The sequence below is a fragment of the Syngnathoides biaculeatus genome, chromosome 22, assembly GCF_019802595.1.
Source record: "Syngnathoides biaculeatus isolate LvHL_M chromosome 22, ASM1980259v1, whole genome shotgun sequence".
NCBI lineage: Eukaryota > Metazoa > Chordata > Actinopteri > Syngnathiformes > Syngnathidae > Syngnathoides > Syngnathoides biaculeatus.
The window spans coordinates 13987207-14267656 of NC_084661.1; the positions used below are offsets into that span (position 1 = coordinate 13987207).

Genomic DNA, 280450 nt, shown 5'->3' on the forward strand with positions numbered 1-280450 from the left:
CTCCCCATACACTTTTCTGTACACCGCAACAACAACAACGCCCCAGCCGCTCGCCCCCTTTCATCCTCCTCCTCTTCCTCCTCACGCATTTGATCAGGAAGGTCCACAGTCCACATGAGTGATGGTGGCGGTTCTGGTGACATGTGGGGGTGGGGGGCGGCGGCGGCGCACAACCGCGGGGGCGGCGTCCGTCGACTCCCGGGAGGGAAACGGAAGATGTCGGAACGGCTTGACGGGGCGGGCGTGATCAGCGTGTTGGGATTCTGCTTCCGCTTGCGCTTTAATGCAAATGCCGAGAGGTGCGAAATGGACTGGTGGCCAGTTACAAGTATGACCAGTAGTGGGAAGTAGTCAAGTACTAATACTTTGTTACCATGCGTACTTGAGTCCATACTTGCCTCAGTATTGTTTTAAAAAATCCTCATAAAATGTGACGTTACATTGTTGTTATTGGACACAATTTTGTATTCTTCGAAAAATGCTCAAATAATTTAAGTCACTAATTTGAAAATATACACTGAATGAATTGATATTCAAAATATAAATAAAATCACCAACAAATAGTATTGGTGTTGGAACGGTGTATTGGAACACAAAATGGAGCAACGCATGTAGACAGACACACCTTTGTGAGGATACGTTCTCTATCCTCTGTGGAGAACGACAAATATTACTGCAGATTACTGAGTAGTTGTGATATGTATTTCACATTATGCTGCGTGGCACAGTGGAGAAGCTGGTAAACCATTGGCCTCACAGTTCTGCGGTCCTGGGTTCAATCCCGGACCCGCCTGTGTGGAGTTTGCATGTTCTTCGCGTGCCTGCGTGGGTTTTCTTGGGCACTCCGGTTGCCTCCCACATCCCTAAAACATGCTAGGTTAATTGGACACTCTAAATTGCCCCAAGGTGTGATTGTGAGTGCGATTGGTCGTTTGTCTCCATGTGTCCTGCGATTGGCTGGTGACCAATTCAGGGTGTACCCCGCCTCCTGCCTGTTGACTGCTGAGATAGGCTCCAGCACTCCCCGCAACCCCTTGTGAGGATAAGTGGCTAAGCAAATGGACAGATGGATATTATGCTGCCTCTCGTTGGCCAAGATGGGCACACAAGGAGCAACACAATGTCCATTGAATTAAAGCAACAAAATGTGGAAGAAAAAATGTTCCATATATTCCATAAAGTACAATATTATAGCAAAGAATCCCCCGTCCCCAGTTTAATGACCCACTGATGCAACATTTTTTTCAACCTCTGTTCATTTGCATATTTATTGGCTTGACATTTAATTATTTCATTGAATATTTTCTTTTTACATTTGACGTTATTTTATATGTCGAAGTGATTTGCACTTTCATTGTTGACTAAACGTCAAACTCTCACACCGGGTCGGATTCGGATACGGGAGCCGGACTTTATTCGCCGGAAAAAACCACACAGGGAATTCGTCTCCGGTAGTTGGAGCAGTGGAGTGGTCCTGATTGCACGCGCGCACCCCCCTTGTGCGAATGTGCGCTCCTGCGTGCGAGGGTCTCGATTCCACACAGTGCGCGGCGCGTGCGGGGCGCTGATGCCTTCGCGAGCGCATCGCAGGACGACAGAAGCCCTCCGCCGCGGACGCGGCGTTTGCTTGACTCTCGCCAGAAGAAGAAGAAGAAGCGGGGGAAGCCTTCTGTTGATGGTCTTTGTAGTGGAGAGGAGGACGGGGAGGGGGTCCGGGGGAGACGACCGCGGCCGCTCCGGGAGCGCCGCCGCCGCCGCACGGATATGAGCGCCCTGAAAGTGCAGGCGGTAGTTTAATGTGAGGATGGAGCCGGCGGAGGTTCTGGTGTTCGCCTCGGTGCTGGCCATCATCGTGGTGTCGCTGCTGTCCAACGTCCTGGTGCTGATCTGCTTCGTGTACAGCCCCGAGATCCGCAAGCAGGCTCCGGGGCTCTTCAACCTCAACCTGACCTTCTGCAACCTGTTGCTCACCGTGGCCAACATGCCGCTGACGCTGGCCGCCCTGGCCGGCAGCGCCCAGCCGGGCGGCGACGCCCTGTGCCGGGCGGCCGGCTTCCTGGAGACCTTCCTGTCCACCAACTCCATGCTGAGCATGGCGGCGCTCAGCATCGACCGCTGGGTCGCGGTGGTCTTCCCGCTGCGCTACCACTCCAAGATGCGCCACCGGGACGCCGCCCTGGTGCTGGGCTACGCCTGGGCGCACTCCATCGGCTTCTCCATGGCCGCCACCTGCCTGTCGTGGCTGGGCTACCACCGGCTGTACGCCGCCTGCACGCTGGCCGCGCCGAGGGACCGGGCCGGCGGCCGCACCCCCTTCGTGGTCTTCACCGTCCTCTTCCACTCCTTCACCTTCCTGCTGTCGCTGGTGGTGCTGTGCGTCACGTACCTCAAAGTGCTGAAAGTGGCCCGCTTCCACTGCCGGCGGATCGACGTCATCACCATGCAGACCCTCGTGCTGCTGGTCGACATCCACCCCAGGTGAGGCGAACTCCCCTCCGCAAAAAAAAAAAAAAAAAAAAAAATCATAACAAGTGTGCGTGTTGATGGCTACTACAGATGACGCCAGACTTTAGGGCTTTATCCTAATGATCCATCCATTTTCTTAGCTGCTTATCCTCACAAGGGTCACGGGGAGCGCTGGAGCCTATCCCAGCTGTCCACGGGCGGGAGGCGGGGTACACTCTGAACTGGTCGGCGGCCAATCCCGGGGCACATGGAGACAAAAAAGCCGCACTCACAATCACACCTACGGGCAATTTAGAGCGTCCGATTAATGTTGCATGTTTTTTGGGATGTGGGAGGAAACCGGCGTGCCCGGAGAAAACCCACGCAGGCAACGGGGAGAACATGCAAACGCCACACAGGCGGGGGCCGGGATTGAAACCGGGACCTCAGAACTGTGAGGCCAACGCTTTTCCAGTTGATCCCACCGTGCCGCCTTATTAAAAATGACCTACGGTAATATTCAGCAATTCATCTAGTGCGGGGGTGTCGAACCAATTTTTGCCGCGGGCCACATTGTAGTGAGTTTCCCCTCAGAGGGCCATTATGAATGTGAAACCACGAAAATCGTTCACATCATATTTGCAGATGAAATTGAAGAGCGACTTTTGAAATCACAAATCAAGGGTGACGGGTTTTTGAACTATTGCTGTTGTTTGGGCACAGCAATATCTCAACGTTATCATTCATAATGTGACAATTTGAAACTATAGTACAGATTATTTATTTGTTCATTTTTAAATCATGGAATTCGATACTCATAGATTTGCCTTCGCGGGCCACATGAAATTATGTGGTGGGCCAGATTTGGCCCCCGGGCCTTGAGTTTGACACCTGCGTCCTAGCGGATTATAACTGGCGTAAATATTCCGATCGAAATGTTCTGCTTATTAATATCAGCGCAAAGACACGCTTGGATGAGTTCGCTTTGGAAGAAACAAGCGTGTGGCCACAGGAAAATGGCCCACGTGGCCCTTTTGAAACGTCATTATTATTATTATTATTATTTTTCTCTCCTTTGCAGCGTCCGCCAGCGCTGCCTGGAGGAGCAGCGTCGGCGTCGGCAACGAGCCACCCGGAAGATCAGCACCTTCATCGGCACCTTCATGCTCTGCTTCGCTCCCTACGTCATCACCAGGTGAGCCAGACCCCTTTTGGGGGTCTCGACTCGTTCTGTTGCCGGCGCGCGAAAGAAATGCTGCGGCGTGAAGACCCTCCCCACTTCCTGTCCCCCCACCCCACCGAAATTCTTGAACAAAATTGAGACTTTTGATTGATTTTTTTTTTTTTTTTTTTTTCCAATTCTGTCTTCTCCCGGCTTCAGGATCGTGGAGTTGTTCCCGGCGGTCCCCATCAGCCCCCACTGGGGCACGGTCTCCAAGTGCTTGGCGTACAGCAAGGCGGCGTGCGACCCCTTCGTGTACTCGCTGCTGCGCCACCAGTACCGCAAGACGTGCGGCGACATCGCGGACCGGCTGCTCAAGCGCAGCCGCTCTTTGAACGGGTCGGGCCTCGGGGTCCGCGGGGGCCGCGGGGGCCGCGGCGGCGCTTTGCCCAGGGCGGAGTGAGCGGCGGACGCGGGGGTTGCCGCGACGATACATCCGTGGGCGGTGGTGGTGGTGGGGGGGGGAGTTATCGGTTTCCGCGGGTGACGTGGAAGCCCCTGTGGATTCAGCGCGGGTGCGCAACCCTCTCGCGGGGTCAAAGGTTAGCTGCACCGAATCTTACTACAGCGAGTTATTTACTGAAGAGTGGTATGTAGCACTGAACTGTCACAATCCCGCAATTGTACTCCAGTGAATCTTAATCCAGATTATTTCAGGTAGCCGGACTTTTATTCCTCTTCAAGTGGACGGACCGCAGTCCCACAGTACCGCAATCTTGCTTCTTTGATGCTTCCATGGATTGTTCCTTGCGTCGAGCTGATTGGACTCAATCCGGGCCTTCAGGTAGTTTTTATTCACCGACAGACCTTTGTCGTCCCGCTATGTGTGTGTGTTGGGCAGCCCCCCACCCTCCCCCAGGACCACATAAGTAGCATACAAGTCTGTTCTAAAAATAGCTTAGCAATGATGGGACGTTGTGATTTCCTAAGAATGCTGTTCAAGTGGTCATTTTGAAAATGTCAACACGAGCAGACATTTATAGAAATGCACAGTTGCATATTAACATTTGTTTCCTACCTTGTTGAAATGTTGACTCTTTGACCCGTTTTTATCGGGGGCCACATTGCAGTTGCGGATTCTCTGACTGAAACCATGAAAATCTTGAACTGACCCACCGTATTTGCACATTTAATTTATCACCTAGTTTCGGAATCAGAAATCAAGGGTAATGTTTTTTTTTTTCCAACTATTGTTGATGTTTGGTAACACAAAAATGCTTCAGTATCATCATTTATGATATGACAATTTGAAATTTTGGTACAGATTTGAACAAATATCACGGAAGTTGATCCGCAGAATTCGCCTCCGCGGGCCACATAAAATCACGTGGCGGGCCGCATCTGGCCCGCGGGCTTTGGGTATGACAACGGTGACTTGGATGAATATATTTATTACAAATATAGAATCCAGTAGGCTGTAGTTGAAATGACCTTTAGCAAATTTGTTATTACAAAAATATGGCTCAAACTGACTCGCCTATTCACAAAGGTCGGTGACCCCCGGTGCGGGATAATCAATATAATCATAAGAAATTCCATTTTTACAATATGCACAAACAGGACTCAGAAACACTTCATCTCGAGCGGTTTTTGTTGTTTTTGCAATGTACTTCAACAAAGCTACCGAGAAGCATTAGAACACTACAAAAGAAAATCTAAATAGTACAGTTCAGAACTGAAGTACTCATGGTGTAGTGGTACGCACGCCTGCCTTTGGTGCTGGCGGCGCGGGGTCGATTCCCTGCTCAGTGATGGTGTCGATATTTGCCTTGCGACTGACTGGCGACCAGTTCGGGCTATAGTCCCGCCTTTCGCCCGAAGCTAGCTGGGATAGGCTCCGGCTTTCCTGTGACCCTTGTGAGGATAAGCGGCTTGGATAATGACATGACACAGTTCACAACCCCCCCCCCCAAAAAAAAGACGTAATGTTACGTTAACACAATGTTTGACAAATAGTCTTTGTTACATAATGAAAAAAATTTTTTTTTTGCTTTAATGGACAAGAACAGATTTGTAATATTACCAAAAAAAATTGAAGTCGTACTTTTTTCATGGTCTCATAAAAAGCAAATTTTAACGCACAAGGTTAGGGTTGTAATTTTTACAAAAAAACCTTTTAACGTTTATGAGAAGTGAGTTGAAATGAAGTTTGGGCTAATAGTTCCGAAAATGGTTGTCGTTTAAATAAAGTTGCGGAAATTAAGTTGTAACATTACGAATGTTACGAATAAAGTTGTGATGATTTAATGAAAAAAAAATATAGTGTTACAAAAAAATCAGTCATCAACAAGTTGTAATTACACATTTTTTACACACTTTTTTTCAAAAAGTACATTTTAATGAAAGGGGAAAGTTTAACGGGACTAACAATACGATAATAATGCACTCCATATAAATAAATAAGAAGAAAGTTTTAATCTGGCTCACATTCCAAATAAATTGCATTATTGTTATGTATTAATTAAGTTAGCCTTGTGATTATTATTTTTTTAATTCACATATTTTTTTTAATAATTTGGTCTTGATACTCCTTGGTATGAAACAACAACGATTTTACATAAAGTGATTTTTTTATATTTATGTAAATATGAAATGATGAATTTATGATTTAAGAAGACAGTGTTATAATAATAATAAGAATAATTACAGTATTAGTTTGTGGAGTGCAGTACAACACAGCAAGACAACTTATGCCTTAAAATCTGTAATATGGGTGACGTAGACTATTTTCCTTTCAAAATATATTCAAAATATTTTCAACACATATGTGAAGAGTGAACCGTTGCCTTATTCCACGTGCGTGTACGACCTCGAATCCGCGTTCATCAGCGTGGGCGATGCTGCACATGGACGACATAGTTATTAACGTCATGACTGGTGGTTGTTTTCAAAATGGTATTTTTGGTAGAAAGTTCATTGTGTTGTCATGGAATGTGCTGATTTCGATGCAAAGAAGCTCTGCTGTGGGACGCCCCCACGCGCGCCCCCCCCCCCCAAGCCCCCGCCGCCCTGCTGTTCTAAACCTCCAGAGCGAACTGTTGCACACAATGATGATGATAATAATGTGATATTGACGATAATGATGGCAATGTTTGTAAATGCGGCTGGAGAACGCGATGGCGGGTTCGGATTTGGTGTCCTCCATCATTAAAGTGGAAACGTGTCCGCGTCCTCATGCTGCTGTCATTAATTAAATCGAAGCCGACGGGGCCAGACGTTCAGTTAGCGAGCAAGGAAAGGAGAGAGAGAGGGGAAATAAATAAATAAATAAATAAAAATAACCCAACAAAAATACATTTGAAACAATGCAACTTAAATAAATTCATGACATATTTAAAAATAAACGTTACATGATATTGATTGATATTGATCATGATTGAAAAAATATATATTTTATTTTTAACTAATGAATTTGCAATGCTTCCATTGAATGAGTTTTTTTTAATCAATTTATTTTTATTATTTTATCAGGGTATTATAGTTTATTTGAAATGGATCTGTTCCATTTTTCATCCTCCCGTATTCAATGTTTTTTTTGTGTATTTTTTGACAAATGTTATTTAAATGTAATCTATTTTTCTGCACAAGCGTGTGCAAGTTTAGTTTGGAAGTTATCATAAAGCACTGCCAGCTCTCAGTATGCAGTAATAATTTAATGAAATATTATGCTATGTATTGGCTTGGGCATGCCCGCGACCCTTGTGAGGACAAGCGGCTCAGAAAATGGATGGATTTTTTAATAAGGAAATGAAAAAAAATATCACAAGATCTGGTGCTTGAACAGAGGTGTGTTGACTTTTTTTTTTTTTTTTTTAATTTCCACTGCAAATTGTCATACAGCATTAACGTTTAACTCGTTGGACTCAATGGCTCCACCCCTTCTGCGGTTGAGTTTCCGACGGCTACATTGGAACCGCCTCAGGGTGGGCGGCGGCGGCGGCGCCTGGCCAGCCCGTTTACGTACATTCGCACCTCGAGATCGAGCGGAGAACATAAACACCCAGATCGCTCGGTCCGGTGATCCCCGCCGAAACGCGCGTCGGCCAAAGTGAGAATTGGACACCTCCGCGGGAACGCAAATTGCTTTTCTTCTTCTTCTTCTCCTGCTCGCCCCCGTTGACCGTTTTGACCGCTGACACTCCAAAGTCAAGTTTACAAGCAAACGTGACTCTAAAATCAAAATCCAAACGGCGTCACGGTTAGCGTAGATGGACTTTATTTCTTGTGAAGCGACGTGCATATTTTTTTGCATTGCGTCTGATGTGGTTTACATAATTTAACAGGTCCTCTATGTACATACATGAGAGTAGATGCTCAGGCAGTGTCTGTTTTCTCTTTTATTTACATTTTTTTTTTAAAAAAATCAATGTTGAATTACAGGAAAGAGAGCTAGAGAAGGTCCCCGACATGCATTCCCATAAAGCACAGAGAATACATGCCTGTGTGTATTGTCTGCATGTGTTGCTGCTCCATTTGTGGAAAAGTAGCTGTTTTATCAGGCTTTGTAATTATTGTGACATCCATGCTAATTCTGGTTAGCCCACATATGGTGTTTCCTATTGTATGTTAGCATTCAGCTAACAAACTTTTGCTATACAAAACTATTGATTTCTTTGGTTTGACAGTAAAACTTGATCGGGAGTGACAATTAATGCAAAACTGAGAATAGACACCAAAAACATGATTAAAAATTTTTTTTAATGTTGAAAACTTGTGAGAGGGATGAGAAAAATTTTAAAATTCGTTTTTAAAAAAATATTTAGGGATGGGTCTGGAATGTATCCCCACACAAACGTGGGTTTATATATACATAAATCTGTAAAATGTAGTTTTGAGAGTGTATTTTTGAGATGTTTTTCAACAATAATACTTTGCTTTCTATCATCATCATCATCATCCCCGCAATCACGAATAGGTTCTGGTTTCGTTCCTTAGTCCTTCCCACCCCATCGCGTTAGGTCCCCGGTCGTCTCTCTCCAGACCGCCGAGCTTGCAGCGGCGGCGGCGGCGGCCTGGCGGGCGCTTTGGCGCCGGCTTGCTTGTTGAATCGCTCCATGATCTCCCGGATGCGAGATAGGTTGGTGCGGCCCAGCGTGAAGTCGCAGCGGGTGGCCCCCATGGCGTAGCCCACCTCGCACCTCTTGCTCACCATGCTGTAGCCCTCGGCCCGCGCCGTGACGCGGTACTCGCCCGGGTTCAGCAGGCGCCAGTAGTCCCCGTCGGCAGCTGGAGGGGAAAAATAAAAATACAAAAAAAAATCATGACCAATACAGATTTCTTCTAGTCTGCTTTTGCCACACTGCTGCTTCACTTATTTTTATTATTACTGTTTTTTTTTTAGCCTTTGAGCCAGTGATTTGAATTCAAACAATTAATTACCTGCAAAAAGCATAATTGAATAATATACATTTGCACTGAGAAGTAAATCGTTCGCTAACTGTAAATATAATTTCTTCCGGCCATAAAAATGGCTGATGTACTTTTGAAGCACTTTCAATTTCACCCTCTCGACTTCAATGCTGCTTTGGCTTTGAAGGCCGCGTTTATTTCAAGGCATTAACTCTAAAAAACAAACTAAAACCAAAAAAAACCCCAAAAAAACACATACTTTTGGTGATTAAAAGAAATAAAGAGCTTCAGTCGTGTTTGTGTACCTGTGCGGATGTCGTGGCCGATGCCCTCCACGGCGATGGTGGCGTTGGCTAATCCGTTGCCTTGGAGGTCCCTCACCACGCCTTTTATCCCACGATGCACCTGTGCATGGAACAACATCCAATATACTATACTATACGGCACTATACCATACTATACTATGCTATACTATACTGCACTATACTATACTAATACCATACTATGCTATATAATATTATGCTATACTAATACCATACTATGCTATATAATATTATGCTATACTAATACCATATTATACTATGCCATACTATACTATACTATACTATACCATACCATACTCTACTATATTATACAATACTATGCCATACCATACCATACTATACTATACCACACTATACTGTACTATACTATACTATACTGCACTGTACTAATACCATACGATACTATACTATACCATACCATACTCTGCTATATAATACTATACTATACTGCACTATACTAATACTATACCATACTATACTGTACTGTACTGTACTATACTATACTATACTGCACTATACTAATACCATACGATACTATACTATACCATACGATACCATACCATACTCTGCTATATAATACTATACTATACTGCACTATACTAATACTATACCATACTATACTGTACTGTACTATACCATACTATACTGCACTATACTAATACCATACTATACTATACAGTATATTAAGTCTTAAGATGGATATCCTCGACACCCGATAAACGCTCAAACGACTTTGATATCCATGATATGCTCTCCATAATAGCATTTTCAGCATCTGTTTGATGTTCTCACTACTCCTTCAACTTTGGCAAACTAATAGTACAACTTCATGTATCCAGTGAGGCACAGGCGAAGTCAGATGTGCCGAAAGGATCCTCAAATTACCTCCGACTGGCCTCAGTCAGGTGTGTTTTATTATTATTATTTTTTTTTTCATGCGCGTGGGCTGCATATGTGTGTGTCAGTGTGTGCGTTGTTTTGCCTGCTCCATGAAGACGAGAAGAGACTCGCGATTGTTCTCCCACTCCTCTGGCAGCTCGCTCTCGTGCGGGAATTTGTCACAGCCCACGTACATGGAGAGCTCAAAGCAGTTGGTGTGCAAATAGCTGAAGTCGTTCATGCCTGCCAACAGAGCACACACGCGTCTCCGTGACAGCGCCGTCTTTCCACGACGCGATCACCAAAAAAAAAAAAGTGTTGGGACACCCAAAAGCGAGCGAGAATCGAAGCGTCGGCCTGCGTCGGTCACGTGATGCGCGGCGTGTCCCAATACTTTTTTTTTGGCCCGTTTCAATGAGCTCACTGACTGCCTGCCGCCGTGTGCCAGGACGCCCCGTTGATGGTCCCGTCCTCCTTGGCGAAGTCCTCCCTGTGGCACACCCGCCGGTTGGCGGCCGTCATGAGGCGGTGGGTGGAGGCGTAGGCGAAGGACAGCCAGCGGAACACGTGGTCGTCCGGCGTGGGCGTCTGCTCCCGGGTCACGCCCTGCGAGCGGGTCTTGTCGTAGGGGAAGGTCACCACCAGCTCGCCCCCCTGGAGGTTGCCCCCCAGGACGAAGGGGATCTTTTCCATCCAGGTGATGAGAGCGCGCGTCTCTACGGCAACCTACGGCAGTGTACATAAGGGCGGTGATGGGTGTGCGCGCGGGGTTCAAATAAAAATCAGAATTACATCATCAAGATGTCAGAACCACTGTTAAACAGTGGTGCCCTGATATATGAGTGACCAGATGAGTTTTGTGCTTTGACTTGCAAACACACATCTGAGATATTCTACTGTATACGGCGGTCAGTGAACTTAACACGCGAGACAACGAGCAGCAGTTGGTCAGAAAAACGAGATTTAATGCAAAATGGCATAGACGGGCGATCAAATAGCATCTGTGAGGTGTTGTTATAAATCATTAACGAACATATTTTCTTTATCCTCTGTGAAAAGCAATTAGGATTAGCACCGCTAGCCAACGATATTGCGCTCGTTTGCTTATTAATCAGCCTCGAGCTAACGGCGTAGCGGTCCCGATGCTGAGGAGGGGGGCCGGGCATCCTAGTACCTCTGCAGCTATTTTGGAACCCCCCCCCCCCCAGAGCGTGACTCACAACAGGCAACGTCACAACACCGCCGATGCGCTTTTTATAGCCACGCGGATTCTATTTCCTCTTCTCACTAACAGACGGCGGCGCATCCGCTCCTCCTGAAATAGACGCCGCTTCTACGCCCACGTGCTCCTCCATTTTTTAAATTCTTTTTCTTTTTTTTGCCCGTGTGTGTGTGTAAATCCTCTCCAGGCATGGATGCCCCTCGCTGTGGGGTTTGCCAAAGGGGGGGGGGGTTCGGCTCAGAATTCTGAGTCATACACTTTGTGACTTTTAACAAACAGAATGTGATGGTTAAAGTCGCAAAACGTGGATGTAAACTATCCTTTCATTTCTATTTTTTTTGGGGGGGGTGTAAGATATCTTTTAATATGTGAATTTCATTGTGAAAATGTGGGAATTGTTCCAAAGATGTTCCAAAATTAGCCGAGAATCATCAAGTTGGAATGGTTTGAATCGGCGAAGCAAAGGCACGTCAAATATTTTATAATATTCATAATTTTGAAGCAGAATAACATACAGTGACTACTTTTCAGACTTCACGCGACCAAGGCAGACTGACCGAGGCGTTTTTGGCCTGGTACCACTCGGGAACGGAGACGAAGTGGTTGGCCATCCGGCGCGGGATCCACTTTTTGGCCTCGGCTTCCCACAGGATGGAGTTGAGGTCGGGGAAGTTGTGGTGGATGTCGATCCCGTCGTTGCTCCACCGGCCCAGGGACCAACCGCTGAGCTCGGAACCCTGCGCAAGGACCGAGACCGCTTCAGGTTGTGTGGGCACGACAAGAACTCTACGTGGGTGAGAACCTTTAAAGTATTATTTTTATTTTTTTAATTGTGCATCATAAAAGTGGCGGAAATGGAAATGTTTGTTGCAATTTAACGAGCTGACAAAAATTCATTTTTTTGTCCATACCGGATGTAGAATATGTAAAATGTATGCCACATTTTTGTATTTATTCGATGACTAGTACTTATGTTGCACCCTCCTAAAAAAAATGAGACGGCGCATCTCAAGGGGTTTTCCATTCAAAGAAGCAGAAAAAGATTCAAATGATCTGTATTTAGATGTATTTAAGATATTGTACTATTATTTTCAACCCTTTGAAAATGATTTTGATTTATTTTTATGTCTTAAAATGTAATCATTTGTACTGTTAACACGTAAAAGTCAAATGTGTAAAGTACTCTTTGTAATAAAAACTGCTCCCAATTTGTGTTTTTAGTATAAATTAAATCCCAAGGAATCAAAATTTATTTGATGAAATAAAATAAAAATGGTAATGTACATATAGAATTGCTTATTTTACTTATGGTATTTTTTTCAAAATCCAGTTATTTATTGAGATACATGAAAAACAAGTGAATAAACAATTTAAATTAGCCAATTTTAGGAAAAGTCGATAAATTAAGGCGACAAATATTGCAGGCCTCCTGATAATGGAAATGCCCGTTGGGCCAGATGACCGACCGGAACGGTCCCTATTTGGCCCGGGTGCCATATCTTGTGCACTCGTGACCTAGATTCACATCGTTGACTCATTTTGGCCTCGGCGGTGTTCTGTTCCACTCATTAATCACATTTTCTTGATTGAAGGCGATGCGTGGCAGGCGTGCATCGCACGTGGCGTCCCGCACGTCAGCCACCCCCCAGAGAACCACCCCCGCCTTCCGCCGAAGAAACGACACGTGCATCCGTCACGGCGGACCTACCACTTCAAAGGCTTTCTCGTACCCGTCGGGATTGACGGACGGCAGCAGGTGGATGCGGGTCTCGTGCACCAGGTGTCGGACCCGCTGGTTGCCCGAGAGATACTCCAAGCACATGAACTGCATCAGCAGGAGGAGGAGCTCGCGACCCAGCACCTCGTTGCCGTGGGAACCGGCCGTGTAGCGGAACTCCGGCTCACCTGGAAGCCAGACTCCGGGTTGAAAAAGTCCATTTCCGAAAAAGGTACATTTCCCACTTCTCCAACTTTCATTTTCCGAAGTTATTCTGGTAGTTCTGGTAATCAGGCGCGAAGGCACTCACCCACTTCGTGCTCCCCGGGGTTGTCGGAAATCTCGATGGCGTAGAGTTTGAGGCCGCCGTGGCTTTTGCCGATGTTGTAGATGCGAGTGATGTTGGGGCACATTTCGTTGACCACCTTCATCAGCTGTGCAGGGACGGAACAAACACGTTACCACTTCCTGTCGTCTCGACGTAGCGCCGCCTTTTGATTTTCGGCGATATCCCGCGCAAACTCAGTGTTTATACTGCCAGAGCACTGAACCCAAGCACCCTACCGGTGTCGAGCGAGAACTTCGCCGCTCTTTCGGAGATCGGCACCCTGTGACAAAGCAAAAACTGGACTCAAATAAAAATGAGGGTCTTCAGCGAACAAAGCAGGACCTCCTTTGACTGTACAGTGACGTGCGTCCACTCGCAGTTGACGATGAGGCACTCTGTAGCACAAGGCAGCGTTTTACCCAACGCCCTTGTTAGCTGGGATAGACTCCGGCACTCCCACGACCGTTGTGAGGATTGGCGGCTTGGAAAATGGTCATGGACAGTTGTTATATTTCCGAAATTGAGGACTATCCAGTTCTCAGTCTTTGCAGGTTTCCAGCAATTATCCTCAACCAAAGTGCGGCATGTCATCATGCATGGAAGGGCTCAGCTGGTAAAGCGTTGGTCTCGTAATTCTGAGGACCTGGGTTTGATCCCGGACCCGCCTGTGTGGAGTTTGCATGTTCTCCCTGTGCCTGCTTGGGTTTTCTCCGGGCACTCTGGTTTCCTCCCACATCCCCAAAAACATGCAACATGAATTGGACGCTCTAAATTGCCCCTAGGTGTGATTGTGAGTGCGGCTGTTTGTCTCTATGTGCCCTGCTATTGGCCGGCGACCAGTTCAGGGTGCACCCCGCCTCCTGCCCGTTGACAGCTGGGGCAGGCTTCAGCACTCCCCGCGACCCTCGTGAGGATAAGTGGCAAAGAAAATGGATGGATGGACGGCCAGAACGGCCCAAACGTACATGAATACTCCAAGCGGTGCAGCCAAAAGACATTTGGGAAGCGATTAACACAAAATAGCGCTTGTAAAAGTACTGTAGATCTGTCCTTCTAATCAGGATTAGGTCGGCAGAGAAGACTTTAGGAGCCCAGCCCAGCCCAGCCCAGCCCACACCACCACACTTTTCCTCATCTTGAAGCCTCCCCCCCTCCATTCTCATTCTGCCTCTTCAGCAAACGAGGTAATTTCTCCTCTTTTTCCTCTAATCACCGCGACGGCGTGCGGCTGCTCCATATTGGAGAAGCCACAATGGGCCATATTCAGTACATTATGTAAAAGCGGCCGGGTTGACGGCGGAGCGCTATCAGTTACCTGCACCCTCAAATGAAATGTCACGGGGGGGGGTTGACCGCGGGGGTAGGTGAAAAGGCTTCCAGGGCTTTAAAAATAGCAGCTCTTTTCTTTCACCAGGACCTCCCCTTGAAGCCCGACAGACACGCATTGTGGCCGCAGAGCCATGAAGGACGCGGTCCGTTTAGTTGACTTTGATCACCGCGCTGGAGTGATTCAAGGCACCGCATCAAAAAAAAAAAAAAAAAAAAATGGCCGCACTCAGATGGCTGTGTTGGGGATTGGGGGGGAAGGAGGGGGGGGTGGGGGTCACCGTGGTCCACGAAAGCCGTTCAGGACATCGTAAATGTCGTCGTCCTATTAAACGCAGTTTAATAATCACTTTAATAGTATAGTATACTTACAAATAGTATGAAAACAATTCATGTCATTTAATAATGAGCTTTATTTGCACTCCTTTATCGTGCAGGTGTTTTTAATGTTTTGACCTTCTCCTAGAGGGAAATTATGAGTGGCATGCTTTAGGGTTAAAATAAATGAATTTAAAAAAATAAAATTACTGTTTAACACCTCTAATTGTAATAAAGTGTCAAACTGAGCAGATTTACATTTTTAAATATATATTTTTGGAACCTTTTATAACCTTAAATGAGGTAACCAAAAATAGAATACAAGATTAGTATTAAAATTATGTCCTTAAAAAATAATTTTGGTTGAAATTGTCAAAGAAATAATAATTAAACACTTGCACTTGGGCTGCTTAGTTGAATAAAAATAGAATAAATACATGGCAAATTAAATTAAAATGTAATTTGTTTTTTATTTTATTTTTGCTATATAGCTTTGATTGGGCAGGTGTTTCCAAAATTATGAACTTCTCATAGAAGAAAAGGTAACTGAAACATTAAATGTAGTAAAATTGAGTAAAAGTAAAAAAAAATGAATTAGTAAAATAAGACAACATAATCAATTAATTCAACACCTCTTGGGATATATTAATAAAAACTGAGTGATTTTATCTTTCGATTCTCTTTTTTTAAATGACTATTTTCTCCATGGCCGCGGGCGACTGACCTGCCTCATTTCCTTGTAACTGTGAAGGGTGAAGTCCAACTCGTCGGTGGTGATGACCTCATTGCGTCGGTGGTAATAATTATTCGGGTCTGTCTGGCAAAACCACAAATGACCACAGGAAATCTGCCTAGCAACAAAACGTAAGGCGACCCGCGGCGACCCCCGGCTCACCTGGCAGGGGGCACCCGAGGATCTCGGCCCTCATGCAGATGCTGCCGCTGTTGAACCAGGACTGGGGGTTGATTCGGATGTAGCGAGCCACCAAAGGAGTCGGGAAAATGTTGCGCACCGGGATCTCCTTTTCCCTGTTTCCTCTGAAGATCTACTAAGGCAAAAAAACGAAAAAAAAAAAAAAAAAGATGCTGAGTTAGGACATATGAGGCACATTTAAATCTTGATTATTAAAAATCAAGGATCAATCCTGACGTGAAGTAAAAAAAAAAAAAAAAAAGCTTAGTAGGCCTGGCACAAAAATAGAGGCAAACAGTTTATGGCATTTAATATATATATATATATATATATATATATATATTATATATATATATATATATATATATATATATATATACTAAAAAAGTGAAAAAAAAATAAAAATCAGACTCATATGCTTTTCAGGTTTTGTTTATGAATGAACATGTTTTCCCTTTTTGTGACAGTTTCCATGAGGTAAACATATTAGCGAGCTACAAAAACAGAACTAGCCGATTGATGAAAAACTGAGCTAACAAGCTAACGAATGAACTAGCAGCTAACAAACTAGCACACCGGCAAACTAAAGAGCTATTTAGCAAGCTAACAAAACAATTAAATAACGAGCTTGCACACTAACTAGTCGACAAAGAAATAAAAACAACTAACCAGCTAATTGGTAAACTAGCGAACCTAAAAATTACAGTAATACTTTTTTTCATTCATTGGCGGCGCTACATTGTATTGCTAAAAAAAAAAAACAGGTTAACAAAAAAACTAGGTGGTAGCTAGGTTTTGCATAACCTAGCTAGCAAAGAAACTAACCAAACTACTAAACTAACACTCTAATCCTGCTAACTAACGGCCAAACAAACTAGCAAACTAGCATTTTAGCGCATGAACAAACTGGTGGACTACCTTTTTTTCATTGGTCGGTCACCTTATTATGTTTTTTTTTACGTATTCATTGCCAGATCAAAATACTTGTGGGCTGTAATTTGGCTCCTATGCTGTAGGTTGCCCACTAATAATTCATTTGCACTTTTTTTGGGAAACTTCCAAGGAAACTGCATTTGATCATATGGGGCAGCGCATAATCCATCAAAGACGCTGCATGAAAGCTCATTAAGTGAAAAGGACTGGAGTCATCTTCCACGGTCCCCGTTGAATGTCGTTCAACTTTTGGGAGTTTATTGTCCCAATGTTTTTAACGCCCATGGCCGTTGCACCCTGTTGGTATTTCGAAAGACAAACGGTGGCGTCTGGCATTTGGCACTAGTAGGCCCGCGAGTGGGCGGCTTGCGGCAATTCAAACCAGGGCGCAGAATAGCTACTTAATCACATTTCTACCATCCATAATTACAGTTACTGATGGCTGCGAGATCTGAGATGAGCTTCTCGTTCCTCTCAAGGGTCGTTTGTGTTTACTATTGACTCTCAGTTCATTAAACTTGCGCGTAACTGTAGCAGCGCTGCAGTACGGAGCCAAACATTATCCTCACCATGTCCTCGGTGCCGTTCTTCACCGTAACCCACGAGTGACTGTCGTTGCTCACCATGACCTTGTAGGAGGTCACCCAATCGCTCCTGTGAAAAAAAAAAACAAAGAAAAGTTAACCCTTAAAGACACCGTTAACTGGGATTCTACAACACACAATACAATACAAGTTAGCTAAATTTCATTATTTCACTTTTTGTTTCATTGGAAAAGGACGGTAGAGCAATGTTTTTAACTCTGCTAACAGATGAGCTAAGAAACGGGAAAAGTCGTAATGAACCAAAGTCATGCAAGCTAAAAACTAGCGTGCAAAGAAATTAACCCTGCGACATGCAAACATTGTAGACAACAAGCTGGTTTGGCTTTGTTAGTCATTGTTTGTTTTGACAAAGTCCTGCTAACGAAAGAACGAACAGACTAACTGGCCAACCAAAACACAAACTAACAAGCAAACTAACAACCAAGCTAGCAAACAAATGATAAGAAGTGCTAGCAAGTGAACTGAAGAACAAACAAACTAGCTTTGCTTTTCATTAGTCAATGACATTTAATTTTTGCCCAACACTGCTAATTTAGAAACGTAACATTGTGATAGATGTTTTATTTGGGTCACAAAACAATTAAATGGACTTGTTGAAATGTGTTAGCATGACCTAGCAAACCAGCTAACCCACAAACAAATGAATCATTTTTTTTTCCGTGTGTGTGACCCTGGCAGTCAAGTAACTTGGTCAGTAGCACAGTTGAAAGTGGTAGGCTTTTTCAAAGTGCAGTAATGAAGTACAAAAGCTCCTCAGTACGACTCGATACAAATTTAGAGCAGAGATTTGGAATCAAAAGTAAAGTAGGTCAACGACGTCCCGTCATGCCTCAGAATGCTGTCGCGATCATGCGAGCTGTAGGTTGGCAGAGATTCCTGTGCTCCCCGATAAAGACATCAGCTCCCGGCCGGTCCCGCCCCAGAGGAATTCCCGGCTCGGCTAATTAAGGCCCCGTCGTGGAGCGAACGCGCGAGCGAGGCCAGCTCCGCGGAGCTAATTGCGGCGAGATTCTGACTCGGCGTCGGTGCGTTCGTGGACCTCGGGTGATGCAAAGAGCGGCACGCTAAGGCGCTTTCATTTTCTTCTCGAAATGAATCGCCTCAAGGAAGTCAATCCCTGTATTTGCAATTAAGAAGCTCGGAATTTGTCGAATTCTATCAGACAGCAGACTTTAGCTTCCGTCAATCTGGCCCGCCAAGGATTTGAATGATCAGAATTTGTGTAATATCCATCCATTTGCTGAGAGGCTTATCCTGTTGCAAATTTGAAATGTACTTCATTTTCCCTTTTGTATTATATTATCTATTTATTGTAGTTTAATTCCTCATCCATCCATTTTTATAATGTACCATATATATTTTATTCAGCTTCATCTGTGTTTAACCTGGCATTAACTTGAGCACAAAAGTCGACCCCGCCCCTGCTCGATTGCATTGTTGCGCTGAGCGGAAGATTAAAGCCCCGCCGCCATGTGTTTGTCTTTGCTGTGATATTGCGGGGGCGCCGTCACGCATCATCTGACAAACATCCCGCTAGATTGTTGCCGCCTGTGTCACGGCAGAGGCGGCACGCAGAGACGGGGCCCGGCGGGCCGGGATCCTCTGCGGCTGTCTGCTGGACGGCCACCGCACATAAAACACTCGGCACGACACTTCATTACGTCCACTTGTGCGGGACAAAATGTTGCCATTTCTTTGCCTTTTATAATATCATAACGTTACCTCGCGCTTTAAAATACGAGTGACCTTGACTTCACAAGAAGCAGCCGTTTAGCAGGTGAACAATTTGTCAAAAAAGTGGCTTGACGCTGCTTAATCTCAGTTCAGGTTTCCTGTCAAACTATACGTGAAGCAAAGAGAACGACACATTGTGTATTCCAAACAACCACATAGCGTGGAAACGTCATAGACAGGCTAACAAATCTACAGTATGTGGTGGTGGTGCCAGCAAGTATCCATATCACCACGTATCGTTACCGCTTAGCATACAGTATCACTCTACCTGTATCAAGATAACAGTTTATTGTTAGTTTTTATGATACACTCCCAACAATTGAGCGAAATTGTAAAATATTATTTTTCCTTTTGAGAGATCCTGCTCTTGGTGTGTCATGTCACTGATTTAAGAAAATAGATTTCCACATAAGTTAGCTCAAGATGTCACTCCGGTACATCTTGGGAAAGTCGGTCCCCTCTCCCCGGCGATCCCCCTTCAAATCGGACGCGCGCCAGCGGACGTTTTTCATCCTCGCCGCGTGACCATCTGCGCCTCGGCGTGCGTGCGTACTCACGACCAGAGGGAGCTGCGGCCTTGTGTGATGACCCCCGTGAACTTGGTCAGCCTCCTGGCGTCCACCTCCAGCCACTGCAGCGGGTCGTCCCTCCCGGCGCACCAGGCCCCGTCGTAGAGGTCGTCCTCGTAGAGGCCGGCCTGTGGGGGGAAATGGGGCGGGGGTCGGACAGTGGAGCTTTAGTCCAGATGGACGCCGGATTCTCGCTGCTGTGCGCAATTGTGTGCTAACATGCTAATATTTCAACTGTGCTGGCACTGGTCTGATGCCAATATTAAAGTATCTTACCGTTTCAATTCTTTTTCTAACACAGGCGAGCGCAACCCTCACCTGAATATTGAGACGACCTCTGTGCGCGCCGAGGCCGTAGCGCTTGGTGGTGGACGCGTGGAGCTGGAAGTCGTCGATCTTCAGCGTCTCCAGTCCCATGGGGGGGCACTCTGGGTAAAACGCAGTGAAAGGGAAATTTAAACGGTGGTTTAGACGAGTGACTCATAAAGCGATGTGCTGCGTAAAATTGTCCCATTGGACTTAATTGCTCTGAAAATGGTTAAGTATTTGCTACAAATAATATTCCTCTATCCGTGCCAATGACAGGCAGGACATTTGAATGGATGCACGCGCTCCCTCTGAGCTTTGTTTACCTCCTCAAAATCCAAATCCTCACCCCTACTATCCTCTAATCCTGCAACCAGGGAGCGGCTTTGCCCATTTCTGAGGCCGGTAACACTTACCACTCATTGTAGAGTGAAACTAAATAACCAACGACAAGCTAAGGCTCGCGACGAGCTAACGCTAGTGACGAGCTAAAGCTAGTGACGAGATAACGCTTGCGACGAGCTAACGTTAGCGAGACCTAAATTGGACCGCAAGGAGGAAGACAACAAGGACACCTACCAACCATTGTGAGTGAAATTACATAACCATGGACGAGCTAATGCTAGCGAAGCCTACATTGGACCACACAACTTGGACCGTGGGGACTTAGAGGACGCTGGACAAGTGGACGCAGCCCTCAACTTCAACTTTCTCCATTTCTGCCGTGTAAAACACTGCAGGGACATTGTGGTTTGAATCTCTTTTATCTCTCTTTTTCTTCTATCTTCATATGTGTTCGGACCCTTACTTTAACTTAGCCAATACAATTAACTTGTGTAACCACATGTTGCTATTCGGAAATTATGTGTTTAATAAGCTTCAAAATATGAATTCCTGCAGTTGCTGACCACAAAAAAAAAGATGACGTGGCCACCAGTTTGACGCTTATCATAAAGTCAGGGAATTAATCGCGCTGCGGCGTTGAATAGTTTTCTGAATCTGAATCCGCTTTGTGTAGAAGAATCCAGTCCAGCTCCGTAAATCCACCCATCTTCACATACAGTACGACGCAGTAATGGCTTTGACTTTTATTGTCTCCCAGAAAAGCAATTTTCATCAAGGAGTGTTTTTTTTTTTTTTTTCTGCCAGTGCTCAATGAGTCGACGACATCAATATACGCTCCCTTCTTTTATAAAACTTAAGCCCCAATAAAAAACCGGAGGGGGGAAAAAAAAAAAAAGCTGCACATCGTCGAGGAATGTTTTCATTTTGCAGCTGGAAGTGGAGTTTGGAGCGGACGTCGGCCATTAAGTGCTTGCAGAGGCGAAGAGAAATGCGAAAGAAGTGAAAGCGTTGGACGGTCTTCTAGGCACCGTAACGGCGATGGAAGCGTTGCGGCCGGCATAATTTTTCTCGCCGCTGTCTGCGCTTTTCCCGTTCAAGAGTGACGCAAGATCTGAGAAGACCATTTGCACACGCAGCCAGACTAAGAAAAGTTATTTATGGGCACTGCGAATGTGGACGTTTATCTTCCGCCAGCCAAAATGTGCCCTCATTTTGGGGAGTAAATAAACATCCAATGAGGCAATTTTTTGTTTTGCGCCACAAGCTAAATTGATTCCTGCTGTCTAATGTACTGTATACTGTAAATGTAGGAAAATGTATTCAAGCCAAAGAAAATGAAAATCATAACAGAGAGTGTCCCAAAATCCTCTTTACTCTTCCTTTTTACTATTTCTTGCCATGAGTATTTGACGGCTTAGGCTTTGCAATTTTTTTTTTGCCCATTGCGCGCCAACCGACATTGAAGTCGACGGCCACCTGGCGAGAAATCTCTCTGTCTCGACCGCGGGCCAGCGCCAGTTCAAGAAGCTTCACGGCTGTCGAATTGCTCCGACACGTAGTACAATTTATGACTGGTAACGACTGCTGTTTTCGCTCTCATTTGAAATCTGCTTCTGATTTCTCAGAAGAGAAAAGCGTTTTTAAACGACTTTAACTCGACAGTAACTAAGAGAGATTCAAACAAGGCTGTGCAAGCTTTTCTATCCACATTATGTAAAACTGATCTATGATTGTACATTTCGTTTTTTTTGCACACACCCACTTGTTCCATGAGCTCAGCTGCTCTGTTAAACATTACTGTGTTTTTCCCCTGTGTGTACATTTTCTACTGTAAATGACCAGAAAAGCTGCGCGACTTCAAAATAAAACTACCAGAAATTCTCTCCAATGTGGCAGTTAACAACAAGCGCTCGTGGAAATACATCTCAAAACAGGCCTGAAGGCGAAAGACCGTCAAAGACTGCATTTAAATTCCACTTGGAATCCCTGTGCAGGCTGTCCGAACGGAGTAACGATCATAACATATTAAGAGCCCCTCGAACGAGCCCACCGGGCTTTAAATTTGCAGCCGAGCTTTAAATCATTAACCGCATCTGTATGTAATCCTCCGGGCAGAACCCTTCAGGAATAAAACATCTGGTCTGAGTGAACGGCAAAAAAAAAAAACGAGGTACCGGACGGTCCAGGGCCTCAAAGTCGCGCCGTTCAAACTTTTCATATCAGACATTTAGCGCTCATGTCAGTGCTGGTTTTAAATCAAATGCACACAGGAAATGATAAAATGACTCTGTATTTACATAAATATGAAGTGGACTATTTCTGTCAAAGATTTCAGAAATCATTCAACAACAGCAAATTTATTTTGTTACTTAGACATGAGGGCAGTTGGGGTCAGAGAGGAAGATGCAGGAGATAGGCTAAGATGGCAAAAGATGACACGCTGTGGCGACCCCTAACGAGACAAGCCGAAAGGAAAAGAAGAAGAAGACTGTCCGACACTTTGTGGACAGAGTTGTCAATGAAGACTAACTAACTGAAGAGTTAACAATTTCTCCCACTCACCACCTTTGAAGCGCGTCGGCTGTCCGTCTCCTTCCGAGCTTCCGTTCGGGCTTTTCTGGTGGCCCTTCTTGTTGTTCTCTGCTTTTTTGTTGGCCGATTTGTCTGATGGGGAGAAAAAAAAAATGTCGACTGGCACGTGAGCGCGTTTGCTTCTGGTTTAGATGTTCTTCTAATGTTTGACTGACAGAATTTTGTCAAAGAGAATGGAAAAGTGATTAAAATGTTCTTAGGTGGTTAGAAACTGCTTTAAGTCATGATCTTACAATCGAATTTGGACGGAGACCCTCAACTGGGGTACAGTTCGGACTCTCATCCATCAACCTACCCATGACTAGGTTGGGGAGTCACATTCCACAAAAGATGGAATGAGGAGAACGTTTTCCTTTCCTTTTCTTTCTTTCTTTCTTTCTTTCTTTCTTTTTTTTTTTTTGCTTTAGCCCAACGTCAAGAGTGCGCCCATGTGATAACGATCCGCTGCACATCTGAAAGTCTTTAGCCTCCGACTCACGCACGGGAGGAACGCATCAGGTCATCATCGGCGGCCGCAAACGTGCGTTTAGAAGTTGAAGTCAGCAGATTCTGCATTTATAGAAGGGGGTATGGTTATTGGATTTACGTTTCTCGAGAGGGGGAAGACGAACTTTACACGGGGTAAGATTGCTCGTCAGGAAATACTTTCATTCAGGTATCAGAGGATCTACAAGATGTGCATTTACTGGTTTCTGCTGCTCTTAGATGTATGAAGCAGACAGACAGGTGACACGTGAGGTCAGGTTGTGTGCACAGCTGCTCTCCATTATCACAAGCACTTAAACGCTGGATCCACGCTAGCTCAGTACGCTACTGTGTGTCAAGGTAATGCGATAATACTGTACAAGGTCTTTAAAGATTGCTCCATTTACTTGGTGCGTATGGTTTTGTGGACGGGTCATTCCGAGATAAACGGCTAAATGTCATTGCATGAATTCATACGTTCTCCACCTAAAGAAGACAGCACTACGCCATTGTTTTGGGGGAGAAAACGTGAAGTCGACTTGGCGGAACGCGCGCGGCTTTGATGGATGTATACGCAGGGGGGTGCGGCGGACGCTGTTGTTGAGTACGTTTTCCCAGCGCATCCATCATGTTGTCAATTGATTTAGGCTGTCCGCAGAAGTTCCCGGAGGACGGTCCAACTCGGCGGCGAACCTGAACTCTCTGTTTGACTTAATGAAGCGGCATACGAGAGAAAGACAGATTAGCGGAATATTAAACAAAAGAAAGAAAAACAATTAATATTCTGTGTTTTTACCCAAAAATAGAAAGGCACGTTTTTGTATGTTAGAGCAACTGGTTTGAGTTACAGTATTATGATGGATTCATGTGTCGCACCGTACATATGAAATTGTATTGCTCTTTTCTTGAGCAAAACCCTGAAACCCTAATCCCTGAGTCCTAACCCAGAGTCTTGCCTGAACCCTAACTCAAACGCTGACCCTAACCCTAACCCAAACCAGAGATTCCTACTCCAACAACCACAACATTAGGTTAGGGACGGTAGTTGTAACCCTAACCCTAAACCCATCCTAATTTTGACCCCATAACGTCAAACCAATCTAGAAGCACAATTCTTAGTCTAAAACTTAAACCTTCATACATACGTGTGGAAGAATGGTCTTGGTTCAAACACAAACCCTATCGTTGGCTCCCTTAACTTTTGAAGCCTGAAATCCTCATTCTGGAAACCTAACCCTGTTTCTAGTCTATCACTACCACAAATGCTAAACCTAACCCCAACTCCAAATTGAAACCTGGGGACTCCAGGCATTACCCCTAACCAACCAGGAACCATTGTGATAAACCTACCCTGAGCCAATCAAATTTTTCTAAAGGATCAAGAACGTGACTCTCACAGGTCAATAAAATTTGACTGAGAACAGACAGCATGCAGAACGTCAGCGATTTTTACCTGCCTGCCTGCCGCCGTCTCCTTTCCCTTTGGCCGCTTTCTTACTGTTTAGCTTGGGCAGCTCACGCCAATCAGGCCTCTCGGACATCTGGACCCGGGCGTACTGCTCCCTCGTCAGCAGCTCCTGCATGTAATAGTCCTCGTCATCGCTAGCTGAGCCCTGGCTGAGGTGGGCCGCCCCGGCCAGGAGTCCCAGCAGAGCCAGGGGGAAGAGGAGACTTGGGCGCTGACCCGTCATGACACCACCCAAGTGGGGAGGGTATATTTGTGGGTGGGTGGGAGGTGGATACTCTCCACTTAGGGGTCGTGGTGGTAACTCCCGAGGAGCCTGCTGCTGCTGCCCTCCGCCACGTCGCGTCCCATCCAATACTTTTCCTCGGCGCAGTTCACAAAGTTCCCCCAGCTTTCCAAGTCGCTGACGAGAGCGGCGGAGCCAGAGGGTCCATGGATGCCTCAGTCTGTGAAAAATGTGGAGAGGGAGGGAGAGGCGCCAAAGGGAAAAGAGGCAGGGAAAGAGCTTTGAGTTTGGACGCTGGCAGGTGACTCCAAAAGAAATCTTGTGTGTGTGTGTGTTGCGTGTGTTTCTCTTCACAGACATGGAGTCTCTGGGAAGAGTTCAAGAACCACTTTTCCTCTCCATCTCCTCCCACTCTGTCTGCTGGAACCCTGGGAAAGTTTCCCCTCTCTCTCCTTTTGGGAAGTCGAGCACCTGATAAGCTACGAGGAGAAAAAAAAAGAAAAAACGTTCAGCTTGTCCTCAAATTGCCGTCTGTGGAACTTTATCCGGACGCAGAGAGAAGGTCTCGCCTCGGGCGGAGAGGAGGTCGCAAGAAGAACTACGGATCGTTCGCGCCCCTCGTCGGCACAGCTTTCGACATGTCGTCAAGATGAGGCAAGACGAACTCAATGAGCTAAAAGAAGTGCACCGCTTCATTGCACAAAACCGGTTCGGAATGAACTGAGAAAGTGAAGACAAAACAAAAACATCCATCTGTGTGAAAGTCTTGAAAGTAGAAGCGAATCTCTTTTGGGTGGAATGGCACGCTCCTTGGCACACTGATCTCTCAAATCGCCCACTCCTCTTCCTCTCGACTGCATCACTGACGCGAGACAGGAAAAAAAAAAAATTGGATGAAGACCATCGAATGGACTGCAGGGTTTTGTTTTGTTTTGTTTTGTGCGTGGTTGATTTCCGGTCTTTTATAGAAGACGCCTGAAAGTGCAGAAAATACATCTGCACTCGCACACGCATGCACAAAGCGATCACTTCCTGACTGTCTGATCCCCTGCCACCTTTTTCAAGGTTTTGGCTCAAGTGAGGTCAACATTCCGAGGAGTTACTTTCATCGTGGATGATCCTCCATCATGTTCCAATTTTTTTCCAATATGAAGGTTCAAGCGGGAGACACGTGGCCTCGTGCTGTTATCTGTTTAATATGGAGACTGAAATTTGAAAAATCAAACAAAAACATGAGGTTTTGATGTCAGTGACTCGGTACACCAGTGGTTTGGTTCTTCTGCAGGACATTGCAAAAAGTTTTCTGTCTTTTGGCTATTGTTTTCGCCATGACTGATTAATTTTCCATCTTTGCTCTTTGGTTTTTACGTTGGTCACACCAGTACTAGCATAAACGCAGAGCGGAGCATAGACAATCTGTGTTATTGTGCCATTATTTTTCAGTACTTCTCGCTATGGATCTACCTTCCAAGTAGAGTATTCAATCCAGATGTAAATACCTGGCGGTGGTACCTGGAGTTATGAGTTTTTAAAGTTACAAGCAGCGAGTGGTCGATGTTTTCCCTTTTGTTGTGAGCCAAAATCTGCGATTCTAACGAGCTTCAGATACGCTGCCGCTCGAGTCTAGTGAAGAAAAAACAAAACAAACAATGGACAAAGGAATACCGTAATGCCCACACACATACAAAGTCAGTTAACAAAGACCTGCTGTAGGCCACAACTCACGCTGAAATAACCCGCCAACTCGATTGCAGCTTCTGATGTCACTCGCTAGGCCACGCCCCTTACAGGCGCACGGCCAATAATTTCTCAATATTCTTTTCCCAATTAGGTTTTGATACAATATTACAAGATTATTATTTTGTACATTTTGGAATGGAATGGATTAATAGAGTTTCGATACATTTGGTCACAGAAAAACTCGTAAGGGACTGCACCGCAGTACCTCAGAGTAAAAGCCAAAGTGTCCCTAGTACGCTAATGATTAATCATCCATCCATCCATTTTCTTTGCTGCTTATCCTCACAAGTATCACAGGGAGTGCTGGAGCCTATCCCAGCTGTCAAAGTGCAGGAGGCGGGGTATATCCCGAACTGGTTGCCAGCCAGTCACAGGGTACATAGAGATGAATAGCCGCACTCACGATCACACCTAGGGGCAATTTTAGAGTGTCCAATTAATGTTGCATGTCTTTTGGCACGTGGGAGGAAACCGGAGTGCCCGGGGAAAACCCACGCATGCACGGGGGAAACATGCAAACCCCTCACCGGTGGCTCCAAGATCGAACCTGGGACCTCCGAACTGTGAGGCCAACACTTTCCAGCTCATCCACCGTGCCACCCCCAACATTAATTCTTCCCTTTAAATTGCGCCTAGGTGTGATTATGAGTGTGGCTATTTGTCTTTGTGTCCATGCGATTAGCTGGCAACCAGTTGTGGGTGTACCCCGCCTCCTGCCCGTTTACAGTCGGAATAGGCTCCAGCACTTCCGCAACCCTTGTGAGGATAAGCGGCAAAGAAAATGGATGAATGACTGTTTCTTGTAATGTCTCACTGCTCAAAAAGTTATCTCTGTCCTTTAGTCAAACAAATACTAAAGTACAGTAAAACAGCCAGATGTTCTGATTATATTCCCATCTTTACTTTCAACCATTAAGGATCCTAAAAAGAAATGATTTAATTCACCGTACATATTTTAAAAATTAATCCGACGATTAATCGGACATCTGGCCCTAATCGTCACATATTCATCTTCTGACGTCAGCGGTGGACAGCAGCAGTAAATGAACCCGCCGTAGTCGGCAGCCCTGACGAACGTGTTTTTATGTGCCGCTCGCACACGGAATGGTAAACGAGCCGCCTCCGCGCTCAGCTGACGTCTGGGAAGAACCGCCAAGGTGGAAGAGGGATGGCTTCGGCCCGCCGCCCGCCGTAAACTCTTAATAAGGCCTGTTTCGATTCATTTTAATGGAATTTAGAGGCAAATAACCCCCTTTTGCTGTCGCCACTTAATGGCAAAAAAAAAACAAAAAATTGAGTCTTAAGTCTTTCTGCAAATTGCAAGGCCGCCTTGGCTTTCCAGTGGCGCTGCGTGAGATGATTGGGAGTCGAACACAAAAACAAGGGGGAGAAATATAATGACAGCTTTGCTCTTCAAAGAGAGTGTTTTAATCATCTCTAATAACCTTAAAACACAAAATACATCAAAAGCCGGCTTGGGTGTGTTGGACTGGACGGCGGCCAGCGTCGCTAATGAATTCTGATGTTCACGCCGGGCCAACATACTTTGTCTCTCGCGGCGAAATCCGTCGACGAAGGTGCGTTACAACCTTGAAAGTGGCAACTTTGTCACTCGCGGCTGAGGATGGAGGAAAACTTTTATTTATTTGAAGAACTAGTACCGTGATTTCTTGAGTATAATGCGCCCTGATGTATAATGCGCACCCCCAAAGTAGACCCCCAAAAAAATCAGGAAAACCGTCCTACCAATGTACAATGCGCACCACCAATTTCCCGCTACCCATATGCGCAGAATATTAGGTATGATCTGTATTTATATTTTGTTAGGTTTGTACTTGTATTGCTTTTAATAATAATCATTGCGCACATGATAATGTAGCCGTAATAAAATCTCGGGACTTGGCCACAGGACACGCTTGTCCTGGTCCCTGTAATTGTCAGAACAGAATCCCTCAACCAACAAAAATAAATGCTCAATGATTGCATAACATTTTATTCATACTGTTGATAACACATATTACAGTCTTAAATAAATATTTCGCACTGTTTGACGAAAGCGTTTTTGCACAGTGCGGTTTATCCACTTCATGACAAATCCTTGGCCCAGACTTCAAAAGAAGCCTCCAATCTGAAAAAGATCCATAGTCGCTTTATTTGGTGCGTCGCTGCAGAACTCATCACTGATGACTTGAAATATTTTTTTGGATCCCAAAAGTTCGGGTTGCGCAGGGTTATCTCTCCCCCTCCCTTCGGCTCCAATCCGTAGCATCTTTCACGATGGCGTCAGGTGGCTAGCAAAACAACGTGAGCTCAAACTACGTAGTAACTAGCGGGATGGGCACATTTTTTTAAAAAAGCGAGCATTTCAATTGTGTGCGCTCTCCCGTTGTTTTGATACCCACCTGAAGCGATTGAGGCGAGCTGTCGTCGTTTCGGACTGCGGCGCAACTTCTGGGTTGCCGGCATCATCGGAACGGGTGATCACACATTTCTTTTAAAAGGAGCTGCAGAACTAGCCGTCGTAGTCGACATTTTTTTCGTCTTAGTTTAAACAAACTTATGGGCAGTCGTTTCTAATCTTTGACGCATTAGCAACAAGCATGCTACGCTAACAATCGTAAAATGCTAGCTCCCCCGGAGGAGCTCTGACAGTTCAGGTTGGGGGGGCGCACATTACCGTAATATATATAAATGTGTAACATAAGACATATCATATCAATAATATCCAAATGTATGTTTTTTACCACGCTATGTACCTGTATACGACTACAAAATATGATATTTTTCATTTTTTCATCCGTACCTAAATATAATGCGTTCTATTAACTTTTTGAAAATATTTCTGGAAAAATGTGTGCATTATTTTCGAGAAATTACGGTACTTGCGCATAATTGGAACTCAGTCGTTGCAAGCGGGGCGTCGGCGATGACAGGGGGAGGTCAGAGGCCCACGCGTGTTAATCACGGCAGTCGCTCCCCCATCGCCATGGCAACCCTGTGCAACTCGGGCGCCGCTCAATGTTTTTGTTTTTTGTTTTTTTTTTCTTTCTTTTGCGTGCCCTCACTGAACAGAAACGGACAAAACTATCTTTTTACTTATTCATCACACGCGCATACACGCACACGCTGCAGGTTGCTGCAGTAACCGTGTCACACTGGCCACCCACGCGTCCCCCCCCCTCCCCCCTCCCCCCTTTCAACACCTGCTTTTGTAATCCCAGCGTCCACTCCGGCCACGTGTTCCGTGCACTCGGACTGCAGTTCAAAAAGAGCGAGAGGGGAAAAAAAAAAACAGATGTCAGATGCCGAACATGTCGCGGCGTCGGAGTTAGAAGTCGACGCGCGGCGGCGTCCCCCCTCTCCCCCGCTACGTCGCAAATTAATTACACGAGCGAGAGTTGCGTGGAACAAACGGGAAAGGCGGCGAGGCGCTCTCGAAGAGGTGGCAACTGATTGTAATTCCGAGCACCTTCCCACCAAAAAGCCTGGCTGGTGGCTGGACTTGAAGGTGACTCTTTCACGCAAAACAACTCAACTCCGCGGCACCTCGGGCCTCCGAAACCAACAAGACGCGAGAAGAGGTCAAAGGTCTCTCTTCGCTGTAACGAGCGTTCAAAATGTCCTCCCAATTAGAGCATAATAGAGGACTTTGCGAGGAAATAGGCAGCACAATAGTAAAAACAATAACTCGCTCCAATCTATAAAACTACTGTACACCAACCACTTAATATAACACATATGTTGCGTGTGAATCGGTACAAAAAAATTCCCCGCTGATTAAAAAAGAAAAAGAAAAGGAATTTGCTTATAACACGCTATAAATGAGGTTTTACCCAATTATAGTTTTTAATTTATTGCCAGCATTCCTCACTTGATCCATCATCGCTAAAGCTAAAGCTAATGCTAGCTGCCTGACGTCCAATACTTTGGAAATTCTCAAACGATGGTTGCATCCCCATTACTGTAAATCAGTTTTTGAGAATAAATGTTGCAATTCTGGACTGTATATTACACTTGTGTGGGTTTTTGTGTGTGACCTTTATCATAATTCTAACTTCAGTAATACCAAAGTCTAAGTACAGTAAAATACACCCTTAGTACAGTATATGCATGTATATTATTTTTGTTCATTTTCATGTTGGAAATTGCTAAGGGATTTACTGTATTGTATCCCTAAACTCTCTACTGGCCTGATCTCTCTGATGAGGTCAAAGCATTGTCTAATTTGAATGTCATTTTAGCAAGCGATGTTTAACACCAGCTACGCAAATATTGGTTAGATTTCATGTTAATCGCTGTATTATGATTTTTTTTAAAATGCCTTTTTTTAAGCTCCGAAAGCAGTTGAAATACAAAAATATGCAAACCATTTGGACTCACTCTCATGATAATAAAATACTGTAATTTATGCTGTCGTAATATACTGTACCAACTGGAGTATGTAATTTATATGTACGGTATATAAATGACAATAAATTCATTTTGAAAATGGATTCATATATATATATATATATATATATATATATATATATATATATATATATAAAAGGATATTACTTTCCTTTATTGCCACCTAGTGGACATAAAAATAAGAGGCTTACAGATAGAAGGCTATGCACAAACCTTTTTAGTAGCTATAATATTAATGGTGCTATCAAAAAATAGTTTTGATTGACCTATATTTAGACATTTTACGTTGTTTACAATAGCATAAATATACTTTAATTGGCTTAGAACAGATTCTATTTTCCCTTTGTGGATTTCCATCCGATCTCATGTTTTATAACCGTTAAGATGATTATGGCAATACATAATACAAATGTGTTTATTTATTTGGCAGCAGAGTTGACCCGTCGGAGTGGTTAACATTTAAATATATGTTATATAATTAAATTCAATTTTGCTTCTATTATATTAATTAATTCATAGCATTTTGACATATATTTTTTAAAATATAAACATTTTAATAATGTAATAGTTAATATAACATATCATAATATAATCATTAAAAGCATTAAATCAGGCCCACCGGCTGAAAGTGTAATATTTGACATTTGCAATGACCAGACTCACCAGTTAGGGGCAGTAGCGTCCAATCAGCGCATACCCTGTCCAAAAAAAGATGACGCAGAAGAAGAAGTTATTCAAGGCGGAAGTGCAACATTATTGTTGGACTTGTCAACACTTGGCCACAAGTAAAGGATTAAAAGCTGTTATTGCGGAGGACTACCATGGTCGCTGCTTACTTTTGACGCAGCATTTGTTATTGGTAAGAACTTTGGCGTGATGATTGTTTAGTTTCGCGTGAACGTTTCGTGTCAGATGACACGTAGTTAGGCTGCTAACAGGATTTAGCCTCGCGGCGAACTGACTGTTGTTGAGACACCTCCTGGATTGAACACAAGGCAAATACCAGACAAGTTTTGCAAGGGAAATTCCTCTATTTGCTCACTTTTGTATTTATTCGTCACAGGATTACCCTTTTTCGACCACAATTATGAATACGTGGCGATAAAGATTGAGAAAACAAATGATTGCACTATGGCGCAGACAACAATCCTAATCATGACAGAGTATTTAATAGGAAGGTGGGGGAATCTGACAGCTTTCGAGTTTAAATATCTCCCACTGGATTTTGTTTAGCATCAATTAAAATATTCAACTTCAAAGCAGCAAGCTTTGACATGCACAAACATTTTGAAAATAATTGTGTAAAACAATTCAAAATCAAATAAATTCAGATTTTTCCTAACAATGTGTGTAAAACTATACTGAAAGAATTCCGGCAAAATCAACGTTAAAAAATGTTTAAATTCAAATTGAAAGTCCAAAATTCAAAACACAATAAGGAGTAAATAAGTTAACGAGGCTGAAGCAATTGATCTGAGTTTTGAACTCATCAAATCCAGCCAATCAAGTTATGCTCGCAGACAGAAGCAATCGACCTTACTCGTCACATCAGTCAAATCCAGCCAATCAATTTACGCTCCATTTGTCACATGACACTGAAACCAAAGAGAGAGAGACATGTCTGAATTTGTTGTTCTTAGTCATGACTGGATTATTTATTTTATGATTTTTGTATTGTTGTGAGACTGTTGGCCCTTGAGGAAGAAATTTCAACTCTTTATGTTCCACACCATTTTTGGTATGTGTTAAATTGTTTTATAATGAGCACTTTTTAAATGCTTACATTTTCACATTGAGTTTTTAAAAATGTAGTAATATATGTAATATGAAAACTTTTAACTGGTACAATTATGCATTACTAATCCAGTACATTATAAACGTTTGAGGAAAAATGGGTGTTTTGGGGGGGCTGTAAGGGATTATAGCAATTCCATGAATTTCTATTGGGTAATATGATTTAAGATCTTTCAATATGTGGGGATTACAACCTGGTAACAAAAACAAATTAATCCATATGGCTTGAATACCCAAATTAGTCTGAATATAAATTCATTATCTGAATTTTCCACTGTGTCAAACGTGCAGCACCTTCTGGAGTCCGATCGTCCACTCCGCTCACCACCAGTGCCTGAGTCGCCAGTCCGGTTTTTTTCCGGCTCGGGGCCGCCCCATCCGTAAACAGCCTCTTCCATCTGTGTCAATGGCGGGACGCGGCGGCGGCGGTGCGAGCAGGCCCAACGGCGCGACGGCGGCGCCCAACAAGAGCTTCCAGTTCAAGCTGGTGCTGCTGGGGGAGTCGGCGGTGGGCAAGTCCAGCCTGGTGCTGCGCTTTGTCAAAGGCCAATTCCACGAATTCCAAGAGAGCACCATTGGAGGTAAGCGCTTCAGTCAGTATGCGATAGTTTTGATCGCGGGTGCGGTTTTTATTTTTTCGCAAAAAGTGTTTCACAACAAGTTACTCATAACTTGAAAAACTTGTATGTAAAGGCATTCGTACATAGGTCAAGGGTTGTACTTGCATGAAATCGGGTTGTCGGGATTGTGCTAAAATAGTTCAAGATCGTTTCTTGGTACCAAGGGGCCGTGAGCTGGTGGCAAGGCACTACATTTGTCTCAATGAAGCACGTTAAAGTTCAAGTGTTTCGCCTATAAACATTCTAATATAGATATTGTAATGAAAATACACGTAACATTATTCACTTCAATGTCTATACGAAAAAATAAATCTGAGTGGAGAGCGCGTCATCCATGCGCAAAGTTGCGGAAGTCTCATTCGACATCCGAGTGGTCGCCATATTGGCTGCATCTTCTGTCCGTGACGTCACACTGGGACGGTCGCCATTGAAAACACGCTGTGGCACCTACTATGGGAGACGAACACGTCCTTTCTGACACGGAAGCTCTTTTCGAAGAAGAGAACATCTCACAATCGATTGAAATGACCGGGGCAATATTACCCTATCGTTTCGAGCCATATTTAGATGATATGCGGATCACGGGCAAACCGCATGCGTCCAAACCACCTCCCCGCCCGAGCTACCTTCCAGCAGGTAAAACTAGTATAAACACACGAGACGGCTTGAGTGCGCTACTGCACTGTACGTCATCACTTCCTGCTTGTTGTCGAAAACAAATCGCTCGAGAGGATTTTCATGGCGGGAGTTACAAAAAGCCATGTACGTCAAAATCATGTTTTGTGGTGAAAAAATGGATGGTTCCATTCCGGTTGCCTTTTTTTCATTAATAACATACTAAAAATTATGCATTTCATGACAGTGATCTGTTCGGGAACTCACAAGTCTAGGTTTCAGTGTGTTATGAATGATCTATCTATTGCTATCTGCGTAACTAAAAATGTTATTTTTGTTCTAAACACAAACATTTATATCACCACTGTCCAATGCCTCAAAACGTTTTGGGTCATACATATCTAAAATGAATCAAATAAGTGCACTCTGTCCTCCCTAGCGGCTTTCCTGACTCAAACGGTCAGCCTGGACGACGTCACTGTCAAGTTCGAGATCTGGGACACCGCGGGCCAGGAGCGCTACCACAGCCTGGCGCCCATGTACTACCGAGGCGCTCAGGCCGCCATCGTGGTCTACGACATCACCAACACGGTAAGTCGCGTCCTCGGCGTCTATCCTGTTTGCTCACTCTTTCTATAAATATCATTTGGAGCAACACTTATGAATCAACCCTACATAATCACCAACAATTATGATAATTGTTGTTGTCAGGGAGAATCAGTGAACCCCCAAATCAGCTACTTTTTAGGAAATAAAAAAAAAAAAAAAACGCCATCTTGTATGAATTCTCAAACATGTTACATGACATCTTTATTCGGCAAGACCTATATTGTTACTGTGCTTGTATTTTTACATTGACACATAAGGCCCCACCCCCAAAATATGTTCAATTGCTAATTTAATATTCCCAAAAAATTGCTAATATATTAAGTTGTGATTGTTTAAAATGGTATGCAGTCACGTGATATCACAGGCCTTAGAAAATTAATTTTAAAAAGCCTCTTAAATCCACAAGAGCAAGTTTTTTGTTTTGATCATCTTCCCAAACTTTTTTTCAGACGTGTGAGTGATGCAATAAACATTAAACAAGATGTCTCTTTTCTATATCAGACAATATCGATACACCGTAATTTCCAGCCTACAAGCCGCGACTTTTTTTCACACGTTTTCAACCCTGCGGTTTATGCGGTGATGCGGCGCTAGTGTTAGCGCACCTGGTTATAATCCTCGGTAGACAGAGTTTAATGCTAGCGCGGCGCTAGCATTAGTGTGGGGCTAGCGTTAGCACACCTGGTTATAAGCCTTGGTACACAGAGAGAGTTTAGCGCTAGCCCCACGCTAAAGCTAACCCCGTGTTGATACTAGTGCCGCGCTAGCTTATGATCAGGTGCGCTCCGTAGACCGGGAATTTTCCTTTCGATGTAAATATTGATTTTATGGCAAAAAACGTGACACGAGATGGAACTTTTCATATCGTGACAAACTTGCAAGCCGGACCACGCGGAAGCGAAAGCACCGCCGCGTACAACGAACGACAGCAATGCAAGTGAAGTTGTCGATCTTCAGGACACGTTCGTGCGCGCAAAGAACTGGGTCAAGGAGCTGCAGAGGCAAGCCAACCCCAACATCGTGATCGCGCTGGCCGGCAACAAGGTGGACATCGCAGACAAGCGAGCGGTGGAACATCAGGTATGAGGCGGAAGTACCGTACGTGCGTACCGTCGTTTGGCTTCAACAGACGCGATCCGCATCTTCTGCTCAGGAGGCGCAAGAATACGCGGACGAAAACGGACTCCTCTTCATGGAGACTTCAGCCAAGACCGCCCTCAATGTCAATGATATTTTTATGGCTATTGGTAAGTGTTGTATTTATGTCGCAATGTTGACTTCAAACTTCGGACCTTCTAATTGAACACCACGCATACAAATATCACAAAAAAATACGGCAAGAGGGTAGTAGAAGTACTTTTTTGTAAACGTGCGTCCGGTTTTTGTCCCGTCAGCCAACAAGCTACCAAAGAATGACCCTCAGGCGGGCGCCGGCCAAGCGGGACGGAGCGGCGCGGGGGTCAACCTGCACGACACCGCCTCTCACAGCCGCAGCAGCCGGTGCTGTAGCGGCGGCGGGAACTAGAACCTTCGCGGGCACAACACTTAATGAAAAGAAACACTGGAGGACAGGCAGAGCACCTTCGCCTCCCCCCTCCTCCTCCTCCTGCCTACTTCTCTTCTTCCTGTTCATCTCCTCTGAAATTGAAGATGAAATTATCTGGATGCTTTTTTTTTTTTTTTTTTTTAAAACCAAAAATCACAAGCGAAGTGGGATGATCCCTTCCGACTGTTCTCCTTCCATCTATCTACCTCCCTCCCTCCCTCCTCATTTTCATCACTTCCTCTTTTCAAACTGTCTTCAATTATTATTTTTTTTTTTTAGGGGGTGGTTGATTTTTATTTTTCGTTTTTTGGTCTCTTCCCATTTTCTCGTGGGTATGTTGTGTGTATATTATGTATGTTTATGTGTATATAAAAACACAGTATATATATTTATATACACACACGAATACTATATATATTATATACTGTATGCATACTGTGTGTTGTAGCTTCCATTGACTTCCTTTTCAGCAATCATCAGAAAATAGGATTTTTTTTTTTTTTTCTCCCAGGAATGTTCGTCTTAATGATGGTTGTCGTCATCATCATCAGTGATTTGGATTAGAGTGGTGGTAATAAGGTGTACACGAAATATAATAAAGCTCATGCAAGACAATTTATCATGGCTTGTCGTGTTTATTCAGCAATGTCACCAGTGGATGTCGCTCAGCATTTTTTCCTGTGAAAAGAAAAAGTTTACACAGACCTGTTCAAATACCACGTTTTGAACGATTTAAAAAAACACGAGATGACGATATATAATTGAAAAATGTTTTTCCACCATTAATGTCATGTACAGTGTAGCCTCTGCAATTGAACTGGAATTTGGGCTATTACACAAAAGAAGCATTTGTACATGGGTGTGTAGACTTTTAGATAAAGTGTATTAAACGTTTTACACAGGAAGAATATGCTGATTTATCATCATTATTATTATTTTAACAAAACCCCTAAAAGGATCCTAAGGACGGGCATCTGAATAAAAAGAATCACGTCACAGGTAGTAGAAATCATATTTGACCGCTAGATGGCGGCAGCTCACTAAAATGCTGGATGTTGTGTACTGCAGCCTAACGAGAGAAAAAAAGCGTGTACTGTAAATACTGTATACTGTACTGTTTTTAAAAATTATGCCAAAATTGAGCGCTTATTCTAATCAATATTTTGCTTGCTTAATTTCTGTTTACATAAATTGAAATTTGAAGCTAATATTTGTATTTTCAAAATGTTACTTTTAATTTTAACTGAATGTTAAAATCAGGTGAAACTTTCAATGAATGTTTTTGAGCATGTTTTATTTTATTTTCAAAAATAAAATGATAATTTTTTTAATTTGTAGATTTACTTAAAATCTAATTTAAAATGTGCCTATTGCTCAGGTTGAAAATGTTGCTTGGACGTATAAAACTTTGATATAATTTTTTTATGTATGTGTTTAATTTAAGCAATGAGGTTCTAATACTTAAATTTGTATATATTTTAACATTATTTTGTAGTTTAATTCTAGATTTGTAATCGTTTGTCTCCTTCTCCCTTCTTTTTCGACCCCTTCTTTAAATTACCTTCACATTATGATAATAATACTGCAGCGCAAATATAGTATTATTATATTTTAACACTTAAGCGTGAACTCGAGAAGATCTATGTATATCACAGTGTACATTTTTATATCTTTAATTGCTGCAGAATGAATGACTGTCTACCAGAAATTGCTTGTCGCAATACATTACGTGTACTAGTTTCGTAATATTCCTGCAAATGCTTCAAACGTCCGTTGTATAATGCGTCCGTCAACAAAATCAAGTCATGTCTCCATGGGAATCACAACGACTGTGTGCCCCCCCGTCCCCTCTGCTGCTGCAGTGGTGGATGGATGATGTACCAACCGTCATCATCATCAGCATCAGACCTTCCACTCACACACTCGCCTCCGAGATATGCAGCATCTCCGCCAAAGAGCAGGAGGCCCGCTCTGTTCACAGTAAATAATTTCTCATTTGTGGCGCCGTCAATCAAGACGTGTCACGGAGAGGTACTCATTTCATGCTCGGCCTGCGTGAACGGTGGCGGCGGAAGACCCGGGAAGGAACATCCCCAACCCCCCGACTCCCACCCTAACCTGCGCCCCTTTCACCCCGTTTACTTACTGCCGCCGCCGATGATTGTGTCCAATTTGCTCCACAAATGAAAGATGAAAAGTGGCCCGTAATGGTTGTCATAACGACAAATCTTTTTCAGATTAACCCCCTTTTGCAGTTAATGGATTAAAAAAAAAGTATTGAATACAAAAAAAAAAGAAAAACCTACAGAAATGCTTCTTTCCTAATGCATTCTGTTTATCTTTTGGGGGGGGGGGTGGAGGAGCAAGGGCGTGAGGATGCGAGCAGCAGTTTGTTTGCACAGCGTGCGCCTCGCTCTGAGGTGTGTGCAGATAACAATCCCATCACGACGCGCGAGCATAATTGTCTCTTATCTATAATGAAACATCGCGCCGTGCTGCTACCAAAAGGCCTGCCCGAGTGTAAAAAGGGGACGACTGCGATGTTAAAACTGAAAACTCAAACGATCGCGTGGTCATTTTGCCACTAGCATCTATTTACTCCATTACTTGCGGAAAGTACCGGAATAACGACTTTATTTGTACAATAGCGTGTTATAATAATATTCTTTTGAAAAGCTTTTTTTTTTTTTTTCGACGAGTGATATTCGATTAAAGTTGCAACAGAGAGACTGGAAGAGTCACAGAAAGGTACAGAAGCCTGTGATGAATTTTGCCATTCATCTCCTCGAAGAGAAGAGCAAGTTGCGCAATAAGTACTGAACACTTGGACACGTGCGGTCAAATGTTGAGAGAAGGTCAAAGTTCACCAGTAGAGGCTGAAGTTCCACTGTCATGAAATGCATGATTTTTAGTATGTTATTAAAAAAAAAAAAAAAAAAAACAGTAGCCGGAATGGACCCATCCGTTTTTTCACCACACAACATGATTTTGATGGCTTTTTGTAACTCCCGCCATGAAAATCCTCTCGAGGGATTTGTTTTCGAGAAGAAGCAGGAAGTGACATTCACAGCAGTAGCGCACTCTCGCGGTCTTGTACGTTTCTACTAGTTTTACCTGCTGGAAGGTCTCTCGTTGTTCCTTCACGTTAGCCAAAATGCCGGCTCGTTGCATTGCTGGATATTGTTCGAACGCTCGGGAAGATGGATTCGCTCTTCGTACTTTTCAAAAAAAACCCGGCTGTCGTGAAAAATGGATTGCACGGGTGAAAAAGACGAGAGCTTCGTGGGTTCCAAATGGCACGTAGGTGTGTATAACAGCTGCTAAAAAATTAATAATATTTGGGGGAGTGAGGGGACCTAAACCTCTCAGAATGTAACAAAAGATCCACGCACCTAAGTCAGGGGTGCTAAATGTGTCAATGTAAGGTGGCGCAGCGTGTTTTCAATGGCGAATGTCCCAGTGTGACGTCACGGGCAGAAGATGCAGCCAATATGGTAAGTGGTCACCATATATATTTAGATGATCCGCATATCATCTAAATATGTCTTGAAACGATAGGGCAATATTGCCCCGGTCACTTCACTCGTTTGTGAGACGTTCTCTTCTTCAAAAAGAGCTTCCGTGTCAGAAGGGGCGCGTTCGTCTCCCATAGTAGGTGGCGCTGCGTGTTTTCAATGGCGAATGTCCCAGTGTGACATCACAGGCAGTAGATGCACCCAATATGGCGACCACTTGGATGTCGAATGAGATTTCCGCAACTTTGCACACGGATGACGCGATCTCCACTCATATTTACTTTTTCGTATAGACATTGAAGTGAATAATGTTATATGTATTTTTCATTACATGATCTATTTTAGAATGTTTATAAGGATGACACTTGACCTTTAAAGTCCATTTTAGGGTCACCCAGAAATTTCAACTTAAAGCTTAGCTCCCACTACAATTGAATTTTTTTTTTATATTTGTGTGTTTGTTTGTTTTTATATAGATGAGGAATGAAGGCAATCAAATGAAGTAAAGTGTATATTTATTAATTTTTAGATTATATTTTTTGCGTACACCAGGCACGGTGTCTGTCGGAGCAGCGTTGCTATAGAGACGGGCTTAATTGAAGTGTGTCACGGGCATGCCACTTTTGTGTGAAACGTGAAGTACAAAAAAAAAAATCTACTTTAATAAGAACACTTATGCTAATGTCGGCGCCGAGTGCCGCTAAGAGCGTGCCGATCGGTCTTCCCTGGAAATGCACCAAAGGCACTTTGCTGCGCCTCAACGGGAGGGCGGTTTAAAACATTATTCATATGTCATGTTTCGTATGCAAACAGAGACCCTCGTCTGTTTGTGTATGACTGTACAAACACATGTTGGCCTTTATTTTTAGGGTAAGCGGCAATAGGCTGGAGTCACGTGCCAGATTCAATGCGAAGGACATATAGTTCAAACGCCCAAGTATGTTTCCACTGTTGAACCCCCCCCCCCCCCACGCCCCCATGCGGTACTGTGCCCACGGCCTTCAGAATCAGCACTGTTGATTTGTAAATTAAACAATAAACTGCCGTATTAGCAAAGAAACTGTCAGATTTCAAATTCGTCCTCACGGCCCCAGCGCGCTAACCCTCGGTGATGTCAGCATTTTTCCATGCACTCATTGGTCAGTCAGAGCAAAAACACATCTGTAGAAATCCGCATACATTAATATATTTAATAAAGAGCATTTATGGTGATTAGGATGGATTTTGTTTACATTTTGGGCGGTTTGTCATTTTCTTGAAGAAAAATGTACTTTGAATTTCTCCAGATGGTGTATGTGGCACCGCTGTATAGCTTTAGATAATCTTTTCACATTGTAATCATCGCTGTAATCTGTCATCATCTCTGTAAAACTATTTATCTACTTAATATAGCCTCTTAATCTATATGTTCTGCTATAAGAGTTTTGAAAAAGTTTGGAAATAGTTTAGAATGTGTAATAAAGCTGTAATTATCTTTTAAAAATGGTAAACGTTATTTGTAGATCCAATCTATTTCCCACGACTGTGTTTGGAAAAGATCTGTTCACGCCATTGACCTATATGGGACATCCAATATGGCGGACATCCTGACGTATGGCAGCAGACCAATTTGCGCAAGGTAGAATCTATTATGAGAACGGGGATACCCTAAGGATTTAGGCCTTGTGCGCTTTATCGTACGTCGACGTCGCCGCCATGTTGGATGTGGCCAGAGAGAGCGAGAAAGAGAGAGAGGGAGAGGGAGGCGGAGGCAGCCGAGTGCGGGCTCAGTCAGGTCGAGAGCCAGGAAATGGACATCAGCAGCGGGGAAGCCGGGGGGCCACCTCTCCCAGGTACGACACACTTTTACCCACATTTATACTTTCTTACTCTGCGTGTTATTGTTATTATTTTAAACAATATCTTTAAGTACAGGGTCTTCTTAGTTATTTTGAACTGGAATGCGGGTTCTCAAAACTATCGCAAAATGTCACGGAAAACAGATTAATGGGACTGACACAAAGTAATCATTACTATCATCTTTTTAATTTTTTTTTATTTTTGGATGACTTAATGCAGAACGACTTTAAATGTATTTAAAATGTGATTTATATTTTCAGAAGCGCTGTCTGATGAAGATTACCTTTAAAACTATTCGTGTTTTTTTTTAAACGATGCTAATTTGTTTGGCTAATGTTTACAATTAGTAGAAATTTTTCCGTGTAACAATATGATATTATTTATTTTATTTATCCGTCGCGTTGTCTGACGACCTGCATTGTATTACATGGAGATGTACTGCTAATATTTTGGCAGATCTGAATTACTACGAAGTGTAAAATATTAATTTAGTGATATGTCTGTTTTGTGGGGGGTTTTTTTTTCCACACACGCACAAGAAAAACCCCAACAACTGGTGTTGCAGGTTTTGTTGGCCTTTTACACAGACGAAGGGCCCTAAATATGACTTTGTTGAAGGAGTGTATCCATTTTGTGGCTATTTTTCCACCCTTCTTGCGTGTAAATCTGCTTTCTAACAGTATTTAGCTGGTGTTTTTGTTCCCTTTTTGCCATTAAATTTCATAAAATGACTCCCAAAAACAATCTTTCGCAGGATTTCCGTGTAATTCATGAGCGATGCAGCAATTTGATCAATTAATTCACAACTCATAAATGACCAAATCAACTATTGAAATGATCGATTAATGCTTTACATACATTGTTTAACTTGTAAATATCCAAATCCAATTTCTGCCATCCTTCATGAAAAGCAGACTTGTTTTCTACAAAATATGACATTTGCATAAATTTGAGGGGTAAACAATGAAAACATTTGCGTTTTTTTTTTAATCTTCTGAGATGTTCAAACCAAATAACTATTTTACATAGAAAATAATGAATTGTTCAATCAAAGCGTTTGGCAGGTCAGCGGTGAGGAACTTATGGCTCGTGGGCCACTGCCAGATCATTTTGAAAGGCCCCTAACATTTATCCCACAAATACTAAAAATATTAAATGATAAACATTTGCTCAATCGCATTTTTCCCCCTCCATGTAGTGTAAATAGCACAAGATGCGCCGATGAGCTCGCACTCCAATCAAGCGAAGAAGGTCCACTTAAACGCCCCACTCCGGCCACATCATCTTAAATGACCTTCCCGTCTCCCGTCCTCCTCCGCGTTGGCTAAATGGCTCCAAACGACGCCCGGCTGTGCCGAGCAGTCCCCCACCCCCCGCGCCCCCCGCCCGTGAACAAAAGGTCCTTGATTCGTCAAATCCCGCGCCTCCCGCTGCCCACTCCTCGGAGCGATGTTGTCATTTTCACCAGCTGCTTCACCTGCCTGCCGCTCGTCTTTTGGGGCGTAGGTGTGCGCCCATAAGGGCCTCACTCTCCACCACTTGAACATGACACATACTGTACACTTATTTGTTCTCAAAGCGCAGAATATCTTGGGTTTTTTTTCGTTTTTTTTTACCGTGACAATTTTAGCTTTACCTCAGCGCGGAGAGTTTATTCAGAAATGAATCCCTCGCTGTGGATTTAATAACTTTCCTCGGAAATCATAAATATATCTGGGAGTCCTGCTGCAGGGCTGTTTTGCCAGCCCGTTTGTGTCAAAATGAGTTTGCAGAAACGTCACACTGCTAATTGCTAATTTTGGGTGCGTGTGTTGGAGATTGTGTTGAAACGCGATCGTTATGAAACAAAATGTTAAGTAGGCTTGCAAGCTAGTGCTACCACTGGTGGTTGTGTGTAAACATGCCGCAGAATTCCATCCTTTTTGGAGCCAGAACACATACTTTACAACTAAAAAAAATGATGACACACCAAAAAACATAAATCTCATAAAAAGTAGCACTATAAGACGCACTTAAAAGTCTTTAGTTTTCTCAAAAACCGACAGTGCGCCTTATAATCTGGTGCGCCTTATATATGGATCAATACGGAGCCTTTAGCGCAGCTCCATCTAATGGATGCATAATGTAACCACAGTCTTTACTGTAGCGTCTATTCTATGCGCCTTATAATGCGGTGCGCCTTATATATGATTTTTTTTTTTTTAAATCGACCATTCATTGAAGGCGCGCCTTATAGTGCGGAAAATACAGTAATTAATGTGTTATTCAGTCAGTCTTTCTGGGAAGTTTTTAAATGTACAATGGAAAATAGATTTCCCATAAATAGAAAAGGAAACATATTTAAATAACGTGTAAATATAAACTGTAGAGTACCAGGCATCTATTAGGAGTGTTTAGTAAGCTTTTATTATTATTTTTTTCTTTAAGAAAGACTTCAGGCTCTGTTTCTGATTTTCCCCAAAAGCTTAATTACGTCACCGTTAGTCGCGCGTACGTGTCCCGCTGTCTCATTGGTTGCGGCTCGCTGCGGAGGTCCGCATTCCCCGCCACGCCCCGCCCCGATCGAAAGGTGACATTTGCCGAGGACTTCTGAGCCAAGCAGCAGTGATGAAGTTGAATTTTTCTCCGCGCCTCGTCTGCGCTTTCGCGTTTGACTTCCAGCCTCGGTGTCGGCGAAGAACATCATCTGTGAAATTGAGACTAACCAAGTGGAACAGGATTGCGAAGGGAGCAGCTTGAGCCGCAGTATACACCCCCACCCCAACCCCCTTCCCCACCTATATACGCTCGCCGCCCATGCTGATCACATTATCGCAGCGCAATATTTTTGTTGACGCGGATTCTTGCTCACGTTGGCTGTTTAATTGAAATGGCACAAACAAAGGACTGACACGTGTAAATATGTGCGGGAGAAACACGACGACGGAATCCCGCGTCCAGCCGTTGCGCTTTGAGCCGCCATTTTCTGTCATGGCGTGTGCCTCGCCGCCAGCGGCCATCGTTGCAAAATTCCACCCCCCTGACCCGATGTCTCGATGGTACGATAACGAATAAAAAAGGATAATTACTAAAATTAACGTGTAAAAAAAATTCCACTTTTGTCTTTGTTATCTCCAAAACTACATTTCAAATGGATTGTGCGACTCGCGAAATTACAAACAGGGGCGACGCGTCGCCTTATCGCAGGCGGACTCGCGTCCCCCCCCACCTCAGACACGGCCAAAATGGATTTTTGTGTTGAGGCTCCCTTCAGAGATTGTAATGGCTCGTCTTTGGGCTGTGTCATTACAAGTCACATGACTGCCTGCCTGAGCGCTGATAACTGTCATCTTTATTCTGCTTCTCACAAGCAAAGATAGGGCTCAGGATGGGGGGGGGGCAAGAAAAAAAATCTCTGCTCTGATGCTGGCTGAAGCCCAGGGTGGAAAAATGAGGCGCGACGAATGGGAATTGCGGGTGCCTTTCTTCCATACAGGAGAATTTTGCAACATTGTTATTTGTCGTTAAGACAACAAAACAATCACAAAAAACATTCCGATCAAAATAGTCGGAGAGCGTCGCTTGAAAAAGTGACAGGTGCCCTCTATTCGACTAATTTTGCAATTAAACGGCGAGTTCTATTGGCTTTTTGAAAACCATTCCCGCCCGACACAAAAGACTCGCCCTGCAGACTGAATTAAATGGCCGTTAAATTAGGGAGCCATTATTGCATTCACCGCTCTGCTGATTTTTGTGGCGCCCACCCCCCCCCCACCTCCCCCAACACATGACTGAAAAACACTAAGGCAGTAAGGTAGACTATTTAAAATGACCTCTCATGATCGTCTTTCATCAACCTAGATTTACATTGTAGGTCCGAGTGACCGATCCCGGTTCATGCCCAATATTATGTAGAAATTGATTTTTATGTGTATTTTTATGTGTATGTGAAAAAAAAAGCATGTTTACACTTAGTTCCCGTAATTTCTGGACTATAAGACGCACCTGATTATAAGCCTCACCCAGTAAATTTTTAAACGAAAAACCATTTTGTGGAGACATAAGCCGCACCGGTCTATAATCCGCGTGTCCAGACATGAGATATTTACAAAGAAAGACGGTACACGGAAAGAGTTTTTAAAGTTTTAATAATATACCTTAGCTTTTTTTTCCCAAACAGTGCCTGTGACACAGCACTAACAGGGCTGGATTAAAAAAAAACATACCGGTAAAAGTCACTGAGACGCGGCAGTAACACAGCAGCAACATGGTTCAGGCCACCTGCTTTGATTACTTTTTGACTATTGCTTTTTTCGTCTTTTTACATTGCTCCAGTTCTTCCCGCTACCGTTTCCAGTGTCTCACCATCGATTCATTTATACCAAGTTTATGTGGAGCAGCTCTGTTTTCCTTCTTTATCGCCCAGCTTGATTGCTTTTAACTCGAAAGCTGCGTCATACGCATTTTTTCTTGCATTTTCCACGATGAGGGTCGGTTCCTGCTAATTTTATTCATGCACAAAGCGCGAAGTTACATTAAATTTGAATCTTCCTCGACACATATATTCACACCTGTCTCACTTTTACCTTTTCTGCTCGAGCTCCCCCTGGCGCCCGCTGGAAAAAACTGCATAAATTAGCGGCATCATTGTATAAGGCGCAGGGTTGAAAGCGTGCGACAAAAGCCGTGGCTTATAGTACGGAAATTACGGTATTTACATCAAGCAGTGACAATGTAAATGTAAACAATGGTGAATACAAAACAGAATTCATATATTTGTTTCTAATTCGTTTCTATTCCGTACATATGAACGCAAATATGATTTTAGGGGCGTGGCTAAAATGCCGCCATTTCACGCGCTGATGGGTCTGGCCTAATTTGCCCGCCCCCCAACTATATAAGAACTTCAGAAGGCATTCGTTGGCATTACTGGGATCAATTATAAGTTACTTAGTTGTTATAACTACTCCGATTTCTCTACCATTGCAGCGTGCAGTAAGCTAGCCGGCTATGCCTAAACCCTGAAAATAAAAATATATTACTTGCATTCGAGGCTACATCTTACAGACCAATGCGTAGACAGCACATACTAGACAGTTGGGCAATGCTAAATTGCAAAACTGCGATACGAGCGTAATAGTTACAGTACCTTGCCTTTTAATTACGAGAATCTGCTCATCCCTGATAAGGATGTGATTCGATGCGACCGCTTTGTGTGGCGGAGCAGCAATGCATATTGTGCTTAAGCCGAGCCACCTGAAGGAGCCAGCGCAGTAATTCAGGCAATTAAGAGCATTTACCCAGAGAGTGAACCTAATTAAAAAAAAAAAAAAATCAATTCAATTCAGCATGTCAGGTCCCAAAAAGGAGTCGGCGTAGATAAGACATTTGCAGGATGGACGGCTTTCTGGGAGTGCGAGTGATCTTATCTAGCGATAGGATGGCTCGGTCCTGAAATTTGAAATATTGGATTGGATTGCTTCACCTTGGTGGTGATCTTTTCAGTGAAGGGTAAAGTAATTTAATCTTTTGGATAGTGACTAATGTATAGATCGGAACAACGACGCATTTTTTTTCTGCTGTTCCGTAACGCCATGTTAGCTGGCGAGTTGCTAACGTTAGCTTGCCGGTGAACCTCGGGGTGATGGAAGATTCTAGTAGCGGTTGAAACAGGCAGGAAAAGCTTTTTGTGGGGTTGGCGCTAGAGGAAGCAGCATGGTAAACGTCTCAAGACGATGCAGATAAGGCCTGGGTCGTTATTGACAGTGTTGGAAGTTAACGGCAGAGCAGATGCTAACGGATAGCTGCTCAATGTGAGGTACACGAAGTGCCCAACTGAAGATATGATAGCAACCACTACAAGAAATCATTACAAAATTGCTAATTAATTGTTGTTTTATTTTTGTACAGCTCTTTTAATTGTTGTTTTTATATTGTGGAGGACAAGCACATCCCATGTTAATAGACGTGTCAAGGGCTGGGATGCCCGTTAGCAAGTGCTCATTTGACAAACTGCGGAATTAGCACAACGCGCTGGTTCTTTGTGCGTCGCTCAAGGAAATCGGCATCCAGTCAGATTCCGTCCGCCTCTTCCTTCCTTCTTTCCTTCCCCTCTACATCGAATATAAAGACGTGACCTACATTTCCTCATAATGGTTTCGGATGGCTTCGACAAAAAATGGAGGCTTACAGGAAAAATCAGTTTGGCTCAGTGATGAATTTATCTAGAACGTGGTTAGTTTTGCACAGTCGTGGAAGTGTAGTACACTCTCCAGTTGTGACAGGGACACAAGAAAAATGGATTTGTGACAATATGTGTTTTATTTTCTTTCAATGGAAAGGAACTTTTTACATAATGTTGCAAAATTCACTGACACTTCTGGCCAAACCAATAGGTACCATTCTTTGTATGTTGTAAATGACAAAAAAAAAAAGTCAGCAAAAATTCTGATGTTTTTTTATTCGTTATTTAATTGTAATATTATTTTCTTTGTTTGTATATATATTTTTTAATCTGCAGCAGTTTAGTGTGCACAGCATCACTCCCTTTAATATGCACCCATTTACTGTCACAAAAAGCATAAGTGAAAATTTTGATGTACTTAACGGGGGGATGAAAAATGTAAATACTACAAAATTTGAGATTTTATTTTTAATGCAGCATGTCCAAAATGAAAATACAAAAGAAATTTGTAATTAAAATAAATAAATAAATAAATAAATATTTTTGGGGATGTGAAAATAATCCTCGCAAAAATTGTTGTTGGAGTGTGGTATTACATAACTGAATATAGTCACCAATTAATTAATATCGTGGTCCTTTTTGCTGTATATTTGTATCTCATTAACTTTTGAGCAGGTGTGCCTGATGTTGCGCAAGGTGAGCGCGTATCTTATTATTAATAGTAGACACATTAACGCTCCAAACATCACACTGCTAGATGTCAAAACTGAGCAATAAATACGCCGGCTCTATTATTAGTTCTAGAATATGTAAATCCCAGAGCGAGTCGGCTATAAAAAGCCATGCGTGGAATTTCAGCCGGGCCCTATTCAAGTGTTCCAGACATCCCAGTGTTCCAAGGGATACACGGGCGTGAACGCGCGTTTACATTCGGAAACAATCTCGGGGCACGGCGGGGTTATGACACTTCCTGCCACGTCTCCGCTCCTTGACAGCTCCCGGAACGGCAACGGTGCCACGCTGATAATGGATGCGTCGAGCGCGGACCCGAGGCGAGGCCCGTCTCTCTCTTGCGAGGGGATGCGACGCTTTTATGGCAATATGACTGACTGTCTCCTTCCCACTCGACGGGTGGACGCTTCGATTCGGCTCCGAGGCATTTCCTCGCCGTCTAAAACTTGCAACAAATGCTAACGGTCGGCAGGCCAAGCGGACCGTATGCTCTCCGTGCGGCGCGGTGGGCGGAAGCGAACGCGGAGGCAGGGATGACTAACGATGATGACTAATCAAAGCGTGTTCACGGTGCTCTTCCGGGTCATTTGTCTCGCCTTTGTGTAGTTCACCGATATCAAACTCAAGCCGCTGGGCCCAGATCCAAACCACTGGAACACTTTATGTGGCCCACTAAATCAATTAAAGTGTGTCTATTTCGTGTACTGAAATTGGAAACTTACAACACACCTGATACGCATTAACAAATAGTTTATTAACATAGATTAGTGTATGCGCATGCCACCATTTTCCATAACTTCTGATTTCAAATTCAGTTCGTCTTCTTTCCATGTTACATTCATATTTATAATCTATACTTTGTCCATGAATTGAAATATTTGAGGGAGCAGTTTATTTGTCTTAAGTTAATGAAAACCAGAGATCATAAAGCATCAACACCATGCATTTAACATGTACACAAATTATGAACTCATGTTACATACGCAACTGTATTAAGTAGTTAAATTATTCAAGAAAAGTAAACTAGCTTCACAATACAGGGAGTCCTCGGGTTAAGACGGTCTCGACCGAAGACGTTTCGACTTTACAACGCCCGTCCGCCATTTTGTCTGGCTAATGCTCGTCCGTGTTTGTGCGCCGGGAGTATCTTTGCATTTTTTCGGCCTCCTTTTGAGACATTATCGCCCCAAAGAAGAAACCTGTCTCTTTTAGCAATGGTTCTGCAACCAGAAGAAAATCCATTACCACGGAAACGAAGCTCAAGATCATTAAAAGATTGGAGGAAGGAGCGACACCAACACCACCAAGGCTTCAGTCGGTCGACCGTGGTGACAGTTATTAAAGACAAAGCCCATAATTTAGCGCATGTGAAGGGTTCCGTTCCTATGTCGGATACAATGACCACAAAACAAGGTTCTTTGATACATGTTGAGATGGAGAAGATTGAGGACCAGGTTCCTTCGCAATAGCTAAGCACGACCTCCCCTTCTTCTTCTCCATCCAACTTTTAGCAGTAATGCTGAGTACATCATCTTGTTTATTTCAATGTATTTGTTTTTTTATAGAAAGTATTTTGATGTGAATTCTGACGTTAACGGTGGAGTCCGACTTAAGTCGAAATTCAAGTTAAGTCGCTGCCGTAGGAACGGATCTCAGTCGTAGACCGAGGACTCCCTGTAGTCCTCAATACTATTAGCTAACATACAAGCCTAAATAACACGCTAGTACCAAAATGACATCTCACAGGGGTAAACAAATAAGTGCAGTAGCGCATTACACAAACGGTGTGCAGTAAGTCATTCAAATCACGTACTTACATTTACCCACAATAATAAATGTTAGGCGATGAAGGCAGAATGTATCCGCAAAGAAAAATATAAAACGCTTACTCTTTTGGCTGCAGGTGAGGTGCATTCAAGCACGGCCAGCACAAATGGACACCTCAATTGCAGATGAAAAAAACAGTAGCAATTGGTTAAAACTAACAAAGACTCCACAAGATGGTGCCAAATAATACTTTTACTGGTTTAGCCTGAGCACAGAAACAATGAACAGATCAATCTTTCAGCCTGTATTTATAAAATATGTAACTGCCGAACCGCAAGCATTGCAAAGGTTCACTGAAGTTCACTATTTCAGAGTCCCTACATAGCGGCTAAGTAAGGGGGGAATGATTCTATAAACAGTCATTGTAAACCAAAAGTCAATTTTCCATTTCAATTGTCGATTTTAATTTTTTTTATTTTTGCTCCTAATGTTGTGGCCAGTGAGAGTTTAAGGATTGCATGTCCCACTTTAAACAGAGGTCACATCCCTTGAGCAGCCTTAGGGTCCACCCACCCTGATGGTCTGTGACAGATGCCCACAATTCCTGTTGTCCTTGCTTGGAGTGCAGTCCCTCCCTGCAGTTTCCAAAAATAAATAAATAAAAAAAGTTCCCCTCCTATGTTGCACTTTTCCCTTTTTTTTTTTTTTTTTTCTCAAATTGCCTCAAGCATCAGCCATTGTGCTTCTTGACTGCAGTATTTGCATTCCAATATAAATCATCTTGTCTGAATATTTTCCCCCGGGGGTGTTTATCACGAGACAAACACACTCTCCTCTTCGTACCGGTTGTCTTTACCTCGCTAACCTCTTATCTCCCGGCTGCCGCCGCGCCGCGCTCGTCCTTGGCTGAGTCCCGCGTCCTTTACTCCGCTGGGCGCTCGCCAAGGGTTTTCGCCACCGTGAGGTTTCCACCCGCGTATCCCCCGCTGCGTGTGTCCTGTTACTGGGCAGCCACCACGGAAGGAACTCTTCTCTCGTCGTTTAATCCTGTCTGATATGACCACATAATCTGGACTCCTCTCCATAAATAGAATTGGGAGGGGGTGCAAAAGTGATTAGAAAATACAGTGTTGCCGTGACATACTAGTGACCTGACTTACGTGATTTTTAAAAAACGTTTTTTACTTGAGATACAAGCATTGTATAGTGGCTGTGAACCTGAGCTCAACTCACTTCACTGCTGGCAGCAATGTGAAAATCTTTCATTATTGCCAGTCCCACCTTGCCAAGTTACGCCAAATTAACTCTAAAACTAAGAGAATTACAAGTGTATTTAAAAAGCATAACGGGATATTGAGCACAAACGTTGGAGCAACACACGTAGACAGATAAATTAACAATATCTGCAGGCATATATTCTTCATCCTCTGCAAAGAACACATAGCAGCCACTCCTGAAGGAACAGCACAATCTTTTGTGAATTAAAGCAACAAAAAAAAAAGTGACAAAAACTGTTTAATGATTTATATTCTATTTAATTTTTTAATTGCTAACTTTTATAATGTAAAACATGAATTGTTTTTCTAATTAAAAAAAACAACTGAACATTCAAAAATATTCACTTTTTCATTTCAGGGTGATAAATCTAAATGGGGCGGCACGGTGGATCAGCTGGTAAAGCGTTGGCCTCACAGTTCTGTGGACCCGGGTTCTGTCCCGACCCCGCCCGTGTGGAGTTTGCATGTCCTCCCCGTGCCAGCGTGGGTTTTCTCCGGGCACTCTGGTTTCCTCCCACATCCCCAAAATATGCAACATTAATTGGACTCTCGAAATAGCCCCTTGGTGTGATTGTGAGTGTGGCTGTTTGTCTTGGCTGGCAACCAGTTCAGGGTGTACCCCGCCTCCTGCCCGTTGACAGCTGGGATAGGCTCCAGCACTCCCCGTGACCCTCGTGAGGATAAGTGGCAAAAGAAAATTGATGGATAGATGGAAATGTAAATGGTTAGCATTTGAAATCCTAAACAAAAAAAGTCTACTCTCCTTTGTTATTTACATGTTATTGACTTACTAATTGACAAGTCAATATTACTTTTTATGGAAGCTATTTAAAAACAAAATGCTATCGTTCAATTAATCATGTTGTCGTGGCGTAAAAGAAGCGCAAAATGATGTTAAATATCGTTAAATAGCGACCTCTGATCGAACAGACACAATACCGCAGTAAAATGGATCAAATAAATTCCCGCTACTCCACCGGGGTTAGATATTTATTTCGGTTTAAACGAAAGCAAGTGTGTGTGTCTGTGTGTGTGTGTGTGTTTGTTGGTGAATGTCGTCAGATAGCAGGGGTCTAATTAAAGAGCTGGCATGTCCCGAACCTGCTCAGCCTCTTTGTTTAACACTGCAGCTAATCTCCAGCTACACAGTGCTGTGTGTTATCTGCTGATTACTACTGCGAGGTGTCCACCAGATGGATGTCAAAGTGGGACAGATGCATACGCCGCTGCTGCGTACGCGACGCATTCGAGTGTCGCGTCTTTAAAACGCGTGGCCCGTCTCGCGCGAGTCAATACGAACGGTTGCCCTGCGTACAAATAAACAACTTATTTGGCACGGTGTCGAGCGCCCCCGTGGAAACAGCGACTAAAAATATGCACGCACTTAGCGGCGGCCACTCACCCGTCTAACGGTGTGAATCACGGCTGCATTCGAATTCGTAAATGACCTTGACACACGGGCCGCTCGTCTCCATTATTAAAAAAAAAAAAAAAACTCTGTGGAGGACACGGCAGTGTTTAAAGTCACATATTTGCATTCTTCATACGAGTGTAAAAATACGTACAGTGCAATAAAATTTAAATCTATGGACGTAATGGTTTGAATACAAGTTGGTCTTGGAACAAAATCTTCAGGCTTTTAGAAGGGAAAAAAGAAAATGTCAGGAAAAGCCAACTAGAACATCAGAACTTTATTATATAAATATTTTTTCACATTTTCATTTTCACATTACCTCACATCTAATAAGTTTTTTTATTTATTCTATTGTAATTATATTGGTTTAAGCACCTTGCTCGTTAGCGGCACTCAAATAATGTCCCCCCCCAAAAAAAAAGGCTTGTGGGAGTCACTGATGGTGTAGTGGTACACATGCCTGCCTTCGTTGCGGGTAGCGTGGGATCGATTCCCGCTCAGCGATGGTGTCCATATCTGCCCTGTGACTGACTGGCGACCAGTTCAGGGCATAGTCCGTCTTTCGCCCGAAGCTGACTTTCCCCTAGCCCTTGTGAGGATGAGCGCCTTGAATAATAACACAACAAAAAAGGCTTTTGATTTGATTTAAGATTTATTTGGACTTAATCTGAGTTATCCTTTTAAAAATTGAAGTTCAGAGATTATAGGTCACTTTAATGGTGGAAAAGGATTTGTCTTTTTTTTTTTTTTAGAGCACAAAAAAACAAACATTTGAACAGGGGTGTGTAAAGTTTTTATATCCACGATAGATAGATAGATAGATAGATAGATAGATAGATGTATGGTGACTGTGTATCTCATATTGACGGCAGCTAGCGGTACTAAAACCAAACATTTATACAGGGTTGTGTAGAGTTTTTATATCCACTATGGATGGATGGATAGATAGATATTTTTCTTTCCCAGCGTTGCAGAGAGGCTCATATTGACGGCAGCTTGCGGCTTCTGTATTTGTGAGCTGCGTTCACTCGAAACTGTCCCATTTCTTGGCCTTTTGTGCTCAAATTACAGCATAATTGAGCTGCCATTTGTGTGTGACGGAGGTTTCAAACTCGTGCTGTTCACAAACGGTTGCCTCGCGACAACTTTAATTATAGTCCACCTGTCATTCCGCATTAATCAAGCTTCTCAGAATTCATTCTGATTGCCGCGTTCAAGGAGACAGCTGCATTTTGTCGAAATAAGTCCGGTGCGTGTATTGTTGTGCTCTTGGCGTCACTCGGCTAGGGTTGCAAAAAATTCTGAGCAAGTGCCGCAATACTTTTTCTGCACGCTCGCTGCACAGTGCGTGGCGGTGTTGTGCTCACCACTTCTGCTTGTATGCCGGCTATCAGGTCACACTCACTCACGGCAGATAGACGGATAAATCAGCCTTTATGACCTCATCTTAACGCGATTGGCTTTCGTCTGGTATTTGGGGACATGCCAGCGGGTGCGTGCAAGTGCAATGCGGAACCTCAAAGGTCGAATGCCTTAAAACTCCTGAGATCCAAATGCATTAGTACCTCGAAGTATGAGTGACCCATGTTTTGAGATCTGATACCTTCAATGTTCCCTCTGATTTTTGACGTGTCTGAGCAAACACACTGACCCCGTGAGCGCCCCCCTTTAGCCACTGTGAGCAACATCAGACGTACGCACTGTGGTCAATAGAAAATCTCGTCCAGTTTCACCACTTTTTCTTCTATTATTCACATACCCCGGTGTTTGTAATTATGAGTGTACCCCTTTAAATTGGAGAGGTGTTGTCAGGTAAACTAGGAAGTAGTGTGGCCCGGTGTGCCCCGTGTGGCCGAGCAGCATCTCTCTGTGAGAAAAGACGTCAGGCTGTAATTCACGTTGCTGGCTCTGTTTTCCTCTGCGCTGAGAGTGTGCGACAAGTGCGCAAATGCGCAGTTGCGCAGCTTAGATTGAACATTGGATACGTTCATGCATACATTTTTACGCACCAACACCAAACCGATACATGTATGCATCCATATCTAGTACATGTTTCTCCCTGTGACTCCGTGGGTTTTCTCAGGGTATTACAGCTTCCTCCCACGCTCCAAAAAGACGCATGATTGGTTGAGCCAAGACTCCAAATTTATGTAAATGCAAGCGTAAATGATTTTCTTTCAATAAGCGCCCTGGCTGGCGAACAGTCTAAAATCAGCCGGGATGGGTTCCAGCTCACTTGCCGTCCTAGAGTGTATAAGTGCCAAATGGATGGCGACCAAAAAATAAAAAATAAATAAGGCCCAATGTTTCAGTGCATATCTAAGGTGTCTGAGGCCTAAATGATCAGCTGCTTGCGCCAAACTACCAACCTTTTTCCTTTTGTCGCCATCTTTGTGCAGCAGCCTACTTGATGGCGGTGCGCAGCGTCTCCCAAATTAATCCTGGTGACGGATTGCCGGCTTTTGAAGTCCTCGTCGCTGCTCGGAGGCAGATAAATTCCAGCAGAAACAGATTTCCATTCCGCTTTCATGTCTCCGACGGCCAAATTGAAATTTCCACAGGCCGAGTCCCCCCCCCCCAAATCAAGGGAGATGTTTTAATTGAGGCGTAGCGAGAAATATCAAATAAGCAATGGGGCAGAGGGAAGGGGGGGGGGCATAATTGTAGCTATTGAGACATGAAAATTGTTAAAACAACTAATTGAATTCCACTTGGGCCAGCAGTGGCACTTTGACAGTGGATGTTGACGTTTGAAACAGCAAAGCCATTTTGGCAATGGGGGGGCTCGCTCATAAAGAAATATTTCACTCCAACAAAAAAAAATTACAATTACATTTGGAATATTGTCCATTTATTAACCCATTCGTGGGCAGCGTCCCATTTTTGGGACATCATGATTTTCACGCATTATATCCTTCAGTATATCAAAATATGGAAGTGTTTTAATCTGATTCTGATTCTGGTTTTTGGGGCCACTAAGAAAACCCAAGAACGAGATTATAAATGAATATAGTTATCATGTAACTTAACCATAAACAAAAAAGAAGTGTTATTTCCTTGATTGTGGCCTGTTAGGAGACTTTTATCTCAATAAGGCAAAAAAATGCCACCCTGCCCATGAATGGGTTAACTTTTCAGACATTTTTTTTGGTTAAAAATGTTTTCATGATGAAATGAGGACAGTCGCTCATCCACCTCAAAATTTCTGTCTTTAGCATTCGCCTTACACAATATAATAATATACAACACAGAATATAATACAAGTGACAAGCCTATGAAAGCTCACTGTTTTATTTCTCCAAGCCGCAAACTTCACAAGCTCGAGCGGCTGGAGTGCCGGACTGAGACCGTAGTGAACTGTTTACCTCCATGATATATTGCCCTGACAGGCGCTAGAGATACTGTATAGGCCTTTTATTAGCGGTTAATGTACAGCTCATTCTACCGGCCGTATTGCTCACACGGCGGTGCAGACCGCAGATTATTAGCAGATAAATCTAAATCTTAAGCAATCACTCTTGTGTGATATCTCTGTTTGGGGAAACTAATGGTCACCATCAGCATTCTCCATCACGGTAATGACACCATTGTATTTGGCATCCTGTGGAGTCATGTTGCCCCCATGTGGAGATTTTAGTGACATACCACACACGCACATACATTGTGGGTGTGTAGATTTTCAGTCATCCTCCTCAGGCAACTGGACTCCTCTTGGTTGAGGAAGAGGTTTCGACTATAATCCAAAAGGTTTCTCTGTTCTAAATCTTTATATGTGGAGTGTTTATGGTCTCCGTTACGAGTGCTCGTTCACCTGCCTGGCGGCGAAATGGCTTTGTTAGTGGCCACTTGAGCCGAGGGTGCGGCCATCTTTCGGGGAGAGGTGCCCAGTGCACGGTTCTGTTTTCGAGAGAATCTTTCTAGTTTGACATACCGTTTCTTTCACAGCTCTTCCTAATGTCAGTCTGTCAGTTCTTCTCAATTGTTTTACACCAGGGGTGCCCAGATTTTTTTACCCCAAGATCTACTTTTCAGGCAGCCAGCCTGTCGCGAGCTATCGATGACTGGGTTGGGGGTTTTCCACTTTCTACTTGGGCTTCAGACGAGACCATTCCCACTCGGAAAAGAGAAAATCTCATCCAGTTTAACCACATTTTCTTCGATTATTCACATACTCCGACAGTCATTCCATCTTAAAACAACAGCATTTCCTTTTTAACTTTCCCCATTAATATCGAAAGTAAACATAAGAAGCGTGTCTAGCTCGTCTTTGCTCTACGTTGCCCAGACTGTGTTGCTAACTAAAGCAGCGGTGGTGGACGCTGTCATTGTAAAACACATTGATTGACTGGGTAAGTACTGTAACATATATATGTATATGAGTATACGTCTTTAAGAGCGGGGCGGAGGGGCGGTGTAAGGTAAACAAACAATAAGAGAGCGTGGCGGAGCAGCGGCCGTTGTTAGAGAAAGTTCCGTGTGCTGCCAAAAGGAAACCAGTGGCTTCTTCTTCTTTTCATTTTTTTTTCATTTTTCACTCTTCGAATCACATTGCAAAATGCCACAAACTAAATAGCTGAATATTATACTTTCAATTTGCATTGGATTATTATTTTTTTTGGCACGCAATTCTGAATATCTGCGAAGAGACTGCATCAGCGGTGCACAATTGCACACACGCGCAGTTTAGAGGGAACATTGGCTGACGTCTTTTTTTTTTTTTTTTTTTTTTTGGGGGGGGGACGCCATCCCGCGATCGACCAAGACATTGAGCACCGCTGTTTTACACCAAGTACCGACAAAAAAAAAATACTTGGGTGTCCAAGTATCAATATTTTGACTGACATAGTTTAATGAGGATCTGTCTCTTTATCCATCCATCCATCCAATGGTCGTCTTCCTCTTTGTCCAGAAATATATCAAGGTTCAATGCCTTTTGGATATGAGTTAAAAAAAAATCTACAACCAAGAGGAATTAAGTTCCCTCTATTCGACTTTAGAGGAATACGCACACAATCTTATTTGATTGATAACAATTGAACCTTTCCCCACCCCAGATATGAAGTGTCCCTGCCTTCCTGCCAAGAGTAAGAAGGAAGAGGAAGAGGAGGAAAATGAAGACAAGAAGAAAGCGGCGCCAAGGGCCAAGCGGGAGCGGCGTCAGGGCAGCGCCAGTGCCACCGTGTGCCAGGTGTGCAGCATCCGACTCAATTCTGGAGCCCAGGCTCAGATCCACTACAAGGGCAAGACGCACCAGAGAAGGCTACGCAGACTGACCAAGGTTGTTGGGACAGGTAGTGCTCATTTATTTTCCATTTCATTTATTTATTTTGTGGTATACTGAATAAAACTCACTCAGCTAACCATTTCCTGACATAAATATGACTGAATCATACATACATACATACATTTTCTTACCCGCTTATCCTCGCAAGGGTCCCGGGGAGCACTGGAGCTTATCCCAGCTGGCAACAGGCAGGAGATGGGGTACACCCTGAACTGGTCGCCAACCAATCGCAGGGTACATTGAGACAAACAGCCGTGCTTACAATCACACCTTCGGGCAATTTAGAGTGTCCAATTAATGTTGCACGTTTTTTTGATGTGGGAGGGAACCGGAGTGCCCGGAGAAAACCCACCCAGGCACGGGAGAACATGCAAACTCCACACAGGCGAACCCAAGACCTAATAGCTGTGAGGCCAACATTTTCCGGCTGAGTCACCGTGCCGCCTCTGAATCGTACAAATAATGAGTAATATTAGTGACTATACGTCTTTAAACAGTGGGTGCATCTTCTGCTTTGTACAAAAGAACTTGTCCCCCGAACAGATGGTTCCCTTTCCCAGCAGCCAAGAAGAACAAGTTAATGACTGTAATCATTAAAAAAAAAATCATACAGGCTGCTCTATACTATTGACCCACAGACATCAAAGCGGCAAAACTCGAGCTGCAATGGTTAATTATATAAACAATCAATGATATGAACCATAAAAAGTTGATGCAAAATCTCTATACACTTCCAATCACACAACTGAACAAAGGGTAAGAAAAGAAACGGAAATTGCCACTAATAATGAGTTAGCCAGTTAACATTTAGCCAACTTTATATTTCCGTTCGCTGACGCCCACATCACTCACCGCGCTAAACCCCGCCTTTAAAAGCTATACACTCAAAGTCATAGATGCTACTGGCTACACCTTACATCCATCCATTTTCTTCACTGCTTATCCTCACACGGGGGGGGGGGGGGGTTGGTGCTGGAGCCTATCCTTGCTGTCTACGAGCACAAGGCGGGGCACACCCTGAACCGTTCGGCAGCCAATCGCAGGGCCACATACAGACAAACAGCCCCACTCACAATCACACCTAGAGTGTCTGATTAATGTTGCATTTTTTTGGGATGTGGGAGGAAACCGGAGTGCCCCGGAGAAAACCCACGCAAGCGCGGGGAGAACATGCATACTCCACACAGGCCGGGCCGGGATCGAACCCGGATCGTCAGAACTGTGAGCCCAACGCTTTCCAGCCCCTTACATACATGTTATTCTGTTCAATTTGTGTGCAATTTATTAACCAGCTTACTGGTAGAATGCTTGATTCCAAAATCATTCAATAGCTTCAGCCATATTGTTCACCCCATCTGCAGAAAAGTAAATAAATGTCCCCGTCCACTATTTGTGGAAATATGCTAATGTAGTTCTTGTTTGAGATTTGAGTAGATTAAGCTATTTACAATCTCATCAGTCATATTCATTCAGCATGTATTTACTATTCCAGAAGAGATGCTTACGACTTTTTTTTTTTCCCTGCACACCTCCTCCTTTGACAAGAGGCCATTCGTCACCCTCACTCGCCGCCGTTACGCCAAAGAAAAACCCGTAATGAGCCGACGCCAGCCAAGACGGCGGCCACGTCTAATGTTGATGCACGAGGCCGTCTCGTTCCGTGAGCTCCACGCACGTATTTAGCAGCTCCTAATAATATTAAACGAATGCAGTCGCCAGTGTTTAATGTCCCGCTTGTTACAACCTCGTTTTGTCATCATCACGACCGTATTGGCATTTTGCGGGCGTCAGATAATTGCCTCGAGCCACCGTCGCTCATACTTAAAAGTTTGACGGCGACCACGGAGGAAAGGCCACACAGCTTGTGCTCGTTGCTCTTTGGAGTTTGTTTTACAAGTTTGTTGCATTATTATTATTATTATTTTTTTTTTTACAGGCAAACTTCTTTGACTCCACGTACTGATGTTGGATGGAAATTAGTGGAAATTTTAGGATATTTTTCAAGACCAAAAATGTCTCAAGCCCCTTCGGATGTCCAACAGGAAAAAGTGTTTGGAATTCACGCAGTTCTGTTCATGACAAATTTATTTTCAAAAGTTGAGGAACAACAGATACGATAAATCCATGCATCCGTATAATTGGGGCATAAATTCTAGGGTGAGATATTTATTGTATTTAACATTCATTGTTCATAATTTATGTACCATTCAAAAATAGTGTAATTTTAGTCACTTCCTTTAGTTGGCCTGCATAGTTGGCGTGCTAATGTTAAAAAAAATTTTTCATTATTCAATTTTCTTTACGTTCATCACTGAAGCCACTGATGTCAAACTCAAGCACCGGGAGCCAGATCCGGCCCGCAACATGATTTTATGTGGCCCGCGAAGCCAAATCTAGAGTTTCCATTTCCGTGATTCTTGTAAAAATCATTACCAAAATTTCAGATTGTCATATATCATAAATGATTTTTGTGTTACCCACCATGAATAGTTGAAAAACACGTTACCCTTGATTTCTGATTAGGATTCTGGTTCATAAATTATGTGAACATGATGACGACTAAACATTTTTATTCACAGTCAAAACGTCCCTCTGAGGGAAACCCGAGCTACAACGTGGCCCGCGAGAGAAATGAGTTTGACACCCTTGACCTAAGCAATACTTTTTACTGAAATCATCCCAAATATGAGGTTAATAAAAAAAAAATGGATTATTTACACATTTCCTTCAGCCAAACTTCCAGAAGTCAAATTTGGGCTCAGTAAATCTGTGTATCCTAAAATATCCGACACAATTCAATTTTGTTTTTCTCCGTTTCTATTATTTTTTTTTTTTCTTGAGACGAAATCAGGCCAGGCCAAGTCAATTAAGGTGAACAATTATCATAATTCCGCTGCGCGCCGTGATTAAATATATATTAAATAGATATTTTCTCCTCTCCTTTTTTTTTTTTGTTTCTTCTTTCTTTTTCAACACGGCCTTTGTGTCATGTCCCGTCATGTCCGGTCAAAAATTGTGCTTTTCGCACCTCCTCAGACTTTTTGTTGGTGCACAGTGTGATGAAATCATGGTATGGAAAGTAGTTTGTCTACTTGGACAAATCCATTTTCGAACACTATTAAATAATTTTACTGGGCTCTTTACAGAAAGCAAATTAATAAAACAGCCCCTCGACGATCATATTAACATTTTGTATAATCACCGCATCTACACATCTGTTGGGCGAATGACTCATTTTTCTCCATTTTTCTCTTCCTTCCTTCTTCCATCTCGCAAAGAAAAAGGTGAAGATTAGTAAATCATTGTCATTGTTTTCCAAATAATTCCAGGAAGGAAAGACATTACAGTTGAGTGTCCTCAGGGGGTGGGGGGTTGGAGTGGGGCTGGTAGTGTGTGCAGGTGGGAATCCTGAATAGAAATCTGCACTGGGAGGAGGAAGAGGAAGAGGAAGAGGAAGGAAATGAAAAATGCTTCTGGTGTTAATAGCCAACCTCGTTTTCTCTCTCTCTCTCTTTTGCTCGCTCCGCTTTCTCACTTCCTCGCTCTCTCTCCCATGCACACAAAAGAGTCCACACTTGCTCTTCACGCACGCTCAGCATCCCGCTTTCCCTCCGCCGTCTCTGGGGGGAGGTGTGGGGGGGCTTGGTGGGGGAAGGCCATCGGGAACATCGGAGCACGGCGCTCTTTAATCGCGACGCGTGCGCTCCGATGGACGCCACAATGCGTCGGTGAAAGGAGGACAGCCGTTTCGCCCGCGACGGTCCGAAGAGGAGTGTAGAGGAGCGTTGGGATTTGAACTTAACCTGACGGGAGATAAGATGAACTGAAGAAGTTGAGTGACAAGCGGCGCAATCCCAAAACAAGCGGAGATGCTCTTAGGTAAGCGGCCGAGGATGTCAGGAATGGAACAACTTCTTTGGAAATTTGCTCAATTCGCTTACCTCGTCCTCGCTCTCATGTACCATTCCTGGACCGGCGAGCTCGATTTGTTGGGCTAATTTTCCCCTCTTATAGGGGCCAAGTGAGGAGGGGGGCGCTGACCCCCACACTACCGCCCCGCCGTCGAATCATTTTAAAGCGAGAAAAGCATCAATGTCACAGCAGATTGCTTGCAATTATGTCAATGCCTCCCCGAGGAAATATGCCCGGATTAGCTCGCATAATTGAAGCCTGCTCAAGATAAAAAGGAGCCTGCATGGGATTTTTTTTTTGTCATGAACGTGTATGTTTTTCCAGCAATTGGAATGGAATGCTAATTATATTTTTACTTTTTATACACAGAACTGGATTACTTTGGCACACTTAACTTTAAACAGCCGAGTTGACCCCGCGAGTTTCGTTTCCATGCATGGATTTGGATTATGTAAATTGCAGCAAATGTGGTTTCTTTAGATCAGAGCCCATCAAACTCATTTTGCTCGTGTGGTGCATTGCACTTATTGTTATGGTTGATGTCAGATGACACTTATAACCATATAAATGTATTGTCTCCTCATCATATAATTACATACTGTGTAAAAAAACAAAATAGATTTGAACTCAGAAGTCATGGAAAGTAGTGCCTATCCAGTTTATGTAACAATGGGCGGTTGTAAAACCTATTAAAGTGATGAAAATGTGAAATTTCAAAATGGCGGCACGGCGGACAACTGGTTAACGCGGCCACCTCACAGTTCAGAGGTCGCGGCTTTGAATCCGGGCTCTGTCCTTCCTGTGTGAACTTTGCCTGCTCTCTCTGCGCTTGGCTGGCGACCAATCGAGTGTGTACCCCAAAATGACCTGTGACTCCAGCACACCTGTGACACTAAAGAGGATATGTGGAATAAAAAAAAAAATAATCATAATCATAACGGGGATACAGCAGCTCCGCGGAACATAAACACGGACGCCAAAAACATGGCGTGTTCATGAGTGAATGCAAATCCACGTGATGCAGCATAACATCAGCTGAACGTTATTCATGCAAACTATATTTCTTAAGACTAAAACTGTTTATGTGCCTTGGTCGGTGCTGCTGTTTTGGTGAGCAACAGGGTTCAAATGGTCTCAGCATCTTCATGAACTATATAGTGTGTATGTAAGCAAAGCAAAGCAAATTTATTTGTATAGCGCACTTCTTCATACAAGCGGTAACTCAATGTGCCTTACACAATTAAAGGTATTTGAAAACAAAGAGATAAAACATTTAAAACAGGATAAAAACAATAAAAATGACAAAATATTTTTTAAAAAGACAGTTAAAACTGCATACAGTGCAAGTAATATGATCAAAAAGTGGATATATTCTAAAAAGCATGAAAAAAAAGTTTTTAAACCTGGATTTAAAATGCTGCTTCACCATGTTTGCTTTGGACCCTACGCTCCACTGTTTGACCTGAGTCAAATATGTAAAATGCACTGCGATATTTATATTATATCTATATTTTGATTAGATTTTTCTTCACTTGGGAGAAGTGAGGCATTTTAAGTGAATGGCATTTTTTTTTAAGTTAACAAACTGGACAACCTATAGTACACTGACTCACTGACTTCTCTTTAGTTTGATACAAAACTAATTTCAGCCGTCATTATGTGTTCATATCATAACTGTGAGGTGACTCGCCTTTGATTAAAAGACGCATCGAAAGCAAGAAGAATAAACAACGCTCCATACGTGAACTGTAATTTGCGACGCAGATCTGTGCATAAACACACAATCAGATTACGGGAGCTCATTTGAATCCCATTTGCATTTAAACTAATGTAGTCTAAAAAAAAAACTAAATCCATCCATTTTTCAAGCAACTTATCCTCACAAGGGTCACGGGAGTGCTGGAGGATATCCCGGCTGACCTTTTTTTTTTTTGGATTTCTGATTCTTCTGCTGTTCAAGCTTCGGATGCAGGTCCCAACTTAATAAATGGCATGAAAGCCGAGCGATGCCGCGTGTTGACAGCACGACTTTGGTTTGGGAGACTGGCAGCAGTTCACACTTGCACTTACAAAAACACTTTGAAAATGTTACTTTGATTTACAACGCCTGTGTTCGGAATCACTACCTAGTCACTATAAAGTGATCAACCAAAGGTCACTATAAAAGCAATATTACAGTGTCTTGTGATTCATTTCGCCAAAATGAAAAAAAAAAAAGGAAAATTGAAACATGGCAGGCAGAAACTGACAAATGTAACACAGCACAGATGGACATAGTGTTTTTTTCGTTTTAATTTTGGAAAATACACTCAGCGGAAAGCACCATAATGTAATCAGAATTTTATTTTTCTAAATATTCATTGTGGCGGCAAGGTGGTTCAAGCTGGTAAAAGCGTTTGCCTCACAGTTCTGAGGTCCTGGGTTCAATCCCGACCCTCCCTGTGTGGAGTTTGCTTGTCCTCACGGTGCCTGTGTGGCTTTCCTCCGGGCACTCCGGTTTCCTCCCACATCCCAAAAACTTGCAAGATTAATTGGATACTCTAAAATTGCCCCTAGGAGTGATTGTGAGTGCAGCTGTTTGTCTCGATGTGCCCTGCGATTGGCTGGCGACCAGTTCGGGGCGTACCCTGCCTCCTGCCCAATGACATCTGGGATAGGCTCCAGGACTCCCTGAGACCTTCGTGAGGATAAGCGGCAAAGAAAATGGATGGATAGATGAATGAACCTCGTTGTCGACTTCATTGAAATTGTTCAAAAAGCGAAAATCGTTGAGTTATTGATGAAAGTTTGTAGCTGTCTATTGATGTCACATGATGGCATTAAAGCATCATCAGCCTGACTAAATGAGCTCCTCTAATCAGTTTAACATAGTTGCTTGGCACCAAAATACCACCAGTTGGCGCTAGAGCAGTTTTTCTCAGCAAATAATGGAGGAGAGATAAATTTGCGAATGCCAAACTGCGAATAATTTGTGATAAATACTGTAAAAATTCCTCAGTGATAAAGATCATGGAGTAGGGAGTGGGCGAATAATTCAAAAAAACGACTTTTCTTTTGTCCAGGTTGCCATATTTTTAAGATGGCATGAATGCAAATTCGTGTTAAGTGAAGAACTGACTCCTATTGGTTGAGGAGTAAGAACAATAAAATGAAATGGAAACAAAACATCTTGAGCAGGAGGCAGAGAGGCTGTGATTCTCATTTAGACTTTAGGCAAAGAGCTTAGAAAGTGGCTAATTAGCCAGCTCGCAGGCAGGATGGCGCTTACCCGGCAAACTTGAAGTATCGCAAAAATACGTGGCGCGCTGTCATCCGGCGTGTTTGACTGGGCCACCTTATCTCAATTTAAACAGATGGCGGCGGTTGATTTGAAGCGTTCTTGAAAGGGCACAGACTCCATCTGATCGGGCCTGATAGTACATTCATGCTCATTTCCCAGCAGATTGCCTTTTTCGTTTGCCGCATGTGGATAAAAAAAATGTTAAACATGTAATTATCTGTATATCAGCACAGACGATTAACACCGTTTTGTCTGCTTTCATTAGAGACAGCCTTAACTGAAACAGCCAGTTGGCCGCAGAAAATGCTCAAATCCTTTGCTAAAGTGTTATCAAGCTCATTATCTCATCTTGTGTTCCGCCGTTGTTGTTTGGAGTCGCTGTTTTTGCAACAGTACTCAGACAAAAACTGCCGCACGATGGTATCATTTTATATAATCACTTCTCAGACTTGTTTTCTGGATATTTTTTTTTTATGTCCCCATATTGTTGGGTAGAGAAACACCACGAACGACTGGTGCTGTAGTGCTGAATAAGTGAAAAGTATATCTTATGTACGGTGTATGCTTCTTTTGTCGACCCAAAGTACTCATGCGGAATCCTTTTGGGGGGCTCTTTTGGACACCTTGAACAAAGTCCGTAGCAGTTTACGGACTCCCGGGGTGAAAATGGCTCCCTGAAAGTAGGCCAGATTACCACTGGGGGCCTGATCCGCGCTGCGTGGCGCCCCGCGAGTGGAACTTCCTTCAAGCGTCTGCCGGCTGCTGCTGCTGCAGTGTGGGATTAAACGGACAGCGACAGCCAGCGGGATCGTTTTGCCACACAATCTTGGCACGAAACGTCCGCTTGTCACATTGAAGCTAATTTATTTCAAGACTCCGCAAGCACATGCAGGCACAAGATCTGTTCTGGACCATCATGGAAATTAGGCATCCTCCCCTTTATAACTTTTTTGTTGTTGTTGTTGTTTCCATCCAGTGGCGAGCCGAGAAGAGCCGTCAGTGGAAGTTTTAATGAATGCTGTGAATGCTGCAGATCCTCTTAGGATGCCCGCGTTGCTCGCTGGCTGCTGTGCCGGCTCTGAATGACATCAGCGGCTTTTCTGTTTGACAAAAACTAAGCCTCATGCCATTATAAAGTCCAAAACGTATAATTACATGGCAGAATGTTTTAACTCGCAAACCTTTCAGGAACAGAGGCTTAATTTAGTGTTTCAGATTGATATTCCTCTCTGCTTAAAGACTCTTATGTAATGCCTAAATCGCCGAAATTCAAGTATTGCATATTCTATTACAAAACACATCCCTCAATAGTCCTCCAACCACAGTATTGTATCTTTGTTTCCTTTCAGCTTGTCCCGTGAGGGGTCGCCACAGCGTGTCATCTTTTTCCATCTAAGCCTATCTCGTGCATCCTCCTCTGTAACACCCTCAGTCTTCATGTCCGCCCTCACAACATCCATCAACCTCTTATTTGGTCTTCCTACACTCTTTTGCCTGGCAGCTCCATCCTCTAGCAACAGACTCACTCTCTCGCCTCTGAACATGTCCAAACCATCTAAGTCTGCTCTCTCGAACCTTGTCTCCAAAACATCCAACTTTGGCTGTCCCGCTCATGAGCTCATTTCTAATCCTATCCAACCTGCTCACTCCGAGCGAGAACCTCAGCATCTTCATCTGCATTTCCGCCACACCAGACTTGCGCCTGCAGTACCAGAGTTCCTTTCTAGGTCTACAAAGACACAATGTAGCTCCTTCTGACCTTCCCTGTACTTTTCCACGAGAATCCTCAAGGCGTTTAATGTATATGGAACATAAACACGGCTTGATGTGCCTTGCATAAAACCATTGAAACTTAACATGCCACCAGTACTAATGCAATTTCATGTGAAAATTGACTACATAGAAACGTGTCACCTAATATTTTCCATCTGTGTTTTGTCCTGCTATACATTACATCAACCCTGCTTTCGCTTCTGCTTTGCATCATTCAATCTGCTTTGATGGTTAGAATGAACTCCAAAGATGAAGTCATTCCACTTTTTTATGTCGCATCAGGGGTGGCCAAAGTACCTTAAGTAGAAGTACAAAAACTTGTTTAAAGGAAGGACTCTGGTTAAAGTAGAGGTACAGAATCAATTCCTGTACTCAGGTCTGAAATGTAGAGCAAAAGTAATAATAACAATAATATTAACTGATTTTATTTTTTTTAAATAAAAGTACGTGTACATGCATCATTTTTTCCAATATTTTAAAATTTATAAATTTACCGTCTCCTCAAAATAGTTCAGTATACAGCCACAACTCTCAAAAAGTGAGTATACGCCTGAAAAATCTTCCGAAGTGCAGTAACAAAGTATTTGTGCTCAGTTACTTCCCGCCACCACATGAAATACAAGTCTATTTATGTTCTTGAATTTAAAAGATTTAAATGAAACTCACAAAAAGCCGTTGAAAGAAAGTGATCCACCGAGCGACGGAACCAGACTCGAACAGATGATCACTGTGAAAAGAACCAAAGCCATGAGAGCTCCTCATTTCATCTCTCCTTCTGTGGTGTCGAAGCACCCAGGGACTAATCTTGGAAATAATAGAGATTAAGCCTTTCCCTCATTTTTTTCCCCACTGTACTTTATTTTCCTCATAATCTTTTATACCCACTCAAAATGGGAAAGCTGGCTGCTGTGACCTAGAAGAAGCGCCTTCCTCGATAGAAAAAGGGGACAAATGCAGATTAGTAAAAAGGATCAGTTTAGTACATTTACTGTATATGCGTTTTATAAAAATTGTGTTCCACCTTACAACTACAACTACATTTTGAAAAAAAAATACTACAAAATTCTCTTCCATTTTCTGGTAGATAGTGGTGATTATTCCCTTCCTTGTGACTCTTTTCTTACTAGATTGACCAAATCCCACTCGACGTTTTTATTGTAAATTAAGAGCCCCTCATTAAGTCCTACGACAATTTACAACACTGTATAAAATGCCCTCAAGGACCGCTCGTGTAATACATTCTCGGCGCAAGTTGTGTCGGCGAGTGTTCCAAACAAACTGCGAATGGCGCTATCGTGAAAGTAATGGGCGCCGACTCGTCGAAAGACTTGAGTAGAAAAGAGTTGCAAGCGACCACGGACGGTGCAAAATTCCATTAATCAAACGCTTCACACTACTTTGCCGTGTCAAAGACGTTAATTTCAAAATGAATGAGATTTATTTCAGATTTGTGCTTGAGCGGGAATCATTGTCACCCTCCGCGCCCGAACGTCACGCTGACGAGGAGTTAAGCGCCAGTGGATCCGTCTGACCAGAGTGAAAACACATCTAAAGCCTTCGTCATGTGTGTTTTAAGCTGTTTGACAGACATCAGTTTTTAAAGAGACTTTCAAAATTGCGGAGAATAACGCGAAAATTAACTGACAAGCTGATCTTACAAGCCTTCTTACCGTCCTGAAATTCATATTTAATCAGAAAATGCCTTGCTTTAGATGCACTCTAGCGGTTTACAATGGATTTGACTGCAGTTTTTACGACTACAGGGAAAATAAACCATGAATAATCAATAGGATTACTTTTTTTAAAGCTTTTTATTTTCATGTTGAGATGCGGGAACTTCTCGCTTAATGTTGTGAACTCTGAGCCGGAAGAGTTGCTTTCGCTAGCCTGCGCTGTGAGTTTTGCTAGCCTGCGTGCTACCTTTGTTAGCCTGTATGCTAAATTTGCTAGCATGTGTGCAAACCTCACTAACCTATAAAATAATTTCACCAGCCTGTTTCTTAGCTTCACTAGTTTGTAGCCTAAATTAAAATCTTTTTAGCCTCTGTATTAACTTTATCTTGTATGCTAAATCTGGCTCGCCAATAATTGAGGAAACACTGATTTTCACGTTAGCTACCATGCAGCTAACGTGTAAATCAGCATGAGAACACACCTCCGCTGGCTGCAGCCAAGTAGTGCGCAACAAATGAACGTTTGCGTTTTGTGATAGAACAAATAGAATAGAATTGCGTTTTGAGCGTCATTGATGACTAGCTTCTTAACAGTTTACCCGGCCCCCAAACCTTTGTATCACACTGTGCATGTAAATGTCAGCGCTCTAATGTTTGCCTGGGGTTTAGACAAAGGTCACGGCGCGTGTAAATTATGAGCAGTCTGACATTGTGCAGGCCAGCAAAGTGTTGACGAGATAGTCACGCGGGGTGACTCATCATCTGCTGCTATTTTTTGAAATTTGATTTAATACAATCACCGCAGGTCATTATCATGTCTCGCTTTGTGGTGAAATAGCAAAAGGTTGACAACACTGATTGTTATGTTGTCGTCGTCCCCCCCCCACCCCTCCAGGTACGCTGTCCCACAACCAGGTCCACCCTCTCCTGGGTTCCCTGCCTCTGTCAGGGCGAGCTAGCCTCCCGTCTCACAACCACCTGGAACACTTCCTGCCACTCAGGATCAGCACCTCCTTGCCCCTCAGCCTTTTCCCAAATTTCAACACGGTGAGATCCAGGAACAAAACAATAATACATTTTATCCAACCTTCAAGCCTTCTTCAATTTTATAGCCCTTTCATCTTCTTTGAGTCCATTTTTTGCTCTTTTTTTGCGTCCTACTGTATATTTAATTCTCATTACTCAATACTAAATATCCATTCTTTTAAATATTTTGAATTCCTTAAAATTCCCATTTGTTTGCACAATGTTTAGGTTGTATAATTGTCAAAAAAAAAATCACTTTTGGCATATTCTCAGTGCCGTCTTTTTTTTCCTTAAACCACATAACATTACAGTCTATGTACAGTTAACAGAGGGAGCTTCCACCTCTTGGAATCAAAATTATATCTTTCATTTACTCTATTAGAGTACAGTAAGCTTTTGACCGCCTCTTTTGGAACCTTGTTCAAAAATTAATAATCAATGTAATCTGGTAGAAATATTTTCCAATTCTTGACTCTAGACTGAAATCCATTCTACCCAAATTGATTTATACCACAATAATAAACAAGTAAATCTGTTTACTGCCACTTCCAGTTTGTGCGCTCTCAATTAAAGACCATTACCATCAAAAAATATCTGGGCAATGTTTGATCAAATTTGTTAGCTATAATGTGCTCTCACTTGAGTATGACTCATGTTTTTGGGTTATGGACCAAAATCCGTGTGCTTACACAGATGGATCCGGTGCAGAAGGCAGTGATCAACCACACGTTCGGCATCGCTCCGCCCAAGAGAAGAACAACTATCACATGTAATATTTGTCACCTGCGCTTCAACTCTACTGTAAGTGCCATGTTCATAATTTACACATTTCATACGTTCTGAAAATTAAAATATTCCCGAGGCAGCCTTATCTTTCTTCCATTTTTTTTTTTTTTTTTTGGGCTTCAGAGGGGAAACCAGCCAGCGTGATTGCCGTCCCTGCCCTTATCACACACTCCTATTCATATTAATTTAGCTACCTTTTTCCTATACAGTTCAATTTTTAGACATATTTGCATTTATATTGTTAGCTGTGTGAATAAAGGCCACTGCAAGTTGAAGGGAGCGCATTTGCAATTATGTCCTCCTCTAACCCCCCCCCCAGCGAGCATTTAAGTCCAAATATATCCTTCATATTTATTGTTGGTTCTCATGCGGAAACTGGAAGGTAAAATTCTTTGAATTATGTTAAATATAATTCACAAGGTGTCCTAAGGTGTCTAAAAATTGAAGATGTACAATAATATTTCAAATATACTCAATATTGAAGAAGCACTTTGAGTTGTAGTGTTTGCTGTAAGTTTTTCGAAATAAATATTGGATACAATCGATCTCTGTAAATATTAGAACCCACATATCCTTAATCTTTAAAACGCTGTTGTCGATATAAACTTCTTCCTTCTCCTGTCACCGCTTGCCTGCTTTGACCACACCCACTTGCTTAACTCACAAAACTACTCTAAAGTAACCTATGAAAATATAATACATAACATAATAAATTCATCGTACACTGGCCTCTGTCCCCAGCACATCACGCTGAACGGCTCGTGTTGACGCACATTCAGAGGGTGTCCGCATTTCGTTCCAATGTGTTCCGGTGCTTTCGTGTGCGCCGGAAACCGGAACCAGATTCTTGCCCTCCGTCTCTACCCCGTCCAGAGTCTGCACGCAATCGCAGAGATGAGCTCAGAGGTCATGTGAGCGTTCACAGACGTGGGGGGCAATTTGTGTCACACCGAATCAGTGGCGAGATGAGCAAATGAGCTCGGGAGGATGGTCACGAGCCGGCGCTCAATTTGTGAGGGCAGCGATGAATGCGGCGGCCGTGCAGCAGGGGCTTCCTCGCAGTCAAACGCTGACTGTTATCCTTTATCTCCCAGCTCCACGCTTGCATGTGAAGCCGAAAAGATGGAGCAGATGGAGCGATTACACTGAACTGATTTCATGGTGCCCCTCGCTAATGAAATCACCCCAGTGTACGCTCGTTCTAGTCTTGTATGTGTCAGTGGTGGGAAGCAACAAGGTACAAATACTTTGTTACTGTACTTCAGTAGATTATCGGGTGTCTGTACTATACCTGATTACTTGTTTTTCTGGTGACTTTTTGCTTTTACTCCCTAAATTTTAACATAGATATATCTACTTGCTAGTCCATACATACTATAAATATGGATTGTCTTTTTTTTTGTTTTTTTTTCATCCCCCGTGCAATTGATGACAATATGTAAAAAAAAAAAAAATAGTCAACTGATAAGGCGGACAGCATACCACAGAAACATAGTTGTTTTTTCCGTTTTCATTAGCTACTGTATTTATTTTTCATTCGGCAATTCACAACGTGCATGTTCTTTTAATCATATAAAAAAACCTTAGCAAACGCTACGTTACACTTGCTTATAAAAACTAAAATATTTTTTTTATCCATTGAAGCACATTTGTAAACCTGATATACAGTAAAATAAAATATAATGGACATCAAAAATATATATTGTTTTCCTTTTGTACCTAAATACATTTTTTAGTCTGTGCTTTTTAATTGAAGGAGTTCAAGCAATACTTTTTACCTGAGTCTTTTTTACACAAGTATTTTACTAATACCGTAATTCCCGGTCTACAGAGCGCACCTGGTTATAAGCCTCACTGAGTACATTTGTAAGGGAAATACCATTTGGTGTGTACATACGCCGCAGCTGTGTAAAAGCCGCAAGTGCCCACATTGAAACAGGAGATATTTACAAAGATGGTACACAGAAAGTGTTTAACGCTAGTGCTAACGCTAACAGGGCCGGTTGAAATAAAACTTACCGGTAAATATCACCGAGACATGCCAGTAACACAGCAGCAACATGCTAGCACAGCGTTAACACTAGCGCAGCACTAACAGGGGCGGTAAAAGTCACTTCCTCTGCACATATATTCCACCAGTCTTACATTTTGCTCTCCAGTGCCCCCTTGCGACTGATAGAAAAAATACACAAATTAGCTGCATAAACCTCAGAGTTGAAATCGTGTGAAAAAAGTCGCGGCTTGTAGCCCGGAAATTACGGTACTCAAGTTCAGAGCGTGATTACTTTTACCAGCTCTTAAATGTTTATGTGCATCTTGGTGTGCGTGTGTGTCATGATCAGAACCAGGCTGAGGCCCACTACAAGGGTCACAAACACACTCGCAAGATGAAGGCTCTGGAGAACCAGAGGAACCGGCAGAAGAAGAAGCACGGCCCATCCACGGGGGACAAAGAGAAGCGGACGGCGGGAGAAAGTGGACCACAAACAGACTTGAATTCAAACAACAGCACAGGTATTAAAAGTACACAAATTGACTGTGTATCTGGGGGAGTTGCATTCCAGACCCACAATGCTGTAGTTAAAAATCAGCAATAATGCATTAGGTGCACCTGCTCAAGCTAATATCCATATTTTCACAAACGCCCCACTCTCTCTCCTCTTGGTGATGAGTAGTAATTGAGGCAGCCGACTAGAAGGTGCTAAGTCTGGTAGCTGCCACTCTCTTGACTGATTAGCAGTTATTACCTGCCCTGCAATCACGGCCCTCTGTCGCGGGGCTAATTACTCCCATCAAGTGCGGACGCCCTGTAAAGAGGCATTAAAGCATGCAAATAGCACCTGAAAAGCGATGCCGTTTTCGTTTTTCATCATCGAGACACATTTTCTACAGTTTTTTTTAAGGGTGTGCTGGTGAATGTTGCGAGATTGTTCATTTAATTTTGAATATTTGTGTAAATCCCTGCTTATACTGTAAGGCAATACATTGAAAAAGGAAGAGGAAATATGAATTGAAATTTCTTTGATATTCTAAAATATGTTTCACAACGTATAAATACAATACAGTATTATCATGTGAGAATAAACCTTTTATTTGCACACCAGGCGTGGCCATGTGAACAGCTGATTTGAATGAAACAAGTGCACAAAATAAATAAATACATAAGCACACAAATAAATAAATAACCGATGGATGGGTGAATGAATAAATAAATAAATAACCAATGAATGAATGAATAAATAAATACATGAAAAAATAACCGAATGAATGAACGACTGAATGAATGAATAAATAAATAAATAAATCAACAAACAGACAGACAGATAAATACATAAATGGGTGGATGGATGGATAAATAAATAAATAAAGAAATAAGGACATAATGTTTAAATGCAGCATTTGTATAAAATATGCATTTAAAAATGTATTTTGAAAACCTTTTTTTTTAATGTTCATTTCATCCATGGAAACATCTATAGTTAAGAAAAAAATTCAAAATCTAATCTCTGAAAAAGAAACAAAAATCCTATATGAAGCAATATAATTGACCGATGGGAAAAGCTTGCGTTTTTGGAAGGCTCCCATCACTCAGTTATGGCGTGAGGCATATAGAAAATACGAGTGGTCACGGTTTTGTGTGTTCAGAATCTAGCACATCGTCGCAACTGGAAACGGGCCTCGGAAGCGGCGTAAGCCCCCCTCCTCCCGCTGCAGACTCCTCCTCAAGCCACGCTCCTCAGCTGTCCCAGCAATTTCCTCACAGCCCTCCGTACTCCTATTTACCATTGGCGGGGGCGGCGATTGACGGCCCACCTCCGGCACGGCGCGCCCCTCAGGGCCCCCCTGCTGTCGGGGAAAAAGATGATGATGGGGTGAAGGTGGAGGATAAGGAGGCCAACATAAAACAGCTCCACTGTCCCACATGCAAAGTCACGGTGAACTCCAGCTCTCAACTAGAAGCCCACTGTAGTGGTGAGTTTTACTACTGGACTGTGTTTTTGGAATGCAAGGGTACAGAACCTTTGCATTATTAGGGTTCATTTCATTATTTTCTTTTCAGTAACCACAAAACCACTAAAAAATATGATGTCAAGGTACCTGACTTGGCTTCTATAGTGTAGTTTTCCCCCAGTATTTAAGTACATATTTTACTTGACATAAATAAAAATCTCGTGAAAAAAAATATCTACAGTGGTGCCTTAGTTTCCCGACTGACAGGATTTTAAAGCTAAGAGCACATATGCTTGAGCAACACATATAGACTGACAATATAACAATACTCCCTGGCCTATATTCTTTATCCTTTGTGATGAATGTCAACAAGTGGACACACAAGTTAAACGTGCTTTCTGCCATTTGGTGAAAGTGTTGAAGTGTTCTGCCTCTCAGCACATGATGATTTGTGCAAAATATTTTTTTGGAGTCAATTAAGTGAAATGGGATTATTGGAAGCATTGTAGCGTACACGATACTATTACCGCATGCCCTTATTTTACTCCTCACCAGGCTCTAAACACAAGCAGATGCTGCACAGTCCCAACAGCAGCAGTCAGTCGCACCGCAGGGCGAAGAGAACGTCCTCGCCCAGACGCCCGTCCCGAATAACGAAGCAACGGATGGGCACCAACAGGACCAGGCCGGCGCTGGGCATCGCCGGCCAGCGTTTTCATTGTCAACTGTGCCAGGTGGCCGTCAACTCGGAGACCCAGCTCAAACAGGTAGGCGGCAATGAGAATTTTCTTCTTTAAAATATACGCCACTCATTTAAAAAAAAATGAAATCTTTCAGAGAACAGCAAGTTGTGCAAAAAGTAATGAAACGGGGAACAGTTCTACAGAGAAGGCCAAATTAAGGTTACTTGACCTGTAATTTCACCCACAACTCCAATATCCCTAACTTTTCATAAAAATAGAATAATAACAAATAACAAACAACTTTCAATTTTTCACATCATAAATCAGAGCTTTTTTTTTTTTTTTTTTAATATAATGTCATCAATATGTGTCTCACAGCACATGAACAGCAGAAGACATAAAGAGCATTTGGCCGGGAAGCCTGTGAAGGTGAAGGCTAAATTCACGCCTTATAATAAACTGCAGCCCTGCACTGCATTAGCGGTAAGAATTTTTTGCACGCACACACACACACACATTCATAAGTTAATTTGTGATTAAAACCAACCAAACAACTTTGCTTAACAATACCTGGGCTCGCGTATTGCTGACACAATGGAAAATGGTATTGGCGGGCTTACGAATAACATTGTAATCATGTTATAACGCTCCAAGCAACTGAAAAAAGGGTGGACCAACACATGTAGACAGGCAGTATCACAATATTTGATACGTATATGTCATATATTCTGTATCCTCTGGCGTTGGCAGGCTAACGGATAACATAGAATACTCATGATTCTTACTTGTTTGGGTCTGTTTAGCTATTATAGTGCCCCCTAAATGATAATGTGCAAACTCTTTAATTCAATATATTCTATTTACTTGTGTTACTCCTGTCCTTTTTAATGAGGTACAATATTATAGAGTGCTATTTTTCTTCTTAAAAAGCACATTTTTGTTGTTTTTTTGTTGGGAAGTAGGCTGGAACGGATCAATGGCATTTCTGTTCATTACAATGATGAGAGATGATACACATCTGAAGGGAGTCCCTTGTGTTGCAGACTAAACTGGCCTTGCAGAAGCAGTTGTCCAAGGCCCTGCCGGCAGGGTTCCAGACCGGCGCCCTCAATCCAGCCGCCTTGTGCACTCTGGCTTCCACGCCGCTGGCACTGCGACTGCCGCAGGGTCCCACGGCCATCATCCACGGTCCCCTGATAAGCCCCGCCCTCTTCAGACCTGCCCCGGGACCGCTGAGGGCGACGCACCCGCCCATTATTTTTTCTCCTTATTGACAACAAAGACAAAATGTCACATTTGACGCGTCATCAGTACAGTATGCACACTTGCCCACAAAATACAGCGGTGCTTTGACTTACGAGTGCCCCAACTTACGAGATGTTAAAGTCACGAGTCGTCGCTTGTTGCGAGCAAAGATTTTGACCAAAAGTTGAGCTACGGCGCTGCTTAAGTGAAGTGAGGTGGGGAGGAAAAAAAAAAAGAGCCATACTGACAATGCACTTTCAGCCATTTATTGAAGAGGACAAGCAACCAATCATACAAAAAGAAAATGAAAACACTCACAAAGTATTTGCAATTGCATTTGTATTTGCAAATGTCAGAACTCGGTGTACACACAAGGTGCACCCCACATTGTAAGGCGAAATGTCTAATGTGGACCTTTAAGACCTTTACAATCGTTAAAATGCGGTAAAAAAAAAAAAAAAAAAAAAAAAAAAAACCTGGTGACCAAAATCTGCGACTATGCGAGGCCGAGAACGGTGAACTGCAGATGGGCAAGGGCAAACTGTAGTGCTATTTTTATTTATTTAAAAACGTACCAAAAAAAAAAAATTTTTTTGGGAGGCAAGAACGGATTAATTCCATTTCAATTCATTTCAGTGGGTAAAACTGATTTGATACAAAATCAAGGTACCACTGTTTAAGGACCATCACTCAACTATTTGAGTGCATGTTTCCTGGGGTCCGAACCCCATCGGAAGCCATAAATAAATTCACATTTCTGTTTTATTTATAAAATAATAGTCTGCCATTGCACAAGATTTTAAATGTCACGCTTGTGTTGCCAAATTTGAGAGCTTTCTCGTTGTACTCTGGGAAAAAAAAACGATATCATTCCTGAATGAGTTTCCAAACATAGATTGGTGTATTGGTGAGCACAAAGTAAAAAAATATTAATAATAACTGCAGTCACTTTGCATTGTACTGTCATCAAATACATCAAAATGTTGTTCCATTTTTGTCTTTTTCTGACCTGTGCCATAAACAAAGCCAAGAACTTTAACCACACTTTGTGAATTATTATTTTTTATTTGTTTTTCCATTAAAAACTATATTTGACATGAGCTATTAAAGCAGGGGTGGGGAACCTTTTTCCAAATTCTTCAAATACTTTACTGAAATGAACTTAGAGATGCTTTTTGCGCAAGCTGAGAAAAGTCCAATTTCATGAATCGTTATTCCTTGGAAATATTTTTATAGCTTTAATTCCATTTTAAGCAATAGGTTTATGTTTTCAAATGTGGTTCATGAAAACTAGCGTAACTGTTCATCAAGTGCAATAATGTAGACTAAAAATGTATAGAATATTTGTTCATGAGTGTATAATGTATTCTGCATTCATTTGGATGTAATTTTTTTGTTGTTGCTATTTTTACACCGTTGCGGTTGTGTTTATTTCCCCTGCATTGAAACAATCACTAAATTTGATGTGGTGTATGAATTTTGAAGTATTTTGGGAAGCATTTGATCCAGCGATGTAATTCCAAACCTCAGAGAAACTGTTAAATAAAACATTTCATCCACAAATGCTCATAATATTTAACATTAACTTTATGAACGGACCTCTGATGATTTTACAGGGCTGAATGATTCATAATACACTTTATTTTACTTTTTTTTTTTTTTTGCTAAATAATCATATCCTTGGGAAGAGAGAGAGGGAAATTTCAAGTTATCATGCACAGAATACATAAATGTGTAAATTATAGCTGTCATGAGACCGGTAACTAGCCGATAGTAAAAGTGATTCTATATATATATTTTTATATACCCCTGAGATGTATTTATTATAATGTATTCGCTGAAATGATATCAAGTTAATCAATCTTCCTTTAGGTAGGTAGATTTAGGCCTTCCGTCTATGTTTCATATTTTCCCCAAGGACGATATAACACAAATCAATGTTCGTGTTACTTATATTACCAGAAAAAAAACCCATTATGATTAAAGATTTTCAGTTTTTAATTACTGTATATGGCTTGTGAGGTTTACTCTGTCCATTCAGCATAGAAGGTAACACAGCTAGCATGCACAATTGCACAAAAAAAGCATTGTTTCGAAACATTGCTCCTGTAATTTGAGTAATACAAAATTAAATTACTGTTTGAATGAAAATTAACTTTTTCAAGGGAGGGAAATGTAACAAGAACACATTTTTTTAAAATTCTGTAATTTCCAAATAAATTTGAAAATAATTATGATCATTTTGTACGTGCATCTAAAACAAAATACAACATACTTTGCAATTTAATCTGTTTTATAATCAATATATGAATACTTTTTCAAGTAGCACGAGGAAGGAACTTCAAAAAAACGTCACTCGGAAACACGTCACATCCTGTTCGTCCTTTCTAGAAAAAAAATGGCAGCTGTTGACATCGACGTGCCGGTGGATGCCGAAGCTCAGCTTTACAATGCGGGCGAACTGGAACGGTAAAAATGGGAAATTATTGGATAATAACTACGTTTCCCTGAAAAATTAAATATCGTCGAGAAGAATGCGAGTTGGAAATATTGGCTCGTTACACAATAGTGTTATCGCACAAGCTAACCAAGCTAGCATGCGATTGACTCGAATAACGTGTTCGACGGATTTGTAGACACATTTCATTTATGTGCAGTTGTAAAGACTTTAATCTTAATCTCTAAATTTTACAGAGGAAGTTTTGGGAATGTGTGTTAGTTTCGTCATGAACGGAAGCGATGATAATCAGCCTCATTCGTAGTCCAGTATCTTACAGTCAGTTTTGTAATGAACCGAACGGTTGGAAAATGTTAATAAAACCGGAAAAGCTACCTGACGGGGAAATAGTTATGCTAAATCGCCCACACCATTTAACCCACAACTGCTCATATATATAATCAAGATATATACAGTTGCGGTAACATATTGCTCAAATGTATGATAGCGCTGATCTACAAATGAATGTGCTGTATACAAACATACTGTTTTAAATAAACAGTTACATAATTAACCAGTATTTGTAACATGAATACGTGCTTTCATTCACTGGAACTCCCGGTAGTATGTGTGCCTTGTCCACTAGTAGGCAGTATACAGCCATCGTAGAATAGCCTACTCTAAATAAGATGCTGTAATTATATGCCAGTATGGTTTATTGTCTGTCTACATATGTTGCTGCACAGTTTGTGTTCAAATATACATTACTTAATTGTTTATAACCACCGTGACATGGATCTTAATTTTGTTGGTCCACTTGTAGTGCTTTGCATTTAGAGAACTTTCGTGAGACAAACTTACAGTGAATTCACAGTGTGTAATTTGCTTGTTACTCAAGAGAAGCTGCGTAGCGGGTCGTTCCTGCGTGGTTTCAGTCCACGTTGTTGCCATTTAACACGCGGCTCGCTTTACAGGATTAGAGGAAGTCGGTGTCAGCCTCTCTAATTTTAGAGAGCAGTCACTGACTGCTCTTAAATTTGAGATCAATATCCTTGTTTTGCTGTCACTAACATCCTCCTCGACTTTGTGCTTCTGGTTTGCCTTTTCAGTCAGGCCGAAGGTTTCAAAGAGCAGGGCAACGAGTTCTACGGCAAGAAAGATTACTCGGAAGCCTTCAATTACTACACCAAGGCCATTGGTAAAATGACTTCACTTGTCACATATCCCCTTCAAACCGAATTTATTAAGACATCATCATCGGATGCTGTGTAGACCCTGAGGTCAGATTTTATACTTTAAACCAAGTATTTTTTTTTTTTTCCCTCAAGAGTTGAAGTAAATTTAAGTAATTTGAACTGAATTGAATAAGATGACTTTTATATCAACACCTGATAGGTGGTTTAAATATTCAAGAAAAATAATTATCCGTTACTGCATATAAAAGGATAAAATTCTTCAAGGCAACAATAATGTGATGGAAGTCCACTAGTTGCTGATGACATGGTTGTCTTTTCAGTACAAGTATAATATAGTACCAGTATAATATTCTAATTGATATAGTAGTACAATTATGTTGTGTCATTATCCAAGCCGCTTATCCTCACAAGGTTTGCGGGAAAGCTGGAGCCCATCCCAGCTAGCTTCGGGCGAAATGGCGGACTACACCCTGAACTGGTCACCAGTCGGTCGCAGGGCAGATATCGCCACCATCGCTGAGCAGGAATCGATCCCACGCTGCCCGCACTAAAGGCAGGCGTGTGTACCACTTCACCATCAGTGACCCTAGTATAATTATGTTTATTATTACTATAGAAGACACGGTGGTTCAACTGGCAGAGCGTTGGCCTCACAGTTCTGAGGTCCCAGGTTCAATCCCGGCCCCGTCTGTGTGGAGTTTGCATGTTCTCCCCGTGCCTGCACGGGTTTTTTCCGGGCACTCCGGTTTTCTCCCACATCCCAAAAACTTTCAATATTCATCGGACACTCTAAATTGCCCCTAGGTGTGATTGTGAGTTGGGCCGTTTGTTTGTATGTGTCCTGCGATCGGCTGGCAACCGGTTCAGGGTTGCCCGTTGACAGCTGGGATAGGCTCCAGCACTTGACCCTTGTGAGAATAAGCGGCAAAGAAAATGGATGGATGGATAATAGTACAATTGAAAAAAATCACAGGAGGAGGGAATGCGTTGCGATTTTCTATGTTCCCCAACATCTTAAGCAAACTCAAGCAGAACATACGCATATGCGTACACCAAAAGTTTGGAGGCACCATCTTGTCATTGTTTTTCGATGTTTGACTGGCGTGATGAATCTGATAGTGTTTCTGATTTCTCCGCCCATTCAAGATGCATGTCCCAAAAATGCCAGCTATTATGGCAACAGGGCCGCCACCCTCATGATGCTGTGTCGCTTCCGGGAAGCCCTGGAAGATTCCCAGCAGGCCGTGCGACTGGACGACTGCTTCATGAAGGTGAGTGTCAACAAAATCCCTCTCCTCGCTCCCAATCTCAACCACGTCTGTGATTTTTCCGTCGCTTCTTTCCTCCCACAAGGGTCATTTACGGGAGGGCAAGTGCCACCTGTCTCTGGGGAACGCCATGGCCGCGGCTCGCTGCTTCCAGAGGGTTCTGGATTTGGAGCCCAGCAACAGAGAAGCGCAGCAAGAGGTGGGACCCGCACCCGCCTTTTTGATCGCGTCGGCTGCGTTTTGCCCGACGCGGGTCAGTACATAGCTCATCTCTGATTGCAGAACAAGAATGCAGAAACTCTGCTGGAGTTTGAGCGACTGGCGGATTTCGGCTTCGAAAAGCGAGACTTCCGAAAGGTCATTTTTGCAAAAAATGTTGTAATTGAATTTCAGGTACAGATTATGGGCCTCAGGCTTAATGCATTATTTGGTTTAGCAAGAGTAGTAAACTACCACTGCACGGTCTTTGATTAAAACCGTTTCCTCACAAATACTTTGCATTGGTCCACCTCATAAATATCCTAAGAGTACAGTTTGTGTCGTCTTGAACCACCAGGTGGTGTATTGTATGGACCGGGCCCTGGCTCTGGCATCTGCCTGCCACCGCTTCAAAATCCTCAAGGCCGAGTGTCTGGCTCTCCTCGGACGCTATCCCGAAGCCCAGTCCGTCGCCAGGTAGGCAACGTTGGGAGCCTTCGTACGTGTGATGTGATGCGATCGCGAGAATTTGAGTTTCCTTTTCCCAGTGATATCTTGAGGATGGATTCCACAAACGCAGACGCGCTTTACGTGCGAGGCTTGTGTCTTTACTACGAAGACTGCATCGATAAGGCTGTGCAGTTCTTCGTGCAGGCCCTGCGCATGGCGCCGGACCACGAAAAGGCCCGGCTTGCCTGCAGGGTGGGTTTTATTTCTTCTTTTGACTGTTTTTGACAATCAATTCATCGTCTGGAGATGTTGTTTTAAATTGACATTTTTCAAATACTCTGATTTCAGCATCTCAACAGTAAATTCATAATTATTAATGTAATAATAAAAGACTGATTGTCATTGTTTCATCAAAATAAACAATTTGAAAACATCTTTTATTTCAGAAAACAATCATTTTTACTAATTTTCCAACATGTCTCGATCCAAAACATGGACTGACTGGCAATCAATATACGTTTGTGTATTTTCGGTATTCTCATTTTGAAATAATGTCCTGTTTTTGAATCAACGGATGGGAGTTTATTTCTTTTAATTCCAAATCAATCGAAAAAATACTCAAGCCGCAGCCCCAGTCGGTGTGCATTTAAGATTTTGACGTCGGATATTTAAAATCAATGTTTCAGAATGCCAAAGCCTTAAAAGCCAAGAAAGAGGAAGGAAATCTGACCTTTAAAAACAACAACTATGAAGCCGCCTATCAGCTGTACAGCGAAGCCCTCGGGATAGACCCCAACAACATCAAGACCAACGCCAAACTCTATTGCAACCGAGCCGCAGCCGGAGCCAAGGTAAGACTCGAACCTCACTACTGTCGTGCCTGCTCCATTTTACAAGCTATTTTTGAATCACAGGCTGTCGCTTGCTTGATCCAATTTAATTTGTGCGTCGTGAGCCAAAATCGAGGTACGAGCTAGCGTCAAATAGGCGCCTCCTTCCTGTTGTCGTTATTTACGTCATACGAGAGTGGTTCCAATTACCAGAGACAATTTCCTTGCATGTTTCCGACATACTTGGCGAATAAAGATGATTCTGAATGCATCATACATATTGTGTGTTGTTGTTGTTATGACTATTGACCTCGTCCTTTACATTTTGCACCACTGTAGATGAATAAACCCAGTCAGGCCATTGAAGACTGCACCAGTGCCATCAAGCTCGACGACACCTACGTCAAGGCCTACTTGAGAAGAGCGCAGTGGTACGTGTGATCGACACCAACTCCAACATCAAAACAAATGAAAAAAGAGAAACAAAAACTCATAGCATGGTTTTCTTTTTTGTCAAATTCCATTATTCTCTTCCAAAGATGTTTCAGTTGTAACTTTTTTTTTTTTTTCCATGCCAAAAATGTAGTCCCACTGTGAAAATTTTGACGGGCAATCAATAATAGGCTCATAATGCATATTTGGAATGTAATATCCATATGTTTTTTATGTTGCTTTTTATATACATATATGTTAAATATGTTTTTGTTTTACATGCTCTTTGCCTGTCTACAGTTTCATGGAAACAGAGCAGTATGAAGAGGCTGTACGGGACTACGAGAAAGTATACCAGACTGAAAAAACGTCAGGTAAGCACGCGTGTGTCTCGGACCGATTTTGACCCGCCGGTCAAGTTGTTAAAATGTCATGTCTGTGTCCAGACCACAAACATCTGCTGAAAACGGCCAAGTTGGAGCTGAAAAAGAGCAAGAGGAAAGATTATTACAAGGTGCTGGGAGTGGGCAAGAACGCCTCAGACGACGAGATCAAAAAAGCCTACCGCAAACGGGCCCTGATGCACCATCCCGGTACGTTTCTTGGCCTACAAGCACACACACTCACTTTTTGATCGTGGTCGCTGTATAACTTGCCGCCGCATTCTGTGTGTGCATGGCAGACCGCCACAGCGCGGCCGCCCCGGAGGTGCAAAAGGAAGAGGAGAAGAAGTTCAAGGAGGTAGGCGAGGCCTTCACCATTCTGTCCGACCCCAAAAAGAAGATCCGATACGACAACGGGCACGACCTCGGTGACGACGGCACCTTCGACGGTGGAGGTAGCTTAAATGCGCTGCTGTGTTCATTTATTCTCAGTTTGGATCTGAACTGGTTATGCTTGTGAACGTTAGCCGCTAGATGGCGCCACAAGCAGTCTTATCTGTCCTTTCGCCCTTGGATTTTTGTAACTTGCTTAATCAAATGACATCCCTTTTTTGTATTTATTATTGAATGTAATATAAATAATACTGTTGACTGCATACCTATTTTACAATGTTGTATATGTAAAAGCAACATTTTTGATGCATCTATTCCATTGTGCTGTCACTCCTTTTTTTTCCCTAGTTTACTTCTGATAATACAATGTACATTTTTCATCTTCAAATTATTTTTATGTTTAGATGTCGATGCAAACAACATCTTCAGGGCTTTCTTCGGTGGGCACGGGGGAGGATTTACTTTTGACTCCAGTGCAGGCAAGTATTTTATTTTTTTAGTTAGTCAAAAAGAAGAAAAAAAAAAGTAAAGTTATAAGAATAAGGGACATTGTTCTAAAAAATGAACTCTGTCCTTCAAAGATTCTTTTCGATTATAAAATGACTTAACTTTTGTAATATTATATTTTTTCTTTAAAGCTATTGTTCTTTTCTTCTATTCTTGAATTATGACTTCACATAACAAAGTACTAATTTCCTAAAAAAAATTGTTCCAGTTATTTTGTCCCTTTTTTCAGTAGACTTTACTCTCGTGTTACAGGTTCCTTTTTGGGGGAAAAAAGAACATTCTCTTATGATTGTTTTTTTTTTTTCCTAGTTAAGAAACAAAACTTTTTTTTTTTTTTAAACAATTTCTTCCTGCTGCACTATGAATGCCCAAAATATAAGTATACAACTTTTATTGTGTTTATATTTTTATACTTTAGAAATACAATTATATTTTTTGACATAAATATAATTATAGGCTTTTTTCTTGAAAATAATGACTTCATTGTAAATACAAAAATTTTTTATTGAAAAATAAATTTTCTGAGTTGTTTTTTTTTTCCAAACAAAAAATAATGGTATTTTGTATCATGGGAAAAAATTACTGAAAAACTGAATCATTGCCATTTGGCAGACATTGATTTAAAAAAAAAAACGGGACTATTGCGTGAAGTTTCTTTTTTCATTTCATTTTCTAAACTATTGTTAAAGATTTTTTTTCCTGTGGGCTCCCCCCCAAAAAAATTCTTTGTATGCTTTATCATTTAAGCGCATGCTGGAAAGTCACCTTTTCTAAATGTTCCTCCAGATTCTGGACCGGGAAATCTCTTCTTCCAGTTTGGCTAAAGCGACGAAGCCATTCAGGATTTCAGATGCAGCTCTTGAGCATCAAGATTGAGTCAGCTCAAACCTCAAGCGCTGTTCTCAAGACTTTTGAATTCAATCCCACATCCATATTTGAAACAAACAAACAAACAACAAAGTCCAATGCAGTTGAGGTAGGGAAACGAGCACCATCGGAACATGCTGCTATTGCCAAAATGAAAACAACTCATTCCTATGGGGAAATGGGAGTATCACATGTGATTAATCTTTGGTATTAAGTTAATTTTTTTTTTTTTTTTTTTGGGTTCTCTCAAAGGCTGAGAGATCAATACCAGACCTCAGGACTTCTTAACAAAAGGTCTCGTGCAAGTCGATCAAGGCTTCTTCCTTCCTCTCTTTCTCTATCATGCTGCAATGTATTCTTTCACATGAATGTAAAGTCCATAAATGTTTCTTTCTCCCCACTCCTTTCAGTCCTCCTTGTGATCTATTTCTATTTATTGATCTTGATAAATTTTGCTGTTAAAATCCATAAATTTGCATCTCAAGGAATATTTTCAGCCAAGAATTAGCGGGGCAAATAGGTTTTGAGATTCTGCTCTTTTGGAAGTAATATGACAGTCCACCAACACCACCCCCACCCACGAAAGAGATCCCAACCAGAAGGAAGTGATGCGACCGTATTGGCCAACAGTTGCAAGTGAACTCTTCGAGTGGGTACCTTTTTTCGTATAAACACTGAAATATCAAACAGCGATGCAGCGATCAAATATACTCGATAAAATCACATGGCAGGAAAAAGACAACTAACCCATCCTGACTGACAACCTTTTCTTGTTCCACCCACTAAAACTGTTCTTGGAAAACCTCTTGCTTAATTGCTGTTTGTGTATGTGTGGGTATGTTTCTGTAAATATATAGATTAGATAAGATGCATTTTGTTTTCTTAGAACATGCCCAAGAGTAATGTTTTTATTACAAATAAAGACATGTCATTTGTCACGCTGGACTTGTAATTGGGTGTTTGATGACATTATTGCTCGTCATATTGTACAGACATCCATTTTTTTTTTTCTGGAACTTTGCTGTCAGTCACGGGGTTTTTCCGCTCACCCCCATTGAGGAGTTAGAGGCTTCAGTGAACCTAATATGCCCTTTTTGGAGTGTGGTGCAAAACCAACGAGCCTCGGAATCGTGAGACGTTAACCGCTAGTCGAATATATCACCTCAGATTGTATAGAATTTTTAATTAATGTCGTTTTTGTTATAATCCAATTGATAAACCCAATTGTTTCCTTGCAGTTTTGATTGTGCACATTTTTTCAAAGGTTATTGATATTTTGTATGAAATGTCACTCATTACAAAAATCAAATTCAAAATGGATTTGTAATGTAATCGCACTACAGTTCATCTAATCAGTTTCAACATGAACTGTCTTTGTAGTGCATTCAGTTGAAAAGAATTTGGAAAATTACTGCACTTTATTTTTATTTACATTTTACCCACCGTGTTAACTTCATTGGAGTTGTTGGGGTTTGTATGTCAATTAAAAGCTTTTCAGTATAGTGAAGATGAATTTGGAAATTTTCCCTGTATATTTAATTTTGACCTTGATTAATTTATCTTTATTATTCGATATTTCAAGAATACTATTCCCCTCGATCTTTATTTAGCAATATGTCAAACACAGTATTGCAATGTACATGTAATAAATGAATAAATATTATGTAATCGCCAGGTCTTTCATAACGACACAATATTAGTTTGACCTTAGCAAATGTACATTTTGAGAATATAAAACTTTGGAAGCGATAATGAGATGAATTATTCCGTTTCAATTGAGACGTTACACGTGACAAAGATTATTATTTTTTTTGTTAAAGTACATTTTGCAAAAGTAAGATGAAAGTTACAGAAGATTTTTTATCAAAGATCATTCTGCAGCTATGTACAGTACACCACTGCACCCTAAATGTGTTTCTGGCGTCATGCAAACATCCAGTGACATGCGTGGGGGCGGCCGACAGACAACCACGTGAGCATAAAGGAGCCAACCAGGAGGCCGCGTTCACACCCAACGCAACTGGCCAGATTATGGTACGACGACGGCGCGTTTTCCGGCGGCTGGCAGGGCGGCGACTAGCACGCGAAGTCACCTCGTTTACAACCTTGTCGTCGCCCTAGCTGAACGGTTCTTAATTCGGCAAAGCTGTCCGACGTTGTCTTCTAGGTACGTGCGTGTGCGCCGAGGATTCGGAGACGCCCGTAATTGGTTAGTTTAGCCGGCGGCCGGTAGCTAGTTAGCTTCTAGTTCCAGCTCGAGGTGAGGTCAACTCGGGGTGGGCGGGCGCGTGCGTGACGCGAGGGATGCTCTTTATGAATCCCGTCATTTCACTGGCGCTACAATAAGATTTCTTTTGAAACATCTTCATGGGGTTTCATCTGTGAGGTTGAACTTGTGGCAGAAACCAAGCTCACTCAACGTCGGCTGCGGCGGTTCCCAACCTGAAGGACCCGAGCCAAAATAGTTCCCCGAGTGCATTATAACGGGGGTCACAGTTTGACAGTGTCCTACGTCATTTAGTTTATTGTGTGTTATGCTAATATATTCAGGTGCATTTTCACAGTTTAGATTTTTTTGTAAGTAGTTCAAAAAAAATTAAAAAGGAAGAAATCTTATTGAGGAACATGCATCTTGGAATGCCAATTCTTGTAAATTTCCATTTTAAAAATGTAGTTTGGATTGAGACAGCATGGAGGTACAGTTGTAGAGGGTTGGCCTCACAGTTCTGAGGACCGGTGTTCAAATCCCGGCCCGCTATTTGTGGAGTTTGAATGTTTCTGGGCACTTCGGTTTCCTCCCACATCCCCAAAACATGCGTTAATTGAAGACTCTGAATTGCCCCAAGTGATTGGCTGGCAAACTTTGTGTTATGAGCCTGTCATAAAACGTGAAACCACTGTTTTCTTTTCTCAAATTGTAAGCACGCCACGGGAGGATGGGCAGATACTTCGTCGTATTTGAAGCTTGCGCTTTCCCCAGAAAGAAAAAAAAAACAAAAACAAATCAACGAGCAATGACTCATTGTTGGGAAATCTCTTAAATTGCACTTGTAAGGCAAGCAACCACTGTAATGGATTTTATTTATTTATTTAATGCACCAGAATTGGTGCTCCTTTACAACCCATTAAAAATACTAATTAGTTCTTTTCCATTTGCTTTTCATTTTATTTTGACAAGAGTAATACACCATCACGTTTAAAATGTCACATATCTCGTCGAGAAGTTTACGAGCTCGCTTTCTGAGGCGTCAACCCCACGAGGACTACTCCAGGAATCTTGCGTCACGCTTTTGTTTGCTTTTATTGGCCGGTTATCAGATGATGGGTAATGCTTGCTCCTCCGGCGTTAATCTAGCGTCATAGGAGGAGCAGAAAAATATGACAATAAGCATAATAGGTGAGTGGTTTTCAGCGGAAAGTTGTTAGGCGAGAAAAAGCAGTTTAAAAATAAGCAAGGGGTTCACTTTATTATCCTTTGACTTGCATATATTTTGGTATGTTTGTGTCTTGCCTTGAAAACTTTTGGGTAACCTGAGTCCAACCTCAGTTCACTTATTCCTCTGTTCGGGAAGTAGTTCCTTATTTTTCTACCATATTTTTGTTCTCCTTATTTACAACATGAAGACCCTTTTTAATCCGACGCCTGCTCCTTATGCTTGTTCCCTTTTCATCAAGTCATGTTCATCCGCAGCGACGTGCATTTTACGCCTTAATAACCCCGAACAATGGTCTCCATTTTATCACGTTATGTGACATCTGCCTGTAAAGTCCTCCTAAATCCCCAAGTCGACATTCAGCGGAACCTCCAAGGAGATCATAGAAAAATATGGTTGTCAAATCTGTTTGGCTAATTCTGCATGCAATGTATTGGGTTTTATTTTGTGTTAATAAAAACAATCACAATTTCAAGAGTCCCGACAGAAATGCAACAATGAAGGAACAGAAAACATGTAATGTATTATGTTATTTATTGTTATTTTATATATATATATATATATAATTTCAATTATTAAGTTAGTGTTAAGGATGACCCAAAACAAGCAGTGGCATTTTGGATCTAATGGTAAAATGTCTGCATGTAGTGGATATTTCGATATTGGTTTATTGTAATGAGAATTTGAATCAGTTTCTTTCTTACAGAAAGTTCGCTGTCCACTTTTGTTTTTGCCTTTGCTGGTGCCCAAAAAAAACCTAGCAAGTGGTGTTAATCTTTTAGATATTCCCTGAGCTGATTGCTTTTAGTAGCTAAAATCTTATCGGTAGTTAAATATTTAGATAAGTCATATCAGGCTGCGTTTATCTGTTTGTCGCGCTTGTAAAATAATGGCCGAGAGTGTTGGGCGGCGCAGACGAGTTTCTCCAGCTGTCAGCTTGTTGCGCTTCCTCCCGACGAGAGCTCAGACACTTGAAATTGGCCAGGGGTTGAGCAGGTCTGACTGCATGCGGGTGGAAGTGCTGAAAACTGGATTATCAGGCCAGCAGTGGTACTAATAGTAGTTTTCGTAGCTTCACGTTTTTCCTTACTTCCGTTGAAAAGTAATTCATTCTGTGCTGCTGGGAAATTGTCAGGCAGGATTATTATTGTAATATACAATATATAGTTGATTTGTGGGGTGACATTTTTCCAATGTCATATTTATATACTTTGGTTCAATAACGGTTGGGGGAAGAAATCCAGATCAACTCACCGTCAGGTGGGTGTGTTTGATTTGCAAATTGTTGAGTAAAACAAGGAGGGCAAGCTTCAGTGACGAAACAAAGTTGCGTTGGGTAATAAGTTAGTGGTTGGTTTGTGGTTACACGGTCCAATAGTTACCAAATAACTCTTCTTGTGTGTGTGTGTTGTGTGTTCATTGCGATTTATTTGACCTTTTCACGCTCTTGTTCCCATCGACGAGATTGTTTTGAAATCGGAGGGAACCAACGCTGTGGAATAGAACGCGCGTCGTGATTTGAAGTACAAGCTGTCGTCTCCCAAAAGGTCTCGTGCGATCCAGCGTTGCCATGTCGGCGAAGGCCATCTTGGAACAGACCGCCAAGGACTTCTTGTTCAATTACATCTGCACTCCGGTGGCCTTGCAGAACCGCTTCCGCTATGTCAGCGTTACTGCCGAGACCGACTGGGCTCGTCTGACACAGGAGCACCCGTGGCTGCTAACCGAGGTTCGGACTCTCAGATATACCCTACTCACGGTATTCTACCTTGGAGTCTGGCTGGAACATAGCACGTACGAGGAAAAAGTGCTGTGAATACTTACCAGATTCACTGTATGTTGCTTTTAATTGCTTGCTATCATCTTTTTCTGCACAGAGACTGGTGGTGAAGCCCGATCAGCTGATCAAACGACGCGGGAAGCTGGGACTGGTCGGCGTCAACTTGGACCTGTCAGGCGTTCTGGAATGGCTGAAAACCCGCCTCATGAGAGAAACCACTGTGAGTAGATTGCAGGCTCTCTTGCTTCCCTCCAAGTTTTTCGGTGGTCAACAGAAGTTTTCTTGGCTCACACTGAGGCTGCGCTGGTACTTTTTAAAGAGACTTTTTAAGCGCGAGCTCATTTAATAGTTTTCTAATTCTACTGCTGACTCGGTCACATGATACTTTGCGTTAAGTCAGTAGTTTGGCTGTCTTTCAAGAACAGCGGCAAGTGACTGCTGCTTTGAGGCACAATGCATGTTGCAAAATGCTACTAAGCATATCTTCCTTGGTACAGTAAACCCTCGGTTCTCGAACGTCCCCGTTTTTGAACGAAAATTTTGAGATTTTTTTGCTTCTGTTTTCGAACGAAAATCAGTACTCGAACGCCCCCGCATTGCGCGGGGCCAGACCAGCTGACCCACGACACGCTTTTTTGTGAATTCCCACACCCCCATAAAAAACTGAAATAACATAATGCGCGCAGCGCAACCAGTTGACCCACCCACGACACGTTTTGTTATTGTCTATTCGAATGCCCCCCCTCCAAAAAAAAAAACAGAAATGACATAACACGTGCGGCGCAACTAGCGCACTTTTGTTATACTGTATAACGCAGCCTGTATAACAGATGTGTCCCCAGTAGTGACTGTTGTTTTTCTTCTTATCGAGGACTACCGTACTAACTCCCAATCATGGCTCCAAACAAGGCAAGTTGCTTGTTTAAAGTTATTCTGCACTTTTGTTAATTTAAAAAAAAAAAAAAAAAGTTTGGGGGCCGAGTCGCTACAGATATGTTAAGGCATTATTTCTTTTTCCCTTCATTGTAATGCGAAACATCGATTTGGTTTTCGAACATATCACTTCTCGAACCGTTTTCTGGACCGGATTGTGGTCGAGAACCGAGGCATCACTCTATGTCTCTTGCTCTGTGTATTAAAGAAAATCTAGAAACATGGCATTAAAGTCATTGTAACTTATTCAACATAACTTTTCCCTTGAAAGTTGCAATACAGTGTTACTCCCTCTCAACTCAATACACTCACTTTGCATCCATGTCCTGAAAAACAATATTTAAATGGAATTTGTTTACAATAAGCCGAAGACAGCCTCTTCCAAATTTTAAACTGAAAAAAAAAACACAATGTGGGGTGTAGCCGCTAGTCCATGTAGTTCATGTAGCACTCAAATCCCACCCCAGGCGCGAGTGTCGCATGTTAACGTAATGCGAGTGGTGGCGGGTGGGCTATTCTGGTCCACTATACGTGTGAACATGAGAAAAGCAACTGTGTTCTTGACACGTTGGAATTGAAAGGTGTGGCGTTGTTTGATCACACAAAAAGATTAAGCTAACGTGCTGATTTGTGATACAAAGTGTTTTATTTTCAATAGGTGGGCAGGGCAAAGGGCGTGCTGAAGAAATTTCTCATTGAGCAGTTTGTTCCACACAGACAGGTAAATACTTGCATTATATGTTTAAACTGTATAAAATGCGTGAGTGTCCGGGTGTGAGCTGCGGCTGACTGCAGCTCCTGCGTGAGTAAGTTTTTGTGTTTTACTGTTCTCCCATTATTCAATAAATGGATGACAAAAAAATACAAATGCGACCGCACCTCGCCTTTCCTACACAGGTGCATTACAGTAAGTTTGCTTTAAGCAAAACTATTGCTTTAAAAAATAACATATAGTGAGGAGAACGTACGTGATGAACTGCGATATAGCATCCAAATTCTATCCACTTTCCCCCACGCCGCCCAAGGTACTTCAATTCCAGCTCACGAAGCCGCCTCTGCGTCCTCTTTGTGTACCCAGGACGATGAGTTGTACCTGTGCGTGTACGCCGCGCGCGAGGGCGACCACGTGCTCTTCCACCACGAGGGCGGCGTGGAGGTGGGCGACGTGGACTCCAAAGCGCAGCGGCTGATGGTCGCCGTGGACGACAAGCTCACCGAGGAACGGGTGGCCAAGCAGCTTCTGGCGCACGTCCCCCAGGAGAAGAAAGCGTGCGTATTGAACATTCTGAGCTCTGTAATCCACTTTTCTGCTTGCGACTGGGCTCGTTTTTAATCAGATTGATTTTCTTCCTGTAGAATTCTGACCAGCTTCATCGTGAGTCTCTACAACCTCTATGAGGATCTGTATTTCACCTACCTGGAGATTAACCCGTTAGGTATTCACCCGAAAATAGTATTAATAGTTGTAGTACCATAACACCATTGTTTTCATTAATAGAAAAAAAAAACAGTTCTTAAAAAGGAATGAGTCATTTGCGAGCTTGTTGCATATTTGAATCTCATGTGACTCTCACCTGAGTTAATCTAATGATCTCCCGCGCCAGTCGTCACCCAAAATGGCGTTTACATCCTGGACGTGGCGGCCAAAATAGACGCCACGGCCGATTACATCTGCCAGGCTAAGTGGGGCGATGTGGAGTTCCCGCCGCCTTTCGGGAGGGAAGCTTATCCGGAGGTGAGAATGTGTGTAATGTTAAGGGAAAAAAAAAGCTATATTTTTTTCATATCCTGAAAAGAATTAAAAGCACAAAATCTTGACAGAGGTTTTCATAATTTACGCATCAGAGGGTTAATTTTATACTTTGTCTTGCATCCAAACTCAAATCAGATGTCTGCTCGAACAAATGCATTCCCTCAATATTTAAACAAACTTTCCATTCTTGTCCTGACTTTTAATCACATTTCCAGTTGTTAGTACACTTTTCAGCTTGACAGGTCTACGCACGCTAGTATCATGATACGAACTGTGTGTGACACGCCAAGTTTGATTCTGAACGGCACGTGTAACCTTCCCCTTGTAGGAAGCCTACATAGCCGACCTGGACGCAAAGAGCGGCGCCAGTCTCAAGCTGACGATACTGAATCCTCGTGGCCGGATTTGGACAATGGTGGCGGGTGGCGGTGCTTCCGTAGTGTACAGGTACACGCTGAGATGAAAAGATTCAATACATGGATAGATGGAGGTGAAGAAAATGGATGGATGGATAAAAATACACACACACCCCCAATGTTTTTATAACTGGTGTATAATCAAGTATTAAGGAATTATAATAAACACCATGTACGGTACGTTAATATGCAAAATATTTAGTGTACATATGTAATATTTATAACATTATTGGACTGTCCAGGAAATATTTATCCCTCACACAGTGGAGATTTGCTCTATGAATGAATAGCGAGTAGTATTTATATTAAAAAAAAAAAAAAAAAAGGTGATGATCTCTTTCCGTGCAGTGACACCATCTGCGACCTGGGCGGCGTGGACGAGCTGGCAAACTACGGCGAGTACTCCGGCGCGCCCAGCGAGCAGCAGACGTACGACTACGCCAAAACCATCCTCTCGCTCATGACCCGCGAAAAGCACCCTGAAGGTCCATTTATGCACCCAGTAATAGATTCAGTCGTGGTCGTTTGCGAGGTATGCGGCCCTTGGTGTCACATTTCAAGTCACCAGCTCCCATTTTGTGTCCTACAGGAAAGGTGCTGATCATCGGAGGAAGTATTGCTAACTTCACGAATGTAGCAGCAACATTCAAGGTGAATATTGTGTACAATATTATGAGGTCCAACACCAAAGCTATATCTAAAATTCAGATAACGCTGTAATTACACACGCATGCAAATGGGTGAGATTCTGACTTAACGGTTTCTGAGCATGTGATTTCTGCGCGTCCAGGGTATCGTCAGGGCCATCAAAGACTACCAGGTTCCTCTGAAGGAGAATGAGGTCACGATCTTTGTTCGACGCGGTGGGCCCAACTACCAGGAGGGGCTCAGGGTAATGGGGGAAGTGGGTGAGTGGAAAGAAGTGAAATGTTTAAAAAGTGACTTTTGTTAAGTTTATTAAGTGTTAACCGTGACACAAAACAACAAATTGCTATTTTGCACATTTTCATTTATGGGTATTTATTGCAATAACTGGAGATTCGCTGTATTGACAATGATAAGGTTTTTTTAATTTTTTTTTTTTTTTTTTTTTTTTGCTCTTACACATAATCATGTGGTCTGACTCAGCTTGCGACGTGAAGGCCTTACAAAGCATCTTAAGGGAGGACATTCAGAATTTAGAGTATGTGCTCTCTAGATGTCACTAACTACCAAGTATTTTTACCCAAACATTAAGAATGTCCATTTACAAATATGTCAAATATGCAAATACTTTTGAGCCTCTGCAAATTGGCATGGTGGCAGCTTTAAAATCACATCCCTTAAATATCTCGAGACATCTAGGGTTGAATGCTAGAATAAAAATAACATTGGTGTCCTTATCTGAATTACTCGGTTATCATAGAAATTTTGCATAATAAATAAACCGTCATTTTATAAGTGGGCAAACATTTGCACACTTACCAGTCAATGATAATTCTCTGAAAATGTTTCACGCATTTTATATCATTTCTTTTTGTGTGTATGTGACTTTGGCATATCCCACACTGCTAAATCAAGTTGGTGTAATAAGTGGTTAAATAATTCTAAAACACAAAAAAATGATTTTGTTCATAAATAGTTATTTCAAAAAATAACTTTATGATCATGTGTATTTTATTTTCATAATCATTTTGAACAATTTGCACGTGTCCCTGAAATTGCCGTCCACCTTGCCATTATAGGGCAACTAGCCCTTTAAGAAATCCTCCGGTGTTTGACGGACAGGGGCAAAATAAATATTTGTTACCGGTTTGAAGGATAGAAGCAGTATACATATTTACCTGTTACATAATGTTTATTCATATTTGTGCAGGTGGATCACAAGCTTAACACGGCCACCCTGTCATAATGAAATATCAATAGAAAATGGAAAAGTCTTTCTGAAAATGTGAAACATGTATTTGTAAAACAATACACACATCTGAATTATGTTGCTAAGTGAAGCGCCATAATGTACACATTAAACGCTGTGATTAGCCACAAGTGTCCACCCTGACAGCAAGCCCACATATTTTGCTGTGCACGTATATGTATGTCAATTTTAAAAAATGGAGGGAAGCGTGACCAATATGCATTTCTATCTATCTATGTATCTATCACAAAGCCAATATGGGCTGTTCTCACTTAGTTGCTTTTTTCTTTCTTTCTTTTTTTTCCAGGTAAGACCACGGGTATTCCTATCCACGTCTTCGGTACTGAGACACACATGACGGCCATCGTGGGCATGGCGCTCGGACACAAACCCATCCCCAACCAGCCGCCGACGGACGCCCATACTGCAAACTTCTTGCTGAATTCAAGCAATAATGTGATGGTACTTTTTTAACACACCAAGAGGGGAACCAGATTGGGTCAGTGGCAGTTATTTGCGTCACAAGCGTGTTTTTCTTTTTTTTGTTTTTGTTTTGTTTTTTGTGTGTGCCAGACGCCAGCTACCACAAGAACAGCCTCCTTCTCCGAACCTGTGCGGTCCAATGACGTCGCTCCTGCCAAAAAGTCCCACGCCGGTTTACCAGCGGGTAAATTGACACACAGGGCTCAGCTCTCCTCCAGCTCTCTCGTCTGCTTACCTTTATTTTTTTCTCCCTCCCGATTTCTTTTCTTCCACTTTTTTCTTTTTGCCTCACAAACTGTCCACTTCACTCACCCTCATCTTTTTTTTTTTTCCGTGCTTGTTTCTCTAAGACCCTCTTCATTCATTACTGTGGCCTCTGAAGAATATGGTCACAGGTGATTGGAAAGGTAAGTTTCTGGGTGTGCCCAGCCCACTCTGCACTGCGCTGCTCTGCACATGTGCTCCACTTTACCCAGCATACCTCACCGGAAAGGAGTGTATGTTTGCCGCGCCTCAAAATTTGAATTACATTTAATAACATACTGAACCATGTGTTTTAAGGCTCTACTAGTTGTCTCTGGCCCAATTTAAAAGTGCTGTTTTTGGAAGGAAAATATGAAGGGTATACTCTCAGCGCAGCCATGCTGAGCTTTGCATGCTCTCACCTCTGCCGCGCCTCTCTTCGTCAAACATTGAGGAAGTATTCTAGCAAGTTTGAGAAAGATGCACTCATTGTTTGTTTCCTGTTTTGTGGTTGCTCATATTGTCGGGTCCTGGGGCCTCGCAGAAGTGCAGGCCTCATCAGGCTGCAGCGGAGGTATGAAAGGCTGTGACAGTCCTGTTTATGTTCTTTCCGCCTTCTCCTTGTCTGCCTTGCCCTTTTTTTTTTTTTTTCTTTTTTGTCATCCTCAGTCTTCTCTTATTGTGGCTTCGGACGTTGTTGCTTTGTATCACTAACGTGGTGGACTAGCATTTCTTTTAGCCAGTGAGGAAACTGAATTCACCTCTTAATAGCACCACTATTAAGTCGCAACTTGAAAAATCATTATTGTCCTGAAACACATTATAACAACACGCAACTGTCCCGCATCCATTATCAGGAGGAGTTCACGCTCAATGTTATTCAACTTACAGGACATAAACATAAAAAAATGTTAATGAATTACATCATCCTTTTCCGGTGCACTGATTATTACATTTATGTACGCAGATCACTGCAGACTTGTTTTGCAGGTTAAAGTTAGTTATACAAATACAATGAAATACAATTTATTACAATACATTTATGTGGATTTTGGGAAAATTGGTTCAGAGGCTAAATGAGTCACTGGCGTTTATATTTTAAGATACTTCATTAACAAGTGGATCAACTAAAACTGATTTACCTCCTGGTAGATGGACTGAGATGTAAGGTGAACTGTCTGTAAAGCATTAAGAGTGTATTAATAATTTCTAACTGAGTGGAATAAAAGGGGGTGGACAAAATAATGAAATCCCTGGGTAAGTTTATTACATGGGATATTTTTCCCCCACATTTATTCACTTAATGCATATATTAAGCCTCTTATAACTGCTTTGGGTTTTTTTTTGTGATGAATTATTTTCTCTGCCTCCTCTGTCTCAAAAATGTCTGCAGACTTCCTCTGTGGTGTGTTGGCTCCTAACCAGCTCACTTCTTATCAAATTTTTTCTATTCCTGACTGAAATAAAGCAACTCGTGTGCCTTTTTAGCGAAAGCCACGACGCTCTTCAGTAGGCACACCAAGGCCGTGGTGTGGGGCATGCAGACGCGAGCCGTGCAAGGGATGCTGGACTTTGACTACGTGTGCTCCCGCGACGAACCTTCGGTGGCTGCCATGGTTTACCCCTTCACGTAAGTTTCACTCAATGATTTTTGTAAGTTGTCAATGCCGCCTATTTGACTAAAATGTGCGTTTATTGATTGGATAGTGGTGATCACAAGCAAAAGTTCTACTGGGGCCACAAGGAGATCCTGCTACCGGTCTACAAGAGCATGGCCGACGCCATGAAGAAGCACCCTGAGGTGGACGTGCTGATCAGCTTCGCGTCGCTACGCTCGGCCTTCGACAGTACAATGGAGGCCATGCAGCACCCACAGGTAGAGACGTTTACCCCACTGTCGAATCCGTCAAGGGTACGCGCGTCAATCTGTTTCCTGCGAACAGATCCACACCATCGCCATCATCGCAGAGGGCATCCCCGAAGCTCAGACCAGGAGGCTGATCAAGTCGGCGGATAAGAATGGCGTCACCATCATTGGGCCTGCCACGGTAATTAATTTGCATCGTCTGCCAATTAATAACTAAGGGTGGGCAGCAGATGTGTTAAATCATTTTCTTTATGACAAACAAACCTGGTAGAAGGCAATCTTGGAGTTGGTTTGACATTTTTTTATATTAAGTGAAAAAAGTGGTCACAATCGCAAAAAAAAATCAAGAGATAAGTTTCTATCGCCCAGTCAGAAAATCATTAAAATTTTTAATCTCCCACCTCCAGGTTGGCGGTATCAAGCCGGGCTGTTTCAAAATCGGCAACACCGGCGGCATGCTGGACAACATCCTGGCCTCCAAGCTCTATCGCCCCGGCAGCGTGGCGTACGTGTCGCGTTCGGGCGGCATGTCCAACGAGCTGAACAACATCATCTCCCGCACAACCGACGGCGTCTACGAGGGCGTGGCCATCGGAGGAGACAGGTCGGGTCTCCAACGCGCTTGGCACCTTCAAACTTTTTTCCTACTCCCCCAGAAGTACAACTCCTTAATACAACGTCTTCTCCATCTAGATACCCTGGCTCCACCTTTATTGACCATGTCCTCCGATACCAGGACACTCCGGGCATTCAAATGATTGTGGTGCTGGGAGAGGTGGGAGGAAATTTCACATTTTTGCTGTATGTGCTGTTATTCTAATAATCCCCTACAAATAGTATGTTATGGTCTTTTCTTTGGGCACTGATGTGATGGTTGAAAAATGCAAGGCCCATCAAAAATGGTTAGAATTGCTTGCAGATGATTGTGCACGGATAAACCGGTTTAACTGCTTCCTTTCTTCATCCAGGTTGGGGGCACGGAGGAGTACCACATCTGTCAGGGCATCAAGGAGGGCAGGATCACCAAACCGGTTGTGTGCTGGTGTATCGGGACCTGCGCCACCATGTTTGCGTCAGAGGTGTGTTGGCCTCATTGGTAATTTGTACCTTTCTATTCTATATTCTCGCATTAAGATCAACTGGGGTTTTTGCTTCCTCGTTAGGTCCAGTTCGGCCACGCCGGGGCTTGTGCGAATCAAGTGTCGGAGACGGCGGTCGCCAAGAACCAGGCCCTGAGGGACGCCGGCGCGTATGTACCTAAGAGCTTTGATGAGCTGGGGGAGGTCATCAGGTGAGAAGGTCCTCTCCACAGCTGTGAGGATTTTCTAATATAAAATACGTGCCTTGTCTTAGTAATGGTTGCAAAACAATCATCTGGAGAATTTAGCAGTGAATAATCAAAATTTCCCCCTTCTGTTTGTGTAAAATAGAACGGTTTATGATGAACTGGTGGCCAGTGGGACCATTGTTCCCGCCCAAGAGGTGCCGCCCCCAACAGTACCGATGGACTACTCGTGGGCCAGGGTAAGAATTTCATTTTGCACTGTAACCCGGTTTGAGATCTGAAGCCGATTTGTTTTTTTTTTTTTTTTTTTTTTCCCCAGGAGTTGGGCCTGATCCGTAAACCGGCCTCCTTCATGACCAGCATCTGCGACGAGCGAGGGCAGGAGCTCATCTACGCCGGCATGCCCATCACGGAGGTCTTCAAAGAGGAGATGGGCTTAGGAGGAGTGCTGGGACTCCTCTGGTTCCAACGCAGGTTTGTCAATGTTTTGTCGACGGGAAAAATCGTGAACGGGTTTATCACATTTGTTTCATTACAGCCCTAGTTATTATTTTTTTTAGGGTAAATGAAACTATTGTGGCAACACGGAGGAGCAACTCTGATCCGTAGACCTTGACTTTGACACCTGTGACGATGGGTATCGCATATGTTATGTTTGCCTCCAGGTTGCCTCGCTACGCCTGCCAGTTCATCGAGATGTGCCTGATGGTGACGGCCGACCACGGGCCCGCTGTCTCCGGCGCCCACAACACCATCGTCTGCGCGCGAGCCGGCAAAGACCTCATCTCCAGCCTCACGTCGGGCCTGCTCACCATCGTCAGTACCCGCCGCGTCTCCACTTTGACGATAGAACCTGTCGTTTGAAGGCGTTACTCGCGCGTTCCAGGGAGACCGTTTTGGCGGCGCCCTGGACGCCGCCGCCAAGCAGTTCAGCAAAGCCTTCGACAGCGGCATGCTGCCCATGGAGTTTGTCAATAAGATGAAGAAGGACGGCAAGCTCATCATGGGCATTGGACACCGTGTCAAATCGGTAAGTTCAGCAAATATATATTAAAAAAATATATAATAATAACCCCAAGTTAAAAAAATATGCTGATGAATAACAAGATAAAATAAAAAGGTCAATATTAATGAGGAGTGGACTTCATTAAAGTTTGCCCGTTGTTCCAGTTAAACAACCCGGACATGCGGGTGGAGATACTGAAGGAATTTGTCAAGCAGCACTTTCCTTCCACTCAGCTCCTGGACTACGCCTTGGATGTAGAGAAGATCACCACCTCCAAGGTACAAACCGACAGCTGCTAAGTAATTACTTACAGGAGGTCATCGCTTTCTGACCTTTGACATTTGCAACGTAGCTAGCATTTATACATAAATCGGAACTCGCCGTAGTCAGAATTTCCGTATACGTTTGTATGAAAAATGCATCTCAGGTCAGGACGATTTTCAACCGATGACCCTTTTACTTGCTGTGATGTCAGTAAACAAACAGAAATGAAATCTATTTCAAAACTCTTAATCTTTGTCACCCCAACCATTGTAGAAACCCAATCTCATCCTCAACGTCGATGGATTTATCGGCGTCGCCTTCGTGGACCTCCTCAGGACGTGTGGCGGCTTCACACGGTAAGAATGGATCGTAACGTTCACGGCAAAAGGGGCCTCTGTGTGCACACTGTCGAGGATTGTCTGTTGTGTGACCTCCAGCGACGAGGCTGACGAATTTGTAGAGATCGGCGCACTGAATGGAATCTTTGTCCTCGGCCGGAGCATGGGCTTCATCGGTGAGTGAGAATGCACAAGTGTGTGATACAGTCGGACTTATAAATTAGTTGCGTTTGTCGAGATTCATCTCTTTTTTTTTGTGAGGGGGTTTTGGTTGAAGTGACTTCTTTTAATTCACCGCGCAACACGCAGCAGTTTGACAGATTAAGAATTATTTTTCCAAACAGAGCCTTCGTAGTTTATTGCCACTCCGAGTTTGAGTTGACTGTTAACAAAAATAAAATGGCTACACATTTAGAATGACCACAAATTAGTGCTTTAGGAATTAGAAAACACACACACACAATGCAAAATGCCATCCATCCATCCATTCATCCATTTTCTTTGCCGCTTATCCTCACAAGGGTCACGGGAATGCTGGAGCCTATCCTAGCCGTCATCAGGCAGGAGGCGGGGCACACCCTGAACTGGTTGCCTGCCAATCGCAGGGCACAAAGAGACAAAGAGCCACACTCACAATCACACCTAGGGGCAATTTAGAGTGAAGAATTAATGTTGCATGTTTTTGGGATGTGGGAGGACACCGAAGTGCTCAGAGAAAACCCATGTAGGCACGGGGAGAACATGCAAACTCCACACAGGGAGGGCTGGGATTGAACCCGGGGTCCTCAAAACTGTGAGGCCGACGCTTAACACCTGAGGCACAAAATGCCATGGATGGGTTAATAAATGTTATAGCCCTTTAAAACAATGGCTATTTGAGCAAACTGCGGCAACACATGTAGACAGACATTATACCAATGAAAGGGATGTGTTCTTTACACTTTTACTACACTCAAGTGGCTGTGGACCTAAAACTTGCTCGTTCATCAAATTTTGGCTCCCAGGGCGATTGGGTCGTGACTTGAAAAAGTATTTGTTGTTGTAAGTTGCGGCAACCTTGAGTCAAGGCGCCATTGTTCTTTAATAAAGCTTTCATTCTGTTGTCAAACTTCCAGGCCACTACCTGGACCAGAAGAGACTCAAGCAGGGTTTATACCGTCACCCCTGGGATGACATCTCCTACGTGCTTCCGGAACACATGTCAATGTGATGCGTTAGCGCCTCTAACCCCCAGCCCAACGTTTACGCTGTTACTCGCACTCTGCCTTGGGAAACGTCGTCAGAAGAAGTATTTCTGGTACAACCCGATTGACAGTTATCAGTAGAAGCATTAAATCTAGTTTTTAATGGATGAAAAGGGGAAGTACTGTATATTTTTAGATTTTGTTTTTTGACAATAACAATGAAACACTTTGCGGCCAGCGCTCAAGGAAACAGGATTTCGATCGCTTCGGTATTTCGACCCCATGGAATCAGGTGAAATAAAATACTTTGTCGAGTTTATATTTGTCCATGACACCTAATTTATTATCATCGAGGTTCAGGCCTTCATACATACGATACGCCAACGTGTTTACTACCTTTATGTTACTATTCAAGTGAAATCTCCTGTCTAGTTTATATTTATCATGACTCTTTATTTATTCTAATCAACTTTTAGGCCTAGGCTAACATGTTTTCTAGGTTTATGGTACGCCAGCATGTTTTCTGCCTTTTTATTTCAATTTTTGTCAACCCAAACTCTTTAAGAGGCCTTCTGTATTTTCACTCGTTCTTCAGTTTGTGATGAAGAAAGTCAGTTGATGAAAACCGCGGCTCAGACGGTGTGGAAACTGCACTGTAATCTTTTACAAATTAAGAAAACCAGTGAAGTGCAATGTTGGGAAATGATTTTGAAACTAAATTACCATCTTTTACTTTAGTCGACATGACCTGGAGATGTTATAATTTCCCCATTCACAACATGCTTTGTTTGATCCTTGTGTTGCTCTTATTAAACTGTGAAAATATGCTTTTTTTGTAAGAAGCTGTTGTTAGTTTAATAAAGACAATTGTTTTACTTTTCATTTGGGCTACTGTGTTGTTTTAATTAGATTTAGTTTGTTTTATAAGATTCCAAACTGATACAACAAGGTTACTCACTAATACTGGTAATACTTTTGGATAGGGTTGCAATTACGCCATTTTATGTGTCATAGAGGTCAGAGAACACAGCTGATAGGTGGAGCGTGGAGTTTTTTTTCTATCGTTAATTTATCAGATTGGTCTAAGGACTGTGTGACGTCATTCGAAACCTCTCCGTTGTCGGCAACAAAGTATTAACAACTCTCGATACATATACCACTAACTTTTCCGTTTACACTTATTTTATCAATGTAATATTTATTGATAAACCGAACCGCTTATCTAAAAATTTTATTTATTCGTTGAATTATTTTCTCTCTAAATTCGACCACTCAGCATCTGAATTTAGCAAATTTAACGACCAACCAGGGACATTTATTAAGACCACGTGACACCGGAACCAATGTAAGCCGGAACTGTTATGACGTTTGCACGTCAGTCGGGATACAAAGAGAGTTACACCTGAACGTAAACATGAATTTGTCGTAAATACGAACTTTTTTGTAATTAATAACGTCTAAATGCACTAAAGTTCGTTTTATGAACAATGTTAGCGCGATGTTTGGACTAAAAAGCAGTAAACGCGTCGTCGACAGCTCTCTGCTGCTTTTAAAACAAGTAAGTAACGTCTGTCCTAGTTGAGGATGTGTGGTAATCTTGTGATTCAAATATTTCTCATAATTTAACATTCATCCTTTATATGTGACACGAAAGACGTCACCAGCTTTGACATTTACTAAAAGTGAATATGAAATGTCCTCGCAGGTGTCTAAAATTCCTTGGCTATCCACACCGTCGCGAACTCAGGTGGATATATGCCCGGCCCAGCTCACGAAACCGGAGGTGAGGATTTGGATCAAACTCCATGATTTTAAATTGTCATTTAAAAAAAAAAAATAAATCTCTTTATTTTGTTGAAAGATATTCACATCGTCGTGATGGTATGTTTTGTGTATAGATTAGAGGTGGTGGGAAATAATTCAAATTTGTAGCATTAGAAAAAGGAAAATTGAAGAATTCTTGTCATTGTAAGGCAATTGTTTGTTTTTAAACGACCTCCAGTCATCTTTTCTTTGCTTCAGGTGATGTCGGTACTGAGTCGGAGTTCGGTGCTGATGGGACGCCCCGACAGAGTGGAGGAAACGTTGGATGCCATCCAGCAAGCGGGCGCCGCCAGCCTTCATGTAAGTGTTGACCTTCGGTGTCGTGATATTGAGGGTAAACGTGGTTAATCCCAGGGGGCTGAGTACACTCTGGACTGGTCGGCGAAGATAAAACTATGAAATTTCAGTTTCTATAAAAACACTTTTAGGTAAGGGAGCACTGGGAAAACTTCACACACAAAAAAAAGTACACTTTTGCAAGGAGGTCCATTTTTTTTTTTTTGTCAATTTTGTAAAGTCCACGGCTTATGGAAAAAAAAAAAAAAAATAAATCTCTTTATTTTGTTGAAAGATATTCACATCGTCGTGATGGTATGTTTTGTGTATAGATTAGAGGTGGTGGGAAATAATTCAAATTTGTAGCATTAGAAAAAGGAAAATTGAAGAATTCTTGTCATTGTAAGGCAATTGTTTGTTTTTAAACGACCTCCAGTCATCTTTTCTTTGCTTCAGGTGATGTCGGTACTGAGTCGGAGTTCGGTGCTGATGGGACGCCCCGACAGAGTGGAGGAAACGTTGGATGCCATCCAGCAAGCGGGCGCCGCCAGCCTTCATGTAAGTGTTGACCTTCGGTGTCGTGATATTGAGGGTAAACGTGGTTAATCCCAGGGGGCTGAGTACACTCTGGACTGGTCGGCGAAGATAAAACTATGAAATTTCAGTTTCTATAAAAACACTTTTAGGTAAGGGAGCACTGGGAAAACTTCACACACAAAAAAAAGTACACTTTTGCAAGGAGGTCCATTTTTTTTTTTTTGTCAATTTTGTAAAGTCCACGGCTTATGGAAAAAAAAAAACCCCAATAACAATAAAAGTACACTTTTGCAAGGAGGTCCATTTTTTTTTTTGGTCAATTTTGTAAAGTCCACAGCTTATGGAAAAAAAAAAAACCCCAATAACAATAAAAGTACACTTTTGCAAGGAGGTCCATTTTTTTTTTTTTGTCAATTTTGTAAAGTCCACGGCTTATGGGAAAAAAAAACCCCAATAACAATAAAAGTACACTTTTGCAAGGAGGTCCATTTTTTTTTTTGGTCAATTTTGTAAAGTCCACAGCTTATGGAAAAAAAAACAAAAAAACAATAACAATAATTCTGTTCCTTCAGGTAATTTCCGACTTTGACATGACGCTGACCAGATTCGCCCACAATGGCAAAAGAGTTCCAACCACTCACAGTAAGACTTCGTTGCTGAATACTGTACAGTATTATTACGAGTACTGTACAGTATTAATATGACATTCTGCGGGATCATTTCTTTTTGTGACAGTTATTGTTATTATTTAACTCCTGCAGACATTCTGGACAGCAGGTTGTTGGTTGATGAAGAATGTGGCAAAAAGGTAATTGTATTAGTTTTATTTTTATGTGTCTTTAGCATCAAACATATTATTTTTAATTATTCTGCTTCTGTCAAATGATTTTTATGTTATTTTTTTATACTGAAGGAAAAGTAGATTCATTGCATTACTTTAAATGTCGCTGTAGTTATTTGCTTGTCATTGGCTCGTTAAAAAAATAATCATTGGCTGTGCAAGTGTGATAACCTTAAATATTTGAATATATTTCAAAATCTTAAATTAGGGCTGCACGAAAGGATTATTATAATAATAGGTTGATTACTTTTTGATTAATCAGTCAATAGGATAGAAATAATTTAATTTCATCCTTTTATTTGCAAAAAATCAGACATTTTAAATTGACATTGCAGAAAATTCACAAAAATAAAATGATTATGATTCCATTACCGATTTGCACCATAACTTGTCATAAAATGGGCAAAAAAATGTCACTCACTGTTTTCCAACGGTAATCGATTAATTGTTGCACCTCTGGCTTCAGTTCTGAGATGACACGCTGTGGCGACCCCGAAAGGGACAAGCCGAAAGAAACTTACTTTTATTATTTAAAACCCGACCATGAAAGAATGAAGAAAATAGTGTTCGAATTTGCGGATGTATTAAAATAAAATTAAAAAAAAAAAAAAAGTACCATAATATCCAGCCTACGAGCCGCGACTTTTTCACACGCTTTTAATGCTGCAGCGTTGCGGGGAATTTGTGTATTTTTCTAATGCCCACAAGGGGGCACTTGAGTGAAAAAAGTTAAGAATGAGACCGGTGGAATACATGTGCCGAGGAAGTTACTTTTACCGGCCCTCTTAGTGCCGCGCTAGCGTGTTGCTGCTGTGTTACTGACGTGTCTCAGTGTTATTTACCGGTAAGTTTTATTTTAACCGGCCCTGTTAGTGCTAGCTTTAGTGCGGCGCTGGCGTTAGTGCTAGCTTTAGTCCAGCTCTAGCATTAAACTCTTTCTGTGTACGGTCTTTCTTTGTAAATATCTCGTGTTTGAATGTGTGTACTTGCGGCTTTTACACAGCTGCGGCGCTTGTATGTACCAAATGGTATTTCCTTTACAAATGTACTGGGTGAGGCTCATAACCAGGTGCGCTCTGTAGGCCGGGAATTACGGTAAATGCAAAAGATTCTAAATCCCTGGACGTGCCTTGAGACCTCCAACGCTTGCTTCCAGATGAGAGAGCTGCTGAACACGTACTATCCCATCGAGATCGACGCCAGCCGGACCGTTGAAGAGAAGCTGCCCTTCATGGTGGAGTGGTAGGAACCAAATGACGTCATCAAATGTCCACGTCTGGGTCCAACGGGTCAAGAAAGACTTTGTGTTTGTGTAGGTGGACGAAGGTTCACCATCTGCTGGTGGAGCAGAAGATCCGGAAGGATCTCCTGGCTCCGGCTGTCCGGGAGTCCAACTCTGTCGTGTCCATGCTCAGGTAGAAGGCGAGGAGATAACCGCGGGTGCTTTTTTTTTTTTTTTTTTTTTTTTTTTAAATAAATCGCTGATGACGACGACGACGCGCGCGTGTTCCCAGGGACGGCTGCGGGGTGTTCTTCGACCGTCTGGCCCAGCGTGACGTTCCTGTCCTCATCTTTTCCGGCGGCGTCGGAGACGTGCTGGAGGAAGTGATCCGACAGCACGGCGTCTCGGGGCCCAACGTTCACGTCATCGCCAACTACATGGACTTTGACCACGCCGTGAGTTGTCTGTCGCCTTCTGTAAATGGACTAGCGAAGCCCACAACTTGGACTCGAAGTACTTTTGCATCATTGGACTCAAGTACCGAAATTTCCGGCCGATAAGCCGCGACTTATTTCACACGCTTTCAACCCTGCGGTTTATGCGGTGATGCGGCTAATTTGTTCATTTTTTTTTCCCACGGCCGCAAGGGGCTTGCAAGTGAGAATATATGTGCCGAGGAAGTGACTTTTACCGGTCCGGCCCTGTTAGCGCTGCGCTAGCGTATTACTGCCCTGTCTCAGTGATTTTTATCCGTATGTCCTCTTTTAACCGGCCCCTGTTAGCTCAGTGCTAGGATTAGTGCGGCCGCACTAGCGTTAAACTCTCTGTGTACCATCAAGCATAAGTGTTAGCTCGGCGCTACGTTCGCGCAGCACAAGTGTTAGCGCGGTGACGCTAGTGTGTTATTGCCGTGACTCACTAACGCGGTGCTTGCGTTAGTGCGCACGGTGGCGCTAGTGTTAGTGTTAGCCTTGGCACGGCGCCACTAGCGTTAGTGTTAGCATTAGTGCGTTGGCGTTAGCGTTAGTGCGGCGGCGCTAGCGTTAAACTCTGTGTAAGCTCTTTCTTTGTAACTCGTGTTTTAATGTGTGTTTCAATGTGATCACTTGCGGCTTTTATGTATATACCAAATGGTATTTCCTTTACAAATATACTCGGTGAGGCTTATGACCAGGTGCGCTCTGTTGGCCGGGAATTACGGTAAAGGTCAAATGTAGGGTCCCGGTACCAAAGTACACACGGAACTTGAGTAAAATAAAAGTAAATGGGGACTGCCAATTTGGCCCAACGGCACTTGTAACGCGGTGCCTCCTTCAGGGTGTCCTGCGGGCCTTCAAGGGTGACCTGATCCACACCTTCAACAAGCGCGAGGGCGCCTTGTCGCACGTGGCCCGCTTCCCCGAGCTGCGGGCCCGCCGCAGCGTGCTGCTGCTGGGGGACTCGCTCGGCGACCTCAACATGGCGGCCGGCGTGCCCGAGCCGCGCCGCCTCCTCACCGTGGGCTTCCTCAACGATCAGGTCCGAGCGTAAGCGTATTTCGACCCCCCCCCGACGCCGACTTACCGGTGTGCGTTTTGTTTGCGGCAGGTGGACGCGAGGAGGGAGTCGTACGTCAACTCTTTTGACGTCGTGGTGCTGGCGGAGGACGACACGATGGACGTCCCTAACGCCATCCTCAGGTTTGTGATGTCATCGGGAGACGAAAAGGGGAACTGAGATGGACGCTTTTTGGATCTTTTATGGAATTCCTTCATTATCATGGCAGTATTTCATATATCGTGTATACGCTGCGGTCGGAAAGCGTTCGCAGCGCTTCGCTTTTTCCATATTTAGTTATGTCGCGGAAACGTCATCAAGCGGAGCCGCTTTTGAAGCAGGGAATGTTGAAGTACCTGTAACTTCTTAGTTTTTTAAATTTTAAAACGAGATTTCATCTACAAAACAAACAAAAAAATGACAAATTCATCCATTTACTTTGAATTCTGGCTGTAAGGTAAAATGTGGAAAAAGAGAAGTGCCGTGCGCTTTTGGCCTGCGTCATATTTATTTTAATTATTGGCCACCTGGGTAATAAGTCGTCCAATTTTGCTTCTGAAGGTCATATATTACATAGTTTTATATCAGTTACTGTACGAGCAGCATCAGCTGGTGCTAAATATTTTCGTGTTATGTTTATGTAGACTCTCCGATCCTATTTTTGACACCTCCTGGCTGGCACTTTTCAAATTTCATACTCCTTTTTTAATATTTTGATTATATAGATGAGGTACACTTGCACTGTTACTTCGCTCCAATACCAAATGAAGTTAAATGGAATCAAATTGATGCGTTCTAAAAAAGGGAATCAAACAGTTGGAATAGAAAATTGAATAACGTGAAATCGAAGCAGGTGCTGAGAATGGAAAATGTAATCGAATCAATTTGATCTGAATTCAGATGAACTCAAATTGGAATAAAGTTGAATCAAATGAGAAATGCAGTCAGCTATCGGGAGTGGAAAATTGAACTGAAACAAATGAGATTAGGAATAGAATTTTGGAATCACACCAGGAATTTAAAGTAAATCTCAACTCAATGGAGAGTAAAATTGAATCAGGCGGGGGGAATCCAAATAGTACTTGAATAGAAAATTGAAAAGGGAATCGAATCGTTAAGCAAATTGATAAGCATTAAAGAGAGACTAAAATTGAACTCTGTATAAAATCAATAATTCAAACAGAGCGGTAATCCAAAATCACGCAAAATAGAAGATAAACACGCCATGACAGTTGAAGTGTACCTAATAAAGTGGTGGACGATAGAGCACACTCCAGTCCGCATTTTATTTATTTAATATAAACTTGAATTTCATTTGTATTTAAAAAAAAACAAAAAAAAAAACAATGGTCTCATGTTCAAAATTTAAAAGTGCACATCTCCAGATTTAAAAAAAAAAAAAAAACAAGATATATAGAAAAATGTTTTCACACTTAAATGTTTTTCTTTGGTCAGTGCAACCTTATTGATTGTAATGTTCCAATGAAAATGACAATTGACATTTCCGCGTGTTATATTTAATACCAAACGGATGTTGCGGTATTATCTGAAGTTTAAAGTGTGACTGTAAAATTTTGCCTGGTGTGACTTTCCGGGTGCTTTCTTTGTCTCGTCTTACACGCCCAACACAGAATAAGACAAACATCACAAAAACAAAAAAGAAAATGTCTGTCGTGCGTGTCCTTAAAGTGTTGACGTTTGTCCCTGAGACAACAGCAGGAGAGCGGCGGCCGCCGACCAACCGATCGATCGATCGATCGGTCGGTCGATCACAGCTCGTCGTGTTCCGCCCGCTCCGTGTCCTCGTCTACCTTCAGCTTGAGCTCTTCGGCCGTGATGCGCCCGTCTTTGTTGCGGTCCTGGTTGGCGAACATGTCGGCGATCACCTGATCCGCCGGCGCCCCGGGCCTGAGGCGACCTTTGCCCTCTGACACCTGAAGCTGGATAAAGTCGGCGAACTGCGGAAACAAACAAAACGATCCCGCATCAAACTGCTGTGAGCGGTACAATACCTCTCAAATGTTACTAAACGTCCATTCATTTGTCAATTTTCTTTGCCGCTTATCCTCATGACGGTCAAGGGGAGGGCTGGAGCCTATCCCAGCTGTCAACGGGCAGTAGGCGGGGTACACCCTGAACTGGTCGCCAGCCAATCACAGGGCACATGGAGACAAACAGCCGTACTCGCAATCACACCTCGGGGCAATTTAGAGCGTCCAATTAATGTTGCATGTTTTGGGGATGTGGGAGGCAACCGGAGTGCACACCCGGAGAAAATCCACACAGGTGGGGCTGGGATCGAAGCCGGGTCCTCAGAACTGTGAGGCCAACGCTTTAGTAGCTGATCTACCGTTACTAAACGTAAGAGTAAATATTTTGCGTTTTTTTTTTTTTTTTTTAATCTTATAATAATAAGAAAAAAAGCTACAGTCGTGACGGTGTTGTCACCTCTTGCTGGGCCACGGCGCCGTCCTTGTCGACGTCCATGGCCTGGAACAGATCTTCGGGCGTGTCCTGCAGCCACACGAACAGGTAACCCGGCGGCACGCCCTTCTGCAAGCGCACCATCTCGATGTCGAACACCAGCACGGCGCTGCTCGGCACGCCCGGGGCTTAAACGTTCACCCGGAGAAAAAAAAACACGTCACTCCGCTGATTTGTCGTTCGTCCCCTCGTCGGCATGTACCATAAATCACGGCTTATAGGCCGGAAATTACGGTACTGCTTTTTTGATGTATTTGTATCGGTCCGTTTAATGAGCGGAGTGCGGTTTTCGTCGCCGAGCGCTCACCTCCTTTTTCTCCGTGGGCCAAGTGAGGCGGGACGGTGACCAGCCGCCTCTCGCCCTCGCACATGCCCCGCAAGGCCTGGTCCAGCCCGTCGATCACCTTGTCCGCCCCCACCACCGCGTTCTGGAGGGTCTCGTAGTCCTGGCTGTCGTGCGGAACCAAAAAAAAAATAAATAAATAAATGGCACTTGTTACCGCCAAAGTGCGGTGATTTTGCTTTTTCTTGAGCTTTTTAGATTTCTCTGTATTTACCATTGCTACGATTGTACCAAGAAAAATGTGTATTAGCTTTAACGAGTGGTTAAGATTACTTACTAATTTTTTTCATTGATGTTTCAGTATTAGAGAGATTTACCCATATAGAACCAAGCTATCGAAAAAAAAAAAAAAGATCATTTTTGTTATTGATCAAATTCTATGAAAGTGACTCATATCATTCAGGTCATAATTCTCGCAGTCCCCAGCAGAGGCAAACGGGTTAAAAAAAAAAAAAAAAAAAACAAATAAGTCAGGTATGGGGCGGCGACTCACGAGGAGAAGAGGCGAGTGCCGTCCACCAGGGTGCAGTTGTAGTGGTAGTGGACCAGGTCGTCCTGCTCGGTGGTCTCGTTGCACTCCGGCGGCCGGTGGAGGACCTGCACGTCCACTTTGTCGCCGGGGTTGTGGAAGTCCACGATGTGGACGTCAAAGACCAGCACGGCGGACGGCGGGATCACGTTGCCTGGGGAAAGTTTGCGCGGGGGTTCTTTACTTTTACATTCGTAATTTCCAGCCTATAAACCGCGACCTTTTTCACACTCTTTCAACTCTCCGGTTTATGCGGCTAATTTGTGCATTTTTCCTAACGGCCGCGAGGGGGCACTTGATCGGAAAAGAGACCCGTGGACTATATGTGCCGAGGAAGTGACTTTTACCGGTCCGGCCCTGTTAGCGCTGCGCTAGCATCTTACTGCCGCGCCGCAGTGATTTTTACCGGTATGTTTTTTTTTTAATGGCCATGTTAGCGCAGCGGCGCTAGCGTTAAACTCTGTAACTTCTTTCTTTGTAAGCACTAGTACTTGGCACTAGTGTTAGCATGAGTGCAGGTGCACGAACGTTAAACTCTCTGTATATCGTCTTTCTTTGTAAGTGGAAGCATTAGCGTGGGATAAGCGTTAGCACGGCGGCGCTAGCGTTAAACTCCGACTCCGTCTTTGTAAACGTAACCGCATATACACACACACACAATGTATTTGGTTGCTTTGTTAGTATAATAAATTGGTCAGATATCTGTTAACATTTATCTTTGATTACTGTATTTTGAATATTATTGATCAGTAGCATAAACATTTTGGACTTTGTCACACAAGCAGTTGTTTATATTGCAGCACTTAAGCAGGCTGAGGTCAAATTTTTGTTGTCTCCGTGCCCCCATTTTAAAACAATTATTGTATAGTTAGATTTTTTTTCCTTTCTTTTTAATGGAGAACCACAACCCCAGGTAAGCGTACCTGCGCCGCCTTCTCCGTACGCGAGATGCGGCGGGATGATGACCCTCCTCCGCTCGCCCATGCAGACCCCGAGCAGGGCCTGGTCCATCCCTGTGATGACGTAGCCCATCCCGATGTAAGTGTTGTACGTGGTGTTCCTCTGGTAGCTGTCCGCACATCACCCAAAAAAAAAAAAAAAAAAATTTAAAAATGACAATCAGGAAAAGACGACGGGTCGCCGCGAGCTCACCTGGTGTCGAAGGTGACGCCATTCAGGAAGGTTCCGTTGTAGTGGTAGCGGACGTAATCCCCCGCCACGGACCTGCGGCTGCACGACTCGGGGACCGCCTGGTCCTCAACGGTGATGTTGTCCTTGGGGTTGTGGACGTCCACCAGCAGGACGTCAAACACCAGAGTGGCGTGGGGGGGCACCTCCACGCCTGGTGGGTGAGGAAGATTTAAAAAAATACCGGAGTGAAATATTTGTTGTGGTTTTCTTGAGCAGAATTACCAACTAAAAATAAATTCAAGTCTAACTCAAGCCAGACCAGCCAAAAAAATTTGTATTTGCACTGTCGCAATTTTTATTTATTTTTTTTTAAAAATCAAACTTACAATGACAACTTTCCTCTCCTTGATATCATATTTATACATTTTTTTAAACTTTTTTTTTTTATTGTTGAACCACATTTTGTAAAAAAAAAAAAATCTGACTTTCATCGGTTAATTTTCATCCAATTTTTATTTAACTAGTTTTGATTATTATATAATTTTAGTATATAAATTACTTTCGTCAGGTTTTTCCTTTCATTAACAGGTGGATACCAACAATTTTATCCACATATATGTAATAATAATATCATACATTTTTAAGGTTTCAGCCACAATGGCTTCCTGAGCAGGGATGTCGAACTAAAGGCCCAGGGGCCAGATCTGGGCCGCCACGTCATTTTACATGGCCCACAAAAGTCAAACGTGTCAACTTTCATGATTCTTGCAGAAATATGTACTACATTTTAGAATAGTTTTTAGAAAAATGTAATTTAATTATAATATATATAGTAATTTTTTACATTTAATTTAAAAATTGCTATCATTTTTTGTTACCAAACAACCTTTTTATGGTAAAGTGGGCAGCAGTTGAACAAATATATTTAAATATTTTTAAACTAACTATCCCTCTTTTATGTACATCAAACGTGTTTCTGGTTTCACAGATGCGGCCTGTGACAAAAAAACAAAACAAAACAAAAAGTATTGACACAAAAGAAAGTTCAGTGGGCCCGATTCCAGACCTTGCGGACGCACGACAACCATCATTGTCTTCTTCTTCTTCTTCTTCATCTATCTACCTGAGCCTTTTTCTCCGTAGCCTTTAAAGGGCGGGATGAGGATATTCCGGATCTCGCCCACGCACATGCCCAGCAGGCCCTCGTCCAGGCCCTTGACCAGCCAGCCTTCGCCCACCAGGGAGTCGCGAGTCTGCTTCCGCACGAAGCTGCGTGGGGCTCATACAAGCCAAAAAATGTCAGAAGACAGAACACACAACAGCCCTGCGTGACAGAGTACACACACAGACACACAAGAGAACAGCGACGTCATTCCCGAGTGCGGCCACACGAAAGCGGCGCGTCGTCGACCCCTGACCCCGCCCGCTCCGCGCCCGGCGACCTCACCTGGAGTCGAAGGCGGCGCCGTCCAGCAGGGTGCCGTTGTAGTGGTAGCGCACGAAGTCGCCGCGCATCACAGAGCGCTTGCAGTCTTTGGGGGTGCTGATGGTCTTGGTGACCACCAGGTCCGCTTTGTTCCACAGGTCCAGCAGGAGGATGTCGAAGACCAGCGTGGTGTCCGGCGGGACGACGTCACCTGCAATCAACGGGCCCCAAAAACATTTTTTTTTTTCCCCCCTTTTAATGCCGTACAAATTAGGAAATTCATCCTTGTGAAATTTGGTTCGATGGTACATCATCAAAACAAATGTAAAAAAAAAAAAAAAATGTAAATTTGGGCGGCACAGTGCCTCAGCTGGAAAGCAGCTCTGAGCTCCCGGGTTCAATCCCGGACCCGCCCGTGTGGAGTTTGCATGTTCCTCCCACACCCCCAAATATATCCAACATTAATTCATTCATTCTAAATTGCCCATAGGTGAGATTGTGAGTGCGGCTGTTTGTCTCTATGTGCCCTGCGATTGGCTGGCGACCAGTACAGGGTGTACCCTGCCTCAAGCCCCTTGACAGCTGGGATAAACTCCAGCACTACCCGTGACCCTCGTGAGGATAAGCGGCAAGGAAAATGGATGGATGGGTAATTGAACACTAAATTGCCTCTAGGTGTGATTGTGAGTGCGGCCATGGGCCCTGCGATTGGCTGGAGACCAGTACAGGGTGTACCTCGCCTTCTGGGATAAGCTCCAGCACTCCGCGTGACCCTTGTGAGGATCAGTGGTGAAGAAGATGGATGCATGGAAAATACAAATTGCGCAATTATTTTTTTGGGTGTGTGTGCTTAGAATAGCTTATAGCTGACTGTCAGAAGTATCAAATCAAAAAATGATTTTCAATCACAGGACTTTCAACGGGTTTGACGAATCTGCATTACGATAACAAATTCCACTTTTGGGACTTGCACAGCTGCAATAAATGCCCCCCCCCCTCCCCCGCTACTGTATTCTCATTTATCACGATGGAAGCGCCTGCACACTTTCAATTTAATAACTTCATAATTTGCGATGCTTCATTTCGAGTGACGTCGTCGGCAAAATTGACCTGCCCCGTCGCTGCCGTAGGCCAGGTGTGGGGGCACGGTGACGCTCCGCCGCTCGTTGACGCACATGCCCAGCAGACCTTTCTCCATGCCGGCGATCAGGCGACCCTCCCCGAGGAGGCCCACCTTGGCGGCCCCTCGCTGGTAGCTGCGGGGAAGAGAGGAAGGAAAAAAAAAAAGAAAAAAAAAAAGAAAAAAAAAAAAAACATCATACGTGTCAAGTCCCTGCAAGAAAAATTGCAGCGACGACGCCATCTACAGCACAAAAGTTGCAAGTTGAAGGCCAACTCACGAAATCGAACAATTTGAAAGTGATGCAGCCGAGCCGCTCTTTTTTGTTTTTACCTGGAATCGAAAGTTTTCCCGTCGACAAAAGTGGCGTTGTAGTGATAGCGGACCTGATCTCCGTCTTGGGCTTGTCGCGTGCACGTCGCGGGGACGAAGTGGCTGACCACCACCACGTCCCCGAGCGGGCTCGGGTTGCAGCCTGCCCAGCGCACCAGCGGCAGCAGCAGCAACGCGGCCGAGATGCCGCAGGAAAACATTTTTTTTTTTTTTTTTTTTTTAAACCAAAAACGGTGCACACGTCGGCGAGCGGAAGAGGACTCCGAAAGAAGGAAGGAGGAGGGAAGGAGGGAAGGTCGGTCGCACTTTTTGGGGGGAGTGCCTGTCGGCAAGGCAGCTATCATGGGAACACACTGAGCTTCCGGTACTCAACTTCCGGCGCCACAATAAAGTGCAGTGGCGTGATGAACCCGACCCCAAAAATAATAATAATAAAGCAAGTCACAGACTCATTTCCAATTTGTACAAAACTAGAAAAAAAAAAGGGTCATTGGAGCTACTCTATTCACTGAACACTTAAAAAAAGGCCAAAGTAACAAAGTAAAAACCTAATTATACAGATACATAAAATCCAAAACTATAACATTATTTTCTGATTGAAATATACTTTCAATCAAAACAAGTGATTTCAATCGCGAGCATGCAAATTAAACGCATTAGTCAAGATACTACATGGACAAATTTTGATAACATGGCACAAAAGAAGTGGCCAAAAAAAAAAAAAACATTTACAGACAAAATAGTTTCTCTCAATTTGCATAGTGCTCCTACTACAAAGGAAATATGAAAAAAAAATCACATCAATACATTTTTTTAAAAAAATGGAAATATGGGTAAAAGTCAAATTAGAAAATGATACCTGAAAAATCTACTTGAATACATCTGTCCATTTTCTTAGCTGCTTATCCTCATGAGGGTCACAGGGAGTCCTGGAGCCTATCTCAGCTGTCAATGGGCAGGAGGCGGGGTACACACCCTGAACTGGTCGCCAGCCAATCGCAGGGCACATACAGACAAACAGCTGCACTCACAATCACACCAAGGGGCAATTTAGAGTGTCCAATTTTTGGGATGTGTGAGGAAACCCACGCAGGCGGAGGGAGAACATGCAAACTCCACACAAGTGGGTCCGGGTTCGAACCCGGGTCCTCACAACCGTGAGGCCAACGCTTTCCCAGCTGCTCCACCGTGCCGCCCTACTTGAATACAGTGACAAAGTATTTATACTTGGTTACTTTCCACCTTCCACGAACATGCAGCACATTTCATTGAAGGATTATTTTCGATGGCGGCCAAATGGACTTTTACCCGGACTTAGTCCCTTGGTGCTACTTTTATTTTGAAATCGCACCTCTCTCGATCTCTGCGTGAAAACAAGCAACAACTTTTCGCAAAATGTAGAGTAAATTGATACTTTCTGATGCCACTTAAGAGCCAGGGCAGTAAATTTAAACCTTTAATTATTCTGCCCGTCAGTATACGCCACAGCATAGATAAACACAGATACATTATTTGTCGTTAATGAATAAAAATTGTTCAGTGGCTGGGAATGGCTGGTTTAGCGATATTAAAAAAAAAAGAGAGAGAGAGAATAAGCATGCGTTCAATCAAAAAGGCGCCTATTGAAAATAAACCGTACTCGGAAATGTCTGAATAGGTTTAATTATAATAATGGTTCCATATATGAATATTTACAATGAAAACAAACTATTGCTACATTTGTGTTGGAGTCACATCATTTTTGGGATAGCAGATGTTAGCGGCAATTTTACAGATAAATTATTCTGTAATGTTTAACTGGAATTTGGATTATGAGGGCGCTCTTGGGGGGGGGGGGGGAGGTGGTGTCATGATTGTATCTGTACGGAGGCCCTCAAGGGACATGGGAGGTTACATAGTGACACCAAACGATACATTCATACATTGATGCATATTACGTTCGAGAGCAGAAGGCCTTCGACTTGATGATAATTATACATATTGTCATTAAATGCGCGCGGGGGGTGGGGGGGGTATCAGCAGCAGCACTTCCGTCACGCCTTGCTCAGTGAGGGAAGAAAGGAAAAGAAAAAAGGGGGGATGAGAGGGCGAGAGACGATGGCTCCCACGGCGCGCCCGAAAGTCGGGAAGACGCCGGGAAATGTTCGGGAAGCGGAGGGGAAAGACGTCTTTGCCGAGGTTGAGGCTCAAACGCCGGAAGATCTGAGGAGAGATGAAAGAAGGATAAGGAAGAGGAGGATAAGAAAGAAGATGAAGAGGAGGAGGACGAGAGGTCATCATCAATAGCAAACAAAAACCTCAACGACAAAAGAGGTGCTTTATTATTTTTTTTTTCTTACGATATCCCAAAAAAATGCCACAAGTACAAATGCGGGAAACCGAGCAGTTGAGCAAACATTTGAACCCACAAAGGCTCAACATATAAAAGTCTACACACCCCTGTTCAAAAATGTTCTAGTAGGCTTTTCACAAGTACCTGCCATTTGAAAAGGGGTGTGTAGACTTCTTACATGCACTGGGTAATAAACATTTGTTGCATTATATTTCATTTCACAGCGTTTTTAATGAGGGCTCTAAAAAACTAAAGAGTGACTGGAGGGATGTTAATAAATATGAGCACAAAGAGAGCTGGAATATTTTTTTACGAGTGTTATGTTGAAGGTCAGGGGTCAAAGGCAGGGTCGTACCTTCCTCGTCGGATGTTTCTGGATCACCCAGAATGAAGGCAACAAAAAGGAGAGACAGACATGAACGGGTCAACGGTGAGGTAAAAAAAAAAAAAAAAAGTCAATCGTGTCTCTCTCTTACAACCCAGGCTAAACTTAGCTCCTCAACGACATACTTTACGAAACTTGTCCCTCAGTCAAGATGCATTGCTTCAACAGCTTTCAATCGGAAAATATATTTTGATTACTTGCGGCGTTCGCGAGACAGCGCCAGACGCGTACGTACTTGAATCCCCATCCGGTGCCGCCCAGGACGATGGCCCCCAGCAGGACGGCGCCGGCCACCGCGCCGATTATGATGTTGGTACCGCTTGGACCTGCACAGATCATCAATACTAATGTGTACACGCTGCCGTGACCCTTCAATTACATTTTTATATCCAAACAATTCCCCGCAGCCTTTGTAACATGTTGTGGGAAATTGTACATTTGGTAATCAACAAATAGTTCATTGGGACGAATGTGAAAAAAAAAGTCAAACATCGTAATTCCCGGCCTGGAGAGCGCACCTGGTAATAAGCCTCACCCAGTACGTTTGGAAAGGAAATACCATTTGGTACGTACATAAGCCGCAGCTGTGTAAAAGCTGCAAGTGCCCACATTGAAACAGGAGATATTGACAAAGAAAGAAGGTACACAGAAAGAGTTTAACGCTAGAACGGCGCTAAAGCTAGCGCTAACGATTTTATTACGAGCCCTACAGTTAATCCTTGCTCTTTGAACCGATGAGTCACCTTTGTACTTGTCGAGGCCCTCGGGCGGCGTGGGAAGTGGAATGGGGTCGAACACGCTGCAATCCTTCCCGGTGTAGTCCGCATCGCAGATACACTTCAGCTCGTTGCTGCACGTCTGGGAGGAGTTCAAAGGTCACGGTGAGCAGCCGCTAAATAAAAATACAACGAGACGGGAAAGGAGTTCGAAGGGTGGAAGCGTCTCACGCCGTGATGGGAGCAGACGCGCGAGACGGACGAGCCGGGGCACACGCTGAGGTTGAAGGTGGCCACCGCGAGGCAGCGGCGGTCCAGACACATCATGTTGGGCCCGCACGGCGTGCCGTCCTCCACGTAGCCCAGGTCCGAGCCGTCGTCCAGCACTGCGTGACCGCCCCTGTTATTCAAATTCATTTTTTTGGGTCAAACATAACAGATACAAGTGATAATCTGTCCCTGTAATGCGAAAAGAAATGTCTTCTAAATTTGGCACACGTTCCACAGAGTCTGCCTCGCAACAAGACCCGGAAATGGTGCCGTTTTCGCAGGTCGTGCCGACTGTTACAGGCGAGAGAAATGCGGGAATGCGGGACAGGAAAGATCGCAGTGTGCGCATCTGAAGACAGGAATGCTCGCCCACCTGCACTCCAAGTATCTGTTGTGATGATAGATGGTCAGACTTGTGAGTTTACCCCGCAGCTCTCCGAAGCTCGGCTTGTCGCTCACGTTGGTGCACAACAGCAGGCCGCACAGAACATCCCTGAAAGAAAAAAAAAAAAAACAAAAACAAGGAAGGTGTGATGTGTAAATGATTTCCAGTACTTTAACTGTTCCACATTTTTGTTACATTTCCATTTTTCTCACTCACTGCTTGTTACAATGAATCCATCCCTGGCCGCCGGGCTCGGGTCCGCAGTTGCCTTTCTCTGTGCCCTCGGAATTGAGCTTTTCGTAGCAGAACCTGTCGGCGGAGTCTCAAAAAAAAGGTGGGTGGGGGGGGGGGAGGAATGAAATAAATAAATGAACTGATTCAAAATGTCTCTCGCCACATCCTTACTGTAGCCCCACAGGCTCCTGCACTGGCCGTCTCTGGTCTTGCAGCGGCCCCCGTAGCAGCGACCCTGGGGGAGCGAGGGGTCAAGGGTCACGGCGGAGGAATAGAGGACACGCCCACCGACGGCGACCTCACCTGGCCGGCCTCACACGTGTAGCCGTCCAGTTTGTGCACGTTATGAGGACACTGCGGGGGGGGGGGGGGGGGGTCATAATACGTTGGTCAAGACAAAAAAACAATTCGTACATAAAAATATTTTTATATATACACTTGGCATTTTGATGATTTCCTACATTAGATGTGTTTAAGTCAATCATAAATAGACTGTCCGGTAGCTAAGTGGTGGTCTGCCTCACCTTTCTGGGTTTCAGGGTTCAAAGGTCATCTCCAGCCTTCCTGTGTTTGCTACATCCCCCCCGTCCCCGATTACTCTGTTTTTCTGCCCCCATCCCCATTTGGCAAGCATATTAGCCAACCTGCGTCCTGCAGATTGGCTACCCAAAAATCGACAGGGCCCTCGTGAGGATAAGCCTTACAGTATTAGATAGGATCCCACCTTGGATGTGTCGGGATGTTTCCATACCTGGTTGGAGTCCCCCGCGCACGTTTCCGGAATGTCGCAATCATTGACGGCCCCCCGACACGTCACGCCCCGCAGCTCGTACTGCGACCACACGGGACAACGTAGGCGGCGGGTCAGCGAAATATAAAAACGCAACGTAGCCCCGCTCGCGTACCTTGCAGTCCCTGCAGCAGAGGCCGTTGCTGCACATTGCATTGTGGGTAAGCGTGCACTTCTTGCAGCAGTCGGCCCCGGCGCGGGCGCACTCCTGCCGGACCGGAGAGGCGATGTTAAACGCGTGTTGGCGGATGCAAACGTCCACACAGATGGACGAGCGAACGAACGATTGCTCACCACGAGTGTGCCGCAGTCGCAATCCTCTCCTGGCTCCACGTAGCCATTGCCGCACTCGGGTGGGTCCAGCAGCTGCAAGGAGTCGTTTAGAAGACTTTTCATGAGGTACACTCCGCACAATCCAATGACAAAAAAAAAAAAAAAAAAAAGTCTATAAACGAATATAAAAAACGCTCAATAGATTATTACTAATTAGGGGCCACATACAGCACACTTGTAATATTTACTGTATTAATTTAGTGGGTTTTCTTTATAAAATAATTTTTTTCCTTCATTTGTATTATTAAATTACAATTATTTAAAAAATCATAATGTAAAAATAGTCATAATGTTGTAAATAAAATTTTAATTGCATTAATTAATTAATAGAAAAAAATATTTGCATAATCACATGCTCATCCATTTGTTTCGGAACCTTTCCACCATGACTGGATTAAAAAAAAAACAACAACTCATGATCATAACAGTTCCAAGCAACTATGGAGAAGCCATTTTCTTAAAATGCACATTTAATTTTTTATTTATTTATTTTTTAAATCCATGCACACCTGTCTAACTTCAAAATCAAATGCGGCCCTTGAGCACCAGACAGTTCCCATTCCTGCATTAAATCTTAATACAGAGGAAATATGAGGATAGTTTTATTCCTTATTTTAAACTTAAATCCGCTTGCATCGGGGCCAACCGCGGCACCCATTTACCATCAGATTAAGATACAAAAATCCCACCAGTTTGTGGCACTTGGCAAACACTTTGTAATGTGTACTGCACCACCTACAGGACCGGAGTGGAACTGCATCAGGACTCTTTCCAATGAAGCAAGTCGCAAGACAGGTTTCGGACTGTGGGATTGTTCTGTTCTGCGTTCTACCGATGAACATTATTAAGTTTATTATTTATTATTAAGCTCTCCCTCACCTTGCTGGGCTTGTTGAACAAGCAGCTGCCGCCGCCCAGCTGCAAGAAACGAAGATATTCGTCAATGCTGCACCGAGAGAACTTCCTGGGCAGGTAGTAGCTGATTGATAAGAAAATAAATAAATCAAAAGTCTCCTTTCAATCTCTTTGTCAGAAAATTATTGCTTTTGCATTTGTAGTTACCCGGTGTCCTCCATGATGCACCCCAACCACGGGTCGGGACACCTGCAGTCTCCTGGACACAAACACAAAACAAACGTTTGCGTCGCTTAAAACGAGAGCAGAAACTCAGACCTTCTCCAAGATTTTGTAAGACATTAAAAAAAAAAAAAAGCAGAAAACAATACATAAAAGAAAATACTGAATAATATAAATCACCCATTGAACACAAAATGGAAAAAAATACTACTAATAAATACAATTTTATTTCATTTATGTTATTATCGAAATACCATTACTAATAATCAGAATAATTCCTTTTTTTTCAGGCTCATCAAATAAAACCCAACACAGTACTACCTTGAGATACGAGTTATGTGACTATGCTAACTCAGATAAAATATAGTAATAACTCCATTAAATAAAACGTAAAGCATTAACCAGTTTTTGCATGATGATTAACTGTGATCGTTTCGTTCTGTTGTGTGCGGCATGGCCAGCAGAGGGCAGTATAACAGATTTTCGCATATAAATTGAGGTCACAACTCGGGAGTACGGTGGAGCAATATTAGAATCTATCAGAATATTTATGTAACACTTTGGGAATAAAAGAATGAGTAAAAACAGTTTGAAAAAGTACACACAAAAAAGTTCTCGCAACGTGACTTAGCCAACCTGCAGCAGGTCTGTCCTTGTTCCTCAGCATTCCGACGTTCTGGCCCAGACTCTGGCACAGCGTGATGGCCACCGGACCTACTGCGCCATACTGAACACACGAAGAAAGTAAGCGTGTGGGCAAAAAAAAAAAAAAAAAAAAAAAAAAGTCATGAAGGGCTCGTGTGGGAGGGGAGCTTGACCTCGTTGATGCCGCCGCCCCTGTTGAGCGAGCACACCCCGCCGATATAGGCGGCCTCGCTGCGGCTGCTCATGAACGTCCTCCCCCTGCAAAGAGAGACGAGGAATCGGGTTTGAGTGGGCGTGGCGGGACGGGGGTGGGGGGAGCGGCGGACACCCACGAGAGGAGGTGCACGGCGTCGCAGTGCTCCCGGATGCTCGCCTTCCGGTACTTCATGAAGTCGCGCAGGGTGAGCAGGGCGTCGTCGCCCACGGAGATGCGGTTGTCTGACGACCAGGTTTCCATGGCGACCAGGACGATGCGCGTGTTGAGCTGCTCCTTGTAGATCTGAGGAGAGTCACCAGCTGTTTTTGTGCTCACCACAAAGCATCACATAAGTATGTCAAAGTGACTTGAGGAGTTTCACTCGGCCTTAGGTTGTGCTTTGCCACCATCTTGTGGCATCTACAGGCAATCACAAACATTTTTTCGAGGGGAGCCATTATCCAATTATCCGTTAAAATAAATGGAAATGCAAAAGAAGTGATCCAAGCTTCTAAAAAAAAATTAATACAAATGTTTTATAATAAGGAAAATATTCTGTAAACCCACAAAGGCACGAACATGCGAACTCCACACAGGCAGTGCTGGGATTGAACCCAGGACCTCAGAACTGTGAGGCCAACGCCTTACCAGCTGAGCCACCGTGCCGCCCATAATGATACACGATTTTCAAAACAAGAACCGTTTTCCGTGCGCGTGAATAAGTGAGAGTGCAGACGCACGGCGACTCACCGCGTCCGCCATGTTCACCACCGCTTTGGCGAAGTTCTTCGTCTGAGACGTCGACCGGCGCTGCTGGACAAACTGGCGAAAACGAGCTGCTCTTTAAAAAGTGCTCAACTGTTTAATTCGCTGCAGCAAAATTAAAAGAGTAAAAAAAAAACAAAAAAAAAAAACCATCTTTCATTTGGAGACACTTTTCCAGCTCACCAGTTCGTGGTCGTTTACGATCATCAGCTCGATGTATTTGGTCTCCGTCTGCACTGTGCGCTGACCCCGACGGACCTGCAGGAGACAAATGGCATAAAAACTGCAGCAAAAAAATCATGTGAGTGGAATTTGAGCTCATAATTTGAAGGAGTTGAACATGTCCATCGTGATGTTTGCATTGTAGCTTATTTATGTTCTAAGTATGTAAATCTGGCACATAGATAAAAAGCGAAGACTCTCAAAGAGGAGTCATGACGGACTGACTTGTCTTTTTGATCGTCTCAAGCTGTCGGCGAGCTTCTCCTTCGCAGACCAGTCGTCTCCATCCCGCCTCTTCCCGTCTCCTTTGCCCCCGCCGCCCGTCTGCCCTTCAGGCCCGGTGCCGATCCCGCCGCATGCTGGGATACGCAGACGGGGTCGGCGGCAGAGGGAGGGGAAAAAAGAGAAGGCTTAGTCATCATCGGACGTGTATTTTTGGTCCTCTCATCTTCTGGAGAAATCAATAGCGCGACGGCTGTGGAAGAAAACCAATGTAGCGAGGGTCGGGGGCAAGAACAGAGCCGGGATGTGAGGACGTATCAGGATGAGATGAAGACGGGGTAGGCGATTGCAGCCGTGAAGAAGTAAGAAGAGGGTCATAAGGTTATATGGAGCACGCTAGGAACTAAAATCATCTTTCGTCATTGAAATGAATGGAAATGCCATTAATACGTTCAGTAATATTAGTCGTTCTTCGCAGGGGAGAGAGAACACGTGCCTGTGAGTATTGTCATTTGGTCTGTCTACATGTGTTGCAGCACTGTTTGTGTTCAGATATTCATTGCTTAACACTGCCACATAGATGCTAATTGTTAGCAGATTTCCAATCAGGTGGAGTAATTTAACCTACATCCGCAATTTGAAGTAAATAGTAGTCGGCCTACCTGGGCATGAAGGCGTGAGGAGGTCAATGTGAGACATTCGATACACAATGTGGTCCACCTGCCGCAGAAAGTACGACAAAAGCAGGAGTCAGATTAGGTTTTATGTAAATATCAAAAACGTTATAAAACAACAACTCGTTCAAAAGCCTCCCCCCCCCCCCGTGAGGAGAGCTCAGATGATGCATAATTTATCAATCAATCACTCAGCGGGCGGTCATAATGGCAGACACTCACACACTGGAGCCGGGGATGAATACTTTATGAAAATCGGACATAGAAAGCCAAGGACACAACAATTACTGGGGGGGGGGGGGATTGTGAAGAAAAGCCCTGCTATTGATCTGCCCCCCCTCGTCGATGTAATTGAGCTCCATTACTAACGGAAAATGAGCTCTTCCACTCGCTCCCGCCACTTTCTTCCACTTTATCCCACCTCACCAAAGTACGAGAAGCACCTTCAAAACCAGCAACCATTTATACGACTTCGAAAGACCGAAAGGCAAAGGGACTCGACGCTAATTCAAGCGAGACTCACCTCGCCAGGGCCCGCAGGTTGGATCCCGTACGAGACGTTCCCGTCGGAGAACATCCCCCTGGAATCATTTTGTAGGACACACAGCATTAGGTACACCGAGAAGAGGGTGTGCTCAGTTATGCAAGCACACTCTCTTTGACTTGGAGAACTGCCCGAGCAACAAAGTTTTCATTTCATTTCCTCAAACTCGGGTGCGGTGAGCTTCGGGTGGCGGTATCTCACCACAGGCCGCGGCAGGTGGACACGGCCGCCCAGGACCGGGGCAGTCCTCGCACGTGCCCGTGGTAGTAGCAGTGCTCTCCTCCCTGGGAAAAAGCAGAGGAAAAAAAAAAGGCATGGGACGACCAGGAAGTCTCCATTTTTTGGGGGGTGTATCAATTTTGCCCATCACGTCAAAAAGAAATTGTACTGATTGGCTTAGAACCAGAAATTCTGGCAATACAACCGTGACAGTGCATTTTAACACAAAGCAAAACACAGTCATAAATAATTTCATCGATGCAATCATATCAACAGGCTTGGGACCAACAACTACAGCATCAATTTACAAAATGTTTTTGAAAAGGACAAAAATGCTTTTCATCAAATGGAGGTGGGCGGGGGGGGGGGGGGTGTTACGCCAGCGGCTGGAGCACTTAGCCAGAGAAGGCTAATAAATAAAAAGCCGGGATTACAAGGCTTAAAAGGAGGTCGGCAAATTGCCTGACGCGGCGCTTCTCGCTGAAAATGGAGGAAGGGGGACGCACGCGCCTCTTGCGAGGATAATGGACACTGGCGAAAAGGGGGGTGGAGTGGGGGGACATTACGTCGGGATGGACAGGAAGCCCTGATGAATCAACCGCGCATTTATTACAAGTGCATTAGCATGTAGCGCAAAGAGCAAAGCAACGTGAGCGTGATTCCTCCCAAATCTGGAATCCGTCCTTCACTGCTTCCCAGATCCAAGATCCGCACGTCGTGCTTGCGATTTGTCAAAGTGCCTTCAACCTGACGTTGGCAGCTCCAATCAAGCCGAGCCAAAAGCTCCGCTGCTTATTCAATTACTTCCACTTGGGTGTCACGGAGATTCGATGGAGCAGTGGCGACCCGGCGTGGATCAATAAAGAACGTTAAGCTGTGAGGAATATCATTGGCAGGTCATTTAAGATGGCGTTAATCAAGGTGGTGACGGCAGGAAAGAGAAAAGATTCCGTCACTTAACGTCGCCGGAAAGGTCAGCGAGTGTGCACGTTGCATTGTGCTATGTCGTATTTGTACTTTGAAATACCCAAGTGGGTTCTGCAAAGGTATACGTTCACAAATGTGACGTCAGAACCCCATTCGTAATACAATAAGGGCCACCATTCTTACATGGTGCTGGTTTGCAATCCAACAGGGCGTTCCGCAGGGATCTGTTCGAGAGCAATGATTACATATTAGAAACTGGTCTTGACATACAGTATGATTTTAAAAATCCCTTCACTGATTGGTTAAATCATTCATAAACTTGAATATGGAACATGAAGTGACAAGACACTTATCTATTTTCTGAAGAAAGTATCTATCACAATAAAAATATAAGGTTAGCCTATTAGCTTAATTCACAGTCATGAAAAAGATAATGTCACAATCTAATAATAATACCTTTTTTTTTTTTGGGGGGGGGGGTGTTTGTGTAGATTCTCAGTCATCCACAAATCTTGAACAGAAATTAATTCTTCTCATTTGTTGAATTTGTTTTCTGTAAAACTCCAGAACTGACCTGGTGTCATTCTGTTACTAGGCAAACAATATTGAAATTGGGATATTATTGATAATGATATTGTCTAAACTACAGCATCTCAAATTTGTTAGTATTTGATAAAAGTAAGAACAAAAAGGGAGGATGTGAGGATAAGCGGCTTGAGAAATAGATGGCTACCCATAGATGTTTTTATTAGATTTTCTAAAGCATTTTATGACTTTTTAATCTTTGTTCCACTTGAAATATTGTATTTCATTTAAAAACATATCAATACAGCACTGTATAGCATATGTGTGCGCAGTCTTTTTTTTTTTTAGGGTGAGGGGGTTGAAAATTCTTACAAAATCCAAATATCTGAGACTTTTCCTCCCATCCCCTTCCCACATACTCGCCTTTCTTGATCGTCATTATACTAATTTGTATCCTTCTTGTACACCCCGAATGCCCCAGAGGTGCCGTCAGATTTTTTGGGTTCATCTCCGCAAAACGGAGCCCATTTGAATTCCCCTCACACCGCCACAAAGTCGACCCACCGTCGCTCGCTGCCGGTGATTACCATGACAACCGTCCACTGATTGGTCACGTGCACTGTAGCGGAAAAAACACCCGTGCGGCGATAGCGGGAAAGCGACGCTATTGTTTAGTTCTGCTGCAGAATACGACTAGGAACAAGCGTTTCTATTTTTTGGGAGTGGGGAGGGGGGGCATTTGGCGCAGACATCTTCATGCTCTCGCTCTTGTCGGCGTTACCTTAATCTGTGACGGCTGCCCGTCCTCTTCAAAGTGTCGCTCCACATAGTCCGTCGACAGGAGGTGACTGAAGATGAGGGAAGGATGAAAAAGAAAAATGAGAGTCGAAAGTCAGTTGACGCAGTTTTGGCCTCAGCGCAAAATAACCTTTAATCACGTACGCGCTCTGGCACACGCCGTAGAACGCGTGGAGCGGGTTGACTTACTGGTTGAGCTCCAGGTCGAGGATGAACGAGTTGGCGAAGGCCTCCAGCAGGAAGCTGCTCTGGGCCAGATGCACGGGCTGGTGGGGAAGCGAGAGCAAGGCGGTCAGCAGAGGAGAAATATGGGCTCTTCATAAAATCTCTCAATTGAATAAGTGCATTACAAAAGCAAATGAATAGATGCAATATACAATGAGGAGTGGACCCCCCCCCCCCACTTGTATGGAAAAGAATTGGGAAGCCATTAAAAATGACAGGATGTTGCCCATGTTTCTTTTCATTTCAGGTATCATTTGGGCGGCATCGTGGATCAGCTGATAAGGCGTTTGCCTCAGTTCTGTGGACCCGGGTTCGATCCCGGCCCCGCCTGTGTGGAGTTTGCATGTTCTCCCTGTGCCTGCGTGGGTTTCCTTCGGGCACTCCGGTTTCCTCCCACATCCCAAAAACATGCAACATTAATTGGACACTCTGAATTGCCCCAAGGTGTGATTGTCTCAATGTGCCCTGCGATTGGCTGGCAACCGGTTCAGGGTCTACCCCGCCTCCTGCCTGTCGACAGCTAGGATAGGCTCCAGCACTCACTCGTGAGGATAATCGGCAAAGAAAATGGATGGAAATTCTCATTTGGACAGATGTTTGCTCGTCAATATTCCGTGGCTTTGGATTTGCACTCGTTTTTGTTCGACTCGTTTTTCTGCTCCCCTCATTGCAGTTCAGCACCAGTTTGAGAAGTTTTATACACGTCAAACTGCTACAATCAACACTAATCATGCCCATTTTCTTAAAACAAAATCTGTTTTTGGAAAGGAAAAAAAAAAAAGTGCAGCGCAAGGCCTGCTACTACAACAGTGGTGAAAAACGAACTCTTAGAGGAGGCATTCACGCAAAGCCAGGGTAAATTCGCGAGGGCTGCACTTGGAATTCAGCTTCAACGACAAAAATCAATCCCACAGATGCTTCAGAGTGAGAAAGCGAACGCACTTCTGGTTGAAGCTTTTGAAAAACCCGAAGACGGACTTGATAGAGGTCAAACAATATACAAAGCATTTTTAGCACGGAAAAAATTTTTGAATAGAAAAGCAGAGGTGTAAATGAAAAAAAAAAATGGGGAGGGATGGGGGTCACTTTCGAGTGTAGTATTGCAGGAAAGTCTGTCTCCTAACAACAAGGCGCCCTCGGTGACCTTTGTTCCCCCTCGAAATATGAATCTTTAAAGGTCACTTTTGTGATGGCTCCTACTGTCACATGACGGCGAGGAGAAGGTGAGACAGATGATGTGTGATATGCGGGGAGATTTTTAAAGGGCACCCACCTGCGCCCCCGTCGAGGAGTTGCGGACGCGGGTGTCCAGGAGGCCGTGTTGCAGCTCCTCCGGGGAGTGCATCTGCTGCAGGAGCCTCTTGGGCTGCACGACGTCAACGGAGGGGGGACGCCAGCCATCCCTCGCACCTGCAAGCACATTAGTGGACTTAAATTTGTTAAATGGGGGAAAATGGACAAACAACAGCCTGTGGACCAGTGAAATTCTGAAAACAAACAAAAACTTCTTCCAAAAGCTCACAAATGCCTAAAATAAATCCATCCATCCATTTTCCATACTACTGATTCTCATTTGCTTTGTCTTGGTTCAAAAAGTCATTTTTTAATATCTAACATGCAAAACCCCCCTCTCCCTCCCCCCCCAAAAAAAAAAAATCCGAACATGAGTGGAATACAAGTAATACTCATAGAAACAGGGCACCCACAATACATAAATAGAAAATATTGCCCGCTGCCCACGCCATGCGAGGGCCGCACGGCTTCCAAATCCACGCTCACCCGTCACGGAGCACCTCGCGAACACTGCGGCGAGCAGCAGGCAGCCCACGGCCCGCATGGTGCTCACATAGTCTCGCAGGTGCAGGCGCCGTCGAACCAAGCGAGCGCAGTGGACGGCGGCGAGCCCGAATCAACCAAGGCGCCCCCCCCCCCCCTCAACCCCCACTCCTCCCGCCCAGTGGACACCGTTCCGAGCACCGAGACTCAAGCGGACTCAGTGGGGGCAAAGATCCAAAGGCGTATTTGAGCTTCATCCATGTCCGTTGTCGTGCTTCTGAGGGACAACGTGAGCGGAGGAAGTTCCTCGGATAGGGGGTGCGTTTGGTGTCGCCCCCTCGCTGCGTTTCAATATTGCAGCCTCACAGGGGCGGTAGTGAGTCCAACGCGACTACGATGCTATATATATATATATATTTTTTTAATGCTTTCTATTTGTCTGTGAAATATTTTTTTTAAATAAAAAAGGGGGAATCGTGGTGGTGTGCTGCAGTGATTCCTAAAATAAAAAACTACTAATCTATGGAATTACTGTAGTGAGAAGCGGAGCAATTAAATAATCGGCCACTAGATGGCAGAATGTATAATTGACCTTTCCACCCGTTACTATTTTTAAAGTTTTGTATTTTGAACTAGCACATTTTGAACATGTGTATTTTCTTACTAAATTGAGACATGATGATTATGCTACTAAACTATACCTTACACACTTTGTGACATTTCTCTAATCTGGGCCTAAGATCAAAAAAGGTTGGAAATCTATTTGAGTAGTTCATGCGTCTGCCTAATCATAACAAGGTCTCAGGATTCATTTTCACCTTAGGGCTTGTATGAGTTTTTTCTGAGTTCTCCAGCTCCCTCTCACCAAAAAAAACAAAAACAAAAAAAAAAACATTAGGACTCTAAGTAGGTCAATATTTTCTCTGCATGCAGCTGGTGACCAGTCAAGGGCGTACGCTGCCTCGCTCCCAAAGTCAATGCGAAAAAGACATTTTGCAAAATCAGTCGATTCTAAAACCAGCAGAGGTTTAGTTTAAAACTATTTATTTAAAAGCAATATAGAATTTCACAGAACATTTGGGCCCACCTCCAAAATGTCTCCCCCCCCCCCATACTGATTCCATTTCAGAAGTGTGAGGGAGGCTCCACTTTTCCAAGCGCTTTGCACACGGGATCCTCGACATGTGCAGAATTGGCATCTGCTCCGCAGCACTTACGGTAATTGAATCATGAACCCTTTCAGAAAAAACTCATTCAAGCCTCAGTGCGTGTTTCCAGACAGTTGCTGAAAGACAACACTGGCAACGGTTTAGCGGATGCACACACAAAAAAAGGGAACACACTTTACGATGGAAATGCCGAATTATTGCATTAAGTCTACACTAATCTTTAAAAGTACACCAAAGTTTGCCCCACAAATTGAACACAAATTAATATTTGTTAATACCCCAACTGAACAAAATGTTGAAAACATTTCTTGAAAAGAAGCATTTGCAGGGGCAACCTTTACCATTTCCTGCCACAACTGCCAACATTTAGCTGAACGTAAAATAATACATTAACAAAGATTTAAGTGATACTGTCTGGTACTAACAAAGAAATATTGAAATGAAAGTCCTACTGGAACGTAAATTCACTTTTCTTTTTTGCGGGGGGGGGGGGGGGGGGGGTGTATATGTAGCAGGGCAAGCATTCCTCCAGCCCAGAGGCTTCTTTTTATGAGCAGGCTACTGGCCGCTCAGACAAAACCAAAAAGGTGGCGCCACCATTTATTCCCCACTAGCCTGTTTTGATGTCTGCCTACTGAGAGCAGATGCAAAGCTGTAAACACTTTTTCTACAAGACAATGCGCAGGGTCGTGCGAGTTCCTCACAATGATGGTCCAGGAAAGTGCGTTCAGTGAAGTACCTCAACAATTTGGACCACCGTCCTGGAAAAAGCCAGGGGCTCCCCGGCAGTGGTGGACGGCTGCAGGGCGGTGTGCAGCCGGGACTCGTAGCCGGTGTCCTTCATCCATGTACACGGCCTGTGGAGGAACTCCGTGTCCAGGTCGCCCGCCGCCGCCGCTGCTGGCTCGTCGGGGCCCGACCCGGTCTGAGCGGGGCCCAAGCGAGAAAGCAGGTCGCAGTCCCAGTCCGACTCGGACGAGGAGAGCCGGGCCACGTCCGGGATCAGCGCCGGGTCGATGCACAACGAGGCGCATTGCTGGGAGTCTTGGCTGGAGAGGGCCGGACACCGAGGGGAAGGGAACTTTGAGGCAGGCGACCATGTTGTCTCCAACCTGTTAAATGGAGAAAAGTCCAGTCTGTCTCCCGCAGGAGAACACACACGGTCGATTTGAGAGGTATTTTCTTTAGACAGCACTAACTGAACAGGGGTCCGCTTCGAAATACAACAGCGAATTTCTGATTCTGCGAATTCATCGGCTGCTGCCCTTCTTCTTTTCTCACGGTCGTGCTCGCAGCTGGAATGCCGACGACGCTTTTTGAGGTTTAAACTCGACGGGCGAGCTTGCAGAAAAGGAATCGAGGGCTCGCTCGAAACTCTCTCCTGGCGGGAGCCCTTCGCTTCTTCAGCAATGGACACTGCCACGGAAGGGTGGGCGAGATGAGAAGTGGGAAGAGCATCTGACACACTTGCTCCAGTTTCCGCGTCATAATCGCAGTCCTCGGTGGTGTAGTTCTGAGGTTCGAGGTCAGGAGGTTCTGAGTACAGAATAAAGGGCTCTACGTCTCCGGAAATGAAAACCTGCGGGCTGAGGACTGGGGGTGGGCCGTATATGTCAAAATCTAGATCTTGCGCGGTGGGCTTGAGTGAAAGCGGTGGAGGCTGCAGCCTGGCGGGAAAATGAACTTGGGGAAAATTGTCCGATACACACAAGGGCGCAGCTGAAGTGTGGAGGAGGCTCTCGGGTTCGGGGCACTGCGTGTCAGCTGATGGGATATGTTCCGGTTCTTCTGGCGATTCCGGAGGATCAGGAGCAGGTCTGCTGCAGGATGACTGTCCTTGCAAGGCCTGAACTTCAAGTTCTATCTCGGCATCGGTGAGAACCTCCAGTTCACAGTTGCTTGGGGTTGGGAGACCAGCTGGGTGTCTACAAACCAAACATTTGGACAGTTAAGTAATTTATTTCATAACAGGGATGAGAATGACAAATTTGGAAAAACACTGAAAATGTCTGCCTTGGGGGGGTTCAAAGAGGGGCACAATTTTTTTTTTTTTTTTTATAAAACACACTGGTTACTTCCAACAGTGCAAATACAGGGCAATCATAATATTTTGAAAACTTAAAATATGAGTCCAAAACAACCAAAATAATTTTGCTAAACTTCAGAGAAAAATGTAGACAGTGAAAATTATATCAAATAGGCTACTGCACTTACAAGTATACTTTCGAAATAAGTACACAAGTAGTTAATATATAAATATATATTATATGAGAGAAAGAGAGAGAGCAAGATCATGAAATATAAAAGTGAGCGAAAAAAATGCGTGATCTACAGGGCCAGTGCTACAGATAGGCCTAATTATATTAACAGTTGTCAATTATATAACATTTGAGAAATTTACATCCAACTTACCTTTGCGTTTCCTGGTTTGGATATGCTCCTGGATATTTCTTGCTCCTCGGCTTCCGTAATTGATCATATCGGAACACAGAGTGCACAGCCCTTTGCCGGGAACGTCCACTTTTTGTATGTGCTCGGTTAGACGTGTTGATACCATTTTCGTTCCTATCTGTGTGGTTACACTTTTTTCAAGCCATGCGCATCTGAAACTGTTTTTTTACTACATGTTTTTTTATCAATTTCCCTGGCACGATCTTCATCTTTTTGCTCCAAGACTTTCGCCATACTGGCAAATGTGCAGATCGCTCGATAACATATGCGTACGTATGTCTATAACTGCGCCGTAGTAAACAGAATGCTTCACTATGAAATGTTAACATCAGAGTGAAAATACTGCCAAAATGCTGCCGGAAATCGGAATGTTGTCGTTATGATAAAAACGAAATTTAATGCAAACAGATAGCAATGCCGTTTTCTCAACGGATTTACACGTTTCACAAAAATGACAATTTCAGCTAAAAAAAAAAAAAACTCGGAATTCCGAGAATCTGCGGAAAATTCTCATCCCTGTAACAAGCTTGAGGAGTAAGGATAGGATATGTTACATTCTGACCATAGCTCACCTATTTACGACTTCTTCTGAAGGATCGAGTTCGAAGCTGGGAACCATTTTGAGCGCGAGACGCTCCAACGCGCCATAATTTGAGGTCTCCAGTACAAAGGCGCGATGCTGATCCGACTGCAAGTGCTGCAACGGGCAAATAAACGCAAAATCAAACAACCGGCCCATGAGAAGCCACAAAGAGCCAAGCAAAGGATCCTCACCTCGTCCAGGTTGGTGAAGGACTGAAGGCAACATTCGCAGTAAGAGATGCCCTTCTTCCGCGGCGGCCAAAGGGACACGGTTCGAGATTTGTCCCTACTGCTGTTTTGAACTTTGCCCTTCGGCCTGACCGGGAAACAACAGATCAGGGAAGATTCACAGCGAAAACAATCGCAAGGTCACACGCTGGACCAACCTGGATTTATTTTCTCTCTGTGGCGTCTTCACAAAGCGAGGAGGAGGAGACTCGAAGGGACTGAATCGGCCGGAGGGGCACAGCGAGGGGAAGCTCATGGACTGCATGTGCAAGGGCTTGTACTTCCTGGTTGCATAAAACAATTACCGCTAGACTTTAACATCGTTCAATTCTGCGCTATAGTATCACTTAAAACAAATTAAACATCAAAATATCTATAATGATGCTGAAAAGCAGTACAACAAGAATGTACATTTTTCCCCTTCTTTCAAACCAACAAATATGTTTCATCTGCTTAATTTCCTCCCCCACGAGTTCATTTGCTTCAGTCATGTAACACAAGCGTTCAGCAGGAGCACTTCAATTAGCACAAATGAGAGGAGAAATGAAAACAGTTGCTTGTGATGGTGGGGGGCGCAAGCTCCTCATGTTACAGGATGCCATTTGCTCATGGGCGCGATTAGGAAAGTCAAAACCTCGCCACTAAAGCGCCGTGAAGGTATAATTACACAATTCCACAATAGCACACGAGGCTAAAAAAGATCCAAAACTGTTACACGGGATTTCAATTTACTTATACTGCTCAAATGATTTTGTGACATCACAGTTGTTTTTATACTTTTTCTATGCACTCTTTGCACACTCACCTGCTGATGTCCTCAATTTTGAGAAAAGGAGATCTCAGAGGTGCAGCTGTCAAATATAAGGAACATAATAAGACCGGGATGCCATTCGCCGTTAAAGGCATTCCAGTATGGGCCGATTTATATCAACTTCACTAACCTTTGACATGACGACAAGACTGATGCTGGGTGGAAGTCCTCTGTCAAAAAGACACAGCGCCGCTTAAAATGCGTAACATTCCATAACAACGAAAGGCTTGTTTATTTCCTTTTAACTACAGGGTAGCATGTTAATTTGAACGGATGGGCAAAATCCCCCTTGAATTAAAAAAAAAAAAAACTTCAACTTTCGACAGTTTCACTGGATTTTTCAGTTTCTTTTCCTGACAGTATTGTCATCTTACCTCATGTCTGCTGGGTTTCGCAAACCCCCGTTCACCGGTCAGCTTCTTCAAGTATAAAACAACATCTGTGGCAACATTAAGGAGCAAAACAAACGTTCCATAATTGAGTAAGAATATTTTAGGCCTTAAAATGGAAAAGATGCACGCTTGTGGCGCCACCTGTTGACAGTAAAGCGTCACCACACACAAGTCTGGTTCATTCGAAAATTGCATGCAGTCGTTTAAGGGGACTAATTTGGACCAGTGCAAAGGATACCATCCACATGCACAATGCTCACTCCCCACGAACGGGCATTTGCCAACACGCTGCTCCCCTGCAACCGCTCCTACAAAATAAAACCAATTCCTGTTCAGAACAAGCAGCAAACGTTGCCACAAATGCTGCAGGCAAGCGACTTACGTTGTTCCGAATGGCTTTTTCGAGGAGGGCTTTTCCTCGGCTGCCACAAGCCTACAAAAAACAGTTGGATCATAGAAATAGATTATAAACATTTTTGGAGGGGAGTGGCTATCACTTTTTTTTTCCCACTAAGTGAAATTGCATCCTTTCCATTGGCACATCTGATAGTTTCTCTGAGCAAACTCATGTGCAGCAACTCAGTAGTTGGGAATTGCTTATTTATTGTATTTCTGTCGGGAAAACTAATTAATTATGTGTCATACCACAGGCCGAGGAGTTGCCGGTCCCTGTTTGCTGCCTTCAGGGATGCTTTCTCGCTGCTTCACAGGCTGGTGAGACTTATCGCACGTCTTGATTCCCGCAGGCCTCTTCTCCTCCAGCTCTTCTTGACTTCCCGTAACCACAAAGCTCACATCTCTGTGGAGGAAGCTCTCCACCCCCTTTGGAAAACAGAAGAAAACGTGAATTTGTTTCCGATGTACAGACTCGTTTCTGTGTTGATGAACATAGCAAGTAAAACGTATGACGTACCCCGCCGAGGACTGATATGGCTTCCAAAAGCAGGGCTGTAGGACGTTTCTTTACATTGTCCAGATAGAAGGTCTTCCCCTGAAGTTTCTTCTCCCCAGGACAAAGTTTTCCTAAAAGTCCTGGCTGCTCTTTACACTGCTGATGCGGCGGCAGCATGATATTCTTGGTGAAGCAAGGTCAAGTTTGAAAACAATAAATATGTCCCATAGGCCCTTTTGTGTCCTCCTGGGTTTTATTATCCTTTGGATGTCTGGACAAAAAATATAGACAAATTTTATTTTTTCACCTTAGTCAAAATCATAATTGATCAAATCGTCAACTCTTTATGATCAATTTTATACAACAACACTGACAAAAAAGGTTTAATCAATCAGCCAACAAAAACAAAATACATGTCAAATATCACTGATGTTATACATGAAATCATGAACTGGCTGAATGCAAGGTTTAATTCTGCAATGAGAGATTAAAATTGTGGTTTAAATGACAGTCACTTTGGCACAAAAGAAGGTAAATTGGAAACTACTCTACATTAAAAATACTGATGTAGTCATACCAGCTTTACAGTCTTTGCCATATCCAACACGCTAATCACCGCAGACAATACTCTTTATTTACATGGAAAATAATTTACATTCAATGGGTGGTGTGGGTATGTGTGCAAACTTGAATATAAAATACATGATTTCTAGAAAAAAAAAATCACTCATATGAACATATTCTATGCAAAAAAAGTAACATTAAAATTAACATACGGTAGGTGACATTTTATCAAGTACACCCAAACCAACGAGTTCCAAGAGCACCAATATAATTGTCATTTGTATTCTTTTTTAACGTATATTTATGTATTAAATATTGTTGGAATTTTTTAAGAAATATGATAATTAACAGTGTATTTTATTTAATAACGCTACTAATATAACTCAATGTCAAGCAACAAAGCCAGCTAACTGTGAGCTCACGGAGCGGCTAAACTTGCTAGCTGCCCTGCGACTAATAAACCCGCGTCCGCCACGTTTACTCGATGGAAACGGTCGCTTTGGTAGTTACATATCTCATATGTCCATAGAAGGATGCGAATCTATGTTACTTACCTTCGTGGAGTTTGTATTTGAAGGGTTTTGGTTTGATAGGACTTCAAATTAATGACGGTGTGACGAGCTAGTAGCGACCGCCGATTTTTTAAAAAACAGCAAGCCACTTCCGGGACATTGGTCTTCTTCCTGTTTATGTTTTACGGCGGTTTGTAAATCATGGTGGCGAGTTACCGCCACCAAGTGGTCAGTAATGGTTACTGCCTCAGCTTCCTGTGTGCGTCAGTATGGGGACCTTACAATCAAACAAAACAAAACAAAAACAACAACAACAACAAAACATCTGGTTTCTTTCTTAGAAGTTAATTATGAAAAGTATATTACTGTCTGCATGAGTATCAGGCTGTGTATGGGCTGTGCACTGGCTCAGACTCATGAAATGGAATTTATATGCAAAAAGAAAACAAACAAAGAAGTTGTATTTCTTTATTTGTGCAAAGAATAAGAAATATTAAATAAGAGGTCGCTGGGTCATAAAGTGAGAATTATTTAATTTCCATGTTTCAAATGTATTTTTTGCACAACAGTCTATATGTTGTTCTTATGTTTTTCTTTTTTGTTTAGCTCGACCTCTTCTTTGACCAGGAAAAAAAAAAGAAACTTTGTATTTACATTTCAACTCAGTTTAAAAGGCTCATGCAGATAAACTTTTCCAAAAGTCAACCTTTCGGAGCTGGAGAGACTCATCTCTTGCAGACGTCGTCGCGAAGAAGCGAGATGCATCCAGTGTTATCTAGATCTGGAGCACTCATGCACTTTGGGTTTTCATGCCATGCATATTTTAGATCTCTTTGATTTCTCAAAACTAACAACGTGACACATGTGTGCGTTAATGCATGTACTGTTACCGCGTTCAGTGATGCCTCGGTTCTCGACCACAGTCCGTTCCAGAAAACAGTTCTAAAAGTGAATTGTTCAAAAACCGAATCAATGCTTCCCATTACAATGAATGGAAAAAGAAATAATGCGTTCCAAGCTTAAAAAATTGGGCTTTTTAAAGCATTTTTTAAAACTTTTCCTGATAATAAACTGCACAGTAGAAAATAAATATATATATTTTTTTGCTTAAAATGTATCCTTTCTGCCTGCATGCCTTCCTTGGAGCCATGATTGGGGGTTAATACGAGATGATGAGAATGAGATGAGAAGAAAAACAACAGTCTCGACCGGGACACGTCTGTGTGCAGAGGCTGCGTTATACAGAAAAACAAAAGCGCGCTGACTGCGCCGCGTGCGTTATGTAATTTCCTGTTGTCTTTTTTTTCGGGGGCCGTTTGAATAGACCATAACAAAGCGCGACGTGGGTCAGCTGGTCTGACCGCGCGCAATATGTTATTTCCGGGTTTTGTCGGGGGCGTTCGAGTACCGATTTTCGTTCGAAAACAGAAGCAAAAAAAAAAAAAAAAAAAAATCTCAAAATTTTCGTTCGAAAATCGATTTGTTCAAAAACAGGGACATTCGAAAACCGAGGCTTTACTGTCCTGTGATGAATTTCCGGTGGGAAAAAAGAGCAATCAGGAAAATTTTTAAAGTACTCTTTTTAATCATCACATCTGTTAGAATATGCAGATACAGTATTGTGTCTTATCAAACGGGTTAAAACAAAAAAAATTACAAAAAAACATTCCAAATCTGTTTCGGAATTGGGAGGGGGAATTCCCAATTTTGATGCAACTTGGCTTTCCTCTCCATCGGCTCGCTGCCGATTGTTTTATCTTGAGCCGATTTGGTCGGAATAGAAACAGCGTCTGTCAATAGAATCTGAAGAAAGGATCTATATTTTTAATCAGTGTTGATTTATTTTTTTTCCTCCCCCCGTAATAGGAACATCGTGCTTCTTAGGAACGGTCAAATTTCAGTACCTGTTTGGTCCCTGATTTCACTTCTCGGCCTCTCTGGAGCTCCCGGAGCGTACCACCCCCCCCCCCCCCGCCTCGCCACTTTTCCCATGTCCGCATCTCGTCTATGCCGGCACTCTCGGACGTCGCGGACATCTCCGTGAATCCGCAACACGGATGATTCTGATTGTGATATTGCATTCACTAAATTCACAATGTTCAACCAGCTTCTGTCTTTGGATGCCTTGTCCGGGAAGATGGCGGACGGTCTCGGTGGTTCCGGTTTCTGCGGCACCAAACTGTAGTCGAATTGCAATGCGGGAGAAAGCCGGCCTGCCCGGAGAAAACTGCCAAAGTGAAAAACTGAGAAAAACCCAAAACAATGCGTATCCTGGTGTTGGTGGCGTTAGAGTCATTTAAAAAAGAAATCCAGTATCACTCTGGCAGTGAATCGAATTTCCGCATGTTCAGATCCAATCGGATTCCTTTATCTCACCGTATTTGAAGCACTTGGCGGTGCTGCTGCCGCGCTTTGCATTGCCGGACGTCTGCTTGGCGTGTTTGTGTTCACGTGGGGGTTTGCGGTTGTTGCTTCTGAGGTTCCGCTGAGTGTCCGCCTCCTTTTGGGGCTGAAGTGAAGGCTCCTTTTCGTTGGTACCCCGAGGAGCAGCGGCCGTTGGGTCGTCTTTACCGTCGGCGTAACGCCGGCAGTCCTCGTAGGCCGCGTTGGCGCGGTTCTGCTGCGACGGCGTTTTAATTTTGGCCAACTCGAGGGCAGGGAGCGTCTGGGCAGGGAGTCGCGTGTACACCACGATGGGCTTGACGGCGATGTTGTACTCTGGCGGGGCGGATGGCGTGTTCCAAGGCGAGGTGTAGCTGTCGTATTCTTCGCTGTCCGAACCCCGTGACACCCCGATGGGCTCTTCGTCTGGGAGGCCCCAGTCGCGGGTGCTCAGAATCTCGCAGATGGTACCGACGCCCAGATGGAGCATCTCCCAGATGTTGAGGGCCAGACAGAGAAAGGAGACGCTGTACATGATGAGGAGGAAGACGGTCTTCTCGGTGGGGCGCGACACGAAGCAGTCCACGTCGTGGGGGCACGGCTTGGTCGAGCACACGTAGGCGGCGGGCATGGTGAAGCCGTACAAGTAGTACTGCAAGGCCAAGAAGGTCACCTCCAGGACGGAGCGCACGAGCAGCTGCAAGACGTACATCCGCATCAGACCATCCTGTTTGATGCGTTGCCTCCCATCGTGGCGCGCCTTGACGTCCGCTTGTCCGTCGCCCCCTTCGGTCGCCCCCTTGTCCTCCGATTCCGCCTTCTCGTAGATCATCGCCTCGGTTTCTTCATCGTCCCGCCGCACTTGCGCCGCGGCGCGCCGCTTCCTATCGTCGCCGAGACGACGCTTCTTGGTTGTCCTGCGGGACGGACCGCCCGCCCCGCCGCGCTCCGCCTGCTCCTCCACAAGGTCGATCCTGTTCAGGGCGTAGCCCAGGTACATGACCGAGGGCGTGGCCACCAGAATGATCTGGAAGACCCAGAAGCGCACGTGCGAGAGCGGCGCGAAGGCGTCGTAGCAGATGTTCTCGCAGCCCGGCTGAGCCGTGTTGCAGACGAACTTGCTCTGCTCGTCGTAGTAGATGGACTCTCCCCCGACGGCGGTCAGCACGATGCGGAAAATGATGAGGACGGTGAGCCACAGCTTGCCCACAAACGTGGAGTGGTTGTAGATCTCATCCAGCAACCGGGTCAGGAAACTCCAGCTCATTGTCACACGGAACTGTGGGGAGGAAACCGTTGGTCAGGATAGGTGGAGGTTTGGTAGCAGCATGGAAGATTGGAAGAATTATCGATCTTGAGTTAATTATCATTGCACATGATGAATTAATAAAGAGGGCGTCATTATTGGAATCAGTCCGAAAACCCACACAAATCCTGTCTGATAAGGACCTGCAAAAACTGGTGCAGAAGATGGAATATCCGCTCTTGTCACGGCAGTGCCGGCGTGTCGTAGAAACCAGTGACTGCCGGTCAGTAGAGGGCGCTAGGGTGCTGCCCCACCGCCGCGGAGTCGCCTTGAAAAGGACAAAAGGTAAACAATGAAAAATAGTTAGCAGCTCATTTTGTAGCACGGCAGACCATCCACTTGTTATATGGCATTTTTAAAAAAGTGTGTATTATTAATACAGGCTCAAATTTATGATTGACTTCCTCCACAACACTATCAATGAAAGAATCGGATAATCAACATTAAGACTTTCAATCTTGAGCCGACATCGTGCCGGGAGGCTCCCGCAGAGTCAACAAAAGGTGGAGTTATGCAATCTTTTGTTTGCTTGAGAGCAACACTACGTATGTATATTCAATTTGTATATCATCGTTTTACATAATGTATTACACTAATGTGCCACTTTTTTAAGTGTAATGTGGGTTACAATTCTGTACTGTACAATGACAACATTACCAATAATTACATTTTAAAAAAGGGCTGTTCAACCTACACAACTTTAAAAAAAAATTTGTCCTGTGATTGGCTGGTGACCAGTTCAAGCCGTACCCCGCGTCCTGACCCTAGTGAGGATAAGCGGCAAAGAAAATAATGGATGTATTTTTCTAGGAGACCAACTTACATTTGTAGCGCCGTCCTCCTCCAAATTTGGCCTGATGTTCGGACTTCACAGGTTGCACAGCTTCACACACAAGTATAAAAAAACAAAAAAACAACAAAAAAAAAAAAACACTCTTTTCTTGCCAATGCTCCGTAAAAATAAAGGCCGAGTTAGTTGGAAGGGTGGGAAATGGATGGAAATCCGAGTTAGCGAAAGAGGAGGAGAGACGCAAACTGCAGTAGTTAAGAAAGCATTTGACAGTAGAGAGAGAAAAGAAGGGGGAGAGAGAGAGAGAGAGAGAGAGAGAGAGAGAGAAAGGACAGTGACGTTCAGCCTTAAGAAACTACTGCTTCTGCATTTTCAACTACAGTAAGAAGTACACTTTGTCTATACTGCAATTTCCATAGGGAGGACGCACACACATTGCTTGACTTCTTCTTTTCCTTCCTGCTTGTCCCGATTAGGGGTCACCACAGCGTGCCATCTTTTTTCCATCTCAGCCTATCTCGTGCATCTTCCTCTCTAACACCCACAGTCCTTATGTCCTCCCTCACCACATCCATCAACCTTTTCTTTGGTCTTCCTCTCCCTCTTTTACCTGGCAGCTCCATCCTCAGCTCATTTCTAATCCTATCCAACCTGCTCACTCCTAGAGAGAACCTGGGCATCTTCATTTCTGCTACCTCCAGTTCTGCTTCCTGTTGTCCCTTCAGAGCCACCGTCTCTAATCCGTACATCATGGCCGCCCTCACCACTGTTTTATACTTTTCCCTTCATCCTAGCAGAGACTCTTCTGTCACGTAGAACACCAGACACCAGTGACCACCAAAAAACTACTCAACTATGCAAGTATTCCCAAAATAACTGATTTTAAAATACAGTAGCATAGTAGGCCTAAGTGGTAAGGGGTGTGAGTCAAATTATTACCATAGTGAGGCACTCTAAGAACAGCTTGAACACTGCACACATATATATTTGAAGTCGTAGTAGAAGTAGTTACTTGAGTAAAAGTTTCAGATGTTAAATAAAATTTAATTGTACTTATAGGCAGCGCTTTTTTCATGTATCATTAGCGGGAGCCAGCGTCCCACTAGTGGCGCACAAAGGTTCATCAGCCTGAAAGCGTTTTGGCTCCTTCTAGTTCCGCGTGACCTCCTGCAAGTCTCAAATCCTGTAAGTGAATTTGCGTTCACCTCTCAAGGCAGAAATTGAATAAAAGCGAGTCAAATTGGATCAATCGGTTTCATCGGCTCTCCTGCGCGTTCACTTCCTGCTGGAGGTCACCGACAATTGTTCCCATCTCGATCTTGTTTAGCGCAAATCCGCGCGGCGCGGCTCAATGTGACCAAAACGAGAGGATCGATGCTTTCATTTTGCGCTGCCGCCGCGCCGTCAGATATGAGCGACGCGCCCGCCGCTGAAGAGAAATTGATGTGAGAGGAGGCCCGGCCCCCGGTTCCTTGTTTTGCTCACTCAGCTTCTCGCCGGCGCTGACAAGGACGACGTGACCGAGTCCATCGGTCCCATTTATACAATCTGCACATTCGCCATAAATGCCAAGAAAATCCTTCTTGAACATCCAAAATAAGATTTTGGGTTCGTCAAAAGCAGCCAAATCCCAGTGATAAGAGGGTGTGCATACTTGTGCAACTTCATGACTTTAGTTTATTTTTTACTTCCGCTCTTGGCTAAAAGATGCACACGCATTAACTGAAGACTTTTTGGCTGACTTGAACATTTCAAACCTCGTTACACACGAAGAAAGTCAGCTCTCTCACTCTGTTCTTATTCTTTCCATCCGAGGCAACGCGTCGCCGACTTTGAAGACGGAACGAGTCATCGCTTGTCCCGTCCGCTCAGTCGCGGCGCCGTCCGACTGTCCTTCCTTGACCTTGAGGATCCCCGCACTCGTGTGGGCCCCCCCCCCCCCCCACACACACACACACACAGACACTTGGTTTTGTTCCCATCTCCCACATGTCATTATGGACCATGAACATTTTTTCATGCTCATATTTGGATATTTGGCCTATACGAACATCCTGCACCGGATGAAAATAATTGCACAAAAAAAGTTTGATATTTTTGTGTATTCTTCAGATTGAAATCATGTACTATCAACCCTAACCCTTCATACAAAATATTGCTAAACAAATTAATCTACTTGATGTGTTCAAATTAAAAATGAGTTTTATATCACCCTTCATACAAAATATTGCTAAACAAATTAATCTACTTGATGTGTTCAAATTAAAAATGAGTTTTATATCATTTTTGTGTTAATTGAATAACAATATAAAAAGAATGCATTCAATATTAAATATTACATTAAGGTGATTAAACAAGTGAAATAACACAGATTATGAACTTTTAACTAACTTTTAATGAACTATTAATGTCCTTATTGTGTTCAAATTAAACGTGTCATATAATTCTTGCGTGAATTAAATAATATAAAAAGAATGCATTCAATATTAAATATTACATTAAGGTGACATAACACAGATTATTAACTTTTAACTAACTTTTAATTAACTAACTATAAATGTCCTTATTGTGTTCATATTAAACACGAGTTTTATATGATCTTTGCGGGAAATAAAAATATCAATATAATGCATTCAAAATTAAATATTGCATTAGGGTGCTTAAAAAAGTGATACAACAGATCAACTAACCCTAACTAACTTTTCATTAACTATTATTATTAGATTTTAACACTGCATGACCATATTTTGTAAAAAATGTGAATTTCAACCCAAACTAAATTCACATTCGTTCCAGTGTTTTAAACCAAGGTAATGCCAGTTATTATTATGATTATTATTATCATTTTGGAGTCTTTAACTGCCCAAATAAAAATCTGTAACAATTAAATGACATTTAGTGGTACCAAGTCAATTGTTTACAGATTAAATTCCAGATTGACATCAGTCACCGTGGCAACATATTATTATTTTTTTTTTGGGGGGCTGTTCTAACAGCAACAATTATTTTTGACACGTTATCGTGAATAAAGCTGCTTTGTCGGGAATGCGATTGGAAGAACCACTCAAGGGGGGCGACTGATGACATGATGGCTTTATATTCCCGTTAGTGTCGCGTTACATACTTTTTTTTTTTTGGAATGGCAAATATAGCATGTCCAATAAAAGCAAAAGTCCAGCTGGGACAAAGTCAAGGTAGTGAAAAAAAAAAAAATCCCAAGTTTCCCTTATGTATCCATACCTCTCTTACATCATATTGTATATCAAGTGTTTAATTATTGCACATTTTTCAATTACACACACATTAATATATTAAAAAAAAACACTGTACCTCGAGACTTATGTAAATGAGCGATGCCATTTTGTAATCTTTAAAACACGGAGAAACAAATATCATCTTCCTCCCGAGAAGCTTCCGAAAAAACGGACAACTGCATCTTTGAATACTGCATAATGAAATAATAGAAAAACACGTTAGCTGGTTATTACTGGATTATTATTTTGTTATTACTGCTTGGTTTAAAGGTGCTTTTGCACTGCTGTGAAATGACAAGAATGCAGTCAGCGTGCAGCGACGTGTCGTGCGGCGGCGATGTCAGGAATCAGCCACTGTGCGGCGGATTTAGCCCCGCCCCGATCCGAATCAAATGAAAATAAAACGTGCCGATTAATTAATTACCAATACTGCAACGGCTCTCTAAAAAGTACAATTAAATATGTAATGTGGAAAGCAAAAAAAAAAAAAAAAAAAAGACTCATCGTATGGTAAGAGAAGTTGTGACGGGTTTCACCGATCGTGAGAGATAATCCATTTGTTGGCGGTGGAGGGGATCGTTTGAAATCTTTTGAAGAAAAAAATGATTTTGATGAAAATATCATGTATTAAAAATATATTTTGCCGGCTTTCAAAATGTAAAATTCCAAACTCAGATGGTGGAGGTATCAATCCGTATATGCTGGTAGATGAACATGATGATTTTTTTTGTTTTAAGAAAAGTCAATATTTGTGATATTTATCTATGATCTGGGCACCTTTGTTCTGGTTGCTGTTTTGGTCTGGTCCGTTATCATCTGGCGTCCAGGACTTTCTTCAGGCAGTCCAGCACGTCCTCGCCGCTGCTCCAGGGGACCACGTCGGCCTTGAACTGGGTTCCCTCGGACTTCAGCAGCCGGTGCATGGGGAAGTCCTTCCTGGGGAAAACCGTGTCTCGGGGTCCCAGGGCCAGCGAGGGGCACACGTCGTTGGCGCCGTCCCCGACGTAAAACACCTGCTGGAACGGCGCCCCGAGCTCTTTCTGCCTCAGGGCCAGGTACTCGCCCAGAATGACCCGCTTGCACATGTTGTCGGGGCAACGGGGGCACGAGTGGGCGTGGAACGGGAGCAGCACCAGCCGGTCGCTGGCGTCGAAGCTGGCCGGGTTGGTGAAGATCCTCCGGAAGAGGTGGCGCACGCCCGCGTGCTTCAGCCAGGTGTCGATGAAGTACATGTTGGCGTCCGAGACCACCGCCAGCTCGAAGTCGCGCTGGTGGTTCTGGAGGAAGTTCAGCAGGGCGAGGGCGCCGGGCGCCGGCGGGATGGCCTCCAGGGCCGAGCGGATGGCGTCGCGCGACACCCCCCGCTCGGCCATGTAGGCCAGGATCTGCTGCATGTGCTCGTTGTAGTGGCCCTCGCGGTAGCTGCTCTTGAGCCAGTCGGGGAGCCGCTGGTCCGGCAGGGCCTGCAGCACGGCGTCGTCGCTGTTCTCGTTCACCAGCGTCTCGTCGAAGTCGAACAGCACCAGGAAACGCGGTTGAGCCACTGCGGTCATCTTCGGTCCTTCTTTGGCTCTCTGCGGAGAACAAAGTCTTACTGTTACAGTCATACGATTGTTAAGATTGATCGATTAGTCGCGCCTATAAAATCCACTCGCCCGTGGTGGAATCCGCCGTGTGACCGACGCGGTCAGATGACTTCCTGTGCGCGGCGGATGGTAAACGGAGAAGAGTATGTCGAGCTTTAACGCTCAGAGGGACTCGTGCATTGGGCGGTTGCTGCCCACCGAGAGCCATGTAGGATTCAAACTACCAACCGTTGGGACACTGCATGACCCGCTCTACTAGCTGAGCAACCGCTGTGGATGCTACGCTAATATTTCATTACTGGGATGGATGACTTGATTGTTTGTGTCGTTGGAGAACAAAGTTGAAAGCGTGGATATTATGGATTTATACAAATGTGAAAATATATTTGAAAACACAAATCAAGCCTAAAAAAAAATCGTCTTTTCTTGTCAGGGATGTGGCACCAGATTTTTTTTACTTCCAGATATTAATACTCGGGGGATTACTTTGGGCTACCTCAGCCAGTGGATCCTCGCCCCAGTTCCACGCCCCCTGATTGTTATCTTTCGTGGGTGCAGTGACACCTTACGGTTATAAAATAAAATGAAATAAAGATATTCATGTTCATTGAAGTGGCACGGTGGTTCAGCTGGTAAAGTGTTGGCCTCACAGTTCTGAGGAGCCGGGTTCCATCCCGGCCCCGCCTGCATGGAGTTTGCATGCTCTCCCCGTGCCTGCATGGGTTTTCTCCGGGTGGGCACTCCGGTTTCCTCCCACATCCCAAAAACATGCAACATTAATTGGACACTCTAAATTGCCCCAAGGTGTGATTGCAAGTGCGGCTGTTTGTCTCTAAATGCCCTGCGATTGGCTGGCAACCAGTTCAGGGTTGTACCCCGCCTCCTGCCCTGTTGACAGCTGGGAAAGGCTCCACCACTCCCCGAGACCCTCGTGAGGATAAGCGGCGAAGAAAATGGATGGATGGATGACCTTCGGCGCAGCGGCTGACCCCTACAAATTCCGCCCAGCAACAAGCAGCCAAAGATACTTAAGACTGAACCCTATTCGTTCCCCCGAGCAATAATTGACCCCTCCGTGGATATTGCGCAATCCGCGTCACTGACCAATCAGAGGCCAGAGATCTGCATAAACCAAAGCCCGTTTTTGCTCCCGCCATTTTCTCAGACAACATTGCATGGTCCAGTATAGGTTTAGTTAGCGTTTTATCGCGTATTTGGGTTATTTAACAATAGATATGGTTAAGAGGTGTAGTCACGGACTTTGGAATAGTGACGACTGTTATCCTGAAAGGCTAGTTGGTGGAGTTCGATTCGTACCCTTTCCAAAACCGAAGACCCAGTGCGAAAAATGCCTTCGATGGATCAAACTTTGTGGAAGACCGCATCATCAACTAAATCCATCTAATATCAACCGGAACAGATATGTTTCCACAAAGGTATGCCCTATATTTGATTTTTAATACATGTCTCGTATAAATGAATTCGAAGTTCTTCGCTAGCATAACACTGCTGCGTGTGAACGATTGACACACTAATTCTTTGTTGAGCGATGATCGGACTGCACAAACGTGCCGTTTTCCTGCTGGCTCGCGGCCGAAAGTTAACCAGACTCTGTTTGCACGAAGATATGCCCTAAATTTGTTTTTTAATACACGTCTCGTATAAATGAATGAGACGTTCTCCGCTAGCATAACATTGCTACGTGTGAATGATTGAATGAAATCAGAAGCATGGCGTCTCTCTCAGTTAAGAATGTATTGTATTTAGAATCGATAATATATCGTTGATTTGAATGAAATGAGAAGCATGGAGTCTGTCTCAGTTCAGAATGTATTGTATTGTATTTGCCACTTTTACTGTTTGTCTTACGTCGGCGCACGTGGCGTGACGTCACTTCAGGAGGCGTGGTTAAGTGCCCTGTACGGAGGGGTCAATTGGCCAATCAGACAGGGGAAAAAAAAATAAATCTCTTTTGATCCACTTTTAAAATGACTCACATGTGTGAAAAATAGTGGAAGAGATTCCCAAATCGGTTAATAGCGCCGTGCCCGATTTAAAATACCACACCACTGAATAACCCACTTCAGAATTACTATTATGAGTCTTGGCTTCCACGCAACTCCAATTTCTCGGAGCACGCAGGCCAGAGGACACGTCAAAACACGTCACGCGTAAATTACCTTAAAATGAGTCATGTTAGCACAGGGAGAGCCGAGGCAAGACTAAACAGTGAGTTATTACCGTCACGTAACCCCACAGCCTTATTATGAACGTTTCATACTCGGTTTACCGAACAAATATGAAAGGCTGCGTGTCGCGACTAGATTCTAGTTTCAGAGCTGTTTTCTGCAGATAAGGTGAAAAAGTGGGCCGGCGGAAGATTAAATCGGGGGGCGGGGGCAGAGGGCCGCAACTTTTATTGGCGTCCATAAAATGAAGGGAAAGGGTACATGCAGAAAAGAAAATACAGCATAAAGCGGTAATAACTCCAGTGTGTAGCTCTTTTCGCAATCCTCCAAGAGTTTTATATTTGTTTGAACGGCTGACGCGAGCTGTGGGGGGTGGCGCGGAGTCGGATGAAATGATAGAAGGATGGATGACAGGAAAACGAGTTTTTCGGTTCAGGTTTTGACTGATAATTATAAAAAGAGCAAATAGGGGTGTTTTTCAAGTAAATAACAGGAAACGGGTTCCCTGTGAAAACAAAAATGAAAAAAAAAAATCTGCAAATAGGTGAATTCAAGAATACGGGGTGGCAATTTGCAGGGGTTCACTGTGGACATTTGATCAGGCACATGTAGGAAAACGAAGACCAAATTCAAAATACAACAAAAGTAAAATGTGCAAAAATACGGGGAAAAAAAAACCCCGGCGTGACGGTTAAAAATGTTTATGGGTGACCCCCCGAAATGTAACCCGAGAGCCATTAAATCACCCTCCTCCCTCAGTTTGGCAACGGGACCGCGGTCTTTCATACATTGCATTCCGATATAAATTTATGAATGCCAGACATACACGCGAAAGTACGCCCCGCGCCTATCTGCACACTCTAATTATAACGCGCCGCCGCTGCTATTTTCGCATACGAGGTCACCACTAAAAGTCATCATAAGCCGAACGTCGCTCGGGAGAGGTGGGGGATTAAAATTAAAAAAAAAAAAAAAAAAAAAAACGACAACACGCGTGCACGCGTTTGCTGTTTTGGATTTTAGAAATGGAGGGAGTAAAAATACATATTTGAGTGGGGGGGGGGGTGAAGAGAAGAAGAAGAGGCCCTTACCGACGAAGCAGCAGCCGCATCCCAGTGACGACAGGATTTGTGAAGAAACTCCTCAACCACCGCAGCAGCAGCACACTGGAGGGACCACAGACACGCACAGATAGAAACGCCTGCCCTAGCTGCAAAAACGTCGGCGCGTCCGCCGTATTGAATGTGGCAATCTTCTGATTGGCTTCTGTGACGTCACAGTAAAGCTTCATAACAAAAGCAAAGGGGAGCTTTAAGATGAAATATTGGCTCAAGTCTGGGGGTGTGCGTGTGGCCCGCTTGCATGAATGTGCATTCGGGTGAGGTCAAGCTCTGCAGCTTTTATTCTCACCAGCGGGAACAGAAGCTTAAAATGCATAATTGCACTTTCACCTCTTGCTGATGTCACAACCGTCACTCAACACGCTTCGGGCACTACAGTATGCCTTATGTTTTTGAATAATTTCACGAGTGATTGCACTTATACATTATATAATATTTGTATTGGATATTTAAGGTGTCTATAATAATACGATCCTGAAATGCAGCTGTAGACTTAAGAAAATTAAGCTCACCAAAACAATTTGTATATTAAAGAGTGCTAATATAATTCATTTTTTATATCAATTCAACCCCAAACAGGAATATTTTGAGAGAATATTGCAGACGATATCTCATGTGTAGCTGTTAAAAGTCGTCAAATAGAACAAAAGTCATAACTCAGTTTTTACCTGTGAAAGATAATCCAATCAGATCAGACGTTGAGAGTAAAATGGTTGCTACGGCCTCGAATCAGCACGTGAACGAGGTGTCCTTTTTTTTTTTTGCATCTTTGTCACATAGCCACATCCAATATGGCGGCGACGTCGCCGTAAGCACTCTTCACGCATCGAAGCCGATACGAAAGTACGTCTATGACGACGACAACGACGAGGGTATTCCCGTTCAGTGTCAAGGCAAACATGCGGGGAGGCTGGCCGTTTCCGGCACACCCTTTCAAAGTTAAATCATTTCCGCTATAACAGGTAAAGAAAACCTGACGACTTTCCGACGTTTCGAACGGTGAGCGATGTTGTTATTTGACGGAAATGGTCGCCCCCTGCTGTGTGAGGAAGCAATCACATCCATTCAGGAATATTTCCCAAACTGAATCTGCACATAAATACAATCAAAAGTTGAATTCTAATATTTTTGTCTCTAAAATGTTGCTAATATCCCAGCTGTCAATGGTGCAGGAGGCGGGGTACACCCTGAACTGGTCGCCAGCCAATCGCAGGGCACATGGAGACAAACAGCCACACTCACAATCACACCTTGGGGCAATTTAGAGTGTCCGATTAATGTTGAATAGTTTTGGGATGTGGGAGCAAACCGGAGTGCCCACCCGGAGAAAACACACGCAGGCACGAGGGAAAACATGCAAACTTCACACAGGCGGGGCCGGGATCGAACCCGGATCCTCAGAACTATGAGGCCGACGCTTTACCAGCTGATTCCAAGCAGCCTTTTTTTTTTTCCCTCACTTCTTAAGAGTTTCTCTTAGCTGCATTTATTGTTGTTGTTGTTTTTTTTTTTTTTTTTTTTTTTTTTAAATCGGCAACAAGGTCCATTTCCCAAAGTGACAAACTACTTGTATGATTTTAAAAAAATGCAGCGACTTCCCCCCTTTTGATCACATCCAGATGGGCCGAGTTGTGCTCTCGTCCACATGTACGCACACACACGGCGTAACTATAAAGTCGGCAGAGGAAGTGGAGCTGGGGAAGGAAAAAAAAATTGCCTCAGTTGGAGTAAACAAAAAATAAAGACTGCAGTAAGGATCGCGTAACTATAATCATATGCGACTCGAGCGCGCAAAAATATGTAATGTATCCTAGTTGATCTTAAGATGACCCATAGAGAAAATACCGACGCTAACAGTTTTGAGTCTTTTATTCGAAAATAACTCCAATTTGTTTCGTGTGTTCATCCGTCCATTTTCTTAACCGCTTATCCTCACGAGGGTCGCGGGAGTGCTGGAGCCTATCCCAGCTGCAAACGGGCAGGAGGCGGGGTACGCCCTGAACTGGTTGCCAGCCAATCGCGGCCTGTGTGTCAGCAAAATAAGTCATACATATGTTTTTATATTGGATGGTGATGTTATGTTATGTTTCTTCTTCTTTTTTTTTTGGGAGGGAGAGAGAGAAGCAATTCCCCAGGCAGGAAATTCCACCCGATTGCTTCAATTGTTGTCCAGAGCGCGGCCTCGGAAGTTGGCACAAAAACAAAACAATCAAGTCATGAGCTTGGCACGGATGCCGCCGCTCAAACAAACATTTACCAAACATCCCCCCCCCCCCCCCTCCATCTAACGAGGGCGACACGATGAACACATTTTAATACTTTTCCGTTCATTAAAATAGGACAAAAGCAATAGAAATATTACGGGATAAGTGCAAATACTGTCAAAAGATATTGTGATAATTGAGTAGAAGGGAAAGCATACAAGGGGAAAATCCGATGATTACTTAATCCTTCGATGATGTCATTTCTTTGCAAGCTTTTGCCCCGACGCCATCAGCTCCAAATCCTGCTTTTTGGGCTCGGGGAGGAGGATGACCTTCCCGATGTTTTGACGCTCGTGCATGCGCCGCATCGCGTCTGTCACCTGAGTAGAAAGACGTGGGAATACAAATAAACTTAATGGACACGGTTCGCTCGAGCTCAAAGCGCGTCCGTCTTCCGACGCACCTCCTCGAAGTGGAAGCGAGAGTCGACGCGAGGCCTGATCTTGCCCTCGGCGTAGAGCCGCAGCAGCGAGGCCATGCCGGCGTCGACGTGCTGCTCGTCCAAGTAGCCCAGGTGGAAGCCGCAGACCGCCTTGTTGGTCTGCATCAGCTTGAGCGTGCTGATGGACAGCTGGTTGTACCAGGTCTTCACCAGCGCCAGCAGGCTCCTCTTCTGGCCCGTCACGCAGTTGGCCGCACCTGACGCACGGGACACGGGAAGTCCGAATTGTGAATTCCCGCCATCGGCGTCGTACCGCGACACGCCGGTCTACCAGAACAGACGCGCCCTCGTCAAAAACTTCAACTACTCTGGACAGTGGCACCAAATCCCGAGACCAGTTCAACTCCGATTCTGATATCCATTCATTCATTCATTCATTTTCCTTGCTGCTTATCCTCACAAGGGTTGCGAGGCGTGCTGTACACCCTGAAGTGGTCGCCGGCCAATCGCAGGGCACATTGAGACAAACAGGCACACTCGCAATAACACCTAAGGGCAATTTTAAAGTGTCCAATTAATGTTGCGTGTTTTTGGGACGTGGGAGGAAACCGGAGTGCCCCGGAAGAAACCCACACAGGCACGGGGAGAACATGCAAACTCCAAACAACCGAGTCCAGGATCAAACCCGGGTCCTCAGAACTGTGAGGTCAACACTTTACCGGCTGATCCGCCGTGCCGCCCTGGCTACAATTCGCTGTCTGAAATTCAACCGTCCACAATTCGCTGTCTAAAATTCACCATCTTTGCCACCGGGCAGGGTTACTTCAGGTCAGAACCAAACAGCCAGCCAATCGCAGTTCCGCTTCCTTAGTATGTGACGTCATGTGACTAAGAAAGATCACTTTACATTTCAAATTCAAATCCTGGCGGCGCATATTTACTTGCATATGTTTGCGCTCATCTCTGGTGGAGGTTTGGTGCCAAGGGACGGCGATGAAGTGAGTTGAGGAGCTTCATTTCAACAAAAGTACACCTTGTGTTTTCTCAAGGTAACTACAGTACACGCTAAACCTAAACCTAAAGTGGGAGTGTCGATTACTTGCATACTTTCAAAATCCCTTCTTTTTCTTCTAAATTAGCATTAAGATAGTGGAATATATATATTTTTTAAACAAGATTATATGCCTTGGTTGATGATTTTAGTGTTTAAATAAACCATGCATAATTCACTTTTAATTTATTATGTTTGAATATTACAGTAAATTTAGACTGGGAGTGAGAAACAGCTTGAAGCAAGCACGACTTGCCTCTTTTTTTGGGGGACAACTGCACAGAGCAATCAACTTTTAGTTATGATGATGTAGTTTTGTCTCATATTAATTGTCAAAAAAAAAAAAAAGCATCAAACAGGTGTGGAACCAGTGAAAATGTTTCCATGAGGGTAAAACTACACACAGTATGCTCTTGAAAAACTTCAAGTTAGCATCTTTATTTTGCTTACCAAAAACGATGAGCGAGCCCAAAGGTTTCAACAAGTCGAAGCCCTTCTGCGTGTCGGCACCACCGAGTGGGTCCAGAACAATGTCCACTCCTGCAAATGGAATAAAATCATAAAAAAAAAAAAACCAACAACTCATCTTTATATTAGCACATTTTGTAGTACAATTAAGGGGAGTTGGACGGCGTCTGACCTTTGGGGCTGATTTTGCGAATTTCCTCCACGTAGTCTTTGGTCCGGTAGTCGATGGGGTGGGTCACGCCCGCCTGGGTGATGATGTCATGCTTGGAGGCGGACGCCGTGCCGAAGACGGTCACGTCGGGCACCGTCTGGCACAGCTGGGTGGCGGCGATGCCCACGCCGCCTGCACGCACAGCAACATGCCATCTGCGTTTCGCTCGCTACGGAATGTGCAGGTTAGCTAGCAACCTTGTCGGCCATGAGCGCGCACAAGCGTCAACCCGGCATCCATTTTTTTGCCACGTCACAATGGTGGTAATTGATTGACAATCGAGCGACGTGGCATTTGAACGCATTCCCCAGACACTCCCAGATTATTTGATGCCGTGGTTCTCGACCACAATCCGTTCCAGAAAACGGTTCGAGAAGTGAATTGTTCGAAAACCGAATCGACGTTTCCCATTACAATGAATGGAAAAAGAAATAATGCGTTCCAAGCCTAAAATATTGGGCTTTTTAAAGCATTTTTTTTAGGTTTTCCTAATCATAAAGTGCATAGTAGAAATACATGTATAGTTTAAATACTTTATATAATAAAATAATTTTGTTTTTTTATTGCTTAAAATGTATGCTTTAGTAGTAGAGTACGCGAGGCTGGGAGTGCATGGCCGTATCCCCCAGCCTCGTCAACTTTTTTTTTTTATTAACAAAAGAGCAAAATAGTTTTAAACAAGTAACTTGCATTCTTTGTAGCCATGATTGGGTGTTAGTACAGTAGCCGTCGATAAGAAGAAAAACAACAGTCCCCACCGGGACACGTAGAGGCTGCGTTATACAGAATAACAAAAGTGCGCTGGTTGCGCCGCGCGCGTTATGTCATTTCCGGGCTTTTTCGGCGGCGTGGGAATCCACAACAAAGTGCGCCTGGGTCACCTGGTCTGGCTGCGCGCAATACGGGGGCGTTCGAGTACCGATTTTCGATCGAAAACAGAAGCAGAAAAAAAAAAAAAAAAAAAATCTCAAAATTTTCGTTCAATAATGGGAACGTTCGAGAACCAAGACTATATATATATATAGCATTTTTTGAACTGTTCAAATGTGGCAGGCTTGTTAACAAGACTTCACTGTGATGTGTCAAAATTAATAGACATTTTCCCATAATAGGGATTTTGAAATGTCAATTTAAAAACTACATATAATGTAACCCAGTCATTTGCAGTGTCATATAAAGCAAACATGAGCACGCTAATAGCCCCCACGCTAATTATTAACTACTATCAGTTATTGGCGGCATAAATTCAAGGCCTAGCGGTAATTCCGGGAGATTTTTTTTTTTTTTTTTGCCTTACCCGCCGCCATGTGGACCAGCACGCTCTTGCCCGGCGTGAGGTTGGCCATGTGGAAGAGCATCAAGTACGCCGTCAGGTAGTTGATGGGCAGCGCGGCGCCCTCCTCGAAGCTCATGGACTCGGGCATGGGGAAGGCGCGAGCGGCGGGCACCGCCACCGTCTCCTGCCACACGCCGCTGCGGCTCATCACGATCACCCGCTCGCCCACCTCGCGTTTCGGAAACGGGAAAATATTACAATCCGTACAAATTTCATTTTATTTTTTTAAAAATACATCAGAACCGTATGAATTTACACATCTTAATAATGTATTGTACCATACTAAAATTGACAAGAGATTCAATTCAATATCAATTAATTAACTTTAAATCATTTAACATTGATTTTAGACCATAGTCAATTTTAAGGAACAATTTAGACACTTCTACATCAACAGCTCTGATGAAGTTTGCTTCCAAGTACTGCACTCCATGTTCCCAATTAACTCCACAATTATCTAAATTGAAAAATATATACACAGTACATCGTTCAACATACAATCATCCATTTAATTTTCGTTTAATTGTCAGGTTTACAGTCATTTTCAACTTGAATTAGGCAAAGGGGAATTTCACCCCCTTGGCTAAAAGGGGCCGATGCTGGAGCACCACAAAGGGGTCCTCTGTGCACATGCCGAATTTTTACAGGATCACTACCTGTAAAATACTTCTTACGTTAAAAATGTTTGACGGCGTAGTGGAGATGGCACCAAGTGAGTAGCCCGTCGCTCCAAGCAATCGCCTATCTCGTTTTTATTATCCCAGATAAACGCCCACGCCAAAGATCGACTTTGATTACGCTGAGCACGCTTTTAATTATTATTCTTGTGTGACCTTAGCTCCTGCGAGATGTGTCAGATGAAGATTAGACGGGAAAATTAACACAAAAAGTTTTTAGTTTTCGCATTCCCTGGGGCTGAACAGCTTTTTTTTTTTTTTTTTTAATTTGTGTTATTCAATTAGTGTTAAGTTTGTTTTATATGATCACATTTTTACTTTGTGAACACGTTTTATTATTTTAAGTCAAGACATGAACATCACCACAATAATAGATAAAGGAAAGTGTTTTGTTTGTTTTGGGTATCATTACCTTCCGGTCCATCACCCCTTCTCCGACCGCTTCGATGACGCCGGCCCCCTCCATCCCCAGGGTGACAGGGGGCGCGGGCAGAGGCTCGTACAGACCCTGTCTGCCCATCAGCTCGGCGAAGTTGAGCCCGCACGCCTTGACCCGAACCAGGACCTCCTGAGGCTGCAGCCGCGGCTCGACGAACGCACTCACCTGCAGCTTGACTTTGTCGTAGCCCCCGTAGCCCGTGAGCACCAGGGAGCGGCACGTCGCAGGCGGCTGCCCGGGGGACGCCTGCGGATCTCCGGCCGGTGGCTTGGGCTGCCCGCGCTGCTGACTCGGAGCCTCTTGGTCAGACATGACGACGACTTTTGGGAACGCAAACCGGATCGATTGCTCGAGCCTGCGCGAAGCTCAATGGGAAAGCATTCGATCAAACTGGTTGTTGGTGATTATTTGAGCTGAGGGAGGAGGAGCCTTAAAAAGTTGCCAATTAGAGTGCACGTTAAACTCTGGCGTGAACGCGCACCGAGAGCCCACAACAAGTGGTCAAATAAGTCAAAGAATACACGGTTTAACAAAGTTTCCGGTTTTCAGAGTAAACGTCTTTTGTTTCGGCTTTCAATAAAGCAAGTTCCGGTTTCTATTTACACAATAAGATCTTTTTGAAAACTTGAAAATAGGATTAACTGATGACTAGTCACTGTTTTTAAGGATAGGTCAAATAGTTTTACTTTGGAGCCACATGGGAAATATGTTTAGCATTGCTGGACAGAAACAACTCAAATTTGACCTTGCATGATCTCGTTTTCTATATTGCAGCACTTTCTTCTGTTCTGCAATTGTTTTCTCTCTATTTTTGTTTTATAATAACTAAATAAAAATTCGAATTTATTGGGTAACATTTATACTAAATTAACCTCGGGTTGCAGCCTTGTTCCGTTTCGCCACACGATGACGCCAGCGGGCCACAAATGTGTATCTTGAAGCTGACGCGCGGATGAAGCAAATAAAATTTTATTTTTTCGCATACTATTACATTAAAATGCAACAGTACACAACGTGTTTGTCTCAGTGTTGATACAAGTGTACTCTTGCAAAAACTGCAATGGAACAGAGACAGGTGGACCAAGTTTGCTGTACAATACCGGAAGTTACATGACTTGACCTTCAAAGTACAACCAAGGTTGGCGTCTGAGCATCTCAAATCAAGATACCGCTGCATTGGGCTACTACACCCACCCGTGCACAGAAATATGACGTTCATCACATTTTATTTTGAAAAAATATTCTAGTGCCAGTGAACCGGAAATCGCGTCTTCACAGAGTCTGTCTTGACTTTTGAGTGCCGCCTTCAAGAAGCGGAGTTTTCGCCGCTCGCGAGCATGCAGCCCCCACCAAAGCCTCTCTGTCTCCCACCCCGGTCGCACCTCCGCGTCGCTGAACAACTTTTACTCTGTAAAGTAGAAGGAACATCCACGGGTGCTCATCCACGCTCCAGCGGATTTTTGTGATTGGCGTCGGGGGCAAGTGGGGAGATTTAAATGACAAGACGCGCGCACTGAGTCGCCCCCATACCCCCCCCCCCGCCCAAGACGCGCGATGGAGGGCAAAGGACCGCTCCGGTGCAAAATCGTGGTGGTCGGGGACACGCGCTGTGGAAAAACGGCTCTGCTGCACGTCTTTGCCAAAGATTCGTATCCAGAGGTAAGCGCGCAGGGATTTTTTTTCCCCCAACAATTCTTTGATTGGGTCACGTCGGCTTTGCGTGGAGTTTGTGCGCTTTTACGCATGACGCACCAAGAAAACGTCTGGCTCGTTTTTAAAACTTTAGGCTCACTTACAAATGTCTTTATGTTGAAAAGAAATGAACAGTTTTTGCCGATGACTTTAACCACAAATAGGGTTCAAAACGTGGTGCCCACCCCCCAAAAAAAGATCCCCAAATATATATACTATATGTACACGAACAGCTGTGTAGTTTTATTATATCTTTTTTTTTCTTGACAAAAACAGTATTTTGTATTATGTACTAAACACATTGCCTATTTTGAATAAATATACTTTATTATTTATAATTGATTTAATTAATGTATTTATTTTCTCTATATATTTTTAATATACAATCATCTCGTTTTTTAATGAATAAAACAATATTGTTCTGATATTTTTTTTTTTAAGAAAGTCTGTCAGTTTTGTATCTGTGACGTGTATTTTTTTTCAAGTACTGGTTTCATAATAATAGCCCCGAGCAAAATTCTATCCATAATAGCAACTTTACTCAACTTTTAGAGCAATTAAAAAAAATATATATAGCTGTAAACAAAGTGCCTTTCCTCATAAAGATCAATCATAAATCAGAATCAAAATAATAATAGTAAAATGATCAACACAATATAAATTGAATATTATTATTTTCTAGTGAAAATATATTCACTCCAAAACAAACTTGGGGCCAAACTGTCACATTCCCTAACGGGGTTTTCTGCACCCAAAGAGCACATTTCATTAAAATATTGTTATTTTTTAATAATAAATGATAAATTATGATAAATGAGCAGATTTAGAGGTACAAAAGTTACACGTCCAATTCTATTTTTACTAGATAGACAATAAACAGCGTACATTTCCCAACACAGTCTGGATTTTATGATCCATGTGAAATATTTTCTTTTATATTTGTAAAAAAAAAAAAAAAATATATATATATATATATATATATATATTTATTTATTAATTAAAAAAAAAAAAAAAAAAAAACAATTCTCACTGCACTCATGCTGTGACCGAGCCAAATTTGTGTGACTCAACTTTGCTAAACTTGGGACTTCCAACTTACTTGAAACGGGACTGAATTATGACGTATTCCCACGCAGGCCTTTTGTTTTGGACATTTTTCAGCCACTTGCTCACCACCTACTCGAATAATAATAATTATAATCTCCTGTCGCCGCAGAATTACGTACCGACTGTGTTCGAGAACTACACGGCGAGCTTTGAGATCGACAAGCAGCGCATCGAGCTCAACATGTGGGACACGTCAGGTAACAGGTTGGATTTTTCCAAGGCCAGGATTTCGCCAGAGGGGGTTCGCGAGAGCCACGTCTGCTATACTCGTTATACAGTATACGTTTACATCAGTCGTCCCTCCCCAATCCTATTTTTTCCACACAAAAAAAAAAAAAAGTTAGATGAGAATATCTTCATCACAGAATGCCATATTTAATACAAAAAATTTTTCCTTCAAATGCACTTCAGTTATTGCTAGTTGTCTTGTTTTAGTCTGCAGGTCCGGTCTTGTTTCGACAGTATTTTTAGGGTGTGTGTGAGAGCGAGTGTGTGTGTGTTTATTTAACAGTTTTTCATACGTAATGTTGGCGGCGTGCCACGCCGAAGTTGTTTGTGAAGCTCAACTCGCCGTGGTTCAGTATTTCAGTCTGCCTGATGTAACAAATTGTTACCCAAAAACAAAACTGGCTTTGCACACAATGCGGCGTACATAGCGTGAGTTGGATTTTGTGCGAGCATCCTGACGGACCAGACCGACGGGCTTTTGAGATGAGTGCCGGGGCGGGGCGGGGGACTTACAGTATGATGCGTACATGACACGACGCAACTCTCCTTTACTTTTCTAATAACAGTTCCCCAGAGGTCCGTTTTAGGCCCACGGGCGTTTGGGGCCGTCCGCCCGTTTAAGACGAGACGCCGCATCAGCCTCTGTTGCCTGCAAACACTTTCACAAACGCTCACTCGCTCTCACACACCCTGGCACTTTCACTGTCATGTTTTCACTAACAACACTCTCACACACACACACACACACACACACACACGCACACAAATACTACAGTCACACGTGCTAAATCATGCTCTCTCACTCACATTTATGGACTCACATACTCTCCCACTGATCTAAATACACTCTCCCAAGATGACAAGCCTCTCATGTTAATACACTCTCTCGATACTTTGCGCGCACACGCACACATCTACACACACAAAACACACATTAACCTGGTACGCTCACATTAAAAAAACATGCACTCTCACACAGTTTTGGCACGTTGATGTGTGTTATCCATTCATCCATTTTCTTTACCGCTTATCCTCACGAGGGTTGCAGGGAGTGCCGGAGCCTATCCCACCTGTCAACGGGGCAGGAGGCAGGGTAGACCCTAAACCGGTGGCCAGCCAATCGCAGGGCACATAGAGACAAACAGCCGCACACACAATCACACCTAGGGGCAATTTAGAGTGTCCAATTCATGTTGCATGTTTTTGGAAGGTAACCGGAGTACCCAGAGAAAACCCACACAGGCGGGTCCGGGATCGAACCCGGGACCTCAGAACTGTGAGGCTAACGCTTTACCAGCTGAGCCACCGTGCCGCCCTGGTGTGTATTAAAGAATCACAAATTTACACTCAAACAAGTCACAAGCAGCAGAGAGCCGTAGTGGTTAGTGCATCGGCCTCACAGTTGAGGTTCTTGGTTTGAATCTCACCCCCCCCCCCCCCACGTACTCCAGTTTCCTCCCACATTCTCAAATGTTGCACGCTGGCTTCATGGGTGTAAAAGTGAATATCTGCCCTGTGTTTGGCTGGTGACTAGTCCAAGGTGGACCCACATTTCCCCCCAAGCTCTCCAGACGAATAGAAAACGAATAGATGGATAAGCCACATGGACGTGTTCGCTTGAGGTCCGCAGGGAGGAGACTCTCCCGAACAGCGAGTCCTTTCGCTGGTCCTGCAAAGCGTGAAGGTCAGGAGTCCCGGTGTATCGAGGCAGCGGACTCTCAGCGCTCTCCCACTCGCTCTTTCGTCTTCGGTTACCGCAATCCGTCTTCCTGACCCCCCCCCCTATCGCTTAATCGTTTTTTCATTTCCTTCCTTCCAGGCCTCGTCTTCCACGCGTCCTCCAAAACCAGCGGCGGGCAAAAGTTTTTGCGCTCAAGGGCGACATTTGAGTTTTAAAACAGACAAAAGCCGTCCGGTTAAACGCTGCGAACTGACTTTTTGCCACCCAGACACTTTTCGAGCTGGTCTGCTTTCATCCCTCCATTTGTCGGCGGGATCACGGCAACATCGCATCCATCATTCATGAGCAACTCCGATGACCTCCGATTACTTCCTTGAAAGCCCCGGCACCAGATCTGCTGTGCGCGCGGGGCATCTGGAAACGAGGCTTCTATTTACTTTTTGATCTACTTTTTAGCTTCAAGTGCTGCTGTTTGCGATGCGCCCTGAGAGGTCCCCCCCCCAAAAAAAAATTGTGACGAGACTGTCAAAGTGCTGCACTCTTGAGCGCTCGAGTGGAGGAGGTTCGACTACTCCGATAGGCTCCATTAGGAAATGCGAGGTCACATTGAAAATCAATAGACTTGCTGCGTCAAAGTCTCGCTCCCATGTGGGCGGAGGGGCGGGGTTATTTCCTGGATCTTTCTTTTAGACATGAGCGCCATTGACATTTGTCAAAAAACACGTCCACGTAAACACAGGCCCACTTAAAAAAACTTTTGTCTACATGCAAATTTTTAAGTCCGACATCCAGATAAGCGGCTAAGAAAATGGATGGATGGATTTACACATTCTTGTGTGGGCTTCCTAAAATCGGCGTTGCCAGATTTGGCCAAACCACCGCTTAACCGAAGCAGGACGACACGTTCGTTTGGATTCGAACGTCCTCATCCGCTTATCGGATGGGAAGCGAGTCTTGCAGGAAAAGCTGACAAAGTCGTCGGCAGCGGCATATTAATCGCAACAGGGAGTCGGGAGTTTTAATGTCAAGGGGAGAAGCCCAGATGTCAGTTCGCTACCCTTAACCATTAATATTGCAGAGTATTGCAGCGTCTGATTTCTGAGGGAGGGGGGCAAAAAAAATGGGATTCATTTGCCTCCAGACACACCAGTCGGGGAAAAAAGTCACGCTGAATTAATCGGAGCAGTCAAAAATGAGTTGCTTGTCTGTACTTTGTTGAACAGAATAATATGATACACGAAGAACATAAAAAGTCTCAAAATTTTGTTTGTGTCATTTATAAACGTTCATTTCTTAAGAATCACTGCTGAAGGAATGTGTCCAAGTTATTAAGAGAACTTGTGACGGCAAACAAACACGCCGGGGACAAAAACAAATCAAGGAATTTTTGACATTTTAAAGCGCGAGCGATAGAACATCATCATCTCCGCGGGGCGCCGCCGATTGTTTACGCCGAGCAATTAGCCGCACTCCGCTTGTGCGACTGAATAATAATCGGATCAACGCGCAGTTTGAGTCGACGGATCACAAAACGCAGCGGGGACGTGTAAGAAAGGGGGAAAAATAAAATAGACAAAACATGCTTTCAATATTAATGAGCATTACTGCGCTCTGATGGAAGATGTCATCATGGGGGGGGGGGGGGGGCTCGTGAATTATGCAAAACAACGAAAAGAGAAGGGCTGGCCCGATTGTCTCTTATCAGTTATTTTACAGAACGAAAGAAAGCGACGGTGAGAGAGGATTGAAAATTGCTAACAAGATTTTGCATAAATGCAAATTAGATAAATATGCCGTGCAGTTATTTTTTTTCGGGGGGGGGGGCGTCAAAGAAAAGGTGCTCGGTCGGGCTCATTAAAAGGTGATTTCGGCGCAGACTTTCTGCCTCATTAAAAGTTTAAGATTCCATTTATCACAACTGTAACTTCACACGTCGCGCTGTTAATTTGATTAATTTAATTAATTTGTATAAAAAAATCAAATGGGTGAGAAAGCTACATCCATTCATTTTCTTAGCCGCTTATCCTCACAAGGGTCACGGGCAGTGCTGGAGCCTATCCCACCTGCCAAAGGGCAGGAGGCGGGGTAGACCTCGAGCTGGTTGCCAGCCAATTGCAGGGCACATAGAGAAATAGCCCCAGTCACAATCACACCTAGGGGCAATTGAGAGTGTGCATTTAATGTTGCATATTTTTGGGATGCGGGAGGAAACCCACACAGGCACGGGGAGAACGTGGAAAGTCCACACAGGCAGGGCCGGGATTGAACCCGGAACCTCAGAACTGTGAGGCCAACGCTTTACCAGCTGAGCCCACTGTTCCGCCCCACTATAATCATAACATATTCAAAGTTACATTTCATTATCATCCAAAGTCTACCGTAAAAGAACGTGTATTGTCATGCACTTTAATCCACCCGAGGAGTTAAATTCAGGTTTTGACATCAGTGTGTTTGAATTGTGTAACATTTGTGCAAGCGTGTAAGAACAAAACGTCTAATTTATTAATAAACACCCCCCCCACCCGCCCCTCTTTCCCCCGCGCACGCTTAATGTCCACTGGCATAGCAAAATGGCTGCCGTGCACCAGCGACCGCCGCCGGAGGCTCTTTAAGGGCCTTCGTTTTTGGATGCAGACAGATGGCGCCGGGCCTTCTTGCCGCGGCCCCCGGGGGCGTCGTACTACGGCTACTGCTTGTACGAGGACCCCAGTGAGCAGATCCGAAAAGGCTCAGAGATCAATACACATTAGCGCGGAACATGGATTAGTCTTAGATGCGCAGCAGGGAAAAACCTTCAGACTCGAGTGCCGTTTGTGCGTTTTATTTTTCCCTGTTAAGAGAATGCTCCACTGACAGGATTATTATTATTATTTTTTTTTAAAGGAATTTATGAAGGCGATTGTTTTGAGCACAGCTGGTGCCTGTCAGTCGCTCGCGCTCCCTGAATGAACCACACAAAAAATTTGGTTGTGCATACGAAAAATAATGGCTCGCTCCCTCGCTCGTTGCTAATCACATTTATTGCTATATAATCTATTTTTTTAAGGGATCTTGAGAATAATATGTCCCATTTGAAAGAGGGAAAACGCCGCATTCCGTTGTGGAATTTGATTGGAATTCTGAGTCAAAGTGCTGATGCCGAATGTTTGGGCCACAAAAGCGCAATATTTTGCCGACTAGGAATCCGAGCGGCGTCGGAATGTTGTCACAATGGCCCCAATTCACCCTGGGCCCCCCTGGGAGAATAAAATAGCATTGTCGACGAGCAAGTTGACGAGCCATTCAGAATACCGCCCGCACTTGTCCCTCAGTTGAGTAATGGTCACCCCCCCCCCCGCCCCCTTGCCCCGGGTTTCAAAACATAACTTTCACCCACTCATCATTTTCATCCGCTGTTTGCTAATCACATTTGTTGCAATTTTTCTTACTTTGGCATGAAAAAAACAAAAAAGGTAATTCAGAATTGAACAGAAGCAACTATTCACAAAAGATGTCCGGGGGGCATCAATTACTCAACTGCAGAAGACGCGGTAAGGTTGATAGGGGGAGGCCTTCATTGATACAGTTATCTATTTTTGGGGTGGGGGCAATTATTTTAAATCTGCTGCCAAACTAATCAACAAAAAGACAATTACGTATTGGGTTTGTCACCAAACAACATAACTTTTGTCTGCTAATTTAATGCCAATACATAATGCAAAATCCAGACGGGCTAAAGTAGTAGTACCGAGGAACACAAAAGGCACAGCAACACGTAGAGAGGCAATATAACGATACTCACAGGCGTGTATTCTTCCATCCATTCATTTTTTTGCCGCTTATCCCCGCAAGGGTCGCGGTGCGTGCCAGAGCCTATCCCAGCTGTCAACGGGCAGGAGGCGGAGGTACACCCTGAACGGGTTGCCAGCCAATCGCAGGGCACATCGAGACAAACAGCCACACTCACAATCACACCGAGGGGCAATTTAGAGTGTCCAATCAATGTTGGATGTTTTTTGGGATGTGGGAGGAAACCGAAGTGCCCACGCAGGCACGGGGAGAACACGCCAACTCCACACAGGCAGGGCCGGGATTGAACCCGGGACCTCAGAACTGTGAGGCCAAAGCTTTCCAGCTGATCCACCCGTCCACCGTGTGCATTCCTAATCCTAAAAAAAAAAAAAAAACAACTAATATAACTTCATCTTACTGAAATTAGTTGTAACCATCTTTGTGTCTTTATTGTCTGCCAAGGCACACACACACTAGAAGGAACCACAAAATGTCAAATTCATTAAAAAAATGAAGCAGAATTCACAAATGTTTAATTCTTTATATCCTACGTATTATTGGATGTCTTTCAAAGGTACAAAACTGTATCGAGCTGTTTTACCTTCCTAAAAACAAGATGGATGTTTTTGGAACAGATTCATGGCATTTCTATTCATTTCAATGGGTGACAAGTTACAAGTGTTATCACCAACTTCGCCACTCCAAATATGGAGGGGGATACTATAGTCCATTTTTAGGTGTTGGTTGGTCACGTCTGTTTTTTGTTTTGTTTTTTTATCCCCCACCCAATCCCCCTGGACAGGTTCTGCCTACTATGACAACGTGCGGCCGTTAGCATATCCCGACTCGGACGCCGTCCTCATCTGCTTCGACATCAGTCGTCCGGAGACGATGGACAGCGTGGTGAAAAAGGTCAGTGTGGTGTCCGTGGACATGAACAAATTGTGTACCCGAAACAACCACATAGCTTTGCTTCACATAGGATGCTCATAAAGGACGCAAATCGCAGTTAGCTTGCTAACGAATAGCTTCAGTGTTGTTGTTATAACGCTGTAATCAATGGAGCTATATTACTACGGCTAACTGCAAACTTTGACCGTTTCCATGCATACCCCACATGCCCGTGTTACGGTGGCCCTTTTGACTCCTCCGACATCCATCATCATCATCACCGTGTGACAGGATCAGCACAACTAAAGACAAAAAAAAAAAAAGCATCACAATGTAGGGGACAAATTCTTTAATCGGCCGACTTGAACTTTGCCCTCGTGCGGCGGGTTCACAGTTTGCACAATGCATGCTGGGGATGCTGGAGTGACACGTCGGACGGCACTTTTCAATTCGACTTCAGCGCAAGAGACAAAAAAAGAAAGAAAAAAAAAAAAGGTGAACCAAGCAATTAGACGTGCTCAACTAATCAGCGCAAAGATAACGTGAAGCGACGTCGTGTATTTTCTGCAGTGTTTTTAATAACCGCGCCTGACAGCGAGCCGTCGTGTCCTTCAATTATCTTTTAACTCTCACTTTCCCCCCCTCCGCAGTTTGAAAAATAGCTCGAGTTTGAAAGCTGCTTCAATTTTTCAATTCCGTGTCCTCTGTTGTCTCTGAAATCTTTATTTTAGGAGAAAGGCCCTGATCATGCATCACCAAATGTCAACGTGATTCAGGGCGGCTATCAAAATATTTTACTGCTTCAAGTCCTTGTAGCATAAATACAACGTAGGTCTAAAAAAATTGTGTATTGAATCCAAAAAGTGTATTGTATTTCCCTTTGAAATGAATTGCAATGCCATTAATCGGTGCAGAGTGACTGACTTTTTGACCCATGAAACAAAATCAGCCGTACAAGCTACCTTTTATTAATACATGGAAAAAAACAAATTACTGCTATTTCTGCTGAGCCAAAACAGCTAAAATATTCCGTATAAGTGAATGCAATGACGTACTGCGGGCAAGGCTAAATATAGCAGAATCCGACTTACAGTATGTCATATAGCATGAATTCATTAAGTACTGCCAGAAGGATTGTGACGTACTGGAACTTCCCAAGCTTTCTACAGCGCCCTGAGGTCCTTCTCTTCTCAGTCGTAAAATGCATTCCGTGCAGAGAACAACAATAAATACCGTAATTTCCGGCCTATAAACCGCAACTTTTTTTCCACACTCTTTCAAACCTGCGGATTATGCGGTGATGCGGCTAATTTGTGCATTTTTTTTTCCCCTAACGGCCGCAAGGGGGGGCACTCGAGCGGAAAAGGTAAGAGTGAGACCGGTGGAATATATGTGCTGAGGAACTGACTTTTCCCGGCCCAGCACTGTTACCGCTGCGCTAGTGTTACTGCCGTGTCTGTGGGTTTTACTGGTATTTTTTTTTTTTTTTACACCGGCCTTGTTAGCACGGCGCTAGCGTCAGCGTGGGGCTAGCATTAGCCCGGCAGCACTAGCGTTAAAACTCTTACCACCTTTCTTTGTAAATATCTCGTGTTTCAATGTGGGAACTTGCGGCTTTTACACGGCTGCGGCCTATGTATGTACAAATGGTATTTCCTTTACAAATGTACTGGGTGAGGCTAATAACCAGGTGCGCTCTGTAGGCCGGTAATTATGGTAATTATGACAGTACATCCTTTTCAATGGCAACTAGCCTTTGATTGGTGAAACTTTGTCAGACACCACAGACGCATTAAAACGCTTTTAAACATGAAATATTCCTAAGAATCTTTTCAAGTAGCTTCATGTTGAAATATATTCAGCGAAATGCCATAGATTGCCTGACGTAAATTTAGCAAATGTGATATGGTAATCACAATATAGTTTCCAATGGTTAAACACACACTGAACAGCAACATGTACAATCAAAGCATATTTAACATTGTCGATAATGTACTACTCTGAAGGCAAAACGAAATTCGGACTCACCGATGTACCGTAAAAACCCATAAAAGAATGACTGCTTAAAAATTCTGTGATGTTGCATGAGTTCACTGTAGTACAATGTACTTCAGGGTTAACTAAGGTTAGCCTTTATTGTCGTCCTTTGATTAGCACGCAAACCCGCTACCTCCCGCACAAAACGCAGACTGATCGGCGTTGTTAGCGCGGAACAATAAAGCGCTTTATTCGCGCCGATCCTTTGTGACTCATCTAAATTGCTCCCATTCACCGGTTGCTCGGCGTTGGGCAAAGCCAAAGCCAGCGCCGGCCGCTCGTCCGAACAATGCCGGAGAAAAGCTCTCCTTGTAAGCGAGGAGAAACGGTACAAGTGGAGTACTTGCCAGTGCCGGGAAGCGAGGAAACAACAAGACACTGAATTTTTGTGCTATTTCTGTTTCACTAATTTTGTCTGGTTTCTAGGGGAATATCAATTTTGGTTCATTTTTGTTTCTGCAGTGGCAAGGAGAGACGCAAGAATTCTGCCCCAATGCCAAAGTGGTGCTGGTGGGCTGCAAGTTGGACTTAAGGACGGACGTCAACGTCTTGAGGGAGCTTTCCAAACACAGACTCATTCCCGTCACCCACGAACAGGTTAGGAGAAATTCCTTTCCGCCATTTTGTCCACCATTCCAACTTCAACCGCGCCCTAGTAACTCGGTATTCCGCCGCCTGGTCACCCTAAACCAGGAATGTCAAACTCATTTTTCTCACGGGCCACATTGTAGTTCAGGTTTCCCTCAGAGGGCCGTGATGACTGCGGAACAAAAATATTTAATCATCTCATCATACTTACATCAACAATTTATGAAGTAGTTTTGGAATCAGAAATCAAGGGTAAGGTAACACAAAAATGCTTGTAATGTCTCAATTTTGTCATTTACAATACACGACAATTTGAAATTTCGGTACAGATTTTTACAAGAATCACGGAAATTGACACTCTAGATTTGGCTTCGCGGGCCACATAAAATCACGTGGCGGGCCGGATCTGGCCCCCGGGCTTGGAGTTTGACACGCCGTTGATTACTTTTCTGTCGCGGCGCACGTCAACAAAATCCTCCGAAAAACAAACGGGCGACGTTCGCGGCAGATTCGCTTCAACAAATACAGAAACTCGCGGAGCTGAACAAAGCAGGAAGACAAACACAGGATGGGCACCGGTACAATTCTTTTGTTGGTGTCTTGAGGAAGGAGCATTGCCGCGTATGAATTTTAATAGCTTATTTTCATGTAAATGTGAATTCCCTACTCTGGGAAGCTAACAAGTTATTATTTTTTTTCCTTCCAATTCTCCATCAAAGCAAAAGGTAACAACCCTTATTGTCCTGACAGTAATTGCCGCGTTAAGCCTTTTTACATTTGACATCAAGCGACTTCAGTCGGAATTTGGACGAACGCGCGCCTCTTTTAACCTCGTCTTTTTCATTTTGGCCTAACTCGGGCGGACGGTTTACCGGCGCCCGTCTAAAAAAAGCGGCCCGAGCGTATCTGAGAGGAGGGGAGAGCGCCGTTGAAAAGGTTTTGTGCAAAAAGGCTTTTAATCCTGCCCGCGGAGACAAAGGCACACTACAAGCGCGGTGGGCACACAAACCGAGTCAGTTAATGGTGCGCCACCGTAATCTCAAAGTCGCGCATCAAATCCCAATGCTTTGAATGACTTCAGGAAAGACCTGACTTGGTGATGCGGCGCTAGGGTCAGCGCGACACGAGCGTTAGCGCACTTGGTTATAAGTCTGGGTATACAGAGTTTAATGTTAGTGCGGCGCTAGCGTTAGCACGGTGCTAGCATTAGCGCAACTGGTTATTAGCCTTGGTACGCAGAAAGAGGCGGCGCTAGCGTTAGACTCTTTAGAGCTCACATGGTTATAAGCCTCGGTACACAGAGTCGGCGCAAGCGTTAAACTCTCTGTACCGAGGCTGATAACCATGTGAGCTCTATAGGCCTGGAATTACGGAAATTTTATCTTTTTACTTCCTACCACGATTGCCGAAGAAAACGACAAGTGCATCATTTTAATGTGAAAGGAGCTGCTGAAAGCAAAGAATTATCACACCCCCGGCACTTTAATGTCCTCTGACTCATTGTTTAGCCATTTCATTCTTTCGGTTCTCTTCCATCAGGGTGATTTATTTGAGGGTTACATTAAAACAAGACCTTTTTGTCCATGTAAGGGTACTCATCTGGCGAGACAGATCGGCGCCGTGGCCTACGCCGAGTGCACCTCCAAGTACTCGGAGAACACCGTCCGCGACGTGTTCCACGTGACCACCCTGGCATCGGTGAGGCGCGCCGCCCCCCGGCCCCCGCTCAAGCGTGCCGGCTCGCGGCGGGGGCTCAAGCGGGTCTCGCAGCAGCCGCCCCGGACTGACATTCACGAGCACCCGCCCGCCATCAGGAAGGAGCGCGCCAAGAGCTGCGTGCTCATGTGAGCTGCGCAGAAACGTAATTTATTGTCTCGAGTCTTTGCACTGCTTTAAAAAAAAAAAAAAAAAAACAATGTGAGGTAAACCATCAAGTGTATTTTTTTTTGTTTTGGTGGAGCTGCCGATCCGTAACCAAGCACAAAACTAGTAGACGAAACCACTGAACCGGATAAATGAGACACGCACTAAAAATTCTGCAATTTCCTAAAGACCACAAGTGCTTTGAATATTAACACCACATATTAATGTTGCTAAATGAATATTTGTTGTAATACCGCGAAGGTGAAATGCAATGGGGGAGGGGGACAAAGGTTGATGTCATTTTGTTCGTGTGATGATGAAATAAAGAAAACGTAACACTGGTGACTGCCGGAAGGACTTTCATTCACTGTGATTTAGTGTGAAAATACCCAAAAATGCCAAGAAATATAAGTTTAAATATAAGTTTTTGTTATTCAGATTATTCTGGAAATGACTTTTACAATAAAGCCATGCAGACAGACGGGGAAGCAAGTCTGGTGAGTGACTACATAATTGCATTTTTTTTTCTTTGCAGAGGACAAATAATATGCCTGTGCTGTTAGAATGAACTTCCTACATGCATGCTATTTGTTCGCCAGTCTATGGCACTTCCCATCATGTTTTAGCATTAAGCTACTGCAGGTAAAAGTTTTTTTTTTTAAGACAATCACTCGGAAACACATTCACATCTTCACTGAGTGGCAATGGAGCACATATTACCTGCACTGGACTCAGGCGTTACTAGGGGTTGAATTATTATTAAAAAAATAATTTTAATACATGCATACATTATAGAGTCCATATTTCTCACTATCATCATATGCGAATGTAACTGCAGCAGCTATTATTCATGAGCCTCGTTATGTGACCTTTAAGTGGGACTGTGCATCTGTGTGGAAAGCCCCCAAAGCTGCTGGCGCTGCTGCTACTTTGAGCGATAGCGAAGTGACATTTCGCAGCGCCACCACCTCGCCATGCGGAGAGGTCATGCCAGATGCCCAGGGGCACGCCGGCGGTCCCGGGGATGAAGCACTTCCGTGGCAAAAGCTACCATTCGGAATGATAAAAACTGATGTGCAATAAAAGACCAAATTGGAGACTTTATCCCTCCATCCATACATTTTCTTAGCCGCTTATCCTCACAAAGGTCGCGGGAGTGCTGGAGCCTATCCCAGCTGTCAACGGGCAAGTGGCGGGGTTCACCCTGAACTGGTTGCCAGCCAATCGCAGGGCACATAGAGACAAACAGTCACACTCAAAATCACACCTATGGGCAATTTAGAGTGTCCAATTCATGTTGGATGTTTTTTGGGATGTGGGAGGAAACCGGAGTGCCCAAAGAAAACCCACGCAGGCACGGGGAGAACATGCAAACTCCACACAGGCGGTTCCAGGATTGAACTCGGGACCTAGCATCAACTTGTAAGCATTCAAACACAATTTCTAAAAAAAAAAAAAAAATGCATTTACAAGTTTGAAATGAGTGTTTTGGGGTATTTTCCAAACGCAGTAAATCAAATAAGGGTTAAAAGGCTTGAGGCAAAGTCTCAGAAAAAAAAATGTTAGTGGAGGGTAAGTACAGAGGACGCGACGTGTGTCACGTTGCAGTCTTTTCTCGCCTCGGGCTTGTACAGGGGTGGGCATATTTCATAAACAGTCGTCCATCATGCCTTTACATTCAGTGACGCTAACAGCTAAGACACAAAGCAAACCCTCCACTGTGTATTCATGTAAGCATGTTTCGAGAAAACAATGGCTAAGAAAACATAACGTGCAAGGCCATTTGAATCCATTGAGAAAATCCTAAGAAAGCTTTTATATTACCGTTGGGGAGCGGGGGGCAAACGCTTTCTTCCTCAGGTTGCAGGCTCTTGCCATGCCTCGTTGCCATGTAAGCGTTTACACATTGGAACAGGGAAGGTTGCAGCCTTCAAGGCCGTATGAATTATTTTTTTGCCGGGTGATGAAATCTCCTTCGCACCTGAATCGTTACGGACCATGAAGGGGAGCTTTTTATTCTAATGGCGAGCGACAAACACCAGAAAATTGTGTGAAGCAAAAATAGTGGTACCGACAGGCTGTAGAATCTTATAAATGCAGTGGGGGGGCGGGGGTAATTGGAGATTGGAGTACTTTAGCCTGGCAGGTAGAAAATACATTTAAAGACAAAAGTTACAGTTCTCATATCTAGCATGGCTAATGAGCTGTGAGATGCTAAAGCAAGGCAATGGCTCAAAGGTGACTCAGGAAAACACCTCGCGAGCAAAAATTCTCAAATACCGTACACACCCCCAGTAAAAATGGTGACAATTGCTTATATTAATAGTTTAAACCCTAAATACTGTAATTTCCAGCCTACAGAGCGCACCTGATTTTAAGCCTCACCCAGTACATTTGTAAAGGAAATACCGTTTGGTACATACATAAGCTGCACCTGTGTAAAAGCCGCAAGTGGCCACATTGAAACACGAGATATTTACAAAGAAAGACGGTTCAAAGAAAGTTTTCAAAGTTCTAATACCTTAGCTTAACATAGCAACAACAAGGTAGCACGAACAAGGCTGGTAAAAAAAAAAAACATACCGGTAAAAATCACAGACATGTCAGTAACACAGCAGCAACATGCTAGCACAGCGCTAACAGGGCTGATTTAAAATAAATAAATAAAACATACCACTTCCTCGGCAGATATATTTTACCGGTCTCGCTCTAACCTTTTCTGCTTGAGTGCCCCCCTTGCGGCCGTTAGAAAAAAATGCACAATTTAGCCGCATCACCGTATAAGCCGCAGGGTTGAAAGCGTGTGAAAAAAAGTCTCGGCTTATAGGCCAGAAATTACGGCACATTAAAAAAATTTTCTTCATCTTGAGCTGTTAGCAACTGATTAGCCGCATCGACTCCCAACGGCAAGCCAAACCTTTCCCTGTAGTTTTATATATTTTAATAGTTTGATGTTCTACAGAAAATTCAAGCGGTTGTGAGTTTGGCGAGAGTTTATTGTACTTTCTATTATGAAGCGGGTCAAGCATGAATGGATTTAAAGGCTTTAAAGAGATAACGAAGTAACTGAGCACGCTACCAGGCAACAGCCTCCACACCCCCTCCGACGGACGCGGCACAATGCCAATGACGGCGGGATAATGCTCACCCTGTCACTTAGAGAGGGGAGAAGGGACGTGAGTCATCAAAAATGCAAAAGTCATTTGAACGGCGTGTCGAACTGCACCGATTAAAGAATGGGGAAGAATGTGTACGCTCAAAAGGATTAATAGTACTGTGGAAACATCAAAATGGAGAACGTGGGTCTTGTCTTGTCCAGGTGTACCAAAGATCACGCAAGCGCGGATAAACGCTCATAAACCCACAGCTAAGTTTCCTCGACTCAATTTCAACAGATGTCGAACAAACAGGCTTGATCCGCGCACAAAGCCACTTAACACAAACACGTCTAACTAACTTAAAGACAGAGGACCTTGTGACCGCGAGCGTTTCCGAGCACTGTAAAGAACCCCAGTGATTGGACTCATTCAAACGAGACGAGCGTGACATTCCTTCTCTCCAGATAAAGGACTAAAACAAGTCCCGTTCAGTGCTCCAACTGTATACTCTATTGAACATGATGCTGCTGAAAAGGGGGCGTTTAATAAAAAAAAAAAAAAAAAAAAAAACAGCTGACTGGAAGACAGCCACGTCCTGGCACCGACACATCTGGCATTTAAAAGACCTCGGGGGAGATGGGGTGACATTCCTGTTTTTGTGTTTTGGTTCGTGCGGGTTTCACACAGCCAGCTGTTGTTCTTAACAATGCTAATTGTGATGAATGCAAGTACCTGTTATGCATGTATTCACTCATTTGAACTGGCTGACTTTGTAATAATGTGTTTTATTTATTTTTTTCCTAATGGGGCTGCTTTCTTAACATTGGCCATCTGGCAAAATCATCTGTGTTACAGGGGTGTCAAACTCATTTTTGTCACGGGCCACGTTCTAGTTTGGGTTTCCCTCGGAGGGCCGTTGGGACTGTCAAATCACAAAAATCTTTTATCGCCACAATCATATTGACACGTGAAATTTATGAATTCCTTTTGAAAACAGAAATCAAGGCTAACGGGGTTTTTCAACTATTGTTGATGTTTGGTAACGTAAAAACGCTTGCAATACCTCAACATTATGGTTTATGATATGAGAATTTTAAATTTTGGTACAGATTTGAAGAATCACAGAAGTTGACGTGATTTTGCCTTCGCGGGCCACATAAAATCATGTGGCGGACCGGATCTGGCCCCCGGGCCTGAGTTTGACACCTGTGATCTATGATGTCCTCGGATCAACAACTGTATGGTTGATGCTTATGATGATAATTTAACATTCCTGGACATTGCTGACCTCGGGCGGGTTTCCATTAACTTATTAATTAACTTTTCCGCACAGAGGGCGACTCCACATGCAAAAGCTAGTGATGGACATTTCATGAATTATAAAATAGAAAAGCATTCATTTCACATTGCATTTTTAAATATTTTGAGACACATTGTCACCCGGTGAGGATGCACGTAATGCACATATTAATGCGCTGATTTATATTGAAAACATTCCAAGCACCAAGAATTGAAGAAAAATAAATCTCTTAACCGAATTTGACCCCTTTACTCATAGAAAAAGAGAATGACAATGACATAAATCAAATTTTTTTTCTTTCCTTCCTTCCACAAACCAATTTTCTAAGGTTTTCCACCCCCATGAACTTTCATGAAGATCCAAAAATCATCGACACATTTGAGGAAAAAAGTATTCCTCTTGGAAAAATGTGCCTTTTGTCAACATATATATGGAACGTAATCATTAATAAATTAAAAATTTTCACTTGAGGCAACACTGACTGTGTTTCTGCGTAATAGCGCTACTCTTGGTGGCCATGTTGTTAGTGGAAGCTGTGCATGTCAACAGGGAACCGCTTTGAACTACAGAAGCTACTAAAAACAGATCATTCTCATGAATAAAAATCAGTTCCTAATGGGAAAAAACCCCCGGACAATTTCATTTTTGGTGAACTATTTATTATATTGTCTTTATCTATACATTTTTTCTGGTTTTCTGTTTTATGCACATTTTTGTACAGTACATTTCAAGATAAAATGCCGGGAAAACATGTCCTTAAGCTCACGTGAGGTAGTTGTCGTAGCCTTGGAGTGTGTAGGTGGCCACCGAGTCCAACAACCAACCGCGAGTCACAACTGTAGCCTGTTTGGCAAGACCTGGTCAGTGAATAACAACCGGGTGTCAACAGATCACATGATCAAGTGTTAGACGGAGGATTTGTTATTATTTTTGTATTAGGATTTTAGATTTTTCTGACATTAAACGTCAACATTAACAATACCTAGTATTCTCTTTTTAATTGGACTTTATTCTTTTATGAATATTTGGGTTAGTGTATTTCTATTTTTACTTAATTTATTTAAAATTTTACACATTATTATTATTAACATTATAAATAATAATAAAATAAGCATTTCTATATTTGCCCAACAGTCATCATCAGATGTTGACTTTCAATTTCAGTCATGTCTAGTATCATTTACAAAAAAAGAAAAAGTTTATTATTTTTTTTAATTAACCATGCATCCATTTTCTTCACCGCTTATCCTTACGAGTATCGCGGGGAGTGCTAGAGCCTATCCCAGCTGTCACCGGGCAGGAGGCGGGGTACACCCTGAACTGGTCGCCAGCCACTCGCAGGGCACATAGAGACAAACAGCCGCACTCACAATCACACCTACGGGCAATTTAGAGAGTCCAATTCATGTTGCATGTTTTTGGAATGTGGGAGGAAACCGGAGTGCCCGAAGGGAACCCACGCAGGCACGGGGAGAACATGCAAACTCCACAAAGGCGGGTCCGGGATTGAACCCGGGATCTCAGAACTGTGAAGCCAACGCTTTACCAGCTGAGCCACCGTGCCTTGAATTAAAAATATTTTATTACTAATACTTTTGTTCGTTTGAACAGCCACGATTGCTATTTTACATTTTTAACTGTAAATGCACTGGTAAATAATCATCACTCTTGCGCTTTCTAAATATTTTACTTTTATTCTAAATTACACATCTTACAGTAGTATTTTATATTCACTGGTTAAGTGTAATATTTCAGTTTGATTCAATACATTTTTTTAAATTCAGAGTTCATTTTTAAATTGCGTCATTCCTGCTTGTTTCGACACCTCACCACCACCGCTAAACCTCCAGTCTCAAGCCTCTCTGTCTGACATTTGCTCCCAGCCATTCCTCTGCCGCCCGAAATCTTTCACACTCGCTCTCCCCGGCAAATCTGTTTTGTCGGTAAAAACCCGTCTGCCACCTCGTCTGTCGTCTGCCAGACTCGGTGAGAGTTTCACACTAACCGGGAACACTAATTGATTGTGAGCATTGTGGCGAGAGTATTACCGTCCTTGTTTGCAAGGATACAAAATAAACACAAATGCGGAATCTGTTCAGCATAACATATATCAGTTATATCTATGTTGAAGGGGTCATACTTTTTTCATTAAAAAAACCAAAAACAAAACCTTTTTAGATGTTCACTTTTTACAGGTAGACCTGGAATGTATCCGTAATAAACACGAGTTCACCGTAGTTACTTTTTGGGAATCATTGGTGGATGTGTGCAGTGTGTGCTACATGGAACTCACTGCTGTACGAGCATGGTTCTGATCCAGGCTGAACGATCACGAGCTGCTTGGACTTCTGCGGTACCAAAACAAACAAACAAACAAAAAAAAAGGAAAAAACAATTTACACAGTGTTAAGGCTAACTCTCATTTTATTTAGCATCTGCACACTAAACGCTCAACTGAAAGCCAAGCTGGGGGTTGGTCATGAATAATTATTGTAATTGTAGCGCTGACAGGGGGGCAAGTGCTTTACTGATGCGCACAACGTGCAAGGGTGTACTTTACTTAAATAACACCATACAGTATATGAAGCATATGCACAAGGGGAATTATTAAAAGCGAAACCGCCGCATTCACGCCATTATAGAAATATGATAAAAGACTGACAATGCCAGTGTGGCCCGGTGCATTTAATCATAGCAGAGCTTTTTCCATTAACTTACTAGTGCATTAAATTATGAGTTGATGAAGGTTCTATAGAAAAATAACAACTATACTGTGTATATGTACAGTGAAGAAAATAAGTACAGTATTTGAACACCCTGCTATATTGGAAGTTCTCACACTTAGAAATCACAGGGGTCTGAAATTTTCACCGTAGGTGAATGTCCACTGTGAGAGATCATCTAAAAAGAAAAATCCAGAAATCACCATGTATGATTTTTTTTAACAATTTATTTGTACATCATACATGGTGATTTCTGGATTTTTCTTTTTAGATGATCTCTCACAGTGGATATGCAATATAGCAGGGTGTTCAAATACTTATTTTCTTCACTATGTGTAGAATATATACAGTTAAAAGTTGTTTTGGTACAAAACATCTTCTGCTTGGGTTAATAACGAAAGATGTTTATTGGGATTTTTGCTTTGATGACGCCTGCGGAAAACATGCCCTGGGTCAAACTGACAAAGATACCCCGTTGCCCTGGGTCAAATTGACCCAGAGACAACATTGCTGTTCCTGAGAAACTATTTTGACTCTGACGACATCCGAAGTATGTTGGTGACGACAATCTGACCTGTTTGCTGTCGAGCAGCAGCGGGTCTTTGGCCACCGCGGCCCCACACAGCTGCGCCATCCACTCCATTTCCTCTGGGAGACAAACAAACATACACGCAGCAACATTAGGACATTTAAATGCAAATTACAGCCGACAAAAGCTACTCTGCAATTGTGGCTGACGCGACGAGACAGGCGACGGCGATATGCACCGTTTCCAGCATGCCGGTCCTCATTCCATTATTTTTTTTTTCATCTGGCATTTCATCTTGGCGGCAGCGTCTATTAGCATTCACGTGAGCAACTTGCATTGCTAGCACCATACACGACAAAAACAATCGCAAGCGTCTTTAATTCGGCGCACCCGCTCATCATCGTTAACAGTTAAAATGCACATGAAAATTGTTTATTTCAATTAAAATCCTCATTTTAAATGAATACATCATTACTTAAATTATAATTATCCATATAATTTAGGGTATCTGAGGCATGAATCTTAAACCGAATACATGCGTTTAAGCACCATGTGGAGCAATATAATAAGAGTGGAGGTTTCAAGCCGCTTGTGGCGTCAGTCAGAAGTCAGCTTCCGTTGCGCCGATGCCTGTGGCAGGCCTACGGGACGCCGACATCACTGCGGCTGAAAGTCCTTTGCCATTCTGCAAACGGCAGTGCACAACAGCATGGAACAACCATAGACAGATACAAATGATTTGTTGTTGTTTAAGGGAAAGGTTCTCAAACTTTTTGGGTCCAGGGAGACTTTTTTTCCCAAGGACGCCTTATCAACTGAAAGCCAACTAAATATACCCATTCCCTCCCAGCTGATATATATCTTTTATAGACCAGATTTCCTTCCTACAAGTCGTTTTAGAGCATCTTAACTGAGCCGAGGCACCCACACGATACCGATAAGCACCGAAACTCCAAAAAAAAACCTTCTCTCAATAGAAAAAAAGTTTGACTACTTTCTCTGCAACCTCAAACTACAAAATGATTGAGAAAGGGCTTTTGAGGGCAAATTATATTTATGACAACTCACTATAAGTGTCAATTCGCAATGCTAGTTGAATATCAGGGGCTTTTTTTCCCCAATGTCGTTTGTGATTCACTCCATAAAGAGCTTCCGTGTTGGCAGTTCATTTGCTCATGATCAATGGAAAAAGCCAAAAGTCACACCCTCGTCTTTTATCTTCTACTGATCTCGAGGAAATAAAGTGTTGTACTGCCACCATCCACAGGTATCTCTTTGTCATTACAACTGTTTACAAGCTCGATATTCACAGACAAGCTGTGGAACGCTCCCTCTATGCTTACAGATAAAAAAAAAAAAGGGACTTCACATCATCGACAAACATTGATGGCTGTGAGCTTGACTACTATAGACATCCATGGCAACGAATGAGTTCTTCAACATACTGTAAGTACCATGTGTAAACACTAAAAGCACGATATGCCACGGTCATATCTGCGCATTTAGCCTAAAGCTAGGTTGGGGAGGAGTAATTGGTTCTGTACATTTTTTTTTTTTATTGTTGGCCTTGTCCCCATATTTACCTTTTAAGAAATAATACCACAGAATTTATTGCAAATTATTTCACCCTCATCTGAGTCATGAGGATCCCCAGGCCTTAGTTCTAGAAACACTGGTTTAAAGCAAGTGCATCAAGTGAATCATAAAATCATCCATCCATCCATCCATTTTCTTTTGCCGCTTATCCTCACAAGGAAACCGGAGTTCCCGGAGAAAACCCATGCAGCCACGGGAAGAACATGCAAACGCCACACAGGCGGGTCCGGGATTGAACCCAGGACTTCAAAACTGTGAGGCCAATGCTTTACCAACTGAACTACCGTACTGCCCAATCATTAAAAAAAATCCCAGGATCAAATTAGTTTTAGTCTATAGACTTAATGTTGATTACTGAAGCATTTCAACAAAAATGTCACAGATCATTCAGGTCCAGACACCTGGGAACTGCTTTTAATTGTGGGGGGAATCAGCTCTTCATTGTTGGATTAAGCGCTAGCAGGCAAATTTGTAGTCATTAAATATGCACATCTTCATAAAAAGTCATACCTTAATTAGACTTAATAAAACTCCACAAAAGGCATTGTGAATAATAATTATTTAAAGCAATTAATGAAATATTTAAGCACGTTTTTATTTTATTAAATGCATTTCCAAGAATCCCAGCGCCATGTTGGAACCTTTAGAAGCGTACAAATTGGTGAGGCCAGTGACTAGCGTTGTTTGGTACAGTGTAGTGTCGTTAACTTGAGTGTTTACCTGTGGTCATGTCTGTGAAAGGTCCCTGGAAGCAGATTTCGTAGCCCTTCATCAGAAGCTGAGGAGACAAAGCATTGCATGTGAGAGAAATAATTGGCCTGAACCAGGCTCGGGTTTACTCGCTTGGAAAAAAAAACAACAACAAATAAGAGCCAGCATGGCCATGCAAAATACAGCCCATCCAAAAAATGAGGGCAAGCACTTTGATGCATTCAGGGTCATCTGACTTGGCTGGAAACAGCGATGCTAAATGGCTTTCTTGAGGCTTGGCGGCCATATAAGTCAGGCGGTGTGACGTTGGATGCACGCGGACGGAGGGGAAATGTGCGCTTTATCAGTAAGTAAATGACTATTTCCCTCCCTTTTCCATTTATACTGATCATCAGCCAGGGGTGCTTTGTGTGATGAAAGTCTCCCTGGTGCAGATTTTTAATTTAGACAACACTAATGTCCTTCGGGACATATTGGAGTGTCAGGTAATCGGCAGACGTTTATACAAACGAATGCGGTTGCTCCGACTGGTACTTAGCTTCAACATGGTGGCTGATAGTTGGACTTACTGTAGAATCCATCAGAAAACCATGAAACGGAGTCTGAAATGGCTGCCTAATTCAATTGTGGGACCTTGAATTACAAGCAATATTCCCTCTAAGATGCGCAACTGCGTATTTGTGCACTTGTCGCACACTCTCAGGGCAGAGGAAAACAGATCCAGCGCAGGGAACTACAGCATGACGTGTTTCTGAGCTCACACAGGGCCACACACTCTACTTCCTTGTTTACCTGACACCGCCCCCCTCCAATTTAAAGGAGTACACTCATAATTACAAACACCGGAGTATGTGAATAATTGAAGAAAAAGTTGTTAAACTGGATGAGATTTTCTCTTTTTCGAGTGAGAAAGGTCTGGTCTGAAACCAAAGTAGAAAGTACAGGATGAGATGGTGTATAATGTTAAAATTCCACCTTGGCACAGCGTGATTGAGGACGAAAGCACAGACAATACATTGTCCAAAAAGCTAATAATCTGTATTTTAAATATAGGAGGCAACATAACATTAACCCTAAAATTGCTTGGGGGCATCATTCAGCTTTCAACGTGCATTCCGAAAGATATTCTGCAAGAAATAATTCAGTTTTACATCAAGAAAAACAGACGGGGATATCATTGTGGGTTAAAAAAAAAATGAAACTCGTTTGCTCATACATTGCTTACAAGTGTTCCATTTTACGAGTTTGTGCAATTGCGAGCAGTCGATTTACTAACAGTAGCTACCTGGCCGCATAAAGCCGTGTACTCACATTGTCGTCACTGGTGGTGCGAGCTCTCATTGGGCCCAAGTGGTCGGACCCGTTTACCACGTCGCCCCTCACTTCAAATAAGCTCTGTGGGAGGAGCGCGGCAATATTAATGCAATGATTTATATTGAAAACATTCCAAGCACCCCACTATTCAGAAAAGCCAGGAAGTACAAGTTGGGAAAATAAAACCCAAAAACTTATTTGGTTTTATAATGGGCGCACTGTGCTGCACTGGCGTCATTACACCAGATGCCGGGAACGCGGAAGCAAATGGATGGCAAATAATGCATGAGGTGTATCATGGGAAACGGCGTGGAAAAACTTCGTCAAGCAGTCTTAACTCAACACGGCAGCGCAACGCGGGAGGACAAGCGTACCTCGTCCAAGAGCTTCTTTCGCTTGAAGCACTCAGCGATCCCTGCGGGGTACAAATGAGAAGTGAAAGTTGACTTATTTCAGTGGGCCTCGTAATTGTCAGATTAAAAGGTGTACTATCATCACATATATCCCGAGTGAGCAAGTAAGGCGTGAAAATAATTTGATAAAGACAATACGTACACTGGAAACTCACCACCCACTTCCTGCCCGCAATGCCAAGGAAGTACTTGAGGGTACGCTCGCATACAAGATGTTCATCTGAAAAATGAAGCAGGGATTTCCTTATAGTATTTGATTATATTTTTTACTGTTTCTAAGCTCTTAGTATATAATTATAAATGCTTGTTGGATCATCACATTTCATATCTTCACAAGGCAATTGAAGGAAAAAGATTCCCCGTGTCACCATTTCCGCTTCTTCAAATGTAGCACTTTAAACTTGATTCAACGTCATTATTCATTTGTAAAATAATTATTAGCATTGTATTTTTGGGGCGCCTTCCGTTCTTCCCCAACCTTCAAGCCAAGCGCTCCCCATTTCTTGGTTGCCGGGGAAACGGCTGCCTGTTAAAAGGCCCCGCTGAAATGTGGCGCTTACGAACCGGCGAATTAAAATAATCTATCAGGGAGGGTAATTAGGGACGAGCAAGAGAATGAGGTCGGCGGCTTATCTCCAAAAGACTTGTGTTGTGTTGAAGCCACACAAAAAGCAAAGTACTGTTGAAAAGGAAAATGTCCTTAACTAGAAAGCTAAAAGTGTGAGAGGTTGTTTGAATTGCTGCGCTCACAGTTTATTAATTCAAACCAGAGGAGCGTATTTATCAATGTTTGTATTAGGTTTGAGGTTAACCAAGCGAGATCCAGATAGCCACCATTAGGGCATAGAAACATACACAAGAGAATATCTGGCTTTTAGGTATAATAAAAAGATAACGATAAAATGCACAGTACCTTATACCCTAAATTAGACCTTCTATAAAATGGTTTTTAACGCTAACCTAACCCTACTAGTACAGTATAATTAAAGGTTAAGTCTCCTGGCTGAAAAGTACATATCACATTATTCACTTCAATGTCCATGCGCAAAGTTGCGGAAGTCTCATGCAACATTCATTCATGGTAGCCATATTGCCTACCACGTCTGTACATTACATCACGACAGGACATTTGCCATTAAAAAAAACGCTATGCCACCTACGATGGGACACGGAAGCTCTTTGCAAAGAGAACATATCCAGCAGTACGAGCCGCCATTTTGGCTAACACCAAGGAACAAAGAGCGACCTTCCAGCAGGTAAAACTAGTAGAAACGTACGACACCGCCTGAGTGGGCGCCTGCGACTAACGTCACTTCTTGCTTCTTCTCGAAAACAAACCCCTCGAGAGGATTTTCATGGCAGCAGTGACAAAAAGCCATATTCATTTAAACTTTTTGCCTTTTTTTTTTCCATTGATAACGTACTAAAAATCATGCATTTCATGCCAGTGGAGCTTTAAGCTAGTTGCTGGAGAGACAGTCGTCGGTTTGCCGGCGTTGCGCGAGGCACAGCTGTTTGCGCGCACCTTTCACTCATAACCTTTCGTTGCATGTCTGCATGTGTGCAATCTGGTCTCTCGTCGTTTACAACACACATACACAGCAGAGTGAGTTGCATTTCCCCTCGAGTGTTTCGGGGAACGATAGATTCCAAATTAAAAAAAAAAAAAACATTTTGCAGAATTACATACACTGCCTGGGGTGACTATCCTACAGCTGGCTTAATGTTCCAAGCGTACCTGTGCACATGACTATGTGAGTCACCTCTGCCGTCACCCGGGAAACCACACGAGCGCCGACACTCTTAGCAAACCTCTTCACTGCGATCTGCAAGATGACCGGTTGGATTGGCACAGGTTCAGCCACCCCTCGACCCCCAGCAGCCCCATTAAACGGGATAATTGCAGTCTCGCGGCATTAACGCGCACACACCTGATCAGCACGTGCCAAACCTGAGGACACCAGAACCATTTCAGCTCTGCTGGAGTCTCTCTCTCGAGTCTTGTTGTCCCTGTCTTTAGAGGTTAAAGTTGAATCTGCAACGCTTTTCCCAGCTAGTCCTGGTGACGCTACGTGGGAGAATGAACAGACCGTTTAGTCAAATAATGAGCACCAAGATGTTAGAAAGAATTATATAGCCTTACATAACTCTACAGTGGGTTGAGCTAACTCTTCTCCATCACGGGGACACCTTCTGGGCTCCTCATCACCTTCACGGGCTTTCCTGCAAAAAACGTGATGTAGCATGAAAATGAAATGGAGATTTTATTAAGGCCAGGCTGAAAAGAAAAAGGAAACACTAAAATGAGGTCTAGGAAACGATAAGAAAAGGGTGTAAAATGAGAAACGACTTTCAAATGAAAAAAGACATTTTTGCAAAAAGCAATGTATTGTGCTATAAGAAAACACAATTACAGAAAAAAGTAATTTGAAGGGCCAAATCATAATTTTATGATAAAGTATGAGAATTTTTTTGCAATTAAGGAAAAAAATTCACATGTGATGTAACCATTGGAACATCACAAGATAAATGTAAATGTATTTGATTATATTAAAATTGTTATAAAAACTGAAGTGTATGAATAAAACTAATATTGTGAGGAAAAAAAGGTGTTTTATGGAATAAGTGTGATACATTGAGAGAAATTTATAATATTATTATTATTTTTTTTTTACAGCCATTCAAAGTATGACCGAAAAAGAAAAATCTTGAGAATGGACTACATGGACAGAACTATTGGACGCGTGGCCATTACACAAAGTGAAAAATGGAAGACTATGCAGTTGGCCTTTGTGAATTTTTTTTCTCCATTCATCCACATGTATGGCCTGCGGTTCGTACGCCATCGTACTTGAACAGTGATTTGTCTCACTGTGGACGCCACTTGTAGCAGCGATTACAATTATTCCTCCACTGCGCTTTTCTGCCTGCTTTTTCATTTTCAAAACAAGCTCATCTTGCTGAGCCCCTCTTACGTTATCAACCGCCAGCTCCCCTTTGCTCGGAGAGCACTTAGAACCCTGCGAGGCGAGAGCTTCAGGAAAGGTGGTGGTGGTGGTGGAGGGGGTGCAGCAGTCAAGCGGGAGAGATGTATTACCGAGGCAAGACAACTTTTATTCTAAGTGCTCTGAAACGATAGACGATACAGGCGGTAATGACTTTTGCTCTCTTTTAATCTCTCCAAAGCAGAGAAGTGGAGTGGAGGTTCATTGGGGAGATTATCCGCCCATCACACTGAAAGATGACTTCGCAGCTACCCAATTACCTGATGTGCTAACTGTTATTGATACAGAAAATAGCAGTGTAAACATTTTCACTGGTACGTCTCCTCCCATACTGCCTCAAACATAATATTCACAAAAGGTTAGGGATACAATATTTGGCTTTCCATAATTTCCGGAATTTGGTCACACGCTTTCAACCCTGCGGCTTATACAATGATGTGGCTAATCTATGCATTTTTTCTCACAGCCGCTAGGGGAGCTCGAGCAGGAAATGTAACAGTGAGACAGGCGGAATATACGTGTCGAGGGAGACGCAAGTTTAATGTAACTTCGCGCTTTGTGCATGAATTAAATTAGCATGGAAAATGCAAGAAGAAATGCATATGACGCAGCTTTCAACTTAAAAAGCAATCGAGCTGGGCGGTAAAAAAGGAAACACAGGTGCTGCATGTATTGGACACTGGAAACGGCAGCGGGAATAACTGGAGCAATGTAAAAAGACGAAAAAAAGCTTTCAGAGGTAATAAAAGCAGGTGGCCTCAACAGTGTTGCTGCTGTTACTGCCCCGTCTCAGTGACTTTTACTTTTTATAAGCTAAGGTATATTATTAAAACATTGAAAACTCTTTCTGCGTACCGTCTTTCTCTGTAAATATCTTGCGTTTCAATGTGGACACGTGCGGCTTATAGAGAGGTGCAGCTTATGCATGTACAAAATGGTTTTTCCTCTGAAAATGCACTGGGCGAGGCTCATAATAGGTGCGGCTTGTAGTCCAGAAATTACGGTAATATGATCATCTGACCTCAAAAATATTGACTGCACGTTTACATGTTCAATGTATCAGTAATTTTTGCACTAACAAACATATTTTTAATTGCAATTATTATCTTCCGTAATTCCACGGACACGCCCCATTTAATCACCGTGTGCCATGTGTAATTTAAGATTCTTTCTTTTGGCTTGTAACCTCAGATGAACGCTAATATTTGTTTGGCACAGTTTTTCCGCCGGATGCCCTTCCTGATGCAACCCCTTTTGGGGAGTGGAGGCCCCAGTGAGAAACGAACTCACGACCCCTGGTTTACCAAACCAATGATGAAAAAAATAATAATTAATTAGCAAAGGAAGTGTAATGACCACACACAGGATATCAAAGAATTAACTGCCATTTAAACTCAGTTGCTAACCAAATCAGCAGCACTTACTGAAGCATTTATAGTCTTTCTGAAAAACTCAAGCCTATAATGTCATGATGTTATTGCAATTTTAAAGATGTAAAGAAGGAGATGGGTTCTATTCAAATCTTGACACAGTTTTTCAGCATTTGATTGGGTTGCAATGGCCTGCAATACGAACCAGTCTGGACAGTCCGGGCCACGTGGGATGGATTTGTGCACCTCAGGGCCTAATAAACACACAAACACACGAGAAAACGCATAAACCCAATTAAAAAAAAAATCAATCTAATGGCACAAATATTCCATATAATATTCAAAATGAGAAAAACAAGCTTTTAATTTAAAAAAATGTCCGAGATAACATACATTGCCGTGATAGACAATTTAGAATCATACAGTACTAGTGTATACTGTTAAAGGCAATACAAACAGATGACTAGAAAGATAGAATTAACCCCTCCAGTGCTGATGATATAAAGTATAGAGCGAAAAGACACATTTTACCGCTTCTCTGTCTAACACGTCGAAGCTGTGTGATGTGCTTACACACAGCAGGGTTGGCCTCCTTCTCCTGGAGCACCTCGGACACCACCGTCATCAACTTCCACAGGCCTTCCAACTCCTTCTTCATCTCCAGCTTTTGCTGTCGAAAGAGCGGAGGAAAACAAAAGAAGCCGTTACAACTGACTGAACAAAAGAGGAGGAGAAGAAGAAAAAGTCAGATTGGAACCTTTAGTTGGCGCACACACAATAACGAGCGTCAATCAGCGGGGGCGTGGGTGTTTATTTTTTTTTTTTAAGAGATAGACAAGTAAACGTGTGGAAGCTGCCGCTATATTGCAGAAGTTAAAAATATGTGAGGGAACATGCGCACGCCACATAATCACAACATGAATATAAGAACAAGTTTGCTTGAATGTGCGTTGTCGAGATATGAACTTAAATTCACTGAGGATCGACACTGGACAGATAAAAGGGAGAATGCGGGATGATGGATGAGGAGAACAACGGCATCATCTCCTCTGCGGCCCATGTAACTAAAATGCAATTTAAAAACTTGCTGAGGGGGGATATTTTTCATTTTTTTTTCCACACCAAAGTCATCAGTCATCCTGAAGATGACAGTTGCACTGATGACAATGAGGACACCGCCCTCTGCAGGACAGACACAGACTAGCATTATATTTCAGCGATGAGAATAAAAAAATATTTTTTAAAGATTTACAGTGGTTTATTTCTACATCTATTCAAAAAGATCCATTTGTTCAGGAAATAAATTTAGTTTAAATTTTATCACATTTGAAAACTTGAAAAAATTATAATACATTTAATAATTTGAAGAACCTTTTCTAATTAAAACATGTCATTCATGTACAGTAATGCAGTTAGTAATTAAAAACAGATTTTGAAATAACTAGAATCTACAGATTGGAATTTACATTCATAAAGATATCAAATGTAAATGTTGATCAAAAAAAGGCAAATAATTTTTTTTTATTAATCTGGGGTTTCTTCAGGTAAATGTATTTTAACGTTTAATCAAATTATAACTATTTTACCGTCAATGTATAAATGTTTTTCTTATCGTGAAGCAATTTGAACAGCGAATGTGAACAACACACGTGAATAAATTAACCAAGACTTCACTTTGAAAAAAAAAAAAAAAAAAAAGGGAAGCGTAAGTATTAAATAAAATCGACTGAAATGTACCTGCGTAAGGAGAACCTCGCTTGTGAATTGCGATGACTCCACAGACACGCTTGTGCCGTTAATTGCTACATCACCTCCAGAAGAAGTCATGAAAAAATAAATCAGATAAATCGTACAACAGCAGTTTATCGCTTGAGGCAAAATAGGCTCTACAAGACTGCATCCACCAAACTGGCCGTTGATTTATTCTGACGTGCATTCCAAAGGAAGACAACAGTCAGCAAGGAAGTAACGACGTTAATACCTCGAATACAGAAGAAGAGTATCATCTTACATTCATCTGGAGGGTCGAACAAGTCGACGGACGCTTGGCTGGAGGGAATGCAGTCTGGATCTGAACACCCCGCAGAGACATCCTTAACTTCTTGCCCATCAGCTTCAGCACCATCCTGGACACAGCCGCCCTGAGGCACCTCATGGAAATTTTGCGCCAAAGTGGGCAACACCTTGTTGGGGCTGCTCTGTGACTCCGAAGAGGACTGCAGCCTGCGAGTCCTCTTTAGCGTCCTGCGGCCAGAGACGCTCTGGATGGACGACTGGATGCTTGTCTGGGTTCCGTGGGGCGACTGGGCCGGCCGAAGTCCGAGGCCGTCCGGAGTCAAGGAGCTGTCAGTGTTCAGCAGATGCTGGGACGCAGGTGACAACTGGTTTCCAGAGGCGGTGGGGTTCTCGATCAGGTCCCTGGGGTGCTCCTTTGGAGACGATTCAACCACACTTTCTGCAATCTCCTGGCGCTCATAAAAACAGAGACCAGAATCCACCACCTGAGGGAAAAGTGACACGAGAGGGCTTTCGGCTTCACGCGTTGTCACTTTGTTGGGGCTGAGGGCACTGCTGACAGTACTGCGGAGAAGAACAAGAGCAGCTGCACCATCGACATCCACTTTCCTTTTGGGCAAATCGGTCGGGGGGATCAAATCGCTCAAAGATGACGGGTTGGCGAGGTCTGTCGACTGCTGTTTGGTGGACGGGTCTTGTAGTGTAGTCGGGCTGCTCTTGTCCGGACTCTGCACGTGTGCTTCATCCACGCGCCGATTTGTCATTGAACGGGTGAGGCGGAACGACTTCCTTTTTGTGGTGTTGAAGCTCCTGAGGAGCTGGTCAATGTCCACCTCGCTGTCGTTACGGTCCTCCTCCTTTTCTGCCAAGGAACTCTGACTCGAACGAGGTGCTGGATTTTCCGGAGCCCCCCCGATCGGACTCGCATTACCTGGGACAAGATGTGGGTCAGGATCCGTACCTGCATTGGTTTCAACGGGAGGAACTCCCTGAACAAGATTCTCCAGACGGGAGAGCTCCATGTTTTCGATGACACATATGTTTTTGTCATAAACGCATCCATTAATTTTGCAAGCGTTGACTTCTGAAAAATCTGACCTTTCGCCGTCTTTGACGTCCTTTCCGTGTGCTTTTGCTTCCTGGCGAGTTGCAGCTTTCTTGGGCGCTCGCTGCGGGACGTTCTGGAAAGACAGCTGAAGCCGCCTGCTTCTCCTTGCGCCTGTTGTAACGGGCGCCTCCTGGTCCTCGCTGCTCGGGTAGTTTTCGATATGAACCTGCACAGACTCTGCTGGAAGCTTACTCTCAGTGGCACGGTCTTGGTTTTGAACTCCAACAAGGACCAGGGGGTTCAAAGCTCTGGCGGACTTTCCTTTTTGAGAGGGACCTTTCCGCCTGTCTGCTTTTTTCGGAGCAGAACGTTCCCTCTGCGCTTTGGCCCGCAAATCAGAGTCGACCTGCTGCAAGGTGCTAATCAACCGCTTTCTACGCTTCCGTTCAGGCTGAAGGGTTTCGCGGCTGAGACTGTCGCCTTTGCTGTTATTTTCATCCCTTTCGGAAGGTTTGTCTGGATCCTTCTTGTGAATTTCACAGTTTCCCGCTTCTTCGGAGACATCCATCGTTGCAGACACGTTGAGATAATTTTCACAGTTTCCTTCGGGGCTTTTTGTAAAGTCAGAAGGAGTCAGGCTGGTCGTCATCTTCTTCTTCTTCTTAGGTGGCTTTTCCGTGGAGTGTGACAGCGGTTTAGTGCTGGTGCTTCGGTTGCTTCTCCGGTCTCGTTTGTAAGTGGCCCCAAACACCTTATTCTCAAGCGTTTTGGTGGATTGCACCTTCTTGTTGAAGTTCTTGACATCCAGCGTGGACGCAGAACTGTCCGAATCGTCTGTGACGTGGGCGACCTCCGCGCGTTCCTCCAACTTAAGGCTCTCCTCAGCAGGAACTTTCATGAGCCACTCGGCGACCTTCTCCACGCTTTCCTTCTTCCTGTTCTCAGAGATCTGCTCCGGCTCCTCATTTTTTTTCCGCTTCTGCCTGCAGGGTTGACTTTTGCTAACCGCCGGCACAACTTGGTCCTTTCGGCCTTTCCTTGGAGTTACAAGCCTGGATGTTGCCTCGATCGGTTCTGAAATTTCATTCGAGCCTCCGAGACTCCCGTCCTGAACGCCGCCGTCTGTCGTCAAAGGATTGGAATCTTCAATTCCCATGACCCTTGCAAATCCATCGAGGGCTGTCAAGAGGGAAAAAGACAAGTGTTAAAAGACCGAGTAAAGTGAACTCATAGATTTGTTTCAAAATACAATACCGTACTTTCCGCACTATAAGGCGCACCTTCAATGAGCGGCCTATTTTAAGACTTTTTATATATATAAGGCGTACCGCATTATATGGCGCATAGAACAGACGCGACAGTAGAGGCTGGGGTTACATTACACATCCATTAGATGGAGTTCCACTCAAGGCTCAATATTTATCCATATATAAGGCGCACCGTCGGCTTTTGAGAAAATTAAAAGCTTTTAGGTGCGCTTTATACTGCAGAAAATACAGTACTTTAAACAAGCGAGCCTTTATGGACCTTGCTTTGGACTCTAGGACGAGAAGACTCTTCTGTGTTGTATCAAATTTATAGTACATTTATTTTCACTTTACAGGTGCTTCAATTCTTCTATTTACAAGATATTTTGGCCAATTCTAAGCTTCTAACTTTATGTGAACAGTTTCAGGAATACCAAATATTTCTTGTCCAAGAGTCCAAAGCAAGGTCCAAAAAGGCAGAAGAGCATAACATAAGAGCGGATATTTCCTGTCATTTCCTGTCCCAGTTCTTTTGTCCATCAGTGTTTGTGAACTTTTTTTTCCCTCCCACCAAGCTTTTACCTGCTATAGTTGATGAGTGAGAACTGGGAAGAGTCTTTTCAACACCCTCCGCGCTGTTGGCTGTCCCATCCACTCCTTTGTCATTGCTGACACTGCTTAGAATAAGCAATCAAAAACAGTGAGCGACAAGTGATACCTATAAACAATCTGAATCACATAATGACTTGAAATTACACTCACAGAGATCGTCTGCCTTCCTGGGCCAGTCCAGTGAAGTCTGGTGGATGGAAAAAGTGAACGCAAATCAAGGTCTCTCTCGAGTTGAGCCACCTAAAATGATGACTACACAGTACTTACAGTTTGTGCCAGTGTCACGTTCATAAGCCTGGATCATGTCTTGCAGTCCTGTGACGAGCCTCTGAAAACCTGGGCTCTCGTGCAAACTTCTGCATGAGACAAAAAGTGTGCATGATCACTAGTGATCTATTATCTAAAATGTAGGTGTAGTGACTATTTCCAACCTCTTGGTTATCTTTTCTTTACACACTGGGCAGTCAGCTCTGCTGAGTTTGGTGTTGTCCAACAGCTTCAGCAAACAAAACCTAACGCGGTCAATAAAAACAGTCACATGTAATAGTAGTAAACCTTTCACGATGACATCACAAGTTTTCGGTGTGGCAAGAACTTAAGCAATGTCTGTCTGCACCACTGCTAAACAAATCCTCACTTGTCCTTTGAGCAAGTGAGAAAACATGTCTGAAATTATGGTTTTAGCCTTCTCTCCCATTGCAATTACCCTGGCGCTGCTTGTTTACAAACTGCAAAAGGTCACTTAATAATCTCATGATAAGTAGTTGCATAAAATGGCATCAGTACTGGTAAACAAAGTGTATTAGTTGTCATGGAAAAGATGTGAAACGGTACTTACTTGCAAAACTGATGGTCACATTTGGTGGAAACAGGTTGGATCAACAAGTCCAGACTATATGAAAAGAGGGGGGAAAAATGAGGAAAAATGTTATTTGATGTAATTTGATTCCTGAGAGGGCTATTTAATGCCAATTACCAAATGGGGCACTGCAGGGTCTCCCACAGGACAGAAATCCCCCTTTTAACCTCAGCGTCATTGGGGGGTTTCATGTCGTTTTTTAAAAAATCTAAACAAAACAAAACGAACAATTACTGTTTCTGCAACACGTCAGTTAGCATTTTCTCTTCATAAGACGCTAGCAATGTCGTCACTAGTGTAGCTTGACAGTGACATAAGCCACTGTGACTGAGTGACCGAGCTTGAATATTTGAACGACACAAAACATTTACGACTTGACACGACAACATAATGATGGAAGATACTCCCGTCTTTTAGTTACACGACCCATTTTGTGTCCGATTATTTACCTTGTTTTTCCCCACTCTTCCGCTGTTATCGGTTCACTTTTCCCGCAAACTTTCTTCTTCCGTTGTTTCAGCCCAACAGCGGGTTTTGACTCACAATAGCGCCCCCCAACCCACTCGCGAGAGGTCGGAACTACAACATTTCCAGCACCCATCAACTCATTGATTTTCCATTTTCATTTTTCATTTTCCATTTTAGAGTGTACCCCGTCTCCTGCCCGAAGATAGCTGAGAAAAGTCACCCCCCAAAAAACACACGGCCAATCCTTCCTCCCTACGACTATTTATACATAAAGATGGTGCTCCCAAAAGCTTCATTTTTCTATAAATGGGCTCAGTAACAAAATTTGAAAAAAAAAAAAAAAAAAAAAAAAGAGAAATAATTTAAAACAAGTTTTCCAAATTTTCATGAGAAAAAATGCAAAATATGGAGGGATTTTTGTTTCCCCTAATAAATATGTTACAAAATCAACTAATTTTGTGATTCTTTGTTAAAGTGCATATTTCTAAATTTGACTATTTATACATAAAGGTGGTGCTCCAAAAAGCTTCATTTTTCTATAAATGGGTTTAGTAATAAAATTTTTAAAAAATGAAAAAATGAGAAATGATTAAAAAAAAGTTTTACAAATTTTTAAAAGAAAAAATGCAAAATATGGACATGTTTTTGTTTCCCCGATTTTCAGAAAATATTTATTTTTAGATATTTTACATGTGCTCCCCAATCACAAAGAATGAATTCTTTTTAGTTTTATTAGTTTTTAATTTGTTCCTCCCGTCCCTCCATCAATCACGCTACTCTAACAAGTGTATGTCTGTTTTTGGCACACCCACCTGTATAATAAAATATTTCTATATTAATAATGTAAGGTAGAGGGCGCTATGCACTCTTATTTCGTTCCCTACGATTTATTTTCTGAAAGAAGAAGAAGAGGAAGCAAACATCAATACGGAAGTAAAGATCAATACGGAAAGGAAGAAGCAGAACAGTGACAGTCACGCTAATTGTTTTGTTTACATTTGTTATTTCCACAGTCTTCCCCAACACGTTGTATTATATGAATTTATTTAGCTTAAAGGTAATCGCACATCTTAAATGACTTCACTAGCATGTCGCCGCTAGCTACGGGCAATCAAGCTAAATCATTTTTGTTCACCTACTTTTTTCTCTTTCTTCCAGTATATGTCGTGAGTGATGGAGGGCTCCAAGACTTCGAGCACCACGATGCAGGTTAGCTTCGTTTGTCAGCGGTGTTGCCAGCCTCTCAAGTTGGACACGTCCTTCAATGTATTGGATCGGGTCACGATCCACGAACTGATTGGTATGTATTGTTATACACGAGAATATAATACAGTGGTTCTCAATCTTTTCACACAAGTGCAGCCCCCCTAAAAAAAACATCTCTTATTCAAATGTATTGCTGAATAAATCATTTTCAATCAAATAGAGAAAGTTCAATTTTATTTGAATACTATTTTATTATTGTACTCTACCTTCCATGACAATGTGTTGCTTCTGCATGCCCCCCCAAGCTCCTTTGGTTACTGTCACACCAAGCAAACAGTCAGATTGCGGCGAAGGAGACACTACAACAGAGGTAAATATAAATGCAACATAAACCGGACTCTACTACAGTGCACAATTTTTCTATAAAATTAAGATTAATTTGAATTTCAGGAGACCTTTGTGGAAAACAAGCAAGATGGCGTGTCGAGAAAATACATCCCACCTGCACGGTAAGCATTTTAATTTTATCTTTTAAACTGTAATTTTGTGTATTTTGTATATTTGTTCATAATTTCAGTTTTTAATACATTTTAGAATTTTCATGTTGCCAACTTGATACACAATTATTTTAAATACTTAAATTTATTAATTTGTACATTGTATAATAGATATCTTTAAAAACCTTTTGAAAATGTACAATTTCTTACTGCAATTGGTTGCGCATGGGGTAGATCAGAAGCACAATTTTTTTTGTGTGTAAGATCATGATAAAATTAGTATGCTGAGAGATATAAAGTATAGTATAGCTTTTTCACCGTGGCCCACGTCAGCAGGATGATGTCTACGGAGAGCGCCAACAGCTTCACACTGCTCGGGGACGCTCCTGACGGAGGCACCATGGAAAATCTAAGCCGCAGACTCAAGGTGACGTGCCTGCAAAATACCAGACGAGCTGTCAAAGGCAAACGATGCACGGTATGCGATCTCTGTTGATTTTTAACGGTTGTATTTTTTGCGCAGGTGACCAGCGACCTGTTTGACATCATGTCCGGTCAGACCGATGTGGACCACCCGCTGTGTGAGGAATGTACTGACACTCTGTTGGACCACCTGGACACACAGCTCAACATCACCGAGAATGAATGTCAGAATTACAAGTGAGTAAAATGAAGAGTTGTGGGGTTTTTTTGGGCCGTGTACTTGATTTGTTGCAATTATGTTCAGGCAGTGTCTGGAGCTCCTGTCGCAGCTGCAAGTGGAGGATGAGGAGACGCTGCTGGAGGAGCTGCAGCACCTCAAGGAGGAAGAGGCGGCCCTGGTGCACCAGCTGGAGGCTGTCGAGGAGCAGCGGGCCGCCGTGGCCCAGGAACTGACGCAGAGCCGGGCCCAGGCCCAGCAGCTGGAGACGGAGGAGTTGCAGTGAGTGGCAAGGGGCCATCGGGATTGTTATTGAGTGCACTTTAAAAACAACTGCAGTACTATTAGATAGTTTTGAAAATGAGGGGCATACACTGTGGCGTATTTTGTGTGTCAGGTACCAGAAGGAGTACAGCGAGTTCAAACGTCAACAGCTGGAGCTGGACGACGAACTGAAGAGTGTGGACAACCAGATGCGTTATTGCCAGATTCAACTGGATCGGCTCAAGAAGACCAACGTCTTCAATGCCACCTTTCACATCTGGTAGGCGGCGCGCGGTACAGCGAAGCCCGCAAAGCCGCGTCCGGCCCACAACATATTTTGATGCTTGAATGGTTCCGTCCCGGCCAGGCACAGCGGGCAGTTCGGCACCATCAACAACTTCCGTTTGGGTCGACTTCCCAGTGTGCCCGTGGAGTGGAATGAGATCAACGCGGCCTGGGGACAGACGGTGCTGCTGCTGCACGCGCTGGCCAACAAGATGGGGCTGCGCTTTCAGAGGTTGGGGGGCTCCCATGGGTAGTCAGAATAAACCAAAATAACGCATCTTCTTGCTATAACATATCATTTGCACAAATTTATAATTTTTATATTGCTTATTTCTTTTTGACAAATCAGTTGACAATATTTTCCAATCACATGAATGATCAAATTTATTGTGTGGGGTTTTTTTTTCTTCCCTGTTCAGATATCGCCTCGTGCCCTACGGAAATCATTCCTATCTGGAGTCCCTGACCGATAAGTCAAAGGTAGATGCCCTTTGAATTTCTCCTCAAGGTTCACGCTCAAGAGTCTCTCCTCATTTTCCAGGAACTTCCACTGTACTGTTCGGGTGGCCTGAGGTTCTTCTGGGACAACAAGTTTGACCACGCCATGGTGGCTTTCCTGGACTGCGTGCAGCAGTTCAAGGATGAGGTGGAAAAAGGCGACACCGGCTTCTGTCTCCCGTACAGGTCAGATGATCGGAGTTGCTCGCCGAAAAGCTGAAAACTCTTGTTGCTAACCAAAACAGCAGTACCTGCAGAGGCATGTCAAGTAGGAAACGGTCTACAAATAAATTTGAGTTTCATGTAGTGCTTTGACACCAAACCAGGGCAGGGTTCATTTTCCATGGGGATCATAATTACACCAGGAAAATTGCATTTCTTTAAATTCTGTTTTATTTAAATTTTTGGGGAGTGAAATCCCGCGCTATCCCCTCCCACCCTCAAAAACAGGTTAAAAAAAATAATAATGGAGGGGAACAGATGAATTACAATTGTCACTGCACTAGTTTTTCCTCACAGGAAAAATTGACTTTAGTCTAATTAAGGCATAAGCTCTGTTCGACGAGAGCACAGGTGTCAAACTCAAGGCCCGGGGCCCAGATGTGGACCGCAAAGGCAAATCATGTGTATCAACATGCATAATTTTTGTTAAAATCTGGACCAAAATTTCAAATTCCCATGTCATAAATGATGACATTGAGATATTGCAAGCATTTTTGTGTTACCAAATAATCAACAATAATTGAAAAACCCGTTACCCTTGATTTCTGATTCCAAAACTAGATGATATATCTAATGTGTAAATATGATGGATCACTTGAAATTTTTTTCATGGTTTCAGTCATAATGGCCATCTGACACAAACCGTAACTGCAATGTGGCCCGCAATAGAAACGAGTTTGACACCCCTGGAGTAGAGAAACAGCCACTATTTGAGAAACTGTGTACTTATCTCTGGATGTGCGTGTGTGTGCGCGCGCGACTTCAGGATGGACGTGGAGAAGGGCAAGATCGAGGACACGGGCGGCAGTGGCGGCTCGTACTCCATCAAGACTCAGTTCAACTCAGAGGAGCAGTGGACCAAGGCGCTCAAATTCATGCTCACCAACCTCAAATGGGGGCTGGCCTGGGTCACCTCGCAGTTCTACAACAGATAAACGCCACGGAGACGGCGCGACAAAAAAAAAAAAAAAAAACGTGCTGATGGAACAGTTTTGGAGAAAGCGTACCTCGTGCTGTGGCCTGCGGTACTCGTTCCCCCGGACTCGAATGTAAACCTTCCTGAAACATCCACCTGTACCACAGTCCAATTTATATTCTCTGAATACTTGGGTTTTGTTGGCGTCATTAAAGCAGGGGTCGGGAAACAGAGCCCAAAACATTTAACCCACATCGTAGTAAACATGTTCAAATGTTGTATCATATTTTCTTGTGTGTAGTTCACCATAAAAAAAACTGAAAGCGGTTCCTCAGTCCTGCATGAAAGGATTTATAAATTGCACTGAGCTGATACTTAAACTTCATAAACATTTTGTTTAGAAAAAGCTGCTGTCAGATGAAGTACTGTTTACTCATATACATGGACTATATCAAAAATACACCTTAATAAATGAACATGACCTCAGATTTACTCTTGATTTGGTGTTCAATTCACCCCAAAATGAGTAACTTGTTTCTCAATTTTAGACATGGGTTCTGGAGACTTTTTGTTGGGGTACTTCAAGGTGTGCTACTAAGTGAGCTTTTAGGGATTATGGAATGTTAACCAGGATACATATCTATATTAGGTTTTGGGACATGTTGAGGCCTGAATAATAATTGGGAAAAAAAAAAAAAAAAACACACACAAAGTATTGAATTTCATCCATCAACTATGTGCGAGCTTCCTGTATCAAAACATACAAAATAGGGGTAACCAAATATTTCTTTTATTGGTTACATACTATAATGACTTCTTGAGAATACTTTCTCTCTTCACAACACTCTTTCACTCGTAGTGCCCCCGGCCCCCCTTAAAATAATTATGTAGAGCAGGGATGGCTTAGTAGGATATTCCATACTCAAATAAGCAGGTGGCAGCTTTCTTCCAGTTTAATATTTAAAATAATCTGTCATCCCCCGTTCTATACTTTGGTCTTCAGTCACTGCAGTGGGAGCCCTTCCAATAATAGTCTATGGAGGGAGTGGAAGGGTTAATACTAGCAATGCCTGGAGAAAATTAGATTTCAAGCCGTCTTAATTCACATAAACCTTCCACAGAACAGATGCATGTAGCATGTGCAAATTTGTGGGTGTTTTATAGCAGTGATTCCCCAAACGCTGTGCAACTCGAAATTGTCCAAGTTCACTTAAACCCATCAGAAAATATATTTGTTCACAAAAAATAATGTTGGTTCGTCTATCTATGCCGGCGACGTATAGTGACGGGCACAACAATTAAACGAGTTTCCTTTTTGCTAGGTGGTAAGCCGTGTGGATTTACCTACTGTAAAATATGTGCCTTGGCTCCAAAAAAAAGGTTGGGAATCACTGATCTTTATAAAGCTCCTAAGATGAGTCGTAGCATTAGAGCATGCATACGGCAGCGAGCCTTCATTTTGGACGACGACGCCGTACGTCCGGCGTCTCACTTCAGTTGGAGGCGCTGTTGCCGTAGCAGCTGGAGGTGGAAGGGATAGGGGGGGCGGCGGAAGGTACGCCGGCGTTTCCGCCGGCCGCGCCGCCGCCGAGAGTCTTTCGGATGGCGGGCATTAGGTAAGGTTCCCGTGACAACTGGAGCACGTCCACGCGGTCCTCCTTGTGATAAGCCAGGCAGCGACGGATAAAAGTCTGTGAGGGAATCAAATAGAAAGACTACAGACAGCTTGGAGAGGGAATGGGGCAAGGTGCTCCTGTATGGCTCAAAATTTGAAAAAGACTTTAGAGCTCGTGCATGTGACGTCACCGTTTTCACGGCGCCATATTGACGGTCAAAAAGAGCTGCTCGACAGTGTGGGGGAACAGAATATTTACAATGCCCGAGACTTGTTGTGCTGTTGGTTGTTACAACAGACGAGGCCGATATTCAAAGAGATCATTCTATGGAATACCAGCTGAAAAGACCTTGAAGAGATCGATGGATTTCGGCAATTAAACATGATGGATGGTACCCAACTAAATACACACACCTGTGTAGCGATCTCTTCATATCCGGCAGGAATTATTCTTCTCAATCTCAAATCACCAAGAAGTAATTATAATGTTGGCTCATTTGACAACAATGCATTTAAAAACAAAACAAAACATTTTTTTTTTTTATTATCACCTTGTAAATGTTTAACGGTATTAGACAAAACTCTGGGAGACGTATTTTCGTTTCGTCTCAACGGACTTAGCGTTGAACAATGCTTTGCTTGACCGGCAATATGGCCAGTCACGTGATTTCGGCGACGTAGGTGTTTGTACCTTTGCTTCTGGGGTGACGACAGGTTTTGGGGGGAATTGCACCTCGGTAGCTTTGAGTATGGTGTTCTCTTGGAGGATGTCCTGCTGGGATTGGTTATGACCAAATGGCTGGAAGATTGGGTGGGGGGGGAGGAAGCATGCAAAATGTTACAAGAGGCAATCTGAAGATACATTGCAGTAGTCTAGCATTTATTGTTTTCTTTTTTTTTTTTTTTTTTTTCAAGGGAAAAGTGTGAAATGAATGAAACCGCATCCCCTAGAATATAAAGACCTCCTGATTGAGAAGAAACCTGAAGTAATAATAGAATAAATTTGACATTTTGAGAAAAAACAAAAAATGTAGTTTTTTGGGATCTTACCACATTTTGCCGAGAAGAACTAATTTTTAAAGGATGAAAAAAAATCTAAACATCCATCCCAAATTACTTGAGAAACAAAGCCCTAATAATACAAGAAGGTTCTGAAAATCAAGACTTTTTTTTTCCTGAGAAAATGACCTTGGCTTTTTTTTAATTCCACGTTGTCTTCTTAATACCTTGCGTCCATATAAGCTCTGATAGAAGATGACCCCAAGTGACCAAACATCGACTTTGTTGGATATCTTGGGAGGCTCCTTGCCAACCACAAAGCACTCCGGAGGAAGGTACCTGGAGATTACACGGCATTCGCATTTAACTATTCACGTGTCGAACTATGATTGCAGTGTGTGGAAGGCCCAGTACCAGTAGGTCCCCGCCCCCTGCGAGGTCAGCTCCATGCCATCCGCTGAACTGTAGCTGTCATCGTCCATGATCTTCGACAGGCCGAAGTCGGTGATCTTAATCTCACCACAAGCAGAGCCGTTCACCAACAGGATGTTTCCTAAAATGGTTTAAAAAAAAAAAAAAAAAAAAAAACATGCTTGGCAGGAGCAAAAAAAAAAAAAAAACATCAATATTTAATACCTGGTTTGAGGTCATAGTGGATGATGGGCGGCCGGATCTGATTGAGGTACTTGAGCGCATTGACGATCTGCATGACAACGGAGCGGCCCTCCTTCTCCGTCATCAGCTTGTTTTGCTTCAAGTAGAAGTCCAGGTCGTTTCCCTCGCAGTACTCCAGAACAGTGCAGAACCTGCTCAAATCACACCAACAAACACTAGGCACTTCAAGCAATATATACAAATTTGTAGGCCTGCAGCGAGCAAATATTTTTATAACTCCCATCAATTAATGTGGAGGTTTTTTTCGTACTGTTGTACCGCATGTTAGAAATTAACATCCAATCAATTAAAAACAATGAAAATTTACTAAGAAAATTTGTGAAAATACTTACGAGTCAGTGTCAAGCGAGAAGTAGTCGTAGAGTTTGACTATCCGAGGGTGATCCAGTTCTTTGTGGATTCTGTACTCTCGACAGGCGTGCCTGAAAAAACAACGATCCTATTTATTAATAGGAAAGTAGTAATTAGAAGTCACATCAGTGTCCGCAAATTTATGGTGCTTATTAGGAATAAAAAGTTGCTTTGTTTTTGATAAACACTTGGACATTCTAGGGTAAAGTATTGTCGGCAAAAACAGTGAATGCCGGTGAGTAAATAACCAATGCGGTATCTCCAAAATGGTGGCTTGGCACTCACTTGTGGTAGTTCTGCTTCTTCTCCTCTCGCCAGTTCTTGTTGAGCTGGTGGATTTTAACAGCCACATACCTTTGCTCCGTTAAATCAAAAGCCTGGGTCGGGAAAAAAAAAAAAAAGAAAAGAGAATCATATTACCAACAACAACAAAAAAAAAAGACATCTCCTCTCCTCTACTGTAATCATTACAAAATGGTGACGGAACCTTGTAAACTTCACTGAAGCCACCTCTTCCAAGTAAATATAAGAGTAGATATCTGTCGTTCAGCGTTGGGTGGTCTTTGAATCTACGGGGAGAAAGTGTTAGAAAATGTACCCAATGTTATGCCCAGCAAGTCAGAAGGATAACACGTACTGCGAATTGTCTTCATTGTGGATTCTCTTCAGCTCCCGGATGTGCAGATTCCGGACCCGCTCCAACCGCTCCAGTTCCGTCTGGATCTCCGCCTCTTCCTGCAGGGCGCAAAAATACATAGTTTTGCTGTTTTTAATGCCTATATTGACTTCTACAGTTTTCGTGGTTTTTTTTTTTTTTTATATAAGGAGCTAAACTACCTTTTTAAGATGACCAATCCGGAGTTTGAATATCTCCTCTTGCTCATGATACTCTGCAAGTGACAGCCTGAGAAGAATTCAGATAAAAGGGGAAAAACACAACATAAAAAAGTATGTATGAGTGATACTAATAATGAGATTTTTTTTTGTACAAATATTTATTTATATGTAAAATCTACACAATACACACATTTTATATTGTGAAAAATAGTATATAACAACATTTATATTGTAAAGCTAAAATAATTAGAATATATAATCCAAATATAAAATAAACTGAAACAGGTTATAAATTCAGAATTATCATTATATAAATGAACAATACATAAAATGTAAAACATTAGAATTTTATATATATATATATAAATGATAACAGGGAAAGCGCATATAGAGAGAACGTTTGACAACCATAAAATCAAAAATATTATGGATTTTGTTGTGATATTTTCAGATGAGAAAAGGGGAATCATTAGATAAGTTCACATATATTTTGGTGACGAGTGGTCGCAGTGTTGACGTAAGATGTATATTTTTTTGTTAATCGTCGTGGATTGTCTCAAAACGGGAATAAATTTAAAACGAAAATTACGCTAGTGCATGCACACTACAGATTTCCGCAATTGCGGGTGTGGTCCAGAACCTAACCCTGTCAAAAAAAAGAGTTACTACTGTATTCAAATATATAATGCTATCATCGGCTTTATATTAAAATGAAAGCACAATGTAACTCTTGCCGTTAAAAACAAAACTTACGCTTCATTCTCCTGACCATTGCTCCTGCTCTTTCGTTTGTGGTGCTCAGTGCTGGGCGGCTGCATCTGGGCCACGGGGGGCGGCTTCCTTTTCCCCAGCAGCTTCCTCTGCCTCTCGATGTCCTCGCGCTGCGAGTTGATGCGCTCTTGTTGCCTAAAAGTTACGCACACAACAACTGCCTACCAAGCTACGCCAGATGCATAAAACTTAACGTCGGCCGGGCCGTGCGCTGACTTGACGAGGTTCTGGAAGGCGATTCCGTCGGCCCACTGCTCGGTGAAGGAGGCGCCGTGGCGGACTGTGGTGAAGTGGCCCAGACGCAGACGATCCTGCATGCTCTTGTCCCTGCACGTCCTCTTCTCATGCTTTGACTGCCGTTTGATGAGAGGGAGAGAAAATGAAAGTTTGCATCAAGAGCGATCAAATTGTCACTGGAAGTGGACACAGGAAAGAAAAAAAAAAGCAGTGTGCTGTGTAAAATACATAAAACCACTTTAATGAGGATGACTTGTAAAGAAAAAGGATGTTTGGGTGCTAATTAAACACAATAAAAGAGAATTTAAAGAGGAAACTTGTAAAATGTAATTAATGTATGGACTATCGTATTCATATGTTGGATGAGTGCATTTGAGGGGTGCCATCAGAAGCAAGAGTTGGGTTTGCCGATTAGTCTGCATGTGAGCTTCTGAGTTGGAGTTGTGGCCTACAGCAGGTCCTTGTGAGTGCTCTCATTTTGTATTTCTGTGTCTGACCGTGTCTCTTTTCAATGAACGACCGAAAGTGACAATGCAAGGTTAGAACCTGGCACTATTTTATTTTCTTCACGTCACTCGAGCAGTGCCATATCTGAAGCTCACTCCAAGCAACCGAGAAATGGCTCTTCCACAAACACCACAAACCTTTTCAATGAGGAGCTTCTTGCTCATGGTGACGCACTTGTTGAGGCGCTCCTTGTAGCGCTCCATCATCTTCTGCTGCTCTTCCACCTGGCGTCGGAGGTCGCAGTTAGCCTGCAACAACGACAGCTATCAATTCGCCGTTTTTAATATCTGATCAACACTGAGGCTCCTCGGTTTACAACTGTCCCGACATGAAAGGTCTGCCCTGCAAACTGCTGTAAACAAATGGATTGACCTTCATAAAGTAACACGCTACAAAAGACACAAAGGTAACTTTTTTTTTTAATTGAAAATGAATTAATTTTACTTTATCTCCCTTGTTTTGAAGTCAGAAGTCAAACAACGAGAGAGAATAGATTGTGTCATTCTTGCTTACCCTCAGCAGGTCATCGATCCTCCCCTCTTTTTTCTCCAGGTCGGAGTTCTTGCTCTTCTCCAGTGCGGTCAGCTTCAGCAGCGTTAGCTCGGACTTTGACCAGGGCAGCAAAATCAAGTTTGTCACCTTCTGTTCGGACATCGCAGTGTCCTACATTCTAGACATGACCTCGTGCCGTCCGGCCGTTTATTTCAACAGGGCCGCAACAGCGAGTGAGAAATTATGTCATCAGTATTTCTCCTCAACTCAAATTAAATTTTTACATTGTTATTATAGAGTGTTGGGTGTAGAATTCAGTGGAGGGGGTGAAAAAAAAAATCATTTTTCCATTTTGGGAATGTAAGGCTGTGTGGCGTAACAAATGGAAAATTTGAAGCACTGTGGAGAGGTTCCAGATGCCTCATAATATTGGCTTTAAAAAAATCTAGATAAAAGACTTGGACACACTTGAGCAACTATGTGGCATATTTTGGGGTTGAGATGGCGTCTTGGTACCTGGGTGGCTTTGTGGGAGCACAAGTGCGCGGGTGCCATCTTGACGGAGCTGCACGACGAAGAGTCGGTGTGGGCCGAGCCGGCCGACGAAGGACTGCTCTGCTGGAACTAGAGAACACATACAAAAGAAGTATTTATAAAAGACAGCTGATGAAAAGGAAAAAAGTATTGGATTTCAAATATTCCCTTCAAAATATTATGTCATCTTATACAAACACCATGGAGAAGATGAACGCACAAGCAATAATATAAACATACCAAATATATATTAGATCTAAGCGATGAGTATAACGTAGAGATGGTAACTCAAAATAGTTTCAGAGATAAATGATAAATTACTGATTAAGTCATCATTTTTCTGAAGATTATAGGATTTAGTACGCAGGCTGGCACTGTAAAGAAAATGTACTGAAAATAAATATTCACAGGATTAAAAATGAAAAAATAAAAAAAGCCGTGTGGTAACTATGAAAAAAAAGTTGGTAAAATGGACTTTGCTTTTCCCTCTCTGTTCGCAGCCGAGTAAAAAACAAAACAAAACAATAACAAGCCATTAAAAAATATTAAACAGCAGGAAATCAATTGAAATTAAAGAGAAAAAAAAACATTAACTGCCCATGCCTTAAGGAAATATAAAGTATAAAAAATGTTACGCCACAACCACTGCTTCAAGAACATAAATGTTTGGTGTGAAAATCTTAAGTCATATTTGGAACGGCTGTAAGGATTTGAAAATTAAAAGTTAGCGCGTCTTGAGGGGCTAAACCAAGTCTCACCGATGGATTAGACAGCGAGTGCTGGGAGGAGGAACAGCGCACCAGCACGGGGATGCCGCGAGCCGGACTGGCGCCGGAACCGCTGTTGCCGGCAAACTGACCGCAGAGCGGGTGTGAGTTTTCAAGTGTGCAAAGGAATGGGAACGTGGAAGAAGATAGAAAGTGTTAAAACGGAGGAATGCGAGTGAAGGGCTTGTAGGCAGGACAGAGACTCGTATTTGTGCTCACCTCAAAATAATCACTCGTTCTGTGTCCGCGTAACTTTCCTGCATAGGAAATAAAGAGTCAGATGAGAGGAGACAGGGCATGTTTGGGAATGTTGTGAATTTCAATTTTTGATTTTAGGAATTTGCTGCATTTTAGGTAAAATTATAAGAAAATAAGTAATTCCATTTATTTACAATTTATGTAATTACATACTTTTTTAAAATAAAATTGACTTGAGTTAATTAGCCACTTATTTAAAATGGTTTATTTTATCAATATCTTTTAATTTTAATAACATAATGCATGCTCAAATTAAATTAATGTATAATTAAATTACTAGAAATCAGACAATTATTTAATTGAGATGAAAAGGAAAAATTGTTTTGTTCACTCTGTATTTTACATAAACTATTTTATTCTAACAAAATAAGTCATCGTCATCTATTTTGTATCATTACAATTTTTTCATGATCCACCCAATTCTTATTTGTAATATTCTTTATTTACTACAATCAATTCAATTATATCGCGAGCAGAAAGAATAATAAATGGATGTTGAGAGAAAAATGTAAAAAGAAACCGCTAAATCAATACAACAAATATGCTGACTTAAAGAACAGAATGAGGCGTAGGCCATATATTGTCCAGTATGTGTTTGCATTTGATTGGGTTGCTGAAAAATTATATTAACCCGGATGGTTGGTGTCACACGCGTCTCCTTTTCTCTTCCTGCTTCGGTGCTCGCCCTTCTTCTCCAGTGTCTGAAAACAAGCATTGTCAACACATTGTCATCTTTGTTCAGGGTCTGATGGAGCAGACTTGTTTCACAGGTACCATCAGGCGTGATTTTGTTTCATGCTCTGAACAAGGGACAACAGCAAACACACACACAGTTGGCCTCAATATTGCATGCAAAAATGGATGGAAGGTCGAAATGGCTTCAGAAGATATTATTTTCAAAGGGACGGGCCAACACTGCGGTGTGGTGCTATGTTCAGTGTCAACCCGATTTACGGTTTTAACTCACTTCCCATGTTACCACAGCAAAATCTGGTGATGTAAATAAAGTGTTAATCAAATATATATATAAATATAAATTTGTAATACAAAAAAATTATCTTAATCTGAAAAACATAGATTTTGTGGTGTTTAATAATTAAAAAAAAATCTTAAACGGCAGGACTTCTGATTAATATAGAAACTTTTTTTTAATGAGATTACTTGATTAATGCATGGGATAATCTGTTAATTAATCAGTCTGAAAAATATTTGGTGGATGCATCCTTAATCTGTAAACCGATGGGTTATGTAATCCTGATGACTAACAAACCCTTTTTATATAGGTCTCTTGTTTTGACTCACACTGGACTGTGCAGGTATCCCTAAATAACACAGCAACCATAAATCATGTACAACTGATGAATTCGCAACAATGTATCCATTTAAAAGAGTCTGTGATTGTACAGCAAAAGGAAAAAAAAAATAAAAATAAAAAAATCAACCTCGACTTCCTTGTCGCTGAGGGACCCCACACTACAAAGAGACTGGCTGGATGATTCACTGTTGATCTGGAAAGCAGAACACAAGACAAGACATTACATCTATTAGTCATCTGCTATTTATACTTAGAACATAGCAGATGTGTGCTATTCTCTTTGCTGGAGTTATGCTTCTCTATATGTGGCTTCAGTGCACCCCTGTCGTATAGCTAAAAAACAAGGTAACCACGATATGAAAAACAAGTCGTGGAGTGAGTGCTTGGATCGGCTGGGGGGTGTTGAAATTTTTTTTTTTATGTGTACAATATACTTAACAGGGGTGTTTTAAGGCATATTTAGCTTGAAAATGTCTGTTGAATTTGTACTTCTCTGACCTTGGCCACGCCAACTCCAGTGAACCGAGCTTCGAGCAATTCCTGCCTGCGAGGGTCTAAGCTTAGAGCCTGGCTGTGAAGTCCTTCCATCACGCCCTGAGAAACAAATCCAAAACAAACATGTAACAAAATATAAACACCCACGTCAATTATGGCACAATTAAGTCAGCCACATGCTGAACTTGTCTGTGCAATTATCACAAAGGGAAAGTTTTACAGACTGTTAGCAGGACCAATTCCTATAATGAGTTCATTGGTTAAAAGGTGACTATATTATTAACACATCTACATTTCATGAATTTAATGTCTTTAAACCCTCTTAAATTTAATTGTGCAATAGAACCACTGGATGAGGCTAAAGGATAAAACGTGTCCAAAATGAATGGATTCCGCATTCCAAAAGATATTTCCAAACATGTGCAAATGTGGTGCATCAATATCATTACATGTCACTTTCAATATTATTTTATACTCCTCTTACGTTAAAAAAAAAATGTCTACGACCCTCTCTGTTAAAATGCTAGGAAACAAATACTAAACCATTTAAATTGTAGTTGGGGTAAATTAGGCACTTTTCTTTTGGTGGTTTTACGTGTTAATATTTATACTGAATATTTTAAATCCGCAGTACTACACCTTCCCCGAAGTCATTTTTATAATATGACTGTAATCTCGTAAAAACCTCAAAATTTATTAATGTAAAAATAAAATTTTCGTAGTAATGGTTGACTTTTAATGGGGCGATAACGAGACTTAACTATTAATCATTATCCATCTGGTCACAAACATACACCCTTATGGTCAGTTGTGGGACAAAAATCTCGAGCTTTAAATTAAATTTTACCGACTAAATTCATAATAACAGAAACAACACTGTGACATCGATGACAAATTCAGATGCAAACGCTAGCCACTAGCTGTACAGTACACTAGTACAGTTACGACATTTAGCATGCTAATTAACATCTTCGATACAAGCAAACTCGTGGGAGGAAAAGTGTGCGAGTTTTGAAGAGCACTTACCAGAAAGTTTAGAAAGTGTTTCTAGAGTCCATTTGGATGAGACATCGTTTGGTGTCAAGACAGTATTTTATCGAGTTAAACCGTAACTAGTCTATGTTAGCATTAGCCGTCCGGTTGGTCTCACCTGGGGGAGCCTTTAGCTCTTTAAACTGTCAATCACGGCCCGAAGCACAGCGGCTCCGCGGTGTCCATCCGGCGGCGAACACAACCACTAACAAGTCCCGCACACTCGCTGCAATGAATAAATCCAGCAGGCCATTTCCTACTTTTATTTCCAGTCTTTGGAAGACATTAGTTAGCTTGGCGGACGTTAGCTGAGAGCCGCAGTGTGGCCGATGGCCGTCGGTGTCATCCGAGCAAGAGGCCGTGATCCTCGGGGTTTCCTCCACGTCTCGGTGCCGAAGCACGGATGAGACCTGGCCGGAGCACCTCTTAATGGTCCTGGTTTGTCCCCCCCCTAGCCCTCTCCTCCTCCTTCTCCTCAGCACCCCTTGTCACATTACCGCACCGCTCTTTAAATTCATCCCTGTCGCGATCAAAAGCTTCTTTTCAATTTTACAAGAAGTGAAGTTAAGGTCATTCCCTAGCGGTTGACAAAAGACTGCAAACAACGCAGTGAGTCGACGCCGGTCTTCCCCAGAGCTCGATGTTCCTCTCTCCGGTTCGCCACCGCTCACTTCACTGATAAAGTAAGCTTAAGCAAATAAAGACTCGACCTTGGACGTATACTGACTTTTTTTTTTTTTTTTTTTACAAAATCGCACCCTAAAAAGGAATGTTTGATGAATGAAAGTTTACATTACTTATATGTACTGGTCTTAAACTGTTTCCACCAACCCTGCTGAAAAATCCAGCATGGATTTTTTGCTGGTGTTACCTGATTAATGTTGGTGTTACTTCTGGACCAACATTGCAATGCTGGTCAAGCAGGTTGGCCGGACCAGCATCTGATTTTAGTAGACCAGCATGGGATGCTCGTGGACCAGTAAGGGATGTTTACCTTTTTCTTGAAAAATAAATAAATAAATAACAATAACAACAAAAGATGCATGCCTGGATGATCCATTGAGAAGCAGTAATTTATTGACTGCGTAAAGAGCTTTTAAAACATGGTACACTATTCATCTATCTTCATCTATGAATGATTAATCATTTTATTTGGTCGTTTCACAGTGTTAGCAACAAATACAACTGAATACAAGGGTCCCTTTCAACAACCAAAATGGAATGGGCAGAAGCAAAAAAAAAAAAAAAAAACTGCTTATTTTGGTCCATGACACACATCGCACGTCAGCACATGAAGAATTTATACATGTAATAAATTGGAAATCATATAGTGGTACCTTGACTTCACAGTTTAATGTTAAGCTCGGAACTCAGTTTGCTTTTACTAACATGTCGGTTTTCCTTATTGAAATGATTTGAGATGTCATTAATGTGTTGCAGCCACCACACAACAACCACAATGATGTGATTCCAATAATGAAAAATGAAAATTTGGCTTGTCAGATAAGGTATTATTATTTGTATAAAGTAACAGATTTTGTCTCTTGTCCAGGAGGACCAAAAATGGCCCCATTTTCAAAGAATTTAAAGTTTCTCTCAAGTGTTTAGGATTCAGGGTTTATACTTAATATAGCTAATTATCCATTGAGATAAAAAAAAAAAAAAATTGGATGCTTATTGTATTACGGTTGGCCAAGGATCAGGTGATGTTGCGTCGAATCCAGTCAACAAACTTGTAGACATCGACGTAGACGCCGGGCTTATTGGGCTGTACGCAGCCATATCCCCACCTCACCACTCCAGTCAGGTATTGTTTCCCTTTGTTCTTGCACGCCAGAGGGCTGCCAGAGTCCCCCTGCATAATTGACAAAATGTCACACACCACCGCGACAACAACCCTCAAATCATAGACATACCGGCACCCAAGGTCGTGCGATGTAACATGGCATCCGATTTAGAGTTGGGTTAGTTTTCTTAACTTCTATCTTTTTTTTTGGTTTTTTGGTTGAAGCAAGAATTTGGATAGCACACATCTGCACTACGTACAACATTCTCATCAGTTCAGAATTGATATTTATTTAACACCATGACAAAAACACAAAACATTCAAATAAAATGCTTCGTCATAATCGGTACGCACATTTTGCTCGTCGAAATTGCTTGTAAAGACAAATACTTTTGATATCATCAAGTGCTAGCGCTGTGGCGCACTGAGGACGAATTCTGGTGAGACCTCGGGCAGATTAGACACATCCAGGCTGAAATCTGATTGGACAAAAAAAATCCAACTTTCACATACATGCACTGTAAGCAGTACAGTTATGAAATGACATGAATAGAATGTTGGGAATCAATTCATAGCAAATAGTAGAATTTAGTTTAGCAGTGAAGCCCTTGTTGACCGTAAAAAAAAAATTAAATGGGAGAAATTCAATAAATTCTGACTCTCAAATATTTAAAAAAGTACAGTACAGTTGCCTTGTCACTAAGAAAAAAACTTTACACTGAACTATGGTGCAGTTGCGCCCAATGTCCATAAAATGGCAGTAGAGTGTTATGGAAAATTTGTTTTACAGCAGAGTACAATCCCCCAAGTCACTTTTAATTTACTGTTACAATAATAATACAAAATACCAATGTGCTTGCTAAATGTTGTGTTTTCTGTTTGTGTAGATTCTCACTCCTGCACATTATAGTAATCTGCAAAGGTGGAATCTAACTAGACTCTTTTTGGTCGTTTAAATAGTTTTAACTTTTTAATTTCCCCAAAACTGTCAAAATTACTTCATACTTTTAGGGTTATGGTAATGTATCCAGTGTCTGGCCAAGGCATATAGTTAACATTAGAAAAATCTCACCAAAAGTGGATTGAAATATAAATACTGCCGCTAATTGTTCTGCCCGTCACATTGAGTTAATGACATAAATGAATGATACATTATTTGAAGTAAATAATAATAAAATTTGATAAATTCCTGCAGCACACCTTGTTGGGAATCAGTGTTGCATACGTAATATTATTATTTATGAACGTTCAATGTGTGAATCAGTAACAGTGCAGCCACAGAAAACAACATTTATTAAAGCCATAGGGTCCATTTGTGACAAATCCCTGATCAAGAGCCACACAGTCATTTCTACATATTTACAAAATGATCATTCTCATTATTTATCGCCTTGCGACAGTAGAGACCTGCACATGGTTGCGGGACTTCCGACGGTGAAAGTCCGTTTCGTCCTTGGAACGTTTTCAGCCAGCGTCAGTCTTTTCCTCTGTATGTGATGTTTGTGAAGGTCGACGTGGCCCCTTTATAAAGAGGATTGTGTCCCTGCAGGTGAAATACACACGCAAATTAATCTTTACAAAGAGAAAGATGATTAATATTGGCTGACGCGAGGTGCCAAACACTGCATTTGTATTATAGCATTTCCCTTGGCTGTACTGCTTGGAGTGAGGGTGTGTGTGGATATTCCCTCCTAAATTTTTTTCTTCATCCAATCAGGCTTCAGCCTCTGTGTTGCTCTGTCAATCTAATCTGCCCGAGATCTTCAGAACCAGAAGTTATATTAGTAATGGGATTGTTTCTTTCCCACGGGCTCAGAATGTTGCCGCTTGATGATGTCATTTTTTTTTTTTTTTTACGTCCTGTCATTTTTTGGTCAGATCAAAACTTGGTAAAGGGAACTTTACATACATAACATAAACGGTCATCCGTACCAATCTGCCCACTTTAATACATTTAATGCAAAGCAAATTTATTTGTATAGCGCATTTCATACACGAGGTAACTCAATGTGCTTTACATGATTCAAAGGATTTGAAAACATAGAGATAAAACATTTAAAACAGGATAAAAAAACAATAAAGATAATAAACAAAATATTTTTAAAAAAGACAATTAAAACTGTATATAGTGCAAGTAATATGATCAAAAAGTGGATATATTCTAAAAAGCATGAAGTGAAAAAAAAAGATTATCATCGCTGGTGAGTATGAGATATTTAATTTTATTTTTCAATTGTATAGTCATATTCTAAGATAAATAAGGATTCTGAAATACTCCATGGCACAGTTGCATTGTGTTATGTTCAGTTTTTGCATCATATTTATGGTTTCCTTAATTGCGACATGGTAGTGGTGGTATTAAGTCGGGTACCGAACCACAAAAAAAAAAGGCTTTAGTTGGCAAGTGTGCGGTTGACGTAACTTTTGTTACCAAGGGAGCACCTTGAAACGAATTGTTGCGGTTTGGTGGGAGCCACACAGAAGCCCATTACCAGGAAAAGCAACTAAACTCTCGGCTAATTTAAAGCCACCACTTCCGCTGGCTGCCTTTTGTAGTGCTGGGATTAACAGCGGGCCACGCAAATAATAAAAAGACACCAAGGTAGAGCATGTGTGTGCGTGGGCCCCGTGAGCTCTCTTCGCACTGCAGGGAAAAGCCGGCAATTTTGCTGCCTTTTACCCGTGTCACTATTAATGAACAGCATTGACATGCTCAGTGAAGGTCCACCCACACAAACCACTGTTGTAACTGATTAAACGTCGAGGTGTTCCACCCACCGTGTCCCACTTGGCCCGTGCGCGCTCTTCTTCAAACTTGGCAAACTCCCGCCTGTCGTGAATGGTGATCAGCAGCTTCCAAATGAGCAGCGTGGCCAAGCCCAGGAACAAAATGGCCCCCGCCACGGAGAGCAGCACCACCAAGACGTCGGGACCCTCGGGACAGTCTGAAGGACGCAAGATAAAGAAACACCTAGTTGTTGTTCTTTTTTAGCAATATCAAGCCGTATGAGTATGTGAAGTGCTGATGCCCTGTAGGCCGACTTTTACAAGTGACATCAAAGCGCAACTTCCTCCTCTTCCTTGTGCTTTTGTTTTGGATCGATTTCCTCTTTTCCTGTTGATTCTTCTGATGCATATAACGTGCTTGTTACATCTTTATGTTAAATCTTGTCAAGGTTTTTCCCATGTTAAGGTAAACCTATCTGTTTTGCGCTTCATTTTGCTTGCCTAGGTTTCTTAATGTAAAGTCAGCAGGTCCCAGAGGAGCTGAGCCAGCTGGGGTTGTTTTATGACCCACTTTGCCTCGGCGGGGGCGCAAACGTGTTCAAGATAAACTTTGGTGTACATAACCGCTACAAATGTGCAGTCTAAATTAGACGCACGCGTTCATTAGAGGCAAAAGAACCCCCGGAACAGACTTTCTCTCTGGGCAGTTGGGGCCCATTAAAAGAGCCCCCACCCCATCCCTTCTCCACCACCCAACAAGGAGATGACTTGAAAGGGGGCAAAAATACACAATAACATACCATTTCGGGCACTTCTTTAGGTATTACTGCACATATCCAATACGAGAGCAAAAAAATAAATAAATAAAATGGATTGGATCGTCTTAAAAATATTACCTGAATTATCCAGCTCATCCTCACGCGAGTGACGTGTGAGCTGACGCATATCCCTACTCAACCAATCGCAGGGGCACATATTGTCCATTTATATTACATTATTATAAATATTACATTATTACATATATACATTACAATGATTAAAATAGTTTTGATAATAATAATACTTTCTCAAGTTTTAAGATTAATATTTATAGTTAAATATTATTGCAGAAAATAATATCCATCCATCCATTTTCTTCACCGGGGGGTGCTGGAGCCTATCCCAGCTGTCAACGAGTACACCCTGAACTGGTTGCCAGCCAATCGCAGGGCAAGAAAATAATATAATAAATGTTTGTTTGTGAATGAATAAATGATATACATGCATTTAAATTTTGTTCAAAGAACCCAGCCAGAAATGAAACAATAATTGAGGAAGTTTTGACTTCAAAACAATCATCAAACTGTAGTTGTGGTTCATTAGCTTAGCATACATGGGAAACCCGCTAACCCGTTTTTAATTTTCCAGTTTGGTCAAGTGATGTTCCGCACACAGTGTATGACTGAAGGTGATAAATGGATAAAAATACAAAATGAATACATTTTAATGAATCCATTTTTGAACGAGCGCCTTAGTTACCTGGCTCCTTGACGACAAACAAGATGGCCTTGCCGCTGGCGTCCTCGTAATACTGGAACCGCTGCACGCAGTCGTCCTCGTCCTTGTAGGTGCAGTTCACGGCGTTTGTGTCATGAAGCACTGGCCGCAAAGTCGAAATGTCGCTTATTAGACTTGATTACATATTTCTTCTTATCTTAACGTGCAATCGTAAGTCGTTTAGCATTTTTTTGAATAACCCTTCCACCTTCAATACATCTTTTTCCTGAACCCTGGAAACAGCAATTGTTCTTTCTATTGTATTAGCTTGTAGTTATTTTTGTTTTGTGACAGATAAGTTATTTTTATAGTGTTCTTTTTAAATTAGTTTACCGACCAGGTGCCTCACCTAATTCTTCCATGAGCACAATCTCATCCTTGCAAATGCGAGCGCAGGTGTTGTCGTCAAAGAGCTTGCCTCTTTTGAAATGTTTACACTCTACACATTCTCTGCACACACAAATTAACACGCATAGTTAGTAAATCCCAAGTACATTCATAAAGTAGATCTAATGACTGTTCCTGTGTACTTTTTCATGGTGCACGCGTCGGGGCAGGTGGGGCATTTGTCGCAGGTGGCCCCGTAGGCTCCGGGCTGGGTGCACTCACAGGTGCCGCACGCGCACTGGCCGCGCCCGCTGCACAGCAAGCCGAGCTGCGACATGCAGGTGTCAGTACGCGTGGAGCAGTTGCAGTTCTCCCCCTGCCAGTCGGGGGCGCACTGGCAGAAGCCGCAGTTGCACGTGCCGTGGCCTGGGATGGAGAGAAGAAGGAGGAGAACAATTAGGAGTACATCAGTGATTCCCAAAGTGTGGTGCGAGACCGTTAGTGGTATGCGACACCAATCACTGCTGATGAATTGTTTAGTTGTACTCTATTTAACTTTTTAGTACAATACATTTACATGTACTCTTTAGGAACTGTGCTAGTTTGATTATGATGTGGAAGACATTTGAATTGAATTATTTTAAAACAATTTTGTAGTCTCCTATATTTAAGTGCAAGCTTACAGTTCAAGCTGTGCATAATGTTAATAATGTTAGCAGAATGGAAAATTGACTTTCCATTCAATACGCATCGGTGTTTTTGGACTGCCTACCCACACATCAAGTATGAAAGTTAAAAAAATTAAAAAAACAAGTAAGTTATCAACCCATTTCCAAAAATATGTCCATGTGCTAGCGTTTTAAAAAATTGTGTAAATACAATTTGATATTATTTCATTTCCTTGGGCTGTATTGACAAAAGCATTTCCCAAACATGTTATAAAGACAAATGGAAACTATTAAATTATGTGTGTGTGTGTGGGGGGGGGGGCAGTAAGACATGCATATCGTACCCCTTAAATGTGTTAAAATATTGTTTCTGCCCACATTACTTTCGTGGCATGCCAGTATTTTTCATGACATTCATATGATTGCCAAAGGCTACAATTTGAATTTTGTCTTTTCATGTTCCAAAACTCTAGAAAAACGTCATCTGTGGTGTCTGGCTAGTTTGTTTTAGTCTACATTTAGACAATAGCATGATCGTGCACAAAATATTGCCACCACAGTCACCGCAAGCGGACCCGTCAAAACTATGATCTGTAATAATCGCCACTCAACTGCGGAACCAACCAATGTAAAAATGTTTCCTCTTCTTCAGACTTTTAAGGCAGTAGCATTTTCACAATATTTCCCCCTCTGCTTCTTTTTTTTCAGCCCAAACATGGATTCATTTTTATCCTCATCACACCACGCTAGGGCCGTGAGTAAGCACAAGGGTATTTTTATGTTGATGTGTCCACTTGAGGGGATGCATAGTACATGTGTAGGATCTGGGGAGCAAGGACAAATATTAAATGTTAGGACGCGATGAGGTACAAAGCAGCCTTTTTTAATGTGGTTTGGTAGCATTTGTGCTCTCTTAAAATATTGCCCCAAAACAGCTAAAATGAATGTACAGGCACATATTGACTTAATTATAGTACAGCGAGACTGAGGAATTCAGAATTCAACACAATTGTTTTGGAATAATACAAAGCATAAAAGGATGACTGTGACTTTGCACGGAAGAAGAATCGCAAGAGGAAATTCACAAATTAACATTCGCCAAAAAATGCACCTATTTGTGTCTATCTGGGTAATTTTGTGGTCTTGCTCTCAAAATATCATCACTCCTTTATGCTCACCCCTTTCCTTGCTTTGTGGCAATCCGCTTCTTCCCTTGACAATCATGCCATTTTTTTGTGGTTCAATAAAAATAATACACCACACTTTGGATCTTCAAAACCCGATGGAGAGTCTCAGATTTTCCACAGCAGCGGATCAATAGATGCGCGGCACTAAGATGCTTGGTGTGGCGGATCGTTGCCAGCTGTAATTTTTGGTCCACTCTAGTCGCGTTTGGTTGGAGCACTCGACGTGCGCCGGGCCTACTTTAGTGGGAATGCAGTAATTGGTATATTCACGGGTGGTTGACCTAAATGCCGGAATCCTCACACTTCTGGTCCATTCCCCCTCCAATGAAATCATTGGTAAGCCATCTTATGAAGGGCAATGTTTTAGCATGAGTTTAAAAATCAAACTGACGTGTCGGGTAGCAGTTTAGGGTACATTTTGTAGTAACTAAATATAGTTAATAATAAAACGATGAGAGGAAAAAAGTTACGTCCCGGGCTCCTACAAATAGAGAGAATCTATTGTTGACATTAATTATTATTTCTAGATGTTCCGCTGTATTGTCGATTCCTCACAGAATACTGGAAAACAATGCAGAAAAGAACAAGAACAAGAATAGTAGGTAAATAACAGACCAGCTTTTGTATCACCAACTTTACACCCAAAATAATCCCCGGTTAACTTGCTCATGCGTCAGTCTGGCTGACATCATGTTTTTCACTGAATGACACATTGTCTGCAGTTTTGTTCACTTTGCCTTCAAAATCAAGACTTTCAGGTTTTCAAAAGTCTCATTGTGCGTGTGAATCCTCATAAAACTCACAATGCAGCATGTGTTTACTGTCCCGGGCTTGCAAGAGAAGTGTTTTTGGTTGTAATTTTTACCAGATGAGGTGTGTGGCAAGTCAGTATGCGGAAATGACGGCTGCCAGCTTGAAGGGACACGTGCGTGTGTGCATTCTCAAAGACACACATATGCTGTATTCAATCATCCATTCATTTTCAGAGCCGCTTATCCTCACAAGGGTCACGGGAGTGATGGAGCTAGTCCCAGCTGTCATTGGGCAGGGGGCAGGGTACACCCTGGACTGGTTACCATGGTTGCGATTAATGCATGTTTTTGGGATGTGGGTGGAAAACCGGTGTGCCTGGAGGAAATCCACACAGGCACGGGGGAGATCATTCAAACTCCACACAGGCAAAGCCGGGATTTGAATTAGTGAGATTTTCATTAAATAGGATAAGTGCTGGCAAAAATCTGCAAATAGGTGAACGTTTAGCTGCAAATCTGCGGAGGTTCCCTTTTTCACACTGGACGCTCTCGTATGTTTTCTATGTGAACTTGTTCACACCTTTTGTGAATTAGATCACCATCCTTACAATAACATAAATAATCCAATGTATGTTTTTCAATATGTGCCGTATGATTGGCTGGCAACCTGTCTAGGGTGCACCCACCTCTCACCCAGCTGAGATTGTCTCCAGTTTCCCTGTAACCCGAATAAACGAAAAACCACAATCGAAAATGAATGGATGGATAGTGATAAAAATGCACGTACCGGAGCAGAGCTCGCCCTTGTAGCGAAGGCAGTTGAAGTCGTCGCACTCGCACAATTTCCCCCACACTTTGCCAAAGTCGCTGCTGTGGCACACGCACTGGCCGCACACGCAGTCGCCGCGCCCGCTGCAGACGCCCGACGCACCGGGCTCCGTGCAGTGGTCCTGCTCGGCCGGGCCGTAGTCACCCTCGGCGCACTCGCAGTGCGGGCCCAGCCGTCCTGGGTGGCACATGCAGATGCCACACTGGAAGGTGCCGTTGCCGTGGTGACACTTGGGGCTGTTGGGCTGAGCCTTGTTCTGGCACTTGCAGTCGCACTCAATGGTGACGGTGATGGACAGCGAGTCCTTAAAGCCAAGCGGCTTGATGATGAAGGTCTTCTTCTTCTTCTGTTTGGGGCAGGCTCGTGCTCGGACCTCCACGCTGAAGGACACCTAAGGCACAAGCATAATTTTGAAAGAGCCGGCTTTTTTCTGCATATAAAGTTTCGGGCTCCCCCTGGTTCTGAAATCTTCGACACCATTCAGACTGTTCAATCTGACCAGTTTTGCACTAGTTGGGTGTTATTCTTAACTGCGATTTTGGTACAGTACAACACCATCGTAAATCGTGAAACATTTGCAAATAATTGATGAACCCTTCCCAGAGGGGTTTGTAATTAACTACAGATTAAATTATTCAACACAAACAACCTCCAATTGAGGCTCATAATGGTATTGGGCGGCATACACTTGTCAGAAACAGTTGGAAACAGAGCGTAAAAACGTCCGAGAAGAGCCCTAAATGACAAATTTTAATTAATTAAAAAGTTAATATTGCTGATTTTTGTAATCATCCATCCATTTCCTGAGCTGCTGATCCTCACAAGGGTCGCGGGAGTGCTGGAGCCTATCCCAGCCATCATCGGGCAGGAGGTGGGATACATCCTGAACTGGTTGCCGGCCAATCGCAGCGCACATAGAGACAAACAACAGACACACTCACAATCACATCTAAGGCCAATTTAGAGTGTCTAATCAATTGTTTGAAATCAAACGTGTCTAATTTTTCAGAAAAAAAAAGTATCATAAAAAGTACGTTCAACTTTTTAGAGATTAAAGAACAAGAATTTAGAGAATGGTGAGAATTTAATAGCTACAATTGGAATTTGGGAGGGGAACACAGTATGCATTTAAAGGCCTCATGTAACGTCAATCCCCGTGGGCTATGTTAAATAAACATAACACGAGGAATGCCTCCAGATACACATGAGTAATCATTCATTCAGCATTACATCGAAATCTGGTGCAGGTCCAAAAGCGGGCAGTGACGCCGTGTGGAGGGACGACCATATAAGGAGAAAATGAAGCCCTGAGAAAGAAATGTGCATGGGCCAAAACATGTCACCTGGGGTGGTGAGAAAGAGCAGCCAAATTTAAAAAAAAAGGATGGAAAGACAAAAAAAAAAAAAACGGGAAAAAACAAAAGACAGATTACACATCGAGACCAGGAAGGGTGGAAATAGAAAAAGGGAACCAACTCATGAACTTATTATATGTATTCTAAACTTTGGGAGACTGTGGCTGTGTTTGGACTCATTCACCTGTTCCCTATTCCCAAATCACAGTACAGTGGACAATATAGTTCACTCAACAGACAAATAAAAAACAGTTTTGAAATAATGACATCACTCTTGTTGCATAATCACAAAGTACCGGAGCAACGTCAGATAATGACCCTTCCGCAATAAATATTGAACACATAAACAATTTATCATAACATACTGTTTTACGATTGTGTATTTTGCAAAGTTAGTACTAACAAAGGAATTTATGTCCATCTGTGTTACATTGTTTCTATTGATAGAATGCATCGTGGAATGCTTTTCTAGCAAACTTTGGTTGTTTACTGCTTTTCAAAATGCATTGTGGGATATAGTTAGTATGTTAGACTGTATAGTGCAACGATTTTCAAAGTGTAGTCTAGATACCACTAGTGGAATCCAAGCTCCCTCTAATAGTACTCAAAAGAATCACTGCCCGAGAACAGTTCAGTTGTATTTAACTTTTTATTCAAATATATTTGCATTTAATGTTGAAGAATATTTTTTCTACACTTTTATGCAGCTCTTATTTTTACATAATTGAATCAGTCTTTCAGTCATTTTTTTTTTTTTTTGTATTTCGCGCACACTGTTAATGTGCATGCTGCATCAGCTTACTAAGTATGTGCTTTTTTAGGCGGTACTTGGTATAAAGATTTTGCAAACCACTGACATATGCGATAACATACGCTCACTACACATTTGTACAGCACTCAAAAATGGCAAACTCACTCTATAGAGCACGTTGTAGTGGATAAGGAGCGATTGCGAACACAGCCAAAACTCTGTGGTCAGGAATAGAACTAGAATGCATAGGTCCCTCCACATTGACAGATGGTCGATGAATACATTTGCAGGAACTCAGTTTTAGTGTTGCCTTTGACTCACCGTGTCGCCGATCTTGAGTCCAGAGCAGGACTTGAGGCCTGGGATAACTTCTCCGTTCAAACACGTGGCGTTGAAGGAGAGGGAAAGCTCCTCCGGGACTCCCAGAAGCTCCAGCTCCACTTTGGAGCGTATTTTCTAGAGCAAATGTACAGCAGCAGACCGACAGGTTATGTACGCTGTACGGACAAAGGTCTTGAGGCACATAGCTTCCCTCATGGACGAATTTCTGCAAAGGATTTGACCTGACAGCGTGGATGACTCATACACGGCTTGTGCGGTATGTGTCAACAAACCGATGCCATCATTTAGCCACAAATGTGTTTTCCTGTGTGTACAAGTAACACTTACTGCGTAGGCCTTCAAAATGAGCTGAATAACATTGCCGGAATCGTTGGACAATGTTCCCACAGTGGTGCCGGGAATCAGCTCGCTGTAGTTCTACACGAATAAAATGGAAGGACGAGCAGATTTGTCATACTCCAAAGTCGAGACAAGAACTACTAGACTCTATATTAAAAAAAAAAAAACTATAAATATTGAATCAGGTTTAGCATTGCATCATACTACACTACAGCATACTGTACATAATACTCACATTATCGTATACTGTACCATGCTATTGCATTACCACATTATGTTACTATTACTTACCTATTCTATATATAATGTGCAATAATATATAGCTTTTGTTGTGTAGAGTGCTGTATTACTACTATTACTACTACAATTTTGTACACCACACTATTATATTCTATTTTCACAAAATTAAAATACTCTATTCAGCAAGTCACATTACATCTTCATCCCATCTAATTCCTTTCATTATCGCAGGAAACTCCAACTTGCCGAGTCAGAACAGTGTGCTCGGGTGATAAATTTTATAATTTCCATTCCGCCGTAGTGGCGTTCAAAAATGTCTTTCAAAAGCCAGTGAGGTTTGGAAGAGTTTAAGAACGCGCTGCATGTTCGGGATTAAATAATAACAGACCGGTCAGAGCAGCCGTTCTTCTCAGTTTGCATTCGTGTCTAGGGCGACTGTTCTTACTGTTGCAGAAACCTTCCAAAACAGGGTGAATCATGCTCTATGCTTTTCACATCACGAAAGTGTTGAAAATAACTATACTGTAATCATCTCTAAGATTTGAATAATAAGAGATGTTTTTGAAGGGTCAAAATGACGAAAAAACAAACTGAATCGAGGACAAAAATGCAGATAATGCTGTTAAATCACAGATTATAAGAAAGGCAGTAAGAGTGACATGAGAGCAATCGCACCGGACGACTCATAGGGCCATTACTTTATAGTTTTTCCATCCATAATTTGAATGCAAAATATTTTGGAACCGCTTAATGTTTGGCACGTTCCCACAGTATACATAAAGTGCTGACCTGGTACAAAGAAACCACAGGGTTGGTGACAGCAAAGATGAGATTGATATTGTTCTCTGACATCTTCTCAGTGATGAGAGCAAGGGAGGGGTAATCCTGTTGAAGGGGGGGGGGGGTAAGAATATTGTATTTAGCACCGTACACACACTCTTGCAAAAGTTTGAGCGACAAACACACACACCGCATGCTAACCATGATGGTAGACATGCTGTACAGTTTGGCCGAGTTGAGGTGGCAGCGGCCGTCGTTGGGCTGCACGATCCCGGCGAGGCGGCCGTCCAGCGCCACGTGCGTCTTGGCGTCGGAGGTGAAGATGAGGAGGTGGGATGCTCCGGGACGCCAGCCGATCTGCTCCTGGTTCGCCATTGAATCACAACATATAACCCACAATACTTGAATGAAAAACATTTTTTTTAGCCAATAGCATAATTGCCCGAGTCATTGTAGTGCATATTTGGAAAACAAAAACAAAATTCAACAAACAAAAAAAGAGTCCTTCATTCAGCCTTCAGTATTTACCATGATCTGGATGATTGACAGTCTACACAGCCACACGGTTTTTAACAAGTACATTGGTATTCTTAATGTATATTGTGACTGCAACTTAAAGATGACTTGGGCAATTTTGCTATTAACGCTTTGCATTATAAAGCAGAGAGGTCTGTGTGGGAACTTTTCTCACATGAGTCTTCTTTTTCTGAACACTTCCCCAATTTTAGTCAGTCAGATTTCTGAGATATGTCACATTAATATCAAACCTTTTAATTGTCCCAAAGCGCCAGTCCCTATGTGTAGCTATGCACTTTTCAAAAACAATACAGTATAATCATTCATTGGAAACGTTTGTGTGCCCCCAATGTATGGCACACGAACACGCCAATTTGACGTAGAAGAGAGTGACGTGCCCACCTTGCAGACGGCCGCCTGTAGGATGGCGTCGAAGCCTCCCTCGGGGGCATCCCGGTTCCTGGATACCATCTGTTTCCTCACTTCCTCGGTGAAGCGGCTCACTTTATCCGTCAGCGACAAGACATGCTTGTAACCAAACTGTGGCCGGCAGGTGGTGTTTATGCTGTCCGTCAAACACAAGTTAATGGACCTTTCCGACCAGTCAATCACTCGTACAATAATAGCCAATCAGATAGCCGCGTTGACTTAAACCCTGGCTTGACACGCGCCTCTGGCCCTATTGTCCCATAAGCAATGCTGGTTGTCAGTAGTGTGCGCTTGGAAAAGTTAATGTTACGAAGAAAATGGTCCTCAGATGCGACAGAGACACATACGACATAAACACATACACTGAAAAAATGCTAATCTTTGCTCCTTGTACCTGTAACAAGGGTTCTTGACTGCCTCCTTGGGGGAGATGTACATGTAAGGGGAGATCGGCTTGTCCACAAAGGCTCCAAAGCCCATGCGGAGGTTGCTGGTGGTGCGGTTCATGGCTTCGGCCAGGCCCTTGCCCAGCGTCCTCAAGCGGTAGAGGTCGTCGTTCATGGAGTATGAGAGGTCCATAAGGTAGTAAAGGTCCACGGGGTAGTCTTCCACCTGGCGCACCTTCAAGGTAAAGCGCTTGGCATCGTCTGAAAAACAATTTTCAAAAGCACATTGTTTGCGTTAGAAATGTGATGCCAACTGCCACAGAGAGGAAGAACAAAATGGAAAGTAACACGAAAGAGGTCACTCAAGAAGCGGGGGACATCCTGGATTGGTTAGCAGCAAAACGACCCCAAATATCAAAGTTGGGGTAAAAATGTGTTTGTCCAAAAAATCTCTGCTGGCTCACCGGGCCTGAGGCTAATGTGGAGTTTCTGGGGCTTGATCTGGGTCACGTCCTGCGTGGCACCCGCCGCCTTCTTGCTGAGGGGCCGGTCCTCTATCACCTGCATTCTGCTGTTCGGAGACTCCACGGCCGAAGCAGCGCAGCCCGCGGCCACCAGGTTGGCTTTCCGGTCGCAGCGGGAAGAGCTGCCCTCCCCTTGACCGAATACCTGAGAGCAGGAGGGAGCGAATCCATAGGTTTAGGATTTTATCATCATTTTTTTTTCTTTTTTTGCAACCAGTTAAATTGCTGAAATGGAACCCAAAGCCACGCACCTCTTGAACGCACCATGCACAGCTGGGGTGGACAGCCAGACATTGCTTGCATGTGCTCGCACCCCTGGAGGTGCACACGTTTGGACCTTGATCATCAAGGAGACAGTAGAAACTCAAATCATTTCATTCTTAATCCTAAAACTTAATTGAATTGTATTGCGACATTGCAAAGATCATCCTGGTCAGGCTTTGTCATCCTTTTGCTCGCGGATCAATTTTTTGGGGGGGAAGTCTGTAAAATACTGTAAATTATATTATCCCTCATTAAGCAGGCACTCCATTTCTTTTTTTTTTTTTGAATATACAAGTATTAAAATGAGTCCCCCACTATGAAGTAATGGCACTCCATTCATAAGAATCTCACAAGCAACATTACATTAGTGTGATGACATCACAATGTTGTCATATACTATAACCACTACTAAGCAGTTTAATATACAATACCAGAGATGAAGCCACAGTCAAGTAGTTGTTTTAACATTAACACAATAAAATCTGATACTAGATCATGTCATCATTTTAATGTTGACATGTAAAGTCAACTATTTGCAATGTTCCTCTTCAGCATGTCAAGTCAAAAGCTTACAAAACTGGACCCTACCGCAAACCCCAGTTATTCCCAAAAGGATCCAAAAGCACATCCAAAGCGCGTCCATCCTGCTGACTGCATGCGTGCACTCCGGTAAGACTCGGACGAGAGCAAGGAATTAAAAAAAAAAAGGGGGGACGGGGGGAGTACTCTACCCAAATCTTCACGTCCAAATGTCTAGAAGCCGCCCCTTACTCTGACTTTGAAGTACAGTAGCGTGTATGGGAATGTTTCCTCCAGTGCACACTACCCTCTAGTGGATATGAAGTGTTAATGCAATGAAAAACCATTGACAGAGTAGTAATGGAATAGAATGCCCTATTATTGTTAAATTAAACATATGCAATGAGATTGAAAGCAGCTCCTAGTAATATTCTTTTAAAAATTATTCTCTCTCTCTCTCTCACACACACACACACACACACACACACATTATATATATATATATATATATATATATATAATATATATATATATATATATAATATATATATATATATAAACTTTTCCCTCATTTTGTTGTTTTCTATACTTCAAAACATTGAATATTTAGGGTAAGGGCTACTTTGTAATCACCAATCTTATGAAGGGCTAACCCTTCCAACATAACTCCTTATACTTTACAAATATTTAAATACTTTATATTATACGACATTATTTAAAAAAGAATCATTTATGTAACCAAATCAGATTCTAAATTTAAACCACAAATACAAATAATAACAATAACAATTTGTGACCTGTGCTATTTTTAGAACATGTCTCGCGGGCAGCCCCTTGGCAACGCCTGCTCTAGATGATTTATTTATTAGCAAAACAAAGGACCTAATTCATTCTGACCAAACAACCAACCACCCAATCCCATCCCAAGTCACCATTTTCCAACGCAACCCACTCATCCCATCCCACCCACTGTGATCAATACACAACCTCTCGTATCTCTTGACTCAATTAATGATTTCAAGCGTGGTTACCGTCACAAAGCCAACAGACTATGATGAATTCACTGAGCAACTGTTTAGTTTCCGTGATTGTAGTATATCCTTTCAACCACTGGATGTCACAAGTAGAGTGCGTTCATTTGACTCAATAGTGGTGCCTTCAAACACATTTCGATTACATCTATGTTATCCATCCATCCATCCATTTTCTTTGCCGCTCATCCTCACAACGGTCTCACAACATGCAATTCCACACAGGCGGGGCCGGGATCGAACCCGGGTCCTCAGAACTGTGAGGCCAACGCTTTACCAGCTCACCCACTGTGCCGCCAAACCTTGCTCCTATTTATTTAATTTTGCAATTTAACACTCAGTACTGGGAAATGGCCAGAATTAGAAGATGTGTTTTGACCTTCAGTATATTTGAACATTTCTGCTGACTTTTCCGAATTAAAATGTGATATAGAAACTTAAGTGTAGCCCGCAGATAACTTTACACCTCCAAGGATAAATTCTGTTATCTGAAATGTGCTCCTTTGTTTTGACTTGAAGTAAAAAGTGCGAGTGGGAAACTGTTAGTGGGGATTTATCTGATGTTATGGTACACGTCAGGTTTATTTTTTTATACAACTGTGCATCACAAGAAGGTTCCTCTTGAGCACCATCATGGGCTCGTGTTTAGAGCCTTGAGGGACCCCACGTGTAAACAATGAAGTAAACACTTCAGACAAGGTTGTCTGAGTTATTCTTTAGAACAGAGGTCAGACCCAAGGCCCGAGGGTCAAACCTGGCCCCCCAAATCATTGCCCTGTGAAAGCAAAGCAAGAGTGTCAACTTCCATGATTTTTGCGAAAATCTGTACCAAAATTTCAACTTGACATCTGTTATAACATTGCGATATTGCAAGCATTCTTTTTCTTTGAACAATAAGAGACCATACTGTTGTCCTTGACTTATGAATTAAAAACAAGTTATCCATCAATTTGTTGTGTATATGTAATATTATGATGAAGTGAGCAAACATTCATATGTATGGTCATTGAGTTTTTATTCTGGTAAAATCAGAACAAAATACTAGTGAATTACTAACTTTTATCGTAACTACATAACAAAAAGGAGTCATATTATATCCTTACTCTGATAAAACTGCAACTTTTGCTTGATATTATGAGTTTAGTCTTATAAAATATATTTTTCCTGGTAATCTCCATTCATGTAAAATCAAGATATTTCTTATAAATTTTGTCTTCAGAGCATATATTTCTCATCGTGCAACTCCGCCTAATCGTTTTATCCCTGTGCTTTGGTCCTAATATGGCTCCTTTCCCCCAAATATTTGTATGAGTTCATCTCGCTCTTGCTCAATTGTCCTTGGGTCAAAGCTTTCCTGGCTTCACATTTTCTTCTGTATTTTGTGTGTGTACATTTGTTTTAAACTTCCTCAAAGAGTTACTCAATCCAGAGTGAAGAAAGCATTCCTCTTATTCCCTCGTCCTTCTCTTCAAGCAAGTTTGACGGGCAGCACTGCTTGCACATTATGTCCACTGTATATATATGTGTGTGTGTGTGGATGTGTGCGTGTATTTGAAGGCTGAGTGCTTGCAGTCTTGGCATGGTTGTGCGACATTCAGGAGTTTAATTGCAACATTAGCTCGGGCTTTAAGATATGTGTGACTGTTTTATTGTATAAGTATGCAACCAAGTTGTTAAAAAGGTTGCTTGAGAACTCAGGATTCATTTCCGGGGTCTACACACACACACACACACACACGCACGCACGCACACCGGTTGGAGCCGTGTGTTGACTTAAGAGTTAATGAATGGATGACTGGAGGCTGCGGAGGGAGCAGCGCCTTGGAAACAAGCCTCTTTTCCCAGGAAGGGAGCAGAGGGGACAAAAGAGAGGGGGACCTGAAATGAAAATCGCGTGTTTGCTGAGACCCCAACAAGTGTGGAGGGGGAAGCGAAGGTGGGCCTCGAAGCATTCCATGTCGCGTCGCAGCCAGTAACATGTACTTGACAAGGAGCCACGGGGAAAAAAGGGAGAAGCAGCTGTTGGAGGAGGAGAGTGAGACAAAGAGGGAGCAAGGGGGGGCTGTCCTTACTTGCTCTCCTTGGCGTGGGAGTGGGCACATTGAGGGACTAAAGAGGAGCCCCAGTCATTTTAGGTTTGCTGTGTGCACAGGCGAACGCATGTGAGAGAGGCAGAAAAAAAAAAAGGGCAGCCTTCCTTCGCCTTTCACTCCAGCCATCATGCAGTGCAGGGGGAGGGCTCTTCTTCTTCCCTGGCTCCCCGCGCTCCTGGCGGGGTTCCTGGCGGCCGGCTCGGAGCTTCAGCATCACCGCTACGAGGACATGGTGAGAGCTTTGTTCGCCGTGCACAACCAGTGCCCCTACATCACGCGCATCTACAGCGTGGGCCGCAGCGTGGAGGGGCGCCACCTCTACGTGCTGGAGTTCAGCGACAACCCGGGCATCCACGAGGCGCGTGAGTAACACCTCGCTCCGGCGCTTCCCCTCTGCGGACGGCATGCCGTTTTAAGACGGGTGACCAAACTGAAAGTGCACAGCCAAAATGGGTCACCCGGTATTTTTCATTGGGTTGCCAATAGTGAAGGTAAACTGGTCCCGCACTAATTTCAAATACATTCTTCTACAAATCACAACCTTTTTTTGCTCATGAAATTTTGACATAATTATTAGGGGGTCAAGCAGATGATATGTAGATATTTTTTGTGAAAAGACGGGAAGAAAATGTGTCCTATTATGGCTGGATTTGTGTATAAAATGAGAATCCATCACCATTGTAAAATATCAACTTTTTCTCACAAATGACAAATTTACATGATTTAACAACTTTGTCCTGTGAAATCTATAGCGTCATTCACGTAATATTGAAACTTTTCGAGTAAAAATGCTCTGACCGCTTTTATTCACCAGGCACATGTTGAAACTAGAACAGCTGAACTTTATTTGCGGTTAACCCAGAGTCATTTTAAGCTAATTTAACCTAAGTCTGAATCTGATTGGTTAATTCCGAGCACAGCCACACCCTCAGTCATAAGAAGGTGTGTACACTTTTGCAACCACATTTTTTCATTTACTTATTTTTATTTCCCCTCTTGAAAATGTGTATTTTTTTTATTTATAAATTTTAAAATAATGGTGGGAAAAGCTTTCACATCATTTGTCTTGTGTCATTTTTTTATAGCATTAAAACTGGCATTTGAAAAGGGGTGTGTTGACTTTTTGAAACCACCGTACATTATATGTCAGTAATATGGCAAGGCATGATGTCTTTTAGTAGAATTGGCAGAGGGAAATCTATGGTTGGGTTGGGTTGCATACCACACTGTCTTCTATTTTTGCACAAGATGGAGCAGTGTGTTGGTTTTTCCTGGTAAAAAAAAACAAAAAGACAAAAGTCAAAAAAGGGAGCCAAAGAATGTTGGATTTGGCATCTTTTAAGTTGTTTACATGCACAATGTGTCACTCTTGAAGCCAAATCGGCATATTTGGAATGGAAAATGAAAATTAAAGTGAAAAACATTTGTGATTTATTTCAAGTCACTTTCGAGGGGGTTGGTTGCGTTATTTAAGGTACAGGCCCTCACTTGTCACCGCAGAAATTATACCGCCACATGTTTATTTTGCACACAAAACTGCCGCCGCTTACATTGGCCACGGTTTCCACTGGTGCATATTTAAGAGAAATCATTTTGGCTTATCTTGTGTTTTCACTGCACGGGTTTCCTTTAGCAGAATAGGATGTACGCCCGTTCTGCTGCAAGGTGCCCACGGGGAACAAAAACAGGAACCGCGCACTTTGCGCAAGGGGAACGAGTGACCTGTGTAGACTTGTTTTGCTCAATCCTCCTGTAAACTTTAAACTAGGGGGTGGGCAACCTAAGGCCGGTGGCCTGTACAGTATATACTTACAGTACTGTACTTGTGTTAAACCGAGTAACAGGCTGATAACTGATCTTTCCACACAACCCTGACCAGATAATTCAGTGCCGTGATAGAGTGACTTCCTGAAGCTCAACTCTTGAACCGAAATTCACGAAAATAGACAAAGTGGTTCCTCCCTCTTATTTTGTTTCTTATACCATTGAAATTTTACACTGGCAAAATTACACTTTTTCGTGTGATTTTACCACTTTACTAAATTTTACACTAAAATCACTTCTGTACGTCTTAAAAAAATATTTTTGTATATCTTGCAAAATCAGGACTTTTTTCTCCCAAAAGTTATTACAATTTAACCTATTCGTGGGCAGCGTCCCATTTTTGGGACATCACGATTTTCACGCATTATATCCTTCAGTATATCAAAATATTGAAGTGTTTTAATCTGATTCTGATTCTGGTTTTTGGGACGATCTACTAAGAAAACACAAGTACCCTCTCGTGGGCAGCGTCCCATTTTTGGGACAAGATTATAAATTCGTAAAGTTATAATATAACTTAACAATGAACGAAAAAGAAGTGTTATTTCCTTGATTGTGGCCTGTTAGGATAGGGTTAGTTAGGTTATTACTTTTATCGCAATAAGGCAAAAAATTGCCACCCTGCCCATGAATGGGTAAATGCATTTAAAATCATCATTATTTCCTGTTAAAATTCTGATTTTTGGGGGGCTATTTTCTTGTACTATCACAGCATACTAAAGATGTTCTTCATAATCTAAAATTGTCATATTCTGACTTTACTTGATTGTAATAGCCCACATTAAATGACATTTTCCTGGTAATAGCATAACTTGGTTTTTGAAAAACAAGTCCAAATTGTTAACTTCGAAATTCGGAGTATTTTAATGAGTGCCCTTGGGGGTTGAATGTTAAATAATAAATTGTCCGGCTCTCAAAGGGAATGCAAATGTGGTTTGCAAGCTAACGGAAAGCCTATGTGCTGCGTGGATGTGTGCACATGCTCCGGCAGTCATTTTCATGCCTTGTTGACCTGTTGTGGTGTCTCTTGTACATTTCCTTTCCAGTGGAACCCGAGTTCAAATACGTGGGCAATATGCACGGCAACGAGGTACTCGGCCGCGAGTTGCTCATCAAACTGTCGCAGTTCCTGTGCGAGGAATTCCAGGCCGGAAACCAGCGAATCATGAGGCTCATTTACGACACGCGCATCCACATCATGCCCTCGATGAACCCCGATGGCTACGAGGTGGCCGCCAGACAGGTAACAGCCACCCGAACGCACCACGAGAGCACGTTGGCAGGTTGAAAATAAAGACAGTGCTGAGAAGGAAAATGGCAAATTTACGTGGTAAAACATGATGTTATGAGGAAAAATAATATGGTGGGAATATTGTGCAAGAAAAAAGGAGAGATTTGAATAGAAAAAACGTTGTAATTAAAGGATAAAAAAGTCATAAAGCAAAAAAATGCTATGTTGGAAGAATGATACACATTACAAGAGAAGGAAAAAAGTCATAAAGAAAGAAGAAAATCGTAAAAATACGAGCAAAAGGGTGTGAAGTCATGAGAATAAATATAATAATCTGACCTTCTATTTTTTGGTTCTAAACAGGGTCCAGAGTTCAACGGCTACCTGGACGGTCGGGGCAACATGCGGGAAATTGACCTGAACCGCAACTTTCCAGACCTGAACGCGCTCATGTATTACTACGAGAAGACGAACGGACGCAACCATCACCTGCCGCTGCCTGACAATTGGGAGCAACAGGTCAGACGCACACACGGGACGCGGTGGGTCAGTTGACTTTTTATAGCCACTCTACATTATTTTTTGGGGTATTCTTCTTCATTAAAGAATTGGGAAAATCATCTTATTTATTATAAATAATACAAAAATATTTTTTGCATGTATTAATTGATTTTTTTAAATGGTGGGTTAATGATTGTATACATTATTTATTGTAAATGATAAAAAAATATTTTGTAAATATTATTTCACATTTTATTAAATCAATGGTTAAATAATTATGATGCAATTTATAAGAAATAATTAACTAAAAATGGCAAAGAAATATTGTTTTGCATTGACGTACCGGTACTGTATTTTTTTAACATAATTTTTTCAACCTTATCTAGGAGAGACAGTCCATCTGCTCTTCATAGAAATTAAAATGTGACACTTTAGCACAAATATGTGCCTATTCTGCTGTGACCCATCCCATAAACTGAATCTTTCTTCCAATGGGTCATGCAGGGGCCCTCTCTGCTTTGTGTTTGGGGGGTAAAAAAAACACTCAGATATGCCTGCCTATTTGTCCACATGTAAGCCTGCAGCGCTTCAACGCTAAACAAAGCGCCACTCAAAATAAATAGCTGCCAGACTGCTAACGCCCGGTCCGAGGCCGCCGTACTCCTGAGATTTGTCGAAGCGGAGACTGGTGTTTATTGTCACGCATACCTCACAGTAGTGCTGCTATAACTACATGCGTGATGCATGGAGAGGGGCAGAAAAAAAATTACTTCCAGAAAAGAAGCAGCCGCATCGGCTGTATTTTAAAGCTGAAAATTTCTCAAATGAAAATTAAATGAATGTGTGTAGTGTATGTAACTGCTATTTAATCCTTTTATTTTACTAATATTATTTGAGCATCTCAATGCTTTGCTCTGTTACTGTGAGAAACTTTTCCTGTTTCCTCCTCACTTTATTAGATTTGACCTTTAATTTTACCAAATATATGGATTGGACTTCAAATTTGCTTTTTGGAATCTGTCCGAAACCAAAGTTTGAAACCTGAGTCTCAGACCTGTGAGGCAAACGCGCTCATCCAGAGTCCACTTCCGTACTCAAAAATGGAGTATTTTCCTCATAGTTATTGGAGTAAAATATGTTAAATACGTGTGTAATTTACAAATAAAAAGATGGACAGTTTCAATTTGGGGGAATGCCGATTTTAAACAAATCCATGTGGTCCATCAATAATGAGCAAAACCTCACAGGAATGGAGTCAGGGCAAAGAGTTCAGAAAGTGATTTCAGAAGATACACTGCATGATTAATCATATAGGCATGCATGGCTGAACATTATGCGAGTTGTCCAATACTGAAAAAACATTGAACAAGCAGCAATTTCTGTCCAGTTGACCAGCCAAGAAATGAAGCTATTAAGAAGATATGGGGGTAAGAAGAAAAACAGATGTGCTCGGTGTACTGTACTTTTGCGAAATAAGGTCTAAAGTCAAATGATTCATGATCTCCTTTAGTTTGAAACATACACAGTGAACAAAAAAACAGCCTTTTAACTCTCTTGCTCTGTTGTGGAATAATTTGACCCATTTTATTGAGTACGTAGGTACAGTGGCTTAATTGTGCGCTGTCCTTTAATACTGTCACTAGGTGGAACCAGAAACTCGCGCGGTCATTAAATGGATGCAAAACCACAACTTCGTCCTGTCCGCTAATCTCCACGGCGGAGCCGTGGTGGCCAACTACCCCTTTGACAAGTCGCGGGACCCCCGCATTCGAGGGAGGACCACCTACGCCGCCACCGCTGACGACAAAATCTTCAGAAACGTGAGCAACTACATGACTGTGACGTCATAGAAATATCAGCCGGAAGGAATTTGCAAGTGTGTGTGTGTGATGTCAGTTGGCGAGGACTTACTCGTACGCACACAGCTGGATGCACAAGGGGTGGAACTGCGGCGACTACTTTGAAGAGGGCATCACCAACGGAGCCAGCTGGTACTCGCTGTCTAAAGGTCAGTAAATAAACACAAAAAGTAAATAACATTAGATACCATGTTGGACTCAAAGTACTAAAAACCCCACTCAGCTTTGGGGACAACCAATCAAAATTATAGTCAGTTCGCACGAAACGTGCTAGAAAGCAAGGAAAATGGCGGCAAATCCGCACTTTAAATGGTAGCAGATCTGTGCTGAATCCCATTTAACAAGAGTTTGAATGTGATGTGTGGTTAATTGTGAACGCAGCCTTGTAATATCCTTGTAATATGAGGGTGTGGAAGCATGTCCAAACACATTATTAGTTGTTATTATTTAATCACCCTCACAAAGGATTTTCTGATCAAATGAAACTATGTTATGCAGGATATGAGTCACATTAATGGTGGATAAAGTTTTGACGTGATTTGTTTCTGTATAATTTTTCAGATAAAAATACTAGCCTTTGAACAGGGGTGTGTTGACTTTCTTTTGGTAGAAAACCTGGTGTCCTCACGCTTCTTGGCTGAGTGCTTCATTATGAAACTTGTAGAGCATTTTACGGTAATACAGTTGCTCCCTGTGGGCTCCACATTCATCAAACCTTTCACCTCATTTTATTCATGAGTGCAAAAAAAAAAAACGCCAAATACTTGTTTGAGCCATAAGTCCTTGGCTGGAATGCGAAGCTGTCGAGTTGTTTTTGTTTTGCAAGGCTTCAACCTTGCGCTAGATCACATTTAATAGGAGTGTGTCATATTTGTTTTAATGTCTCTATTTGCCGCCAGTTGCATGTTACGTTTGAACTCTGCGATGCAAGTGGCGCACTGTTACACGTTTGAACATTTCCCGGTAGGTTGTTGTTCAGAGCTGTACGGGAAAACGTTGAACGTTGAGATCATTTCAAGTCAATCTTGCGCTGTGTTGCAGGCATGCAGGACTTCAACTACTTATACACCAACTGTTTCGAGATCACCCTCGAGCTGAGCTGCGACAAGTTCCCTTCCGAGTCTGCGCTGCCCAGAGAATGGCTTGGCAATCGCGAAGCGCTGGTTTCCTTTATGGAACAGGTTTGTTTCTGATATTTCCTGCCAAAATAAGGTCGGCGAAATTCCCAGCGCGGTTCTGCGGCGCGACTGACTACTTTGTCAGTCAATTTTGAGCGTGCAACATTTTGGATACAACTCTTGACTTTTAGCTCGGGCAAGTATGAAGAAGCAAAAGTGCAAAATCCACTTGAGCAAAGTATACGGAATGGCAATGTACAGTTATGAAAGCCATGATGGAAGGGTCAAATGTTCCTTTTGTTCTAATTATACACACCACACTGGACTAAAACACGGTGTTTGTTTACTAAATTAAAGACTCTTGTTTGCACTCTAGTGCAGAAATTTCAGGGGGGAACTTGGGCGAGGCCAGTGGTGATTTCTGGTATGTGTGGTATGTGGGGCCGAACAGGGCAGCATCTCGGGGGGGCATTATTCTAACCTTCATAAAGCATCCCATGTACTGCCACACATACATATTCAGGGATGACAATAACCAATTTAGAAAAACACTGAAAATTTCTGCATTTGGGGGTGGGATGTTCAAAGGGGGGTGCGCCCCACTTTCGGCACGGCATTTTTTTTTAGAAAACACACTGTTAAATGGTGACCTCAGTGTAAATATAGGGCAATCATAACATTTTGAAAACTTAAAATATGAGTCCAAACAACCAAAGTAAGTTTGCCAAACGTCAGACGTAAAAATGTAGACTGAGTGAAATTGATATCAAATAGGCTACTGCACTTACAAGTTATACTTCAGAAATAAGTACACAAGTAATTGGTTTGGTTATGCTCCTTGATATTTTTTGCTCCTCGGCTTCCATAATGGATCATACCGGAACGCAGAGTGCACAGCACTTTGCCGGGAACGTGTGCTTTTTGTATGTGTTCGGTTAGACGTGTTGACACAGTTTTTGTTCCTATCTTACACTTTTACAAGCCATGCACATCTGAAACAGTTTTTTAACCTGTGGTTTTTATCAATTTCCCTGGCACGATCTACATCTTTTTGCTCCAAGGCTTTCGCCATACTGTCAAACATGCAGACGGCTCGATAACATATGCGTACGTATGTCTACAAGTTAGAACTATGCCGGCGTAAAAAGAACGCTTCTCTATGAAATGTTAACATCAAAGTGAAAATACCGATGAAATACTGACAAAATGCTTCCAAAAATCAGGATGTTCTCGTTATTATAAACACCAATTTGAATGCAAACAGATAGCGATGCTGTTTTCCGCAATCAGAGCTGTGACCAATTTCACGACTTGTGCCCCGTGTCAAGCCGTACCCAAAAAAAAAAAAAATTCTCAACGGATTTACACGTTTTACCAAAATGAAAGTTTAATCTGAAAAAACTCAGAATTCCACGAATCCGCGGAAAATTCTCATCCCTATAGAGACTATGCAGGACTGTTGCACCTGATTTAAAGGGGATGAGATGAGCAGCTTCAATTGGACATGATTGAACCTGGTGGTGAAGAGCCTCATAAGGATGCAGATGTCCCATTTTTAAACAACGGGTTTATGTATGCTGCTCCACAAAATGACCAACTGCAGGTCTTATCTGCCTCCTTGTAGTGTTAGGTGGAAGGCCAGTCAAGAAAAGAAAAGTCATTGTGTTTAAGGCCAAGTGGATAGATTTTCGGTTCTCATGGTGGTACTGGGAGCAGAAAAGTCCACCTTTCTTTACTTAACAGGAAAAAAAGGGCGGGGGGGATTTCTGGAACAAAAATGTTATTGTACACATTGAAGTGGTAAAAGAGGGGGCATTATTTGTTTCAAGTGGATGACGAGTGAGCACACATAATGGGAGGTCTCGGTCCATTACAGGTGCACCATGGGATAAAAGGCATGGTGTATGACGAAAACAACAACCCTATCAAGAATGCTGAGATCTCAGTGTCAGGCATCAACCATGATGTGACCAGTGGTGAGTCCCCCAACCCGATACTCAACTTTAGCGGTCCAAAATCAAAAGGTGATTCAAAGTGCAACTTACTGGATTGATCACCAGGAGTGCATGGCGACTATTTCCGACTCCTGCTGCCTGGCACGTACACGGTGACAGCCTCCGCCCCGGGTTACACCGTCTCCTCCAGTACCGTCACAGTGGGACCAGCTGAAGCTACACAGGTTGGAAACCTCGTCATAAACCTCAGTATTTTGAAATGACATCCGTTATTCTCAAAGTAGGATAGTGGAACAAGGTCTCCCTCTAGTGGCGTAAGGAGAATCATTGCGTTCAACGTTCAAAGTGTGCATAATGTTACGCTGACTAACTTTCAAGTTTTCAAACAATTATTTACTGCATTTTAATTTATTTTGGTGGTAGTTGGACAGCAAAGTATTTTTTAAAATGATCCTTTCTGTGACAGATTTGTGAGCCACCGTTTCCTCAGTATGTTGATCCCTTTTGTTATTTCACTCCACGACAGCTGAATTTTTACTTGAAAAAGGCACCAAAACAAAACGTGAAGACGAAGCAGCACCAAGGCAGGAGGAACCTGTCATCTCCCAAGTCCGCCTTAAAATTGGGCCCAAGATGAGGACACGATTTAAAAGGACACGCGGGCGTTCACATGCAAACAAGCCGTATGAAAACATACACATAAAAATGACGGGATATGTAATTTTACATTTGTAGCCCTGTGATTTTTGTTGTTGTTTCTGACTGTATTAAGAAATTATTCAAAGATTGGTGTATTTATGTAACAGTATTGAGATGAAGATGGTTGTCCTTTATTTAGGATTTTTTTCATGACACATTATTTGTTGGATGAATAAATAAAAAATCTGTTTTCTCATGTCACATGACTAAATCACTCCACCTGTTCTCAATGCTTTTATCACTTGTTCAATGAGTCTAAAGCATGAGAAGGGAACCTTTTTTTTACCCGGTGAGCCATAATAAATTTACAATATGGGGTTGCTCGCTATTACAGACAAATGAGACAAGGAATAAATTTTAAAATGGGTGAGAAAGCACTCCACAGTATCATTTTATTTCCATGCAAGACGAGAAGTAATTTTCCATTATCTGAAAGTGACCCAGTTATTCCAGAAGGTGGTAGCAGAGGACAGGATGTTACAAAGTCTAACATTATACAGCACTGTTACATAAAACACGCAAATGTCTAAACAAAACACCTCCCTCTACCCAAATACTCTACTGAGGATTAACCATGACAAGCTTGTGTGAATTCTTGCTAGAATGTGGACCACATCCAACCATATCAAGTTTTAACGGCCTTGGATAGGTCCCATGGCAATGGACTACATTTTTTCTCTTTACACTTACTTTTTTTTTCTTTCTAAGACTCTTTTCGTGACGGTGCTTTTCGAAAAGCAAACAAAGTAACAATAGCCCCTCTGTGAAGGGCAGGAAAGAGGAAAAGAACACTTCACATTGCAGGCTGTGACGCGCAAAAAGGCCTCTCAACGGCTACAGGGGCCAATGTCAGTATTTTCCAACCTCTATGAGAACCGAGGCACCTATTTTACACTAGAACAATACCACCAGGCAAAAATGTCACTAAATGTTGGATACTGTAGTGGTGCCTTGAGAGTCAAGTGATCCACTTTTTTTTTTTGGTTTGGCTTGCAAGCAAAAAATTGACATACGAGCACTCTATGGTGGCAATGAACTCAACTCCCTTCACAACAAGCAACGATGTGGCAGATAATAAGATAGATAATGATAATGATAAAGTTATTATGCCAGTCCCAGTGGACATTTACTATCAAATTAAACAGAAAACAAAAATAATGGTTACAAAACAAAAGTAAACTCATAACTCAAGGCACTATTGTACAATGAATTGCTGATGATTGGTCAAAGTTTACTCACAATTTTACTTTGTGTGAAATTTGGACTTGTTTAGTTGAACGCAGGCGGCACGGTGCCTCAGCTGGAAAAGGTTGGCCTCACAGTTCTGACAACCCGGGTTCAATCGCAGCCTTCCCTTTGTGGAGTTTGCATGTTCTCCCCGTGCCTGTGTGGGTTTTCTCCGGGCACTCGGGTTTCTTCCCACATCCCCAAAACATGCAACATTAATTGGATACTCTAAATTGCCCCTAAGTGTGACTGCGACCCTTGTGAGGGTAAGCGGCTAAGAAAATGGATTGATGAATGGATGGATAGTTGAACACAAGGCTGTCATTCTATTGTATGACTGGCAACAGGTGGAGAAACAGGTCAATTGATTTTCCATCATTGAGTGAAAAAGCACTTAATGGTTCCGCCTGTCACTATATGTCACCATTATAGATTGATGATCAAATCAACATTATCTGTTTTTTGTATTTTTACCCTTTATTTTTCCGAATTACCCGCAAAGAAAATGGATCATTTCCTGTTTGTGGTGAGGAGTCACTTCCCTATGCATACAGTCTATGTAAAAAAAAAAAAAAAAAAAGTGTCTCGGTAGTGATACCTGGGCTTATAACGTAGCGTGAGTGAGCCAGTCATGATGGGTCGCCCTTTGCAGCAGTTCTCCTTTGGCCCACCGGAAGGTCCGGCCACAGCGTCTTCACAACGGAACGATTGTTTTCTCCTACAGTGCATTAAGTGACCAGAGCAAATAGTCAAAAGACAACAATGGACCGCCAAAATGCCCTTGAATGAAAGCAGCCCCTGCCAGAGGAGACACAAAGGCAGCGTTTCATGCAGACACAACACTCTGGAGCATTCTCTTTGGTGGGCATACAGTATATGTGTGTGTGTCTGTTTGGTTAGTGGACAAAAAGTGACGTCAGGGATGCCCTAACGTGGCCCTACGCTGCCGGTCATCTCCCACACTCCTCAAAAGCGCGTCCATTGACTCACAAATTATGATTTGATTGTCGTGAAAGTCAGTTATGTGAACCACTACACTGCAGATCGCACTATAAAATATGATGGTGATATCATACATACTGTACATATATCCTTCTGTGTGTCTACACCAACTGGTCAGATTTTAGATTACGTTACTTTATCACACCATAACATTACGTGTATTGGAACAATAGTAATAATAACCACAGTAGCTCCCCACTAATCACAGGGGATAGTGACCAGGGTTATAGTGAATAGTGAAAGTCCACAGTTAATTGAAGGCCATCATAAGTGCACAGAAAAAAATGTAACCATAGGAAAGACAAAAAAGGGGGAAAATAAAATAAAATAATAATAATAAATGAAAAAATAGAAACAATTTGAAAATACTGAACAAATACCTCCCAAAAAAAATCCATTAATTCATAAAAAGTTTGAAAAATTCTAAATGCGCTTTAAACTATGATTAAAAATACACTTAGGCACGCTGCTTTCTCATATTTTGTTCCAAACAAATGTATTAATATGGTCGGCCATCTGTTGTCTATTAGCGCTGATCCTAGGCAGTGTTGTTGCAACCTGGAGCCTATCCCACCATGCAATGGGTGTGGTATATCCTGTGGTACGCTCAAGTTTGTTTATTTAGGCATACATAGTTTTGAACTATGTATGAGTGTGTTAAGGTGTCCTTGATTGGGATATTGCAGTGTTATACGTTTTTTTTTTCAGTTCAAATGTTGTTTTCACGCTTTTATCTTCATAAGTTCCCCGCCTGTTTATTATTCCCCACGCGTAGGTTTTAGTGTCACTTAAATCTCTGCCATTTCCATGTCCACATTTGCGATTGGGCTCCTTTTCCTGCCATTGTTCTTGCATATACAAGATCACATATGAGGAAGCTGTCATGCAGAATCAGCAAAATCTACATATAGCCTTTCATTTCACAAACACATTTAAGAAATGGCTGATTGAGAATTGTTCTGGGTTGTGCGGTAAAAAATAATGATTATGTGACTCAGACTTTTTACAATTATGCCTTTTTTTTCTTAAAACATTCTATTCAAAGCAGAAGAAAATGTACTTTTAAAATGTCAGTGTTTTGCATTGCAAAAAATAATGGAAATTCATGAGGTGCACATGCCTGACTTTGGTGCTGGCAGCGTGGGTTCAATTCTCGCTCAGTGATTGTCTTGACGTGTGCCCTGTGAGTAACAGGCGACCACTTCAGTACGTAGTCTGCCTTTCGCCCAAAGTTAGCTGAGATAGGCTCCAGCACTCTTGCCACCTTTGTGAGGATAAGTGATTTGGAAAATGGATGGGTTTATCAGCATTATGGACGCAAACAGAGTGAAGCACTAATTGTGTTTTTAAAATAAACATACCCATTTCAATATTAAAATGTTTAGAGACATAAAAGTAATGTGTAATAAATACAACAGACTACTTTTGAGCTAGGTGCCTCCACCAGCACTAAACAAAGTCATCAAGCACATTCAATGTTTGTGAATGGCAAGAAAACCAAAACACCAAGGATGTCTGTACATTGTGCAGTATTTGGGTGCACAGAATGCCATAAAAAAATCATGACAATAGAACTGGAAATGGTAAAAGTTCACACGTAAGAGGTTGTCGTTGTGTTTTTAAATAGTATGTTAAATATCGTTTGAGAAATGAGCAAGTTACAACTTAATTTCAATGACCATGCATAGCATTTGAGGGAAACGTTGACCTTTCCAACATGGCACTCATGTTGGCACATGGGATAGGCGGGCTGCTATGTACAGGGTATAAGGCAACATAAAATAATAATAATAATTAAAAAATAAATACATGAAAAATATGAGGAAAGTACAGTTCAGCAACACATCCGGCCATGACCGTACAGTGGTTGCCGGAAAAAGTGCATTTTGTCTTCTCTTATTCAGGAAGTAAAGGAAGCTCTTTGAAGAAAAGAAGTTAAAAAATGTTAAACACCTAAATTAAAGTAATAAATATTAATATTTTGTTGTGAATATAAAAGCTCGCCGAAGATCGAATTAAATCAAAGTGAATGTGAATTACAACCACAACATGAAAATATTCAAATCTATAAATATAAATTAAAACTAAGCGTTAAAATATAACTTGTAAAAAAAATACTTAAAACGATACCGTATCGCCAACTAGTTAAAAATAAGTTAGCTGTTTATTAGCATTAGCATTCTTTAGCATTAAATGAAAATAGCAAAGCATACTTTTCTTCACCTTGGACAAAAAAACTAGTGCCTTGAAACGTTAACAGTCGTTTTCTTATCAATGTCTTAACATAATACGTATAAAATTCATAATTTTATCTGAGTTAATTCATGTAAAACTACGTGCGGTTACTTTATTTTTCTTGAGGCAACCTGCGGGGCCACGTAAGGCCGCTCGTTGGGAAAAGTGGACTTTCTCTTTCTTTTCAGTCAGGCATCGAGGCGGGGCACCTAACGGGATTTCTATTGGAAAAAAGTGGGTGGGCTCTGACAGAGTGCAGGCATGGAGAGCGGAGACGCTGAGAGAGCTCGCCTGAATTCCGCCACCTCTGACGTCTGACCAGATGACAGCTGATTCTGCCGCGACAGAACGGGGACTGCGCCGACATGATTTTGCTAATAAAGCGTAGCTTATGCTCTCGCTTCCTTTTCTTTGTTTTCAAGCTGTGGGTAGTGTAGTCGCCGAGGCTGCGTCGGTGGGGGGGACACGAGTGCCAACACATCATCAACGAGCTGAGCAAAAAAAAAAAAAAAGTTGCTTCGTGAGGCTTCCTGGATCTTAAAAGTCGTCGATTGCCTCTGGACTTCAATCATCCAAATAGGTGAGACTTAAAACATGGTGTTTCATGCGTCTTTTAGTGTGTGTATGTTTGTAATAACACATGCTTAATGTCCGACTTTGAACTATGAGGTCTCTGTATACATTTCCCAACCGTTATTGAGCCAAGGCATATATTTTCCGTAAGAAACACTTCAAGCCGCACCGCCAAACAAAAAAGGGCTCAAAATTACAGAAATACTGCTCATAGATTAGTTATAAACGGACTGCCATCTCGTGGAAGAAGGTTTATTTATTCTGCCTGTCCCTATATGTTGCTGGCATAGATAGCTAAAGATAGCATATTTGCAATTTTCCGACCAGTGAAGTGGATTTGGATCATTTCCAGTTGGTTTGCATGATGATCTCTCACAGCACAATAATTTAACTCCTCTAAATGAGCGATGACCTGCAGCGGGAGTCCTCCAGACCCAATAATCCGCCTGCTGTCCCTCACCCGTCACTTGTTGTTGATGCTCTCCAAATTCTCGCCTTATTGAGCCCTCGCAGGCCTCGAGGTTCTCAAAATGCTCCAAAAATGAACACCTTTTTCATTTTTCTTCTTCTTATATTTGGGTCCAACTCTAAAATGAAAATAAATCATATAAAAACTGTACTAAACGATACTAGATTCTGCAGTGGCATTGCAGATAGAAGCAGTCCATGTAAAGTATGAGTGAAGTCAGAGATGTTGTACAATACAGTACAATACTTCTGTGTACAGTTGTAGCAGCGTCATGAATGTTTGAATGTACAAAGTAACAGCAATATGGAATGGGTGTTAGTGATATGTTTTATGAAAACAAAAACTGCATTTTTAAGAAGTGAATGTCTTTATGCAAGCAGTCCAGCATGTTGCCCATCTCTTCCCAAATCTGCTGGGATTGGCTCCAGCTCACCCACAAAGCTTTATCTTGTAGTCATGCGAAAATGTAAAAATAATAATAATAGAGTTACATCTGCTTATATGTACCTGTCTTTGCAAGTTTGACTGTGAGGATTTGCATAAGTGTCAGTGCAGTTCGTAACTGAGGTGTTTGTGTGAGGTTTGAATTATTCAGCGCCACCAGTGGCCTCTTTGGCAAAGGAACTGGAGATGCTTAGCTTTGAAGGGCCCAGATTTGGCTTTGGGTTTTCCAATAAAACCGGCGTGAACGTGTAATTATGTGCATTTGGATACATTGTTGAAAGCCTATAAATGGCCACTTTGTGGAGATCATAAGTGTTAGTTATCGTCGCGAGGAACCGGCAGGGACTCTCGTTTTTCTCGTGTTCTTTGTAGACAGGATCTGTAAATTTGCCGAATTAATCCATCATGATGTAAGACAAGCATGTGTGTTCCTTCATGTGATTCGTGTGGTGGGAAAAGGGTCGCTTCCCGCTCCCTTTTTTGACCGGTGAATGTTTTTCCAGGCGGCGGTCTTAAGGGGAGCTCGCTTGTAATAATTTAGCGTGAACAGCATTTTACTTGGATGATAATCAAGGCTGTGACTGCATTATTCCCATCACGCTCCGTTGAGTCATCATGTTGCGGTACCTCTGAATTTTTAGGGATGCACCATTTCAATACCGATACTTGAGAATGCCTTTCGCTCTTGTGTTTGTGATTAAACTTTTTTTTTACTTATTTATCACATATTCTTTGATTGGCGGCATGGTGGTCAGCGGGTAAAGCGTTGGGCTCACAGTCCTGACGACCCGGGTTTGATGGAGTTTGCATGTCCTCCCCGTGATGCGTGAGTTTTCTCCGGGCAATCCGGTTTCCTCCCACATCCCCAAAACATGCAACATGAATTGGAGGCTCTAAATCGCCCCTAGGTGTGATTGTGAGTGCGGCTGTTGTATGTCTCCATGTGCCCTGTGATTGGCTGGCAACCAGTTCAGGGTGTACCCTGCCTCCTGCCCGTTGACAGCCGAGGTAGGCTCCAGCACTCCCCGTGACCCTTGTGAGGATTAGCGCCAAAGAAAATGGATGCATGGATATTCTTTGATCTTTTTTTTTTTCCAAATGTCGCATATCTTTACTCAAATACAACACTTTTTAAAATAAGGACTTGTCATTACATTATGACTGCACAGAGAGAATAAAACCCATCTTACAAAATTAACAAAGGAAAACATTTTTACAACTGGAATCAACGTGCAGATTAACCATTTCCGGGCAGGGGTTTCAAATTTGCAACAGGTTTAATATTATCGAGTTTAAGTGTGTCATTTTATGAAATTATCTGATTTTTCTCTCTGCAAAATTTTATTTGGTCCAAAGAGGGTTATGTAACACATTCCAATACAAATTTTGATTTTCCTAGCCATCCATTTTATAATACTGTACAGCAAGAATGAAAAAACACTCAATTTCATTTTCAAAATCTACTTGGACAGAGGTCATGCAGTTGTGACTGGTAATGCTGAACATCATGCCACTATCAAATATATGACAACTAGGAGAAAAACAAACTAAATACAGTTATATTATGACAAATATACTTACCGTTGTTACATATAAAATTTGTTTCTTCATTTCTGTTTTGTTAGACGTTGCAACAGGGTTCACGACACGTGGTGCTTTCATCCATTTTGCAAAGCATAACTTGTAGTCGCCTCAGGGTAAAGTATTTTGCAGCAGCCCCAAGTTACGCTCCCTGAGTACGCGGTCTCACATTTAAAGTGAAAACATCGGAGCAGATTGCTCAAGTCAGCTGCTTGATACTGAAGCTGAGTCTTCCCTAACCTTTATTGAGGAAAAACAAGGTCCCAAAAAAATTATATGTACCGGTACTCCAAAAATAATGGTTTGAAGTTACTCAAAAATGTACCCAATCAATGCGACATTTGGGCCTGTTGAAGACAAAGCTTATACTGTACTGTTATTTCAGTGGTCTTCCTGGCGCAGATAAATGTATAGAAATAATCATTTTTGAACCCTGAAGTAAAATATGTGACTTACCCGCGGCACACCTGGCATATTTGCAACTTTTAGTTCGCCGTCCATTGCAAGAAAAAGAGTCGAAAGAGTGTTTAGATTTGACCTTTAACGTGCAAATATTACATTGGCTGTCTTTCTTTTAAAATATCAGTTAAAATATGGCCTGTAGCGTAAATATAGCGTTAACGCGGACAACAGTCCTTTCCCTTTTCATTTATTTCCAGTGGAAACAATTGTTTCTTAATCTGAACAGATCACAATCCACACGTTCGCACATTTTCTCCTCCTGAATGGGATGATGCCTCCGCTGTCATGTCCCGATTACGACACCCAGAGGAGAAGACGAGTTACGTAACAGCTCATATGCAAGCTATTAGGGCCTGCGCCGTGTTCGAAGGGCGCGGCGTACCCGCGGGCACCCTTCGGAAAACCCTCCCTGCCTTTTTCAAACACGGTCCCCCGTTACCGTGGCGATGCGAGCGCAGACATCCGAGCTCATGTTTACGCAAAGGAGGGGTTCCACGGAGTTGTGTGTGTCTGTCGTTTATATTCAACACGTGCTTGGGAATGGACATGGAAACGAGTAGGAAGAGCGTGCAAGATTTTGGCATTCTATTGTGGAATGCCCAGACGTTTGCTCGCCAGATTTGAAAACTCTTGAGTCGGATGGTGCTGCGTACAGATGAAAACTTTTTCCAACGGACGCACCCCGAGTTTCCTCCTTCATCTTTGTAGCCTCGGAGACACATCCCCTCGCTGTTATTTCCAGCTAGACATCCAACAGAATGATTCATCATTTCTGAAGACATGTTGTCTTCCTTAAATTCACAGTCCAATTACCTGTGACGGACCTCGCATTTGGTACCTTGATTTTTCAGTGGGGGATTTTCCCAACTTAATCCACCTTTTAAACCAGTAATACTCTTCAAACAGGCAATAAAACAACATATAAAACTGCCTCTTGCATTGCCGGTCTAAAGTTTGGACACAGTCTCTTCTTTAAATGCTATGAGAAGGTTTCTAAGCTTTTGACTGGTTGTGTACATCATCTGGAACAGTTCAGAATCAATATTTATTTGCTAAGATGACCACGTTTTGCTCAGTCGGTAATACGTTTTGCTCGCGGTTCAACTCATTGGCCTTGTGAGGACTGATTTGAAATCTAAGTTATTAGGGAAACAATTCTGTTGCTAATTTCAAGTTAATGTCAAAGTTGTATCAGTTAGAACTACCGATTCTGAAGACCTTGGACCGATGAGATTGACATGGCGTAGACTAAATAGGGTGAAATCTGATTGGACACAGAAAATCTCATACACACCTAATGGAAGCAGAATAGACAGTGAATGTATTAATACAACTATCCATCAATCCATCCATCCATTTTCTTAGCTGCTTATCCTCACGAGGGTAGCGGGAGTGCTGGAGCCTATCCCAGCTGTCAACGGGCAGGAGGCGGGGTACACCCTGAAGTGGTTGCCAGCCAATCACAGCGCACATAGAGACAAACAGCCGCACTCACAATCACACTTTAGAGTGTCCAATTAATGTTTGTCTGGGATTGAACCCGGGACTTCAAAACTGTGAGGCCAACGCTTTCCAGCTGAGCCACCTTGCCGCCCTTAATACAACTACATGGAGCAAATTTGATAATTTAGTTTGTTGATCTAGTTGAGTGCTTCTGATAGTGTTATGGGTAGCAGCGAAGGCCCCGTTGGCTGGAACGCCACCACTGGTGATTAAACATTTCCATTTTACAGTTCTCCAGTCAATATTTAATGAAAACACACCCCAATTACTCATTGAATTGTTTTACTGATTGCAGGCATTCGACTCAGCAAGCCAGATGTTTCGTCCAAATGGCTGAGGTCACAAAATGCTACATCATCGCCCTGAAATGCACTCTTAAAACTCTGGCTTGGAGTAAAGATGATCTCAAATGATGGGGATGATAATGCCAAAGATCTCGTAATGACATGCAATAATTCATTTGGCTGTAGATTCGCCTTTGGTGTTGATCAATGTCAGTTTGGTGCTGCCAAGTAGGTGGCACACGGTGGGTTTTTTCAAGCCCAAGGCAAAAAAAAAAGGCAGACGACAGCTAAATAATGAGCTGAGTCTCATTGACTGTTTAGAGGTGCAAAAATCAGTTATTGTAGCTGCTTTAAAGGCGCAGTCGGCATGATGTGGACTGTTTCCTTTGTCGGGCTTTGAAGCACTCAAAAAAGATGACTAACATTTGTTTTATTGGAGCTTAGAAGTGTGTCCTCTGTATTGCAGCTGTATTTGTTTAAAACTGAGTTGAGAAGAAAGGAAATGAACAGTAGGGAGATGTTTGACTCAGTGAGGAAACCACATGGGCTGCTTGACAGCTGTCAGGACGGCTCCAACCAAAAACCACCTCCACCCCCGACTGCCCACATTACCCTCCACCTCACAGCGCACGTGCTGAAAACCCACCGTTTGTTAGTTGTTTGTTGTTGTTTTTTTAATATCCAGAACAGTCCACCGGCTGTGTTTGGGTATTGTTTTGAATTCCAGCCGACTCAGCAGTCTGATTGAGCAAGTCGCGCAGTCAACAATTGGTATCAAAACATAATCGAGCCCTCTCCAGAGGCTTCTGCCATTATACGCGTGTGTGCCAGTCTGCCACTGTGGCATACTGAATTGGGGATGAACGGGGTGAGAGTTGTGTTTTCATTGTTGGTTGTCAGGTCAGTAACAAACGGCTGTCAGCAACTGCTGAATTTCTGCATGCCTTCACACTGCAAATAGGTGTTTGACTAAATAAAAGTTATTAATTTATATTTTATCCCATATAAACCTTAGAATATTAAACATGCAATTGCACCCCATTGGCGCACGTGTTTTTAGCCATGACTGTACAAAAAGATGAGCTTTTTTTGTATGACTGTCTGATATGACTGGATGCCGCAAATGCTTTGATTTTGTTAAAGACCAATCAAAGCAAAGCTATATTCCATATTTGAATTGAGAATAACATCAATCCAATAAGTGCAATGCTTATTTACATATCAAATATTAATGAGAAATCAGTCCATCCCATTTACCAGGTGTAAAAACCAACTGGAATACCTTAAAAAAGGGCATCCTGGCCATTTTCCATCGAAATGAGCTTGTAAACCTGATAAAAAGACATTAAAGAATATGGAGAGTTAAATAAAAATATTGGATGGATGGATGGTTTGATCACATGGTTTACATGCTGCCCAGATGAATTACGTGTAGTTGTAGGCCTCAGTTGGGGTTCCATTCTTGTTGAGGCCACAACCTTGTTGAGACTGAATCAACTGCAACTTTACTGGGTGCAACCAATTCACATATTGCACAAAGATGTGATGAGATTATTAAATATTGGTGCTTGATATTGCTGAGTAGTCAAATAACAGTATTTGTAGTTATCGGTGCATCTCTAGTAAAAAAGCGATGTGACGACGATGGTCCCTGAAGCAGAGACAGCTGGGGGTTTGTCCCACTCTCAGCTGTCGTATATGTGAGAGTTTCTCTGGCTGTCAGCTGTTGACCGAGCTGTCAAGCGTAATACTGTTACTTAGTGCATGGCAGTGCCAAGTGGCCCACACTTACACCGTCTCTTTTACTCTTGTGGTCCACTTTGGAGGCTTAGCACTGGTACTGCCGGTTCTCTCATTCATTTCCTTTCCATGTTGCGAGAGGAAAGAATGAGAAGGTAATGTACAAAGTTCATTTCATTATCAGGAATTTGTAAGCCATCCCAGAGGGGACACACCTGTTTTGGTCAAGGTTGAATTTTCAGAACAAAGCAAGTCTACCAAGTTTGTTCAATTGTTTTGTCTTTGAATCGAGATACTGTTATCCCCTCTCTTCCCAAACAAAATGGCCTCCATCTGGTACTTTTCATTATTGTTTTTAGAAGCAAGTTACATACTCAAAAAAGTGTTTTCTCTAACACTGTCCATACACCATACATGATCACCAAACAAATATGTCACAAAAAGCACTTACATTTGTGATAACATCGTACAAAATGATAACAAAGCCCCAAGTACTGTAATAGAAAATAGTAATTGGTATCAAAAGTTGTATCTTGAAGTGCTAAATTACGAGTCTTTAAGATCTTTGTATGTTGGGGAGAAACTAGGTTTAGCCCGTGTCGTTACCGGTGGGAGTTTTCGTAGCACATCTGTGTTTTTGCCTAGCTGAACAAATAATCTTTAAGATATTTATATTAAATGGTAATGTATGTAATGTTTTTTTTAAAAATGAATTTACGATTTAAGCTATTAATATAAGCGATTCAACATTTTTGGGGGTGCGGTCAACTACTTGCACCTCTGGTTTTAAAACTGCTAATCGTGAGCATTTCAGTTCTGCCTTCCTATTAAACGTCACTGGCATTGATCGATAAATTAGAAATTGGATACTTTGCCTCTGCACAGTGGTTGGGAATCACTGCATTAAAGCGTGTGACTCCAACGGCAAGCCAATGGTTGCCAAAAGGAACTACGATGTTTTTGCAGTTGAGCTTGCCTCGGCCGTGCCCTACACTTTATCATTTTTTGCTATGGATTGTCAGCTTCCGTCATAATGGACGGAGCGTCGTGTGCTCGTTTGTGACTGGATGCGACGCTCTCCAACGCGTCCGTCGAACTCCAACTGTAACGTACAACTCGGCACGGCCGGAGACGAAAGCGCCATCACATTTTCCTCAGGCTTGCGTAAAAGTCGCCAAGCAACGCTGTGACACACTCACCCAGACCCATAAATAACAATAAGGAGCTTGACTGGCTACATGCAGATCTCAGGATTAGCCGGCGGAAAGTGGCTGCAGCAGCCCAGCGGTCCTTTACAAGTCCAGGTGAACACAACTGTGATTTCAATTGGCCAGTTTGTCCTTAGGACTACGCACTGTGTAAAATAACGAAACCGCCTGATTATTCTTGGTCTGTGTCTGACATTTCTTTTGGCTCCCTACACGTGACATTCTTGAGCCAAACGCATTAGGCATGTTTACTGAAAATGTTGCAACTCGTAGTGCACTCCCTTCCACGGTAATCTGGGAGTCTTGATCATAACACTCAAAGATGATTGAAGTTGGGTTTTCTGCACGCATGGACATGCATGGATGGTCACAGCTTCTGGTATGCAACTTTTCTTGTTCTTGTGATGTGACGATTAGCAGGAAACTGAGACCTATACTGAAATACAAAAAGAGAAAGACAGAAACGGCCAGATATATATATTTTTTTTAATTGCTTGCTCTTTCCACATTGGTCACCTCCATTGTGATTGCCTGACTTCACAACTTAAGGCCCAAAGAAACAGATTTTCCCCCTGATTTCATATACAAAAATCACGTTCTGAAAGATGTCCCATGCATGCTGAAGGACCAGGTGTCACTTTAACCCCTGAGCTAAAAAAAATTAAGCCCAAAAGAGGAACTTCACTTCTGGAAAAAGTGCGATTATAAAAATGGTTAATTGAGGAAAAACGGAGTCATAGGCTTGTGTACACACAGTTGAAACAGTTGTCTGTTAAAAAAAAAACTTAATTCATGCAACCATTAGTATTTCACCTCACGTGTTTACACCTGGTTGTGTCGGTCACATTTTCCAAGCCCCTCCAGCAGAACCTGAGCTCAGGTAACTCCCTGGTGAGGTAGCACTTAATAGATCTGGAGTCTTGTTCTTCCGTCGTTCCGAACAGAGGCCTCATTGATTCGAGAGGAAACTGCAACCCTCGTCTCTCATTTCCCGTCTGTTTCGGCAAGGCCATCGCCATCTGGAATTAGTGACTTAGTCCGATGACATTTGTGTCCTTGCCTATGTTTGTCTCAAAGATATTTTGTCTTCCGTAGTTGATCTATGTAGAAGAGTGGTTGCTATTCATGAACACATTTTGTTATTTTTTTGCTTGCCGATTTCTTTTCCAACGCAGTTCTCACGTGCCGGCCAGGATCTTGTGTACGTGCAAACGTGTCTTTCAAAATGGTGACACGAGTTCCCCGTTCATGCAGGTTATGAGTAATGGAAGCGGGATCGCTGGTGCGCGCCGTGTTCGAGTTCCTCCCCAGCGTTTCCGAGGAGCTGCCGCTCTTCACCGGCGATGTCATCGAGGTGCTCGGCGTGGTCGATGAGTTCTGGTTGCTCGGCAACAAAGATGGCGTCACCGGTAAGTTGTCGGCAGGCAGGGTTAGTCTAAACCGATCTTGAGGGAAGCTTTCAGCTATTCGGTGTAGACTCTACGGAGGGGATATTAATACATTTGTCTGTCTGCTGCAAACATTGAAGTTGCTCATAATATGACTGAAATGACTAAAGATCATGTTAACTAAGGAAGTTGGGTTTTCCCCTGGATGTGGTGTCTTCAGGTCAGTTTCCCAGCACCTTTGTGGAAGAGGTTACCATTCCCAGTACCAAGCCTGGGGACCGACTGTACGTGTGCATCAATGATTTCTGCTCTACGGAACTGGGGAATCTTTCTTTAATGAGAGGTATGGAATTAGAATTTTAGCATTTGAATTTAAGGCCTGACTTCATGATCATTAAATTGAAATTAACATGGATTTTCGAACTGGCAGTATAAAAAAATTTAAAAAACTCAAATGATATTACTGTAAATATTCTGTACGAAGTGTTGTGTACTGCCAGCCCGAAAATGAGTTGGAAGAGGTTAAAAAAAGATTGTTGATTGTATTCCAACATGATTTCTAATGAATGGTGTTTCCTGACTTGGCATAGCGCTACTGTTTGATGTCACTGGACCAAGGTAAACTGTTTTTGATTTATTTTGGACCCGGAAACTTTAGCCTCCCTAAGCGGGACACACACTTACCGATTCTTTAACTTTTTAACCAATTTTGAAATTGTGACAGACCCCACAAATGACATGGAAAAATGTGGCTTTTGTGTTCTTACTGACGGTAAATACAAAGAAAAATACAAATTGTAGTATTAAAAAATATTAGTGTTCCCCCATGATATCACAGTTCATCATTGTCTCCGCCACATCGTGGATTTATACTAAGCGAACATTTTTTTAATATGTTTTCAAAGTAGGAAACGTAGGAACATGAGAAATGAGAGCCACAGAGAGAACAGACATTGAATGACTTTAATATATCCGATTGTTGGCCCCGATCATTTTCAGGGCAGATTGGGGAGGAAAAATGACTGAACACATTCATCACCACAGGATAATCACTCACAAAATTGCAAGGGAGAGAAACTACTCAAATTGGCCCCATTGTTGGTACGTGTGTTTCCCGCATTAGTCTCCTCTTTTCTGTCAGGCTCCCTCTCCAAATTCCCCACTAGATGTCATCAGATGCTTAACTGAAGCTAGCGTGAACTCCCCTGTTGAGTTTTTGGTTTCCCTGAATTATCTCAACAAAATGATATGAGCTGTTTATTTATTTAATTGTGTGCGTGCGTTTGTGTGTGTGAGTCTTTCCCCAACACGCTTAGGACTAAATACAATGATGTTTGCAAAGATTCTTCACATTGGGAAAAATGCTGTCCTTTAAATAACAAAGTGTTAGCGGTTACAGTAGTTGTAGTCCTAGATGTGCCTGACAAAATATTTGACCCAAATAATATTTTATTCAAACCCGCCATGGCTAATATACAATAATTACCGTATTTTTTTGTTGAATAGACAGCAAAGGACATTTCCTGCATAATAGGAAATCGTCCTCATTGGCTATCTGTGACATGTTCAATTCCGGTAGGAATGTCCACGCTCTGGTTGGCCGTGTCCCAGTTTTGCCTGAAGACACAATAAGAGGTGGAGCTGTGGGGAGCTGGAATGTGACCCCCATAACATGTAGATGACCAGTTCGGTCCACAGACCCACAGAAAAATAACACAAATAAATTAAAGCTTGGATTTGAAAATCCTTTCTTCCAGTCCTGTGTTTCTCAAAAATTCCAATTAATATGTAATTTTATTTTTTTTACATGCTATTCAGTACCTAACACATTTCTCAAATATATTTTAATAACATATAATTCAGAAGAGCCATCAAAAACTTATCAAATTACAGTAAATAATGGAAAAGAAAAAAATGAGCTTGAATATGCATGCATCCATTCTGAGCTGCTTATCCTCACAAGCGAGTGCTTGTGCCTATCCCAGCTATCTACGGGCAGGAAGCATTGTACACCCTGAACTTTTTGTGAACTTGAATAACTAGTCAGAATAAACCATTTGATTGGCTTGACTCTCTTTACTTGTAAAAGAGTTAAAATACACAATATTCATTTGTGTGTTTCCTTTTATGCATAATATTTACGACTGAAGTGACCGGCAAGAATACTACTGTTAAACTCCCAAGATTTACACTGGTGGTCAAAGTAATCTAACCCTATCTAAAGGTCATGAAAAACTTTGTTTCCACAGGTGATGTGGTAGTCGGGGAGACAGGGGAGTCCATGGACCTTGGGGAATCCTGGCTTCACGGCTGCAATGCCTGGGGATCCCGTGGTGTCTTCCCCGCATCCTGCGTGAAGGAGCTGAACCTGTCGTGCCGCTCCAGGCAGCTATCCGAGCGCTCAGCCCAGGCTCAGGCTTCCGACCTCCCACCGTATGCCCTCGGCCAGGCCCGGGCTCTCATGAGCCTCCATGCGCAGCTCAACGAGGAGCTGGACTTCCGCGAGGGGGAGCTGATCATCATCACTGGGCTGCCCGAGCCGGGTTGGTACGAGGGAGAGCTGGACGGGCGAAGGGGCATCTTCCCAGAGGGCTTTGTGGAACTATTAAATCCTCTTCGATCACCTCAGGAGCTGGCGGACTCCCAGTATCTAGGCAATGAGCACGACGACGCAGCAGAGGGCACTGAAGAAGATGCCTTGGAAGATGTGGAGGTAGAGGAGCAGAAAGAGTTGGTCGAAGAAGATGGAGAAGTGGAAGGTGCTGTTTATGGAGTGGCACTATATGAATTTAGAGCCATGGAGCCTGGTGAGCTAGACTTTGATGTGGGTGACCGCATACGTGTTGTGAACACCCTGGAAGATGGTTGGCTGGAGGGGGAACTGAGAGGGCGGCGAGGGATCTTTCCACACCGTTTTGTCAAAATAGAAGACTCCGGGCCCAAAATGGTTGAGGAAACAAATAATGGTGAACCAGAAGAAGAGAAGGGAAACAGTTTGGATCCTTCATTCCCTAACGGGAACAGCCTGGAACTGGCATCTTATCAAGATCATACTATATGGGACCTGGACTACTTTGAGAGGTGCGAAGAACAGAGATGGCAAAGTGAACGCAAGATTACTGAGACTCAAAATGAAAGCAGAAGGGAGAGCGATTCAGGCACAAGGCCCAGCTCTCAAACACAAAGACCTGTTGGCCTGACAGATCATAGACCACAGAGACCAAAATCTATGCCACCAGTAAGGCCTAGAATCCCACCTCCTCGGCCGAGCCTGCCTGCGCGCAGCCAAAGAAACCGTATGAACGCAAAACAGACAAACTATATCAACGGCAACACCCGACCTTTGCAACCAAAATTATCTCATAGCCTAACTCTTCCTAATACGCATTCCGGTTTGTCAAAAGACACACGAAACTGGGCAGGGAATGGTGTCTCCGCCTGTAGCCGAAGTGCAACGCTCGGACAAGCTTTGGTAAGTCTTGTTGAGAACCATAAACAGAAGAAGCCACGTGCAGATGAAACCAAGAGCCAATCTTGCCGTTCCCAGCAGAAGGTGCGCTCAAGCTCTAACGGCTTCATGCCAACATCCCTCACCCTGGGCAGCCTGCTGACGTCTGCGGGCGACTTGGAGGCAAAACTCTCCCAACAGCTTTTCGAATTCGAGAAAAGCCTGACATCGTCGTGCAGCGACACCAGCGTCAGCTCGGGCGCTTCCGCCGGCCCCAACCAGCAATCTCACATCTCCAGACACTTCTCCATTTTGGGCTACAGCGACGAGAGCGACATCATCCGGGGTTCCTCACACTCCCTAGGGTCCAACTCTGCTTCCTCCTCGTTGGAGAGACGTAGGGCCCTCCGCCCTCCGCCTCCTCGTCCGCGAGTCGTTCGTCCCCAAGCTGCACCGGTGAGCAGACCAGCGCGTCCTGCCCCACGTCCACCTCCACCCACGCCAAGACCCACCAACTCTGTCCACAACAACAACTCCATATTCTTTGCCTCTGATGAGCCAACTGTAAACCTCTTTGACCAAATACCTGAAGGGCAAGCAGATTTCGGCGGACTCGCAGCCACCCAAGAACACGAGGTCGAACTCCAGCTGGAAGCCGAGAAGGATCTGGAGATGGAGCTGGAGAGCCAACAAGAGGAGGACCAGGAGGAGCATTACCATCTGTTGCTACGGCTACAAGAAGTGGAGAGCGACATGGACGTATATGCGCACACCGCTGAAGAACTCAGGACTATGCTAGAGGAGGAAGAGGAGGAGACTGCCCGCATGCAAGTCATGGAAAACCTCGAGTTCTGCAACTACACGTTGGAGACGTTGGCCTTAGAGCAGCAGCAGTTGCAAGGTAAGTTTCTTACTTAAATGGAGCTACAGCTAAAGTTGAACATCCACATTTTTTCAGATGTTCTTGGAGAATACACATCAAGATGTCTTACTCTTTTAAAATGTTGCAAATTAGTTGCTTTAGTCCCAAATTAGTGCCTAACAGCTGTTTTCACAGGAACATCGTATTTGATTGTTTGCTGGCTCCAAGTGGCCAGAAAATCACGGCAAGGCAATCGGGTCAAACCTGTTTCCTAACCATTATTGAGATAAGGCACATATTTTACATTACAATGTTACCAAAAGTATATATGCTGGAATAATGATAAGACCCCCCCACCCCCGAATTACTCACAAATGTAATTACTGGTACTCACTTCTTTTACGGAAAACTGGGCCCGTTTAGTTGAACACAAAGCTATTTCACTGTTGTATGAATGGCAACAGGTAGATTACGCAGGTAAATTAGACCTGCCAGAAAAAAAAAATAATAATCCTGGTAAATTTCTGTTAAGTCTATTAGTCTTAGTGACAGGTTTTTTTGCTTGTCTTCGACTTATCTTTGTATCTGGTTGGCCAGAGCTGTTATTAGGCAGCCCCACGTGTTGTCACATAGGTACAAGATGCAATCCTGCACATAGTGCGAGTCTCGGCCCCCTTTCCCCGACTCTTTCCTTACATCTACAAACTGTGCAAACGGAATAGAGAGCGAAGTCACACATTAGGGGCAGCGAGAACAGAACATGGGCCGCTTCGGAAAGGGATCCCAAGTGTGGTTGTGGAGAACCATGACACGGCCACTGGCATACTTCTTTGTACTCTCTGAGGCGAGCACATCCAGCAGAGTGGCAGGTAAGATGGAGAATGTTGACAGTCAGTCTAATGTAGTGCTCACCATTGATGTGTATTGCTCAAGAGCAGAGCATGATAACATTAGCTGTATGCTTACAGCTCTTTAGACCGGTAGAACAGTCGGCATCGTCAAACATGCACTTCCATTTATTACTGATTAAGGGAGCTATTCCCATACTGTGGGATATAAAAATTGTTTTAAATATTTTAGGCTTCTTTGAGTTCAGTGTTTCCCAAATGTTATTGCACCAAGGCACGTATTGTGAATTAGAGAGAGAGAGAAAGAAAAATAAATAAATCCCAACACAACACCAAAGAAAAATATCACAAAAATTGCACACAGGTTACCGGTAATTATTTAGTGTCTAGTGTACACAGTAGATGAAATTGTATAATTTCCCCACAGCATTCCTGATGATGTCTTACAGTAGACTAGTTGCATATCACTGGTAAATTAAAAGCAGTTAGGAAACATTCCACAAGACACGTCATGTTCTTCAGTCGGGCATTGATAGTACATATGTATTTATGGTCATTGTATTGATTTCCACACTAGCTGGAGATGGCGTATTTGATTTTTTTTTTATTTGAATCACCAAATTGTCTGTTAAATAATAAGAGCCAAGAACGATCTGAGATAGAGTAGAGGCAAGCGAGTTGACAGAGTGCCCTCCTTTCAACACCCGTGCAAAGGTTTCCTGTTCATGCGGATGTTTTCCAACTAATTACTGTCATTGTCATCACACACAGTGAATAAACTCTGGATGACGACTGTCCCAATTAGATACAATCCGTTTGGGACGTTCTTAATGAACTACCTACACGGGAACACCTACATCACATTGTGATCCAACTTTTGTGTTGGGTCTCTGTTGTGTACTGAACGTATTATTCAATAGTGCCAATCCATGATACTGTCTGTCAATGACAGGAATGAATTTAATGGCACATACCTGTTCAAGTGCCTGCATAGTTACCCATCACTCATCACTAGACAGGAATTTTCACACCTTCCTGTAAAGCAAAATATCATTTCATAATCCCTACCCACGTCATCTTTCATGTTAGTTTTTATGGTGGTAGTTTGTTAAAATAGTCATATTCAGTTTCCCACTTATTGCTCAGTTCACAGAAACGCGTCTTCTTATCATGCTAAGATCGTTTTCGCGGCAAACGTGTTTGGAATCCACACAAACACACACTCCAGGAGTGAAGTGTTTTTGTCATGCTTCCGCAGGGCGTGGACCGGAACGTGACGTTTTGAGAAACAATGGCAGCTTATTGTTCTAAGGCAGACAGCAAGTTCAGTTCTGGCTTCCTCTGAGCAATTTCTGAGCACCACTCATTTTTTTAAGTATCTGAAACATCCAAGTCAGGCTGCAGTACATTGTGAAATGAAACTATTCTAAATGTGTAAAGAACATCTAACAGCATTCCTAAACTGTCTTTGTTTTCTCTTTTTTTTTTCTGTTTTGAAACTCTTTGACCTCCAGCCTGCTTTAATTCTTTTAAAACCCCACGATTAAAACGCCCCCTTCTCGGCTTCCATGACACCGCCGCCCAATGTATTTAACGCCGTTCTCAAGATCTTTTGGCAACTCCAGTTAGCCAAAGAAAATGGGACACTTTCAGACGGGAGACAGTTTGATCCATGGTCTTATTACATGGGCATCACTACCCCTTTTACTCAGTCTGAGCTTGCGTCAACTTCATTTGCATAAACGTAACACCTCCATAGGAATGCTGTTTTACACACACATGTACACTTAACTCCTGCTAAACAGTTTCGGTCGTGATTTGGATCTGAAAGTTGAGATCTCTAATACTGATCACCAAAACTGTCTTACGCAAGTAGAAGACATCTACAAAGGATTTTGTTACTATTTTATACTTTGTGAAACGTCCCCTAATGAGTCTTGGTGAAGATGTTGACAGAAACCTCCAGTGCCTGTTTCTTATCAGTATAGAGATTTTTTTTAAATTGCTGATAAATTGAAATTGGTGCTTCCCGTGTGTTTATGTTGTGTTTAAACCAGTCATTGTAGTGGCTGCCTCTTTAATAGCGAGTTGAGATTGAGAGCACAGGAGGAGGGAGGGAGGTACAATACCCGAGCTTTATGAATAGGCCTCAGCTTTTTTTCTCACACATAAAAGTTTGAGGTCGTCTCTGAGAGTGAGGACAGTGGTCTACAATAGCTTATTGTGTACTCCATATTCAGCTTTTTCAGCCGTGCATCTTTCATTCGCTATATGCACCCAATTGCTTAATAGTAACATCTAGTAGCTCCTTACTTTGTCATTGTGTTTAGAAGGATTACTTCTCGAACAGGTCAAAACTGTTACAGTGTCATATTGGGAACTTCTCGCTCTGTTTACACTTCATTGTTGAGGAGCATCGGTGTAGGTACTGCAAGATGCAACAACTAACATCAATGACCTGGTGACCAGGAAATTGCACAACAAAGTAAACAGGAAAGAGTGAACGATAAAGGAATGTTCATAGCAGTGGGGGAAAGACTCAGTGCCAATCTCTGTAGTCTGACTCAGTAATATTGTGGACTTTGTCTCTGTCTTCCATCAAAGACTTGTCCCCAGGGACATTGTTTTCCTGGAAACAGTAGTAGGAGCCAATTGAAACAGTGGGAGTGGCGACTAGTCTAATCCTCCACTCATGTGACTCGATTGAATCATTAACCCAAGGAGGCCCCTCCTTCAGTCACCCGCCCTTCTCCCTTCAACAATTCGCTGAGATGACAGCAGGGAGGGGATAATTCAGTTACACTGAGAGCTGGGAGGCGCTTGGGTCAGGCAGTCCTGCTGAGGCCATGCAGAGGAGACAGAGAAAACAAGTGAGAGGCAGTTGCTCAACAAAATGCCTGACAGGTGGAGTCTCCTGTGGTGGTTTGTAACGGAATGCCGGAATCTGACGAAAAGGAATAAACTTCACTGAGGACAAAAGTGCATCAGCTTTGGGAGGCTGATCGAAAGAAGAAGAAGCATGAAAAGCCCGGTGGTTTATGGAAACCCTGTGATGTTTGCGCCTGTGGACTGGAACTTTGCTCCTGAGGCTCCAGTAAGGAGGGGGAAGAGTGTGGAGGAGCTGGGGGATGCTGGGTGGGCTAAGGAGAGAGAGAGGGTGGCTCATCTTCAACATTTACAGCAACTCCACCAAGTTCAGCTTCAGCAGCAACAGCTTGTGTATCCCAGCTATGGGGTCATTCCTACCGTCCACCCGCAGCAAGCCATGATGACAGCAATACCTGGTAACCCAGTTCCAATTCCTGGTTGCCCGATGCCATTGCATGCCGGAATGATGCCTTTGCAGAGAGGCCCAGCGGTCCCTGTAGGAGGAGCAGTGCCATCTCCCGTGCATGTGGCAGGTCCGTGGCCTGTACAATGGGACAACCAAGCACAGAGCAACCAAACAAGGTGGGAATATGACGAGCAACAAAAGTCCCCTTTCAAAGACAAAAAGGTTCAAGGACAGAATGTTTACTACCATCCAGGTTCACAGGATGGTCACCTAGATGTTAGGATATCAGAATGGAAAGCCAAACATTGCTTTTACCAAGGTCCAGAGGATTATGACCATGACTGCGTCCAAGTGCCTCAAGAAAAGGACAACAGGAGCCAAGAAGAATATGCCAAATTGGATGAGGACAGAAGACGAGATAATAGAGTAAGAGACCGGCGACATAACTCAGACAGTTATGGCCCAAGGAGTCATCAAGAATTTGAGAAATATGATTATAAAGACAAATATAAGTACAGAGAGAATTATGACAGAAGAAACCATGACCGCTATGATGACAGAAAATATGACTATGAAGAGAGAAGACATCGCAAACATGATCTCAAGGATCATGACAGGTACAAAAGGGAATACGAAGAATACTATGACGATGCGTATAGAGACGATTCTCACAGAGGAGATGCTCCTCGAGACGATGGTCGCAGAGATGATTCTCGCAGAGACTATGCTCACAGAGACTATGCTCACAGAGACGATGCTCGTAGAGACGATGCTCGCAGAGACGATACTATTAGAGACGACGTTCGCAGAGACAATGCTCGCAGAGACGATGTTCGCAGAGACGATCTTCGCAAATACGATGTTGACAGAGACGATGCACGCAGAGACGATGGTCGCAGGGACGATCCCCGAGACCGTGATCGTTATTACACTCAAGACGGGGTTTACTATGATTCCACTGACAATCAGCGCTATAGGGAAAAAGATCAATACAGAGAGGAGGACCGTTATAGGGAGCGAAAACACAAAGATAACTACGATGAACAACATTCAGAGGATGAATATGATCGCAGAGAACAGCGTTACAAAGACAAGGAAGTCTACAACCGAAGAAGCGAAGAAAACTACTCCTATAGACAAAGGGGAAAGTATGACTCTGAATTGGATGAACGCAACGGTGATAAACAGAGGGACCGCTACTCAAGATACAAGGAGTCAGGTGATTTGTGGAGAGATGAGTGGTACGACCACAGACAGAGGGATGGCCACAGAGCAAAGGAGCACTATAAGCGCCACGACCCCTACGGTTATGAGAATGAAGGCCTCCCCGAAAGAGCCCCCTACGAATCCAGAGATGAAGGACGTTCCCACCATAAACCTAGAGACAGATATCGAGATTTGCGTTCGTTATCTGTGGATTCGCGTTACGAGGAATACCCAAAAGAACATCGCAAGACACATTGTGAGGAATGGGTCGAACAGCAAAACAAGAAGCTGGCACTCAGGCAAATGCGCTCGTTTGAGGATCCTATTATATACCGACACAGCCAGGAGCAGGAAAAAGGATACGAGTCAAGCACCGGGAAGGCTGGTCCAAAACGTGGTCGGAAGCCTGTTTACGTGGGCTCTCTTGATCGCAACAGCTTCTACAGGAAGACGGCTCCCAGCTCCCTGAGAAACTCGCCCTTCGCCACTAACAGGAAACCAAACAAAGGTAAACACCTGGATGTTGTCATGTGACAGAATGTCCTCTCTGTTTTCTAAAGAGTGTCATCTCAATGTTTGTAAGGTCTCATCTGAACGTATCAAAAAATATGAACGCAAGGACTGATTAAAAGCAACACATAGATACTAAAAACTGATCTCCACAGAGTGAAAACAAAGCTGGAGACAAACTATATTCCAAACTCAGGAGATAAAACAGGATAAAGAAGTCAACTCCCTTTTCTTATCACGTGAGCTCTCGTCGATGCTGGAGGTTTCCAAACAAAGTAGCCAGAGTATCATGCGTCACATCAAGATGCCTGTTCATGAACCGATGTGTGTTTGTGTCCACATAAGCATCAGACATCCACAGGAAGACAGTCATTTTCTCCGGTCTACGGACCTGCGGAACTAGTTTTGCGGCTTCTTCCTTTTTTGCCGCCATTGTCCCTTGAGGTAGTAACCATGTTTACTGAGGAGGTCTTCATCCGTAACTCGTGTGTTCACTTTTAGCTTAGCATAAAAAGCTTCTCTGCCTTTTCTCTTGAGAAAGGGAATCTACGTTTATTAACTGTAACTCTATCTTAGGTCATGGAGTTTTTCAAAGGTAAATTATCTTTCGCAAAATACCACAGTGATGGTATTATTTTAGTTGTTATATACTAGGAAATACTGTAAATTGGTCAAAGTCCGAGTTTGATTGCTAAGCGTCCTGACAAATTGTCCACCAAGACCATTTGAAGGTCTGCGTTTGTGTGTGTTAATGGAAGTATTTTAAAAGAGAGAGCCAAATCGGGCCTGAATTTATGTCTGACAAGAAGAATCATGTGCCCCCCCCACCTCCCACTCACACACACACACACACACACACACAGCCTCCCTCCCCCAGTCACCTAGACAAGCATGCACAGCTCCGCAAACAGTCCGCGACGGCCCCCTTTCAGGAGCCTGGGTATTAATCCCTAGCGTCAGCATGGTGAGTGGATGGCGGGGGTCTGTCTGGTGCCAGCCACCGGCTAGCGCTGCTCCTGACTCCTTCGCTCTGTGTGTGTGTGCGAGTGCGTGTTTGTCCGCGGACACACACAGGGGACTTCATTTGAGAGCTGACGCCATTTTTCAAAACCCTCACATGCACGTTTACCAGCTTGTCATCCTTTAATCCCGTTAAAGTGGTTCAGCTTGTCGGGAGTTTGAATTTGATTGCACAGCTAAAAAGAAAAAAAAATGACTATGTCCTTATTGGGTTTAAAAGTGCATTTCGGCGACTAATTCAAGGGTTTTCAAAAATGAATTTTTGGGGCATAATTCCAAAAGGTATGCTTGGTGCGAACACCACTGTTTTTCACAAAAAAACACCATACCTATATTGAAGCGTAGTGCTGGAAAAGTTCGTAAACTGGACCTCGGCCCGAGACAAGGTGGTATGAATTATGAGGTGTTCGAAATAGTGATCAGTGTTAGGGCAAAACCTTCAAACCTCTGTTAGAAAGCAAAAGAAATGTCAACAAAGGCTTACCCGAACATCTGAAACTAATTTGAGCTTAATCGGCGTCACGTTAAATCAGCGGTGTTAAACTCATTTTTGTCGTGGGCCAGATTATAGTTACAGTTTCCCCTGAGGGGGCCGTTATGACTGTGAAATCATAACAATCTCTGACCGCCTAATCATATTTACACGTGGAATTTATGAAGTACTTTTGGAATCATAAATCAAGGGAAGGGATTTTTCAACTATTGTTGATGTTTGGCAACACAAAAATGCTTGCAATATCTCAATATTATCATTTAGGATATGACAACAGGAAATTTTGGTGCAGATTTCAGCAAAACTCGTGGAAGTCGTTACACGCGATTTGCCTCCGCGGGCCACCGAAAATCACGTGGCGGGCCAGATCTGGTCCCCGGGCCTTGAGTTTGACATCTATGCGTTAAATGGTGGGAAATGTGCGCTGATTCCATTTAACATGACTTTAAATTCACTTATTTAATTCTGAACACAACAACAACCCACTTATTAGAGGGTGTGCAAACGTATGCAACCTCATTCGATGACAAAAGCCTAGCATTTGTACAGGGATATGTAGATGAGCAAGGCATACACTTGGATTTGAGTACAGAGTATGAAATTGCTCACTCAGACTTTTTAGCGTCTCTGCGGCCATTGTGTCACGCTGCAATGATCCAGCAGCATATGCTGTGTTTTCCTCGCTAATCCTCTAACAACGACCGCCCTTGGTGGTCGGGGAGGACGGGGTTGAGCAAGGCCCGGGGAACGTAGTGGGGGTGTATTAATTAAGCGAGCAAATCTTCAGACCATATTTCAAGCCGCAGCACAACATTGTTCCAAGGTCTTATCACACCCGCTGGTAAGCAGGTTGCCAGTCCAAAAGTCAGTGTTTAGTCAGCGCGCATGTGGAGCTCTTAAACAAGGCAAGCTGTGACAACACTTTATGTGATCAATTTCAAGCTATTGACAAGCTCCCAATATAATTTTCTTTCTAAAAAAAAAACATTAGTTCAGTTCGGAATCAAAGCGAGAATACAAGTTTTACTTGGCTCTAAAACCAGTTTTCAGAAAATGAATGCTAAAATAAAGTTATTCAAAGTTGTCCCTATTCTACAGGGCTTTGTGTTTCTACAGTCTTTAACCTTTGTTTGCACAACTTACCGTTAGCTCCTCTCATCTCTTCATCGCTTCAAACTCCCCAAATGTGCCTCCACTCCACACGTCTCTCATATGGCTTAGTGTTTTTTTTTTTCTTTCTTGCACAGAGTCCACTTGTGAAAAGAAAAAAGCAGGCTGTGGATTTTTAGCATGGATCCTTCAAAATGGTGTAGACACACTGATAAACCTGCACATCGAAGTGTGGGAAAAACAAACGCTCCTGATCTTTGACCTTGTCAAATTCGGGCCTCTACATTATAGCTTCATATAGATCCTTACTGGAGTATGAAAACAGAGTTGATGGCTAACGGTATACCTAAAATGAGAGCGTAGGTTAATTTCTAGAGGTTAATAAACTCTTCTGTTGACTTAATGTAACAGCATAAAGTTTGGCAGGAAGTCATTGAAACTATCATCCACTGTTGGATCTGAAGCTCACTATGACGACGTGTTCCCACCAATGATGTTGCATTTTGACAAACTCTTGAAAGGCCCTGAGCAGATCAATAAGTGACACATGCACACACACACAGCTGACATTAGCTGCCTTTGTATTTTACACAGAACTCTGCACTTTTACATAGAAACAATTTCCCGTAATCAGATAACTAGATGAGGTTTGCACCGATTTGTGGTGTAATATACCATTTTTTTTCACACAACCTGGTATATGAAGTGAGTTTCAACATTCGCTGGCTTATACCCAGGCACCAACCCACCTCCGATGCTACCTACAAAGTTGGAAAATTGCTGTATTAAATTTTTACGCCCGCTATGTGTCGGCGGGAGAAGAATTGTCGGCTTTTCCACGCAGTGTAAATGGAGCTTCTGTCGTCAACATTTAACATGACAACAGATTTGGTGTAGCTTTTCACACACATTGGTTGTGTACAAGTAGTACTTTACCATTTCTATGTCTCGATAGTATGAAAAATTGCAATAGTAAAGCCGCGCGAGATGAGCTGGTTACTCAAAGTAGAGCCCTCTTGCTCCTCATATGGAAAAGGGATCAAACCAGTCAAAGTGGAGCCAAATAAGAAAAATCCAACCTCTTTTATTCATGTACGCTTTTTTTAGTTGAGCAGTTTATAATTTTGCAGCCCAAAAATGTCTGCAAATAAGAGACAAGAACACAAGAGACTCTCACAATATGAGAAGCATCGCTGAAGCAGCTGCATTTGTTTGCACGTAATGCCAATGACGGAACATAGACGTTACTGTGTGATTCTGCCACAAGCTGGAATGTGACCTTTTAACATTTCACCTTCAGAGATAAGCGGGATGCGGTATGTCACCATATGAGCTTCCCTCACTTCAAGCTCATTAGACAACGAGCAAGGGGGCGACCAATTCAAGTACTGCATGTGTGAAGAAATCCATTAAGAGTATTTAGGAGCCGAATTCGCCGTTTTTTTTACTATTCACACTGTAAAAGCCAGCATTTGTTCTGCCTTATTTTTTTAGTCTTCTGTGGTAGTATTGGAGATATACGAGTGTTTTAAAAGTTTTCCCGGCATGTGTGGAGTTTGCATGTTCTCTCTGTGCCTGTGTGGGTTTCCTCCCACATCCTAAAAACATGCAACATTAATTGGACACTCTAAATTGCCCCTAGGTGTGATTGTGACTTTTTCTCTTGATGTGCCCTGCGATTGGCTGGCAACCAGTTCAGGGTGTACCCCGCCTCCTGCCTGTTGACAGCTGGTATAGGCTCCAGCATCTCCCCGTGACCCTTGTGAGGATAAGTGGCCAAGAAAATGGATGGATGAACATTATACAAGACAATGCTGCTGATGTCTTCCAGTCATGTGACTGATTTTTGGGCATTTGTCAGAAGTTACAAGCACAGCTTTTAACATCTGACACTCACTTCTCCTGCCATGTTGTTAAAAGCAGCAGTTTTTATTCCACACGTCACAGCAATTAACATATTTATGACGAGCTGCCAGATTCTATGTACCCCCCTCTTAATATCCTGTTTAAAATGTGTCCATATTTGGGGGATTATTAAATGGAGGCACAAGTTCGACATGAGGATTTTTTTCTGCTTTTGAGGGTAGTATCAGAGCTGCATTTAACACCAGCAATATCCTGTCTTGCTCGCTACGTCCAAGTATAAAAAGCGCAGGCGGATAACCGCTGGCTCTTCTGTTCATTTCGACTTTGATGCGACAATTTTGCGGGATCTCCGTGTGAAAGAGGCTTCATTCAGTCTCAAATGTTTCCACCGCGTTGCAAGTTAGAACTTGTGTGAATTTCCATCAAGCGTCTGTCATGTAATTTCATGTCTTAACTTAAAAAAAAATAATAATAAAAAGAGATTTGATTCCTGGAAGCAAAGTCACTCCCTCTGCTCGCCAGACAAACTTTTGCTTGATGGGATGAGGCACCCCCCCCCCCCCGCCTCCCTGCTGGTTCGGTTGCCGGGGCGACTGTGCATTCTCCTGTGAACTACACAGACAAGCACACCCGCACTCTGGATACGCCTGACCTTAAGTTTGACTTTTGATAGGTTGCATTTTAAAGCATGAACAAACACAAAAGGCATCTAAATTAAATTGCATCAAATTTTCAAGTCTCCCCCTTAACTTTGGAACTTTATGGTTATATCCAAATTGAGGTGGAGCTGGGTCAGGTGGCTGTAAAAAGAAAACCTGGACTGGATCCCTCAAACTGTTGTCAATAGTAGGAAAAGAAAAAAATACATTCCCTATCTTAATATATATTATATGATGATAAGTGAATTCTTTGGTAAAAAGAAGCCTAAAAACAAATAGACAATAACAGTTATAAAATAACCAGTAATAAATGTGATTACTTGATCCGCCTCCAGGTTTTAGTGCCCGCCACAGGGGTCGTCCACTCTGGTGCGGGCAATCATGTCGGCTTCCCATCCTTTCTCATGGTAATTGGAGCTCTGGAATGGCGATTCCGCCCAAGAGGATGAGCGCGGGTGTGAGCTGGACTCTCATGTTGAACAAGGACTATCTTAAAATGCCTGCTGCTTTTTGAGAAAGAGGAGCCGGGTGGAGGGAGGAGGGGTTGGTGCTTGTGTTTGATGGAAGAGGTCTGAGGAAAGTGGCTTGCTGCAGGTGGGTGAGGTCCGATCATCATTTTCTCCATTCACTTAACTGTTGAAAGTTGTGTAGGATTATGCTTAAAAGTTTAGAAGTGATCTTCTGAGCTTCAACTGGAAAGGACAGAAATATTGCATTGTACTGATGACTATAACTGGGGAGTGCATTAAAAAGTGCACTTTGCTCAGTTTTGCACGTCTGCAAACAAAATGTTTTTGGGGCTTGTCATTTAGTACCTTTAAACCACTTATACATAGCACTACCTCATGAAATACTAAAATGGGTTTTATTCCTTGAAGCCACTGCAACATTATGCTGAGTTCAATAAAAATGTATTGCTCGGAAGTTGAATGAAAATTATTCATTATTCTTGAATACAACTCAACTGTACTTAAGTCAACCGACTCTAATAATATACACAGTTTGAACATTTAATTCACTTATTCTTCCTGTACCACTATCGGGACTACCGCACACTTAATCACTCGTTTGCATGAAATCGAAAAGAGCTTTTTCTTGCTTCTTTTAATTGTCTGTTTTCGACTTTTTGACTTTCAGGTACTTAGGGTCCAGTGTATACTATTGGAGTTATCAGTAGGCCTATTGTTTTTTGGATATTTGGTGAAGAGTTGGCTAAATGATCCTTTTCCTGAAAAGGTTTGACACTCTCTGGTGTACCTAATGTAATGGCCGGTCTTCACTGTAGTCTTGTTCTGAGAAGTATTTTTGGAAGCTGTCCTACTTTTACTGTAAATGAATAGATTTGTGCAAATAAATGTGTCCGACCCTTTTGATTCCACATGGCGGAGCAAATAAAAGTCTCACTTGATAAAAGTGGGTCAACTCAAAATGTGACCCTGCCCCGCCCCGCCACAGATCAAACGTGGGAACGGGCCGATCGATTCCAATTAAGCACCGCGGTCTTTTGTTGTGCGACTCTATTGTGCCGTGTTGTCCGACTAGCGCAAACCCATTAGCCAACTGCTTTCTCATTGGCGGCCCTTGGCTTGGAGAACCGGTGGACGGATGGCGCGGGTGGAGAAAAGCTGCCTTGAGCTGAGCTTTAGCTAAATCATGTGAAGGTGGGGCGGCAGAGATGAGGTCAGGCCAAGAAGGAGGAAAAAAAAAAAGCCAGGTGGCCCTAGCGATCAGATTGGTGGTCCCATGTTTGGGGACCACCAAAGGATTTAAAATAAATATTTGCTTTGGTTAGTAGAATATTTCTACGCTTTTTGATGTCATTTATGGATATTTAGTCATGGATGACCACAATGCATCTCATGGCGTCTGTCATACAATAATTTCCTGTGACGGCGGGGACGAGCGGCGTTAACGTCATTAGCGTCCGACAGCATCTGTTGGAGCCGTGAGGGTGACATCACCCTCATCTGTCAAAGGCTAGCATGCTACACTTTACATTTTTCCTTTACCATACTTCTGGTCTGCAAAGCAGGGATTCTCAAACCTTTTGGATCTATTTTTTTTATTTTTTTAAACGACTAGCAACTTGCTAAGAAAGTAGCAACCAGAGTGGAGTCATTTTCTGTTTATCTGTATGCCAAGAAAATAGCCCGGTTGGAGGCAATCACAGTGTCAAGACGTGCTAAAACGTACATTCTGAAACAATATCACAATTTGTCGCCAATTATTTTACGGACCCCCAAGAAACAACATGAGGACCACAGGGCTCTCGCAAGCCCAGTTTGACAACCACTGGTCTGAAGAAGAAAATGACCAACTCGCTAATGTTGATGCATCGTAGTGATCGTTCTGGATGTTTCTATTTCAGTCCCATCACTGCTGTTGCGCTATCTCCCCTCCCTTCTGCCGTCTCCTGCTCCCCAAGAGCCACCAAATCTCCGCTTGCTGTCACAGGACATTGTGAGCGCACACAAAGGGCCAAGGTCTACTCTGCTTTTGGGTCCATTCATGAAAAGCAGTGGCGCGTGAGCTGGGCTCTCCCCGCGGGCCCTGGGATCCCGACAGACGGCAGACATATTGATCACACAGCTAGTGGAGAGGGAGGAGGAGTTGTATGGATTTGTCTGTTGGTTGTGTTTTGTGGGTGGCATTTGGATAATCAACATATTTTTCGGGGGAACTTTTATAAGCATTTACGAGACTCCTTTCCGGTGCCATTCATACACTATAGGGAAAATGTTTGGCTTTTTACATTCCGTCTCGCTTAACTAAATCAAACTTTTCCCCTTTCGATCGTCTCAGAGATGACGCAGCTGTCGTCGCAACCCAAACCCCCGAAGCCCGCCACGTCCGGCGACGCCCCGCCTAGCGCCGACACCGAGGACCCCGAGCTGAGGATGCTGGAGAAGCGGTCCAAGGTGATCGAAGAGCTCCTGCAGACGGAGAAGGACTACATCAAGGACCTGCAGATGTGCGTGGTGGAGATCGTTGAGCCTCTGCAGAAGAAGCAGGTAAACAGAAGCGTTAACGTAGAACTTATCAGAGTTGGTTTCTGCTCTCAATTGGGACACTTAGAAGTGCAAGATGGCAGTTGTCAATGGGTGTCCTTTTTGTTTAAAGGTGAAGAACGTGGACTTTGATGGACTTTTCGGCAACATCAACTCTGTGATTGATCTGTCACAGCGGCTGTTTGAAACACTGGAGGAAACGGACTCGATTGGTAAGCCTTAAAATTGCTAAATGCTCGCTGTTGCAATTCAAGGAAGCAAAACTTCTTCTTAAATATGTTTAGGGCTTGCTAGTTTTTACCCACCCTGCATTAATCTTAAATTTTTGTGTCTTGCAACGCTCCAGGAAAGGTCTTCCTCGACTTTAAAGCAGAGCTGGAGGCGGTGTACAACGTCTATTGCCAGAACCACGACGACGCCATCTCGCTGCTGGAAAGCTACGAGAAAGACGAAAACATCCAGGGTCACGTGTTGGAGTGTCTGGAGAGGCTCAGGTAAGAAAAACAAGTCGGTCGATACCCAATATGCGAGTGTGTGTGTGTGTGTGTGTGTGTGTGTGTGTGTGTGTGTGTGTGTGTGTGGTGTGTGTGTGTGTGTGTGAATTAATAATACTTGTAAAGATGTTTTTTTTTAGTGAGTTAATGTGTAACCTCGCAAGACTTCACCTCAACTATAAAATAAACAATTCAAGGCTAAAACCGAAGAGTTATCGTCACTTTTTTTTTTTTTTTTTTAATTCAATTGTTTTTTTTAAAATAATTTCTACAGATTTGACTTTTGAATTGCAACGGTACTGTTGATGAAAAGTCTGTCCATATTTCCTGTAAACTCACATCGATTCACGTCAAGTTTATTTCTTCAGACTTTGAACTTTGATACGAACCACGTCGAGAGTGGCTTGACTAAACTTCCTGAAATGACGCCTCGCTCCTTGTCGACTCGGTCGGCAATGCGAGACGCAAGCGAAAGCTCGGAGTAGCGCACTGAAGGAATGTGCCCTACCTCGTTGCGCCTGTTTCGCCCGCAGTGAGTCAGATACTTGAGTCGACGTGACAAGTTGATAGATACACACGGGGTTGGTTTCAAACCCAAAAGGTGCATTTACTGCAACTTTTCTGTCGTGCGCTATTTTTATCGAGCAATGAATACAGGACTACCAAACAAAAATATCACAAAAAGTATACATAGATGGACAAAGGTGTACAATATCTGTTGTATGGGCGTATTTTTGTCAGACCAAGTAAATGAGTTGTGTAGATCACCCACGTTGGGACTCACTGCTGGGAAGTTTCTTATTTTGCCACACTGTAAAAATGTCTGCGACCACCCACACTGGGTACATCCATCTCTGAATGTATGCAAATCTAAGCGTTCATAGGTTTATGAATTCTTGTCATCTCTTCTCGTCCCTTCATTCCGCAGGGCCATATATCGAGAGTGGTAAGTGTCCCCAAAGAGAGTTGCCGTGAGCATGTAAAACCATCCTGATGGCTAACATCTTTTGATTGACCTGTGTGTGTGTGTGTTTCGCCGATGTGTGTCTCAATCCTTCCGAGTTCCTCCTCGGATCGAGGTTCTTGTTGTGTTTGCATGTGGACTTTGAATGGCACCGCTGTTCCCGCTTATGTGTGGCATAATCTGGGAACTAACGCCATCATGTGGACTAAAAACAGCAAAACAACAAAACGCATCGCTTCAATCGTCCAAGTTGGGCTCTTTTGTCCTGTTGATGGTGTTCCTTTTGCCTCCCCCCTCTTATTGTGTCTGTTCAGTGACGTTTCTTGGAAATGTGTCCTCGCTCGCCTCATCTGACGTCAACATGTCCAAACAGCCACATTTCTTCTCAACCATTTTGGTTCGGCTCATCCGTGTTTCTTCCTTCTTCCTTCGCTTTGTTCAGGGGGAAAACAAACTACATCAACCTCGGTTCTTTCCTCATCAAGCCGGTGCAGCGGGTGATGCGCTACCCGCTGCTGCTCGTGGAGCTGCTGGGGGCCACGCCCGAGACCCACCACGACCGGCCCCAGCTCGCTCAGGCCCTCCAGGCTGTCAAGGAAATCAACGTCAACATCAACGAGTACAAGCGCCGGAAAGACCTCGGTGAGAAAGACAAATATTTTACTTCGACATATGAATTTTGAACCCTTTTGTAATGGTGTTTTTTTTTTTTTAAACTTTTAAGTAACCCCTACAAAAGTATTTTTTTCTCCAAGTACCACTATCCTTGCCCCCTTTAAAATATGTACATTAGGGTCGTAGGCTTATGTTTTGAGGCAGAGATTTTATTTCTAAAAAAATACACTTAATATTATTAGCCACAATTAGCGATTTACAATTTGAACATCAACTGTGCTAATATACAATTTTTTAAAATGTATGTCAATATTGATTCTTATAGACTGTACTGTACATGTTGTAGGCAAAGTTAATGAATTTCTTTTAAAGAAACAAACAAACGTGACATCTAAAACAATTTTTTTCTTACATGATCTCAATCTTGTTAAAATGTTTTAAAAAGTATGATGAATTACATGCACTATATAATTTTGATTCTCTCCCCCCCCCCCCCCTACCCACCCCCACGCACAACAATTCCTCCTTGCCGTCCGCAGTGGTGAAGTACAGGAAGGGCGACGAGGACACGTTCATCGACAAAATTTCAAAACTGAGCATGCATTCCATCATCAAGAAATCCAACCGTGTCAGTAGCCACATCAAGCACCTGACTGGAATTTCACCCCAGGTGCGAACGACGTTTCCCGCGGATGCTTGAAATTCTTCACACTGCTTGAGTTTCTGCCTCAAGTGTGGGAAATCGGGGACTAAACTTTCCCGTCTTTGCCCAGATTAAAGACGAGGCGTTCGACGAGGCTGAAAAGAGGTTCCGGCACCAGGAGAGACTCATAAAATCTTTCATCCGGGATATTTCCTTGTACCTGCAGCATATCAGGGTACATCTATATTTAGACGGCGGTCACTAAGCCCACAAGGTTGTAAGATACTGACTGACATGAATCATCTGCAGGAATCGGCCTCTGTGAAGGTGCTGGCGGCCATCAGCTTCTGCGACATCTACACCGAGCGAAGTATCCCCGACCCGGAGCGCTTCCAGAGAGCCCATCGCTGCATCAGCGACAAACAGTTCACAGAGTTTGTAAGTGAAACATGCTTTTTTTCCTAAGGTTGGATTTTTTTTTAAATGCTAGAAGCTCTTGTTTTTGTTTTTTTTTTTTTTTTTTTTTTAACAACACATTTGATCTTTAAACAAAGGTTCACTGGATCTTCCCACCACTGGCAAATTGTCTTCTTTTTTTTTTTTTTTTTTGAGCAGAAGGAGCGCACAGAAGTGTTGGTGATAAACCCGCTCACCCAGTTGCTCCTCATGTTCGCCGGGCCTCACAAGCTGGTCCAGAAGCGCTTCGACAAGCTGCTAGACTACGACAACTGCAAGGAGCGCGCCGAGCGCCTCAAGGACCGGCGGGTTCAGGACGAGCTGCAGGTGGCGCGCAGCAACTACGAGGCGCTCAACGCCCAACTTCTGGACGAGCTCCCTAAATTCCACACCGCGGCCGAGGAGCTTTTCACCGGTTGCGTGAAGGCCTTCGCTCAAGCGCAGAAGGACTTCATGAAGACCACCCTCGGAGAGCTGAAGCCTCTCCTTCAAGTCGTGAGTACAATTTGGCAATCTTCCTCGCCGTCATTTCTGGAAATGGCTTCAAAGCAACTTTCCTTTGGATTTTTCTCTAGTTTTCACGCAAGGTCAGCACCGAGGGCAACTTGGTGGCCCAGTTCCAAGAAGAGTACGGTCGCGTTCTTCAGCTACTGCAGAGCTTCAGCTTCTGCCCCGAAAACCTACCTCCGGCCACCACCACCACAGGCGCCACCACCACGACAACCGTTACCCCCATCAAGAAAACCCTGGAGAAGCAGAGCTCGAAAAAGCAAATCCAGAGACCTGTGAGTCCAATAATCCACGCTATTTACACCTTATCTTGATTTTGCGTCGGATTCCGGTTAACGTTGCAAAAGTCATCGGCGTCCGGGCTGATAAAAGTTTTCTTTTTTGGCTTTTCACCCCGTTACATATCACTGTAAATAATCCAAACCGAAATGGATGGCTTCTGCGGTTCTGGGCGGTTGCGTCACGGGCTTCCCCCTCAGACGTTGTTCCTCTCGTCCCTACAGCCCAACTGCATCTTGCAGACCGATGAGCATCGTGCCGGCCTGATGGCGCGCTACGGTCCCGGGAAACTCTTCCAAGCCGAGAGAAACTTCAACGCAGCCCAGGATCTGGATGTGTCCATCCTGGAGGGGGACCTGGTGGGCATCATCAAGCAGCAGGACCCGATGGGCAGCAACAATCGCTGGCTGATTGATAACGGCGGTAGGTCGACCTTGCGGGGAAACAGCAGAAAACGCGCAAGCTGCAATTGAACCTGTTCCGTTTCTTGGTCCGCAGTCACAAAGGGCTTCGTGTACAGCTCCTTCCTGAAGCCGTACAACCCCCGCAGGAGCCAGTCCGATGTGTCCATTGAGAGCCAGTCATCCAACGAGTCCGGCTACGGCGGCTCCTCGCCCGTTTTCTCGCGCCAGAACAGCAACAGCACGCTGACGTTCAACCAAGAGACGGCGGTGGTCAGCTTCTCCACGTCGCAACCCCAGAGCCACTCATCCCCGCACCCGTCTCTGGATTCTACCGCTTCTCGTGGGGCTCACCCCGACTGGACCAGTCAGAGCGACTCCTCTCCACGGAATTCCTCCAACCGCAAGGAGTTCACCGATCACCGCGCCGCCTCCGGTCACCGGACCGAAGAGTCTTCCGACCAGCACTCGGGCTGCCACAGAGACTCGTACAACGCGAGTCACGCCAGCACAAACGACCTCTCTGAGACGGACTCCTGTTCCTCGCACAGAAACGGCTTGCAGCAGAGAGAAGGCGACAAAGCTTACAATTCCTGCCAGTGGAGGAACGGTGGCCAGAAGAAGCCTGCGTACTCTCAAGACGACTTTAGCGAGCCCGAATCCGAGCAGGACGCCGAATTGGACGGACATCAGGTGAGCTGTGTGTTCAGGACAGCGCAGTGATATGGTGGTTAGGTCTGAGATTCGGTATTTCAATCTTAGGTGAGGCCTTCCTGTGTCAAGTTTTCTTCCGGTGCAGGTTTTCTTTGGGTTTAGTGAACTCTTGTTTTGTTTTTTTTTTTGCAGTTTGGCATCTGCTCATTTACCTTTCTGCCTTTTTTTTTTTTTTTTTCGGGTGGGGTGAACCCATCCTCCTTTTGTCAATGTAAAAATTAATGTGCATAATTTATGAATTTATAGTTATAATATATTGTAAATTAATATTAAACAAATTTAGAAATGTTTTAATTTATTTCTATTTAAGTATACAGTACATATACATTTTTCATAATATATATTATTATTACAATTTGGCCATTTTCCCCCTAAAATAAAATGTATTGGTGCATTTTTTTAAAAATCTCATTTAATAATAGTAAGATTAATTTGAATTAAAACCAATTGTTTTTTGACCATGAATTATATTGTAAATATAAGTGTAAGCAAATATATACACAGTATATTTAATATAAACTCCCCGGTCCTCAGACCTATGAACCGAGCACTCAGTTGCCCCACCGTGGCACACGTGTGTGTGTCTATATAATTCAAAAATGAGTTTTTATCTATTGCTCAATGTATTATAAATGTGTTATTATTTGCATTTTGTATTCTTTTTAACTATCTACCGTATGAACAAGCTGGGCCATTTGTCTCTTTTGAAAACCAAATGAAGGTTTGGCCACCACTGAATTCGCATCCAAAAAGACATTTTGTGTATGGATGGGGAGGGGGGGGGATCATGAGCGGGTGTATAGCTAGGCGAGATATTCAAAAGCAGTCAAGACAAACCATGAACTTTTGCTTTTCAGATCTACTTTGCCCTGTACTCCTTCAGCGCTCGCTGTGCCAACGAACTGAGCATTTCCGCCAACCAGCGCCTACGCATACTGGAGTTCCAGGACATGAACGGCAACGCCGAGTGGTGGCTCGGCGAGGCTGGCGGCCGGCGAGGCTACGTGCCTTCCAACTACATCCGGAAATCCGAGTACACCTGAGCGTTTGTGACGCGGCGGTGAGACTGTTTACGCGTGCCCGGCACACCCGCAAACGAGCAACTAACTTACTTTTGGAGTGACTGACTTTTACTCCTAGCGCCACGTGCGTATATTTATAGACTTTTTTTTTTCTATTGGTATTTTTGTACTTTCCACTAAAACCTGTGAATATTGAGGACAATGCATTGAGTATTAAAGAGAATAGCACATCGGGGAAGCGTAAAATGAATTTTTTCAATTTAATTTTTTTTTTTTTACCCGATCACTGTGTTTATTGCACTTTGGTTTCATATGAATGGTGCGGCTATGATGAACTACAGCAACAGCGAACAATAATCAAAGTGTGAGGCACTTGCATGAAGTTGCAGTTGAGGAGAGGACGGTGTTGTGTGAATAACGCTCGACTTTTTCTTTTTGTTAGTGGCCTACTTTTTGTTTTTACCTGGCGTGACACTGTGAAATGAAGAGGTGGAAAAACAAAGGTAAAAAAAAAAAAAAAGTTCATCAACAGGGAGAGCACGTTTGCTCCCCCGTGTACATACTGTACGTAATGCTGTATATTTGTGTGCGATTACCCTTTTTTTTTTTTTTTTGGATTAAAACAACCATGTGAGAAATACTGTTTTGACTTATTCTATTTGACATTTTCCATGCGACTTATCCTCATGAGGATTGCAGGTGAGCTGGAGCCCATCCCAGCTGATTTTGGTCAAGAGGCGGGTTTACACGCTGCACTGAGTAGAAGAGGAACTGGAGAAACCGAACAATTACCAGTTGAGGGGAAAAAAATAATTAAACCCCTACTAAATATGATAATGTGGGTTATACTTTATTTGGAATCTCCATAGGCTAAAATCTACATGGCATTTTGTTCTCCTTTAAGCAACTATCTGAACACCAATGGTGCTGCAACCCAAGTAGAGCGATCTTATCACAATGCAGCCATATATTTATCCTTAGTGTAGAACAGCGGTGCCCGGACTTTTTTTTTTTTTTATCCCAAACCTTTTTAAGGTTAATGTTATGTTGCTTCCTATATTTAAAATACACAATTATCTTTTTTGTGCACTGTAATTGTCTGTGCATCATCACATAAGCCGCGGTTTATGGGCCAGAAATTACGGTAAATACTTTTTTATGCGTCAGGATCGGATTAATGGCTTTTCCGTTCACGGGCTTGGCGAAAGATGACTCGGGAGTGCTACGTTTGTTCATTTGTGGAGGAAGTGGAGGAACGGTGGCCACAAGTGCGGGGTACATGCTGGATTGGTCGACAAATAAGCATTTACACTCCCATTTAGATTGATATTGAATGAGAAAAGAAGGAAAAGTTCTACATTTTTAATACAAAGGTTTTGATGATCCATTTTGCTCTGGTCTAATTCTCCTTTCTGCGTCCGTAGCCCTGCTCCGGCTTCAAGTCACAGACAGTCCTTACTGTGCCAAGGAAACGGACTTTGTCCGCACCATATGCCTTCCCGGACGGAACTTCCCCGCCGGAAAGGAATGAGTGATCTCGGGATGGGGACAAACCGAAACGAGTAATTTCTGTCAAATGAGCCTTTCATTCATGCATTTAGAGGACATTTGGAGACTTACCGGTGATAGAAAAATGTCGTTTTCAGTTCAAAACTTTGATTGAAAGCAAACGTCACTCACTTCAAACAGAATCAAAGGAAATCATTTGAAATGGAACAAAATGGAAGAATGTTTCTTGCTTTTTTTTTTTTGTTGGAGGAGGGGTCAAAACAGTCTAAGGTGTTTATAATTTATTTTTACTTTCTGTTAATGTCCGACTTCAAAAATCTCAATTTCAGGTTTGAACCAAATCGCAAATATAATCCAAGACAAACTGTTATAGCTGTCACAAATTAAAATCTTTGGGCTTCAGTCACAAATGAGTGAACATTTTCGAGAATGTCGTACAGCTTCAACAGCAATTTTCCAGGACTAAAGTCATACACTGTCGAGTCATATTTTTGTTACAAATTCATATACTGTACCAAGGAAAAAGAGTCTGAATTTTCAGAATTTTCCTAGCTTTGTGTTCTCATGATGGTGAGAAGAGAATTTGCGGTTTTGCTTGTAAATGGAGGAAGAACATTTTTCAGTGAATGAGGCCCATTGTTTTAACTTGGTCCAAAGTATTTTTTGCCAGTGCAGGAAGACCTGATGGCGACTCGCTTAATTTGTGGCCGTTTCCAGGCGGGATCACCAACCACCTGCTGGATGCCCATGTCTTCCTCATCTCCAAGCAGACATGCAAAGACCCTCGAGTGTATGGAACGTCGCTGGACAACAGCATGCTGTGTGCGGGTCTCATGCAAGGGGGAGTGGACTCCTGTGTGGTATGAATATGGAGTATTTTTTGGTGAAAAATCCTTTTGATGGATGGATGGATGTCCTGCGATTGACTGACGACAAATGTAGCGTGTGCCCCACCTCTTGGCCAAATCAGATGGAATCGGCTCCAGCTCCTACACGACCACCGTGCCGTTTGGGGGTTCCACTTGACACGATTTGAGGTCCCCTGTTGTTGTTGCCGTGGTGTATGACATTTTGTCAATTATGCAGGGGGATTCTGGCGGCCCTCTGGCGTGCAAGGACAAAGGGAAACAATACCTGACTGGAGTGGTGAGTTGGGGATATGGCTCCGCACAGCCCAATAAGCCCGGCGTCTACGTCGATGTCTACAAGTTTGTCGACTGGATTCGACGCACCATCACCTGATCCTTGGCGAACCGTAATACAATAAGCATCCGATTTTATTTTTTTATCTCAATGGATAATTAGCTATATTAAGCTATAAACCCTATAAAACCTGAACTGTTAAACAATTGAAACTAAATTCTTTGAAACTGGAGCCTTTATTGGTCCTTCTAAACAAGAAAAAAAATGTTACCTGATACAGATACCTTGATTTACGAGCCAAGTTTTTGTTTTTATGCATTTAAAACATTTTTAAAAATGTGGTTGTTTGGCAGCTTGAATAGATTAGACATTTGAAATAATTTTATTAAGGACAATTTATGTGATTTATTGTCAGTGAATGTAAAGTGAGTTATGAGCTTGAGCAGAAAATGAAAGTGGAAGTCAAGGTAGCACTTCGATTATTTTCAATGTGCTGACGTTGATGGACCAAAACAAGCAGTTTTTGTTTCAGTCCATTCCATTTTGGTTGTTGAAAGGGACCCTTGTATTGACTTGTATTTTTTGCCAACACGTGCAACAACCAAACAAAATAATTTATCACATACGTGTTGGAATCAATAATTCTTCATGTTTTAAAAGTTCTTCATGTGGTGAATAAATGGACATTTCCGACCTGTCAAACACTAATAGCCAATCAGAGAGCCGCATTGTCTTAACACGCCCCCTGCCGCCATGTTGTCCCACAAGCAATACTGCTTGTCAGTAGCGTGCGCTTGGAAAAGTTAACGTTACGAAGAAAATGGTCTTCAGGTGCACTTGGGGAACGTGCAATTCTGGTGAAAGATATCCCGCTCGATTACAAGGGGCCCGCTTGATTTGTTTTCCAAAGCGTAAAACACACTTGACGTAGTTGTCTACAATGGATTAAGGCTCGCGGAAGACCGCACGTACAACTAAATGTGGACAATAAAAGACACAAAAGCAAATCTGCTCAAAGAAAAAAAATAGATATTTATTTTGAAAGCAGTGAAATGGAGCCTTTACTCCAAGCCCAGCTTTGAGTTTTTGTGTGGCAAAAGCTGAACCTGCCAGACTAAAAGACTTGATTGCTCGTTCCAAAAATGAGAAAACGTCATCCCCCAAACATAAAGTGTCAAATATGTCTGCTTCTCTTTAAAAAAAAAAAAAAAAAAAAATGTTTGAATGGCCACCTCCAGCTGTGCCTTCCTTCCTGAAAACACAAATGTTTCATGCATTACTAGTAAAATCATATTACAATCCACGTGTGCGCTTTGTTCAATCCCACAATTCTTTTCGCTTCCAACACAGTGGCGGTTTTACATGTGGGGCAAGTGCTTGAGTGCCCCGCCCGATCCAGCATTCAATACAAAGTAGTGGTTCATCCGAACATCCTT

General features: G+C 43.0%; 21 protein-coding genes and 1 long non-coding RNA gene across 49 annotated transcripts in view; 11 read left to right on the top strand and 11 right to left on the bottom strand.

Annotated features, from left to right (window-relative positions):
• Window positions 1-1804: 1804 nt before the first annotated feature.
• On the top strand, window positions 1805-4070 carry LOC133495799 (G-protein coupled receptor 26-like). Its single transcript, XM_061810763.1, has 3 exons — window positions 1805-2478; window positions 3527-3640; window positions 3827-4070. Exons 1-3 carry the CDS (start codon window positions 1805-1807, stop codon window positions 4068-4070), a joined length of 1032 nt encoding a protein of 343 aa, XP_061666747.1.
• Window positions 4071-7866: 3796 nt separating this feature from the next.
• Window positions 7867-25716, bottom strand: cpxm2 (carboxypeptidase X (M14 family), member 2). Of its 4 annotated transcripts, XM_061810980.1 has the most exons (15): window positions 25641-25716; window positions 25045-25502; window positions 23097-23198; window positions 20202-20311; window positions 19872-20011; window positions 17545-17629; window positions 16025-16175; window positions 15854-15942; window positions 13468-13591; window positions 13149-13345; window positions 11998-12177; window positions 10647-10944; window positions 10322-10461; window positions 9322-9421; window positions 7867-8893 (listed from the first exon to the last, which is right to left on the bottom strand). In XM_061810980.1, the coding sequence occupies exons 2-15, from the start codon at window positions 25280-25282 to the stop codon at window positions 8622-8624; spliced, it is 2226 nt and encodes a 741-aa protein (XP_061666964.1). In that variant the 5' UTR covers window positions 25283-25502; window positions 25641-25716; the 3' UTR covers window positions 7867-8621. The 4 variants fall into 4 exon arrangements, with proteins under 4 accessions (XP_061666964.1, XP_061666965.1, XP_061666966.1 ...); XM_061810981.1 differs by lacking the exons at window positions 25045-25502; window positions 25641-25716 and adding an exon at window positions 23422-23489; XM_061810982.1 differs by lacking the exons at window positions 23097-23198; window positions 25045-25502; window positions 25641-25716 and adding an exon at window positions 20769-22190.
• LOC133495924 (uncharacterized) lies at window positions 19966-25760 on the top strand. The gene is made up of 3 exons (XR_009793685.1): window positions 19966-20092; window positions 20185-20315; window positions 25639-25760. It is a non-coding gene; the product is annotated as an uncharacterized LOC133495924 (long non-coding RNA).
• A 6399-nt stretch (window positions 25761-32159) lies between these two features.
• On the top strand, window positions 32160-37235 carry LOC133495902 (ras-related protein Rab-5C-like). The gene is made up of 6 exons (XM_061810952.1): window positions 32160-32291; window positions 33518-33807; window positions 34901-35052; window positions 36028-36150; window positions 36224-36317; window positions 36465-37235. The coding sequence occupies exons 2-6, from the start codon at window positions 33633-33635 to the stop codon at window positions 36593-36595; spliced, it is 675 nt and encodes a 224-aa protein (XP_061666936.1). The 5' UTR covers window positions 32160-32291; window positions 33518-33632; the 3' UTR covers window positions 36596-37235.
• Window positions 37236-41829: 4594 nt separating this feature from the next.
• LOC133495987 (zinc finger protein 385C-like) lies at window positions 41830-78490 on the top strand. The gene is made up of 9 exons (XM_061811096.1): window positions 41830-41963; window positions 58378-58614; window positions 70141-70292; window positions 70965-71072; window positions 73400-73571; window positions 74703-75029; window positions 75564-75775; window positions 76070-76174; window positions 76735-78490. Exons 1-9 carry the CDS (start codon window positions 41834-41836, stop codon window positions 76963-76965), a joined length of 1674 nt encoding a protein of 557 aa, XP_061667080.1. The 5' UTR covers window positions 41830-41833; the 3' UTR covers window positions 76966-78490.
• Window positions 78491-79285: 795 nt separating this feature from the next.
• LOC133495907 (dnaJ homolog subfamily C member 7-like) lies at window positions 79286-86835 on the top strand. 2 transcript variants are annotated; one of them, XR_009793680.1, is made up of 15 exons: window positions 79286-79405; window positions 80483-80571; window positions 81716-81840; window positions 81923-82036; window positions 82120-82194; window positions 82394-82512; window positions 82584-82737; window positions 83172-83336; window positions 83655-83746; window positions 84048-84121; window positions 84194-84340; window positions 84430-84585; window positions 84928-85002; window positions 85817-86006; window positions 86150-86835. XR_009793680.1 is itself a non-coding variant. In XM_061810960.1 (14 exons), the coding sequence occupies exons 1-14, from the start codon at window positions 79335-79337 to the stop codon at window positions 85852-85854; spliced, it is 1494 nt and encodes a 497-aa protein (XP_061666944.1). In that variant the 5' UTR covers window positions 79286-79334; the 3' UTR covers window positions 85855-86835. The 2 variants fall into 2 exon arrangements, 1 of the variants encoding a protein (XP_061666944.1); XM_061810960.1 differs by having other exon boundaries at window positions 85817-86835.
• Window positions 86836-87918: 1083 nt separating this feature from the next.
• Window positions 87919-103659, top strand: aclyb (ATP citrate lyase b). 2 transcript variants are annotated; one of them, XM_061810734.1, is made up of 29 exons: window positions 87919-88064; window positions 90879-91060; window positions 91209-91331; window positions 92703-92765; window positions 93123-93313; window positions 93401-93480; window positions 93649-93779; window positions 94126-94244; window positions 94562-94698; window positions 94803-94864; window positions 95004-95121; window positions 96415-96569; window positions 96681-96774; window positions 97378-97407; window positions 98322-98463; window positions 98541-98709; window positions 98777-98881; window positions 99108-99304; window positions 99394-99475; window positions 99669-99779; window positions 99864-99991; window positions 100131-100224; window positions 100305-100459; window positions 100651-100801; window positions 100872-101015; window positions 101156-101269; window positions 101529-101611; window positions 101693-101769; window positions 102709-103659. In XM_061810734.1, exons 2-29 carry the CDS (start codon window positions 90902-90904, stop codon window positions 102801-102803), a joined length of 3309 nt encoding a protein of 1102 aa, XP_061666718.1. In that variant the 5' UTR covers window positions 87919-88064; window positions 90879-90901; the 3' UTR covers window positions 102804-103659. The 2 variants fall into 2 exon arrangements, with proteins under 2 accessions (XP_061666718.1, XP_061666720.1); XM_061810736.1 differs by lacking the exon at window positions 97378-97407.
• Window positions 103660-104121: 462 nt separating this feature from the next.
• LOC133495213 (7-methylguanosine phosphate-specific 5'-nucleotidase-like) lies at window positions 104122-110132 on the top strand. Its single transcript, XM_061809588.1, has 10 exons — window positions 104122-104335; window positions 104483-104560; window positions 104800-104901; window positions 105987-106056; window positions 106176-106222; window positions 107412-107497; window positions 107572-107670; window positions 107770-107932; window positions 108795-108995; window positions 109065-110132. The coding sequence occupies exons 1-10, from the start codon at window positions 104258-104260 to the stop codon at window positions 109191-109193; spliced, it is 1053 nt and encodes a 350-aa protein (XP_061665572.1). The 5' UTR covers window positions 104122-104257; the 3' UTR covers window positions 109194-110132.
• Window positions 110133-110346: 214 nt separating this feature from the next.
• On the bottom strand, window positions 110347-116854 carry fkbp10b (FKBP prolyl isomerase 10b). The gene is made up of 10 exons (XM_061809587.1): window positions 116380-116854; window positions 116037-116182; window positions 114948-115137; window positions 114624-114769; window positions 113522-113711; window positions 113293-113438; window positions 112334-112523; window positions 111805-111947; window positions 111462-111625; window positions 110347-110971 (listed from the first exon to the last, which is right to left on the bottom strand). Exons 1-10 carry the CDS (start codon window positions 116721-116723, stop codon window positions 110783-110785), a joined length of 1848 nt encoding a protein of 615 aa, XP_061665571.1. The 5' UTR covers window positions 116724-116854; the 3' UTR covers window positions 110347-110782.
• Window positions 116855-117130: 276 nt separating this feature from the next.
• On the bottom strand, window positions 117131-132675 carry adam11 (ADAM metallopeptidase domain 11). Of its 7 annotated transcripts, none has more exons than XM_061809581.1 (26): window positions 130643-130956; window positions 130137-130273; window positions 128828-128904; window positions 128622-128688; window positions 126371-126453; window positions 126149-126206; window positions 125614-125671; window positions 124955-125088; window positions 124691-124765; window positions 124493-124564; window positions 123879-124045; window positions 123720-123804; window positions 123538-123628; window positions 122887-122938; window positions 122704-122742; window positions 121786-121857; window positions 121453-121699; window positions 121005-121055; window positions 120873-120936; window positions 120684-120789; window positions 120456-120575; window positions 120044-120212; window positions 119840-119954; window positions 119332-119422; window positions 119067-119084; window positions 117131-118581 (listed from the first exon to the last, which is right to left on the bottom strand). In XM_061809581.1, the coding sequence occupies exons 1-26, from the start codon at window positions 130698-130700 to the stop codon at window positions 118566-118568; spliced, it is 2322 nt and encodes a 773-aa protein (XP_061665565.1). In that variant the 5' UTR covers window positions 130701-130956; the 3' UTR covers window positions 117131-118565. The 7 variants fall into 7 exon arrangements, with proteins under 7 accessions (XP_061665565.1, XP_061665568.1, XP_061665566.1 ...); XM_061809582.1 differs by lacking the exon at window positions 117131-118581 and having other exon boundaries at window positions 118876-119084; window positions 121453-121533; window positions 121607-121699; window positions 122704-122803; window positions 130643-130955; XM_061809584.1 differs by lacking the exon at window positions 119067-119084.
• Window positions 132139-138408, bottom strand: dbf4b (DBF4B-CDC7 kinase regulatory subunit). Its single transcript, XM_061809586.1, has 12 exons — window positions 138283-138408; window positions 137186-137435; window positions 136918-137094; window positions 136655-136705; window positions 136511-136580; window positions 136255-136319; window positions 136011-136050; window positions 135875-135920; window positions 135228-135353; window positions 135034-135157; window positions 134832-134956; window positions 132139-133733 (listed from the first exon to the last, which is right to left on the bottom strand). The coding sequence occupies exons 2-12, from the start codon at window positions 137339-137341 to the stop codon at window positions 132536-132538; spliced, it is 2178 nt and encodes a 725-aa protein (XP_061665570.1). The 5' UTR covers window positions 137342-137435; window positions 138283-138408; the 3' UTR covers window positions 132139-132535.
• Window positions 138409-140238: 1830 nt separating this feature from the next.
• LOC133495506 (gap junction gamma-1 protein-like) lies at window positions 140239-143424 on the bottom strand. Its single transcript, XM_061810248.1, has 3 exons — window positions 142752-143424; window positions 142072-142196; window positions 140239-141901 (listed from the first exon to the last, which is right to left on the bottom strand). The coding sequence occupies exon 3, from the start codon at window positions 141887-141889 to the stop codon at window positions 140588-140590; it is 1302 nt and encodes a 433-aa protein (XP_061666232.1). The 5' UTR covers window positions 141890-141901; window positions 142072-142196; window positions 142752-143424; the 3' UTR covers window positions 140239-140587.
• A 2378-nt stretch (window positions 143425-145802) lies between these two features.
• Window positions 145803-151602, bottom strand: LOC133495176 (probable phosphatase phospho1). The gene is made up of 3 exons (XM_061809501.1): window positions 151537-151602; window positions 150839-150913; window positions 145803-147546 (listed from the first exon to the last, which is right to left on the bottom strand). The coding sequence occupies exon 3, from the start codon at window positions 147523-147525 to the stop codon at window positions 146785-146787; it is 741 nt and encodes a 246-aa protein (XP_061665485.1). The 5' UTR covers window positions 147526-147546; window positions 150839-150913; window positions 151537-151602; the 3' UTR covers window positions 145803-146784.
• LOC133495175 (synaptic vesicle membrane protein VAT-1 homolog) lies at window positions 151057-158024 on the bottom strand. Of its 3 annotated transcripts, none has more exons than XM_061809500.1 (7): window positions 157670-158024; window positions 156542-156749; window positions 155206-155376; window positions 155016-155105; window positions 153536-153771; window positions 153313-153452; window positions 151057-152562 (listed from the first exon to the last, which is right to left on the bottom strand). In XM_061809500.1, the coding sequence occupies exons 1-6, from the start codon at window positions 158006-158008 to the stop codon at window positions 153330-153332; spliced, it is 1167 nt and encodes a 388-aa protein (XP_061665484.1). In that variant the 5' UTR covers window positions 158009-158024; the 3' UTR covers window positions 151057-152562; window positions 153313-153329. The 3 variants fall into 3 exon arrangements, with proteins under 3 accessions (XP_061665484.1, XP_061665483.1, XP_061665482.1); XM_061809499.1 differs by having other exon boundaries at window positions 153291-153452; XM_061809498.1 differs by lacking the exon at window positions 151057-152562 and having other exon boundaries at window positions 152720-153452.
• A 1200-nt stretch (window positions 158025-159224) lies between these two features.
• On the top strand, window positions 159225-171607 carry LOC133495177 (rho-related GTP-binding protein RhoN-like). Its single transcript, XM_061809502.1, has 5 exons — window positions 159225-159355; window positions 160605-160692; window positions 166978-167087; window positions 169566-169700; window positions 171282-171607. The coding sequence occupies exons 1-5, from the start codon at window positions 159251-159253 to the stop codon at window positions 171537-171539; spliced, it is 696 nt and encodes a 231-aa protein (XP_061665486.1). The 5' UTR covers window positions 159225-159250; the 3' UTR covers window positions 171540-171607.
• On the bottom strand, window positions 165969-193954 carry LOC133495174 (breast cancer type 1 susceptibility protein homolog). 5 transcript variants are annotated; one of them, XM_061809492.1, is made up of 22 exons: window positions 193845-193954; window positions 193513-193603; window positions 193375-193428; window positions 192968-193048; window positions 192804-192892; window positions 192687-192723; window positions 192507-192601; window positions 189625-191856; window positions 189351-189424; window positions 188187-188283; window positions 187819-187867; window positions 185382-185461; window positions 185170-185306; window positions 184977-185064; window positions 183381-183458; window positions 183200-183240; window positions 182823-182906; window positions 181521-181578; window positions 179250-179323; window positions 178246-178300; window positions 176719-176809; window positions 165969-166552 (listed from the first exon to the last, which is right to left on the bottom strand). In XM_061809492.1, exons 2-22 carry the CDS (start codon window positions 193584-193586, stop codon window positions 166117-166119), a joined length of 4104 nt encoding a protein of 1367 aa, XP_061665476.1. In that variant the 5' UTR covers window positions 193587-193603; window positions 193845-193954; the 3' UTR covers window positions 165969-166116. The 5 variants fall into 5 exon arrangements, with proteins under 5 accessions (XP_061665476.1, XP_061665477.1, XP_061665479.1 ...); XM_061809493.1 differs by having other exon boundaries at window positions 192507-192598; window positions 193845-193913; XM_061809495.1 differs by having other exon boundaries at window positions 189351-189415; window positions 193845-193913.
• A 793-nt stretch (window positions 193955-194747) lies between these two features.
• On the top strand, window positions 194748-199092 carry becn1 (beclin 1, autophagy related). Of its 2 annotated transcripts, XM_061810482.1 has the most exons (13): window positions 194748-194796; window positions 194877-194920; window positions 195022-195163; window positions 195375-195439; window positions 195520-195578; window positions 195900-195993; window positions 196090-196226; window positions 196294-196488; window positions 196604-196750; window positions 196838-196987; window positions 197175-197235; window positions 197297-197439; window positions 198242-199092. In XM_061810482.1, the coding sequence occupies exons 3-13, from the start codon at window positions 195037-195039 to the stop codon at window positions 198408-198410; spliced, it is 1347 nt and encodes a 448-aa protein (XP_061666466.1). In that variant the 5' UTR covers window positions 194748-194796; window positions 194877-194920; window positions 195022-195036; the 3' UTR covers window positions 198411-199092. The 2 variants fall into 2 exon arrangements, with proteins under 2 accessions (XP_061666466.1, XP_061666467.1); XM_061810483.1 differs by having other exon boundaries at window positions 194771-194920; window positions 195903-195993.
• Window positions 199093-199159: 67 nt separating this feature from the next.
• LOC133495615 (serine/threonine-protein kinase tousled-like 2) lies at window positions 199160-209951 on the bottom strand. Of its 3 annotated transcripts, none has more exons than XM_061810479.1 (21): window positions 209395-209951; window positions 208248-208343; window positions 207877-207942; window positions 207066-207135; window positions 206396-206433; window positions 206168-206263; window positions 205392-205499; window positions 204897-204989; window positions 204521-204631; window positions 203856-203992; window positions 203622-203774; window positions 202869-202935; window positions 202669-202766; window positions 202519-202600; window positions 202317-202408; window positions 202013-202102; window positions 201642-201811; window positions 201420-201558; window positions 201233-201344; window positions 200698-200805; window positions 199160-200082 (listed from the first exon to the last, which is right to left on the bottom strand). In XM_061810479.1, exons 2-21 carry the CDS (start codon window positions 208335-208337, stop codon window positions 199885-199887), a joined length of 2118 nt encoding a protein of 705 aa, XP_061666463.1. In that variant the 5' UTR covers window positions 208338-208343; window positions 209395-209951; the 3' UTR covers window positions 199160-199884. The 3 variants fall into 3 exon arrangements, with proteins under 3 accessions (XP_061666463.1, XP_061666464.1, XP_061666465.1); XM_061810480.1 differs by having other exon boundaries at window positions 209271-209403; XM_061810481.1 differs by lacking the exon at window positions 206168-206263 and having other exon boundaries at window positions 209395-209950.
• A 493-nt stretch (window positions 209952-210444) lies between these two features.
• LOC133495648 (integrin beta-3-like) lies at window positions 210445-225076 on the bottom strand. 4 transcript variants are annotated; one of them, XR_009793624.1, is made up of 16 exons: window positions 225002-225073; window positions 224691-224895; window positions 224235-224487; window positions 223814-223976; window positions 223097-223258; window positions 222905-223000; window positions 221864-221953; window positions 221516-221650; window positions 219047-219479; window positions 215856-216078; window positions 215675-215775; window positions 215308-215427; window positions 213841-214007; window positions 212470-212605; window positions 211417-211541; window positions 210445-211131 (listed from the first exon to the last, which is right to left on the bottom strand). XR_009793624.1 is itself a non-coding variant. In XM_061810539.1 (14 exons), the coding sequence occupies exons 2-14, from the start codon at window positions 224791-224793 to the stop codon at window positions 212537-212539; spliced, it is 2115 nt and encodes a 704-aa protein (XP_061666523.1). In that variant the 5' UTR covers window positions 224794-224895; window positions 225002-225076; the 3' UTR covers window positions 212337-212536. The 4 variants fall into 4 exon arrangements, 1 of the variants encoding a protein (XP_061666523.1); XR_009793626.1 differs by lacking the exon at window positions 211417-211541; XR_009793625.1 differs by lacking the exon at window positions 210445-211131 and having other exon boundaries at window positions 211140-211541.
• Window positions 225077-228659: 3583 nt separating this feature from the next.
• Window positions 228660-238058, top strand: cpn1 (carboxypeptidase N, polypeptide 1). The gene is made up of 9 exons (XM_061810540.1): window positions 228660-229019; window positions 231528-231724; window positions 232076-232231; window positions 233857-234033; window positions 234110-234221; window positions 235114-235253; window positions 237067-237166; window positions 237251-237369; window positions 237672-238058. Exons 1-9 carry the CDS (start codon window positions 228785-228787, stop codon window positions 237780-237782), a joined length of 1347 nt encoding a protein of 448 aa, XP_061666524.1. The 5' UTR covers window positions 228660-228784; the 3' UTR covers window positions 237783-238058.
• Window positions 238059-242563: 4505 nt separating this feature from the next.
• Window positions 242564-276991, top strand: dnmbp (dynamin binding protein). Of its 3 annotated transcripts, XM_061809987.1 has the most exons (17): window positions 242564-242888; window positions 251827-251981; window positions 252181-252303; window positions 254210-256309; window positions 270059-270267; window positions 270377-270476; window positions 270611-270758; window positions 271687-271704; window positions 272165-272364; window positions 272877-273007; window positions 273111-273215; window positions 273290-273418; window positions 273596-273931; window positions 274012-274221; window positions 274450-274648; window positions 274724-275319; window positions 276198-276991. In XM_061809987.1, the coding sequence occupies exons 2-17, from the start codon at window positions 251837-251839 to the stop codon at window positions 276381-276383; spliced, it is 4935 nt and encodes a 1644-aa protein (XP_061665971.1). In that variant the 5' UTR covers window positions 242564-242888; window positions 251827-251836; the 3' UTR covers window positions 276384-276991. The 3 variants fall into 3 exon arrangements, with proteins under 3 accessions (XP_061665971.1, XP_061665972.1, XP_061665974.1); XM_061809988.1 differs by lacking the exon at window positions 271687-271704; XM_061809990.1 differs by lacking the exons at window positions 242564-242888; window positions 251827-251981; window positions 252181-252303; window positions 254210-256309 and adding an exon at window positions 256473-262106.
• Window positions 276992-278714: 1723 nt separating this feature from the next.
• Window positions 278715-280450, bottom strand: part of nrap (nebulin-related anchoring protein) — an 18437-nt gene continuing 16701 nt past the window's right edge. For all 3 annotated transcript variants that reach the window (XM_061810296.1, XM_061810295.1, XM_061810294.1), the window contains exon 43: window positions 278715-280450. This exon is cut by the window's right edge. The gene's annotated coding sequence lies outside the window, so the exon portion shown is untranslated.

Coding starts and splice junctions, on each gene's coding strand:
- becn1 (XM_061810482.1), top strand. CDS start 195,037: ATGGAGGGCTCCAAGACTTCGAGCACCACGATGCAGGTTAGCTTCGTT. Junction 196,227..196,293: donor AATGAATGTCAGAATTACAA/GTGAGTAAAATG, acceptor AATTATGTTCAG/GCAGTGTCTGGAGCTCCTGT. Junction 196,489..196,603: donor CTGGAGACGGAGGAGTTGCA/GTGAGTGGCAAG, acceptor TTTGTGTGTCAG/GTACCAGAAGGAGTACAGCG.
- cpn1 (XM_061810540.1), top strand. CDS start 228,785: ATGCAGTGCAGGGGGAGGGCTCTTCTTCTTCCCTGGCTCCCCGCGCTC. Junction 229,020..231,527: donor CCCGGGCATCCACGAGGCGC/GTGAGTAACACC, acceptor TTTCCTTTCCAG/TGGAACCCGAGTTCAAATAC. Junction 237,167..237,250: donor CAACCATGATGTGACCAGTG/GTGAGTCCCCCA, acceptor ATTGATCACCAG/GAGTGCATGGCGACTATTTC.
- LOC133495902 (XM_061810952.1), top strand. CDS start 33,633: ATGGCGGGACGCGGCGGCGGCGGTGCGAGCAGGCCCAACGGCGCGACG. Junction 33,808..34,900: donor CCAAGAGAGCACCATTGGAG/GTAAGCGCTTCA, acceptor TGTCCTCCCTAG/CGGCTTTCCTGACTCAAACG. Junction 36,151..36,223: donor AGCGAGCGGTGGAACATCAG/GTATGAGGCGGA, acceptor TCTTCTGCTCAG/GAGGCGCAAGAATACGCGGA.
- aclyb (XM_061810734.1), top strand. CDS start 90,902: ATGTCGGCGAAGGCCATCTTGGAACAGACCGCCAAGGACTTCTTGTTC. Junction 99,780..99,863: donor CCACCATGTTTGCGTCAGAG/GTGTGTTGGCCT, acceptor CTTCCTCGTTAG/GTCCAGTTCGGCCACGCCGG. Junction 99,992..100,130: donor GAGCTGGGGGAGGTCATCAG/GTGAGAAGGTCC, acceptor TGTGTAAAATAG/AACGGTTTATGATGAACTGG.
- LOC133495987 (XM_061811096.1), top strand. CDS start 41,834: ATGTGGCCAGAGAGAGCGAGAAAGAGAGAGAGGGAGAGGGAGGCGGAG. Junction 70,293..70,964: donor TTTTCCCAAATTTCAACACG/GTGAGATCCAGG, acceptor GTGCTTACACAG/ATGGATCCGGTGCAGAAGGC. Junction 73,572..74,702: donor GAATTCAAACAACAGCACAG/GTATTAAAAGTA, acceptor TTGTGTGTTCAG/AATCTAGCACATCGTCGCAA.
- dbf4b (XM_061809586.1), bottom strand. CDS start 137,341: ATGCTGCCGCCGCATCAGCAGTGTAAAGAGCAGCCAGGACTTTTAGGA. Junction 137,095..137,185: donor CCATATCAGTCCTCGGCGGG/GTACGTCATACG, acceptor TGTTTTCCAAAG/GGGGTGGAGAGCTTCCTCCA. Junction 136,581..136,654: donor AAAAAGCCATTCGGAACAAC/GTAAGTCGCTTG, acceptor TTTATTTTGTAG/GAGCGGTTGCAGGGGAGCAG.
- LOC133495213 (XM_061809588.1), top strand. CDS start 104,258: ATGAACAATGTTAGCGCGATGTTTGGACTAAAAAGCAGTAAACGCGTC. Junction 107,498..107,571: donor CTGCCCTTCATGGTGGAGTG/GTAGGAACCAAA, acceptor GTGTTTGTGTAG/GTGGACGAAGGTTCACCATC. Junction 107,671..107,769: donor TCTGTCGTGTCCATGCTCAG/GTAGAAGGCGAG, acceptor GCGTGTTCCCAG/GGACGGCTGCGGGGTGTTCT.
- LOC133495907 (XM_061810960.1), top strand. CDS start 79,335: ATGGCAGCTGTTGACATCGACGTGCCGGTGGATGCCGAAGCTCAGCTT. Junction 81,841..81,922: donor TGGACGACTGCTTCATGAAG/GTGAGTGTCAAC, acceptor TCCTCCCACAAG/GGTCATTTACGGGAGGGCAA. Junction 84,122..84,193: donor CCAGACTGAAAAAACGTCAG/GTAAGCACGCGT, acceptor GTCTGTGTCCAG/ACCACAAACATCTGCTGAAA.
- cpxm2 (XM_061810980.1), bottom strand. CDS start 25,282: ATGACGGGTCAGCGCCCAAGTCTCCTCTTCCCCCTGGCTCTGCTGGGA. Junction 20,012..20,201: donor GAGGTCGTCTCAATATTCAG/GTGAGGGTTGCG, acceptor TTCCCCCCACAG/GCCGGCCTCTACGAGGACGA. Junction 13,592..15,853: donor GTTACAAGGAAATGAGGCAG/GTCAGTCGCCCG, acceptor GTCCCTGCACAG/CTGATGAAGGTGGTCAACGA.
- LOC133495177 (XM_061809502.1), top strand. CDS start 159,251: ATGGAGGGCAAAGGACCGCTCCGGTGCAAAATCGTGGTGGTCGGGGAC. Junction 159,356..160,604: donor CCAAAGATTCGTATCCAGAG/GTAAGCGCGCAG, acceptor CTGTCGCCGCAG/AATTACGTACCGACTGTGTT. Junction 160,693..166,977: donor CAACATGTGGGACACGTCAG/GTAACAGGTTGG, acceptor CCCCCTGGACAG/GTTCTGCCTACTATGACAAC.
- LOC133495799 (XM_061810763.1), top strand. CDS start 1,805: ATGGAGCCGGCGGAGGTTCTGGTGTTCGCCTCGGTGCTGGCCATCATC. Junction 2,479..3,526: donor CTGGTCGACATCCACCCCAG/GTGAGGCGAACT, acceptor TCTCCTTTGCAG/CGTCCGCCAGCGCTGCCTGG. Junction 3,641..3,826: donor GCTCCCTACGTCATCACCAG/GTGAGCCAGACC, acceptor TCCCGGCTTCAG/GATCGTGGAGTTGTTCCCGG.
- LOC133495174 (XM_061809492.1), bottom strand. CDS start 193,586: ATGAAACCCCCCAATGACGCTGAGGTTAAAAGGGGGATTTCTGTCCTG. Junction 182,907..183,199: donor GAAAGAAGCTCTTGGACGAG/GTACGCTTGTCC, acceptor CTCCTCCCACAG/AGCTTATTTGAAGTGAGGGG. Junction 179,324..181,520: donor TTTCACAGACATGACCACAG/GTAAACACTCAA, acceptor TTTGTCTCCCAG/AGGAAATGGAGTGGATGGCG.
- dnmbp (XM_061809987.1), top strand. CDS start 251,837: ATGGAAGCGGGATCGCTGGTGCGCGCCGTGTTCGAGTTCCTCCCCAGC. Junction 270,477..270,610: donor GGAGGAAACGGACTCGATTG/GTAAGCCTTAAA, acceptor GCAACGCTCCAG/GAAAGGTCTTCCTCGACTTT. Junction 274,222..274,449: donor AAAAGCAAATCCAGAGACCT/GTGAGTCCAATA, acceptor TCGTCCCTACAG/CCCAACTGCATCTTGCAGAC.
- adam11 (XM_061809578.1), bottom strand. CDS start 130,700: ATGCGGGCCGTGGGCTGCCTGCTGCTCGCCGCAGTGTTCGCGAGGTGC. Junction 125,672..126,148: donor AACCTGCGGGCCCTGGCGAG/GTGAGTCTCGCT, acceptor TTTCTGCGGCAG/GTGGACCACATTGTGTATCG. Junction 122,743..122,886: donor TGCATCATGGAGGACACCGG/GTAACTACAAAT, acceptor CGTTTCTTGCAG/CTGGGCGGCGGCAGCTGCTT.
- LOC133495176 (XM_061809501.1), bottom strand. CDS start 147,525: ATGACCGCAGTGGCTCAACCGCGTTTCCTGGTGCTGTTCGACTTCGAC.
- LOC133495615 (XM_061810479.1), bottom strand. CDS start 208,337: ATGGAAGGACTTCACAGCCAGGCTCTAAGCTTAGACCCTCGCAGGCAG. Junction 202,601..202,668: donor CACAATGAAGACAATTCGCA/GTACGTGTTATC, acceptor TTCTCCCCGTAG/ATTCAAAGACCACCCAACGC. Junction 201,345..201,419: donor CAGGGGGCGGGGACCTACTG/GTACTGGGCCTT, acceptor TGTAATCTCCAG/GTACCTTCCTCCGGAGTGCT.
- fkbp10b (XM_061809587.1), bottom strand. CDS start 116,723: ATGATAGCTGCCTTGCCGACAGGCACTCCCCCCAAAAAGTGCGACCGA. Junction 113,439..113,521: donor GGCGTCACCTTCGACACCAG/GTGAGCTCGCGG, acceptor ATGTGCGGACAG/CTACCAGAGGAACACCACGT. Junction 111,626..111,804: donor GGCCCACGGAGAAAAAGGAG/GTGAGCGCTCGG, acceptor TGAACGTTTAAG/CCCCGGGCGTGCCGAGCAGC.
- LOC133495648 (XM_061810539.1), bottom strand. CDS start 224,793: ATGCAGGTGATAGAGGACCGGCCCCTCAGCAAGAAGGCGGCGGGTGCC. Junction 224,488..224,690: donor CCACATTAGCCTCAGGCCCG/GTGAGCCAGCAG, acceptor ATTGTTTTTCAG/ACGATGCCAAGCGCTTTACC. Junction 223,001..223,096: donor ACAGCATGTCTACCATCATG/GTTAGCATGCGG, acceptor CCCCTTCAACAG/GATTACCCCTCCCTTGCTCT.
- LOC133495506 (XM_061810248.1), bottom strand. CDS start 141,889: ATGAGCTGGAGTTTCCTGACCCGGTTGCTGGATGAGATCTACAACCAC.
- LOC133495175 (XM_061809500.1), bottom strand. CDS start 158,008: ATGTCTGACCAAGAGGCTCCGAGTCAGCAGCGCGGGCAGCCCAAGCCA. Junction 156,750..157,669: donor AAGGGGTGATGGACCGGAAG/GTAATGATACCC, acceptor CCGAAACGCGAG/GTGGGCGAGCGGGTGATCGT. Junction 153,453..153,535: donor CTCGCTTCCACTTCGAGGAG/GTGCGTCGGAAG, acceptor CTTTCTACTCAG/GTGACAGACGCGATGCGGCG.